At 41.2% G+C, this 263,395-nt stretch overlaps 9 protein-coding genes and 1 pseudogene across 16 annotated transcripts; 7 read left to right on the top strand and 3 right to left on the bottom strand.

Moving 5' to 3' along the window:
* The first annotated feature begins 6,251 nt into the window (after positions 1-6,251).
* On the top strand, positions 6,252-10,557 carry atg10 (ATG10 autophagy related 10 homolog (S. cerevisiae)). Of its 5 annotated transcripts, none has more exons than XM_028427635.1 (7): positions 6,252-6,336; positions 6,680-6,824; positions 6,916-7,056; positions 7,165-7,327; positions 8,546-8,643; positions 8,719-8,816; positions 9,297-10,557. In XM_028427635.1, the coding sequence occupies exons 2-7, from the start codon at positions 6,729-6,731 to the stop codon at positions 9,418-9,420; spliced, it is 720 nt and encodes a 239-aa protein (XP_028283436.1). In that variant the 5' UTR covers positions 6,252-6,336; positions 6,680-6,728; the 3' UTR covers positions 9,421-10,557. The 5 variants fall into 5 exon arrangements, with proteins under 5 accessions (XP_028283436.1, XP_028283435.1, XP_028283438.1 ...); XM_028427634.1 differs by having other exon boundaries at positions 6,680-6,832; XM_028427637.1 differs by having other exon boundaries at positions 6,263-6,336; positions 6,708-6,824.
* Positions 10,558-20,844: 10,287 nt separating this feature from the next.
* Positions 20,845-24,852, top strand: shhb (sonic hedgehog signaling molecule b). The gene is made up of 3 exons (XM_028427688.1): positions 20,845-21,212; positions 22,870-23,131; positions 24,119-24,852. Exons 1-3 carry the CDS (start codon positions 20,916-20,918, stop codon positions 24,784-24,786), a joined length of 1,227 nt encoding a protein of 408 aa, XP_028283489.1. The 5' UTR covers positions 20,845-20,915; the 3' UTR covers positions 24,787-24,852.
* A 23,287-nt stretch (positions 24,853-48,139) lies between these two features.
* cnpy1 (canopy FGF signaling regulator 1) lies at positions 48,140-63,238 on the top strand. Its single transcript, XM_028427899.1, has 7 exons — positions 48,140-48,254; positions 48,946-48,997; positions 52,777-52,879; positions 53,577-53,692; positions 60,001-60,213; positions 62,101-62,197; positions 63,073-63,238. The coding sequence occupies exons 1-7, from the start codon at positions 48,151-48,153 to the stop codon at positions 63,111-63,113; spliced, it is 726 nt and encodes a 241-aa protein (XP_028283700.1). The 5' UTR covers positions 48,140-48,150; the 3' UTR covers positions 63,114-63,238.
* A 10,365-nt stretch (positions 63,239-73,603) lies between these two features.
* Positions 73,604-76,341, bottom strand: LOC114450071 (homeobox protein engrailed-2b-like). Its single transcript, XM_028427975.1, has 2 exons — positions 75,855-76,341; positions 73,604-73,920 (listed from the first exon to the last, which is right to left on the bottom strand). Exons 1-2 carry the CDS (start codon positions 76,339-76,341, stop codon positions 73,604-73,606), a joined length of 804 nt encoding a protein of 267 aa, XP_028283776.1.
* Positions 76,342-91,957: 15,616 nt separating this feature from the next.
* paxip1 (PAX interacting (with transcription-activation domain) protein 1) lies at positions 91,958-105,818 on the top strand. The gene is made up of 23 exons (XM_028428050.1): positions 91,958-92,149; positions 93,230-93,364; positions 94,089-94,132; positions 94,290-94,353; positions 94,537-94,647; positions 94,830-94,905; positions 95,137-95,667; positions 95,747-95,850; positions 97,041-97,866; positions 98,549-98,643; positions 98,772-98,867; positions 98,948-99,085; positions 100,064-100,185; positions 100,314-100,498; positions 101,105-101,148; positions 101,985-102,052; positions 102,151-102,253; positions 102,362-102,530; positions 102,663-102,763; positions 104,652-104,786; positions 104,863-104,938; positions 105,018-105,078; positions 105,631-105,818. The coding sequence occupies exons 1-23, from the start codon at positions 92,069-92,071 to the stop codon at positions 105,644-105,646; spliced, it is 3,381 nt and encodes a 1,126-aa protein (XP_028283851.1). The 5' UTR covers positions 91,958-92,068; the 3' UTR covers positions 105,647-105,818.
* A 5,029-nt stretch (positions 105,819-110,847) lies between these two features.
* On the bottom strand, positions 110,848-113,261 carry LOC114450112 (E3 ubiquitin-protein ligase TRIM39-like). The gene is made up of 2 exons (XM_028428052.1): positions 113,143-113,261; positions 110,848-112,997 (listed from the first exon to the last, which is right to left on the bottom strand). Exon 2 carries the CDS (start codon positions 112,987-112,989, stop codon positions 111,328-111,330), a length of 1,662 nt encoding a protein of 553 aa, XP_028283853.1. The 5' UTR covers positions 112,990-112,997; positions 113,143-113,261; the 3' UTR covers positions 110,848-111,327.
* A 6,330-nt stretch (positions 113,262-119,591) lies between these two features.
* On the top strand, positions 119,592-166,065 carry LOC114450109 (sickle tail protein homolog). Of its 3 annotated transcripts, XM_028428047.1 has the most exons (22): positions 119,592-120,043; positions 120,131-120,417; positions 140,322-140,656; positions 146,143-146,341; positions 147,810-148,008; positions 150,114-150,207; positions 156,018-156,306; positions 156,984-157,260; positions 157,350-157,664; positions 157,988-158,023; positions 158,111-158,215; positions 158,312-158,349; positions 158,437-158,606; positions 158,727-158,902; positions 163,450-163,586; positions 163,725-163,872; positions 163,955-164,255; positions 164,332-164,454; positions 164,546-164,813; positions 165,405-165,482; positions 165,656-165,880; positions 165,981-166,065. In XM_028428047.1, exons 2-21 carry the CDS (start codon positions 120,144-120,146, stop codon positions 165,826-165,828), a joined length of 3,735 nt encoding a protein of 1,244 aa, XP_028283848.1. In that variant the 5' UTR covers positions 119,592-120,043; positions 120,131-120,143; the 3' UTR covers positions 165,829-165,880; positions 165,981-166,065. The 3 variants fall into 3 exon arrangements, with proteins under 3 accessions (XP_028283848.1, XP_028283849.1, XP_028283850.1); XM_028428048.1 differs by lacking the exon at positions 157,988-158,023 and having other exon boundaries at positions 119,593-120,417; XM_028428049.1 differs by lacking the exons at positions 119,592-120,043; positions 120,131-120,417; positions 140,322-140,656 and adding an exon at positions 141,375-141,529.
* Positions 166,066-168,569: 2,504 nt separating this feature from the next.
* LOC114450113 (sickle tail protein homolog) lies at positions 168,570-170,816 on the top strand (annotated as a pseudogene).
* A 9,072-nt stretch (positions 170,817-179,888) lies between these two features.
* Positions 179,889-182,291, bottom strand: tmem70 (transmembrane protein 70). 2 transcript variants are annotated; one of them, XM_028427781.1, is made up of 3 exons: positions 182,029-182,291; positions 181,232-181,331; positions 179,889-180,462 (listed from the first exon to the last, which is right to left on the bottom strand). In XM_028427781.1, the coding sequence occupies exons 1-3, from the start codon at positions 182,206-182,208 to the stop codon at positions 180,017-180,019; spliced, it is 726 nt and encodes a 241-aa protein (XP_028283582.1). In that variant the 5' UTR covers positions 182,209-182,291; the 3' UTR covers positions 179,889-180,016. The 2 variants fall into 2 exon arrangements, with proteins under 2 accessions (XP_028283582.1, XP_028283583.1); XM_028427782.1 differs by lacking the exon at positions 182,029-182,291 and adding an exon at positions 181,723-181,822.
* Positions 182,292-184,020: 1,729 nt separating this feature from the next.
* LOC114449748 (uncharacterized) lies at positions 184,021-217,739 on the top strand. Its single transcript, XM_028427577.1, has 25 exons — positions 184,021-184,237; positions 186,508-186,945; positions 187,051-188,677; positions 188,774-189,034; positions 190,263-190,691; positions 191,907-192,344; positions 193,349-193,801; positions 196,060-196,497; positions 197,153-197,614; positions 198,596-199,045; positions 199,700-200,152; positions 201,132-201,581; positions 202,238-202,363; positions 209,348-209,659; positions 210,316-210,765; positions 212,534-212,971; positions 213,710-213,973; positions 214,066-214,320; positions 214,399-214,647; positions 214,723-214,980; positions 215,168-215,473; positions 215,554-215,823; positions 215,999-216,082; positions 216,151-216,263; positions 216,395-217,739. The coding sequence occupies exons 2-24, from the start codon at positions 186,555-186,557 to the stop codon at positions 216,215-216,217; spliced, it is 8,931 nt and encodes a 2,976-aa protein (XP_028283378.1). The 5' UTR covers positions 184,021-184,237; positions 186,508-186,554; the 3' UTR covers positions 216,218-216,263; positions 216,395-217,739.
* Positions 217,740-263,395: the final 45,656 nt, after the last annotated feature.

Raw genomic sequence — 263,395 nt, 5'->3', positions numbered from 1 at the left:
CTGTATTTTTCCCTGTGACGAGTCACAGTGTCAGCTGTGAGGAAGGCCCGTGTCACCGTGTTGATGTCTCTGTTTAAATGACATCTTTGCAAAACAGATACTGAACTCTATCTGTCAAAAAGCAGAAAGTGATGCTGGTGCACTGTGCGACCACTATGAGGTCAGCTCAGTGATGATACTTGACTGTTGTTCAATTCAGTAGCTAATGACGTTTCATTTGGTCAATAATGAATTAATGATATTAAAAGACGTAAGTGAACAATAGTGGCGCTAAGCGAGCCTTCGGTCAGCTTTAGCTGGTGCTAAGCTAGACATGAAAGCATAATGAAGGCCTTGGAGTATATGGTGAGTGAACAATGACACAGAATGGTCTTTTAGATACACACATGTTAAAAAAAATAATTGTACCCTTACAGCATTAAGGTTACATGGGCATCATTACATTGAAATGCCAACTTGGCTTTCAGTCACATTTCATCAAACTGTTCATATTGATATGCCAAAGGAGAGCTTTAGGGGCCTGTCATAGTGTATACCTGTTCCATTTACATGTAATAAAACAAACTGAGTCCAGTTGTTAAATATGGCACACATTGTATTAGGTATATTGGTGGTGGTGGTGCTTTGGTAGGGTGTTTCTACAGGTAAAAAATGTTGATGTTGTCATTCATTCTCAAAGCATCTAAAGCATCTACTGATTTGGCTTAATCACTTGGAGCCTGGGGCAAGCCAGCAGGAAGGTTGCTGGTTCGATTCTGACTGGGGCCTTTCTGTGTGGAGTTTGCAGGTTCTCCCTAATCTAAATCTGATTCTGCAAAATGTGATACAGAGCAAATATTTTTCCTTATTTCTTACTCAAGGTGTTAATGTGACCATTCAACTTACACTTTACTTGTTAATGTGACATATGTGCAAGTAGGGACAATTCAAAAGCTAAATATGTCAGCCATATCCTGCAGGACCCTAAACCTCTCCTTAAAACAATTTTGGTAAAATGTCTCCATATGTAGACCACCTAAACATAAAATGAAAGCAATACTAGTCATGTAGGGACATATAACAGAGAAGGGTAGGAAGGTGGACGGGTTCTGTGTCTGCGTTTTCTCAAAATGCCACATGCAATGCTTATAGTTGCTTCTGCTAATTGCATCCTACAGCCAAACACACCCAACAAGGAACTCAGTGCTGTGCTCACCTTGAACTACCTTGCCAATGTTCTGCTTTCTCTCTTCACAACTCTGTTTGTGAGTTCTCAAAGCCAACCACAGGAAGAAACCTGTTGTTTTACTGTTGTGTGCTCCCTAATAATGGAGGAGGTATCACACCTCATCCTCTGTCTACATGTCTGCAAGTGGCTGACATGTCTCAAGGCCTGAAGCCATATCAGTATGAATGCAGCGCCTCAGTCTGTGGCATCTGTGGTTGTTTTGCCAGCTACCAGGTGTGGGCGATTTTGACCTAGACGGTCCTGGACACGCTCCTGGAAACTCTCGTAGGGTCCTCCAGAGCTCGTCCAGTAACTACAAACCTTAGGGAGTGTTTTATGTTTGCATTCGCTCTGCCAATAGGAACACAGCATACTGATGTCACATATGGTTAGTGGACAGGTGCCCAATCAAGTCATGTGCTCCTAATCACTAAAGGTTGCCACAAAGGCCGTGGAAAGATCTGAACAGACTATCTCAGTTCTTTAGTGTGGACACATGCAGACATGGGGTTCTTCCTCCAACTGTTGCAGGAGTAGGAAGTTCTTCTGGTTCAAAAGCGCCTGGTGTGTGTGTGTCCGCCCCACCCACACCCACCCGCAGATCTGTCTGCCGTCTAACAGCCCCAACCCTGCTGGTTGACTTCACTTTCCTGTGCCCTTCACTGCACACAATGCCAGTTGTATGGAAACACTGACGTCTGATACAGCTGTGATCAGGTATGGAAGGTACATGGCAACATGCTGTAATAAGCATGAGTGAGTGGACGGTTGTAAGGGACAAGGTTATGTTATAGTTATTAGGACAAACGTGGTAATATTTTTTGTTAACAGCAATATTATCAACAAACCAGATAGCAGCTAGTTTGCCTGCAAGACATCTGCTTAGATGACTGAAGACTTTTACACAGGCTGAGAGTTAAAGCACTCAAACCATAGTATAATATGATGTCATAGACCATGACATTACATCTAAATCACATTAAGATCTGTAGCTAATATCAGCAGATGGGTATGTTGGTCAGGTTCTAGTTGATTACTAAGAAGTGTTTTTTTTCTACGCCTGTAAACATTCCTGGTGCTGCCTTCAGTGTCGTTACAGTATGAGACACTGTAGCTTACCTTTTTTCCAAGAAACTTCAAAGTAGTAACTAAATCAAAATGGAACCTGCCAACATGTAGTTTGTGCATTACACTGTCTTCCTCCTCTTCTGTGCTCACATCAGCAAGCTGGTGTAGTATACACAGTACAACTGCTGACATGCAAAATGTCATTCTTAGAATTTAAGGTTTTGATGCATTACCTCTACTTGTGTCAGTCCACAGTGGAAGTGAAGTGAAGCCAGCAGGTAGACAGACCTGTCCCCCATGTCCTCGCTCGGAGCTCAGGACTGTGCTAGTATGTGACTGACCTGTCTTCCCTCTGGAGACCCCGCTGCTTCTCCCATTATTATTCAAAACTGATATTGTACTGTTCTGGCAGCATCGCCATGCTTCACTTTCACTCCTGTCTACATGGTGTGTGTTTTTTTGTTTAGTCCAGTTTTTGATTGACAGAGTTCTTCTGTGGTACTTTTATTTTTCCCTCTACGTGTAAATGCTGTAAGAAAAATGTATATATTTGATTTTAAAAAAAAGGCAATGTGTTAGATTTCAGTTTTCTCTGTCTGAAGGTTTTATGTGCTACAAAGATTCTGAAAAAAACTGCTGTTTTGCTGCTTGCCCTCAGCACAGACTGCACAGAGGACACAGTTGATTCAGAGATCTAAGTGTTGATCGTGTTTTTCAAAGTGGAAACTGTTACATTTTGCTTGAAAAAAATAATGAAAAAACGGTGTTCATGTTTAGTTTCTTTTGCATTATTTCAATAAATGGCTTCTTTTGCCATCTCTTGCCACTGATGTTTCTTGAAGTCTTAAAGTCAGACAGAATTTTGCTTTAAAATCTTCAAGGACGAACTAAATCATACAGTTTTGCTCAAAAAATGGAAAATCAGTTGAGTTTTAAAGTAAAACAGACAAAAGCCACTTAAAGTAAACTGTAGACAATGCTATGGAGAACAAATCTTGTAGAAGTTCTTCAAGCAGATTCAGAAGGGTCCAGTGGTCCTAGTGATATTGGTGCAATGCTGATTCACAAACAGGATCTGCATTGAACTCATCAAAGCGACCTCACTTGCCACTGACCACCTGTGTTCGCTTGCTGTGCACAGATTCAGTGCAAATAGAGAGACAGGACCAACACATATCATATTTTCTCTACATAGGCCGAGAAAACATGGCACAGAGGAAGGGGGCCCCTTGAAGATAGAGTTGCTGCACTGTTAAACAATGTATTAATGAATGCTGCAGGAACAGAGCCTCTCCAATCATGCCATGTGGCCCAGTGTTTCTATGGAGGGACTGTAAGCTGGTGAAGTCCTCTGTGTTGTCCAGTACATAGCCAGCAAACCCCTCTATCCCTCTCAAGCAACCACAGTGATCGCCAAACACAACATCAAATATTTCTGATTCTGATTTTGAAGAAAAAAATATTGCACCTTTATTGGCATAAGTACTGCATTTGGTGGCACCTTTGTCTTGACATGTTTTATTGACCTGGTGCAGTTCAGACACACAAAAATTCCTCACCTCCCAAAAGTGTCAAAAACTGCAGTTCTGTCTGCTGCCTCTAGGGACTTGCTTCAAATGAGTCAATCCCCTACAAGGTCAGGTGTTAAGATGCCAAACTTACAGCAACAATAAACACGTTTACAGCATCCATCCATCCATCTTTTGAACCTGTTATGCAGTACAGGCTTACAGGGGGCTGAAGCCTATCCCAGCTGGGGAGGGTGAGAGGCATGGTACACCTTGGCAGAGCACCAGTCCATCACAGCAGTAAGCATAACCCATTCATTTTAACTATATTAAGACTTAGAATTTCAAACAATTTTGGGCGTGACTGCTTTGAGTGACAAGTGGTTGCCCGCTCAGATGGTAAGTTTCCTGCTTTAACAACTGCCCGTCCACTTCAGCGCCACCTCTTTGTCTCTATTTGGATTGGGTAAATAGGTGGAGGGATGGTCAAGGCTCTTTGGAAAAGGTATCGGTGTCATCACACGCACATTGTTATTTACAGTGCAAGAGCCCTGTGTGGTAGATGTAGACAATATGACAGAGGCTTATAGGTGAACATGGTGCTTCGTACCTAGTGTAATGTTCCATCTCACAAAGGCATAATGATAAGAAGCTCAGGTTGAACCCTGTCTACTGGGATGACCCAAAGAGATTAAATCCTAAACTCGGCCTATTGTCCAATTCTCCTACAGTCATGTGAACAAATTAGATCACCCTATTAAATATTCAGTTCTTTATTAATAAATGTTCACATATCAATGTCAAAACTCGTTTGTATTTATCTCTTTTTAATCACAGCGAAAGAATTAACCTTGTAACCTGAGGAAAAAGGTAGGACACCCTACTCCCTAATAGCTAGTGTTACGCCTTTTGGCTGAAATAACTTCAAAGAGATGCTTCTTAGCCATCTACCAGTCTCTGTCCTCAGTCTGAGGAATGCCCCACTCCTCAACACAGAATTCTCCCCAAGTCACCCCACAGAGGAATCTCCCGCTTCCACTGCTGTACGGCCTTCATCTTAAAATGGGACCCCAGGATTCCTTTTTGGATTTTAAAATGGAGGCTACAGTAGATGAGAAGGACACATGTTGGTGAGTGAAGATATTACAGATGAAAAGGCAAGTGTTTTAATGGAGGCAGGTTTGTGGTGGTGTCAGAAGGAGTTCTTTGACAGTCGGCAATAATATGACTCGTTTCTGGTTTATTGGCCACAAACAGCAGCATATAAGAGGACGTGCCACTTTTTACTGACACTGTTTTTAAAGATGTTGGAGTTAAAAACTTGCATCTCACTTCAGTCCAGATCTGTTTCTTAGCAATAGGTGGAGGTAAACTTAAATGATGTAAATGCCTTTAAAATCAGCTTCTAACAAACTTGCCCATAGTCTTTTTGCATCTTGCTGTTCTTGTTTTTCATCAAATGGACAAGAGCACAGTGGTGGTGACAGAATTAATTAGCTACATTATACTGCAAAAATAATGTTTATTTCCTATTATATTGAAAGAACTCTCTGCCATTATTTCTCCTTTTTAATCCCATTCTACAATGCACATACATCATACATCAAGAGCAATACTGCAAGTTTAACACAGCATTTAACCAGCCAATCAAATGGCAGTGTGGACATGGTGAAGACAACCTGCTCCAGTAAGAAAGCATCCCTGGGAAAGAAAGATGATCTCAATGACTTGGTGCTGATGTATTGTGAATTTCACACACACACACACACAAACACACACACACACACACACATATCTATGGTTTACAGTTCTATTTTAGGGATCTCTGTCACTTACCAGACACCATTTATTGATGCTGTAGTAGTGTTTGTATTCAAGCTGATGTGGCGTCTGCCGCCATCTAGTGCCTAATAACACGCACTGCATGACACTGCTTTACAAGTTCAGAAACGTCAAAAACGATAATAATAATAATATAAAGAAAACACACAAAGAATACATGCAACTATCTAATTCACCTGGCAGGCAGGGCCAGAGCATCCTCCTCCAGATTGTGTTACCACTGTGTTACAACGTAAAAATGTTGAGACAAACTGTGGAAACAACAAACATCAAAACAGATGATTCAGCCTTATTTAACACGGTAATATAAAGTCACATACTTAATCATATGTAGCAGTGTTTAGAAAAAAATGTCACATTTTGCGGAAATATAGGCTAATAACTTCATATTTTTATAAACTGTAAAATACAGTCTTATTTATGAAATGTTATTCGGTGGTGTTTTATCCGTTCTGTTTTTTTGTCCATTGGAAACTGCTAGAACTAAATATTAAAATATTATTAGTATTGCTCATATTATTCTTATTCTCTTTATTATTATTTCTTTGGGCGGACAGTAACCCCGGTGTAATATGGCGGCAGTAGAGGGCAGAGACACGCACACGCCGTATTACGTACAGAGGTCATGTGACGTTGAGAGCCGGAAGTCGCTGGTGCAGTTCTCTTCCGTCCGTTTTTATCCATCCAGCCGTGGAAACCTGATGTTTAACAGTAAGTAAACCGAACAACAAGGGGAATGCGACTAAGCGTCTGTATTTTCGCTACATGTTTGTAGAGGAGCTCTTTTTGCTCAAACATATTAAAGTCGTCCTCGTCATAGAGAGTGAAGCTCGTAATAGAACTGCTTTACAGCCTTTGTAACATGTTGTATTTGGTACTTGCCAACCTAATGAGATTTGGGACGTGTGTTTCTGCTCTTAGGTAAAAGAGTTGCTTCCTACTCGCTCTTTTTTCCTCTTATTTACGTCATTAATCATACAACTAACTATGAAGTAACCAAACTAGCCATGTGAGATTTAATGTGGATATTGTGCCTGTTTTTTTTAAACCACAGCTGTTGACTTGACCACACTGCCTCGTAGAGATGAGCTGCCCTGCGCTGGATGAACCGGGCTTTCATGCTTGCTGTCAGCTCCTCCTGCAACAGTCAGAGCAGCTTGGAGATGGTTGGAGCTGGTTGGAGCTGGGGGGTGGTCCAGGTGAGGAGGTGTGTGCTGCTGCTCTTACTACAGAGCCTGAAAGTCAGAGGTGGTCCCTTACCCTTCATAATCATTTCTGGTCTGGGTTAAGGGTTCAGAGGTGGGCTACCTAAAGAAGACTGTGCTGCGGTCCGTGGCTGTGGACTCTAACCCCGTGCAGACACAGGAAGCATCTGGTTCTGAAACAGAGCAGACGTCCATCCTTCAACCAGAGGCACAGGACACGGGAGAGGTGAAGTCTTTATCACATGTTTATTTAGCATTTTTTTTTAATATAACTGCACACTAAACAGAAGCAGCTGCACATTCTGAGTGCCACTGTCTCTTCGTCCTTCTACAGCCCGCCTCACTTAATGCTGATGACCTTAACGATTACATAAAGGACGAAGACGCGGTCTGCACAGCAGTGGACATCAACAGTCAGGTGCTTCAGTACGAGTATCACATCCTGTACTCCTGCAGCTACAGTACTCCTGTGCTGTACTTCAGAGCCTTTACTATGGGTTAGTCACTGCACACATATGTACAGTTTTTCACAAACAAACACATTATGTCTGTTTACTGTAAAGAGTAAATAACCCTAACCCTTGGACATGTTGTGTTTTTTAGGTAATCAGTGAATACAAGTTAACATTGTAGTGCTGTTGCCCGAGGTAGGCCAGGAAGTCTTAGTCAGCTCCCTGTACTGAGTCAGTGTTGTACTTGATGTTTAACCTGAAGAGAAATAACACTTAAAATATACACAACAGTAATTATGCATCTGAAGTAGTTGTGAGCTCTAAGTGGTTTATTTATATTTCTAACACACAGTCATGGTTTTCTTCCCAGGGGTAAATCACATTGTGTTTTGTGTTGCGACTAGAGCTCAACTGTTAATAGATTTCTCGGAGTAATGCTGAAATGTTGCTAGTAAAATAAGCTATAATCAGTATATTCGACACTATTTTAATACATATATAGTATAGCTTGCTAGCTACATTGCCAGGCAGTTATACTGATCAGGGAAATACACTTGGAAATGTCTTTATTTATTTTTTTCATGTTTTTTTTTTCAATGAAGATGACATTAATGTAATCAGACAAACAGTCTAGACATTGTTAATGTGGTAAACGACTATTCTAGTTAGAAAGGCTGATTTTTAATGGAATATATACAAAGGTGTGCAGAGGCACCAGCAGCCATCACTCCTGTGTTCTAATGGAACATTGTGTTAGCTAATCGTGTTAAAAAGGCTCATTGATGAAAACTGCTGTGAAATGTAGAACCGGCCTGGTGACCCCAAACCTTTGAGCGGTAGTGTACGTGGCTCATTCATAATGTTCATTAACTTTTCTGTTTATTCAGTTATTATTATTGTTATGTTACAAAATACGACAGGCCACTTGTAAAGGCATCAGTCATTGAGCCACCATCTGCTCAACAGTGAACACGGCTACATGTGCAATCATGATGAAGCATCTCCTCTTTGTGGTGACACATACCTACAGCATCTATTTTTCTGCATTATGCTGGGTAAAAAATATATAACATATGCAATACCAATATACTGTATATATGATATGCTGCTCCCTAACTCCTTGGTAAGCGACCCTCATAATGTTCCTTTAATAAAAATTAGAGGATTTTTTATAAGGAGTGGTCTGTTAATATTCAGTGTGCCTAATCAGTGTGTCATAAGAATGCCCCCTTGAGTTGATTATATTACTTTTTCTACTTTCAGAGGGGAGGAGTCTAACATTACAGGAGGTGTGGAGCTCTATTCATCCAAACTATCGGCTTTGTCTCCAGAACAGTCCTCTGACTACAATCACTCAGCAGGTAAAAGCAGTCATCAAACTGTACCGTCATACTTATGCTGCTTAAAGCTCCACTGAGATCATGTCTGTGTGTCAGGAGCATCCCCTGCTGGGCCAGCCTTTCTTCATGCTTCACCCCTGTAAAACTGAGGAGTTCATGAGGCCGCTGCTGCAGGCGTCTCACGACCAGCCAAGGTGGGCAGTCCATCACGTGGATTTTATGTAACCCAGTGGACTTTCATTGGTAAATAAACAAGGGCCCCTTGTAGCAGGCTGCATAGAGTAGGGGAGACATTCATAGAACCTAACATTATCTAAACTTGCAACGCTGCCTCAAAATATATTATATAATATATATAATATTATATTGTGGAACTGGTCTCGTAGGTGGGATCAGATTTTTCTATGCTCTACTCATAGAGTATGTGAAAGAGATGACTACAGTACATTATTCTGTAACCCAACACACTATGTGCCCACTAGCAGGTTGATTTGTGCAATGTTTATCTGTGGATCCTGTGTCTGCATCACCGCCCACATCTGTGCATTTACTGAAAAGCTCCAGGCAACTTTTTCCTGCATTTGCACTCAGTTGTGATTTAATATTTGCATATGTCACCTTAATGTGTGTGTCTGTGTGTGTCTGTGTGTGTTTGTGTGTGTTTGTGTGGGCAGGCCAGTGAACTATGTGTTGTCATGGCTCAGTGTGGTGGGTCCTGTGGTAGGTCTGGACATCCCTTTGAAGTACTGCACCCTGCTTCATCCTGCTTCCTCACTCAGCAGTGCTGAACCAGACTGACGCTGCCACCAATTACGCTTCACTGTTCATCAGCAGCAATGAGGGATGGATCATCAGGAAAGACGAGCAAGTGGCCCAGCAGGCGGTGGGATTATTTATATTGCAGATATGTCTACTGTATGCTAAAACTGTTGCTATCATGTAAGCTAAGAAATGGATAGTAGCTGGAGCAGAGATGAGCTTCGCTACAACTGCTTTTTAAACCAGGTTGGACATTTTAACATGAAGGTCTATCAGCAGTGATTCACGTGGAGCCAGTCTCAACTGGAAACTGAGAAGCTGCTGTTGTTCTAAACACCACATTGCCTTCATGTGTCAGGATCAGTAAAGACTGAAACCACAATGTCTGTATTAGGTATCATTCATTCTTTCCATGGGCAACACTAATACTGTCAGTGTCTGTTTCAGGTGAAACATGGCTCCATAAGAATATTATTATGATGTGTACATTCAAAGTGTTTTTGCACATGAAAACTGTGACAGCAAATAATTTGTACCATGACCCTAGAATGTGTGTTTTTATACATATGTTCAATATATAAATATATTTTGACTTTTGGTTTGGGTTAAACTTTATGAGTTCATTAGTTCAGCAGGACATCGTACTGAGCTGTTACTACTGTTTCTACTTTGTTTTCACAGTACATTTGACTAAATATGCATGTTTCTCTCTGAACCTGGTTCAACTCATGCAGTGAGATCATTGGATGTTCTCTGTGTCATGTGACAGAGGATGGTAGAAAGACTTTAGATGAGTCTGAAGGTTTTTACCAAGGGCTGATATAAATGTTGGCTTTTTATAGCTTATGAATTAATTACATAAGGAGAGAGAGTCAGCTTAGTGCTCTGTACCAAGTCCTCAGATCACATATGACACGAGTTGCATGTGATCTGACTGTGAGTCATAGTCACAGGAGTGGAGAGATGAACGGTCAGAACTATCAAAGTAGAACTAACACAGTCTGTGCAGTCGCATGGAGGATAAGCTGGGCTCTCAGTGGTTATTTAATAGGCACACAAGAGCAACAGCAAAATGACAGCAGACTGTGACGAATGTGATAATACAAAACATGTGATTGGACATAAAGGAGACCATTATGTTTTAATACTGTTCTATTAAATACAGTTAGCACTGCATGGGCTGTTGTGGTTGTTCAACATAATGTTTACTGTATGTCTAGAACTAAAGAGGAAAATGTGCAGACCAACTAAAGATCAATTATAAAGACTCATCAAACAGGTGCAACTAGGAACCCTCCGAACTCCACTTTTCACACCTGTCATGTGCAGTGTGTGCTCATTGTTTACTGCAACTTCGTCTGACACCTCACCTGCACCTCAGGATAGCACAACGTAATGGTATGTGTGTGTGTGTGACACTGCAAAGGGCTGCAAGGTGCAATTAAAACCTGGAGCTACTGCAGTGAGGCCTCCGCTTATTATAACCCCATTGACAGTCTGAGAACGCTTCCTTTAAAAGAGGAAAGACTTTTATCTGTAAATAAATTCTAATGATGAAATAGGTAACACATACACATAGGTCAGAAACAGCCAATACAGAGGGAGTGCATAAAATACACACGGTGAGGGGCATAAGAGACTTTTGCAGCTGTGTTGGGCGATGACATTGGACAATGCTTTCATATGTTCTGTAACACAGTGTACATGTGATTTACTGTGCGTTGTAGCAAATGAATTATTGGCCAATTCATAAGGACGTGTTGGAAATATCTCCCAGTAAGGCCTTGGAAGTGTGTGGTGCTGTGCCTACTTGAACCTCTGTTCTCAGTATAAGGCACTTGCTGATGTTTATTACAAATGTATTATAAAGCTCCATCTGTTGTAGAACAACTGGAATGGGGCCAGTTCAGGTGTTCTAGGTATGTAACAACACTTTAGTCTCACTATCCTAAAACAATGTCAGCTTGCTGCAACACACACACTCACACACACTCTCTTACACACACACACACATCAAGACGTCCATCAGCCCATATTGACTGAATCTCAGGGTATGGCACCTCTGGGAGTTTGTGAGACGGCCAGGGCACTTAGGATATTAAACTAGATGCCAACTTCAGTGGACTAAAGCTTTTAAGTGATGCCATCAATTAAGCAGCATTGTGTGTACTGTGCATGTCTGGCAGTGAAGTCAGACAGAAGGGCAGCTTAGGTAAGACAAGTCACAACTGCCAACCAGTGATGTCATTCTACTGAATGCCCAGAGGAAAAATCCAGCATGACCCTTGCAGATTCGCATTATTTTAGTCTCAAAGTCACATCTTCATTTAAAGTGGCATTTTGCTTAAAATCTACATGTCATCATAAAAAATATGACGTTTTTGTTTCGATAACTTCTGTCAAGGCTGTTTATTAGTTAACAGTGACACCTGTGGCTGCTGAGTGAACTTCATTTAGCGTTCAGGTGCCTTGATCCATTGGATCAGGTGATTGCTGTTGCACTGCCCTCTTGTGTTGTACCCTGTGTGCTTTGCTTCGTATGTCATTATCTGTGCAAGCACAGGCAAACTAGCATTGTTGAGGCAAGGCTCTTAGGAGTGAATGACGTTACAGTATGTAGTATGTACAGAACGTTTTTCACATCCATATGATTGTTTTATTCTTGGGAATAAACAACTCCACAAACAAGCACCTGTATAATCATGTGGCATGTCTTGTTTACATTTGTGTTTATCTGGAAGGGTTTCAAGAATTTCCCCTTGGCGATAAGTAAAGGAGTTCTGATTCTGCCTTGCAGATTTTGAGGCTGCTCGGCAGAACCAAGCCTGCAGAAAGTACTTCTTCTAAACCCTAAAAAACTGCACTAAAAGGGTAAAGTTCAACAGAGTGGGCTTCCCCTTAAAAAGGCCCCTTAGTTCTTAGACAAAAACTCAGCTTTTAGATCACTAGATGGCACTTAAATGTGTTGATGCAAAACATCAGGTATAAAGGTATAAATCGTAACAACAATAAAATTAAACTGTATAACAGTTTTGATCATTCATTCCTCTGTTTCCTAGTCTTACCACCTAAAACAAAATCAGTTGTGTTTAATCCATGTCAGCTTTATGGCCACTTTTATTGTTTTATTGGTAATTACCCGATAAAACAGAGCCGACGCTCTGTCTCACACCGGTCAATGACCATGTCTGTGTGGTAGCTGGTACTTGTGATGAGTGATAGTCATCAGAGAGTTGGGTACAGTTGTGGAGGGCCCTCTAACCCACCTAATGATGAGCGTCCATATAAAAGAAAAATGACTGCTAATTCCAAAGCTATATATGTGATAAGTGATACTTTATAGCCCACACACTCCACCACTGCTCTATATTGTTTTAAAGGCATGCTTTTTATGCCAGCTGCCTTACATCATTTTGATAGTTGGCTGTTCTAGAAAAGTGTATATGAGCAGTTAATCCCTTTTAATCATGTGACCATGTCACTGTCTGAGCATCGACCAGCAAAAATGATCCGTCTGTCAACTGAACTTTAAAAAGGAGCTTTTTCACTTTCACACGCATGTCATACCGAAAATCTGCTTTATTCTGGCAAGGTATGATTTAGGAGCCAGCATGCTGCCCTAACTCACCCCCTAACAGCATTTTGTTCTTTAAGTTCAGCTAGTGTTTGAACCAGAGGAAATCTGTCAAACAAGCACTTTTAATGCAGACCCATCAGTGGGACCTTTGTTGCTAAGTTGTTGATGCTGATGTGAGAGGTGACGAGGTTCACGCTATTTGTGCTGCCTTGATCCACTGAATGGTGGCTGGAAGAAAGATTAGGAAATCTCATTAGTGGCTAGATTTGCCACTAATTCCTATACACATTTCCCATAAAATCCTCTTTTGCCAGTGCACTGTTGTTCTCAATAAAGAGAGAGAGCCTGGATGAGAGAACCCCCTACCAGCTGATCACCTCCATCACAACAGCAGATCAGTCATTTATTTTAAATGAACTCTTAATTGCTTATTCAAAACAATAGGTCAATCAGCTCAAATGACTTGGTCACTTTATTGCTGATCAGTTCACAGGCTGTGACTGATTGTATTCCAGCCAATTGTTCTTTGTTTTTTGTGTGTGACAAAAGTCCGCCATCCACTAACACTGCAGTGTAACAGACCCTCTTTTAGTCAAATGAAAGGCGTATTGCCAAACGAACTCTAGCTCAGCAAACCTAAGTAGCTTTTTGCAAAATAGTGTAATCATGACTGAGGAGTTTTATAACAATAAACTATTGTAATTCTCCTCATAACACGGTGCTGTGGCTGAAATGAAAATGAAAAAGGAATGAATTCCCAGAGCTTTAACAGCCCACAGTCTACAGTTAGCTGAGTTACTGTAGGACTTGTCTCATCACTTTCTAAGACATTCTCACAGCTGTCTCCTCATAAACTGCACCCCTGTGCAGCAGCTTGCTTTGGGTCTGTCACAATGCTGTGAACTGAATAAGGTGGAATCCTTTTGAATATCATCACATGACAGACCACATGTTTGTTTATATAAAAAGAGCAAAGAGTTTTTGAAGTTTGTATGAAACAGTTCTAAGCCATCAGGGATAGCACTAAGGCAGTGATAGTAATGGCTGGCGAGCTGTTTTCTTGCTTTAACCTGTGGTAAAGTTAACTGTCAGCTGATAGAACTGATAGATAGCTAACTGGTTGTCACAGACATACTCTATATGCAGATTTCAGACTTGAAACCAACCCAGGACTCATTTCTTGGCCTGATAATTATGCACCATATGGCACATGACCTCAGTCTGGTTGTGTCACAGTGCATTAAGGAGCAGGGGAGAGTTCATGGAAGATCCAATAAATGAGTCCAAACTGTGGGAACAGACTTCTGGTTCTACCACACCTTTAGCAAACAAGACTGACACTGTTAGGGCATGTGAAAATCTTTTCTTTCAGAGCGGCTGGCCGTGGTTTCCTGCTGGCTGAGGGTTGGCACAACTGTGCCTCAGCTCATCCCCCTCACCTGACTGGGGACATTCAGAAACATTAGGTTGTCAGTGTTTTTCCTCACAGACTGATTTAGATGGATTCTGAGTATGGGGTCACTGAGGAGGGCTTGCAGTTAGTAAGACATTATGATCTGAAGATAACATACTGCCATTACCTTTACAGCCCTGACTGTGCCAAGGCCTTATCCTGAATTCAATATATGAGGCAAAACACTGTCACTTTTCATGACTGTGCCATACTACAAATAAACATCATTAAACGCTTGAAAATGTGTCTGTTTGCGAGCCCTGACTCAGGCAACTACAGGCTCTAGGATATGCATCGCCATATGTTTCCACTGGCCCTTCTAAAAAGACTTAATGGTGCTCTGCTCATGATCATAAAAAAGAACCATAGTTGTCAACCCATGGACACAAACTTTAGACGGACTTTAGTCTCTTGAAACCAGAATCCCTGAAGAGAAACAGACAGAAGTCCAGTCAGTCTGGATACTGTCTGAGTGTGTTTGAGACAGCAAAGGGCAGAATTCCACACTGTCCCTAACCCTTATTAGCAGGTCAGGCATGTTAAGCAGTTTCCTTGTTATTTTTCCCCCATTGTACAACAGGTCATTCTAATCCCTGCAGGTTTAAGTTACACTCCAAGTAAATAGAGCGAGGCCACCGGTCATGGAGAAAGTCCAACAGACTGATAAACCACTTCATTTTTTTAATTTCATCATGAGCCATGTATGTGTTAAGCCCTTTATATGAATCACATATTAATATTTGTCAAAGTAAAGACCTATTTTATAAACGTGAGTTGACATGTGAGTCTATCAGTGTCACGGTTACTTAGATCAGCTCTGTGTGAAGAATTTATAGCAGCTAATAAACTGGTCACACCTCATGATGCCCAACAGGTGGAAGTGGAAGTGCATTTGCATCATGAAGCACTTACATAAGTAAAAGAAACCAGTGTTGCCACAGGGGACACAGACTGCAGCCTCCTGGGTTAATCTGCAGGTATAGCCCCCACCGCCCCTTTCAACCTGTTAGCACTGACTTTCAGGTGTATGTGTTAGTCCCAAGGCCAGATGACATCACACATAAACCCAGATGTGCTTGTCTGGCTGTCCAGTGTAAATGTGCCGTGTCTGGGATTGTTGTGGGTTGCCAGGATGTTTTCTGTTTTTCTTGTTTTTTGCCTGGTTCTCTGATTATTATTATTACCCTCCCTGTCCCTGACCTCCCTCATGTGTTCATAGTGTTGTCTTGTGTTTCCTTAGACAGAGTGTGTTTTTGTGTTTTGATGCCTTGTGAATATGGTATGTAAAATCCACATCCCCTAGACTGTTTGGGGAGGCTTGACTTACATTTTAAAAAGCTTTGACCTGGGATAACAGTGACGTCATTTTAACTTCTTTATTTTTTACTTTAGATTATAATATTAATTATAATATTATTTGCATATGATTACATTACCTTGCATTACCTGCTACCAGAGTTATGTCTGATCATGTTCCATGGTCCTTCATATTAAAATTGCCCCCATAATATTGCTAGGATCAGGAGCATCCTGTCTGAGTGAAACTCCTTCATGCTTTTGTTACTTCTAGACTGGACTACTGCAACTCACTACTATCAGGATGTCCACATTACTCCATCAACAGCCTGCAGCTGATCCAGAACGCAGCAGCTAGAGTTCTGACAGGAAGCAGCCAAAGGGATCATACCTGGTACGACCTATGTTTACTAATCAGCCAATAGAAACGCAGCACGAAATGACGCAATCAACATAGCGACACTGGCACAGATTTTTTTTCATTGCTTTGCAACAACAAAGAAGACTGGATGACAAAAGAAATTTGGTTTGTTATACACATAATGGATGGAAATGGCAACATACTTGAACTAAATGATTTTAATGCTAAACATACTTTGAATTGTTTTGATCTATAAGGAAGTCCCACAGAATATCCTAAAAGTCCTCATCCAATTAATTAAAAATAACATGTTGGACATGCCGACTCCAAAATACGTAAACATAGATGATTTAGACCTAATAAATGATAAATGTAACAGTAATGTTTTAAAGAAGTACTTAATAAACACATTATATCCAGGAATAACAAAAAGCTCACTCACTCACAGATTACCATAATGCTGAAATATCAACTATTCCAACAAAATACTTCCAAAAGGTAATATTATTATTACAAAATATCCAGAATGAAGAAAGACTGTTTGCCCTGTCATGACAGCAAATTGTGAAAAAGGCTATTACTTAAATTTGAAATATTGAAACATGTTTGCAGTGCATCCTGCCTACACCCACAAATATGTTACATTCCTCAGTTGGTTGAAATGTGCCTGCAAGCCTGTGAGATGTTTGTCTTCATTTGTGTTTGGAGCAGCAAAGAGCAGACACTTTGGAAAAGTCAGGACATTCATACACCTTTTCTAAAAGCTGTTCAAAGGTTTAGGTTAAAGTTATAATTGGGTTTAGGGTTGGAGTTAGGTTAAAGTTATGGAAATGTATCATAACTGAAAATATAACACAAATAAATCAAAAGAGGAAACAGAAGATGGTGAAGCAGAAAAGCCACCTTTTTTTATCTGGGTCTATTTTCATCCATCACCACATTTGTGGTCAGATCAAACTGTCTGTAACCATAGCAACGACTGAGGAGAAACAAAGGTGAAAAGACAGGAGGGGGATGAAAATAACAAAGAAGGAAATGAAAGACAAAGAAAGGAGGAAGAGAGCTGAGGAGGAAAAAGATTCCATTCATCTTTGTAAATGAGAGGTGGAGATGCTGAAAGAGGAGACAATGGAGGGAAGGAGGAAAACCCGAAGAAATAAGAATGTAGAGGAAATGAGTGGAGGAGGGCACTTATTAAGATTCCAGTTGTGATTTCTAATGCCGTTGATGAAATTGAAATGTTTTATGTACCATGTTTGTCTAATGGGCTGCTTGCAGAAAGTATGGTGCAAAGTACGCAGGAGGCTGGCGGTGACCAACAGCTTCCTCGGGCTTACCTCACCGTGTAAACCATCAGACTTACTGTCTGTGATGTCATCACTTTGTACAGTTCTTGGCTGCCAGACTTTGGGAGTTTGTGGGCTGATCAGCCATTAAGGTGGAGGACAATGTTAAGGTGTATGTTTACAAGCTGTGGGGACAGAACAAGAAGAGCTAGTGTGCGGCATCAACAGCATGAGAAATGTTCAGTTGATGATCAAGAAACTGATGCTAGAAAAAGATGCTGCAGCCACATTTTAACCATCTCCTGACCCTCCCAGAACTTCTTGAAGATGATTTGCTGCTCCTCAAAGCAGCTTCATCAGTTCAAGAATCTTTTCAGGAACTGATGAAACCGCTTTATTGTACCTCTGCATCCTCATGGAATGCTTGTCTCATGACCAAACCGTAGCCTTTTCCCTAAGCTTTGTTAGCTTGAGGTAACATGTATGGGTTTGTTGGCATGTGGAGAAATTTGACCAAAGGGTTTTATTTTTGAAGGGACCAATCAAGCATTGTACATTCAGGTTTTCTGGGCTTCTAGAAATATTTCTTAAAATTTCGAACAAATGTTTACAAGGACACAGTGATGAATTGATTAGGTGTCCTGTCATCTGTCCTCACATCTTTCCCATTATGTGAACACAGTATATTTCAAGGATGTCACAAGGAAATTTCAAATAAGATTTTCTATTGGACTCAACAAAGATTAAAGTATGTCTTTTTTTAACCAAGCACTTTTTAACCTTAACTGTTTTTCCTTATGCTGATGGAGGATAAATAATAAGTGGCATGTTGCTGTGTGAATTGAGGTCAGAATCCACTCGGTGACCAGACACACAGTCTCTAAGGACTGAGGCTGCTCCCAAAGCCAAGACAGTTTAAATCACACTCTTACAAGACAAATGTTCAATCTTGCAGATTGCCCCTCTATACACTCACACATGCACACACACAAACACACACAGGCACACACAAGTACACCAAGAGCACATTCTCTTTGGTCATTCTTTATGTCATTTATTGATCACTCTTAATTAGAGGGTTGGAGGAGTCATAACAGTATTTTTTATCTTATCATTCCTTTAGAATGTGTGCCTGTTCTGATTGGAAGGCCTGCCAATAAACACTGCTGATGTCTTTACTGATGTGATGAGTTAGACAATGATTACACCAGCAGACTCATTTATTGACTATTCTTGTGACAACAATAAAGTTGGACACATGAAAAATGGCACAAATAAAACAATCACTTTGACAGTTGTTTCAAGTGTTTTTCTGTTCTGTTCTGTTTGGTCTGGTCTGTGTCAATCCCCAATCCACAGTCTTTGAAAGTACCTAGGCCACAGTAGGACCCAGAAGTTCTGCTAGTAAAAGCACATGCAATGGTATGAGCTTCGCAGTTCCAGAACACACATAAACCAAGTGAAGACACATAGTATTTGCTATTTATTTATTTATTTGTATTTTTTTTATTTTTTTATTTGTACTTTATTTATTTATTTTATTTTATTTTTTTTATTTTTTTTTTGGGGGGGGGGGGCAAAACTGCTAAACTGAGGATGTGGTGAATCCAAAACAGTTTCAATGATGGTATTAGTCACTTGCTGCATAAATCCAATTTGTAACAAAATGTGGTTCTAGTGTCTGGTTGCTGTTCAAGTGCAGAACTTAGAATTCCAGATTCATCCAGATTCGAGAGAGAGCATGATAGAGAGGGAAAGAGAGAGAAATGTTGAGATAGGTATAGATATACTGTATATATATAGGTATAGCTATACATAGAGATACACTCTTTATATTGGTGGTGGAGAAGAACGGGTGTTGGAGATTTAATGTGATGAGCAGTGGACTCTGATGAGCCTGTCTATTAGATATGATGACTGGCGATAAAGGAGCATTGCAACAACTGAGCAACAAATGATAATGATTCTTCTAATGTGAAGGGTCTGAGCAAGCACACAAGCACAAAGCCATGACCTTACTGCCACCCTGCCATTTATCAGGCAATAGGTAGTGCAATGAGCAGCGTGCCTGCTGTAGATTTTGACAAAATGCTATAAAAAAGTGCAACTACACTAAAGAGGAATACAGTTTTCAATCCCTGCAGGTGAAAAAAGCACAAAAGTTTACATCACAATCTTGTAGCTCATCTGGACCTTTGTGTGTATCAGTACATAATGAGGGCTCCAAATTGACTGTTCCTATTGAAAAGCACTAACCAGCCTGATTCCTCACTTAAGACTCTTAACATAGTTTGAGGATCAGGATTATAAGAAATTCTAATTCCAACATTTTGAGCATTTCATGCCTGCAGTCTGTAGTTTCTGTTAATTGATGTGAGACCCTCGACTAACGCTGCGACAGACAGAACGAGCCACCATAGACTTCATCATAACACCTGAAGATTATTCTGAAGATTATTTTAATGTAACGTTTCAGTTACTGCACTTACATAGAAAAACAACTTCTACTATTACTCATGCATTAATTATGGCTCATGTTGACAACGAATGGAATGAGCATAGCTATAGGAAGTATAAACACAAATGTAGTGGTGGGGGCTAGTAGTCATGCTCCTTCCTGGACACTGGTCTTTCTTTTTTTGTTCCCACTTTTTATTTGAAATTTTTTGATTTAATTTACCGTGAATCAAATCAATCAATGTTTTCATCCATCCACCCATTTTTAACTTGCGTTGTCCTGTACTACAGGGGCCTGTCCCACATTCACGCCTTTCGTCTTTCTAACAATAAACCATAAAAAAGATCTAAAATACTATTATATGGCATTATATCTGCATTACTATTGTCATTTAGTTTGCTCTAGATTATTGTATGTATTCATTAGTGTGAAGTGGAATCCACTGCAGCTGCAGAGCAGCAAATTCCACCAAAAGGCTTTAAAATGTAGCATGACTGTGAGTTTTTCCTAGCATCCATGCTACCAGCCCACAGTGTGCCAAAACAAACATGAGCAAGCTAGATGCACTTGTGGAACCTTTAACTGGTTCTCATACTCAACTGCATTCTTGATTTTGAATGTCACCAGTGTAACAAGTTTAACATTTAAATGATCCAGTGAGTCCTGCAACAGGTGCTTTATGGCCACCACAGCACCCTGAACCCAGTGTTAGAGTAATGCAGTCAGACATTTAAGGAGAGAGACACTACATCCACACAGGAGCTACAGCAGGTTCTCAGAGGTCTCTGTCAAATCTGTGAGTAAAAGTGTGCAGAGGATCAGGTGATGCAGCAGCTATTGATTTTATTCAGATGTTTCGCACTGCAACTTGTGCACCTTACTTTTGTACTATGCTTTTGAAAGCAGGCAGGATAGGGCAGTCAGCGTGAGAGGGGGAGAGAGAGAGAGGAGGAGAGAGAGGGGGTAGAGAGTCAGACAGACCTACAGGAGGTATTGCACCTGCACTGATCCAATTACAGTGGATATAATACTTAAAGAAAAAAAAAAAGAAGATCAATCCCAGGCACCTTCACCTCCTCCGGGATCCTCCTCGTCAGCGAAGGATGGTCCTGATGAGAGTGATGCTGTCCGCGTCGCTCTGCCTGCTGCTGGCGTCCGCCGGCTCTGGCTGTGGACCGGGCAGAGGATACGGGAAGCGGAGGCCCCCCAAGAAGCTGACACCACTGGCTCTAAAACAGTTCATCCCCAACGTGGCTGAGAAAACCCTGGGAGCCAGCGGCAAGTATGAAGGCAAGATCAGCCGCAACTCGGAGAGGTTCAAGGACCTAACTCCTAACTACAACCCCGATATTCTCTTTAAAGATGAGGAGAATACTAACGCGGACCGGCTCATGACACAAGTAGGTGACGGGGGTTTTTGTCCATTTTTCTTTTTACATAATAAGACAGAGCAGATGAATGACAGTGGGACGTGAGCGCATCGCTCTGTTTCTTGCCGGTCTTCAGTTGCCGGCTAAAGACCGAGACCAGTGCTGCTGATGAGTGGCCAGTTTACCGCCTCATGCAAATGGCTTATTTGGGAATATATGTAATATTTCAAAAGAATTTATGAATGACACTGTAACAATTTCACACCGAGGCTAATTCATAGGAGTTACTTTTCTGCTTTACCTTCACAGGGAGTGATGATTTTAGAGAATTAGTTTTTAAGGTCGCCAGGCGTGCAATTCAGTGCAATATTTAGTGAACGCTCCATGAACTGTTCCTGTTCACCATCATGCAGCAGGATGAATGGAGTCATACTGCTGTGCCCAAAATCTCAATTATTATAGGCTCAAGGGAAAATAACACATCCTGCGTCAACCTCATATCACATGTGCTGCAAATACACAACTAAATACACAAAAGCTTGATTGAGGTTGTGACATCATGTGACATAAGCAACAGCTTAACTAATAATGCAACCAGGATGTGTAAGTAAAGCAGGCTAGCAGAATTATAAGCACTTCAATAAATTCATGAATGAAGGCATTAATAACCAACATGTGTCTGTCTGTCACCTTCTTAAAGTGACTGGAAGCTTTTCTGTTGAGTTGGCAGTGCAGTGTCGTCTATGTTCACTTAATTTGCTTCTATTTGGTGTGCTTGAAAATCAGAATGACAACACCTATATTTTATTGGACTAAATGCAAAACTGCTGCTGACATTTGGAAAAGACTCTGCTCACACACCACTGGTGTAAAGGTGCGATGCAAGGTGCTTGCTCATTTTTACGTTGTCATGTGTGATTGGTAAACCACAGACTTTTCTGCTCTGCCTCTACCAATGCTGCCTATGGACTATTAAACTATTTTGATCCTCATTCGGTCAGTAGTAAGACGAGCCTATAAGATTCACTCTCCCTCTGCCTATTAGCAGTTTTAGTTACCATTGTCTGAAAAGATAAAGTTGTCAAAACCTCATTGGTGCTACAAGCCCAGACCAAGACCCCGGGATACAGGCAAAAGAGGCCACATGGTTCTTATCCAAGGGGTATGCAGCAGCATCATTTATCAGCCTTCTGGGTGTTACATTCTTAGGTTGTTGCCTCTGATAACAGTTAGATAACAAACTGTACTCAGCACTCCTCTGCAGGTGTGGCCCAACCCTTTATTAATGTAATGTTACAAATGATTGTCATCTAAAAGACAGTAGTTACTGCAGACAGTGACTCCATCGGCTGTCCCTGCACAGTACCCGGCAGCTCTGCACTGCTCTCTTCCTCAGCTGGCAGTGCGTGACTCTGCTGGGCTCTAACTCCCACTTACGACTAATTCCTCTGCTCACATAAGAAGCCTGGAAAGTCCAGCATAAAGTTCTGAAGTCCAGGACAAGCATGTGAATATACAGAAATACCAATTGTGGTTTGATTAGTAGAGTCTAGAGTCCACCAGATGATGGACATTTTGTCACCTGACAGACTTTTACTCTTAAAAGTAGATTCAATGTATAGTATAAAACCAAACATACAGTAAGGTTAATGTTACTAATGTGAACATGATATCTCTCGCCTTTCAGAGGTGTAAGGACAAGCTGAACTCTCTGGCTATTTCAGTCATGAATCAGTGGCCTGGGGTCAAACTCCGGGTCACGGAGGGCTGGGATGAGGACGGCCATCATTCTGAAGAGTCTTTGCACTATGAGGGCCGAGCAGTGGACATCACCACCTCAGACCGGGATAAGAGCAAGTATGGCATGCTGTCCAGGCTGGCTGTGGAGGCAGGATTTGACTGGGTCTACTATGAGTCCAAAGCCCACATCCACTGTTCTGTGAAAGCAGGTGGGTGAATTTCATTACATGAAACTCACTGATGTCATTATGGTCCTTTTACATGGTGGGCAAGATTGAGTCAGTAAGATGCATTATGTCCAGCTTTTGACTGCAGGAATAATTGGACTATAAAATGGCAACAGTATCAGTCAGTCTTTTTCAAGCAGAGAATCATATTGTAGAAAACAAAGGGGGTTATACCGTAATCTTGATAACTGAGATCCAAACATGGTATTTTTTCTAAAGGCAAACCTAACCAAGCACTTTTAAAACTCAACCCTGGGAGCCCTGGTTGAAAGCCCACATGATGTGCCGCTACCACCTTTCCTAAGAACCTGACACTGCACGTGTCATAACAAGCTGTACCAGAATGAATGACCTTTGGTGTTGTATGTATTTTGGTGAGATGCATCCTGGCCGTGAGAATGTGTTTTACCCACACACTCTCATCACCCGCTGGAGCCAAAGGCAGCACTTTCATTAAGCTGTTTAGTTTTGTCTCGCTGTTTTAGATCGCCATCATGCTGCTGTGTTCCTGGGTCACATGCTTTTGGTTGGCTTTAGGTATAAAACATCCTGGTTAGGTTTACAGATGACATTTACATGGTTAGTTTTGGGGAAAAAAATTACTAAACGTTTGACTCACATTAAAAACTGCTACCATTAAGCTCATACATACGACTCTGACCATGTGTCCGAATGTGACATAGTCAAATTAAGTCCACAAAAGTTTTAAGTATTAGTGTGGTTCAAAATAAGGTCCAATCCGATTTTACTTCTTGTCCCTGACACTTAGCCCTACCCTCTCCATTCTGGGGTAAGGTGAACCCTAACCCTAACCCTAACCCTAACCTGCAAACAAGAGACCAAACACCCCCACTGGATAGTTATTTGATGTTTTTGGTGTTATGGCCAATGATCACAACAGAGAAGCAACCATTGCAACTTGTTCCTTCATCTGAGCCTTTTCTGACATAATCATTCTAAATCTTCCAGAAAATTCCGTGGCAGCCAAGTCTGGGGGTTGCTTCCCTGGCTCATCTATGGTGATGCTGGCAGGAGGAGGGACTAAAACACTGAATGAGCTCCAGGTAGGGGATAAGGTGCTGGCTGCTGACCAACAAGGAAATTCTGTTCCCAGTGACTTCCTCATGTTCATGGACAAGGACCAACACATTTCCAGAGAGTTTTATGTCTTGGAGACCGATGAGCCCTGTCGTAGACTGACACTGACTCCAGCTCACCTTGTCTTTGTAATGAACAACAATAGCAGCAGTGGCATTATGGCTGTGTTTACCAGTAAAGTCAAACCTGGACAGTGGCTTCTTGTTGTAGGGAACAACCAATCAGACCACCTGATCCCTGCAAGAGTAACAAGAGTTTACACAGAGCAACACGAAGGGTCTTATGCACCCATGACATCTCATGGAACTATCATAGTTGACCATGTTTTGGCATCCTGCTATGCGGCTGTTGAGGATCATGACCTTGCACACTGGGTTTTTGCACCTGTTCGACTGTGGCATTCATTTCTGTCCCTGGTTGGGATGGTGAAAGAGTTCAGCAGTGTGCATCAAGTAGATGGTGTCCACTGGTACCCAGAGCTACTTTACTATGTGGGACGTTGGCTCCTGGATAGCAGCTCTTTTCATCCACTGAGCTGAGATATACTTTATGCCAGAAAGACATCATTTGTTCACACAAAAGGAATCATGTCCCAACCCTGACCCAAGACTAAAATTCTACCCATCAATAGTTTGTTTGCCTGAATTTAGTTTTGTTTACAGTCGCTCTGCCTGTAATGTGTCTTATTGTTTTGTATGCCTGTTCCAGGTTTTAGCCAAAAGCTTTAGCCAGCACATGTAACATGTTACTGATAAATCAATTTTACATAGAAATGGCCAAACACCTGAGGATTGAACATGTGTTGCTCTCTCATCTGTTAAAGGTAGTAATATCTTCTGTGTGTGCATCTATTACATGTCCCATGATATGTTGATCACTAGATAAGTGAAAATGACAACACATTGATTGGATTCCTTCTTAGTATTCAATATGGTGCATCAAAAAATTATCCACCACAAAGATAAGTTCAAGTACAGTGCTTGCACCAGAGACTAATATGAATATAGTATGAATGAATCTTCTTTCCTAAAGAGCTGTTCTGAGCCTGTGTGTGAGGTTAAAACAGCCTATATGTCCAACTAAAAATTTGCTGTTAATACAAATACAGGCAAAGGGGTGACCAGTCAATCAAAGTGGGCACATCCTTAATAAAGTCTTAATATAATTAAAAAAAAAAAAACAAATTAATTACACACTGCTCAACAAACTAAAGGGGACACTTAAAGAACACAATGTAACTCCAAGTCAATCACACTTGTGTGAAATCAGCCTGTCCAGTTAGGACCAACACTGATTGTGTTTCAGCTGCTGTTGTTCAAATGGAACAGACGACAGGTAGAAATGAGGCAGTTATCAAGACAGCCCTATAAAGGAGAGGTTCTGCAGGTGCTGACCACAGACCATTTCTCTGCTCTCATCCTTTCTGCCTGATGTTTGATCACTTTTGAATTTTGTCAGTGCTCTCACTCCTAGAGGAAGCATGAGGCGGTGTCTACAACCCACACAAGTTGCTCAGGTAGTGCAGCTCATCCAGGATGGCACATTAATGAGAGCTGTGGCAAGAAGGTTTGCTGTGTCTGTCAGCACAGTGTCCAGAGCAGGGAGGAGATACCAGGAGACAGACCAGTACACCAGGAGACATGGGGGTGGTATGAGGGCCCAACGTCCACCAGTGGGGCTTGTGCTTACAGCCCAACACTGTGAGGGCGATTGGCATTTGCCAGAGAACACCAAGATTGGCAGATTCACCATTGGCGTCCTGTGCTCTTCACGGATGAGAGCAGGTTTACACTGAACAAATGTGACAGACGTGGTCTGGAGACACCATGGAGAATGTTCTGCTGCCTGCAACATCCTCCAGTATGACCGGTTTGGTGGTGGGTCAGTAATGGTGTAGGGAGGCATTTCTTTGGAGGGCTGCACAGCCCTCCATGTGCTAGCTAGAGGTACCCTGACTGCCATTAGATACCAGGATGATATCATCAGACCCATTGTGAGACCATATGCTGGTGCAGTGGGCCCTTGGTTCCTTCTGATGCATGACAATGCTAGTCCTTATATGGCTGAAGTGTGTCAGCAGTTCCTGCATGATGAAGGCATGGATGCTATGGACTGGCCTGCCCGTTCCCCAGACCTGAATCCAACTGCGCACATCTGGGACATCATGTCTCATTCCAGCCACTAATGCCACGTTGCTTCACAGACTGTCTAAGAGTTGACTGATCCAGGTCCTGGGAGGAGATCCCTCAGGACAACATCCACCGCCTCATCAGGAGCATGCCCAGGCATTTTGACTATTGATATTAAGGAATTTCCACTCAAGTTGGATCAGCCTGCAAAGTGATTTTCCACTTTTATTTTGAGTGGAGACCTCCATGGGTTAATATTTTTGATTTACATTAATCATTTTTATGTTATTTTGTCCTCAACGTATTCCACTATGTAATGAATGAAGATTTTCAACTGGAATATTTCATTCATTGAGATCTAGGAGGTGTTATTTTAGTGTTCCCTTTATTTATTTTTTTGAGCACTGTATAAAGATTTACTCCTCTGTACAGTTGTCACAAAAAGGGAATTAATAGAGGCTAAAACCATTTTTTGTACCAGGCTGTAAACATGGTAGTCTACAGGAATTAAAACACTTCCCCTTGTGGCCCCCAAAGGCGGGATCGGAACTGCAGTTTTTGACATTTCTGCTTGGGCTTCATTTCTCAGCCCCAGATGTTGAGGCTTTGTTAGCATCAGATGATGATCTGAGTTTAGTTTAGGATAACCATCATCATTTAGTTTTCTGTGAGAATTTCAGTGTCACTGACCAGACTCTATGCCTCTACACTCTATTTAAATGTAACGTGGCCCCCTGTTTTCTGGCTTGTGCAAAAATGAGCGATGTGTTGTTTGCCACTAACAAACAATCACAGCACACATACAAATAGACATAAATATATACATGATGCATACACACCTATATCATGTAGATGAACTCTTGTCTCCATCTTCTGGCATAAAGGGTAATTACACAAACTGTGCACGTGACATTTGCAGGTAAACACTTTTCTGATTGGTCACAAAATATGATGTTGCATTGAGACTGTCTATGGAGCTAAGCTAACTTAGCTTGCTTAAGAAAGCAAAATGAGATATGTGTCTGTCCATTCAAAGTGGGCATTGAGCACCAGTTACCTGCTGCTGGTTAGCACACTTACACTGTCTGTTCTTCATTGGAGAGCTGCTTTTGGGAAGGTAGGTATGCGGTAAATATTTGGAGCAGGTTATGTTATGTTTCTACAGCAGTTACTAAATGACAAACTATTTCTTGGACTTGCAAAAATGTCCTGAGTATATAAAGATGTACAGAGAAATGTGCCTGGTACTGATCAGTCCCACAGCTTTAATTTTGTCACTGAGTCTAAGCAGTACACTGAATGATTCATGTATTTACGTCTAATGAATGAATGTGGAGTTACTGTGATTGCTATAACTGACTGTTAGGGCCAGTTCTATTTTCATGGATGGATATGAAGTATGACATCAATAAATTATATTTTTATACATTGGATGTTGCCCTCAGACAAATAAGTGACTTGACCAAACATCTGGCAATGATTGCTTCATTTGGGTATAGCCTAGCAGGCAGACAGCCCACAGTTCTCACTAAATCTAATATATTACTGACTCATTGGCTGACCCGCCCCCTTCCACACCATTGGTGACTATGTGGAGAGGCTCCCTAACTTTGAATAGCTGGGGACGTGCACCTGGGTGATGGGGAAGGCTGGCAGCATTTCCAGTAACTGAGAGTTCTGAGAAGGAAAAGAAGAAAGAAATAAAGACTTTAGTGACATTCTACTGCGCCACCATCAGGAGTGTACTGCTGTACCTCATCACTGTGTGCTATCCTGGCTACAAAACAAAAGATGAGAAGGTCAAAGAAAAAGATTATTTGCCCTCTGCCCTTTCTGGATCACATTGGCAGCTTTTTGTGGCTCTCCAGAGTGAGGGTGTGGCAACTTCCATCCTGGACACCACCTGATCAGCCTTTTCAACGCAACGCAATGCAAATAGTGCATTTTACCAGGAAGAGAAGAAGAAGAAGAAGCAGACAGGACAGCAAGGATGCTTTACTAAACAGAAATGTTTTAAGTCTAGTCTGAAAGGTGGAGGCGGTGTCTGTCTCTCGGACCCAGATTGGTAACTGCTTCCATAGTAGCGGTGCCTGATAGCTAAAGGCTCGTCCTCCCATTGTACTTTTATGAATTCTAGGAACTACAAGTAAACCTGCACTCAGAGATCAGAGTGTCCTATTAGGAACATAAGAGATAAACAACATGTCCTGATCATAGATAACACTGAGGTTCCTCAAAGTCATACTGGAGGCCAAAGTATTGCCATCAAGAGAAAGAATGTGTCAGGTATCCGTCACTGAGCCAGGGGCGTTTATTTTGTATTTTGGCTTCTACTGTATCATTTCCTGTTTTATTTTGAAGTCACTAATCTCCCTCTTGTTTCAGATGTCTTGTCTTCCCCTTCCTCGTGTGCTCCTTCCTCCTAGTGATTACCTGCCCCGCCCTAATGTGTCTCGCCTGCGTCTCATTGTCTCTCCCTCCCTCGTATATATTATGTCTGTTATGTCACTCAGTTTTGTGACCATTGCTCTAGCTTTAGCCCTCTGAATACCTTAGCCTATCTGATACTGGTTTTTAGACTCTGGTGTTTTTTTTTTTTTGACCTTTCTCTACATTCGCCTGGCTGATCATCTATGATCATTAGACCATCTATGTACTGACCTACCTTCCGCATTAAAGACACTGATTTTCTCTACACTCAAACTCCTGTCCTGCGCCTGTTGTCGCCAACCTCAGCGTAACCTGACAGAATGTTATCAGATAATCTAGTTCTAAGATATTTGGGACCAAAAACAACTTCAGTTTAATAGTGAAAAAATTGTAGACATGCCTGTAGTCTGACTGACGGCTCCATGGATAAATACAGCTGGGTATCATCAGCATAACAATGAAAGTTTATGCCGTGCTTCTGGATGATGTTTCCTAGAGGGAGCATGTAGAGGGTGAACAGGATCGGTCCGAGTACTGAACCCTGTGGAACACCGTGATTAACCCTTGTAAGTTAGGAGGAGACATCATAAACATGAATGAAGTGGAATCTGTCAGATGATGATTTAAACCAGTGTAGTGCTGTCCCTCTAATCCTAATCTCATGTTCTAATCTGTGTAGTAAAATGCTGTGATCTACAGTGTCAAAGGCAGCACTGAGATCCAGTAGAACAAGTACAGAGACAAGTCCACGGTCTGATGGCAGATGGAGGTCATTAGTGACTTTAACCAGTGCTGTTTCTGTGCTGTGATGGGCTCTGAATCCAGACTGGAACACTTCAAACAGACTGTTTCTATGCAGATGGTCATTTAACTGATTTACAACCGCTCTTTGAAGAAGATACAGTATGTGGGCAGAAAGTATAATAAAAAAACAGCTTTTCTCCCTGCAATATTAGGACCATGTAGGGCAGTCAGCAGCTATCTATTGTGTCCTTTAATAGAATAGAAATAGAAGGGAATAAACCACAGAGTCTAAAACCAGAAAGCGTGCTGTATTTGAAATGAACATGGTTCAGACAAACAGCAAGCAGGGAGGATGAACTCTACTGATGGACCACCAGAGATTTTATTTATAAGGAAATATTTAAAAAAAAAAATTCAATTTCAAATGGTGCGACGTCAGTGAATGGACATCTGGTAGTGTGCTGTGATATCCAACAGATGGTGCTGTTTACTAGTCTCAGATGTGGTATCCTAGTACTTGGTTAGGGGTTATGCATGCATGCTGGTAAATTAATGTTCAATGTTTGTGCCACCGTGTTTGTCTATCAGGTGTACAGTATCTGGTTTGGATGTTTTAAATGTTGAATACAGGTCCCCATGGTTATACCATGTAACAGAGGAATACTGATTTTTGTACCTACTCAAAATTGTAGTGTTGTGCATGTAAGGAGACAAAAAAGACTAGGACTAACTCTGTGGAAAATGTTGATTATTTTTTCTGAGAGTTAAATATTTAGATTCATAACTGATATCAATCTCATTACTGTCAGCCAGCAGCTTTGTATTGGTTTAGTATACAGATTGTAAAGGGAATTCATTTGCATGGTTCTGTAACAGACTTCAATAATAGTGGTAGCACTACTAAGGATCATTGGTGAAGACATTACATTTTCCATACAAATAACAAAAACATTAAAATATGGTTTATTGATTCCATAGACTGTAAAAAATATGAACAAACCGCAACTGAAACTTTATTTATAAGGTTGACCACAAAAAGTGCTACATAATATAAAAGAGCAATAGAATAACATAATAAATAAAAAAACTATAAACAAAAGAATACATTCAAACAAATTTAAAATACAGTGAAATAAAATAAAATCAGGTCAAATAGTCAACGTCTCATTGTTGTAATTGTAATTGTATTGTTGCAAAGGCCAATGTAAAGTGCATTTTAAGAAGAGATTTAAAAACAGCTATAGAGGAGGCCTGTCTAATGTACAGAGGCAGGTCGTTCCACAGTTGGTGCTGCCACCAAAACTGTGGATGCGTTTTAGGCACACTCAGAGGAGTTGAGAGTAAGGTGTGTAGGGATGGAGATGATCAGAGAGGTATTTTTTTTATTTCAGATACTTTAATAATCCCAGAGGGAAATTGTTTAAGGCTGCTACCAAGCAGTGTCATACAATGACCAGCAAGGCGCGCCACACCAGTGCGTACACTGGAGGCAGTGTACTCACTGCTGCCCCAGTACAGCAGGGCAAGACAGCTCAGACAAAAAAAAGAGTGCACAGGCAGCCAGTGAACTGAAGATAAAACCAGGGTTATATGTTTGTTTGTGTGCCAGGTAAAAGATCTATGATGTCATCTTTCTGTTGCCATGTTGGCAACGCCCGAGTCTAACTCCCAGTTTAACTCAAAACTAAACAGTAAACAGTAACATTTTTTTCAACAAGCAGATCTCTGGTGTTGTTGCTAGCCTTTGTTAAGCTCTTTTTATACCATTTGTAACTTGTCATCAGCATGACTGCACTATCCTACTCTGTCCTGCAGCTTTACAGACAAGTAAGTACATTTAAAAAAAACGATGAACTGTATATTTGCACACAGAATCTGCAGGACACACAATTAAGATGAATGTTCAAATAAAAGCACTGAAACATTCGTGTCCAGCTTTATGTGTACAGTCTGGTCCAATTAATCCATTCATGACAGCTGTACAAATGCAAATTAATAAAGCTCATGCATTTGAATTATTAACAATAACAAGTCTTAACCTTATACAGAATTATTTAACAATTCCTAATTGTTTTCTCTTTTTGTTAAATTTAAAGCTATATATATATATGCACACACACACACACATATATATATATATATATATATATAGCTCTATTTTTCTTCTCTTGTACCACTACAGTGGCTAAAGAGCTCCGCTCTCACACTAAATTGCTTTTTGATGGTATCACACTCCTCCCACTCTTTAACAAGGCTCTGACAGCCTGCAGGAAACATGTGGAGGAGACTTTGACCCAGCCAAGAGGATACTCCTGCCATCAGCAGGTTTCTCTCACCAGGACACTGGCAGATGATGGAAAAAGCCCTTCAATTGACACCGAACAACACAGACGGTCCAGATCCCATCTCAGCACTCACAACCTCCCCCTTATTCCCCAGCTCCTCTCCTTCCCTGACTTTTCTCCCTCCTCAGCTGTTTGGCTCTTTTGCCTCCTGTTTCTAATACCATTCTCTGTATAGACAGTATATGAATGTGTGCACATATATATATACACACATATATTGTTTGTGAAACAGACACACACTGAAAACAAATGTACGTCCTTATGTGTTATTACTCTTTTATTATTATGTAAACCTTAAATTGACAGCACTGGTAATTACCAAAATCATTGTTTGTGTTTCTGTAATAGTTAATACACCAGTATGTAGAAGATCATTCCTCATTCCTGTTCAAAAAGGGTAAAATGTCGAGAAGTCACTGAAACTGAAAGACAAGGAAGAGGCAAGAAACGAACGTTAACTGAAGCAGACACCTTAAGTTTTTAATTAGAGACAGAGGGGAGAGCACCACTGATTTTCAGGCTGCGATGACTCTTTCTAGATCAGAGTCTGAGAAAATCTGCAGAATGACCATAAGCAGACAACTGATGGAACAAGGTTTAAAAGGAAGAGTAGCTGCAAAGAAGCCAGTATTGAGGTCTGCAAACATCTTTCATGTGTCTTGCGCTGACGAGAGGCTTCCATCTGGCCACTCTGCCAAAGGTGTGTGTGTGTGTGTGTGTGTGTGGACCCCACTTAGTCTGATAGTCATGAATAGGATATAAAGAGGTCAAATTCCACCTTTCTCTACAAGTCTATCATGCAGCCAGCCAGTTTGTCTTTTCTTAAGCTTTCATACATCATTTCTTCTGATCAGCTGTCTGTCACAAGGGGAACCTCAAAACCTCCCACTACTAATAAAAAGAGGTCTCTCTAATTCCTACATGAAGCACACACTCACACACATAAAAGATTCATTAGCCACATGTATTGTTTACCTGAAGAATTCAAATGGGATAATTGAGAGAGCCTGAAATTGCTGAAAGCTAGAAGTGGGGGTGGTGTCAGCAGAGCAAAATAAAGAGATGAAGAAACAGACAGAGGCAGAGACGGACAGAGAGAATGAGATAACATTGTTCAGATACAGAGCAGGCAGCCAGTGGAGGTCCCAGGGCAACAACACATCACCCTGCACCAACATGTCAAAGGAAACACATTGATTCTTTTGTCGACTGTGTTTATACCCTACACATGCACTGCTAACACACACACACACACATACACACACACACACACACACACACACACACACACATTTGGATTCTTTTCTTTTTACTGGAGCAATCAGAACATCTACTGATCTGTGTTTCAAAGAAATTGAAAAGCACCTGACCTGTGAACCTTAGGAGGCGCCCCTGTGTCATTTATTCATAGTTTTTCCATTCTTCTGTTATTCTTGACTTTTGATGGTTTTTCCAAAAAGTGACCAAATGTTTCGTGTCTGAATCAAGTGAAATGAACCCACACAAAGCGTCAATGAGTTCTGGGGGTTGGCTCCAAAGCTGGTAAGTTGTAAGGTCAACTTGATTCTGGCAATTATATTGTAAAGGAGGTTTAACCTTCATATTAATAAGCACTACATCACAAACAGGAAAAATACATGCTACTCCTACTAGGCTTTTTCTAATGTATCAAACAATATCAAGACAAATTCCTTACGAAGCACAACCTTTTAAGATCAGCCTGATTTATATTCTTCACTAAGGAAAAAGCACTTCTCTTCACTCCTGTCCTCTAATCTGAGCCAGAGCAGACCAGACAGGACATGCTGAGTCTGACAGTGGCTATTGATTGAGAGAGCAACCCGTAAAAGAGCTCTGAGCAGGTGTATTGATCTGTCTCTAAGCCATTTTCAGAGCTCATCATCTAGTCTAGTCTAATGATAAAGCCTTGAATAGAAATGCTTCCTGACCTTGAGCAGTGAGCGCTACCAACACCAACATGGAAACAATGCACTGAGATAATAGCTGTTCTTCAGGACACACACACACACACACACACACACACACACACACACACTACAAATTCATTTTACAAGAGTGGCCTTCATTTAAAAGTAATGATCCTGAAAGGCTACAAGCAGTTAAACAGAAAACATCATATTTACTCTACAGCTTCAAATGTCGCTCTTCATCACTCTGCACTGTGTTCTGTTGTAATGTATTCAGATGTGTTGATGACAGATATTCAACACTAGAGGGAGGCACAGCTCCAAGGCAGCTTGAGAACTTTTGGGAGGTTTAGACAGTAGAATCTGATTTGACAGGAATGAGCTCACTGACAGCATGCTGTCTCTAGGCGGTGATGGAATGATGGGCTGGATTTTTATTGTTTGAATCGATCACTTGTACATTTTAAATAACTGCAATGATTTTTACACATGCATATGCGTGCATTATATTATTTAAAACATTTCTAACACAAATGCAGCACACCACATATAATCAGCAGTACAGTGGAGGCCATGACCCCCATGTCTCCTACAAAAATGGCAAGTCATGACCAGGGTGCCATCCTCTTTGTGTAGTCGAGTTCAGTTCTCATGAGGGGCCATTGCTTTAATATGCACTGTGTTTGCTGTCTTCCTCATAGTTTCTCTCTCTCTATTGCAGTTAAACCAGTTGGTTAAGACTAGAATCATCTACATTATGGTTCTCTGGGGTGTATTGCTGCCATTTAACTACATTCAGAATCAGAAATACTTTATTGATCACTGGGGGACAGATTGCTTACATTCCAGATGTTCCATGCATGATAAGAAAAGAAATATAAAATAAGGTAAGAATATATGAAAAAGAGACTAAGCTAACCGCAGCAGTGGGGAACAGTGTTTGTCCTATGGTTGGTTTGTGTGTGTACCTACTCGTATGGACCTGGAGCTTTGCAATTATGCCCATGGAATAAAGGATCACATGTGCTAAAAGAACCATCTTTATGCTCTTTGCCTAACAGGACTGGTATTGCATCAAACATATAACACATCAGCAAGGTCATTCCTGGGGTGAAACATCTCAGTAGTAAGATGTTAGACCAACCTCCTAAATAAATTCCACTGGACTCCCTGAGTCCACTTGATGTGAATGCGTTCCTGCTTGGAGTAGTTATGGCTTATTAATATTGGTAAACGAGAGGCAGCCTGTCATAATATAATATGCAGCCCTTTGTCTGATTGGTTTTCGGTGCCTTCTCATTGACGTGTCCTTCATATGCCTCCCTAAGCAAATATACACTAATGCACGAATGCACACACACACAAAACAAACATTCAGAGACCTGCTGTGGTCCTAGGAGACACCCATAGAGTAGCAGCTGCTCTGTCTACACACACACATACAGTTTTGCCATGCTTGTTTGCCATTTGTAAGGGTTGGTAAACACTGATACGCATCCCTTCACACATGGTATTGTGTGATATGAGCCTCAAGGATTTAATTATTCTCTTTTTTCATTGGGGCTGGTGTGTGTGTGGTAGGTTTGGCATAAATGGATGGGTGGGTGTATATTAACTTACTCTGCAGGGACAATCCAATGACTGGAGCCATAGGTTTAAAGGTATTTTCACTTGTTTTAATGCTTCCAGAAAGCTCCATGCTTCAAAGCTGCTCATCGGTGCTCTCTAGTGATTAGGAAGGTAACCCACACTTGTAAATGTCTTAGGTCATACTGACATTTATAACGGATACAATAATTAAATGGCACATCACCAATATGACTAAATTCAACTCTCCAGATGTGTCATCCTGTTGAAACTGCCTGCACAGCCTGGAAAGATTTGTGAGATTACAAACTCACACATCTTTCCAGGGTTCAAGCTGTGTGCTTGGAGCTGAACCACCGGTAGGTTAGACCTATGCCTAGGGAAATATTGTCAATGTTGAGCATGTTTTTAAATATTTTACTAGATGAGTCATGAACACAGCATTTAACAAAACATTTAAGTGGTGTCATGCTTGTCAGGCTGAGGTTTCAGCTGCTGGATTCCCTTTGTTTCTCTTAATTGCAGCAATTCTCTCTCTAAATTTCAGCATGTCTGTTAAATTATATATTTCTTGTTATTATCTATTTGTACTCACTCGCACAACTGCTTTTTTTCCTCCCCTTTTTTAGGTGTGTTTTTTTTATGGGTCATGGTTTTTAACACAATGGTGCCACTCAGCAAGCTCTTTGCCACTTAATGGATGTAACCACAGTGACTTCTGCATCCCCTGACATCACATGCATATCCTCTCTCTGCTGTCGAAACTGTACATATACCGTAAAAGATATTAAGGATGTTATATTTAACACAGTTATCTAGCTTTCACTGTATAGTTTATTGGTTTAATTTAATTCACTACTGCAAAATGCAGCATGTAGTGTTAGCTTGGTAGATTATTACCAGGTTAGATGGCATTTTGTGTGAGTTAAACATGCTGTGTTTAAATTGGCAATAAATACAAACTTGAAGAGTACAAACAGTAGGAACAATAGTGTACACAGTGTACAACATATTGGTGTATTAAATGAAGAGCATAAAGGAGGTGGACATTGAAAATATTTAAAAAAGGTCATATCTGTAAGTTAAACATGCCATCTGGCCAATTACAATGCAGCATTTAATATGGCCATTTAATTTGTTATTGTACCCACTCTGTTGCTGTGCCCTTTGTGTTTGTGTTTTTCTGAACCTACTCATCAATTATTTATTCTTTGACCCCTTACCTGACCTACACATAATCCAAACCTCAATCCTAAAACTAAAACCTGAACCTTCAAACAGCCCTTTCAAGGAACAAATTGTCCTTGCTCTCCAAAAATATCCTCATTCCCAAAATCTTCATCATTTTGGGAATCAGATCAGATTAGTCTCCTCAAGCACACATTTCTACAGATGTTCAGTACGGTATAGCAGTTCATGAAAAGATTAGCAGAAGTGTTGAGCACCTGCAGCACTGAAAGCAAACTGATGACCGTGACAGGATACTGTCCCCAGGCCATATGCAGCACACAGCATCCTCACACACACAAAAACACACACCAGGCCTCACTGAAAGGTTCCGGTGTTGAGATGAAGGAGTGTGTCGGATCGTTGCGACAGGGAGTGAATGAAGATGTTGGGCTGTTCGGCCATGGTACAGCTTCTGCTGCTGGCAGACGCACACACCAGACACACTCAGCAGATTTCAGTGGTGTGACTGGAACGTCTTGGACTGTACGTAGAATATACAGGCAGAATGTGGAGAATGCGTGGTATGTACACTGACTCTATTTAACTTTAAATAGGCTCTAGAAGGGAGACTTGTTTTGCCAATCATCCTAATTTTAGTGACATTGATTGGTAATACTTGACTGAGCTTAGTCCTAGACCAAAAATATTGATGCTGAGTGGTGGCAGGTACCAGAAAGTGAGATTCCCAAATACAATGACTGTCAGTAAATAATGATTTAGCTTCAGTCTTGACAAAGCAGGATATGACCCAGATCTCTTCACAGGTTGGGTAGAAGTAAGTAGTAGTATTAAGTATTAAGTTTACCTACAACTCCTTCTTACTTTAACAGATTGGCAGCTTATAAAAACTAAAAAAATACTGTTAGAGAAGCAATTGTTGCTGCGCATCCACCTGAAAAGGCTTATAAACCATTTTTCAAACCATTTGGAGTTCCACATTCTGCAATGAGTAAGATGATCCACAAGTGGAAAGCATTCAAGGTAGTTCAACTCTTCACAGAAGTGAATGTCTCAGCAAATTCACCCCATGATCAGATTAGAATGGCTAAAAAATCAAGGTTTTGGAATGGCCTACTCGAAGTCCAAAGAGGGCTGTGCATAAGTGAAAATCTCAATGAACTGAAGCAATGTTATGGAAAAGAATGGACCAAAATGACTCCACAAAGATAACTCTGGTCTTGCTGTTTAGGTGTCAGACTCTGGGTTTCTTCAAATTGTAGAACACATTTTCAATTTTAAAATATGCAGTGAGGTGTGAGGTACTCAGGAAAGTGTATCACTACTCAAAGTGAGTATGGCTAGATCATATTGTCATCCTTAAGGGCAGAGGACAGTCGCTCTACCACCAGTCAGAGCTACCCATTGTTTTCAAACATTATCTTTTGTGGCAATAATGTAATTATATCTAAAATATTTCAAGAAATGTAAAAGTGTTGGGAACAGAATTAACAGTCATATAAATGGGGCAGCAGTGGTATAGCAGGGTTGTCCCATAACCAGGTTGGTGGTTCAATCCCAACTCCTCCAATGTAGTGTGTCCTTGGGCAAGACACTTCACCCTAGCCTGTGGCATGCCTTGCTTGACAGCAGCCAAGTATCTAAAATAAAAAAAAAAATGTGTAGAAATGAACGCTCTGTAAACAGCAGTTCAACATTTATTAGAAACATACTGATTAGAGCTTTGTAGGATGCTGGTTCAGTGCTGTAATCCCTTATATTCCATTCCAGGCAGGGGAAGAAAAGGGCTAAACAACACTGGGGGAGATGTGAAATGTCATATTGTAGAGTTTGACAACAGGAACAGTGCCAAGTAATCTGTGTGTAATCCTATACATCAACATGGAGGAGACCGGCTGAAGGCTGGGTTAATTGGTATTTTGTAGTAAACAAACACTTGCAGCATCAGTGAGGATGCACAGCAAACAGAAGAATGAGCACTTAAATCACCAACTCTGCATACAGTAAATAACAGATGACAAGGGAGGAGCCATGTTACCTGATGACACCAAGGGGGAGTCGGTTTCTTTGTAAACCATAACTGTACCATAAGACACTTTTTATTTTATATTTATTTATTTATTTATTTTTATTTTATTAAGTACAATATAAAAACCAAGGAGAACATATCAGACAAGCAGGGCCCAGAATAAGGCACTTGGTTAGGTTTGTTATTTATTTCTTTGTTTTACTTTTGTTCTTCAGTCGAAGTCCTTTTTTCGTTCTTAGCTTAGTTCCTGTCTTTTGATGCACTGTAGTTGTGTCGTTTTTGCCATGGCTTTGAATAAAGCTCACCTTTAGTTTTTCTTCAACTATTTTCCTGCATTTGGGTCCTCCTTTTACCACCACGCATAACACTGTGCCACCTAACACGGAACCAACAACTCCACAACCTGCAACAACGTTAATAGGTGGAACTATTTCCTGAAACCTGGACATACAAAACAGTGTCACTGTTTGCCACTGAATATACATGTTCCCACTCATGCACTTAAATGGCAGACAGAGGCCCTTAAATACGTGTAATAAAAAGCTGGCACTGGATCAAAAATGACACGCAATCTTCTTTAACGCTGTGAATCCTAAATTACAGCCCTGCTACTAAACGTCAAGGTTAATTCCCTCACTCACTGTAATGAAATGATTCCATATGACACCTCCAATTGGTGCCTTTGGAGGCCTGCCCACCAGAGGAGCTTCCTGTCACACAGGCTTTAAAATAGACATGAAAATGGAAATTAAATTGGCAAGCCAGCTTTAACCCCAGGGGTGGAAAGTATTTTACTGTTACCAGTTTTACAGCTCTTGTGCTGTTTATTTGTATATGTTTATTGTTGTTTTTTATTTTCTTTCTGTTATTGATAAAATGTCTCAGAACAATATTTTTTTCAAAGAAGTGTAAATGCTCAGGACAGAGACACAGATCTGGTAGTGAGCCAGCTGTCATGATTTAGTGGCAACCAGTCTGCCATTTTCCCAGCTCACCCTCTCTCCATGCTCCACCAGTTCAAGTGCCCTCCTTACCCCTTACCATCCCCCCAAAAAACCAACCAAATACCCTCCCTCCTCCTGACAACCATTCCCACCTCCCCATCCTCCCCTCAGCACCAACCCAGCCCCTCACCCTGTGTCTTTTTTGTTCAATGTCATCAGGCAGATAATGTCAGAGGCAGGCAGTCCCAGTGTTTGTTAGAGCTCACATGCACACTGGCATCAAGGGCCTAGCTTTCACTATGGTTTGTTCAGATTTTTATAATAGATACAAGAAAAAAGGCAAAAAGAGAAAATAAGCCAAGATCCAAGATGAGAATTATTCTGATATATATATATATGCATTTTAATATAGTACAGAGGAAAAAACTAAAGGCTGACAGAACAATCCTCTTCCTCTTTGACTTCCTACAGGTTCTTGATAGAATATTCAACCTTATGTAGTGGCTTAAGTCCAGCACATACACTGTATATAAATAATTTTTTACATGAACCCTGTGGTCTGGACAGGCAGAGTTCGGAGGTACTTTACCTCTCAAACTCTCTCCTGGTGGGACCTTAAGTCCGCGGCAAGGAAGAAAACCGCATTGCTCCTCTTGAATCCAAGGTTCGACTATAGGCCGAATTCACCCTGGCATAGATTTTCCCAGGGAGGCTGAGGAGTGTGATCCCCCTGTAGTTGGAGCACACCCTCCGGTCCCCCTTTTTGAAAAGAGGGACCACCACCCAGGTCTGCCAGTCCAGCATCACTGCCTCCGATTTCCACACGACATTGCAGAGGCGTGTCAGCCAAGACAGCCACACAACATCCAGAGACTTAAGGTACCCATGGCTAATCTCATCCACTCCCGGTGCCTTGCCGCCAGGGAGCTTTTCAACTACCTCGGCAACTTCGGCCCGGGTGATAAATGAGTCCACTACTGAGTTCTTAGCCTCTGCTTCCATAACAGAAGGCGTGTTGGTGGTATTGAGGAGATCCTCAAAGTACTTCTTCCAATGTCCAACAACATCCCCAGTCGAGGTCAACAGCTCCCCACCCCCACTGTAAACAGTGTTGGTGGAGAACTGCTTCCCCCTCCTGAGGCGCCGGATGGTTTGCCAGAATCTCAAAGAAACCTCCTCCATGGCCTCCCCGAACTCTTCCCAGGCCTGAGTTTTTGCCTCTACAACTGCCCTAGCTGCAGCACGCTTGGCCTGCCGATACCTATCAGCTGCTTCAGGAGTAATGCAAGCCAACCAGACCCGATAGGACTCCTTCTTCAGCTTGACGGCATCCCTGACTTCCGGTGTCCACCACCGGGTCCGGGGTTTTGCCGCCGTGACAGGCACTGGAGGCTTTGCGGCCACAGCTTCGAACAGCTGCATCGACAATGGAGGCAGAGAACACGGTCCACTCCGACTCAATGTCCCCATCCTCCCTCGGAATCTGGGTGAAGCTCTCCCGGAGGTAAGAGTTGAAGATCTCCTTGGTAGAGGGTTCAGCCAAACGTTCCCAACAGACCCACACAATACCTTGGGCCTGCCAGGCCTGTCCAGCCCCTTCCCCCACCAACGGATCCAACTCACCAATAGATAGTGATCAGTTGACAGCTCAAACCCTCTCTTTACACGAGTGTCCAAAACACACAGCCGTGAGACACCTCTCCCCAACTCGAAGGCGCAGGGAGGCGACCCTCTCACATAATGGGGAAAACATGGCAGCTAAGCTGTGGGGCTTAGCTGCAAGCAAGCCCACACCCACCCACCTCACCGTGGGCAACTCCAGAGAAGAAGAGAGTCCAACCCCTCTCAAGGAGTTGGGTTCCAGAGCCCAAGCTGTGCATGGAGGTGAGCCCGACTATATCTAGTCGTTACCGCTCAGCCTCCTGCACAAGCTCAGGCTCCTTCCCCCCAGCGAGGTGACATTCCATGTCCCCAGAGCCAGTCTCTGTGTCCAGTGATCGGGTCACGGAGGGGACCCCGCCTTCGACCGCCACCCAATCCATTATGCACCGGCCCCTTACGGTTCCCCCCACAGGTGGTGAGCCAATGGGAGGTCGGCCCCACATTGATTCTTCGGGCTGAGCCTGGCCGGGCTACGTGGGGAAAGGCCCGACCACCAGACACTCTCATTCGAGCCCCAACCCCGGGCCTGGCTCCAGGGTGGGGCCCTGCCTGTGCCATACCGGGCGACATCACGGTCCTTGATAGCATTTTTGTACCGCTCTTGGTCTGACCCATCACCCAGGACCTGTTTCCCTTGGGAGACCCTGCTGGGGGCATTAAGCCCCCCACAACATAGCTTATAGTATCACCTGGGCACTCAAACCCTTGGTCCATGGAGGGGTGTGTGAGAATGTGTTGGTCATAAAAGAACATGTAAAAAAACAGTTACAGTATTTATCTCTGTAAATTAATGATACAATGATTACAGTCAACAGTAGGATTCTTGTATCCCTTACTCAGGTTCAATCTGTCTCTCATCTTGAGAGACTACTGACCTTTAATGTCTGGTGACAATTAAATGTCCCTTCTGCAACCACAAATGAAAGCAGTAAGGAGGAACAATTGTGTTGTCACCCTGACACCTGATTATATGCTACTGAGGTGGTCAATAATCTTTTCAATGAGACAGAGTTTATCAGATTCAGTCTTTAGATTAGATGGAGTGGCTTTGAATTAGCTGTCACTGATAGCTGTCACAGCAGATCACAGACACAAACAGCACACTTTACTGTCAAGGTCAGGTTGCTACAGCTCTTCTGCATGTCATAGTAACTGTGATTACTGACTCTAGAACTTACCATGGAAATAGAAACCTTCTTTTGGTTTGATATTACAAGAGCAATCCAATACCAACTATTGCCAGAGGAGGGCAGCATTTTACCAGAGAGAACAATGAAATTCAAAGTTTGGTTTTAAAATAAAATACATTTTGGGGTTTTGGCAGCAGGTGTTCTAACATTACAACCGGCACAACCAATATCTATTCATGCTCATTCTGCCTGCTCAGCTACATTTTATAAAGATCAGAGTATAAAAAAGTAGCCTTGTACACATGTGTGTGTGTCTGTGTGTGTCTGTGTGTGTGTGTGTGTGTGTGTGATTCCTCCAGTGGTAGTATGATAGCTTAGTATTTATATATAATCCAGCCTTGGACCCTGTCCTATATATATTCCTTTAGCTTTACATTGGCATATCAAAATAACCAACAGATTCCTGGTTAGATATACTATACATATTCAGCTTCATCATCCATATAGGCACATATATAATGGGCACTGTACTAGCTGGGACACTGATGTTCCTAAACAGAATACCTGTGTGGTAAAAACTGACTCATATTCTCACACATCGCCAGAGGACAGTGGAAGAAATGAGGATGAACAAGTTATCAGTTGCAACTTCGATATGCAGCTAAATACACTCCCTGCAGGAAATAATTAGGTGAGTCCCATTCAAAGCTCATACCTGCCCTTAACCCTTTCTGCCCCTTTGCTTTCTCCTCTGGGAAGAGGCAATTCACACTGAGCCAATAGATATGCCAAGAAGAAGCAGACTGGCTCCAAATTCATTGACACGCTCATTGATTTTTGCGTGACAGAAGCACAGCTACCTGCTTCTAGGTATTTGTTGCTTTAATGTTTCCTTTATCTGGACCTATTGGTGTTTGTTAAGATAAAAATAAATCCAAACCAAGGCAGTTTTTACTAAAAACAAATCACAGTCTTAGAGTGTCAGACTGCTGATGGCTTAAATAGACCTTAGATCCTAATAAAAGCTGTCTGTTGATCTGCCATATGATAGGTCAACTTGTGAAATGTTGTTATGTTTTGACCTTCAGGGCCACTGTACAGAAGTCCTTCTCCTGGTAACCCTTTAAACAAACTGTACTTGATACATTATTTTTAATATTTTACACAAAAAAAAACAAAAAATTAAAAGCTTGCTTACTTTTGAACATGACTCAGGAAAATGTTGCTGCAAAAACTGTCAACATGCAAATGGCATCTAGACAAAGTTTTAGAACAATGGAGCCACAAGAGAAGGGAACAGGCAGTGAGTTGCGTACCTTGCTGTTTTGTATGTGAGTATAGTGGTGTTTGCTGAAAGCCATAACATAAACCACATTTGCCACATTTGTCAGTACAAACAGCACCTCACACTAACATGTTGACCTTGGCCTTGCTTCACTACACAGAAACATCAACCTTTTCTGGACACACAGACACTCACATAGACATTACACACGTTCAACACATTGCTCACTCTGCAGCACTGACAGTACATGATAATACGGTAAAGTTCAGGTAACCTCTTAGTTGATGCCAAGTTAAAAGGTCAACATGCAGCTCTTTATCTTACATACTGCTGAAACCACCGAGGCACATGTTTCTAAAAGATCTGACGGATATGGCTAATATGATCATCTTTAATACACTCACTCTCTCTTACAGTTGTTACAGGGAATTAAATGTGGTTCCATTAGACAGAACTCATCTTGAGTATGAGTATACAAAAAGCAAAAAGAACATTATTAGAAACAAGATTTCGGACATAGTATTTTAACTGCATCAGGACTAGGAGCCCATTTTAAGGACAGTTTTGGCCAAAGAAAACAAATTATAATTATATAACTTATACAAACGTTATATAATTATAGAGCAACCATCAGAATAAAGGCACGGCTATTGTGAGATCGACCCCCAGCAGCATTGAGCTCAAACAATAAAGCAACAAATCAGCAATAGGTGTGTTTGGACAACAGAAACTACTGGCCTGTTGTGAGGTGGCCAGTGTTGTCACATGACTTTTGAGGGATATTTTCAGTGGAAAATGTTAAATGGTTAAACTCTAAACACACAGCCTTTCTGGTTATATTCAGAGGCTCTGTCCCACAAATGTAACGATATTTTTGCACATTTAAATAAACCAACTCAATAGCCTGCTTTGTGCATAAAACTGCCTGCTTTAACTATAGTCTGGCGTTTAGTTATACTTCTCTCCACACGCACATGCTGCACTCAGGACATTTTCACCTGTGCAATCAAGACCTTGGTGTTATAGATGACATTCAATTAGTTGCAGGAAAACCAGGTCAGATCCCCCTGTGAAGACACCACCTGGCCCCTTATGACACACTCATACACATACACGCACACACATATAAATAAAACACACACATGTGGGAAAGAGTTACAATGTGTTGGTTGATTAACCTCAGCGTGGGGCTGAGCCGTTTTGTTTGTAGGAGGAGAAGTAGTTCATCTATCAGTAAAATTATTATAATGCAGTGTGTGTCCTATAAACTGCTACAATACAGCCTGTGATAAAAAGTCTGTATCTGTAAAGTTATGTATTTGGAGACTTCACTTAGGTCAATCTTATGGACATTTAGTAGTAGTGTCTTTGTTTTGTTTTGTGTTAAACTTATAATTGTTAGTCGGTAAAGTAAACACCGCAGCAGGTGCCTTGTGACGTTTCCCGGAAGCCAGCGGCTACAGTAGATTACGCTCCGCAGCTCTGTAACTGGACGGTGCTCTGTGAGTTTGAAAAATGATTGGCTGTTAAACCGGTGCTGCCTGAACGTGGCTACACTACAGCTGGGCACGTAAAACATAGAGCTGCGTCAAGTGAGAAGGAACGAGGCAGAGTTAGAGGAGAAGCGAGAGGAGCGCACCTTCAAAATTAAAGCAAACACAACTGGTGAATATGACAAAATAGTTCTTGAACATTTTAGGAAGGGAATTTTAATTCGCTGCAAACCCTTTAACAAATCTAGGTCACATTATTTCCAATGTTTGTTCTACCAAAGATAGCAAAATATGAACATGAACATTTTACTTTGAAAGTCATGACCGGAAATGCTTAAAGTTGTAAAGTGCTAAAAGTGTAGCGAATGAGCGCGGACAGTCCAGATGATAAGAATCACCAAGTTGCACAGAGACAGGCATGTACAGAGACAGTAGCTGACGACAGCTCGTCATTTCACTCATAACACTGCTGTCTCTGTCAAAAGAGCTCAACGAGCCGCTGCTAGCCGGGGTTAGCTTCTCTCCTCGACAGGTAAGACGAGCTGCTAGCGGAAGCTATTCCTGTGTAGCCACGATGTGAAGCATAACTCGCAAAGAAACGTTGCAGTTCAGTGTAATGTGACCGGAGCACTGCGGAAAGACTGCTGACAGCTGTTACAACCTGACTGAACCCAACTTCTGAAAAACAAGTGGCACGTTCAAAGAGCTGATGTGTAATTCACCTGTCATCCACAGGTACATGTAGCTGTACAATAAGACTCACACTAACTTAGTAACGTACTGAAGCTGTGTGGACCAAACACAGTGGTAGTACATAAGTAACCATGAGAGAGTAATTAAAATGTGAGTGTTGCTGTAAGATCGGTATAACTTAATTTAAAATAATATAGCCTAATAATTACTAATAACTACAAGTGCCGAATTAAATAGTAGTTTGGCAAGGACATACATCAATACGGTATTTGTGCGGGTTAATTCGGACATATTAAAAACGACTCAGATTTTGAAAAACATACCTGAGCAGTACAGCCCTCTGTTCTCGGAGCTCACCCAGAAGCCACACCTCCCAGGTACAGGACGCGCGGAAGACTAGCCCCCAGCAGGCACTGCAGACTGCATCTGCCGTGGCTCATTCACCGGTAAGAACATAATATCATAATAACAAGTGAAAATAACTAATGTGGCAAGTTATATTTGCAGAGCTAAAAGATTATGATATGAAAACACAGCTTAATGCTGTTTATTGGTGCAGTATTGCAGGCTAACTAGCAAGCAGCTGTCAGGTAAAGCCAAAGTCATCTGTTAGATTTTTCTACATAGTCTTTACCTGTATTCCTACATAGATAGCTAGCTGCCTGGCAGTTTGTGTTACTGATAAACTCTTGTAAAGCTAAACTCAACAAGGGTAGCCATTAGGCATGGGGCGGTTCAAAAAAAAAATCGAAGCCGTTCGGTACATGGTTCGGGCCGTGTGTTTTGTTCAGTTCAGAACATGCGCATCAAGTAATGCAGGGAGGCCTGCATCCCCACTGGCACAGAGACCAGTGTTGCCAACTTGGCGACTCTCTTACTCAAGGGCTTAGATTTGCTTTTGACATTGGTGGGGACCTAAGATTCCAACAACTGTCTTGCACTTGCTGTCTTGCATGTTTTGGTGCTGCCAACCAACGTAGCTGCACACAAGACAGCAGGGAAAGGCGCAGCCAATCACATGGCCATATGTGTTACGGTAGGACCAGAGTCCTTGATATTCCAATCAGAATCCAATCAGAATCAGAGTATCAAAGGCTTTGGGTAGGACCAACGATAGGAGTATATTGGTAGGACTCCAGAAAATAATGAAATGTAACTCTTCCTGGACCCAATGAGAATCTTTTTTTTTGGTGGGGACAATTTAGTAATCACTGGACATTGGTGGGGACGCGTCATCTCCATCTATGCTAAAACTATGCCCTTGCTCTCACTAAATCTGGAGCGTTTCCAAATCTTTTTTGTCAAAAGCACTAGCAACAGATTTAAGGACGTTCTCTGCTGACTTCTGGAGACTGACATGAAAGCATGTATTGTTCTGCAGTTACTGTCCTCAAACAGTGGACTGTGAGCTTCAGAGCACTCACAGGTGGTCAGTCTCAAAGTAGCTTCATGCAGCAGTCTCAGCTGCAGGCCGAGCAGAGAGGTGACCCACACCACTCTCTGTCCAATCGTGCACAAAGCTGCTGCTGGTCCCTGATGGCTGACAGAGCAGGATGTAAATAGCATATTTTAATGGCAAAATTAAACCAAAAATGCTGCCATCAATACCCTTAGCTTAGCTCAGCTTAGCTTAGCTCAGCTTAGCTTAGCTTAGCGTAGTCAATCAATCAAGTTCAGTTTATCTAACTGTCATGAACAACAGTAAGCAAAACAACACAAGCTCTGTATCTGCTGGTGGGAGTCTGTTTACCAGTATTTGCGCACACATGTCTGCATGTATGTTTGTGTGCGCACTGTCTGTGTATGTGATAGGGAAGGTAACCTTAAATGACTTCTGTTATGATCTGGTGCTATATAGAAAATAAAATAAAGGTGATCTGACCTTCTCATATAATGGTAGAGGAAACCCTGAACTGATTCTTAGATATGGTGGATTTTGGATATAGTATATATTTTATGCTGATCTATGGTATTTCCAGAGTGTTAAAAATAGAAAAACCCCAACAATGTAAACCGAACCGAACCGAAAACCGAGACCTCAGAACCGAACTCATACAAACCGAATCACGGATTCTGTGAACCGTCCCACCCCTAGTAGCCCTGCTACACAGTCACTTAGCAACATAACAGCATTTTGCCTGTTTGTTGACAGAGCAGCCTCTTCTCCCTCTAGATGGTTAGCTACCTACATTACCACAGACAAATACTTGCTGTATTTACATACAAAACCTGTTTAAGACTAGTAAAGCTCTGTTTATTGACAATGTGTGATATTGTAATATATTTATGATCTCTTACTTTACAGGCCAGAATGTAATGCCTGGGCCTGGAGCAGTCCCATTAGATGCTGGAGTTCCCTTTGATCCTGCAGATCCTCCTGCAGCCAGTGCACCCACCTTGTTTGCCTGTGAGAAATCTAGGTAGATGCCCACAGATGTAGAATAGAAATCTTGTCGGCGACCTCATGACTGGTGCATCTCCATGCTGGCACACAAGGGCCTTATATATTGAAAGGAGTTTTAACATTTTTGGTCAGTCTTTTTTTTTGTAGCACTTATAATTAAATATCTGTTCACTGAAAAAATGCAAATGTGTTGTCTATGGCATAAACATTCAAAATCTTACATTTGTCATCTCAACATGCTGCACAAATAATGAAAACAAGAATGTTGACAACAGTTTACTATATTCTTTGGAGTGAAATTAATTACAGATACAAGAGAACAAAAACAGCAGATACATTATAAATTATCACAAAAAATAGCTGTCCTCTGGCAGCTGGAGCCTGGTTGGTGCAGGTCAACAGGTCAGGTGTATGGGTGCTGTGTCTGGTCTTTAGAAAATGATAGTGTTGTGGAAAGAATATCACAATTACATAATGTTACAGCAAGACATAAAGAGTGCACCATTAAAACGATTCTATGGCAAAGATGATAGAATAGAATAGAATAGAAAATACTTCATTCATCCCAAGCTGGGAAATGTCACTGCTTGTCTGCTTTCCCTCAGCAGGGGTGTGGGCACAGAGAAAACGTAGCATATTACAGCACTGGTTTGACCATGATAAAGGCCATTTAAAAGAATATTGTTGTTCTTTTTTATCTTCATCAGCTTTGCTCACCAATCACAGAGAAACTCAGCAGTGACAGTGTACCAACCTAAGGTAAATAGAATTGAAAATTTACTCAAAAAGTGTGATGCAGAATGCTATGGAAAGCCATTTTACTCATAAATAAATAAATACAATTTTTAAATACATAAGCATTTATTTATTACTACATTTATTAAGATTTGCTTCATTAATCCCTGTGGGGAAATACATATTATTTATTTATTTCCATTCATAATATGCAAATGAATGGAGGCAGGGATATCTTCAGACCAGAGCAGCTGTTACAGTTGTCTCAGTGTAGATATCTGACGGTAGCATGAGCTAACCAAATGTGATGGTTACCCAGGTAACCACCAGGCTAAAAAGGGATGCACTTGTGTCCCCACTGGATGTAGTTATTAAGTTTATAGTTAACCAGGGAACTTTCAAGCTTGTTCTTTTAAATGGTGAGCAGTTTGTTGTCAAGCAGAGCTCAAGCGCAAATAATAATAATTATTATAATAACTTAAATTTCTTGAGCGCTTTTCTCAAATGCAAAGCACTTGACAATCTAAAACAAATAATAATAACAAACCAGCTTTACAAGGACAGATTATAGCATGCTATCTTGAACAGATGGGTTTGAGTAGTGACTTAAACTTTTCAATGGTTTGTATGTCTGGGGCAGTGACTTCCAGATTTTAGGGGCCTAGGCACAGAAGGTTCTGTCTCCCAAAGTCTGCAACCTGAAACGAGGAACTATGAGGTGTGGGATGTGTAAGGAGCAAAGTGGTCCTGTTGGGTGAGTGGGTGAGGAGGTCGGAGAGGTATTGAGGAGGAAGGGAGTGTATGGACGTATATAGCTGAGGAAACATTTTTTTACCCGATTGTACCCAAAAAGTTTGCACCAGTCTTCGCTAGTTGGGGACAGTCAGCATGTGTAGTTGGCACAAAAATCCGTTAGCGTGTGAGGGAGTGAAGACACAAATCCGAAGTATGTGAGGGGATCAGATGCAGTCGGGTAGGGTGAACTGATCACCAACCCAACTGCAAATACGTGTGGTCAACAGCCAATAAAAGAGAGAGGGTGGGACATGGAGAATAGTGTCAGAAGACACCGGGAAGTAGCGGGAATTTAAAACTACCTGATCTTCTTCCTCATTTACTGATGGCTCTAAGGGTAACAGCTCTCTTCCTTCTTCTTTTAATTTGTTAGTGTATGACAAACAACAAACATTACTGCCACCAGCTGGTTTGTGGTTTGACAAATCTGGTAGTCTGTGATCCCTCATCAGGAGCAGTGACCCCCAGCATCATCTTTTTAAAAAAGACTGGGAAAGTTGTGTAGTGTGACCCTAGCTTAAGTGAGTATGAGGATTTTATATTTAAAACCAGCGCAGGTGTTATGTGTAGCCAGATTCCTGGATGCATTGGAGCCTGAGTTTTTTTACAGTAGTCCAGGCGTAATGTTAAAGCATGGATAAGCGTTTCAGTGGCAGAGTCTGTGAATGAATGGTGAAGGCGTGAGATGCTGCAGAGGTGGAAGTATGCTATTTTTGTGTCTGAATTAATATGCTGCATGGAGTCCAAAATGGCACCCAGGTTGCGGACTAAAGGGGCACATCAGTTGTGAGGGCCAAATCTGAAACCCTCCTTATATTTATAGTAGCTTTTATATTTTTAGCTGCGATAATTGTGCAGGTTGTTTTTGATTGTTGCAGTGCTTTGTTTTTGCCTGTTTGCTTGTACAGGGCAACAACATGTATGTGATATGCCTGTAAATATACAATGAGGCCAGTTTTTTTTTTTTTCTCTTCCACTGCCTGCTGCAGGTCGTTGGGGCTTGAAGCTCTGGAGTGTACCAGGGCGAGGATGTGTGATATGAAAAGTGATTTAATGGAAGCCAGAGAATTGAAACAGGATTAGAGAGTGTGGTTGTAGTGTGTGACCAAGTCTTCAAGAGCTGAGGATGGGTTATGGGCAGGAAAGGAGGAAATAGATATTTGATGCTTAGAAGATGCTTCAGAACACCGTGGTTGCTCCAAAACAAGGGGATACAATGATCAGAATAAACAAACGCCAGACGTGATTCTCTGTGGATATGCCTGGGATGTCGCAGGAGACAGTTGTCTCTGACATTGAGGGGTCAACTTCGATGAAATCGGCGAAATCGAGAGATGTGTGGAGCTGAGGGAGTGAAGTTCCAGCAAGGAATATCTTCTACAATTGGTAGCCATTCTTAGCATTGAAGTTAGCAGTATTGTCTGTGGAACCAACTGTGGATGAAGCACCTTTGCAGGCTGAAGATGACCAAAGGTAAAAGACAATGAGGTAATAGCAGATCCACAGCACAGCCACCTACAGATGGGATACCTGTGCAACATACAGCGCCGGGAGCTAGTATTTGCAGATAGCCAGCTTGTTAAGAATGCCTAGTACACAGACAACCACTGAGCACTTCTTAGAAAAGGATTTAAAGGGGTTGAAGCGAGACTGGACTTGTGGAGTTTTCTTGAAGATGTTTCGCTGCTCTACAAGTACAGTTGCCTCGCTTCAAGCCTTTTTCAACCCTAAAATTTATCTTAGGATGATATATGATTATTTTAGACCTCAGTATTTAAAAAAAAAAAGTCTAGCTACGGCTCTGCTAGGCTCGTCAGATAAAAAGAGTGCATGTAGCCGCAGATGATGAGGGAAGATGACGAGAACGCTTAACAACTTTTTTTTTGTGTTTGGTGTCCAGATCGCAGGGTCAGTCAGCCTGTTCACTTAGTCTTGTTCAAAGGGAAACACACATAAAGGTAGCCGCTCAGATGTGAAACTTTTAAAAACAGCTCGCCAACACTATGGTAACTACAGTACCAATATGGCTAAGGGGAACATTCTTGTTTCAGCTCCGCTACCCAACAAACCACTTGCCACTTCAGAGATGGAGCTTGAAAGTGCACATTTCTACATCCAGTGGGAAAACAAGACCCATTGTATCCTTTTTAAGCCTGGTACAGTAGTAGTTGATAAAACCCTGATACTGTCAGATTTCTACAATAAGACGGCTGGAACAGCCCCCTGTGTTTGTATATTGGGTCATTCCATGTGAAATCATCCAGGGCTGCTGGATGACCCCCTCAGATATTGTTCAGAATCTTCACTGATGCACATCTATCGATATTATGGGAATCCAGAGTTTTAGGTATGTAAATGTAACCATTTGCAAAATACAGCCCCTTTGTCCTTAACATTGAAGTACATAAGTGTATTTTTTTTAAACATATCTGAGGTGGTCATCTGGCTGACGTGCCTGAAGCTGTATGATTTCTGACAAAAGTATTTATTTATTAATTGCCAAATTTATTATTTCTGTAGTTATTTTTTATGTATGTAGTCATTTAATTATGGCAAAAACTGCTTTCCATAGAAAGCTGCTGATCACCAACAGATCACAAGCCTCTCAGCAACATGTTTGCACACTTAGTCTAGTGAAAACTAAATAAATCATTAACACTACCACTCATCTCAATAATTCTCTCAACAAGTGAATACTGGGTAAACTGGCTGGAAAATGAATTATTGTCATATAAACACTCGAAGCACCTGTTCAGTAGATGTACTCTCTCGCTTCAGGTGTCGTCAACGTTCAAAAGCAGCACCGTTCATTAAGAGTCCTGTTGCTTCCACAGGTTATTGATATTTTTTGTTTTAATGTGAAATCGCTGAAATACTCACTGAATGCTATCAGTGTGTAAAGAGAGGTTCAGGTAATATAATAAAAAAATGTTTTGGAATACAATCTCCTACCCCACCTTTAATTGAAAAGACTCTAATCTAATCTTCTGTCCCGTTTGTCCTGACAGGTTATTGATATGGCTTCATGGATTATTCAGGTGACAGTGATGGTGCTCTCTGTCTTCAGCAGCAGCAGTCACGGGAAGAGGGACAAGGTGCTTTATTGCTCAGGTAAGGCACAGAACCCTTAAATAAATGTGGAAAAAAATGAAATAAAGATGAGGCTGATAGCTAAAGTAAGACATTTCTGCACTTCTGCAGTGGTCCTCACTAGAACCATCTACTAATATGATCTCATCACAAACACTTTGTTTCAATATTAATATGTGTCTGGTGAGTAAACCATGTAAACAATGTTCATCTACATATAGATGCTAATAGGTACATATGGGTACAAACATCATACACCTGTTGTATCAATGGTAAGTTTGGGGAGCATTTTGTGACTGACTACTTTTGGGTCCATTAAAAATCATTAGTGAAACACTTGAGAGAAGATCCAGTTGCTTGTAGCTTTATCGCTACCCCGGATTTACCAGCCGGAAACCAACAGTGGAGCGTAAGCAGGACGTTTTTATTGCAGTGCTACCGCACCATCAATCCCCGCCAGAAACGTTTCTGAAGAACTTCTGAAGCGTCGTGTATGTTACAAGCTCCTGCAACAGTCACAAAATTACGCAGTAGTCTGCCTGTTTACCTGATGGCTAATGTCCTCTCTACATGTGTCAGGCTGGGTTACAGAGCAAGTTACTGAAACCACTGAGAGTAGAGTCTCACAGCTTTTTAATTTGAAAATCCACCGAAAATCTCTTGTTCTGGTGCCTGACCTGTCTTGTTGCTTTTGCTGAGGTTTAACTGTGTCTCCTAGCTTGCAAGGCGATTGTGGATGAACTGACCTACTCCATCAGTCAGGTGGACCCAAAGAAAACTATCAACATTGGCAGCTTTAGACTCAACCCCGATGGAACCATGAAAGACAAAAAGGTATACTATACGTATGTACGTTCCTTTAAATATGTATATGCGTAAGAACAGAATAAGAGTTGTACCTCCTCTTCCACATGAGAAAAATTGAAGCTCGAGCAACAAGTGTTAAGCTTGTTTGACACAAAATTACCGTTTTTTTATATGGGTATTTTGGGTACAAGTAACAATGGGTATAAGGTAGTCTTTATTTGTCTGGAAAGTAAAATTAAATGTAAGCATTTGACACACAATTCATAGATATATAGATAGTTATAGATAAATTTGGCAACATATTGCTCTCTTTCCTCTATTTGGCAGATTGACCTTACAACCAGTTTATCTAAGGGTAGTAAACTGTAGCTGGGGAAGGTATAAATGCATAGATTGTCTTTTCAGGGCTGTATCTCTACACTGAATAAAATGATAAATGACAATCAGTGGCACCACTTTCCTCCTTAAAGAGCAGTTGATTGCAAGGAAAGACATCAGGGATGTTGCTGTAGTCGTGTCTGTGCTAGCTGCAAAAGTTGTGGGTGTTTTTTATTATTGTCACTTGCACTAACACTGATTTCGCCAGAGAGAAAAACAAAATGTATTAATATTTTCCCATGGCTTCCTGTACTAGGGTTTGTCTGTATTCTAGTGTACTCTCTCTTTAAAAATATCAGATCTACAAGAAGGCTGTGGTGGGTCCCAATGCAGGCCCTTTCCTGTCACAGTAGATTGATCGATGGTGTTGTCGGCACTCTGTGTGTGAGTACAGCGAGGATATGGATCCATGTTATTGTTCACGGTATAATGATGTCACGCCCCAGTGAAACCTGCTCATCCTCTGTTGCACAGGGACCAGGCTATCATGAGGTGTCCAGCTCTGCTATTGATTTCCCAGGCTTTAATCCCTGTTTAGACTGTCACTGATAACTACTGATTGTGTGTGCACCAATGACAGGATGGGTGGATAAAATTGCTATATGTTAAACCTATTGATGGTGAACAGGCTCTGAATGTTGTGGCTTCATCAAAGGTCCAGTCACCATCACTGTGTCTCACTAATACAAAAAACCTAGCAGCTCCCTTTATCGGTCATGTCTTACCGATGAAAAGAAATCTCTCAAGAGTCTCTTTTAGTTTGACTTTGATCCAGCCCCTTCCTAAGCTGCACCCACATACAACATATAACATATAACAATGGACAAATTGTAATGTCTTTGTTATATGAAAATGTTTTTTTTCATTACTATTTTTAGATATTGATACAAATTGTCTGAATCACAGATTGAAATTTTAAAACTCAATTTTCAAATGCAGTAAAAAAGAGTACTGAGCTACTGTGACGAAAGATTTAAAGGGCAAATGACAACAACCAAAACCTCCAAACTGCTGACCTGATTGATCAGCATTCCTTTTCTTGGCTAGAACGATTGTTTGTCCTCCTGATGGATACTTAGTGTATAGTATGTCATCCAGATAAGAAATCAAAGTGCCCTTCATGGCGCCATTATTGCTGCTATCTGTGTCATTCTTAGCTTCTCATTAAGCAGTTGTCTAAAGGTGGATTAATTTAGATATGAATGCTAATTACTCTTCTTGTGCCCCCTGTGGGTCGTGCTTTGATTTCATTTAGTTTGCCCCCTGGCTGTGTCCGCATGTGTGACTGTAAGATTGTGGGTGTGTATCAGTCAACGAAAAAGCAGTAAACTAAGCATGAGAGGTTAAACTAAGTGTTTGCTTTAATGATAGTAACATTAAGTGATGATGAAAATGTTAAACTGGTCAGTTAAAAATGAAAAGTACAAAATGAAATCCAAAACCACAGTAATCCTCAGGACCTGGACTTTACACCCACCGATGCAGACGAATGGAGAAGTAATTAAAATATGTCCAACATAATATGAACATACAATTAAATGTAGAGTTTGAAGTGACACCTGTAGTGTAGTGGCAGGGTTTCTGTTTTTATTTCTTTTAGCTACGATTATTTAACAGCTGAGTGTTTTTATACTTCTGTGCATCCCAACTGGGCCTTTCTGTTGAAAATGGTTTGGGTTTATCATTGTAGGAAAGGATGAGGTCCTCCTTTACGCTTAGCTGACACTAACCTCCACCTGTTGCATTGTTTGGTCAATCAAATGTTACTGAGCCACAGAAGAAGCCAAACCTTGATCCCATGCCCTCCCGGCTCCCCTCCTTTTCAGCAGCTTTTGACCTGGTGTGAATCAGAGAGGGAGGGATGTCACAGCTTAGATGCCATCAGTGATGAGGATTTGCAGGTTTTAAGTCTCTGCTCTTTGGCCTCCTCACAGTAGGACTTCCTGGGGGCATGGGGCTGCTCCATGGCACAAAAGTTAAACCTGCCTGCTGCAACAATGACACATTTAAGGACTCCAAAGACATTGAACTTAGTTGGAGCGGCGAGTTGATCTCATAGTGACCAGTGGGAAGTCATGCATTGAGAATGAGAAGATGCACAAAGGCATGCTGACACAGTGACGCATAATATCATGGCCCAGAAATGTGGCTGAGTGAGGTGACATGCATTTTTATGCTGTTCTGGATTCTGAACAGAATAGTCCAACAACCTGAGAAATGTACTTTAGTGTATTCTCTCAATGTTCGTGAAAAGAAAATACAAATTTAAGGTCTGAATATAAAGTATACAACATCAATACTGAACAAGGACACAGAGTTGGTTGGATGCTCTGATTGTTGGCGGTACAACCCTGTGGTCCCAAACAGATGTTTCTCACATCGCATGTTTGGTCATTGCTCACTACAATACAAAATGAATCCCCACAATCATGACTCCATGTCTTTGTGCAGTGTTGTGGTAATCATGAAAATTCCTGTTTTCACCGATGACAAATTATGTCATTTCAACTGCTGAAGAAGAAACTCAGCTACTAACTAGGGAAACACACATTTTACCTTTTTAATTGTAATCTATATAAGAAATAAAATTTGTAGGTGTAGAATGTTCACCCATCCAGTCTTATAACCATGCAGGGACTCCAAATAAATTTGGTTAATTCCCACTGACCTTAATTTTCTTTTAGATTGAGCCACAGAAACCATTTCTTTGGGAACCACACATCCAGTGCTTTTTCAAAGCTGCATTTTTAGTTATTTGCACAATGACGTTGTTGATGACTGCGTCAGGCTTTGCCTCCAAAATGTTGTGTGGTTGCTTTTTAGCCCTGTGACAGGCCTCACCTGTTCTTCATCCATATTCAAATTGCTAAAATGAAGCAGCCCCGGGCAATCATTTAATGCTTCTCTGTCAGGATATCATTTATAGTCAGAATTAGTACCTAATTACAATCAGCCTCAGTCCTGTCAAAATGAGTAGCTATTATTACCATTAAACTAGATATTATCACTAATCTGTGCCTTAAATAGTATATTGGTCAAAATTATATTTTGAGTTCCCCCTTCTATTGTAATTATTATTATATTATTGATGTTAGTATATGATAATAATAATCATTTCTGGGTATTCATTGGCCATATCACCAGGACAATAAAACTGAAAGGCCCCTGTCCACACTGGTGCAATAATGGCTCCCTGTCCAATGGGAATTGAATGGAGGATAGCATCCCTGAGAAGCCTATTCTCTCTCCCAACCGGTCGCACCCCACTACCACCACCACCCCCACCCCTCGCCCCATTCTTCAAACAACGCTGTGACTGACAGCTCCCTTTCACAAGGCTGCAACTGGCAAGGAAGGGGTTTAATTCCAAACCATTTTGTAGCATGGCATGATAATGACTCAGACCCAAGCCCACAGGCTGAGATGGACCGGCAGGGTTTTATTGTCAGACAGGGGGAGAAGAGTCCCTGTTTATAGTTTGGGACAAAACTCATAATAATACACAATGAGAAAAGACCCAAGTCAATTTGAAGATGACTGTTTGGTAGTGATTCATAGTCTGATTATTTTTACTGTGATTATTTGTAAGTAAACCACGAAATCATTACATTCATATTAACATGCTGGTGTCCTCAAATGTTTTGGTGTTCAGTGTAAAATATGACATTAAATATGTTAAATATTCATGTGATTTAAAACATTCAGTCATAATTTCATCTGTGGAAGAAGCAATAGAAGACCCTGTGTTGAAATGATGGATGTTAAGCTTCAGAATAAGCTGGTGTAACATGTGAATGCTTCTTTAAACATGCTAAAAAAATCTAAAGTCATCACCCAGGCCATTTCTAGCATCTTCAGGTTTTTAGTTCCTTTGGTTCTTTTACGTTCTAGTTGTTATATTCTTCTTTTAAAATGTATCTGCTCTTCTGAATACTTAAAATTATGAATCAGGGATCCAGCAGTCATGTAAAACCTGATCAAATAGAGCTTTCAAATGTGATCTACAGGGCAGTATAAGTCAAATATCTTCAGCAAGTATTCAGTCATTTAAGTGAGTTAGATGGTACAGTCATCTTCTATGGGGGATCCCAAAAGATTTTTTTAACTTATAAACAGTGAACTAAATTGTTTTCATAATAAGTAACAAAGAACGAACAAAAAAATCTTTTGTGAGAAATTTTACATTACTTGAATTATTTCATGAACATTTAGAAGGAGTACCAAAACACACTTGATGCATTTTTATTTTCACGGCTTTTCAAATCTAAATAACACAGACTGTAATTTCACTTATCTGAATTACTGTAAATGTATTTATTGCAAACTAAATATGTTTTGGTATTTATGGTGTATTTGGTAGAAACTAAGAAAAATAAGTAGGCTGCTGCTAAACAATACATATTTAACTAGAATTACACTAACACCAGTGTTAAATTAAACGGTGAGTTTTCTAGTTTCCTATTAACAAACCATGATTTAATTCTATACAATAGTATCATAGTATAGTAATATATTACTTTTGAGGAACTGACAGAACATCTTTGGCTTCTAGACTGCTGGTGGAGTCTACAACATTTAAAAATGTTAACCTGGGCACATATAGGGCACAGGTATTAAAGCAATCCAGTAAACACTGAAAATAATCCAGTCACTCATTCAAATAATGAAATGTTGCCAGTGGTGTCAAAGTCATCACAAACAGATTTTGATTGATAGGTGAACCTCATCGTCACTGGCTGCATGACCTACATCCCCCAGTGCTCGGCCCCTCCAACCTTTGGCCCCCTGCAATAACACTTTCTGTTGACCGGCCAACTTCCTTCCTTCCTCCTCAGCACAACAGTGTTGTCAAGCTCAAGTGGTGTTTTAGGGAATGAAACCAGAGGTGGGGTCTCCCCTAAAAAGACAGACGAATTTGTGATTGGGTTGATTTACAAGAAGCAGTGAGAATGAACCCAAAGGAAGGATTTGCTGAAAAACAGATGGCAGAGCAGCCCTTTGTCACTTTGTGACATCTCGAAGTGTGTGTGTGTGTGTGTGTGTGTGTTTTTATAATGTAATCAGTAAGCTTGGCCCGGAAGGGAACACAGCCAATTCAAAAAGAAACAAAAGGGGTCAGGGAATAATTTATCTACATTGTTACAAATCCAGTTCATCTGCAAGATGCCCTACAACCCTCCCCTCTTCCTCTTTCTGCTGTACACCCTCCCACTATGCCCCACCCCGAACTCTTCCCCCATCCCCAACCTCCACCCTGCCACCTTTTGACCAAAGAAGACAAGGAAGATTTCCTCCTTTGATCATCGGAGGGTGGAGGGGGGATAAATGGGCCAAAAGACAGCAGAGGCAGTGAGGAGATGAGCTGTTTACCCTGCACTTGGCTTTTCCATCGACCCCACCCTGCTCAGGAAACCTACCCTACCCCTTCCTTTAGTTTTTCTGAGCCCAGTTAGAGGTGTAAAGAGCACCCGACCCACCCCCTCCGCTTTGGCCTTTTCACTGTCCTGCTCCCCCGCCCCGGGCATCACCCCTGTCACCCAATATTCTTCCGGGAGCAGTGGGAGCAGGGCTCTGCACCTGTCTTGACCCGTCTAGACACCAGTGCCTTGCTATTTTGTCCTGAAAGGGGGTGAGAGGAAGAGGATGGTGCAGTGTGGATGGAGAGGTGGGGAGGGTATTGACACAGGTTAAAAGTCAGAGTTGGAGGGTGAGATTTGTTAGTGTGGATCAAGAAAACACAGCGGAAACAAGAGGTCACCCTGCTGACCCACGCAGAGCCCTGTGGTGTTACACAGCTGACACAGACTCTAAGGAGGTCAACATGCCTGATTTCTTTTTCATAATTATATGTTTTTTTTCCTGATGTTGTTTCATCATGACTTTATTGGAAAATAAGAAATATGCTACCGAATAGTGTCATCGTATCTTTTCCTTTTTTTCCGCTCTTACTTGGTCAGGTCCCGCTTGCTCGCTCAGAGACTCACCTCAGTGAACTACTGGACGAGGTGTGCAACAGCATGAGCGACTATGCCCTCCACGTGGACCCTAAAACCCAGCACAAACAGTACATGAGGTTTGCTCCCAGAAGCAGTGGATCCACCAGTGACTTTCCAGACTTTAAAAACTTCCAGTTTGATGGACCCGAAGCATCTAACGCCCTGAAATTCGCAGTGAGTGCAAAACTGTAGAATGTAGTGTATATGTTACAGGGCTGTAATCCATAATTGTGAGTAATTTGTGTACATCTGCTTAAGCTCAAAGTTGTATGCATCATTGTGCTTGTGTGGAAAGTTCTAATTAAGTAACCTCTGTTTTACACAGCATAGGGGCAAATTTAAAACTGAGTGATAGCCCGGAGAATATGTTGCCATGAAACATTTGTAGCCAATCAAAAGCAAGCAATGGTGTAAACAGGAAGTATTATAAGATACTACTGTAACTTAGTTAATTACAAATTTGAGGGTTTAATCAGGCTAAACATTTAATAACATCTAGTGTGTGGAAAGAGAATACACACACATGCACACAGTATTAATGTTTTACTGCATTTTACATGTTTATTTAATATCATGTATTTCATTTACTAAATTCTAAGATATTTCAGACAATTGTCTGACAGAAATTTCAAACATTACAAGAATAGCCAATACAGTCTGTGGGCAGACATGTTGCCAAATAATTTATTTTACTTCAAAGTCCTATATTATGGAACTATACTGGTCAGTTGGTAGAGACAACCGTTCACCTGCACCCAGCAGGACCATGCAGTGGCTGCATAATTTAAATAGCAAAACACAGGTTTTGGTTCATGATGCCATTCTTTTGCATGAACAGACTAATATAATTATATCATTTATTTATTATTGCATATTACACATTAATTTGAGAAATGTGTCTAGAAGATGATAAAAATCATCAAATACAATGTGACAAATTTTCTTTCTCATGCATGCTGCAATGACATTTATGCATGCTGTGATCCTTTTCTACACGTCTTCTGTGTCTTTAGGCCAAGAGAATACAAGCCTTACAAATTCTAGGTAAAACATCATCATCACTGTAGGATGTTGGCAAAGATCATCTGAGTTTTGAGTGACTTGCTGATGTTACAATTCCAACCTGCCAGGGGACAACAGCTGGAAATTAGCCTTAGCCTAACATAGTGTCTCATATGGGCAAAATGAATTAAAATAGTAAGTGTTGATAATGCAGAGTTCTAAGTGTGCATAGCCAAACTTTATGGTAAGTGTGTGACGTGATTTTCTGAGTAGCTGTTAGAATTGCCACCTATCTTACCATGTTGTCATGTGACCAGGTGGCTGGCAGGGATTTTTATGAATGAAACTAAAATATGGCTTTCAGATGCAGAAACACATGCAGAGAACCTTTATTGTGTTCAGTTTAAGACCCGTGTTTTCATTGTCAGACTGTCTGTGCTGAGTTTTATGGAGCTTCTGCTCTTTCTTCATCTACCATGCACATTTTAAAACGTATGCTGAGGGAGAAATTCCATTTTATGTTTTAAATGGCAACCAGACAATCAGCGAATCAGACTCAGCAAAATAAACTGGTACATTACGCAGCAGTAACTGGTTATTGTCCAGCTTTTAGTGGATTTGAGGCAGTCACATGAAACTGTGACTTCTCTTTGTTTTTAACTTGAACTGTGGAACCATCTTAGCATTTGTTGCCTGTGGCCAGATCAGGCTTTTCACTTCTTTTAACACTTAAATAAAGGCCTTCCATCATTTTAAATAATCTCTAAATTAGTGAATATATTTATTTGTAATGTTACAAGGCTAGAATAGAATCTGGGCTCACAGTGGCTGATAAGGAGCTGTGGGATATCCCTGAGACCGCTGAGTTGGTAAAATGGCTGAACAGTCTGGGAACCAGAAGAAGAAAAATGGCCACCGCCCTGCAAACGGCATGCCCTCCATTGTGCAAAAAGACGTCACAGACGAGGCGTGTGTGTGTGTGTGTTGGGCATGCATGGCAGAGCCCCATTTTTCCGCTCCAGGCCAAGTCTTTTTTCTGTGCTTGTGTTTTTGTTTCAGTGTGAAACTGTGGTGGAGGAGCTGGAGGATGATATCATCTCTGCGATCAGCCAGGACTTGGAGGATGTGCATGAGGAGTTATGCAACAGAGTCTCAGGTAGCACACGGTCACCTTCCCGCCCAATCCAATTCAGTATCCATATCAGCCCTTACACACAAAATCTATCTGACCCTGTATTCGAAGGGTTAACGTTAAAGACAATAATTGATTACTAAATAATCTAGTTATTTCTAGGCTTTGCCTGCATTTGCATAACATCTACATTTGGTTCCTATGTAACAGCAGAGGCTTAGCATGTGTGAACTGCTTTATCAAGCTTTATTTCACACTGTGACATCAGATCAGTAACCTTTGCAGCAGACGGACTGTTTCAGACGGAGTTAGGAGTTCTGAATCTGTCCTGTCCTCAACAATGACCACAATAAACCCCAAGCCATGTGTCTCCTGTCACATGTTCAGTCAGAATGGGTTCATTGTTCGCTGCAATATGAAATGCTACACCTCTGTGAAAGAGCACAGTTATGGCAGAAGGAGCTGACCTGTCTTTTTCAATACAAAAGGAAAAAACTACTCTGGATTTCTCTGATCATTGATTGAATATGTGGGCAAAGTGGAATCAGAATGTACTGAACATTTTTCAAGTTTTCACAGGTCTTAAAGTGAAAAAAAAATAGTTTCACACATAATATTCAGGTATCTGCATTTTTTACAGCTTCTACGAACCAGTTTTCTGGATCTCAACTGTAGAAAGCTGCAGGTAGACTTAACACTTTCTGTGACTGCTGGTTGCATGTTCGTCATGGATTCCAGGTTGTGCTGGGGAGTGCACAGTTTTTATCTTCTTGCCGATTCTTGTGCAAAATCTTTAGTTTTGCTGAGATTTGAGGTTCGGAGACTTTTTGTGTCACGTGAAAGAATGAAAAAACATGCTGCTTCAACATTGATATTTTTCTTCTTTCTTTCTCTTTCAGACTACTGTAAAGACAGCAGTCACACAAATGAGGAATTATAGTGCTGGTTGAGGTTCACAGTGGAACATGACGGGACCAGCTTTATCACAAAGGTTACTGTATGAAAGGATGCTTTATAAAGAACTGTTCTAAATCTTTTTAAATAAAATAAATTTACTAATGAGAACATGTGCATCAGTTTTTGTCTGCTCACAGAAACCAGTCTGATTAGCTGCAGTCTGACCTCTGATATCAATTAAGCTTAATGCTGTTATTCTTAAATAGATTGTTTAGTATGACATTCAGTTGAACATTTTCTTTTAGCCTATGTTTTTCTCAGGTAAAGCGTAACACGTGTTAATTCTAGAGCAAATCGTGGACACATTCAGTGAAAATACATTAACATTACTCTGCATCATTTGGTTAGGTCACCATGTGCATTTTAATCTTAATATATTTGTGGTATTGTATGTTGTGCAGGTTTAGCACTCCGCTTTAAATTGCAACGTCTACGCCACTCTTAATGTTTGCAAGCCTAAGTGTTGTGCTGTGCTATTGTCTGTATGTGAACATGCAGCTTTCAAATAGACAAATGTCTTCTCACACAAACTAGCAGGTGTACGCAGACCGCTGCACACGTTGGAGCATCCATTGTGTGATTGGAGCAGATCTAGCAGCAGCGGTTTGATGATTGGTCAGAGTGTCGTGTATTGATATGCTAAAAGATACCCGTCAGCAGGGGAAGCATGTCTGGTGGCAGCAAGAGCTTCATTCTGAGCTCCTCTCTAAAGACTTAGATACTAATGCTACTTTTTTTTTAAATACATCAAATGAGATGAAGTGTCCAAGCTGATGGAAGGCTGATGGTCGCCTAATAAGTGCAACATACATGTCTATGTTTTGGCACATAGCATGCGTTAAAACTCACAGGAGGCTGGACAGCTGGTCTGATGTTTATGACTACTGAATGAAAATCACAAGTACTTCATTACATCTGCATCCTAACAAGTTTGATCTTCACTCGATGTCATTGTAGCACTGTTTGTGGCAAGATGATATGTAATGATGGGGGTGTGCACCTGCATTCTGCGTCCTGTTTTTCCTGCTACTGTGACTAATATCTCAGAGGGGTTTGGGAGTGTGAATTGAGATGGGCCACAGAGATACAGTTGGAAAGGAATGTGCTGAATATTGTACATTTTGTGTGCCAGGCACGAGCAGCTTTGGTAATTTTGTTGCAATTTTTATTTAACATTAGCAACACAAGAAAGGCAGAATATAGATTTACACAAATAAAACCAAAACTAATATCAAATCCTAATTGTAATGAAGATTTTCCAGCCTTAACATTTTGTAGGAGGTGGGACAGTCAAGGCAGGTGCTGCAAGAACACTTTACAGCTGAGCCCTGAGGTAATGCCAGCACATCAGAACACTAGTACTTCCAGCTTTTTTTTTTTGGTCACCTTAAAAAAGAACATTTGAGTCCACAAATGCTTGATTAAAGTTTAATGAACATAAATAACTGATACCAAAATATAATATATTGCACATTATGCACATAGTAATGTCATAGACTAACTTAGCATTAGTGCGACACTGTATGCCGACAACGCTAACAGGTTGGTCTGCAGTACACTAAATCCATTCCAATCAAAATATAGTCCTCATTACATTTCTCACCACGTATCAACCGTTCCGGATGAGGTTAGCAGCCTGCTTCACCAGCAACTGACAGCGAAGGACCAACACCACCTGACACCATCTTGCAGTGATGTGCCGCCTGGAAAGAGAGTTCTTAAACAGAGAGGCACAAATATTTTCACTTCTTCACTTACTGTGCCTTCTGTGCTCAGTCATTACCTGCTTGAGTTGCTATCATTCCAATTTAGTATCAGTTATTGGAATCCTTTACGATCCTTTGAGTCCTGTTTCAAAAGAGTTGAGCTGCTGTCTGTCAATAAAAACAGAAGGAAATGATATGGAAACTCTTCAAAACTTATATTTATTCAGTACAAAGAACATTTCAACTGATAAATGTCATGTTTTTTTATTTGCTCATGCTAGCAATATCTATCTAAAAAAGTTGGACAGTAGCAACAAAACTTGCTAAACTAGTTATAGTAAGAATTGTAGTAAAACGAGTTTCAAGTAACACTCATTTTTCAGTTGTTGTAAACGTGTCTATTTGGATGATAACGCTGAATTAGTGTATTATGTAACGTTACTAACCATAAATATCCAACTTTAAATATAAAGTAATATCTAAAATATACATCTAAATATAGACATGGCTATTTTGAGCCAGTTTTAACTGGATTAACTGCTTAGTTCGGTACAGTAGGCAAATACATAGCAAAATAACAGAAACCGTTGCTTTGACATCACCACAGTAATAATAATAATCAAAACAGGCTACTAGAAAAAAATTATTAGGCTAAGAAGGCAGACAGAGATTATGTTAACCAAAGCAGACGAATGGAGAAATAAAAAAACACCAGTTTTTTTTCTTCACACTAAGTGTGATGTCAATCAGTTAAATGGAGACAAATGAGGAGCAGATGTACACACAGAGATACCTTGCTTTATATGGACAGATTAATCTTTACTACTATCAATTAAATATAGGCTTTTTGACAAATTGCAGCAGTCTTTATTCTGAGTCCTTGTCGTGCAGACTGCACTAATCAGGGACCCGTTGGCTGCTGATAGATGGCTGGATCTCTCTGTCTATCAGTGCTTGAGAGCCATGCAGCAGTGTAAACCTTAACCTGGGATCAGTTTCTGACAAACATTCTCCACTCTGTTCACCTTCTCATGGTTTCTGCTCACCCACCCTTTCCAGTCTTGTCCCTCCCTCTATCCATCCACCCCTCCCTCCCTGCCAGTTTGATTTCCTCTCTGCCCAGGGACTGAAGTCACAGTAGGACCCGTACAAGCTCATTGTGTGATGTAGCTGCCTGTCTGGAAGTGTCAAGGAGCTCAGCTTCCACCCCTGACAGATCAAGGGTTACCAAGGTGCTGACTGGCTACAGGGTGACAGCCCTGTTAAATGGTCATTTCCCACAGCCCATTGATTGACAATTTGACTTTTGTTGTACCCAGCAGAGCTACAAAGAGAGCATAATACTCCTGTTGGTTTGAAAGAGGGAAGTAAATATGTAAGGCCTGCTCTTCATGCAAACAAACTCAACCAAAGTTTAGATTTTTCAAATGATTATTTTTGTTGTTGACCACTGAGAAAACTGGTCATTAAAACATTCAAGTACCAAATTCTCAGCACTCTATGAAAGCTGACAAAAGCTGCTGCCACACTGTGATCATACATTATCAATATCAATAGTAAAATAATGCTCTGTTGGTAAAATGACTATAAATATTTACAGTATACAGAGTGAGCAGCACCCATATGAAAATATGTGCAAATGCTATGATGATACAAGGTGCAGAAATCAGTGCAGGATCCAGAAATTTGAACCAATGCCACATGAAGCAGGGAATCCTCCAGGTTAAAGAGCCAGCTCCTCTCATTAGCCTGGCTCATTGCTGGTAAATCGCCGTCAGGATCGATGTCCACAGCAAAAGAAAGGAGAGACAGCATAGTAACATTGGGCCTGTATTCCAGACTGCTCTTACTTGACAATTGGACAGCCACACAACAACAATACACAGCCACTGCTCGGCATACAAAAGCAAAACCAAAAATAAACGACACACATATTTAGCACGGACTGTGTCCCATGCTGGTTTGGCACTCTCACACCCAGAAGAACACATGGTTCCACATGTAAACCAGACACCACGTTCACAGTCTCTCTTTCAGAGCAAGGCTAAACCTGTAACATGTAGTATTTGTTTGTGGGAAAGAAGACAGGACTGGACAATGGAGACTTTTTGTATCCTTTTTTATTCTGCATAAACAGGCGAGGACTATGCATTGCTGGAATAGGCAAATTCTACCATCTCATATTGTGCTGACTGCCAACAGATATAATTGTCTGACAATACACAAGATTTTGATGTATTGAAGAAAAGTTTATTTCTATCATTGGTCTTTCCACCTGTAACAAGCTTTTCTGCCACTTTCTTTTGTGCCGTGGCAACAGGCCCTGGTCAGGGATCTGACATGCACTTACATGCAAGACCACAAGAGGGCACACAGTTACGAAAACACCTTCATTTTTAGTCGCCTGAGCAACACTCAAAAACTATTGAAAAACCTTATTTATGACACAAGATGATGACAGACATAAAAACACACACATACAGTAGCAAAGATTAAAACATCAATATGCAATAGTTTATTAAAGTTAACAGGAAATAGAAGTTTCAAAAAAACGAACTGTGGTGAAGACAAAATAATACAAGATAAGGACAATGAAATAGAAAGAACAGTAAAAGATTGATATGAATGAATTTAAAATAATCACAATAATATTCCTGACAATTAGAATTTAACAAAAAAATATTTATATACTTCTCTTTTTCTACCTCAAAGCTCGTGTGAGCAAGTTAGGGTTGAGTGTCTTGCCCAGGGACATGGCAGGGATTAAAACCGTCAACATTGAGGTAAGTGGACAAGTAAGCCATCGCCACCCTAATGAATTTGTTGTAAAAATGCAACTAAATATATCATCTCAGATAAACACATCTGCAGAACCTAATCAGAATATAATACAATACAATAAAAATAACGATTTGAATGAACTGAGCCCCTGTTAGGTTTAAGTTACAGATGCTGCATGTTTACGCTGTATAAAAAGAAGATGTGTGTCTGAACTCTTTCTTGCTGCCTCACTACATAAAGGACAGACAGTGTCCTGCAGTGACACTGAATATTGACCCAGGCGCTTCTGGGTCTCTGGCCTGTCAGCTTACAAATTCTTTCCGGCCTCCTGTTTCTGTGTTTCTGAGAAACAGTTGCATGGATAAATCTTTATCTGAATATTGATTATTGAGCAAAGGGTTTATTATCATGTAGAACACACTAAGTCACAGCTAGGACCCACTGAGGACAGTGTCTGCTTAGGATTATTACTTAATAATTGTTTTTTTGTTGTTGTTTTTTGGGGGGTAGGTCTTCACTTGTTGAGGTGTTTTCTTGTATCCTCACTCTTATAGCATAAAGTTTGGTCACTGAGCTGCAGAATTAACTTGTATTCTAACAAGATTAAAATATATTTGTCCTGGAGATTAGCATAGTTAAGTCCCTCTTTTTTGGGGCTTCTGGGGCGGCTGCAGCACTCTTTGATCAGTGTAGTGCGGCGAGGCCCAGGCTTGGCCTGGCCATCCGACGCCAGGGTGTGAAATTGCTCTGATGTCATCCCCCATTCTCCACCTTCACCAGCTTTTAGCAGCCGTAATTATATTTCCGCCACAAAGCCCCCGTCCCCTTCATTCCATATTCCAAGTTTGACTAGGAAGCGTTTAGAGAACTATGGCTAAATTACTCAGTGGGGGGAAGGGGGACAGCATTGGCTGTCTTTTGTCTGACGGAGACACAGGGGACATCAATACTTTGTGATATCTACTTTTCTTTTCTCTGCCCGTCTGCCCTTTGCCTCTGCCTGTTGGAGAGGTTAAGTTTATGACAAGAGGCTGCATGAACTTTGGATAAATGTTTAATGTTTTCTTTCTTCATACCCAGATTTTTGCTGGTTGAAATATTACCAGAGACAGGTTTATTAACATTTGACTGTCAACAAGCAGTTGAGTACCGGTAGCTCCTTTATTTGCTGGTGAGCCCCAAGTTCTAACAACATGTATGGACATGGACATTGATAATAAAGAGGAGTAAAGAGACAGGACATTCAACATGTGAGATGATACCTTACCACCCTAGAGGACCACATGTATATTATAACAGGTCTAGAGATGAAAAAACACGTTAGGAATATTAGGTTTGATGCTCATACTGCTACTGTAAATAAAAATGGATTTCCAGGAGTCACCTTGTTGACAGTCCACCTAAACTCCCAGTTAGTCCAAACATGGTCCCAAAAGGTGCCAGGGAAGCTTAGGTGTGCAGGCAGTTCACAATTAAACTCTAACCCACCTGTCAGTCAGAGCAGGCATGCCTTATATATGCAACATCTGAAGTCCTAACATAATTAAAACATGTCCTCACCAGAGAAATGTAACATGAGGTCAATATTTCAGTCCTTGAAAACAGAAAATTGTCATGATGATAGTTGAAACCGGTGACCTTGTGATAAAGTGGTTTTCTTTATAAATTGTCATAAAGTTGTGTTTTAAGATAATCTTCTTCACATAACCTTTCACCCTATTTTAATGCTTAATCTTAACCAGAATAAAACTAAACCCAGACTCCTGAGTGAATGTCTGCCAAGCTGCTTTCTAACATGGACTTTTGAGGGTGTGTTGGTTCATAATCAGATAATGTCATGCAATGTAAATGTGACAAAATGTCATATGTTGGGAAACACATCTATGTATTAGCATAAACAAACCATAAAAAATGACAACTGATCCATATATCCATGTTTTTGCACCATGTTTATTTCAGCTGTAAAGTGGGACATTTTAACAGTCCTAGAGGCAGCAGGGGGAACTACAGTTTTTAACACTTCAGCATGGACTTCATTTGAGTGCAAACAGAAATGCTGACAGTGTCTCTGAAGTGCCCTCTGATTGACAGGCCATCATATTGAGGAACAGCAAAGTCTAAGTTAAAATAAAAAGGTTCAAAGCATTGTTCAAAAAACAAAATGTAGGGACATATGTATGATAATAATGGGCTACATACTAGAAAACCTCTATAGCCAAGACAAGTTCTTATGCATTGGGTGATATTTGTAGCGGTTGGTGTTAGAAGCCATAGTCACATCCATTTTTATCACATGATGGAGGCATGGCCAGTGTCATCAATATTGGTACTAGCCTTAAGGCTACTATAATGTCAGCCACACATGGAATGCAAATGGTGTGTGTTATATAGCCCTTTTCGACCTACTCAAAGGTACTCAAAGCACTTTACACTATACTTAACTTTTACATTTTCATGCACACAAGGAGACATTGGCATGTAGCCAGGGTGATGGAATCAACTGCTAACCTCATGGCTAGTGGACAACCACTCGACCACCTGAGCCACAGCTGCCACCACAGTTGGCATGTAGTCAGCGGGTGGTCCAATGTTTAGACTGTGTTAGACTTGAATTGAAAAGGCATAGAAACCCTTAGCTAGCATTAGGTTTATTGGTTAGGTTTAGAAAACAAACTTATGGGTTGGGTTTCTGTTACCATGGTTACAACTGCTGGCCCTTTCCAATATGGTTTGTCGCCCGGCGAGGTGTCTGTATGTGATGACCCCTGAAAAGCTTGTAAAAGAAAAATGGACAACAGGCTTTTTAAAATGTATACAATGTTCCAATTTGAAGAGAAAGAAGACACATGATGAGATCTGTGGCCTCATTCCTGATCTCCACAGTTGAAACCAGAAGGGAAAAAAGATGTCCATTTCTCACCATTTCTTGGCTCTAGTATGATCACCTGCTGCTTTCTGCAAAGCAATTTGACCTTCATCCAGGTTGTCAGGCCAGCACATAGCCTCCCCTCCCCTCTTCCACCCCTTCCCCTATGCCTTACACTGTCAGTCCCAGACTGTGCATAGAAGCCCGGCTTGCAGCACTTTCTGCTTCCAAGTCAAGAGTATAGCTCAGCTCATCAAGTCAGCGACCGTTGGGCGTTACTTCCACATACAAGCCGGCTAAGAAAGGAAATGCAGATGAGGGCTTCTGCAGCCATTCAGAGAGCCCAGGTCACTGCTGCTGCCTGCCAGCGGACAGGCTACAGACACTCTGCAAGCTTTTTGTTGACAGAGCTCTCCCTACTCTGCATGCCTTCATCTTTTTCTGCAGCAAACTCAGATGTTCAGATAGCACACACTGATAAACGGAGCTTTCCATGACACTGTTGATGGATTTTGAATCTGTGAAGATGGGTTTTTCTTTATAGCCAGCTGTGTCATGTTGCTGACTTTCCTGCTGTCCTTAAACTGATCAGGACAATTTAGATTTGGAATTAGTGATTGTGCGCCAAGTTGTTTTCTTTCTGATGTTTCCAAAGAAATACGAAAGCCACAGTTTACAATGTCTGGCTTGAAAAAAACTTACAACTTTGTAATAACTGGTAATAATTGGTTATTATGAATGTTTATATTGTGTTTATGTCATTTTTTTTAAACATTTCTAAGAGTCCTCTTCTGTTCTTTTTGCAGTAGAGTTCATGTGATAAACTGAATTTACAAAAATAGTTCAGTGTTATTACAAATTAAATAAATAAATAAATAAATAAAAAGATGTTATCACTACCAAATCCAGTTTCAGTTCAAAGCTCTTAAAAAAATTAGGCAGCATTATGATCACAAACATTTTACTCACGTTTTCACTGAATGGCACAGATTTCTAGCACATTTTAAAAGAATCTGAATTGCTTTTGAAATCTGATGACGAACCTCCTGTCATGGCTGCATTGTGGTGACTGCAGGGAAGCTCTAGAACTGCTAACAGCTCCCTGATTGATAACCTTATCAAATTAGGTCATTGCTCACTGATGTAGTTCAGGGTTGTGAAGATAGACTAGTAGAATAACTGTGTTTTTTTTAAATAATTGTTTCTGTGTGTCTTATAATAAAAGCCTATAAATAATCTGAAAAGTCAAATCTGCATTGTTGTCATTTATTTACCATCACACCATATGATATAAATTATTTACATGTTGTATATAAAAGACAATTTCAGCTGAGAAGAAAACAAAGCACTAATAGTTTTATCTTTAAAATCCTCATTTGAAAAAATCGACATAAAAACAGCTGCTCTCTCTTCACAGCATCATCAGCGTGTATTTACACAACTTTAAGGCAGAAGCTTGTCCGGGTTTGTAACTGAGTTCAAGAAAAACTGAAAAACTGACTATAACACAATATATTTTTTAAAAAAAAATATAACATTCACTGCATCGTAAGACCACCATTTGGTTTGGATCCACAATGCGTGGAGCCAGCGAAGATGTTGCATTCAAACACAAAAGTTATTGCAGGAAAAATAAGTTATGTAAACACTCCAGAGCCCCTTTTTCCACATGGCTATAGATGTTTGCTGCAGCTATTATAAATAAGAGTAACTATTTTTTTATTAAACATTCGTGGATGTAGGTCCAGGATTTGGCTGGAGGGTGGTGAGATGAATAAGAAAAGCGCAGAAAAATATCATAGGCTGGGTGAAAAGTGAAAAAAATAATCATTTTATGATGCTCAGATCAGAAAAACCAGGTGTAGTTTGGAAAACGTTAAAAACGTGGGCGCCCATCTTTTATTAGTTTTTAATTCTGTTATTAAACTGCGTTGACCAGACAGCTTCTATAAAGTAGACCTTTAATTCCAGATATAAAACCTGTCCTTACATTCCCACACTGCAGAAGGCTGAATAGAGGGCTACTTTCACACAGCTGCAGTGTGAACATTCACTACAGGACTACCCGACAGAACACACGAAGAAGAACGAGAAACAGAAAACAGACAGAAAATAGCCGTCAGAAACTACAAGGACAAAGAACACAAAGTTGGCTATCTTCTGGCTTCACAGTTCCCAGAATGCAGCAGGAAGAATCTTTGGATTTCAGCATATAGGCCTATGAGACAGCAGTGGAGCCTGCCGCTCACTCAGGGCTGCGGGGCGCCTGCAGGCCCTCCGAGCGCGTCCTTCTCGCGTTCTATTGGATGTTGTTGACACATTTTCGCCTCTAAAACAATCAAACATTTTAACCTTTTTTATCTTTTCAGCTGTTTAAACTTTTTTTGCATGAGTGTATATTGCGTCCAATAAAAAAAAACGGCTACATAAATTCAGCCTAAATCTCCAGTTGCCAGGCAGAATTCAGGCAGGTTTCAATTTCCATACTCTTCAAACTATCTTTGTTTATTATCAGGGCCTAAGTGTAGCCTGTACCTCCACAGTTTGTGTACACATTTGACCTACATTTTTGGCTGGCTGATTTTAATTTAGGAAAATTCAGGCTAAAATGTGCAACATCCCTGCCTTTCTGATGTTAATTCAAGATGGCGGAATATACTCTTTCAAAAAATAAAAGCCTTAATGCCCAACGATTAGCTAGGCTACATTTAAAAATGATTTATTGGTCGAAATAAGATTGTATTGTCTCTTGTCATAACATATGCTGTCTAATTAAAATGTGCTTTATTGCCAAATATTAAAAAAACAAACAGTAGCCACTCAGCGCTGATTGGGCAGGCCTCTGACTGATCACACATGCAGTCTAAATTAATAGTAGCATTGGTCATCCATCCTAGGCCTGTTTTCACCTGCACTGCACAGAGATCGTAGTTTCCGACTGACCTGAACGCAACATCTCTGACTTGGATTGGACATTGTCAGAACCACAGCCCTGAGTGCACGCAGACTGCACTCACACACACGTCCACACACAACATCGTCTCTGGTTGAGTTAAATATGAATGCTGGTACTGAATTTATTGCATGGTTCAGACCCCTCCTCCCCTCCCCGCGCCTCCTCTACTCGCTGTCCGACTTTCCACCCTTGGCCGTGGCGTGGTTGTACAGTCCCTGCGCCATGAGGTGCAGCGCCAGAGAGTTTTTATTTCCGGAGGCTTTCTTGATTTTGGCCCGTTTGTTCTGAAACCAGATTTTGATCTGAGACTCGTTGAGGCCTAGTTCCCGGGCCAGGCTCTGTCTGCGCTGCTCGGTCAGGTACCGATTGTTCTGAAACTCGTTTTTTAGCCGGTGGAGCTGCTCCGCGGTGAAAGCCGTCCGGGGCCGCTTGTCCTCTTTGCTCGGGGTCGGTGCTTTCTTTGGCTTGCGGGATCTGGGTCCTTGGATGGGGAGTTGGGATTGGGGAAGGGAAGAAAGTACAGCAAGTGGTTAGAGTCGGAACTTTGATCTTTGGTAAGTTATAATATCACAGGTGGGCTGTGCCAGTGGACACATGCAGTGCGCCAAAACCTTAACGCTTATCCACTTAGTAAGTAAATATTAAGCCTAACATAATTCATTTGGAGTAAGACCTGATGTATCTGAAGGAAGAGTCAGGGGATAGATAGATAGATAGATAGATAGATAGATAGATAGATAGATAGATAGATAGATAGATAGATAGATAGATAGATAGATAGATAGATAGATAGATATTATAAAGGAGCTACCCTTTATAATATTTTGTTTGCTTTTACATAGTCAGAACTTTTAATTCCAACCACAACTGTTCCCATGCAGGAATTAAATGGAGGATGCGTGCTGACTGCTGCAGACTTCACTGAGGAGGAGGAGGAGGAGGAAGAGGATGAGGAGGAGGGTGCAGATGGGGGTGGGGTTAGGATATGATGGAGGATGGGGGAGTTAGGCGCCTCTTTCCCTCCCTGTTACCATAGGAACTCCGTTTTTAAAAAAGTAGTTTCCTAAAAAGAGTTCTTAGTGATGTTTCTGCATTATTACTGTAAAATAAAAGTGTAAAAAATAAACCAAGAAGATGCTAAACATGCATCTATTATCTTCTATGTTTAAATTAAACACGCTACATAATAATAATTGTGACAATTAACAGTCACTCTTTATACAAGTAGCTATATGACAGTGAAGTTGTGCAGCGTGGTTGGATGGATGATTCGTGGAATAATGCCGCGGGGGAAGCTGTGGGCTCTCTGACCCCTCTGAAGGCCCTTTGTGGTCATTTCCATAAGCTCGGGCCTGCACCTCCATGGAAACTTTTTTTTGTGTTTCCCTACAACTATATAAAAAACAATGTTTCAATCTGTTTTCGCTTCGTTCGGACATAATTCAAACGTCCATTCGATACAGGCCAACATCCACACCTCTGCTTCTGCCGTACAAATGTTATTTAGCAGCTTCATGTGTTTCCTAATCTGACAAAGGAAAAGTCCAAGTGCGGCATGCGTCCGCAGGAAAAACAAGCCCATCCAACAGCTAAGTTTGACTTTAGGCATAGAAATATTAAAAAACAAAAAGAATTCATAAGATAAAACAGTTTGAACGGGAGAGAAGCGACAGCAGGGAAAAGCTTATTGGCTTTGGAGGAGCAGACAGACGCTTCGATTCAAATGATTTCACCAACATGGGAATCTGTGCCAAAAAACATTTTTCCTTTGTATTTCGTTTTATTATGAAAAAGCTTGAAATCTGCGTTTCTCATAGAATTGTTTTTGGGAAACATGGCCCCACTTTTTAGACCCCCCCCCCCCTCCCATTGTCAAAAAAAATATGCTAATGGAATATTAACAAAGAAGACGAGGGAACAATGGCGTTAAACTTGGTTTTACTTCTCCTTTGCACATTTCTAACTTTATTTTATTCCAGCTTTAGTTTCAAAACACTTTACGACGACGCACTGTGACTTTATGCTCATTTTGAAAGTCATAGTGCAGATCGAATTCTTCCCGAAACAACAGAAAGTAGTTTGTAATTTGTGTTTAAAGTGGTTTGTTTCATGTCAAATATCTTGATTGTTCTTGTATTATTTTTTAAATAATCGAAAATATGATATAATGAGGACAATATTAGTTTTGATGATTGGATAATTAGCTTGTCAGTTGTGGAAAGTGATGTGGAAATGGGGGTCGCAGAGCTAACATTCTTTTTTAGCTCGTTTTTTTTTAATAAAATTGGAAGGTTTAATGAAAGGAAAACTGCCTTATTTTTAAATTTACTTTCCTTCACTCTGTCATAAATTTAATACCCGAACTTGTGTATTTTTCCTCCGTGTATTTTTACTATCGAATCCTTTTCCACCAACCTGATGACGGCCGGTCGGAGTAGCGGGTACAATAAACCCAGGCTGGCCACAGCATCGGCTTGGCCCCTGAAGCCGCGCTGGCCTGGGGGCTGTGGCAGCGGTCCTCATCGCTCCCCCGATCCTTCACCGCCGCATCACCATCGGCGATCAGGTCGGACCTCCTAGCCTCGGTGTCCGGATGCTGGTCGTCGGACGCCACCTCGTCCTCCTCGTCTCCTGCTCCACCCTGCTGCGGGTTGCCAGTTTTGGAAGCCTTCCTCCCCGTCAGCTCCTCTCTCCGTGTGATCACTCCCAAGCTGCCTCCCTCCCGAAAAGTCCCATTCTTCCTCTTTCTTCCGAAGTCCGGTCTTAAAATATTGTCGATGTAAAAGTTGGTGATCCGGTGGGACTGCTGGTTGCCAGGTGGCTGGAGGAGAGGCAGGATGGCCCGGTTGGACTCTCCGGAGTCCTCAGGGCGCTCAGGGTCTCGGCGAGCATTTTCTTCCATAATGATCACCCTCAGCACCTGCTGCCTTGTAGGATACAAAGTAATTCCAGTCTCCTGATGCGTCCTCTCGACCTCTTACCGTCTGTATTTATGGCTGAAAAAACGCAAACAACGAGGAGAAAAGCGAATTCCTTTCTGGCTGGTTCTTTTATATTGTTTTGCAGTGAAAACGCGCCTCTCAGGATTTTGACAAAGAAAAATCATGCTTCACTTCAGCTGAGTCTCTCATGGCTGGACGTGCTGTTCATTTTAAAGTTCAAAACAAGGACAAATGAGGAAAAAAACAGCGTGTCGTTATTGAATAATTTCTGGGCTCCTGCACACAATTATTGATGCCTTCAGCCACACTAAAGTGCCCTGATCAAGACGCCGCTCAAATACTTTCACTACGGATTTTTGGTCTTCATTTCTGATTGGCTGCGAGGCCCTGCGATGACGTTGTACTACGGCTCCTTTAGACACGTGCCTTGAACCAATGGAGCTGGAGAGTTGGTGTCATGTGAGGTTTCCCGGAATTCCCTGGAGGCTCAGAGTAATCCCATCCACCAGTCAGTTCATGATGCGTTCAGGCTGCAGCGGAAATTTATCAATTTAACTTTTTAAAGGCACAATTTGAAGATGCTTCTAGTGACATAATGCTGAGCTCAGCTATTATATGTCAGCTTTTTTTATTTAGGCTATTGATACTTGGCCAATGAAAGAAAAAAATATTGAATCCTAATCACTAAATCTCTAATATCTGAGGATTTAAAGCCACGTCCGTCACCGTAAGCGTAGGGCTTTTATTAGGAATGATGAAAGTATTAACATGTATGTAGGCTAGCATATTTTGTAGTTAAATATAAAGTAATAAATAACATTATTACAAACAATACAATTAGATGCAAAATTGAAAAAAGCTGCATTTATCTTCTAAACCAAGTCAACAACAATTTACACTTCAGATATTTGCAAAACATCTACAGATATTACTTTTCAAATTAAACCTTTGTATTCGCATCAACCTTTACAGTCAAGAAAGTTAACACTAATATTCACTTTGTCCCCAGTCTTGCCTAGATGGAATATGCACATATGCAAATCTCAACAAAATGAAATTGGACGATATATCAGATACGACACAAATCTAAAACCATGCTTCCCTGCTTGGTTTCTCTTTCGGTGTTTGGTGACCCGCGGCTTGGAGATGATGTGCCTTATAGACATCCTACATGTTTGGAATCATCTGCGGAATGTAAAGATGATGTCTGCGGCCCAGTGAAGTGAAATGTGTTTTTATATAGGAGCCAGCCGCCGTGTCAGCTGGTGCGCAGGGTGCTCACGTGGTGTGGGATGCAGCCGTACTAGGGGGCGACCTTCCGCCTGTTCAGGAGTCAATCTCGGATGTGGGTGAATCATTATATATTTCTCTGCGAGATCTTATAAAATTAAAAATGGGGGGGAAAAAAATCTTACATTTTTATTTAAAATAATCTATTCAATGACACGTGCATATGTGTAAAGATGCTGTGAAATTTTCTATTTGAAATGGTTGGCTGTAGTGTAACAACAATCAGCATTATTAATTCTTAGTCATTTATATGCACTTATAAAGGTTTTTGGAAAAGGAAATAGCCTATATCAAATATATATCAAAAATATGAGGCTAAATAGGAACAGTTGATGCAGAGCAAAGGCATGTCCCTGCGCGGATGATGGCTACACCAACTTATTTCAAGGTTGGGCCTCTGTCCACGTGAAGTGAAGGCTCTGCTTGTGGCGTTGTCACTGAGACAGGAAGCCTTGTGAACGGACGCACGGTTACGCATAGGGTTATGTTGTGGTGCCAGGTTTGCCTCTACCAGCAGGCTGTGTGCCGTTGGTTGTGGCACAGGAAAATTCGTTTATTGTTGTAGTCATGTGAACCCAAGTGGGTTACAGTCACCGTTTACGCACACACAGAGGTTTTTGGCAGCTTTTGTGATGGAGCCTATCTGTACGGTCTTTGGCTGTAGGAGGAGATATAGGAAGACATTATTCCTTTTTGTGCATATGAAAAAAATCACGTTAAAGCGTCAATGAAGAAAAAGATAAGAGCAGAGAAAACAGCAAAGGAAACTCTTCTATTTGTTGTTTCTGTTTGTTAATAATAAAGAAAATGTCTTCTAAAAGTTAAGGCTACTAAAATATTAAGATGACATTTTTTACGTCAGTGGCCACTCATGCACATTTTGCAATTAACGCACCACCGTAGCGTGCGTGTGGAAACCAGAGTTTCTCATTTTAAAGAGGTTTTAGTGACTAAAAAGAATCAATGCAACAGTGTGATATAATGAATACAAGCATCACACCAGCTGATTTATTCATTATTTATATATTATTTATCGAGCTGTACGCATGGTGTGCGCTATTTATTCATTTATATATCTATTTTTATACTTTGAAAGGTTTTATTTAAAAAGCTGCGCTGTTATATGAATATATTGTGACGGCTGTGTCACTTGGTCTTGAGTGAGCGACTCTGTTCCGGAGTGGAGCGCAGGCTCTGTAGTCGCCGGGTCAAGCGCACTGTCGGCCGCATGGACTCCGCAGCACCGTGTGTGTGGCTGTCACTGAGCGGCCTTACACCCCATAAAAATAAAGATGTACATATTTTAGCCTATGGAACTTTTGAACTAAACCCTTTGGGAGGGGAGGAGAAGCTTACCGGGACTAAGATCTGTAAAAGTCGCGCTCAGAAAGGAAACAGTTAACAGCACGTCCACACTCTTACAGAGGAGGGTTTGTTGTCTTCATATCAGATACAGCCACAATGAAACTCTGCTGAAATGTTGGATTTGTGGATAAAGATTCGTTAGATTCTCTCACGTTGATCATGAAATCTGTCTAAATGAGGGATCAAATACTTTTCCCCTCAATGTGTTGTGTTTAAAGAGTTTTGAGGGTTTATTCCACTAAATGACAAAACGAGAAACTTTTTTTTAAACTTGCCTTTTAATTGTTATAATCCTCATTAATCTTTTATTGTCGCAATGCGAAATAATGTAGCTGAAGTTTATTTAACGTTATCATTTTTATCTGGCATTTGTTCATTCAAAGATGATTTTGAACCATAAAACACATCGTATTTTTAAATAAATCATGCGTTTAGCTGCATCGATGCATTTTTATTTAGGCTATACAGGCCTTTCTTTCACAGAATATCCGAACAGTGTATCTGTATGAGGTGTTTCCAGATGTGAAGCTCGTGTGACTGTGTGTAGTCTGATGCAGAGTTCTGGATGTCCTCATGTAGGCTTCACACTGCCTGTGATATCACCACTCACACACTGCTGCTGTAATGGAATCAAGGCCTCATTACATTAAAAAGATTCATATAAAAACTCCTGTACGCTTATATGACATCGGTGATTAGGTTAAATGGTGGAAAGTATTCCATTGTGTTGTAATGTGGTCAATACTTAAAGATCGAATTTATTTCATGTGTGTTGCAGCCCTGTTGTTGCTCCTAAATAAAATAAAATAAACACATAAATACGTTGTATAAAGGCGGGAATATTGTTTATCTTTTGCTCACACCTGCGACATAAACAGGCCTCGATTAGTCCAGTCATCATGTGCCTTGTAACAAGGAATATATCTGAGCTCTCTCATTTTCATCTAAGGGATCCAGTGCAAAGCTTTCATGCACTGGTAGTTTTACATATGCAAACATGCTTCTCCATACATTTTATCGTACATGCTTCTCAGATCCCGTGAAAGCACAGTTCATTCATACGTCCATGCTGATCCTGATGTATGTGATACAGAAGTTTCCTCAAACCTAAGGAACTTTTCTAAGTGCAGAGATGAAAACAGATGAGCTGAAGGATTTTCATTCAGGTCTGAGCAGAGCATCAGCTCTGATCTGATCTCTGATATGATTTACATTTTAGTGACAGTCAGCAGATGAGAGGCCGGCTTTGGGAGACACTGTATATGATGCCGTCTCCTACATTGTCGGTGCGCATGATGTGAGATGAGCCGGGAGACAAAGCAGAGGTCAGCTGAGACCATCAGCTTCCTGTCTGCTTTACAAAACCTCCCAGAGGGGGAGGAGGGACAAGGGGAGCAGTGAGGTTAGGGGGACACTTCCTATTCCTCTGTCTGTCTGCTCTGTTTACGCACGGACTGGGATGGGTTGGGGGGGGGGGGGGGGGGGGGGTCACACCCTCTCTAACCGATCTGCAGCAGGAATAGTACCATCGGGTTGAACTGTGACCTCTAGTTGCCAATGATCACGTGTTGTTTGTGTGGAGAATATAGTTTTCAGTGATACCCCTCCCTTCATTCCACTCTTCCATTCAAACACAAGGTGTAAACAATAATACAGTAAAGTTATCAGAAAAAGTAAAACCAGCAACAATCACCACGTTTTCCTCCACAAACCCTCCCTGTCCGCGCTGAGAGATGCTCCTATTTGTTGGCCTCATAGTGCCAGAGGCAGGAGGACACTTCACATGTCAACCATTCATTCATTCATCAGGACAAACGTGGTGGATGAAACCATGAAGATCATTTTTTTCTCAAATTGAATTATTCAAAAATAGCCTTCTTATAGACCTTTTTACTCCCTAAGAGTGCACTGAAAAAATATTTATTTATATAATTTATAATAAATTCTAAAACTACAAGAAGCTGTATCACTACATAGGCAGCAGCATATATTTTAATATTATTCATATAAATCTATTATTTGTATTGAACCTTTTTTAACTTCATTTTGCCAGCCATGAACATGTGTAGTCACAGTGTCTACATAGTGTCTCTAACATAAAACCTGCTGTTTTTCCTTCACATGTTAAATAGGGCTCAAACGTGGGACAGCTTGTTTTGTTATAAATGACAGGAACATAGTTGCATACTACACAACCCTGTTTCCATATAACTCATATCAGCAAAAAAGGTCTTGAATGAAAGATGAGTGTTTATTCAGGATAAAATATTTCAGAGCTATTTTCCCCTAGAACACCACATATTTTGCATTTTATCTTCCATTTATATTAAAATGTTAATTGTTACAGTGGATGTTGCAACTGTCGTAAAACATAACAGATCTATCCAATAATAGCAGTTTGAATTTTTTGGGACACATTTTTCTCTACAGTTGTTTTATTAGGCCCAGTGTTCTTGGTATATGCTTCCACTGTTTGCCATCTCTGCTGATACATAGAACAGTAACATTCAGGGGGAGCCACTACACGTACATGGTTAAGCAGCTGTTTGTCATCACCAAAACTCAACTAATGATGTATTTTATACAATGATATAAATAGTTAGGGCACAGTGCTCTACATCTGCACAGATAAGATGAATGTCAGTGCGGGTTAGAAGATAAAAGCAGCATGTGCTCCTGAAAGTCCTACCTGGACACACTCCTTGTCCTCCTCTTCAGCTGCACTTAGCTCTGTTGTGTCCTGGCCTCTGACAGCACGCTCAAAAGGCCGTCAGCAGGCCTGTTGCTATCAGTTGCTGCTCTAATCCTCCTGATCATCGTGCCGTGGATAAACCCGGTGTGAAAGCTGTCCGCAGGCCAGACTGACGTGCCTCCCGGGCTCCAGCAGAGCTTGGCATCCTGGACTGTTGCTTGGTCCTGCATGAGTTCACAGCAGTGCTGGCTGACAAAGGAAGGTTTTGCTCTGTTGCTTTTTTAATTTTAAAAGGCCTCTCTAAGTTTGAAAGAAAGGCTTGCTGCACACACTGTGGAAGGACACAAAAACAGGGAGGTGTTTTTGAAGTTTGGGGAATTCTGGTTAGAGAGAGTACGACTGGACAACAGCTGTCTGCTGTGTGGGTGTTTGATGAGAGCTTTGGATGTGGCACTAATAGAAAACCAGTTTTAGCTGGTTTTACTTTTAATTGATTTATTAGCCACACTAAATCTGTAAAGGCTCATATATATAAACATATATCTGGTTCTTAGCAACTAAAGAGCTGCTTTTTCTGTTTTGAACATACATTTTTTATTTTCTTTATTTTTATTTCGCTGTCACCTATAAAATCTTATTCTCAGATGTTCACAGTGAAGAAAAGTTAAGCTCTGAGTTGTGAGCTGAACTGTACATTTAGAATTTTATTTCACGTTTTAACATCTTTTTTAAATACTCTATTGCTGTTTTACAGAGAGCCACTGACAGTGAAAACATCACTTTAAAAAGAAGAAACTATGAGCTCATAAAGGAGAAGATAGTCTGGTAAAGAAGAGAAACAGAGAGGAACAAACATACATACGTCAAACATTACAGTGAACAGGGACATAGCAGATTGTGTTAAAAACAGTCAGTGAAGTAGTTTATTCATTATAAAGCTTATCAAAAGTATGAATGTTAGACATATCGTGCAGAGTAGAAATAGGCATTAGGAAGCCAAGTGTTGCTGGAAGTGGAAAGAAAGGCACATTTTTCACTGTCGAAATGTCAACGTGATACTTTATGAACAAATGTAAATTTAAATTTACATTTTAAATTTAAAGACCACAACATCCTTTAAAGCCAGAGGTTCCTGCCTTTTTTTTAATTGTTCAAATATATAAATCATCTCACATGTGATGTCAGTCTTTGATTCCATTCCCTTTTTCTGTTCTGACAGAAGATATGAATATGATCTTCTACAGGTATACTTTTGCACCGACATGGAAGTGTTTTACCCTGAATGATAATTGTACATTTTAGATACAGTTTAAACAGTTTTTTTAAGAACAGTCGTTTATTTCCCCCCATTTTTTTTTTTTTTTTTTTTTTTTTTTTTACAATTATTCAGTCTCCAATAAATGCACATTATGTGTTGGTTTTTTTGGTGCTGGGACTTTTATTATTGGTTCTGACCACCTCTCACACTATAAATGGCCAAAGCACATGCTCATTTTTTTACATGTAAACATATGATATATGTGAGATACTATTTCCAGAACAGCAGGAGAGCTGAAGAAGCCACGAGAAAGAATGGCGAAACGTCTTCAAAAAACAATCCTTGAGTCCAGTTGCCTCGATTTAAACTCTGGATGAATGAGAGCATCCACAGATATTGCTTGTGTTTTAGTTTATCTAGTAGGCTTTAATATACTGTTCACAATAAAATATAAAGCCATGTGCAAAGATCTACAAATACACAAAAAGAAGACAACAGAGGGAATCACACATAAGTATACAATTATTGCAGAGAGAAGCAAGCTAAATGAAACATGACTATGAAGACATACAAAACCACATCGGACAGCTGTGTCACACGGAAACTCAGGATGACCACAGATATATAATATATACATATAATGAAATGATCAAAGGATACTATACAAACAGAAACATAAAGAAACAACACGACCAAAGGAGATTTAATGTGACTATAAATCAGTGGAAAACCACTACCAGAAGGCACAAAACAACCCAAGTAAGCACTTAGCTGCAACTGTTGTCATTTCATAATTATACTGTCCTATTCAAAGACTGAAATCATTGCATGATTGTATCATTAAATAAGACATTTGACTAATTAGTCTTCATTTGAATTGGTTTTTATTGCACAGTCAAAGAACAAAAAGAAAACTGTGGTGGAGTTTTACCTTTAATGTGACCTTGACCTGACCACCATCTCCTTTCACTTTCCATTATCTTCTCTCCAACCACATTCTGTCATCTTTCCACAATCATCAGGCAAAAAGGCTATTATTATTCCAGCTAAATATCATACTGTAAAATGCCCTAATTAAAACTGTGCTGCTGGTTCTCTTTAATCTGATGGTGCTGATTGAATCTGGGTGGTATTAAGTACCACTGTCTGTAAAACCCTGGGGAAGTTTTCTATTAGACAATCTCTGTCTCTCCACTCTGGCTCTTGGAGGTCATTCTTTTTTTTCAATTAACATCCTGGTATTAAAATGTATTGTTCCTTTAAGGTCTAGAGACCATAGCAGAGAAGGTCTGGACTGACTCTTCTATTGTCCTCTAACACACACTATGCCTCAACTTCTTATATCATTTGATTTTTATTTTCATTTTCCCTCCTCGTCTTTATTCTGTGCATTCCTACTGTTTGAACTTACTTCATGTTAGTTGCTAAAGATTTACTCTTGATGCCATGGATCAGGTATTTTTGCACTATAGGGAAGGCTTTTTACAACTTAAGCTAAATTAAACATATTTAGTTTGGCCGTTGCAGTCACACTTTAGTTCTTCTGTTTATCTTTATCTATATTTATTTTTTTATTTTTTTATTCTTATTTGAACTAGTCAAGTCAAATATTCCAATGTCTAGCTATTTCTAAAATCTTCAGCCCTGTTAAGTTTGGTTGGTTAAGGACCTAAGAGCAGGACATCGAGGTAAGATGTTTGGGTTGATTTAATGAGAAAACCACTGAGGGAACAAAGAAGCTGAAGGTTGGCGGTGTGGTAGTGTCGTGGTGGGTCGGCAGGCAGACTGGCTGGAGGAGCACAGAGTCCGAGGTGAGTTCCTGGAACAAGCATTAATTCCCAAAATGAATCTAAAATTGTAGAGTGTTACTTGAATACCAAGAAAACTGTACAGTATGAACAGGGAGAGAGTACCACAAGAGGAGACAATCCAGCATCAAAGGTGAGTCATGCTCTGGCTTAAGTCTCCAGAAACCAGGTGCAGGTAAGTCCGCCCCTCTGCCGGTCTAAGCCACACCTCGCCGCCCAGAACTAAAGGAGGCACAGGAGGGAAGTGAAGCATAATCACAAAAATAAACCACAACACAATCCCAACACACAACAAGCCCAGCGTAAAGAATGGAGAAATGTCTTAAACTCCTTCTACTTCTCCATACTTTAAGCTACAGAACCCATTTAACATCATTCCGTTCAGCTCTTCAACTACATTTACATTTGTAATAAACTCATTTTTAACTTTAAAACCATTTAAATTCAAATTCAATTTAAAGGCTACTAGTACCTATTCACCAAACCTTCTGTTGAACTTGTATTCAGATTTTCAAATCATAGGTGTTTAAAATCACCTGGCAACATTTAAGATTAAAATCAGTGTATGGCACAGAATGTTAGAAAGGGTGATGTCATCACTAGAGTAAGAGAAACCAGCCAGAAATTTCTGTCTACTCATTTCTATCTAAGTTTGTTCGCAGAGGCATATATCTTTTTACTGTTTCACATGAACATGTTGGCTTTCTAACAATAATGCCAAGAACGTGACTCTTATAGGAGCCTCAGTTTGACATTTTCCTACAGGCACATGAAATCGTACAGTTGTGTAGATCTGTGTAGATGAGCCTTGGCATTTATACAGTTTTTGAATTTGAATTTGTCGACGTAAGTGGTGGTTGAGAGGGTGTGAAACCCTCAGCCCTGAGGGGGAGGGAGAGGTGGAGCAGTTTGGCCTTACAAGAGATTTTACATACAAGCATACATATGGCTACAAGGAGCCATATATTGACACATATTGGCACATCTGTGGCAAGGGCATTTACAATAGGAGACAGGGTTTTAGGTCAGGTGGTGTGCATGTGTTGCAGGGTTTGCATTATTCCTGTTAGTGAAGTTGAAAACGTGATGATAATCTGATCTGTCACATAACACAAACACTTCAAAAGTCACCAGCACAGCTACCTGTTTTTGTATCCACCTCGTCATATAAATAAAAAAGTTCACTTATAGTGAAGAAAAAAAATAAAGGAAGTCTTACCCTTCTTAAATGGCAGGATTGATCTTTAGAGCTTATTTACCTGGAACATGTCAGATTTCTGTTATCAGTATGCTGCTGTATGTACAGCCACCATTTTTCTTGACCAGATACATTTTCTAGAAAATGATCAGTAAAACTGTTCATCATCCAACAGTCATTGTCATTGTGCGAGTTGCATTTTGATCCACTTTTTGCATCAGACAAGTCTGTGAATTTCTTTCATAGATCAAGGTTAAAAAAAAACAAGGGTAAAAATATTTCTAAGATTTTGTGTGTTCCCAGGAGCACAGTGGCCTTAATAACTGTGAAATGTCTCTAACTACTAGAGAGTGGGCTGTGACAACAATCTCAACCCACCCTCCTGAAAAAACACTGCATGTAGGCCGAGTTGATAATGCATTCTCCAGATCTGGTATGCATGTATGTTTATGCTAACTGAACATATGGATGTATCAGGGATGGACCATCACAGATGTAAAATGTATGTAAGAAGGTCAGTGATGGTGGTGGTGGGGGCAGTGCTGCTCGTCGCCTTGGTCTTCCAGTTTTACTCTAGAGTCAAGATTCAAGAAGTTTATTGTCAAATGCACAGCACTTCACAGTTACACTGAGCAATGAAATTCTTACTATGCGAATTCCCTTCACATGACTTTGTACACAACTAAACTAATATAAAAAAACAGTAGACTTATATTAGGCATAAGCATAAATAAAAAGAAGAAAAAAAATAAATAAAATAAAATAAGCAAAATGTGCAGTTCTATGTACAGAGGGTAAAGTGTTATCAGTGTTTAAGGTGCATTGTCAGTATCATTGTCAGAAGTAGGACTTTTAGAATGTGCAAATATGTTAACAGATTGTACATGCAAAAACAAATATGTGCAATTTTGTGGCAATGATGTTACATGATAAATGTTCAGTCAGTGTTCAGCAGCCTGATGGCCTGTGGGTAGGAACTGTCTTGTTGGCCTTGCTTTCACGCTCCTGAAGCGTCTGCCTGATGGCAGAAGTGTGAAGAGTGTGTGCTGTGGGTAAGTGCGGTCTTTGATGATGTTGTGGGCCCTCTTTGTGACCCGGGCATTGTAGATGTCCTGCAGCGGTGGAAAAGCTGCTCCACAGATGAATTGTGCCGTTTTAATGACACGCTGCAGAGCCTTCCTGTCCTGAACGCTCTCCCATACCAGACTGTGATGGAGTTTGTCAGGACGCTCTCCACTGTACATCTGTAGAAGTTGCTGAGGAGTTTGGAGGGAAACCAAACTTCCTCAGCTTCCTGAGAAAGAAGAGTCTCTGTTGAGCCTTATGATGATCCCAGGTGAGATCCTTGCTGATGTGGGTGCCGAGGAGTTTGAAGGTTTTCACCCTCTCTACCTGGGCCTTGTGGATGTAAAGTGGGGCGTGCTGGTCTCTCCTCTTCCTTGGGTCAATAATCATCTCCTTAGTCTTCTCAGCATTTAATGAGAGATTATTTTCCTGGCACCAGGACACCGGCTGAGCCACCTCTTGCCTGTAGGCTGCCTCCTCTCCTCCAGTGATGTCTAAATGTATCACATTCAGGCACTTAAACAGGTTACACTGCAGCTTTAGTTTCACCTTTACCACGACAGTTGCTTAATTTCAAGCAGAAATTCTTAGACAGGGGCATGACCTCTTTTACATGTCATAACAGTTCTTTCACATGAGGATTGAAAATCCGCAAATGAAGACACACTCTCATACGTGTTAAAGAAAACACCACATGGGTAAATGCTCCTTAATCAATGCGTTACATCATGTCAGATTCATGCTGAAACAGAGATGTCTAAATCACATAGGTGTACAGTCATCAGGTGATCAGCCTGAGCTAATTTAGTAGCTGTCAAATCATTCACTCTTCCCATAGCTGTGTCTCTTTGATTATAGGAGGATGGGGGGTGGGGCAAAAGGGTGATGAAAATAAGGACCCAAACCAATGTGGTGCTTAATGACTGGTGGTGTGTCGAAAGTAATGTCTGAATTTCATAGCGGCAGGGTCAAGAGGTGACCGTCTACATCATTAATGTAGCTGTCAGAAAACTCCAATTACTGCTCTCGATTGGTTGCAGCTCAGTTTGTCAAGGTCTCTTAGCCCCAATGTATCTCAGGTCCACCATCTGCATGCACATAGACCTACCTCTGTGTGTGTGTGTGTGTGTGCCTGCGTGTGTGTGTGTGCGCCACAGCGTTGGGTTGACACTTGCTAATGAATGAAGTAATTATGTACCGCCAGAACAAATTGTAGAAGAAATGACATGTTAGAAAATCAGAATTACACATCCTTCAACAGAGATTACTTACTTACTTTACATTTTGAACATATACTTATCAATATAAAAACAACAAAAGTGCTGAATTCTCTGTCAGCTCCATGAGGCCATCACTTGGAATGGTTTTCCAGCAGTCTTGAAGGAGCTCCCAGAGTTGTTTTGTTTTTATTCTGCAGTCCATCTCATCCCAAACCATCTCAGTTGGGTTTAGGTCAGGTGATTGTGGAGGCTAGGTCATGTGAGCACTCTATCACTCTTCTTATTGGTCAATAGCTTTCATGGCCTGGAAATTTTGTGTTTTGGGTCATTGTCCTGTTGAAAAACACTGATGGTCCAACTAAGCACAAACCACAGATGACATGGGGTGGCATGTCACCATGGGATGCTATGGTAGCCATGTTGGTTAGGTGTGCCTTTAATTCTAAATGCATTAAAACAGTGTTACTATCAGAGCACCCCCACACTTTCACACCGCCTCCCATGTTTATTGGTTGGAACCACACAATGTAGTTTGTTCTGTGCGTTTTAGAGGATACCTCCAAGAGACTTTTTTTGTCGTCTAGAGGTGATACATATGTGTACGGAGTTTTATGTCTGTAGGTCAAACGGGGACTCAGATCTCATTCTAGGAGGTCATGTGCCATGAGCCATGTGGCCATGCCCGCATATGATGATGAGGTGATATGAAAAGGTGCACAGGGGCTGATGTGATTTTCATCCACATTGATGGAATTAGGGATGGGCGATACCAACATTTTTACATTCGATACGATACCATTGGTTTATGGTAGTTTTTATCAATATCGATACTTTTTGCCCCTTAAAGAAAAATTATTCTATTGAACAGTCTTCATTAACAACTTTATTGCAAGGGCAATAAAACGTATGGGCACGAGTACATGAGAGAAATGCTGGTTGAAATTAAACACACACACACACAAACACACACACACGGTTTGTGGTCGGGCCCTAATTATAAAGCATTTATTAACAGAAAGAATAAAGATAATGGTAACCAAACAAACACTTGACTGTGTGTGGAAGATTCCTCTCCTGTAAAGCTAACCAAATTCTGGGTGAATGAAATATATGAAATATATATACAAATCCAAGGTGGATACTTGGTACACCGGACACATTCTATCTATACCAAAATCTGCAAAATCACATGCTCTTATTCAACTGGTTTGTGGCAGTCACCAAACATTGGCACATATAATCCTCCTTGCCAAGGAACAAAAAAAATCACAACTCTAATGAAGGGGATTACACAGTGTAGTACTATTTTCAGTTTCACATACTCAGTTTAACACATTCACATTAACCATATTCAGAAAAGTCTTTTACTAATGTGGGCCCACAAAAGAAATATAAATAAAAAGCCGTTAAAACAAAACAAACAACCCTCCCCATTGCAGGCCTGAGAGGAGTGGATGATGCGTGTGAGATCTGATACAGTCACCTTAGTCCATCCCAAAACAAGCCAAAAGGGAAAAAAACAGATTCAGTCCATGAGTGCTGGAAAAACCATCTTCATCCGAGGAGTGATGAAGAAAAGATGCTTCGGGTCTCCTGCGGAGCCACCGTGTTTTTCCAGGTAACACGAGGTGCTATCTGGTGAAGCGTGTCTTGGCCATGTGTCGCTAGCAGGTTGCTAACTAGCGGTTAAGCATCGTACCTCAAAGCCACTGACACCGCAGTCCAACGCAGATTGGCAATATAACACACTGGTTACGTATGTATGAATGCACAATTCTGCTTAAATTAGGGTTGTAGTCCGTAAAACAATATGGCAGGCCTAGCCTTATACTAGCCCTCTTCTCTCCTTGACCTCTCAGCCCACAAGCAACACCTAGTCTTGCCCACTTAGCCAATCATATGACTAGGAAACTGATGTCCACCTGGGCAGACCAATTACCACAAGGATAAAAACACATACAGTTGGGTTGTCGAACCTCATGTCACAATGATCACATTTTTTAAAGAAACATGAATGTTAGACCCTGCAGGATGAAATCACTGTTTGTGTTTGTGTGTGATGTGCTTGTCTGACTTTCTCCTGATCGCTTGTCTCATTGTGTTGTTATGTGCATGTGTATGACAGTGAATAGTTATTGGAATGAGAGCTCTTACAATAGAAAATCTTTGATCCAAGCTACAGTTTTTGGGCCATGTCAGCAAACTGGACAGAAAGCTGCATGCTGCGGGGGACAGAGAGGACAGTGCAGCCGAACTGATGGGGTTCAGAGTCTGAGGATGAAGAGTGAAGGTGTCGAATTGCGCGCTTATGATGCTCCTCAATCATGCTGCCGGTACAAAGTTGGCGTCACTTTAAAGGTAGGTAGGAGGAGGAGGATTTTGAAAACACAGTGAGAGTCCGCCAGATTTCAAAAGTAAACACATGCCCCTTTCTCTCAGAGCTCGCCTCGAAGCCACGCCTCCCAACCACATGGACACGCATTACCTGAAGACGAGCTGCGGTCTGTGACTTCGGCCATCATGCACGTACCTCTCCAGTGCACAGAGCAGGAAGAGAGTGACAACCAGCCAATACTCCGTGCAGGGTCGTCAGGATTGGCTGATGTTTTTAGTGTTTTATAGCTTCCACAGATGATCAATATTCTTCAGTTTTGCTAAATTTTGCTAAATCTGCTAAATCGGATTGTAAAGAGAAGTTACACTAATTTAACAGAAAGTGCATCAGAATGAAATCTCCTACCCGACCTTTAATGAATGAAATAGTTAGCTATTAGCTGCTAGCTAACTCCAAAACTGAGACTGATTAACATTTCAGTAGGCACATGTGGCTTGCAGTAGTTTTATACATGGTAAAATGAAGAACGTCTACTTTATGTATGTATTCAAACATTGTTTCTGTGTGTGTAAAATGACTTGGTTGCATTGTTTAAAAAAATGTATTCTAACATCATTACTTCCTGTTTCTGCTTCTCTAAATAGAATAACATTGATGTGAATGCAGTGTGTAAGTAATCCAAGTATTCAGACTATGTTAATCAGATTGAGTAATAATACAGAATACATTACAAATGACATTTTAGAACATGTAATCGTATTCTGTAACTAAATACTTTTTAAATGTGTCCTTCCCAACACTGGATACAGTTTGATGAGTTTTCTAAACAGATAAATGTAGCTGCCACAAATGATCTATTAATATGGTGTAAAATTAAAACACTTTTTCTCATTATGTGTTTAATGATATCTTATAATTGATTTGAAAAGAACGTGCTTTTTCTGCAGCAGTTAAATGTACAGTGTGATGCTTGCGCATTGATGTTTGCAGATGTGCTTGTTTTGTTTGTGTTTATTGCAGATGACACGCAACACGGTCATGTCCTCACTTCCCTGTCTAGTTTGGGTAATCTGGTTACACGTTCAGATAAAAACATCAACTTTCGTGTTGAAGGGGGGGTCACACTGTCATTGGGAACTTTTTTCCTTAATTCCCGCACTTGTGCCTCAGCTATATTGATCTTTTTGATTGAATAAACCATATGACTACTTATGTTATTCCACAGACCGCACTCGAGGGTTAGAAATCCCAAAATGTGCCGATACATGTTTGGTAATGTTTCACAGCCCCCCTGTGTATACAAAGAATGCTGTAGTCCAGGGCGCGCTCAGCGATTTGGCGCTAGAGTGTCTCCGGGATACTACGCTCCAAATCAGCTGCACTAGCAGTCATACTTCACTCTTTTGACGTTTGGCTGCTTTTTAAAGATATGATCTGATGACGTTGATGGACAATCATGTCTGAAGAGGAAAACAAGGTTTCCGATGAACTTTTCAAAGATGTCAAATTCTACGTGGTTGGGGACATTGACCAGAAGGTGAGGCTCTGGACGTTAGCTTCTTTTAGCTAAGTGGGTAGCTTGCTAGCTAGCAAGTCCATTCAATCTCAATGGGATTTTGTAGGAGATGCTAACCAGGTAGCGAACTGGACAACATGCTACATGGTAAACAGAGTGCTTGCCTTTAAGCAAATACCAGAAGTGTGGTGGCGATCCCTCTGTCATATCTAGAGACTGCATAGAAACCTGTCAGTGATACTCGTTGACTCAGTATTTTGCGTAAAAGCGACTTAGCAGTGCACTTTTGTGCAACCCTTTAGCATTTAGCTATGTGTTTCGTAGGTTAGCTGTTAGCTTACAGACTGGTTTGCAGGGTGCTTGCTAAGCTGCTGCTAAAATGTCGTTGCTCCTATAAACAAAATATTGCGATGCACAGTGACACACGCGTGACACACGCACACAGGTTCATACTGTTATTTTACATAAAGCTGTGACTATCAACATCTTGCTGAATTAAGCTCCACTAATTGCGCATGTGCATGCTTTATTACTCGTTGGTAGTGAAGACTTGTGGCACATAGTTGTGCTTCCTGCCAAATAGTGCTTCCCTGTCGCACCTCTCTTTCAGCTTGTTTGTGTTTTGACATTGTATGAGCCGATAGACCCGTTAAAGTACAGTGGAGGACATGTACTTTTGACGTCAGGTGACACACCTCTGAGTGAAAATGTCAAGACTGCATAGAACAACAGTACACAGCTGTCCATATTGACTTTTAACTTTGTATTTTAAAGTTGTGTAGGTCCACCTGAAGTAAGTCCATGGGATCGCTGTGAGACATCTTCCATATTCCATTTTAGGAGGAGCTGATGGTTAAAGAATCAGTCTCTTGTCTGAGTCTGTATCTCATGGATTGGTTGAAATAAACTGCCAAATGTCCGGTGTAGGGAGGAAGCTTGGCTCGGCCTGGCTTTTTGTCCTATCTCCCTCCATAAGTGCCAGCTTAATTATCAAGCCTTTCACACAACTTACTGTATCAGTCTCCTAACATGGCTTAGTGAGATGTTGAAGCTTCTCTGGAACTCAAGCACAATCTGACCACACGTCTGCTGATATTCCAGGTTGTGCAGTTGTTAAAAGCAGGAAAAGGAAAAGAGGTGTCCTACAATGCTCTGGCTACTCACATCATCGCCGAGGACGGGGACAACCCTGAGGTGGGCGAGTCAAGAGAGGTATTTGACCTGCCCGTTGTCAAGGTAGGGGTTAAACTGCAATATGTCCACACATCATGTTAAAAGGTTTTTTGATAGTAAATAGACTGTTTTAAAACTGAAACCTGGAAGCATGCCTTTCTGAAGTTAGTTATGGAGCAGTGTGTGTATTTGTGATTCAATAAATATGAGGATTTCTACACAGTATGGAAAAGTAAGCAATTTGATTTGAATAATTACCAGATTGGTGTATATATAAGCACGTGTCAATCATCATTATTTATTCATGTGCAAGAAAGAATCGGTGGCTTACACTGGTGCTCCCGCATGCATGGTAGGAGTGATTGGTCTTGCATACTTGTCTTTATTGTGTAAGAACTTGTGCAGCTGCCTGTGCATGGTAGTGCTGCGCACAAGTTGAAACTGCACATACAAAGATGAGTCACTTACACATACACAAGTGTTACTCTGGTGCCACATGAACACAAGGTTAAGTCCTCTTAATTGTAAGATGTGGTCTATAAAACCTAACAAAGTCTGGAATTTTGACATGAAAAAATGAAGGAACCCTGCTGGGTTTCGGCTTCACTTTACAATGCTAGCATTTTTAAGAGCGGCACACAATTTCTTTAGTTTACAGGGAGAGCATGTGCTGATTTTGGTTATGCACATAATTCCCATTCAAACTGTAACTGTGATTTAAGATCACCTTAAACTAACTGAGAGACTGAATATTTCAAGTGTTAACTTGTCACTCCTTGTGTTCCAGCCTTCCTGGGTTGTCCTCTCAGTCCGATGTGGAGACCTGTTACCGTATCCTTCCTAATACCGATGGCCGTGCACATAAAACAAGGGCCTATTATAATGCTTCCAGGAAGCACAAACAGTTTCTGGAGGGTTTAAAGGTCTGCGGCATTATAGAAGGCAGAGTGTGCTATAACCTTGTTTTCCTTGACCACGATCACTACAGGGTTACTGGATTCTCCCCAGAATCAGAGCAGATATTCTTTGGTGTAACTGCTTGCCTTCCTAGAGTAAGTGTTTTTGGCAGTGATGGTCATGGATTCCTAAACAAAGTGCTTTTCTTGTTGCTTTTGCGTTGTTTCAAATAAAACTGCAGGTTCCATATAGCTGTTCGTGCAGCAAGCTTTTGGCTTTTTTATACTGTAACTGAAGCACATAACTGTGTACGTATTCCACTGTGTATTTGCACACAGCTTCCAGAGGATCTCAACATGTTGTGGGCTTACATAACCTTTTATGGAGGAGAATGTCAGCTTAACCTCAACAAGAAGGTCACCCACTTAGTGGTGACGGAACCTAAAGGGGTGAGTGTATGCTCTGGTGCTGGTCTTTTTACTAGGCACATTAGTGCAGAAACACTTATCTTCTGTTGGCATTACAGTCACACATGGTGTAAAAGCTACTGCACAGTATACTAGTCTAGTAGTAAGTCTAATTACAGTGTGTTTTTTTTTTTTAAATTATTTTTATATATTCTTTTCTCCAGGCCAAGTTTGAGTGCGCCCTGAAACACCCCAGCATCAAGATTGTTACCCCAGACTGGATAACAGATTCTGTTAAAGGTAAGTTAGTGATCAGATCAATAAGGAAATATTTTAGCCCAGAATTAGCATATTAGCATAAGCAAGCATAAAGCATGTGATTGCCTTTCAAAATAAAGTAATTATAATCTTTGGTAATACACGCTATTTCCCTCTTAATAATTCCTGTTAAAATATTGAGAAAATGAGAAATAATACATCAACACAAAATCTTTATTTGATACCCTTGTTCCTTCTTTCCATGTCTTGAAGACAAAAGCAGGAAGGATGAGGCACTCTATCACCCCAGACTCACATATGTGGAACCTGAGGAGGAAGAGGAGAGCGAAGCAGAGTCGTACGACCAACGATCCCGCTCAGATGGGAGCTACAGCCCGAGGCGATCCAGGCTGTCCAGCGGGGGTTCATCTGGCGAAGAATCTAGCCCACGCAGACGACCAGGACCAAAACGACTAAACTCTGTCTCTCCGACGTCCCCCCGCAAACCTGAGCGCCGCAGTGAGCGCATGTTTGATGACTCAGATGATGATTCCTCCACAGAGAAGGAAGGCACCAACCTGAACTGGACGCCGGCTGAAGTCGTCACACCGACTCCTCCTGTTCCCACTGGCACAGCCAGGCGGCGAGGAGGGCCACCAGGCACCAAAGACCCAGCGTCCTCTACAGGCAGTGGGCTGATCAACCTTTGTGCCACAGTGCCACCTGTACCTGGCAGTGGAGGAGCCATGCCTGCAGAGGCTCGCTCTGCTGCTGCTGCCGCCATCACTCACTCCACACAGCAAGGTCAGTATGCCAAGACACGAAGTTTTTGCTGCCAGGTTTGTTTTACTTGCTCCTAATGAGTACTCTGTCGATGTGTCAGTTCCAGAGGGAATGCCTGGTTGGAGCCTGGCCGCTAGAACCCTCCGCAACATTACCAACAACTCTGACATGCAGCCAGCCAATCGACCTGCCAACGTAGCGCATGTAAGGAGTCCCAACTGTTGTAATGCACATGCACTACTTCAAACAGTGTTTTGATTGTTTGCTGTCACAGCAGCAATTTGTGTATTCATATATCACAAAATTCAAAAGGTTGAAGAGACAACTGGACTTGTAGAATTTTTTTTCAAGTTGTGGATGAAGCTGCTTGGAGGAGCAGCGAAACGTCTTCAAGAAAAGTCCTTGTTGCCTCGCTTCAACCTTTTGTATAAAAAAAAGACCTGGATTACTAAGAATCTTCACATATATCTAGACGTATATCACAATGTATTAACTAGGGATGGCACCACATAGATTGCAGAAATTGTAGGTTTTTTAAACATTCATAAAACTTTTGTCTTAGCATTGTCATTTGCCAGCGAATAAACTTAGATGCATGATCTGGTTGATGCATCAAATGAGAACACACAGGTTCTTAAAAAGGTTTTCAAAGTGATATTAAAGTCCATATTGTTCATGATACTGACAGATAATTTATCAGATATTGGGGCCAATCTATTCATTTAAGTTCTATGTCTTTAGTGCATACCCTGCTTAGGTGTCAGCAGCACAAGCAGCGTACGATCGTCTTTGCTCACAATAAACACATGGAGCAACAGTATGCAGTGAGCGAAACAGTCAGTACACAGTATGGAGGTATTTCATGCTTGTTGCGCCAGCAGGTTCTACAGCTACTTGCAATATGAGGAAAATGGGGAAAAGGAAAAAAGGAAAATGTCACTGGATCAGTATCTGGAGTGTATAGACACTACATGTGTCTATACACTGTAAAAGTTAGATTGGTGCATCACTAGTTTTTGCCACACTAGTGTCAAGCAAGTGTTGGTATTTCATGTTGTATCCATATTCGTGACATCACATCATGATACATGATGGCTAAACGGAGAGGTTAATTATCAGATTTTCTAGAGCATTTGAATGCATCACCAAGTTCAGGCACCACTGTGTTAGTGTGCTTTATTATGATGTGCACTGCATGCAAATGAGTTTAAACCATACCAACTAGAATGTAAGAAAATGCTCTTTTAAGGATTTTGTAGGAATACTTAATTATTCCAGGCAGATGATGATCAACAATATTGCATGAGGTTAAACAAAAACCATATGGTGAAGCAAACCTTTTTATTCCATGCATTGGTTTTTAACTCATTTACTCTGTCCTGGGTTTCTTACAGATCATTCAGAACCTGACAGCCAATCAGGCAAAGCCTTTGGAGCAGCAGACCAATCAGAGCCATCATCCTGAGACTCCTAACAATGCCAACCCACCTCTGTTCAATCAGTCCAAACTTGGTGGTCAGCCCCTCACAGCCGAACAGCAGCAACAGTTAATGCAACAGCAACAGTCACACCAGGCTGCCCAGCAACAACGTCAACAGTTACCACAGCAATCACAGCACTCCATGATGCACCTTCAGCAGCAGCAGCATCAAATGATGCAGCTACAGCACCAACAACAACAACATCAACAGTCTCAGATTGCACAACAACAAGGGTTCCCTCAGTTGCCCCAGCAGCAGCAGCAGCAACAGTTTCTGCAACAACAGCAACAAATGCACCAACAGCAGATGTTTTCCCAGCAGCAGCAGCAGCAGCAGCAGCATGCGTTCTCCCAGCAGCAGCTCCGGCCACAGCAGCTCTTAAGGCCTGGTCTGCAGCATCAACAGGCACTGCAGCAACAGCTCCAGCAATTTCAACAACAGCAACGCATGCAGATGTTACAGCAACAGCAGAATCAACAGCAGTTGCACCAACAGCAGCTGCAGCAGCAGCAGCAGCAACAGCAACATTTCCTGCAACAACAGCAACACATGCAGCAGATGCAGAAGCAGCAAATGCAGAATCAGCAGCACCAGATTCTGCAGCATCAGAACCAGCAGGCCCTGCAGCAGCAACAACATCAGCAACAACAACAGCAGCAACAGACGACAGTGCTGCAGCCTCAGATCCAGCAGACTCCGCACATTTCCCAGCTGTTTGGACATGAGCCAGGACAAGAGAGTGAGTACTTCACTTCAGCCCATAATGGTTTATAGCAGTCCTAGTAAGAATGTCCAACATGATCCCATTTAATTGAGAGCCAGAATTCAAAGATTGAAATTTAAAAATGGAAATGAAATCCTTGAATCCTCAGAAACCCGAGCAGTTTGGCTGCCTCTGTTCTGCACCTCTCTGGAAACAGCACAGTTATGGCTAAAGAAGAAATAGTGCAAACGTGTATCTGTGCAGTGTAATGGTGTGTCACCAATATTTTCCACAGGTGTTAGTAGTGGGATAAAATGGGAGCTCCCCATGCCATAGTTCTTGGATGGTAAATAGACTCTGAACTCTCTGTCCGGTAGTACAGCCCAGGGTCTCTCGTCCCGTCTGTCCGTTTTGTTGACATGGCCCAAAAACTGTGCATTGTTTTAAGATCTTGTAATAACAGTAAGCGCTCTCACTTCAATCAACTCTTTCACACACACACAAAGTGCAATGTCATAAGCGATCAGGAGAAAGTGGGACATCGGTGTTAAAAGATTTGTGGAGCACCATGAGGATATATGGTAGACTAATATCCAAAGAGTTTTTTTAAAAAGGTCATGATGGACCTGTGAGCACCCCTTGTTTAATGTTTGTCTGTTTATCATGGATGTCAAAGTTTTCAGTTTTGAACTGAGCATAAATCCTGCTTCATACTCAGTTCCTCAGGACGGCTTCCTGGTGGGCTGTGTATTTGCTGTTGCTGACTACCCAGAACAGATGGCCGACAAACAACTCCTGGCTACATGGAAGAGGGTAAGACATTGCTGAGACGGATAATGGTGTACATTTAAAACTGGCTAGGATAAATATGCTAACCAACAAATATGGATATTAAGTGGTAGAAGACATCTCAGTGTGTGTTTACTAAACCCCTCCCTCAGGTCATCCAGGCATGTGGAGGTACTGTTGATCCCAACCTGAACAGCCGCTGCACACACTTGCTCTGTGAGAGTCAAGTTAGCAACATGTATGTCCAGGTAAGGATGGACACACATGACCAGTAATCACACTGTAAGTGTTCTGCCACCGTACCGCAAATTATTCTTTGCCCTGCCAGGCCCTCAGAGAAGGAAAGCGCTGTGTCACCGCCCACTGGCTCAACACTGTCCTGAAGAAGAAGAAGATGGTTCCTCCACATCGGACGCTGCACCTGCCCTTCGCCTTCCCTCCTGGAGCCAAGCCCTGCTCTCAGCACGTACGTACTCTTTTCAGAACAGATGCTACTTTTTATATCACCGGGAAATCTGCTGGTGAATGTGTTCAGCCCATTTAAGTTTATCTATGATTGACAATAGTGAATTGAAATCGGAACACACAGAATTAAAAGAAAGCCAGAAGTGCTTTGTAAGCCTTAAATTTGCACACTTGTTAACACAGAGTTTTCTACAGTGAAAAAAAAGTGAATAAAAACTAGGACACATCACAGCTAATGAGCAAGTAATTCTTAGAAACAAGATCGTCATGATGAGCAGATCTTAACCTGTGGCTGCGATTTAACAAGTGGACAGAGGATTTCTGGACGCAGTCCTGTTACTAATGATTATATATTGCACTGTTTCCATCAGGCCTTGGACATTCAGTTTTACTATCATACATTAATATGGTACATTCTTAGTTTACTATACATGGTTATAGGTATGCTTACAATGAAGGGTTTACTACCAAATAATTTAGATCATCTGTTACAGTGTAACGAACTGTCAAATCGCTTAAAAAGACTAAATTGAGACTAATCCTAAAGATTTTCCACTCACTAAATTTTAACTAAAACTAAACTGAAAGACTAAAATGTGACTCTAACTCAATCCAGACTTTGGTGAGGCTTTTGGCTAAAATTAAATGAAAAATTCTTGTTAAAATTAACACTGACAAAAAGCCAGCTGTCTATCACACATGAGACTAATTCTTCTATGCAGGATCACTAATGGAAGATTTCTTGTGAATAACAACACACTACTCTGGTCTGGTCATCAGAACATCATGGAATTGATACTTATATTTAAATGTTGATTCTTCTGAACAAAGGATCACAGTTTTCCATTGAAGGAAATCATCAGCAAAATGATACAGTATAATTTGACACTTTGGCTAATTTGCTAAATCTTTTATTATTGGATCTGTCTGGATCTGCTCGGTTTATGAACCCTTCTCTCGGTTCTCTTCTTCCCCTCAGATCATATCAGTGACTGGCTTTGTGGATGCTGACAGGGACGACTTGAAGCTGATGGCCTACCTGGCTGGTGCCAGATACACCGGATACCTGTGTCGCAGTAACACTGTCCTCATCTGCAAAGAGTAAGACTGGCTGCTGGGTCACATTTATCAATGTACAAGCGATTCCAAACAAGCTGTGACAAAAATGGAAATAAAAATAGAATGCTGTGATTTGTAAGTCAGCTTACATCTTGCTGTTCTCTCTTCAGACCCACTGGGTTTAAATATGAGAAGGCCAAGGAGTGGAAGATCCCATGTGTGAACGCACAGTGGCTGTGTGATATTCTGCTTGGTAATTTTGAAGCTCTGAGACAGGTTCAGCACAGCAGATACTCCATCTTTACACACCCTGAACCTCTGGTGCCTAACCCACAGCTGGTCCAGAACCTGCTAGGTAAGTACAGCCAGCACAACAGACAGAAACTACACACAGTCCTGTGGTAAAATATATGTGAGGTTTACTTTTTATTAGGGATGCACCGAATTTTCGGCCGAAAATGGCCCAAATGTGCATTTTCGGTTTTTGGCCGAAACAAGATGTTGTTGTGATGACGCTCCAGCAGCAGCAGTCTTTTCTTGCTCCATTTGAGCAGCTACCTAAAGAGATCCGCTCCTCTGACGCATCTGCAGCTGACGTTACTCTTTCAAACGCAGCACAAATATATGCTAAATAAATATTTTCAATTGCTTTATTCTTTGAAACATTAATATTAAGTTGTGCATTTGCAATGCCTTGATTTCAGTGAGGTTAGTACACAGTCATAGCCATAAATGTAATAGTAGTAATAATACGGTTTGTTTCGGTTTTCGGCCTTGGATTCCTCATTTTCGGGTTTTGGTTTCGGGCAAGAATTTTCATTTCGGTGAGGAATTGAAGATTTGAAGAGGAATGACCTTATATATTATTAAATTATGTTATAAATTGTATAGCAAATATGGTAAATACTGATATGTGTGGGAGATGAACTGATGTTGACTTCTGCATTTTTTTTTTTTACAGCTGCATGGAGAGTACCAATTAAAGTATCTCCCGAAGCTCTGGTGGTAAGTTTGTTTCATCGGTTTTTATGGTTATTACTGTATGTTATCTTCCTTAGACACAAGAGCTGCTCCGGCTGAGACATATTTAATATCCTGGTTGGATTTCTAGTGAACTGGGCTAAACTGTGTGTATACAAGCTTTCTGTTGGTGTAAATTTGCACTTTGTTTCAGCTCATTACAATGTGTTTTACTAGATGAACAAATACAATTAATTAAGAAACCTTTATTAGTCCCACAATGGGGAAATTGCTTAAGGCAGCCCAGCAAAGAGCGCCATACACCAGTGAGTACACTGGAGGCTATGCGGGTAAAGTGCCTTGCCCAAGGACACACAACAGTGACTAGGGAGGAGTTGCGAGTTGAGAAGATTAGCAGCTACATTTGGAAGCGCTGGGGAACTATTAAACTGATAAACAGCTTAGCTGTGGCGTTTTGGACCAGTTAGAATAGAATAGAATATACTTTATTAATCCCTTTGGGACGGTCCCTCAGGGAAATTTGAAAATCAACAATCTAACAAACTAGTGATTTCAAATTTAATTAGTTAATTTTTTGTAAAGAGCAATGGTCACTTTTTTTCCGTGTAGATTTCCACAATTGACCTATCAGAATCAAGAAATGAATACAGCCATGTATGCAGTAACAGAGGGGGGATGGGGCAAATATAGTGACTTCAGTTAAAGCCGGGGCCAGTCACATCTGATGAACCCCAGTGCAGTGGTTCTTGTGTATGAGTGTATACATTTGTGAGCTGTTGCTTGTACCATCACTACAAACAGAAACATAGAAAGCAGCAGTGTTTATGTGCCTGATTGTGCATCTGTCATGTTGTGTTCAGAGCCTCCAGCTACTGCAGAAGCAGAAGATCAGTGACTCCACCAACCCACCTGCTAACAAGAAGGCCAGGTCAGTACAGCAGATCCAGGTCCAGCTGGTGATTCCGAAAATAACGGTGTGCACATGTACTGATGACATTGTGTGTTTGTGTGTGCATGTGTGCACAGACTGGATGAGATTCAGTCCCCCAGTAAGAAACTTCCTCCAGAGTCCACTCCTCGAGTCATGTTCACGGGCTTTGAGCCCACACAAGTGCAGCAGTACACCAAGGTAGGATGGCCGCTCGCACACTGCAAGCATCTTTGGATCACACTTAGTGTAATGGTCTGCCTCCTGCTGTGTTTGACCGTGTGTGCTCTGATCTGTCCCTCCCTGCAGAGGTTACATGCGTTAGGTGGTGAAGTGGCAGACAGCAGTCAGAAAGTCACTCACCTGGTGGCCGTCAAGGTGACTCGCACAGTCAAGTTCCTCACAGCCATGTCTGTGGTCAAACACATTGTCAGTCCAGACTGGCTGGAGGAGAGCTGGAGGAGCCAGAAGTTTGTGGGTATGTGTGTTTGTGTCAAGAGCTCCTCTTTTTTTGTTGGCTTGGAGAAGTTTTTTCTTTACTGATAGAAAGAGTCATTAATGTGCAGTCTGTCATGTTGTGGTCACTGTGGTGTGTGTATGTGTGTTGCAGATGAGCAGAGCTACACTCTGAAGGATGCAGAGGCAGAGGTGCTGTTTAGCTTCAGCTTGGAGGAGTCACTAAAGAGGGCCCACAGTTCACCACTCTTCAAGGTTAAACCACAAACACTCACACACTGTTGCCGTTTCAATTAAAACAAAAAGATGAAGCTTTGATACACAAAGCTTTCACACATGAATGAATTATTCTGCTAGATCCCTGCTAGGCCTTTTCCCATGTGTATCCTTTGGAAAAAGAAAGAATAGAAATAAAATTTGAGGGTTAATATTTTTCCTTTTTTTAAGTTTTTATATTGAAATGATGGTAAATACTGGTGTATTGTCCCAACAATCACATAAAAAAAATAAACCTAATGGCATACCACAAAACAAACTGTATTTCATCTGAATTTAGCAACAGTTAGTCTATCATCTGATAGAAAACCACGCATTCTGCCAAAATTTCATTATCAGTAAATGAAATCTTTTTGTAGTCAAGAGATCTGCCTGTGGTATGCCATGGTGTCATAAAACACTAGTAGTAATGTTAATCTGTTCCTCTGCACCAGCCAAGGCTGACCTCGAACTCACTCATGAAACGTGGTAAACTTTTCTTTGACTGTTAGCATTTTTTAAGACTCACCGTCTTCTAATATCACCATCTATAAGATTAGGCTCCTTCAGAGATGTTTGAGGATTTCACTACCATGTGTGAAAACGTGTTCAGTAACTACAGATAAATTTGTCAGCTGTGAATGCTGGTGATTTGACAAAAAAACAGCACAACATACTAACCAAGTGAAACTGCAGCCCGGAACACGGCGCTGTTGGACAAGTATGGGCAGTGGCTTTGTGTCTTGTAGTTTAGTGTAAACATGTCAATGTACACTCGGTGAACCAGGACTAGATTTTTAATTTTCTGCTTTGAAAGAAAGTGTGAATACACCCTAAAACCTTCATCCAGTCATGCTGAGTAAGATATTTTTTGGCCATTTTTGCCTGAAATTGACAGAAGGACAGTGGAGAGAGACAATTGGCATGAGCTAGATGACAAGTTGCAAAAGAACTCAAATTGAGGACCACAAACTCAGTTCAAGATGATCTTTCTGAGGGATCAAGGTCAGTCCTACTAGTTAGTGGTAAGCAATATTGGGAAACATGGCTGACCTAATGCTTATGTGAAGTAAGCAGGACAGACAAAGAGAGAAGTTAAATTCAAAAGGTTAAAAGTTTGGAAATAATTATGTTCATCACCAGATCATCAGACTCTATTCCACTAAACATAAAGTTGGTGTGCTACGTAAAGCAGCACAGTGCGGTGGCTCAGACTGAATGCACAGAACAGGGATAACCATTAAAGTCCCTATAAAAGGTAAAAGCTGTGGCCTGTAAAGGTAGTGTAAACACTCATATGTCCCACTCCATCTTCACACTTGCTTACATTTACCTCCGTTTAATTAAACATGTTCTCACCTCATGTGAGGATTGTGAAGGAGGCACGATTGACCTGAGCCTGATATCAGATGCAAAATGAGTGACGCCAGAAATAATTCTTAAAACTAACCATTCTTCACAACATTGATTCAGTTCATTGATCTTTTTTCACCTCTTAAGGTCCAACCACAGTAGGTCAATCGGTTTAAGGTCTGGACTTCACTCTGGAACATTCCAGAACCTTGATTCTTTTATTTTTCAGTCATTCGGATGATGTGAAGTAAGCAGGACAGACAAAGAGAGAAGTTAAATTCAAAAGGTTAAAAGTTTGGAAATAATTATGTTAATCTGAGTCATTACATCACTGCATAGCAGGTAGTAATGCATCCACTCAGTGTGATCAAACAGTGACAAGAATGGCCTGTAACCATGGTAACTGCACACAGGAATGGCGGTGAGGCCTAAATCCTCAGATCCATCAGAGATTTACTGCTGCAGACTTGTTTGATGCATGTTTTGTGTCCATACTAATTCCTGACTCCCTGTGTTTTATGTGATGGTGATGTAGGGGAAGTACTTTTACCTCACCCCGGGGATCTGCCCCAGCCTCGGCACCATGAAGTCCATCCTGGAAAGTGCCGGAGGAAAGCTGCTGGCCAAACAGCCCTCGTACAGAAAGATCATGGAGCATAAACAGAACAAGGTACAAGCAGCTGGGAAACGTGTGTCCTGCTGTAAATGTGCCACAATCTGCTGACTACATGCTGGTTGTGTTGCAGAACCTTCCGGAGATCATCTTAATTTCATGTGACAATGACCTCCACCTATGTAGAGAATACTTCCTGAAAAACATTGGTAAGATACACACACAATGCACATGTACAGTGAGCTCCACAGGCCATCTCTGATGTTGTGTGCTGTCTCTGATGTCCAGATGTCCACAATGCGGAGTTCATCCTGACCGGAGTCCTAACCCAGAAACTCGACTATGAATCATATCCTTTACAGCCAATCAGAGCTCAGCGTAAAGCTTTCTTACACTGTGGGTCAGGTACTGCAGATTCTTGCGTCATGTCGTTTATTAAATGACAGCAGTGAGCTGCCAGTAATAGTTTAAATACAGATTGGTTATACATATATACAGCTTGCACACATACTGCAGTTCACACAGAGCCCATCCTTTGTTATTGTCTCCTCCCTTAGCTGTCTGTTACTGAAGGGTTAATTTGAGGTAGATATTCCCAAAATGTGCAGTCGGTCACTTTGTATGACTGAGGACATGCAGACATGACCCCAACCCCACTTAATCCATCCAAATCTAAGCTCAAGATCAGGATGTGTTATCATGGCCTGTCTCAGTATAATACTAGACAAAAGTGCTACAAAAAACCTGCACCCTTATGTGATTATGTGACTCGTTGGTGACCAGCTGTCATGTGACCAAACTTCAGGTAGTGTTTTCAGCTCTGCAGGCAGGTGATGTAGCTGTGCTGTTGCTGTGATTGCAGTGAATATTCAGAAACATGTTATTTCCTTAACAGTCACACATATAAGTTCACTTGATGGTGCAGCAAGAAGACGTGAAGAGGGAGCAGCATGTGTACAGTCCAGCCACACTGACTTTTCTATGTTTTTAATTCTGTGAATAGATCTCCAGTCATTTTGTAGCTTTTTGTTACTTGTTTGAGAATAAATGATGGATGTTATTTTTGTCAGATGATTGTTTAAATTATGGAGGGTGAAATCTTTTTCCTGTTGATGAATAGAATGTGTTAAGGCTTCAGCTTATACACACTTTTGGAATAAAAACTATATTTGTTTGTGCACAACACTGTCGATTTGTTCTTAAACAGTGACCAACACAGAACATTTATGTTGTTCAAAGGTCACATAAACATGCATCTCCCGTTGCTGTAAGGACACATCTGAGAACAAAAGCTGCCTGCTCTCACGTTCTTGAAGGTATCCCTCCCAGGTTTTAGTGGATAATTCCTGATAGACTTGATTTAATTAACTGTTAATGAAGGTCTGGGGTAGTTACTGGTGAAGTTCTAATTGCTGGCTGTCAGACGGATAGCCTGGGGTCATGTGTGAGTCTGGGTGGGTGGGGGGTGTTGTGCGGGAGCAGTGCGTGCAGCGTCGCCTGCGGGGCTGCCCTCAAAAACTACAGCAGACCGAATTAGACAGCCTGAGCCAAGGTCATGTGCTACATATTCTTTGTGTGTCGGGTACATTGTTGGATGTGTATTTACACAAACAGGCCCAGCCTGTTTTTCATTCATTTACCAAAAGCCTTTAAGTAATCTGCATGTATGTATGTAATTTGTGTTGCTTTAACATCACCAGACTCTATTCCACTAAACATAAAGTTGGTGTGCTAAGTAAAGCAGCACAGTGCGGTGGCTCAGACTGAATGCACAGATCAGGGATAACCATTAAAGTCCCTGTAAAAGGTAAAAGCTGTGGCCTGTAAAGGTAGTGTAAACATGCATATGTCCCACTCCATCTTCACACTTGCTTACATTTACCTCCGTTTAATTAAACATGTTCTCACCTCATGTGAGGATTGTGAAGGAGGCACAATCGACCTGAGCCTGATATCAGATGCAAAATGAGTGACGCCAGAAATAATCCTTAAAACTAACCATTCTTCACAACATTGATTCAGTTCATTGATCTTTTTTCACCTCTTAAGGTCCACAGTAGGTCAATCGGGTTGAGGTCTGGACTTCACTCTGGAACATTCCAGAACCTTGATTCTTTTATTTTTCAGTCATTCGGATGTAGATTAGCTGCTGTGCTTTGGATCGTTGTCCTGTTGTATGACCTAATTTCCACCAATCTTAAGTCACTGTATGGATGTTTGCATACACCTGAGCAAACATAACATTGGTTTACATAGAAAGAGCTGAATCAGCTTCCTGCTTTCTTTCTGTTGCCCATGTACTGTTGATGATGACATCACTAGATAAATGAAGAAATCCACATAAGCACAGTGAACACACACACACACACTGAGTATTTGGGCAATCCTAATTAACTCCAATTAGAAATGCAAATAAGGAGCCACATCTTTGATTAAGCAGCAGTCGGGCTCCTTGTTGGTTTGTGATGTCCTCCTCTGACGCAGCCCAGTCATGGGGAAAAGGAAGGAAGAAAAAAGTATTGGGACACAGGAAAGGTTGTAATTAATGTAGAAATGCTTCATGAGATATTTCTAATTAGTCCCCAGTCCCTCCCTCTGTTGCATCAGACACACTTTTGGCCTGCCAACTTCCCCCTGTTCCACAGGATGCAGAGGAATTACAGACTAATTACACAGAGACGGGTGCTGGGATTCATCTGGCCCTGCAAATTAACATATGAGCTAATTAGCATATGATGGAACTAATGACTAATAATTTAGCCAATTACAGGGCTGGGCTATCTCATTACACTTTTGGTAAAATGAGGCTTGGAGGAGAATGTATTGTTTCTGTCACAGACAAAGGATTTACAGCTTATAGGTGTGAGTTGCTGCAGTTACTGCACACACAGTCATGCTGAGCAGCTGGATCAGTGTCCACATTACTCTCTCTTAGGTCTTTGTCCTGTTGTCGGTGCTTCCTGTAATGTTTTACCAACCACTCATGGTTTTCACAGGTAAACCCACACATTGCTGCTTGATGTGCATGCTCACACACTTCGTGTCCATAATGAATGTACACGGTAGATGAACATGAACACTTTCATACAGTAGTGCCGGCAGATCCTTTAGCTGGAGCGACACTTTCTGTCCTCTGGGACCAATTCAAATAAATAGTATATTAATAGATGTGTACATATATTGAACATATCTATATGATTACTTGTATGTGTCTGTAAAACCCATAGTAAAACATGTATATCTATGTAATTCATTTTATATGTTGCAACCAACCATTGGTTCCAGAGTTAAGATCCCAGCCTGCCTGTAATGGCATGTAATAGGTGAACTAACATCTTTCGGATCAGGCCCATAATTAGGATTTCTTGAGAGTGTTTGAGCATAATTTACAGTGATTGGCAGGATATCAAGCAAAAATGGTTCATAATTGGTTTGAGGAGCACATAATGAGTTTGATGTGTTGACTTGGCCTCAAAGTCCCCCAGATCTCAATCCAATCAAGCACCTGTGGGATGTAGGCATACTGGACAATCACATGTGATCCATGGAGGCCCCACCTCACCGCTTACAGGGCCCTAAAGGATCTACTGCTAACGTCTTGGTGCCAGATACTACAGAACACCTTCCAAGGTCTAATGGAGTCCATGTCTCAACAGGTCAGGTGGTCTTAATGTTACATCTGCTCAGTGTATGACATAATGTTATAAAATTGTTCACCAGCAGATGGCAGAATTCTCCTTTACACCACAGCAGCACACTTTGAAAAAAGCTGTAAACCACAGATCTATTCAGTGTTAACATTTCCAAGAGTAAAATAATCAGCTCCTACAAGCAAAGTCATGTGCCAGGGTTAGGTAATATGCAGTAAAGGTCAGAGGTCAGGTTGTGGATCTAAAATTAAAACTAAATTAAAAAAATAGTAGGCCAGAATGAATAATACCCCTAAGGATAACAATTCTAATCACAAGCAGAACAGAATAGAATGGAAATACTTTATTCATCCCAAGCTTTGCAGCAACAACATACAGGCACTCAGCATACGAACATATACCTCTAACGGTAGAAATAAACAGTATAGATATTATTTACAGCAAATAGAAATATAAAATATAATATATTTAATAATATAAATATATAAAATATAAGTACAAAACAAAAGTGTGCTAATTAAAAGTTAAATCTTGTGCAAAACCTGTTGGGGACATCAATCATTCAGTGTTTTGTATGGCACAGAGATGAGTATTATACAGTCTTATTGCTAGAGAAGGATGTAGTGAGAGTGTAGCACTGAGGTAAAGAAAAGACAGAGTTCGGTCACATGGAAGAAAGGGTGGTGGAGGCTGATATGTGAAGATGTGTATGAATACAAAAACAGATGCAGGTTGGGGCAGCAGTGGCTCAGTGGTAGAGCAGGGTTGTCCAATAACAGAAGGTTGGTGGTTCAATCCCGACTCCTCCCTAGTCATTGTTCTGTGTCCTTGGGCAAGGCACTTTACCCGCATTGTCTCCTTAAAGTATAGGAGTAAAAAAAAAAAAAAGGTTCAGTGTCTCCCAGAAGGATGTTACTGTGTACACAGTAGGAAATGGCACCCTCTGCTGCTCTAAATGTAGTACTGCCTGAAAAGGATTTTCGAGGGAACACCAAAAGGACATACATCCACAAAGGTTAAACAGTCAGTTATTTTTACAAGAAATATTTCATAACTGGGTTTACATATGTCTTCACATATTGTTGCTAAAGGGAAATGTAGGTCTACACAGTCTAAACCATACTTTAGTTTACAGCCATAACTTCTGAGTGCTACAAAGGCAGGACTGATGGTGCTCAGTCTTTGAGGCCTTTGCTGCTGGGTTTACTTACAGCCTTTTTAACATGACTGTAAAAACCATGATTTTATTTTATCTGACAATGGGCCTGCCTGTTTCTTAATTATTTTTTTTTGTGGGTCACGTGTGGACAGTGGAGTACCGGAGACAATCTCCATGATCCCCAAAAGAAACAGGAAAAACATCGGATGTAGCACAGACTGAGAGCCTTTGTTACAGGGTTTTGTTACTAACAGCCAAGTTGCTCTGTGAAAACAATATGTGTTTTGTATTTTGCCCCACTTTGTCATTCTCATATTAATGCCTCTGATCAGCAGTATACACTAACCAGTGCATTCTGGGTGTTGAAGTGTGGATGCTCTACTCGGCATAAAGAAACCACTAAGCCTCTTCGTTACCTTCCATGTCCTTCCCCTTTGTCCTGTACAACCTTCCCCATTCTGCGTCATCGTAAGCAGGAGGCATGGCACTGGGCCTGGCTTTTCCCAACACCTGCTATGCACTCCACTGTTTGCCATCTCTCAGCATCAGTCTGTTTGTTCTTGGATTCTGGGTTTTTTCAGTTTTCACAGAGCCCATTTTTTATCTGCTGCAGGTTTTGCTTGACCCCAGCATCTGCCAGCCTTGTGGTCCTCATGTACCCATGAAGATTTACCTTTTTTTGTATTTCCCATGACTCCTACAACTGGAAGCTTACTGTAGTTCAGTAATGAGACTGAAGCATGTGAGACTCTAAAAACATAAAAAAGGGAGAGAGAGTAACTTTGCTACAGGTGTCCCAGAGTACACCTGTACTGTAAGGTCCCTTTAAAGAACACACTAAATGCTAAACACTGTTTTTGTTAGCAGCACTATCACAGCATGGGTCAGTTGCAGCACAAGGAAGAGGAAGTGTGTTCCCTCATGATAATGGGCACGCTACATTTAAACAGTTATGGTGACTCTGATTACAGTAATGCAAAGACTGAACATTAAAATCAGTGACGAGATGTCACAGCAGCATGTCAGAGCCAATAATGGCTAGAAGTAACTGGCCCACTGTCCCTATGGATGCTATCAGAGGAGGATCAGGATCATTGTAACCGTTAAAAAGAAACAATTCCTTCTATTCGATCTTTAATCCCAGCATTCTAACATCCCATAATTAAACAGAGTCTGGGGAGCACTAGCAGTAGAGAAATATCTTTTATTTATTGTTTTAGATTAAAGTCATTGATGCACAGGGAAACATTGCAGCTTTTGTGGGTTACTTTCCTGTTTCCACTTGCTGTGGATGATCCACAGCAGCATGCTGGCTTGTTTTCTATGTTGCAATAAGGTTTATCAATACTGAACTATTGGGGACTTAACATAATATTAGCATGTAATATGTAATGTAACATGTATAACTATGTCGTCCTATACTGTTCTAAGTAATGTGTGAACATGGCATTCCCTATTAGGCCTACAGGTGGCACCCTGTAGATTTGTTCCCTTCATAATGTCAAATTCTACCTTTTTTCCAGTAAATTTGTTTTTGTCTCTAAATTTGATTTGGAATTTGATGTCAAAGGAAATCTGTGTTTCCACCCAAAATATATTATTAAAGAAGAATTGGGAGATTTTTACTGCCCCTGATCAGGTTCCGCAGTTACTGTGTGTTTTTACCTTATTACTAAAACAAACTCAGCAGTGTGCTTTGTTTCTGTTGCTCTGGTAAAGGTAAGACAGCAGAGTGTAGTTAATCCTCTAATTTCTTTTATAAGTGACACATATAATTTCTCAGAAAGCCCTATTCAGACTGAGTGACAGGGGAAATGATCAGAGGGGCAGAGTTCACACCACCATGAGAACTTAATAAAGGACCAGGACTAAAGAAAGGATAGATGTTCTCAGTAAAGAAGAGGCTGTCAGTGAAGGAGTAAATAAGAAGGGCTTCATCTACGTCATAAAAGGAGACCAGTCCCTCCTCATAGCTTACAAACACTCCCACCCTCTGGGGCTGGGACTTTAGGCTGAGGCTCACAACAGGGCTGGCCAGAGAGAGGTAGTCCCTTCCATTTCTCAGGCCTACAGCCCAGTATCCATTCAAGGGACAAATTGGGATTATTCCCTTCCTGTCCACCGACGCTTTAACCACTCCCAGAGTCCAGTCCGTTTTCCCTGCAACCTGAACCTCATAGTAGAATCTTCCTGAAGAGAAACTCTGCTGTGCTATGACATTGCTATAAAGAGAAAACCTCTCTGCATTGTCTGGTAGGTCCTTCTTCACCTCACTGGGGCTGACCTGTTTCCCATCATCAGACAGGATGAGCCAGGGATTAGCCGTGAGAGGTTCAAGAGTCACATCCACTGCATAGTGCTGGACCCTCCCCAACCTGTCTGTATGAAGTAGACGCTCCTGCTCTCTGCTGAGCATCTTCATCAGTTCAGAGACACCTTTCAACATGGTCCCCTCATAGGATGGTGGATGGATGCTGACCTCTGTCCAGTTCTTCACCTGTAGGCCGCTTATCATCCACTTGAAGCTCTGCAGGACGTTGAGATAGTCATTAGTGTGTGAGAGCTGCTGCACCTCGGCGGTCCTCTTCATCAGTACAGAGATTTCTTCTTCCAGTTCCTTGATGCAGCCGTCAGCCTCCTCTTCTGTTTCCCTCTGCCTCTCTTCGATCATCTCAATGAGCTCATTCAGACCCCGCTCTGCCATCTGCATCAAAGAGGTGAAGACCCGAACACCACATGCAATCTCTCTCTCTGCATCCTCCTTGCTGTGTGTTTTCAAGTGCTGAATCTGGTCACTCTTTGTCCGTCTCTCCTGAATCATCTGCTGGATTTCTGCCTCCACCTGCTGTAGGTCAGCCTTTCTTACTTCACATTCATCTTTCAAAGAGCCAATGGTGTGTGTCGAGTGGTCAGAAATAATACACTGTGAGCACACACATGTCTGGTCAGTCTTACAGAACAGCTCCAGTGGCTTATTGTGCATGGTGCACACCCTTGACTCCAGGTTTTTTACAGGATCCGTCAACTGATGTGTCTTCAGGCGCTCAGATGTCTGATGTGGATCCAGGTGAATGCCACAGTAGGAGGCAAAACAAGTCAAGCATGATTTGACTGCTTTAAATTTGGTGCCGGCACAAACATCACAGGGGATTTCCTCCGGTTTGGCAACTTTCAGATCTGAGCAGCAACTGCCTTTCTTTCCAGCTGACTGTCTGAACTCAGCAGCCATCTCAGAAATGAAAGTGTTGACAGGAAGTTCGGGTCGTGTTGTGAACTGCTTCTTACACATTGGGCACTGTAAGCGAGAGCTGTTTACAGTCCAGTGCTGTGTAATGCATTTCTTACAAAAGTTGTGTCCACATGGTATGGTGACTGGATCAATAAAAATGTCCAGACAGATGCAGCACAGGAACTGTTCTTCAGACAGCAGGCAGTTGGCAGCTGCCATCATACAATACACTAAAAAGAAAAGTGAAAGTAAAGTTAAGTGAATTTCACACAAACTGAATATACTACGGTATACAGTATGTTCTATAGCATGGCTAAGCAGTGGTAACTTCATGAGTGTGTAATGTTGTTAACATCTAAAAAAACATGTGACTACCTTTTAAGTTGAATTGCTAGAAGAGAAAAGCTCAGCAGTCCAGATGAAGTTTTAATCCTCAGAAACAGGCAGTCGTGTCGACAGCAGTTGTTTCAGCTCCAGTTATAAACAAGGAAGTGACTCACTTCTCTTTTTTCCCATGAAGCCACGCCTCCTCCCACTGACTCAGCAGCATGTGTTACCCCACACTTTCATTTTCTATTCTAGCGTTTCAGACACACAGTGGCATTTATAAAAAAAGTTTTTTGTGAACAGACTGGAATGTCTCTGTAATGGGAAACACATCTGTGTCTTTTACAGTATCTGAGACATACCTGGAAATACAGTATTTTGCAAGTATCTAGAAACAATCAGGACAGTTGACTTTGTACCATGATCCCTGAAACAGGGATACTCTTATCATCCATGTTAACTGAATATCATCAATTTTGATTAAGGATAGATATCCTTTGGTTATACTAGGTATTAACAGAAGGATTGGACAGCAACAATAAGGAGTAGGAGGAGAAGAGGGGGACTTTGTGAATGACAGATGTAATATAGCTGTAATATACTAGCCACAGCAGTTCTTGTACATCATCAGGATGACTGTTTATGTGTCATAATCCTGAGTTCTTGTTATGATCCTGTGTTCTGTGGCCTTGGTTTCTAGTTTCTTAGTTCTCCTTATTATTTTAGCATGTGTATTCATGGTTGTGTTGGTTATTTTCTGTTTCATTGTGAAGAGTCTGTTCCCTTGTGTGTCTATGTCTGTTTTGCTTAAAGCTCGCCCTTTGTTGAACTCCTTGCCTTTTGAGTCTGCTTGGATGCTTTTATGAACCACCTCCCATACAACAGTTATGGCTGTATCTGAAGGAAACAATCTGGATTACAGAAAGGTGGTCAAGCTGGTGTGAACTGTGTTTCCTCTTGTAGGACAGTATGTGAATCTTGTACATTCTCATATTTTAATATTCATGTTTTCACATATTGACATCTTCTAATCTACATTTAATATAATGTATTCTCACATGCTCTATCTGCAGTGCTCCTATTGGAGTTTTGATAGTCATGATATTCAACACACCACTGTGTATTTTCTATGTCTGTATATATCTTTATTAGGGCCCGAGCACTGAGTGTTGCGAAGGCGTTTGACGTAAGTGCGTGAAAATCAGTACACGTATTTCGAGATGCACAAAAAAGTCTCTTGCCACCATGACCTCAACCCAACAGGAAGTCCGCCATTTTGGGTGGAATTTGGCGATTCTGGTGATTTACACCATTGGTATGTGGACGAACTCCTCCTAGGGATTTCGCCCGATAGACCTGAAATTAACTGGAGGTCACCTAAAGGACCTGCTGATCAAATGTTATCAAAAGCTTTTCTCTAACTTAAAGGGCGTGGCCTCTGTGGCTCGCCAAAATGTGGCGAGGATTCACGATTTCACCATGCAATTTCGACTGGCTCTCACGCCCGCATACTTTATCCAAACGTCTTCAAACTTTATGAGCATGATGACGGCTCCGCCCTGAACGCCTCCATATGTCCAAACCCTGACCTACCCTTACTTACTTGATTTCCACCATTGGTATGCGGACAAACTCCTCCCGGGGATTTCGCCCGATTGGCTTTATATCAGGTGGATGTTACCTAGAGACTGTGCTGATCAAAAGTTATCAAAAGCTTTTATCTAAGTTAAAGGGCGTGGCCGCTGTGGCGTCACTCATTCATACTTGCTCCAAACGGCTTGGGGATGGGGAGATGGCGGTCGCAAGGAGTTTTTTTAATTTTTTTATTCTATTAATACAATCTGCACAGTCTTGTCTTGTATGCTGCTGTAACAATTATATTTCCCTTGAGGGATCAAAAAGGTCATGTCTTATCTTATGTCTTTTCTACAAGATTAGACACAGCAGCCTGTAAGCCTGTTCACACTGTAGTGTTACAGCTGCAGACATTGCACCCCCAGTACACCAGCAGACGTGGAAGGGGCCGTAGGAGGGTAACAACCCAGCAGCAGGACCGCTTTGTGCAAGGAGGAACAGGAGGAGCACTGCCAGAGCCCTGCAACATGACCTCCAGCAGCCCACTAATATGCATGTTTCTGCTCAAACTGTCAGAAACAGATTTCATGAGGGTGGTATGAGGGCCCAACGTCCACCAGTGGGGCTTGTGCTTACAGCCCAACACCGTGCAGGTTGATTGGCATTTGCCAGAGAACTCTAAGATTGGCAGATTCACCATTGGTGCCCTGTGCTCTTCATGGATGGAAGCAGGTTTACACTGAGCATGTGACAGATGCTGGAGAACGTTCTGCTGCCTGCAACATCCTCCAGCATGACCAGTTTGGCGGCGGGTCAGTAATGGTGTGGGGAGACATTTCTTTGGAGGGCCGCACAGCCCTCCATGTGCTAGCCAGAGGTACCCTGACTGCCATCAGGTATGAGATCTGTCAGGGATGAAATCCCCTTGTTTCTTCTGATCACCTCCCTGAGTTGGTTTATGAGGAAGGAGCGGATAAATCCCAGTCTCAAGATTACAATTTATTGAACAATGAGGCAGATTCTGAGTCACAGAGCTCTGGGTTGTTGCACACAAAGAACCAAACAAGTGCAACACAAGAACAGAACAACCAACAAGAACAAACAACCACACAGCAACAACAACTGGACATGGAATTCACACATTGATATACCACATGGGCATTCCTGCCTGCCGGCCCACAGGGGCATCTACTGCCCCCCCCCCTTTATTCCCTAATAAGGTAAAGCTTCAATTCCTTAAATCTCATAGGTTGTGAGTCCGATCTAAGGGTGACCATAAACTGGGCACTCAGGAGAAAAACACATTCCTTTAGAATCTGGCTTTTATCAGGTCAAAGGTGCTGTTGTCCTTGGTCTGAATTTATGACCATCTCGTACCAACCGGAGCTCTCTCCCGAGAGCAGAAAAACAACTGATCTCATCTGCCACAGCCTGAACTGCAGAAAACAATTTATATGACACACAATGAAATTGTTAATATATTAAGTATCCTCGAATTACTTTGATTTTCTATAAAACTTCTTAACACATAAACACTTATGAAAATCACATTATTAAGTAATAAACACTTGTAAAAATTAATACTTCATGTTAGGGACACACTTGCACGTGCAGTGGGTCCTGGGTTCCTTCTGATGCATGACAATGCTAGGCCTCATGTGGCTGAAGTGTGTCAGCAGTTCCTGCATGATGAAGGCATTGATGCTATGGACTGACCTGACCGTTCCCCAGACCTGAATCCAATCGAGCACATCTGGGACATCATGTCTCTTCCATCCACCAACGCCACGTTGCACCACAGACTGTCCAGTTGACTGATGCTTTAATCCAGGTCTGGGAGGAGATCCCTCAGGAGAACATCCGCCCCCTCATCAGGAGCATGCCCAGGTGTTGTAGGGAGGTCATAGAGGCAAGTGGAGGCCGCACACACTACTGAGCCTCATTTTGACTTGTCTTGAGGAATTTCCACTCAAGTTGGATCAGCCTGCAATGGGATTTTACACTTTTAGTTTGAGTATGGTTCAAAATCCAGACCTTCACTGGATAATAATTTTGATTTATATTGATCATTTTTATGTTATTTTGTTCTCAACATATTCCACTATGTAATGAATGAAGATTTTCAACTGGAATATTTCATTCATTGAGGTGTTATTTTAGTGTTCCCTTTATTTTTTTTGAGCGGTGTACTTCTATAGCACATATATGAAGCCTATTTGATGTACACACATTTCAGCAGTTTTCATAGATCAGTGCAGATTAATGGAGGCCCATGGCAGTTACTGTTTCTCCTTACTGTTGACCAGTACTACTTCCTGTCACAGCTGATTACATCAGTTTGTTGAAGCTGAGCACGGTGTGTATGAGTCCACATATGACTGTGATATTTTTAGGACAGCCTGAGCAGACCAAGTAACATCCAGCATATCTTCCATTGCTGTTATTTACTGTTTACTTATTTGTCCTCTTTTCTCCCTGCCCTGTCTTCTTTAGGTGTGCACACCAGACACACATCGTAGAGTGCACACATAAAGGTAATATAATGTTACTTAAGGCAACCATTAGTGTTAAAAGTAACGACAAACAAAGAACCAAATTGCAAGAGGCTAGAAATGTGTGACCTGAAGGCACAACAACCAACAGGGACACATGCCAACTGCGGCAAAGCTGTGCTCAACACCTCAGCTCTGCTGCTTCTTATTGATATTTTTGCTGGGTGTTTTGTTTTCCTTTCTGGTCAGATCTGTTCTAAGCTAAACACTGTTGACTTGCAGTGGTAACTTAGCCATTCAGTCTTTCAGATGCTCATTGTAAACTCTACATCTTGGATGCTGTTCATGTACTGTGCTGCTCACCACAGCACCGTGTCATGTCCAATTCACTGACACTGACATCTCCCTCTTTTTCACTAACTTTCTTTCCCTCTATTTTCCTTCCCTGCGGCTGTGTCTTATCTTTTCCTTTGCCACTGTGCTGCTCTATGATCCCACGTGTGTATGCGTGTGTGTGTCCATGTGTACCAATGGAGTGGTTGCATCACTAAAAATAACATGCAATAATTATCTACGCACACACTCACACACACATTATTATAGCCATTTTGCCTCTTGTTCTCAAAGAATCATGACAGCAGAAACACACAGTTTTCCTCTGCATTGTGCAAACATACGGTATATTTATAGTAGGAAGACAAAGGCTATACATAACGGAGCTTTGTTGTATGCACACAAACGCATGTTTGTTTAAGTAAAACTAATATGGCTATATTGGAATAAGTGAGACCCAGATTAAAGGTAGGGTAGGAGATTTCCTTCTGATGCACTTTTTGTTAAATTAGTGTAACTTCTCTTTACAATCGATAGCAACCAATTAGTTCGGCAGTTTTGCTTTAAAGCGTAGAATATGAATCATCTGTGGAAGCTATAAAACGCTAAAAACAGCCAATCGAGGCACCCCTGCGCGTATAGTTGGCTGGTTGTCACTCTCTTCCTGCTCTGCACGCACCAGAGAGGTTCGTGCATGATGGCCAAAGTCACAGACTGGTTGGGAGGCGTGGCTTCAGGGTGAACTCCGAGAGAAATAGGGCATGTGTTTACTTTCAAAATCTGGCTACCTTTAATGTGCGGCCACAGCTGCTTCTCTAACACCATTGTTTATGTCTTTCTCTCTTGTCATTGTGTTAACACACACCTGAATGTTCCAGAGCAGCATACTGCCAAAACGTCTGTTTTTTTTAGAGGTCTGCAACCTGCTGATGATCAATTCATCAAGACTGATAATCAGCAGCACCTGCTGCACACAATGACACAACAATGTCAGGTCTCCTCCCTGGGGTTTGTTATATTTTGAAAATGTTGATTACCTATGCGTGTCACCTGTGCCTCATTGTCGTCACTCCCCTTTCATATTTCATGTCTTTGTCCTGCCAGAGTGTCTTGTGAGTTTTGTACTGAGCATTTCCAGCCTTTCTTACTTGTTAGTGATTGGTTGGCCTAGCCCTTTTGGATATTCCCACAATTCTGTCTCTGAGCTCTTCAGGCAGTTCCTTTGTCCTCATGATCCTCATGTGCTCTAACATGCACTGTGAGCTGTAAGGTCTTATACAGACAGGTGTGTGTCTTTCCTAATCAAGTCCAATCAGTATCATCAAACACAGCTGGACTCAAATGAAGGTGTAGAACCATCTGAAGGATGATCAGGAGAAATGGACGCACCTGAGTTCAATATATGAGTCACAGCAAAGGCTCTGAATACTTCACTTCACTTTTTCTTCTTTAATACATCTGCAAAAATGTCAACAATGCTGTGTTTTTCTGTCAATATGGGGTGCTGTGCGGACATTAATGAGGAAAAACAATGAACTTGTAAATAATGGCACAATGAAATGTTGTGGTTTATCTGAGGTTGTAAAAGAGGGGGGTACTAACTTTTAAACATGACTGTATACTGTCTGTGTCTACAATGTACATGAGTGACTTATTCTATGTTAATGCAATAATGGAACCTTAATATTGTTAGATTATGCTTTTCTCCACAAGCAAAAGTTCCTAAATGGAATTTCAGTAGATTGGAACATTTCTATTTTATTCCTGTCAGATGCAAAGTATCCAGCACCCAGAGAGTTCACAAGAATTTTTTGTGGTATTTGGTGGCAATTTTGGAAGAAGAAAAATACAAAGCACAAAATTAAAAGGGAGTTGGGATTAGAGCAAAGGCGGTGACAGTTTCTACTTAAGGCTAACGTGAGGATTGAGACATCAACATGGATTAGTGTCGTGTAAACTGACAACAGCAGCACCAGGAGTAAACACAGCTGAGTGAAGACGGTGGAGGGAAGAGAGAGCAGGGAGCAGAGGGGGGAATTAAAATAGAAAAATCACTGTGGGAAAAAGAGAGGAAGGGTAGGAGGTGACTGAGAGAGAGAGAGAGAGAGAGAGTGAGCTCCCAGCTCCCAGATGAGTGGAGCCCTGCTGGGGGAGCACACTGCTGACAGAGACAGCAGGAAACATAGAGGGAATCAAACAGACTGAACTGCAGCCACTGTGCACAGAGATCACTGCTGCAAACACAGACAGGCCAACAGTGCATAGATACTGGGACAAAGGACGTGGATATAAGCGAACCGACAGACTGATACAAGACTGGGAAGCAGGGATGTGCACTGTGAGGCGGAAGTAACAAGAGTGCAGAAGATAAAGAGGGTAACACAAAGCTGAAGAGACAGCCTGACAAAAGTCAGACATCTTCAAGACTTTAGAAGAACATCCAGAAACAGAGAGAGGAAGGCAAAGGACCAAAGGACTCTCAGTAAGGGGAAGACATTAGAGACAGAGGACAGGCAGCAAAGAGTTGGCAGATAAGACCAGCATCACAGGTAGAAGAAAGTTAGCAAACAAAAGGTGGCACTAGTAGGATAGGGACCCACTCCAACCCTGGAATATTTTACCAGTGCTTTGCTCAGCCCAGCAGGGAAGATGTCCAAGTCCTCCTCCCGTCTGGGTCGACCTGGATCGGCAGGATCTAAGAGCCCCAACCTGAGAAAGGAGCTACAAGGCAATCGTTCATGCATGCTACGGATCGGAGAGAGGCTGATGAGAGCAGGCAGCGAGGGCAACCTGGTCCAGAGACCCATTCCCAGCCAAAACCAAAGCCAGTCTTCCTCGGCTGGATCGGGGCAAGGATCAAACAGACAAACCGCCGCCCTGGAGGACAAGCCCAAAGAGTACACAGGAAATAAGACCAGCAAAGGTAAGATACCTCTCTGCATATGCTTTCAAACTATTCTGTAATACTTTAGCATAAGATCATGTTGCATTTATTGCTATGCATTCTGGGTTTTGATGTTTTAAAGCCGGGGGTTTGAATTTAAAAAATAACACTTTTACACTTTTGGCAACACATATAGGGAAAGAAATGTATGCTAGCCAATTAATTAATAGATTGATTGATTGACATACAATTAATTAAGGACATTTTCTTTACTTAGTGTTATGCAGCACAAGGACATGTTTGAGTCACAAAGCGTTTAATACTACTTAACATTGATCATATTATGCACACACCATGCTGCAACCACTAAGGGAAACTTAAGGTTAAGTGACTGGCAGAGGAACACATCAGTGTAGCCAGGGCAGGGGATTTAAACACCCACCTCATAGTTAATAGACAGGTGCTCTATCACTTAAACCACAGCTGCCCACTCAGGCCCAGGAGTGACAACCATCCCAAAACAATGGTCTGCAGCTACACAGCCTCATATACAACACACTGTAATGCACTGTGTGTTGTGATACCTTTCTGTATCAGAACCAGCGAGTCTTTTTCTACAGTAGCTCCGTCTGAGAGTTCATGTTCATCATCAAGCCTGGGCCACCTGTAAACCTGGTGCTGGTTCACCCTTTTTGGACCACTTTTAATATGTGTTGACCACCGCAGATAGAAACACCCCAAAACAGCTGCAGGTTTGGAGATGCTCCACCCCAGTTATCTGACTAACCACAGTTTGTCAGTCAGGTCCTTTTTACCGCCTGTTTTTCCTGCTTAAAACATAAATCTTGAAAACAAAATGTGCACTTTCAACCTGAAATATTCCACCTACTGACCACACTATTCAATTCAATTCAATTTCATTTATATAGCACATTTTACAGAAATTGTCTTAAAGTGCTTCACCAAAGCCTGAACCCCGTTCAGTGGCAAGAAAAAAACTCCCTTTTAACAGGAAGAAACCTAAACAGGACCCGACTCATAAGGAGAACCTTCCTGCTGACAGTTGGCCGGGTAGAGGAGGAGAAGAAGAGGAGACAGGACAGAGAGGATGAAGGAGAGAGAGAGGAACAAACAAACATCGTACATTACAGAGAACAAACAGGACATATGATATGACAAATATGATGTTGTCAAGCAAGCTGAAACAGTTGTGATTATGTTATAGTAGATATATACATCGTCATAAAGTAATTTAACAGTAATTAAGACAAAGATGAGCAGCAGAGCAACAGAGACAGATGCAGGCAATAAGCAGTGGAATATCCAGGGACTGGACTGCAGGTCAGCATGCAGGACTGCAGGCAGAGAGACCTGCAAAGAGAGAGAGAGAGAGAAGGAAGACAGTAAAACCAGTTTATGAGATGAATCACTAGTATGAACCAGACTAATGAGAGGAGAGGAGGTTGAGAGGTTGAGGGGACAGGGAACTCATAGATAATCAGTGATATTTGCCTTGTGACATAACAAAGATGCCATGTTTAGTTATAACACATTTACCAGATTTAACAGAACATTGTAGATTCATTGCCTGACATATGACACTGTTATATTTCCTGCACATAGGATCCTATTGCCCATTGTCATCCTATCATGGGACCAAAACAGCCACTTGTATTGGGTAGATTTAGAATGGTTGAGTGTACATGTAACACACCAGACTTTCACTATGGAGTGTGGGGATCATAATATAATGGATGATCCGTTTATATGAATAACATGTATGCTACTGTAGTGATTCCCAAAACAACAGAAGCATAGGCCATTAAAACTGTGTCAGTGAGAATCTGCAAGAACATTTGAAGACTTCCTCTTTATTCCCAGCATGAACAACACCCTGAAGGTTGAGTGTGGATTTCAATCACCAGAGGAATGCTCCAGATATGTTTCAGAAATCGTGACAAGAATTCACCCAAACTCTGCTCAGCAGAGCACTGCAGTAATGGAAAAGAAGTGAACAAATGTTTCTTGAAGAGTTAGGACCCATTTTAAATGTCATTCATTTGTATTTTTCTAAAAGTGCATGTGATGACTGTGATGTTCAACTTTTCATGATCAACAGTCACTACACTCATGCTACCTTTAAATTACAGCTTCCACAGTCTGTCCTAGGCACATCTGTTTTCTGATCTTTAGTGTGCTAAGTTAATGATAATGCTGAGTGTGATCACCCAATGCATTTATAATGGCATTTGCACAAGCTTTAAACAGTGCCATGCCTACTTATAAAAATGGAAATGTTAGGTCCAGTTCTTTGTGGTACACAAATGTGTTTGACTGCACAACATACAAGCATCACTTAATATTAGGGTCATGCTCTGGAGCACAAATACCACAGCCAGGCTTTACCTTGTTGTTATTCACAGAAAATAATCTGCTCTGCTCGGCTAATATAGCTTTTTACTGTCATGTGCTTCACATGAGTCAAAGAGCCTACAGCGGTGTGTGTGTATTATTTTCTGTCTGAGCACATTTCTGTAACATATTATAATTATGTTTTAACCCGCATTTCCAACTTTTCATGTTCAATGTAATTGTTATTCACCATGCCATTAGTTATTTAGCAAAAAAAAAAAAAAAAAAAACTTGTGGGCAATGCCTGCTGAAAACCAAACACAGCATTTCAGCAGAAACACCTCATACTCACTGTCAAGCATGGTGGTGGAGGGCTGATGATTTGGGCTGGTTTTACAGACACAGGATCTGGACACCTTGCAGTCACTGAGTGCACCATGAACTCCTCTGTATACCAGAGTGTTCTAGAGACAAATGTGAGGACATCTGTCTGACAGTTAAAGCTTTAGTGGAAATTGGGTCATACACCAGAAGAATGATCCAAAGCACAGCAGCTAATCTGCATCACAATGACTGAAAAATAAAAGAATCAAGGTCCTGGATCGTTCTAGTCAAAGTCCAGACCTCAACCCAATTGACATATTGTGGTTGGACGTTAAGAGGTCAATGCATCAATGTTGTGAAGAATAATGGATCAAAATTCTTCCACAATCAAAGAGAGACTGATAAAGCCATACAGAAACCATTACTTGATAAAAATAAATAGTGGCACAGTGAAAAAAGTTATTTGTTGTTGTTCACCTGAGGTTGCGTTTGCTACTACCTACTACTGTTTTTTGGTTAAATGTGTGTATACTGGTCTTTACAATACACATTATAATGAACGTTTTAGACCTGGACTACAAATTGCGTCTCTACTGCCCCAGATTACCACAATACATGCAGGGCTTGACATGGTTTCTCTGTGTTACATTTCCAGTGACATCAAAACTTCTCTTGTCTTGTTTCGGGTGAAACAATAGCCCCCCCACTCCCCCTTTCAAAACCAGCTCCCATCTTTTCAGCAGCCTGAGGGGGAGGATCAGTGCTATGAGTCAGCGAGCCATCGGCATCACAGTCCAGTGCCGTGATGAAGGATAAAAAGTTCTCTTGTCAAGTCAAAAAGTATCTGTGCTCGAGTCAGTTTCCTCTGTTCTGAGAAAAAGAGGCCTCATTATTTTCATCCATCACATGCTACTCTTTGTCAGAGGAGGTGGTGTACAATGTTAAACTGCCGGCCAGGCCTACAATGAGTCTGATATTTTGCAAGTTATTTGTTTTTTTTATTTTTTTGATTGGTTTGTTAATTGATAAATGTATTTATATATTTTTTTTACAGAGCAGGAGATAATCATTTGTAGTCACTCCAAAGCCATTTTTAACAGTCACAACAGGAGAGCTGCTGGACCAACCTAAGCATTTCATTTCAGTATGAAGCAGTTGAACTCTGGATAACAGCATCAACGTACTCTTGCAGAATGTTGTCTGCTGTTTCCAAACAGCTCAGTCGAGCGTTACAGTGCGACTGAATCAGACATGTACATTCTCACATACTGCTGCACTTCATCATGTCTGTAACGTTTAAGAGGACAGTGCATGTGTGAAAGCGGCTGAAGGTGCTGGTGCAGTTGTTCATGCCGAAAGTGAGGGAAATAGCAATTTGATGAAAGAAAGCAGAAACCTGAGAGAAGAAGTTCACACATTTTATACCAGAATGTATATATACATTATATATATATATATATAATATCTAAAATATACTAAAGTCTTTGAAGTTTAAAGACTGGACGATGAGCATGATATGTGATTGAATGTTGAATAAAATATGAAGAAAGTTGACAAATGCTGCTAAAATGTGACGCCACTCAAATTTCACACTATTATTTGTGCATATTTTTTAACTCTCCCTCTCTCTGTCTCTCTTTAAACACATCAAATCATGGAGCCCGCTTTTGTGACCTCATGTGAACCTGTTTTCTGTTTGAGTTCCAGTAATGTGACATTGTGTAAAATGTTTGTCCCCACAGTAACATTTTTCACACGGTGCTGTGCGTGTACAGTATTCAGTCAGATTTCCCCTGCTCGGTGCTTGCAGCTTTTTCTGTCCTCTCATACATTCCTGAGCGGGGAGTTGGAGTCCAGCAGTATTGTCCTTCTAGTCTCTGTGGATTACAGACCACTGCTGATTAGTTACATTCCCTCTCGTATCATCACATTCCCCTCTTTGACTATAAAGTGGAGCTAATCTCTCTGTGCTCACCACTTCAAAAAGCTGCAGGGAAGAGGAAGGGAGGGAGCCAGAGCCGGAGAGGGGAGCGGTGTGATGGCCAATAAAGTGTAACATGTGCTATTACAAACTTGCCATGCAGAAACCTGTGGGCTTAGCAGAGAGAGAGAGAAAAACTGACATGCTTTCTGTGGGCTGAACACAGCTCTGACAGGAGCTGCACGGAGAAATAACAACAATCATTAACAACAATGCAGTGAAACTGGGACATTAACTGTAGATGCTTTTAGAAAAGGGTAATTAATACTTGGGTGACTGGATATGTACACAACAGCCTCCTCAGGCTACAGTTGAACTAAAGCGAAAGTTTAATGTGGACAATGCAGTTTTAGGTCAGTTGTTGCCAACATATTTGGCTTCTACCATAAAGCAGTGTCTATTTGATGCATACGTTTGTGAGTAGCAATCCAGCAGAGCAAGAGCAAAAAACTGTTCTTTTGCTCTCCTTGATCACATAATGTAACATTCACACAGCTCAAGGAAATGTTATTTGCACTGTTAAAAATCTGGATTGATACATTTGTGACATCATCCGTAAGTTTCTAAAGAGCTCCATGAGAGGCTTCAAGGGTCACCATGTTAGCAGCATTTATGTACATCTAAATTTGAAGCAGTGGACATAGATATTAATATAATAATAATATTAAAATGATAAATTATCCTTACATTTTTACATAGGGGACAAAGTTGTTTTTGTACCAGGGTGTAAACTCAATTCAGACATTTTATCATGGAGGTCTATATGGATTGGCTGCCCCAAGAGGCCGGGATGAACTGCAGTTCATTTTAACCCTTTCATTGTTTTGACATTTCTTAGTACAAGAGGTTGCTGCTTGGTAGAGACAATGTCATCTGCAATCTGATTGATTATTTTACTCCCAGGCTAAAATTAATGAACTGCATATCAGTTGGAGTGTTTTTTCCACAGTACAACATTTTATGATTTACATGGACTTTTAGATTTGTATTGTTTAAAATGGATCATTTGTGTATATGTGCACAAGAAACCATGACACATGTCAGCACGAATACATGTTGTGACTATTTGAGATAAGACTGTGTTGGCAAATACTGAACACTGTGTTTGGTATGACCCAATGTGTGAATACAGAAATATTGGTTGCGTTTGTTTTCACCTGCTGCACACTGTCACTGCGTCTTGTTGTTTGAGATCACTTTCATTTTCTGTTTTTTGGGGTTTACACTAAAAGCACCAGAAAAGATTCATAAATAAAAACTTTATGCACGAAAATCTCTTACCCAAACAATATGATATGCTGCCTGGAAAGGAGTGAACAAAATGCTACCTTCATCTGTGGCCAGTAGATATCTGGATAACAGATATCCATGCCTGGACTCTGTCAGCACTCAGAACAGAGTCCGATTATATTGTGTCACATTCACAACCAGGCTTCAAGGCAAAAGCACGACATGGAAGGATCTTGCCTCAGTAAGTTCTTTCAATATGCTAGGGGTGAACTTCAAAGGTGTTTAACGTGGAGGAGACAGATGCTCTGCTGTTTTGATTCTGTTTTCATAGTCAGAGACCAAACCAGACAATAACTAGGATAATGTCAGTGGAGCATCTGTAGAATCTGGTGAGCACGACCAGAGGAAGAAATCATGTTAACTTAAAGTCCTCTGAAGCGACTGTGTGTGTGTGTGTGTGTGCGTGTGTGTGTTTAACAAGCAGAAATGATATTTCCCATGGCTGTCTTGTCTCTGTCTAGTTGTTGCTGCCAGGCACTGTGTCCTTGTGAAGGGACATGATGCACACACATAACACATGCACACTGAGCAGCAAAGTCACAGCTACCAGGCAATAACAGGCTGTAACAGCATTTTCACACTGAACACCAGCAGCCTCACACAGACCTCAACGGTAACTCCGTCAGTTCCTCTGTCTCTAAAGATGTTTTCCTTCTTCCATCTGAAACAGCCCAGAGTGGTGGGGATGCACATTTAGATTTGTGATGTGTCTGTTATTGACAGAAGAGTCGATGAACTCAAGGCTATTTCCTGACCTCATGCAAGAAGTGATTATAATAACAAATTGTACTTTTTTTGTTCATAAATATGCAAGTTTGGATCATATTTTCTTTTGTATCATAAATACCCATATGTAGTGCCTGTGTGGAGTTTCTCTGGGTACTCTTCGGTGACTCTAAATTTCTTTTGTCTGTCTGTCTGTTGCCTGTCTTTGCCCTGCTAATTGCATTGCCTTTGTGAAATCTTATGTAAAGCTAATCATCAGTTAGTATGGAGAGGTCACTGTGTTCTGTGACATAAATTACACAAGTTAGGCAAGTTTCAGACACTAACAGTCTAACAATTAACAATCCATCTTTGTACATTTAATGTATTACATTGCATTTTTCATTTTTTGAACTTGTGTCCAACTTTGTCCAAAGTTTATTATACTGTATATCGTCCTGAAATTGTATTCGAATTATTTACTCTTTTATTGGCCAGCCCTACAAAAAACTATGATCATTCTTAAATTCTGCAGTGTAGACACACACAAAAAATACATTAGATCAATTGTGACAGCTGTGATAGGCCCTGTACAGGCCCTGTGACCCTGTACAGGACAAAGCAAGTTAAGAAAACTGACCATCTAAAATGAATGGATTCAGATGGTCAGTCTTCTGCAGTTTGGTGCAGCTGAAATGAGATCCATTTGCCTGCAGTTGTCTCACTCTCTGTTGCTTGCCTTACTTAGCAGTGGAGGATGTAACTTTCTAAGGCTTTTTCTTTGAGTTTCTAATTTGTCCTGACAGCAGCTGTGTGATTTCATGTCAGACATCTTTCCATCCATCTATGCCTCACTCCCATCCACTCCTATTCCCAACCCCTGCAGCATCTATGCACACTGCTCTCATCATGGTTTGATTTTTTTTTCCATTCCTTTGTCTTACAGTCAGAATCGGCTGTAGTCTGCCTCACTGAGCACACAGAGCCCCGAGAAACAGCTGCTTGTTCTGCATATGTATAAGTGTATTTTTGATCACTGGGGCTACATGACGAGCATGTCTCCATAAATAAGACCATAACTGTTTCTTGTGCTTATTTTTTTAAACATGCCCGCGGTGTGGTCACTTAGGGTTGCAGACTGAACACTCAGAAGTACGGCTGTTGTTTTACTTGTGATTCAGAAAAAAAAATACGAATTTGTCAGATGTAGAACTTTTCAGTGGTATTAAGATTTTTTTTAGTCAGCACAAAACCTCTGCTCCACCTTTAAGTTAAGACCAAAAACATTTGTTTTTGTCATTTTTTTTTTTTGCTTAAGTGTTACTTCAAAGCCACTTAATTCTACATATCCAATTTAACAACAAACCTCTGCAATCATTAGCACTACCAGGAAGCCATGAATTACTCAGATGTGACCAGCATTGAGTCTTTAAATCCAACCAATGTACGTAAACTACTTCACAGTAGCAGCACAATGAGCCATAACTGTCCATTTGTGTCATCACTGCGATTTGGTACACAAACAAACAGCATGCTTAATCATGCTTATATGTATCTAATATCTAATATATCCGACAGAGAAACAATAGGATGTTAGAGTGAAATTATTAGGTTGGATGGGTTGTGGGTGAATGATATACTGATATGAGAAGTGATTAATTAACATATACAGAAATAATTGCTTTAAACCTGTCAAATAGATCCGCCACAGGATAACATAGGCAGCGCAACAAATTTCTGCTGCTGTGCACACGTTCTTAACACTAATTATTTCAAATATAAATCCTCCACACACAACGCAGCTTAACTATTTTAGAGCATTTATTTCCACCATTATCATTAACGTTGCAAAGTAACATTCACCAGTCTGACTTGTCCTACTTTCCTCTTTTCTGGTCATCTTTGTCCTTGAGTGCTCTCTTTCTGCCATGGCTCTGATTATGAATACATCATGGGGCCTCTTAAAAAACAAAATTGTCAAACTGCCAGCTGTATTCTGCAGTCCTACAGACACATATGAAAGCAGTGCCTGTACTTCAACTCTCCCCAAGCTTCCTCTTAATGTCCATCCATCCTCCATCTTCAACCACTTATCCAGGGCCGGGTTGCGGGGGCAGCAGTCTAAGCAGGGACGCCCAGACTTCCCTCTCACCGGACACTTCCTCCAGCTCTTCTTGTCAGGATGTTCGGGTTGACTCCGGCGCAAGACAGGAGGCAGGGAAAAGTTCAATGAGGTTCTTTTATCCAGGACCAGGAACCAGGAAAACCCGGAAAACACAGTCTGTAAACACAAAAAACCCAAAGGGCAACAACTCCACACAACGAAAAAGTTCAAGTCTCAACCGTTCTCAAAAAATACTCAGAGCCAACAGACGCAGGATACTAGGACAAAAGGTTTCTTCAGCTGCTGGAGAACAGGTTGGCTGGCAAGTCAGGTAACGAGACAAGACGAACTGGCAACGAGTGAGAGGAAGACACAGACTATATACACAAGGATCAGGGCAGACAAAGGGACACAGGTGAGACACATTAGGGAAGAGCAGCAGGAAGGGAAAGTCAAGACACCTGGAACGAGAGGAGAGTCAGTGATTTCAAAATGACAGGAAGCAAGGCAAGAAAAGACATAATTAAACCAAAAACAAAACGACCGCCCTAGCTCACGCTGGGACCCTGACACTTCTGGAGGAATCCCCAGGCGTTTGCAGGCCGGCCGAGAGACATCCACCGCGCACCGTGTCCTGGGTCTCCCCTGAGGTCTCCTACCAGTGGCACATGCCTGGAACGCCTATCCAGGGAGGCATCCGAAACAGATGCCTGAGCCACCTCAGCTGACTCCTCTCGATGTGGAGGAGCAGCGGCTCTACTGCGAGCTCCTCTCGGGTGACCGAGCTCTTCACCCTATCTCTAAGGGAGCACCCAGCTCCCAAACTCATTTCAGTCGCTTGTATTCACAGTCTCATTGACCATAAGTGAGAGTAGGAACGTAGATTGAAAAAGAAATTAAATCAAGAGCTTTGCCTTACGGCTCAGCTCCTTCTTCACCACGACAGACCGGTACAGCAGCCAAATTACTGCAGAAGCTGCACCGATCCACCTGTCAATCTCCTGCTCCATTTTTCCCTCACTCGTGAACGAGACCCCGAGATACACAAACACCTCCACTTGGGGCGGGAGCAAGTGGATCCGAGGTTTGACTGTAGGCCGAATTCTACTCTCCATTACCCTGGCTAGGACTTTCCCAGGGAGGCTGAGGAGTGTGATCCCCTCTCTGCCAGGCCAGCGGCACTGCCCCCCGCCACACAACGTTGCAGAGACAGTCCAGTGTGTTTCTTTTCATACATACCTCCTCTGGTTGTGACCAAATAACTCTCTTAGTCTCACCTGACCACAGTTGTTTTTTATAAAATGCTTCTTTCTTGTCCAGATGTGCTTTTGCATACCTTTCCTTGTGATGGACACTTAGGAAAGGCTTCATCACCCTTCCAATGAGCTTTTCCTGGTGCAAAGTAAACTAGATTGTGGAACGATGAACAACTACACCATCAGCAGCCAGATGTTCTTGTAGTCCTCTGGAGGTGGTCTGTGGCTGGTCTGTGACCATTCTAACATCCTTCACCTGTGCCTCTCCTGTATTTGTTTCAGCCCAGCACATCTTTCTACATTTCTGTGGAGATAGACAGTCCAGACCTTCCAGATCATTTTTGTACCCTTCTCCTAATTCATAATAATGAATTATCTTTGTATGTCAGTTTAGGTCAGAAGAAAAAGAAGAGAAGCAAAAGAAGAAGAAAGAAGAAGAAACCAAATCAACCAAACCAAACCAAATCAAACCAAATCAAATCATAAACAAAAATAACAAAACAAAGAGTGCAGACAAAAAGAAGAAAAAAACCCAAAAGACGTAGATAAGTAAAGGAGGAACACTTGAACCACTTAAACACTCCAGCTGAGCTCTTCACAAAATCCAATTAAATCAAAAATAAAAAAGAATGAAAATGAAAAACAAAAGGAGAAAAAACAGAAAAGAAGAACAAAAGTGAAAATGAGAACACAGGAGAAGCAAAAAAAAACAGCTTAAATCAAAAAATGTAATCAGATCAGAATACATAAAAATTACAAAAAATAAGTCATCTCTTTATGATCAGATGTCTGACTTATTGTCTGAATTATTTCCCCCCAGAAATGTATATTACTTTTAAATTATTTAAATTTTGTGGTACTTATTTCTTTCTTATAAAACACAAATGAACTAAAACCGTACACATAAAACATAACACAAATAAAAGTAAATGTTTCTGTGTGGATAGGTTTCATGATACAATGAATGTCATGGTTATGCTTTAGAACTGGTTCTGCTCTGGACATATGTTAAAGGATATTCATGTAGCATATATTTGTATGTACTATACAGTATGTGCAGTGACCAAATATGTTCAGCTGTCATGTAACCTGATTCACAATCTTTGTGATGCACAAATATGGCAAGACATATGTTACAGAAATGATGTGTATATACATCATTTTAGTGAAATGATGCCATTGTAAACATGATGGATATGTGATGGATCTTTTGTGTATCTTTCCAGATAAAAAAGCTTTTGTTCACTGATTTCTGAGCTCTGCTAAATTGAGCCACACTGCTGCAGTGCAAAATAGTACCCAACAATTGCTTAACTTCCTGCTGTTGAAGACATTAAATATATGTGATAGCTAAGGCTGGCTAACTGGCTAATAATGTTGATTTGCTAGCTGACTCATTTACTGACTGGCTGGGTGACTTACTGTGAGCCAAATATTCACACTGTATTGCCCTGCACAGAGCAAAGAGAACCTCCAGGCGTCCACTGAACTAGATCAATCAGATCTGCTTTGTCAACGCGCACGAGAGAAAGAGCAAGAGACAGAGAGAGAAGGCAGCAGACAGGACATAATCATAGTAAAGGAATAGAAACTCCTTATCCTTTGTCACCTTCTCCTTGCCTAATTCTCTGTCCCCACACCATCCTTTCATTTTTCCCTCTGTGTGTATTTTACAATACATGTTAAATATAAATATAAACATAATTACATAGAAATATAAGTAGTTTTCTATTGCGTTGCAGTGATGTTTGTATTTTGTTGGTTAGTGGAATTCAATAATTAATTGAATTAATAGAAATATCTCCTGACAGTTGCAGATGTTTTAGTGAATCTGTACTTGATTTATCCAGCTATTAGTACATGGGGGTTAGTTTTCTTTTTAAAAAGTTGCTTATGCCCACAGGGACAAGTAGTTTGTATCCCAAATAAGTGTTTTTGCTACTGGGCTACATGTGGTCCAGGAATGGAGTGGTATGGGTAATCAAGTATGTGCACATTCTCAGTAGACCATTTGTAACAGCTAGTACCCAGTGTAGGGAACTAACTGTACCTACGTTACTTAGAATATAAATTATGAGTAACTGTATTGAGGTAGTCATCAGGAGAGACATGAGTGGAAGAAACACTGCAGATGTCATACAGTATGACTGCTGTCAGGATGAAGTTCCCCCCAGTCGTTTTCCTTCTTGCACTGTAGGTGCAACAGTCTAAGCTCCCCTTTGTCTCATACAGCGGGTGAGAAGAGTTGTTCCGGACGTTTGCCAACATTCTCCTCTCACACACTGTCCACTGAGTCCCGAGCACAGCCCAGGACAGAGCGAGCCTTCTTTATCAGTGTATCCATTTTCTTCTTGTCCCTCTCTGATTCCACCACTCCAGCAGATCAGATCATTAAAGGTTCTCAGTAGTGTCCTGCACACAGCAAAGGACTTCAGTCTCCTCAGCACATAAAAGGCATGACTGACGTTTACAAGTGGAAGTCAGTAGTCATTTGTCTTGGTGGAATTGACGTAAAGGTGATTGAGGTCCTTGACCACATTTTTGTATTCTAGATTGTTCCCCTCAGATACACTCCAACAGCGACTGTATCACTAACTTCTGCATGTGGCAGCTGCTTGAGTTGTAGTGGAAGAGCAGCACTGTCCCCTGTAGCCATGAAGCCTCACATACTGTGGTGTGATGGTTCATGTTGTCAGCTGCCTTTTGACCCCCACTCCTTCCAGCTTTCCTCACAGTGCATCCAGGCTTCACAAGATGCAGGAGGCCTGTCCTTTATACGCCCATCACACAGCCCTCTCTGTAGTGCCAGCAGGAACTGATGGGAGATTATAGGATGTAGCCATGAAGCTTAAGTTTAATCCATTGAGATGGAGATGCTCATGTGGAGCAGAGGGATTTTACAACTTGGAACATAAGAAAACGGTTGCATTTTAAGGATTATGAGCCAGTATAGCTTACACTGCTCCATCTCCAGCTCTCAACAGCTGTAAACATATATACATATCAAGGGGTGTGATAATAGGGGGGTGCGTAATAGAGAACTGGATACATAAATCATCTTACAGACAAATTCCATGTTTTGGAAAAAGGTAAATACATAAAACATGAGTCTTCATTTAAATACTAAAGTATTGTTGTTTTTTTCTTATAAAATTATTTGTAAACACAGTAAGCATGACATGCATTGGCACTGCATAACAGAAGGGCATTGCAGTTTACACAAGTGCAGCAATTAATCCAATTAAGAGGAGAAAAGGACAGGACAGGTCTTTTTAATTTGAATATAACTACTGAGCCCTCACTGCTGTATATTTTGCTCAGCATACATGCATGGAATACTGTCAGAGCTCCTAATGTGCTTTTCCTGATCTGACCAGCATGTTGGTTGGGGAAAACAGGACTAATAGGTGTGGCAGTGCTGGATTTCAACTCTATAGTTCTTGCTTTCCTGTGATTGGACTTTGGACTTTACTCAAGTGTTTTTTTATATTCTCTCTTAAAACACATTTTTTATTTGGCTGGGTGTAGACATATGCCCAGTTACCCATCTACTCACCCCTAGAATCATATTTTCTTGATGCACTAGGATTGTAAAGAAGCTCATGAATGTCTTTATACCCTCTCTTAGTAAAGGTACTTGAAGACAGATCTTCAGCCTGTGTTGGATTTGGATGCACTGAATAAATTGAGTGTAGACTTTGCTAGGTTTTTGTGGCTTGTGTGGTTACCACAGTTGCAAGGATTACTAGATGATGCTTCTAAAATATTGGTTCCAAAACTAGGTTAGAGGCTTATTGAAATAACAGGATTTCACCATATTAAACTCTGCTATGATGTAACATTTCCAGCTTTATCACTCTAAAGTCAGAGGTAGCTCGATGTAGAGAAATATGTTTTCTAAGTTACTGCAAAGAAGATTCACAGCATGTGGAGATTAGGATGGGTAAAATCTACCCAAGAAGTGTACACACTTCCAGCAACTACTAACTATCCATCCATTTCTCAACCCACTTTGTCCTGTACATTCAAACCTGAAGGTGGAAAGCATAGGGTTATTTATTTATATTATATTTGTTCATTTTGTATTGAAAATATGGTAAACACTGGGAAAATGTAACCCATCGCATTAAAAAATAAACACTTTATGAAAATACCATAAAAATAACTTGTAGTTCATCTGAATTAGGCTATCATTCTCTATCCAGGCAAAAATATGCAGACTTTTAAAATTTAATTAATACTAGAAGAAGAAGAATTAGTGTAGTTACAACTGTTCTGCATCACTCTTCTGTCCCATTCATCTTTAACCGCAGTCTAAGCAGATGCCCAGACTTCCCTCTCATTCTTCGCTTCTGGGTTCCCAGGCCAGCTGAGTGACATAGTCTCTCAACCGTGTCCTGGGTCTCCCCTGAGATCTCCTACCGGTGGGACATGCTCGCCTCCCTGGGAGAACAACTCCCACTGAGGCGTTCATGTCAGCTGACTCTCAATCTAAAGGAGGAGCTCTTTTTTTGAGCTCCTCTTGGGTGACCGAGCTTCTCACCCTATCTTTTAGGAAGCGCCCAGCCACCCTTTCAAACAAAAGTCATTTCGGCCACTTGTATTTGCAATGTCATTCCTTGGTCACTACCCAGAGCACATGACCATAGGTGAGGGTAGGAACATAGATTCCTACCCTGCCAATACCTATCAGCTGCTTCCGGAGTCCCACAAGCCAACCAGTCCTGATAGGACTCCTTCTTCAGCTTGACGGCATCCCTGACTTCCGGTATTCTCCACCGGGCTCAGCGATTCCTGCCATGACAGGCACCGGAGGCTTTGCGGCCACAGCCACATCGACAATAGAGGCAGAGAACATGGTCAAACAATACGTTTGGGCCTGCCAGGTCTGTCCAGCTTCTTCCGCCACCAACTCACCACCAGATAGTGATCAGTTGACAGCTCAGCCTCTCTCTTCACCCAAGTGTCCAAGACACCAAAGGTCAGATGACACGATTACAAAATCGAAATCGATCATTGATTTCCAGCCTAGGGTGTCCTGGTGCCAGGTGCACTGGTGGACAGCCTTGTGCTCGAACATGGTGTTCGTTATAGATATACCGTGACCAGCACAGAGGTCCAATAAAAACACCACTCGGGTTCAGATGAGGGAGGCTGTTCCTCCCAATCACGCCTCTCCAGGTGTTACTGTCATTGCCCATGTGGGCATTGAAGTCCCCCAGCAAATGACAGAGCCACCCCCCCCCCCACACACACACCCCTTAGTGACTTTGTTGTGGCATTTAGGCAACCTCTCAACTACAGAAATAAGAACTAATGGCATAGTTTAATGTGATGCTGACAATGTGACAAAGATGTGATGAAAAGGGTATGAGAAGGTGCCGAACCCACTGCTCGCATCTGTACAATTTGACCTTAAGAGAATAACTACAATCCATGTCTTCTTTAAACACCCAGTGGACAATTCACAGAGATATCTCAGTAGGAAAAACCTTCTAGCTATGTTAAAAAGTACTTTTCCATTCAACTAATCAGGACAAGTGTCCTCATTTCACACAGCAAACCTCCAGGACAGCTCCAAATGTCAAGATGAAGTGTGTGTATCTCCATCTATATCATTCCGCTCCAAGAAATGATAAAAGATACTCCTGAAGTGTTTCTTTTAAAAAAGATTTATTTTTATTTCTTTTTTGTTTCTTGTCTGAAACATTTTCGAGATCGAAAGGAATTAATATTTTCTACTGATTCCCAAGGACAGTTTTAGGGTACCGGTTAATCCATATGAACAATATGAAGACTGTAAATAAAGTGAAACCGTCATAGACTGCCAGAGAACACTACTTCTGGTCTACGGCCTGCATCTGAATTTATGGTTTAAGTCACTCTGGTGTGAATGAATGCTTTCTAGTTCGCTGCCTCCCTACCACTGATGTGTCACCTTAGCTGTAAAGCCAGGGTGTCATCTTTTACAGTGTTTGTGTGTAAGTTAGAGCCTGCGGGTGTGAGATGATGACAAATGCCACATGACTGCTGATGGAATCAGTCACAGAAGATATAGCAGTAATAATTATACTTAGGCTACATGGTGCATCCATACTCAGTCACCCTCACAATAGGCGTGCCAGTGAATCCAAAAATGGAACACGTGGGATCATCTTTGTGACAGTCCATGGTGAAATGTAGATCAATGAAGTGGTTGGTTCTTTCCAAAGTATGAAAGAGAATTCTGAAGGGGATATGAACCAATGACCTCACACATGCAAAGCAGGTGTTCTATGACTAAGGCCCCATCCACACAGATTTCAAAACGTTCTCCGTAAAAACAGCATTGTTTGAGTAAATGCAGGCGACACGAATTGGCACAAACCACTGAAAACACTGTAATACATATGCCATGCCTGTGAGTGGCGCTGTAACGCTACCACAGAAGCACTCCAAAAACAGAGAAGAAGACACAGGGCATGCATACAAAACTTGTGCATTGTAAAAAGAATAACATGGATTTAAAAACGTATTAAAGTTATTGTCCACTTGCTGCTTGCTGTGTTTCTAGAGGAGCAGAAGATTTTGCTGTAAAAGCAAAAACAAGCTCCGTAATTTGTTGTTGAGTGTGTGCATGCGGGTTGAAGGGGAGGTGGAGCTGTTTCGTCATTATTTCAGAAAAGTAGCGTTTTGGGTGTCCACACGAGGACATGGAAACAGCGTTTTCAAACTTATTAACTTATTCACCTATCCACCCAGGGCACCTTCAGAGGCCTAGTGGGGTCCATACCTCAAGAGGTCAGGGCTGTTTTGGGAGCAAAGGCAGGGCTAACACAATATTAGGCAGGTAGTCATATTGCTATGCCTAGGGAAAAAGCCAGTGACCGCTGGCAATCAAACCCAGGTCAGTTGCTTGAAAGGCAGCTATGCTCACCACTAATACCACCAAATAAAATAATAAAAAAAGCTGAGTCCATTAGTTTAACATAGCAGATGCTGGAGGAGCCATTACATAAATCCAGCATCAGTACTTGATCGATTTTTCGTGGAACCATGCTGACAGCCATGGCCAAAGGCATAATTTTTGCAGGTCATTCCTGTGTCCATCCCATACTTGTGCATACTATTTTTAGTTAAGGTTCAAGTTCAAGTCATTTTTAATTGTCAAGGTCATTGTCTCAAAGACAAAGACAGCACTGGAGACCACAGTGAGTCAGTGTAGCATCAGCTTTGGTTACTCAGGCTCATGTCTTTACCATTGTAGTTAGAAAGATAACTGGAGCGGTCAGTTCACTGGCTTTCACTGCAGCTGAGGCTGACTGACTAAGACTGTAGCTCTGTTCCTTAATGCAGTCTTGGATGACTAAGCCATCACTGTGACTGTGGCTGTAGTTGTGCCTGTGCTTTGGTTGTTACCATTCTGACTGCTAATACAATACCTTTAAACAATGTGGAGGTTTCACTGCTGCAAAGTGAGATGCAGTGGCGGCTGGTGGAGCAAATGCACCGATACATTTCCCTGTTTACTCCAGTAATCAACAGTCGAAAAATGACTTCACGTCCACAATAATAATTTAATTTCCTTCTCAATATCACATATAAAGTATATTACAAATCACAGCTTTATTAGGCTACATGTATACTTTAGAAAGAAACAGTCTCATATAATACAATACTCGTTTTTAGCTAGAGTATGATATCAGCTAAACCTACACAAATCAACAGTATGTGTGAGAAAGAGGGAGAAGATGAAGTGGGGTGATTTATTTGTACAAGAACTTTGCTCGTCTGTCTTTCTGAGTGGCCATTTTTTTTCAATGACCCTGGTGTTGAAATCAGGAATGTCTTGTGTCATTTTCTTCTCTATGGAGAGCATAGCCAGAGCGTTGAGCCGATCTTGTGCCATGGTGTTTCTAAGGAAAGTCTTTTTTCTGTTAAAGCACCTCTCTGACTCTGATGTTGTCATCTGTGTGGTGATGAGGATGTTTGGAAGACTTACAGTTTCAGTGAATGTGTCTTGAAGATTATTTTCCATCAAAACCTGATAGAGAGCCAGTTCACCACTGCAACTCTGGAACTCCTTGTTTTCATAGATCAAGGACAGTTCTGTTTCAAGTCTGTGTTCTACCCTGCGCAAAAATTCAGATAGATACTGCTTGCTTGACATCCCTGCAGAATTCATTCATTTGATTTAATGAATCCTACTCTAGTCTGTCCCAGTCCAATGTGGGTTTTAACATTGTAACATGCTGTTACTATGTGTCACTATGGCGACAAAGAGAAAGAAGTACAATATAAAATTTAAACTCAGGTGTCAAATATGCCTAAGAAAATTCAGGAGAAGCAGTGGAGAAGTTTTTGATCCAAAGACGTTGAGAGAATGGAGAAAAATTAAGGCTGAGCTTCAAAGTCTGTCTGAAGAAGACAGTAAGAGGGCCAGACTGCATGGTGGAGGGATGAAGAAGGTTAGCAAAGACCTAGAGGTGAAAATGAGCAAATGGATCAACGGCATGCAGGCGAAACATCTTTGAGTCACTCGGAAGATGATAGGGATTAAGGCTAAAGAAATGTGCGATGACATGAATGATGAAAGGCATGTGGAGAACTTTTCCACTAGTTCTGGATGGCTTGAGAGATTCCTGCAATGTCTTTTCTCCAGAAGATGCACAACTGTTGCCCAGAAAGAAGCCAGACACTTTACAGAGAAACTGGTGACAACGAAAATAGAACCAATGAACATCATAGCTATTGATATTGTTGGCTCAACTACAGTGGATGCAAGAGGTGTGTGCAGTCAGTGTACCACTGAAAAGTGGTTAAATGTCACTTAACTGTGGTGTTGGCTGCAAAAGCAACAGCGGCTGTAACACACAGGCCCCTAACGTCGCATGAAATTAGCTCTTTAAAGCCAGCGTGCAAGAATGTTATGATAGTTGGCTGACGATGATGAAGGGCGATAGCCCTGTGATAATTTACATGCCATGTTCTTATAAGTAGCATTCATGTTTTAGTTTTATCAGTGTGTGTTTCAAGGATTTCAATCATCATGCCTCAGGCTATTATTCACAGGCCATCTTTTTGCTTCGCGAAAGTTAAGTCTATCCTAGTTTTATTCTTGTTTAGAAAAAAAGTTTTGCATTAACCATTTTGTTAACATTTTCTCTCTGTGTTGCCAATAAATGGTCATAATTTGTAAATTTCCTGCTGTCATCTTTTCAGTCTTATCTCTCTGTGCACATGAGGTGTGCTTGTAACACCTAGATCCAAGGGATTTCATATTGATTGAATACTCCTAAAGGCTAGAAGGAGGAAATTTACAATGATTTAAATTATCAATCCTATCATGCTTTCTCAGTTCCAGAGAGCAAAACGTTTTGGTACAATAATTAAAGGCAAGGAAGTTTTACTGTATTTTAAAGTTTGCAATAGGATGTTCATTTTTGGATTTATGTATTTGTAAAATACACTGTGTAGAACCACAGCCGCTTCCTCTGATCCTGTAGCAAACATTTAAAACATATTTTCCTGTTATATGCTATAAACTCACAACAGTTATGACAGCTTCTCCTTTTCACTTTACACACCCAAGCATGGAATGGTCACACACACACATACACATGTGACCTTGCCTCTACCCTTGCCCATAATGTATATTTGAAGGTCCATATTTATTTGCATTAGTTATTTGGCTTACATAGAATTGAATGCTTCCAGTGTGCACTCTTAGGCTCTCGGCTGATGCACAGCTGTTTGAACTGCCGAGAGCCCAAGAGACAATATAGTAAGTTTTGGCTTGTCAAATGGAATAAGATGATGCAGCATGTAAGCTCATCCTGTCATATTAGTATTTTTTGTTCCCTCTCTGTTCCTGTCCTGCCGGATCTTTTCTTTAGTCTATCTCTTTTTCCCTGTGTTCTCACTCCTTTCCTCTCTAATCTACCCCTCTCAGATCCAGGAAACTCCCCTTCCAGACTCTCCTCTTCTTCCAAAGTGGGTGACAGCAGCACAGAGCGCCTGCTGCAGAAGAAGCAGCAGCCCAACGGCAGCAGCACACACTGCAACCCTGACTTCTCCTCCGGTTCAGCCCCACGCTCTCCCAGCACCTTGCCTCGAAGCTTCACCCCTGGCGTTGGTGCAGGCAGCCGAGACAGCCAGCTTGACTCCCTGATGATGCAGCACTGCGATGTGGAGAGAAAAAAGGAGGTGTTCCTGGACCACCTGAAGCAGAAGTACCCTCACCATGCTGCCATTATCTTGGGACGCCAAGACCGCATGAGAGAACAGGTGAGATGTAACGCTGTGCTACAGTGTGGAGCAGGTTGTGGCTGAGAGTTAATTAATAACGGATTTAGAACAGCATTTATATTTTGAATGGAATGTGAGGAGGAAACATGTTAGTGAATGTGTCTGGACATGATAAAAAAGAACAACATAATAATTCTTCAGATGGTTTCACATGGTGACCTTAGGCACAATTCACTGTGACAGCAGTAAATAAAAAACTGTTGTACTGTGAAAGCTTTAGGATATTGTATCACAGATGGGATCAGTAATAATCTTTATAATATATTCAAAGACATGTTTCTGACAAGCCCTGCAGTAGACGGGCGACTTGTCCAGAGTGTACTTATCCCTCCACACCCACTGACAGCTGGGATAGCCCCCATGACCCTGTACTACAGGACACAGCCAGTCAGGTTACTGACATAAATGATACCAACACTGTAAAACTGTAGAATGCTGCAATCTTTTATATGAACATTTTACCTATCGTCCATTTACTAAATACTAAATACTTATGAACAGTGGCCTAACCATGGAAAGATTTTAAAATAAAGGATATTTAGTGTTATACAGGATTATAGTTGAACATTGTGGTTGGCTTTCTGTGTGCTGTCATAAAGTTGGACTGATGTGCTCGTCAGACTGGTAAAGCCGGCATTATTTGCTGAGGTGGAGCTGTGTTGTAACAGTGCGCTCAGAAACAGGTAGAAGCAGGAGGCGGGGAGAGAGGTGGGGGTTGTTGTTGCACCTGATTCTCATACAGAGATACATGCTGTAAACAGTAATTAAAGTCCGACAGACACCGAGAAGCGGACGTGACCTGCTCGGACTACAGGGTACTTGGAGGCGACAGGACGCACCCCCCTCATCCAGGTAAGCCTCTGTAACACACTGACAGAACTACCAGCGCCTCCACAGAATGATTGAATGTGCGTTTAGAGTATCCAAATCAAAAAGAGGCGAAGACACTCCTGTAGGTAGATAAACTAGGTGTTGTGTGTTTGCGTAGCTGGACTAAGCAGCTGCTCCATCCACCCCTGATAACGCGGGCTGCTCCGGGTCTGCTGCAGGGAGGCGCGTGCAAAGCTCCATCTTCATTTTCTGACATCTGTCAGTTTTCTGATGAGACTCTGAATAACAAGAGCCAGAGTCACCTGGGATCATGGAACACGGCGTGAGGTTTTTCAGCGTTAGTCTCATTACTGAAACGGCAAAGGTGTGGTAAACACTCCCGGAGAGTTAGTGACTGAGACATGCAGGGCTGGCAAAATATATAGTTTTAGCGATATTAGAGAAAAATTTGGTTAATTTAACACTTACAAAAATCTAACAGATGAGAAAACAAGCCCTAACTTTTCTGCCTTATGTTGAGTATCGGAGATAGGCCTGCATCAGCTGATTAGTCAGCCTGTGCTCAGCATGAAGCCTGTTACTGTCTGTAAAGGAACTAGTTTGATTCTGAGCATGGTCTTGAAGTGACTCTAAGACCTAAATAAACCAGTATGATTGTACAACACACTGTATATGGGTTAGGTCTAACTTTGTAACAATGACATAGATCATGAGTAGTTTATTTATGTAATGCTCATGGAGATAGTTTAGGATTTATTGAAATGTTTGGTTAAGACAAAGTGAGCAAAGGCTAAGGTTTGTATGACTGACGTGTTTCAGACTGCACCACAGAAATATCAGTAATCCACACCCTGCTGTGACAACTCCACTGTCTGTTGACTTTTAAGTTCCTGCATGCTCCTGTGCTGTGCATGGTGTGCCAAAGGTGCTCAGCATTCACGTGGCACTTGGCAGGTATTCTAAAATGTGACTGTGAGCAGCTGTAGAGAATGCAGATGTCTCCACATGAACACGTTTTAGGCAGAAACATTATGTTTTGGGGCTCTGTAGAGATATTCCAACACCATGTCTGAATTCTAGTTGTTGATGGGAATGTGATAGATTTGGTGTCACTGTTGCATGGCCTGAGTCCGGTTAAAGCTTATTTTTGAACGAACGCATGGAACGACTGGCATAACATGCTAGTAAAGTGGTTTAAATATTTGCTGCTTCAGTTCCTTCTCTTCCTCCTCCTTTCTCTCAGTAACTCTATGTGCTCTTCCACATGATGTGTCTTTATGCCTTAGGGCCATTCCAAGTGAAATCATCCAGCGTCAGGCTGATCAGCCGGACGACCCCCTCTGATATTTAAAAAAAAATCCCTGATGTACATCTATCAATATTATGGAGAAATCCAGAGTTTCAGGCCTGTCAGTGTAACCATTTGCAAAATACAGCCCTTTGAAATTGTAGTTCTTTTTCTTAGTTTCTGGTGGATTTGCTTTTGGCTACGTTTAACCTTTCACTGCATGGCTTCTGTTGCATGTGGGAATCTGGTGTTTGCTGCATCGGGCTAACTTTTCCTATAGAATCAGAAGATGTAATCAAATGTTCATATCCCAAAAAGTTTGGGCATGACAAATGCCTAAAAATGGCCAAAAACCAATAAAGGCAAAACTTTAATGCATCGCTGATCTGTAAATATACAGGCTGGAGAGTTGATTTTTCATACAATTATAGTGGTAATATGTCTCTACCAGAAAATACCACCAGTATATTTATATCTTGCAAAGAACATTTTTGACATTGCATAGTGTGTTATGCAATGGTTGCAATGATTGTTAAAAAGCACACAATGTATAAAGGCCAGAGAGGACGTGGCGGAGTGACAGTGAGGAGAAATGTTCTCCAAACTATGAATGACAGCGAGCTGTTAAAACGCTACAGATGTGCAAATTGTGACTGTGTTTTGTAAAATAGATGCATACAGCCATCACTTGTACAAGCACATTTCTGTTTATGTGCAGCACTCTCCAACCTCATCTTAGATTGCACAAATACCATCACTTTTCACACTCCTCACTTGTGCCCAAAGCCAGGAGGAAGAGAGTGTTGATCTGCTGGGAGGTTTTCGTGTGCTTTTAACTGTTAACGGGTAAATCTGCTCCAACCAACGTCTGTATTTAACAAACACACACTGACTTCCAAAAACAAAGCAAAGGGCGACTGGTTCTTCTTTTCCTTTTTCCATCATTCATTTATCCATTTCAAATATAATATGGTAAATTAGAAACAACTACATGTAGTGTCTCCCGCAGTGCAGAGCATAAAGCAGACACATGAAGCAAAGATAGTTTTACTGCAATTACTATGCATGTTTAAACTAATGACCAACAAGGAACGAGACTGAGAGAGAGAAGCTATGCTAAACAGCTCAACTGTGCTGCTTTTTATTGATGGTGGGAGTTTTCCTTTGTAGACTAGAACAGTCTGTGTGGCAGGTCTGTCTTAAGAGGTTACATACTTTTACCTTTAGGCAATATATAATTTTTCTAAATACATTACAGAAATAAATAACAAAGTTCAATATAACTGTTTCATTTGTTTGGGTTCTCTTTGTCTGCTTGACTACTGACTACTTTGTCTTGATTTGTGTGTTTTGGTTCATATTTATGCAGAATATAGGCATAATGAAGGGTTCACAAACTTTCAAGTAGCACTGTAATGCCCTGGTAGTGACTTGAATACTGCTTTTTAAAAAAGTCACTCTTACATTGACACCATTAAAACATTTTAATACATTTTTGACCAGAGTTGAAGTAACTGAGGAAGAGTCTTCATATTTGGCACAAATATCCTGAGCTGATACTTTATTTTGCAATTGCACAGTCATTGTTTGAAATTCATACAGTTTTTGGCACTTGCAGAAAATGATAAAATTATCTGTGTTATGTACTACTGATTGCAGTAATTGGGCTGTTTAGTGCTGATGTTTATTGGCTCTATAGCTTGTGATTCACATGGGAGTGCTAAAAGCCATCATCAGTCCTTCTCAGACTCCACTGTGGAGGCAAAGAACTCTGGCTTGTCAGCTCAGCTCAGGTCTGTAATTATCTGTCCTCACAACCTGTGTTGTCTTTTGGAAATGGGAACAAACACTATGTTAGAAACACTTGAGAAATGTACAACAAGCATGTGTGTTTCACATTTTATGATCTGAGTGCTTCCAGCAATGCATGTGTCAGCCCTCATGTCAGCATGTAATAAGCGCCTTTAATGTGTCAAGCCAATTGCCTTAAAATTCAGATTGGTGGTTAGGAGTGATAATCAGTCTGCTGTAAACCTTTCGTGATGGGGAGCAACTTGACCTTAATCCAGCCTCAAGTGGCCATTAGAGGAACTGCAGTTTGTGACACTTTTATGTTGTCTGTAGCTCTGAAGAATGCTGCTTGGTCTCCACTGTTTTTTTTTTTGGGGGGGGGGGGGGGGGGGGTTAGTGACAAGGGATTTAGTGACCACTTAGGCTGGGATTTAAAACACATCTGGGAAGCATGATAAAGCTCAAGAATCTAGCTGCTGCTGTGTAGCTCGTGATATGTCTGCCTGTAAATGATGTTCAGCTTACTTGTCATGCAATTTATGCAGTTTACATTTTCTTGAATAGCTGATGTAGAATTTGCTGTTAGGCTCTGATAAATCCTGTTGCTATGAAATGAATAATAATGCCACTACTGGTGGGGGTACATATGCACTCATGTAGATCCTGCTGCGTTGAAATAGCAAATTTCCATCATGGTTGTGCAGCTGTCAAATCTGCAGCGCCTGTGGGATGCTATCGTGTCAATATGGACCAAAATCTTTTGAAGACCTTTGAAAAGTTTTATGTTTTAGAAATTACTCTACCATATTCTACAGATGTCCTGGGCTGAAATTATTGCTGGAGTCTTTCAAGTCCTACTGAATATAAGAGCACAGAGCAAAGCTGAGCACGAAGACGGTGAGAGCAGCAGACAGAGCTAGTGTGTTGCAAAGCACTGTGGATTTGTAGAGCTTGTTGTTAGTGACTCACGGTTTCTTTGTGCATGCATTCAAGTGTCACTGCGTACGTGGGTGCAATGGTGCACATCGGGTTGGAAACATCAGTTTGAGTGCAGTGCATTGATGAGTATACACAACCACGTCATATGGTGTGGTTGTCAAGAAGAAATCCAAATCAGACAGCTCACCTCAGATCACCTCATGTTTTTATACAGACACATGCTCCAAAGTTATTACCCCCTCTTCTTATACTGAAACGTTGGTGGAAACCACTCCTGATTGTAACTGGATTTCCATGTCTCCGTCTCCATGTGTCACTGATGTAGAGCTCAATTTGAGTACAACAGCTTGTAAACAAGTTTAGAGAGTGTTGTGATGCCTTAGTGCTGTCAAACATACAATTATGTGTCAATGGTGACTGAAATAGTTACATGCTGCGTGGTTGTAATGCTAGTGTGTTGACAAAAACTGTCCACAGACAGGCATGATACAGTATGAATACCTCACAAGGTGGATACTTGACCAGCCTTCCTGTCATAAATGGTTAAGACGTAATCAGGTTTTTCTTGTCTAATGTTTATGCAATCTGTTTTCCTTTCTTTTTTCATTCCATCCAGGTGAGGAGTCCTCGACCTTCTGAAAGCCCTGCCTGTGCAGGTGTGCTAGGCTTAATGGAAGACCAGGACCCTCTGACTTTAGAGACTATGTCTGATGGCGATGCACTGCCTCCGTCAGCTCCTTTTACAAGGGGATGTAAAGCCAGAGCCAGTCTACCCGTGGGCCGCTCGAATGGGCAGTCAAGAGAGAGGCAGCTTGGTAGGTTCACCCACGTGGACATGACATATATTTATCTTGTGTTTAGTTTAATCACTAGGCAGCCGAGCTGTCTAAAGAATTCCCATCTGTGTGAAGCAACATGTTTTAGTTGGATTTTGTGCTTTGTCTTTTTTTAACATGGTGTCCGGCTGGGAACTTTTATTTACTTGTCAGCACTATCAAGTGCAACATCATGCATGCAGCTGTGTTTAGGAAAGGTGGTGGGTAAAGGACCTAAATGCAGCCTATGTTTGGAAACTGCACTAACACTTTATTTAAATTATGCCACAAAAATGCCAAGATCATGTAAAAGACAAAATACAAATGTAGCAGACAAAGTACAAAGTAATGCTTAAAAACTGAACAGAAACAAACCAGAAGTGAGGAACACAAGGTTCCAGAAAGGTGACAAGACACAGATGCAAACAACGAAGGTGGACAGACTGTCAATGGGTAACAAGTAAAACAGCCGACGCCACAAGGAAATAATAAAAATGATAGAATTTAACTACACAGTCAATTTGTGATGATAGGGTCATAGATGTGACATACAGGAGGCTATGTGCAGTTTATTGCTATGGACTTTCTCCTTCATGTGCAAACGAGTTATTGCACTGCTCTAATAAATGCATCATTAATTTTCTCCCCTTGCATCCCCTACAGCTCGCTGTCAACACAGTGCTTTAGTATTCCAGGGTTATTTACATTTTCCCTCTAAACATAACATTTCGTATCTAACCAATTAAATATGTTGTTGTTCGCATTCTTCTGATGGCTATGCTAGGTGACTTCCACTTGTGTCTGTCAGTCGAATTGCTGTTTGCAGTGTTACACATGTTCCACAACATTGCACTTCCTGCAGATGCAGGTGTCTGTCAGCACAATATGCTGTGGCATTGGCCAATGCTGATTATTTAAATGTTATCAATAGTTGTCATCTAGAAAGACGCAGAATCATCTGATGGTTTTTTTATGATTTCTAGCTCTACAACTGAGACATACAGACATTCATACCCCTTGCTTGAACTTTTCACATTTTGTCACCTTACAACCAAAAACTTTATTTTTTTAGATTTTATGTGATAGACCTACACAAAGTAGCACATAATTGTAAAGTGGAATGAACATGATACATGGTTTTCAAAGTTTTAAGCAAATAAAAATCTGAAAAGTTTGTATTCAGCCTCCTGTACTCTGATAGCCCTAAATAAAATTCAGTGCAATCTATCGCCTTCAGAAGTCACCTAATGATCTAATAGAGTCCACCTGTGTAATTTAGTCTCAGTATAAATACAGCTGTTCTGTGAAGGCCAGTGGTTGTTAGAGAGCACTAGTGAACAAACGGCGTCATGAAGACTGAGCAACTCAGCAGTTGTATCTCAGTAACTATTTCAGTTGTATCAGTACTGCAACACTGTAGATTCCTCACAGATCAGAGTCCATCTTCTTTGTCTGTGTGTACTGTCAGGTGTGCTATACCTGCAGTATGGGGAGGAGACGAAGCAGATCAGGATGCCCACTGACATCAGCAGTCAGGATGCACTGCGGGCCCTGTTTGTCACCGCCTTCCCCCATCAGCTCACAATGAAGATGCTGCAGTCTCCTAACATGGCTATCTACATCAAAGACACCAGCCGCAATGTCTACTATGACCTGGAGGACATCAGGTGAGGACCTGCTGAACCTGCACTCTGAACTCTTCACAATTTAACATCACCTTTAGGATTTGTCTAAATATGAATGAATAGAAATTAACTACATGAGTGAGGGTGGTTAGGGGTAGGGGTAATGAAATGTCCACAGAAAAAATAAAAAAACAATATAATAATATATATAGTTTATCAGTCCAGTTGGCTTCTATTAATCTCTTTAACAACCCTAATAAGTGAGAGTTCACGACCGCAGTTTTACACTCAACATGCCAAATCTGTCTTCATGCAGCTTAACCAACACCTGTATGTTATCACCTCATGACCAAACCTGGTACCATATGAGGCATGACTGTATAACTTAGAGGTCCACAGTCAGCTTAACCATATAGCCAACCAGGTGGGAAGGGAGATTAACTCAACCATCCAGCCATCATCAGACTTGATAGGAACACATACGCATACACACCCTAACAGCCCTCCTCACTGATGGTGCAAATCAATATTGCAGCTAAACCACAAGGTGTCACTGGTAGGGGTTGGTCCTTGAGGCTTTGTAAATCAAACCAGGAGAAGGCTTAAAGCTTCACAAGGCTTCATCCACCCATCTCCAATAATAAAAATCCAATATGTAAAAATGAAATATGGAAAAGAACCTTTCCAGCAGTACCAGTACATCATATAACTAAGTGCTGCCACCTAGAGTTAGGCATATAGGTTTTAGATTGGTGACTATGCGATTTACTCAACATTGTTGTGTTGAATGTACTTAATTGGTTTGTGTTGGTTTAACAAGTATATATTTTAAGTTACACTGACTAAATTGGGTTACGTTTTAAAGCCAAACACAAAAATGTTAAGTAACTTACATTTACTTGATCCAACAACTCACAGAGCTCAGTTTTTTGAGTGTGTTAGTTGTTTCTACACAGATTAGGGCCAGATACACTTTCCATTAATTGCATTACAATATAGCTACACTGAAATACTGAAGTCAAAAACCACAGTGACTGAGGGCTTTTGCAATAGATCAGGGTGTCACTGGCAGGAACATTTCTATTTTTGGCTGCATGGCTGTATTAATCTTTCTGGGGGTGGTCATTCTGTATTAAAGTCTGCCCACATCTGAAATGTAGACATTCATGTTTGCAATCCCTCCTCAGCCTGGGATTCTTAAACCTCTGCAGACTAACAATAATCTTTAAAGTGAAGGATGAAGGTGAAATGTGTCAAGGTTTTTCCTTCCTACATTTCTAACCAGAGCTGAAGGAACTGACTCTAAGAATAGCCTTTCCATTTCTCTTCTCAGAGGGTAGACTTGCCAGTATGCATATCTTTAACTTCCAGCATTGAACTTCCTTCTCATCCACCCGTCTTTCAATGTTGTAATAAAATGCACAGCTTTACATCAGTATATGCTTGGTATGATAGAGTTTTGAGAAAGTGTAGCAAACAGTGTGGGTGGTTTTATGGACTGGAAATGTAAAATGTTCATTCTGAAACTTAAAACCTGGCCTGACTGTTATTTGTTCTGCCTGTCATAGTGTCATTTCTTTTCAGTCTCCTAATGTTATAGTCACTGCTAATATTTTTCTAGTGGATAGTTGCAAAGCACATGACTCTTAAAACAAAACTGTCCTCGAAGTTCTTTTCATGACTATGTTCTTATCTTTGCACACAGAGAAAAAGAGGAAATGTGCAGGCAGGCTTTATTAACATAAGCCATAGGAAAATGCACCAACAGATACAAAAATCAGAGAAACAAACCAAAGATGCATTAGCAAGACCAGACAAAACACAAAGACAAGGAAGAACAGGCAAAGATCATAGGTCAGATCACAGGAAAGAACCCAAGGGTAGCAACACAGATGAACTGACAAACGGAGGGGAAACACTGGGATTAAATACACTAGGAGAGGGAGAGCCAAAACACAGCTGGAAGCCATGAGGGCACAGCAGCCAATTACTGAGGAAAGGAAAACACACAAGAGGAGCATTACTAGACCATTATTCCAAAACGTATTGAAACAAAAAATACAAAACAAACTATTATAGCTGAAACTGCTTGTGTCGCTAATTTTTCGCTAACCTGTGAGAGTTAAACTGACACTGGTTGCTTCTAGAAACATCACACCTCACTCCTGTCTGAAGGCTTACCATAAAGACCCAGCTCATGTCTTCAACCGCCATGCCAGGCCTGCCAGCGCTGAGGGAAGGGTGAGTCTGTGAGACTGATATACTTTTTTAAACTGCTTTACATATGTCTGATAATGCTTCACTGAGATTATAGATAGATTCCTCAAAATGAAAAACATACAGGCATTTTTACAACCATGTAGTTTTTCTACTACAGTCTGTGCTTCAGCCATGGGGGGGTTGTCACATCACTCATGGCCAAAAGTGAATCAATGAATTCATTAAATGTAGCTAACCAGCTACAAATCATGACTGGGGATTTTTTATTTTTGCAAGGAGTACTTAGTAGTTTATTGTTGGGTCCAGGTCCCATCCACTAACATCAAAGTGGTGCTGTCTTTGACCTTTACTAGAGCAATCTAGTAAAAAATTCTGGAATTGTGGACCTGGTTTGATGATGAGCCAGCATTCAGTTGCTTCAGTAGAGGTGGCTCTCCTGTGCTGAGCCATTCTTCTGTGGAGTTTAGTTTCCCCAATGTACAGATCATCATTCCTCACTGCACTGGACTGCATATATCACATTGCTGTGTTTCTCCCTGGAAGTTTTGTCATTCGGGTGAACCAGTCTCTGTGTTGTCATGGGTTTAAAATGGACGGGGATGTCGTGGTTGTTGAAGATCCTGCGGAGTTTCTCTGATACTGATCACAAGAATGGCACAACAGAGAAGAGCCACCACCAGGGGACAACTCTTAGCTGTCCATTTTCTTTCACTTTTGAGGATACATGCAATAAATATAATACATTACAAAGGACAAATATGACAGGTTGTTATAATTGTAGTGCTGGAAAACTATATTGTATTTATTTGTTTTTTAGCTGATATGTTGTTAAATTAGTAATACTAGTAAAACTAGTAATTATACTAGCACTACATAGATGAATGACATAGGCAGGTGTTGACAGTAGACACTGCATTTGGGGCTGGATGCAGGTCAGAGTGCTGATCTGGAGGGAGAGAGACCTGCAGAAAGATACAGAGAGAGAGAGAGACCAAACTATGAGGAAGACTGGACACACAGTTAGTGATGTAAAATAACGGATCATATGTGATGATTTGAATAAAGCAGAACTAAAGGCTGCTGTGAAATGACAGGATAATGAAGCTAACATGTCCGTAGACCAGCATGAGCTCAATGTAAAGCATATGGTTTATCATGTAGTGTGTACTGCTGTGAGTCTGCACCGCACATGACCCCTCTGTGCAGAAAGCAGGCTGTGTGTAGGAGTGATATGCAGAGAGACAGGTTCAACAAGGCCACAGTAAACATGCTGTGCCACATAAATGATGCAGTCGCCTTTGGGCCAATCAGCAACAAATATGTCACCCTGTTTTGACCCATAATTATAGCATCCCCCCGAGCTTATCAGTCATGTTAGAAATGTGGCAGTGGAGATGCATTATTTCCCTAGCTTTATTATACATTGAACATTCTGCATCATACAAAGAAGCAGTGCAAGCAGTGTTTAGAATGGATTGATTTTAATGATGCTACATGCTACAACCTCTGGAAACGTCCAGTCATGGAAATATCTCACTTGACTGATGAGGGTTATTACAGTTTGCAGTTTCCTCCTCTCCTCCTCTGGAGGTATTCATCAGAATTGACATGAAATGCATAACTTGCATACTCTGCATACCGTTTACAATTAAAACAAAACACATGTTATAGAATTCATGTGTGACAAAGTGAAAATGTGAGACTCAATGACACACATGTGTAATGGTGATTTTCATAGGAGCAATTTATCCCAAGGATAAAACACAAGAATAATAAAAACAATACTTTGTTCTGAAGTATAGATATGGATATATAACAGCCCGTCACATATGCAGTTTGAAACTGGCCCTGCATGGTGTCACAACAAGCATTAAAATTCACCTGAATGCTGCCAGTAGAAGGTGTGACCCTTGTGACAACCTATCAGCAAATGTATGTAATATTGATTGTGCTTTCCTTCATCTGTCACCTGCATGTGTAGCCGCCATGTGTCTCTTTCTCTAAGTTGTATTTTTTTCATCAGATACGTGTTTATGGTACCTATTCTTGTCACATGGTTACAAAGCAGGGTATATCTGGTTTTAGGGTCATATCCTGAAGTGATTTAGGTCTGATTCAAAAATCAGAATTGATCAGATTCATGGATTCAATGAGAAGTGAAAAAAGTCAGATTTGAGTCACTTAAGTTTGGTAGTCTCCTTTTAACATGGCTTGTTTTAATTCTGTGATTTTTGTCAGTGTCCCTTTTACCTGTTGTTGGACCTTTGTTTTGGAATCAGTCTTTACTTAGAACATTTATAATATGGCATTCTGAAAGACAGAAACTGTGATGATCAAGTACGGCCCACAAAGGAGCCTACTTTGGTCGGTCAGCAAGGGAACCAAAAGAGACAATGAAGAGGCAAGAGGCTAAATCCATAACAGCTGCAAAAAAGATTTCAAACAGGAAGGAATCAAACACAAGCAATCTCATCTCTATGGCTGCCCAAATGAGCACAGCAGAGTCCAACAAATGGCAGGAAACTAAATAAAAGCAACGGTGCAACACCATTCTAACTCATGCAGACCATCACAGGAAGTCTCCATAGAGCATCTGCCGCTCTAGGAGGACAGTTAACAGACTCCATGCTTCATGCTCGCACATCAGTCCTGATAATGTGCATCTCTTCATAAGTAAACCACTCAATTACACACTATCAGTGTCCTGCCGATTACTGGAAGCTTTTGTCAGAAGGGCCATTGAGCTGTCTGAAAACCAGATGCTGCTCTGCTCCCATGAGTCTGACAGATAAGACACTGACAGAGAAGTGCCTCCTCCACTGACCACTGCCAACTGTTTATCTCTGCTATTCACATACACAACAATACAATGTGTGTGGTAGGAGCATCAGACCATTTAGTCTGTCTAATGTCAATCGTTCATTGCCCATGTTCCCACATACAGATATCCTTACAAAGATTATGAGTCAATATGAGAACAAATAGTAAACAGTACACTACTTTTAAGCCACTTTTTCTGCCAAAATGACTTTAGAAATGCAGTTTAGTATTGTGTCTTTGCATTTTGTGAAATCAGACCTGGATCAGTCTATGGAAAAATATGAAAATATTTAAGTTTCTAGTGTTAAATTTGTTTTCTAAAATATAGAATTCACAAGGAACGATAATGTTCTGCTAATAAAATATGATTTGTGTTTATGTAAAACTATATGCACACCCACATACATGCCATGTTCCCTTTGTAGAGCACAGTCCATCTTGAAGTTTGCAGTGCATTGTGTGTCTAAAAAGCTTGTGGAGGGCAGCAGACTTTACGTAGATTTACTGAAGATGAAATTTAAATGTTTCCAGACAGAGCATTAGACTGACACATAGCCAAACTTTACAGAAGCATCTGTTACTCATATCAAACATATAATCACTTAATTTCTGCTAGTAACAGCCAGTTGGCAAAAACTGGCTGATGGTCAGTGTTTAATGGGTGCTGGGATGGCATGCTATTATACAGAATCTGATTTGTTGGTGTGGTGGCCTAATGCATGCGTATGTGTGTGCACTCATCTGCAGTTGAACTTTATGGCAGTTACAGAGATTTTGAATGCTGAGAGAGAGGATGCTTTCTGAAAGCTGAAGTGAAAGCCAGTGAGGGCTGCGTGACAGTTGGAAGGAGATTTTGTTGTCGTGAAGAATATGTGTCAACTCAGTTTGGCTGCAACAATCTTTTGACTGGCAGCCTGCTTTCCTTGTGAAACTGGTCTGGACGTAATGCAGACTTTATTTCACCTTGGATTTTCAGACTGCTGGCAGTTTATGTGTTACGACTTGTCAACTCTGCAGGTTTAGATATGAACGCCCTTTTGTTATAAAGAGATGGATTTGAATGGTGTCACCCATTCGGTTTGCTGCCATCTCCTCTGCACAGGAATATTCAGTGTTCATGCAGAGGTAAGTCAGACTGTATGACACCGCTTGACAAAGATTGTTTCTGTTTTGTGAGGTGTTCTAATAATGTGAGGTGAAATAATATGGTTTGTAAAATAGAGCAAACGACTGTAAAATATCCATGCGGTGTTGAAGAAGGATAGTGACTGAGTCACAGTCACAGAGCAGTGGCTAGGTTTAGAAATTCCTCCCTGTTGTCTTCTCAGTTGACACTCAGCACCTTTATCTCATTATTATGGCTGCTCTAATTTGCCCCTCGAATGGAACTGCATGTTGTGGTGGTGCAGACAAATGTAATTGGTCTGCTTGGTAGCATATTTTAAATATTTGAAAAGCATTTCCTTGTCGATGTCTGTTGTGGGATAAGCACATGAAATGATCCTTTCCGGAAATAGCTCTTCCAATCTCGAGATTCAGGTTCTCGCTCAGGTTCAGTTACCATTGCCAGAAGTGCAAGAAGTAAACAAAAGAAATCAACATGCATGCATAGGCTACATTGGAGGCTCACATAGGTGTAGCTCACAAGCATAAAGCTTTTGTATTTACACTAATTAGGTAAATGTATGCTGGATCAAATTTGGAGGACAGGAGTCAGGGCATGCATGTTACCTAAGCATGTGCACAAAAACATTATTGTTATTTACAACATTTTTATTATGAATATGTATTATCACAGATCATATATTTCTGTAAGTTGCTGAGCCTTTCTGAAATTGACAGAGCAGTGAGTCTCAACACAGTCAGACTAGCATGTGATATCACAGAATCTACAGTGAGTATGGCACACAGGTATCTATGTGGACTGATATATTTATGTAGTCATATCCTTTGCTTATATTTGTTGACTCAGCAGAATCATGGATTTCTGCAGGAACAAGTTACTCTAACCTTTTGTGGAAAAGAGTAAACATGGTCAGCAGCTGATTGTTGAAGTGTAATTTGTAAAACGCTCAGAGATACTGACACTCATTTTGTCTAATGTTGTATTGTTATTCAATACACATGTTTTGTTTACTGAGTAAGGACCCAATTATGTATATAGTAGCCATTGTTATCACACAGAGCAGAAACATGACCTGCAGTAAAACCCCAGCTATAGTCAGCTCCAGTTTCAGCCTATGACAGAGCTCTGCAGGTTAGCGTGGAACCACAAGTGATCAGAAAACTCAGTGATCAGTTCAGGATGAGGTGAAACAGGAAACAAGTGTAGCTGGTTCTTTGTTTGACTGTTGACTGTGATGCTGGCTTCTTTGGACCACCCACACACTCCAAACCAAATCAAGTTCCAACCTGTTCACTGCAACTGAACAAAAAGGATTGTAGAGTATAAAAAAGCAAATCCCTTACAGAAACAAAGGTAGACTGGGCATGAAAATCTGACATCATCCCAGATTACCTTCTGCTATACAGAACAACCCCACTCAAAATGCGTGCATAGTAATTGTGGAAAACTGAAGAGAAGCGAGCAGAGAGCAGCTTCAGGTCAGAGTCGGACGGATGACTCACAGCAGCAGCAGGTTGCTGTGACTCTAACCACAGAGGAACCGGCTGTCCTGGCAGTTAATGTGTCAGTGTGTGCTGTGGAGGGCACGCATGTTGGTTTGCTGGATTTATGGGAGCATGTTGAGGCTTGGAGGTTTTCCCACAGTGCCTGCACAGCTTTCACACACACATGCACATGCAGACACTCACCCACACACACTTGGTTTATTACACAGGTTTCCTAATAGTGGAATTTGCTGCAGTGTTTTGTTTTTGTCTCTGGGAGTAATTGGTCTTGCGTGGTTATTCCTTAATTCATGGACACCTGGTCCTAGCGAAATCACAACGACAGCATGTCCCAAACTTGATGTTGTTGTTTCAGTGAATGTCGTTTTGTTTGTCTCCAGATCTCCAAAGAGGTGCTGTACAGCAGTCACAGTCCGGTCCACACCCTGTCTTCATCCAACCGCAGCACCTTGCACAGCCTGCAAGGCTCGATGTCCCCACCTATGGTCCGCTCCATGCCCTCGTCCCCATCCAGAATGGCATATAGTGGAGGGGGTGCGCGTGTGGGCAGCATGGCAGTGGACCCAAGCAGTGCCACATTACCACGGGACCGCCTGTCAGCTGCAGGGCGATCCAGCACCCTGTGCACTAGCAGTAGTGCCATACTGGAAAGGAGAGACGTCAAGCCGGGTAAGTTTCCTGTGGTGGACCTATGGAACTATGTAGCAGTTAAATCAAGGCATGGCAGGAGGTGCAGCAACACTAATCTAGAATACTGCAAGGAATGAATAGAATCAATAAATAAGTTCACTGATCACCATTTGCATCGTCATTAAACCCTCATAACTGAAAAACCCATTCACCCTTTATCATAGGAAGACTTGTCTTTTTAAATAAAGTTAAGTCTTACTAGTTACTAGGAAGATGATTGGCATACTTGATGATCTGCGGACTTTCTACAGTTGTGCAGAGTAAACTCCTGTTGCAACTCCTGTTTAAAAACACACTTTTATTTGAATAAATTATACCATAGTTTCAACTCTAAATCATCTGCTATGTAAAAACATTTCTCTTGGTGGGTATATATTTGTATTTTGCCTTGGAGAACATAAGGAGACATCATTAGTGATCATATGATGTTATGAAGATTCTCTGTCAATCAAAATGTTGAAGCGAGGCGACTGGACTTTTAGCGTTTTCTCGAAGACATTTCGCTGCTCCTTCAAGCAGCTTCATCCGTTACAGCACAGGACAAGTCTTTTTGACCCAATGTTGTAAAATTGACTTTACAAGCTCTAACTATCAAACTATCAATAAATTCAAGAGTATTTGTGCTTTCTGACTGTGTGTTTATCTCTGTGCGTCAGATGAGGACATTGGCAGCAGTAAGAGCATGGCCTTAGTGGTGCGTGGTGAAGGAGGACCATTTTACCCAGACTCCTACTGTTCCTCCCTTCAAGATGGTGGGGGAGGTCGCCTCAGCACCTCCTCCTCTCAGTGCAGCGCCCCTCCCTCTCTCACTGCAGACATGGTGGATTCTGGGGTTCTAGGGATCCCAGGTGGGCTACAGCAGTACCGTGCTTCAGTTAAACCTCTAATGGGCTATGGAGAGAGCATGGAGCCTCAGACCCGCTCCCTCCACAGGTTGCAATCTCACTGATTAGAAAAAAGCAGAATCCTAACAGTAGCAGCATTTATCCATACGTTATTCTATCTGCTTTTCCATCATCCAGGCAGAAGAGCAGGAAATATGGAGACAGTCAGCCTCCAGTGGGAACCAAAACTCCTCCTCCTTCCCCTCACAGAGTCAGTGAGGTCAGGATGAGTGATGGACAGATCATTGGAGGACTGGGCCTGGTGTCTCCAGAGAGGATGTCACCGATTCGCAGGTCCCTGCGACGGGACAGCAACGGGGCCCCAGTGGAAGTCATAAACAGAAGTAGAGGAGGCGGGTCATCATCCTCCACCTCCTCCGTTTTTGTGGACAGTCCTCTTGGACAACCTGAACGACTGTTTCAGGGTTATGTTCCCACCACCAGTGACCAGAGGTAAGTGGTTATCCATCTTCATTATTCGGGTTTCTTCCCACAACAACCACATTTTTTATGAGGCAGGGTATGTCCTGCAACCACAGCGGACCACGTCTGTCTGGGTAATAGAAGACTTAAGTCCACATTTGTGTCTGTGGTACAGCTGCTGACATGATGTGTGGTTTTTCCTATTAAAGTTCTTAAAATGATTTTCATGCAGTGTATATGCGTCCACAGGATCATAGGGTCTGAGCTAACATACACTGTCTTCTTATCTTAAAGTCTGATGTTTTTATATTCAATAATTCAATTCAATTTTACAATGAATGAAAACTGTGCAGGTACATGCTACAACCAACCTCAGCCTCTCACAGTCGGTAATGAATTGTCTATTCAAAATAGAATCTTACTTTGCTTAAAGTGCATATAATGTAATTTAATGTGTATGTGTTGGTATTTTTCAGTGACAGAATGAAAGCCATGGAGGAGCAAATAGCAAGTCTAGCAGGGTTAGTGCACCACGCTCTGTCTATGGGGTCTGATGTACCAGGGTTTAAGGAGGCTATCAGGTGTGTAGCATTCTCCTTGTAAGCCAGTAGTACCTTATTTATAATTTAACTGAACGATATTTAGGTTTACTGTGTATGTGTTGTGTGTCTTTTTAGTGAGAGTGCTGGATGCAAACCCTTCAATAACAGACTAGGTGAGATGTTTTAATTATTTCACACCTCGCTACAATATGCTTCCCATCCTCTGTGGTAACCTTAAATCACCTTTCCCTAACTTTCAGGTGTGTCATCTGAGCCTCAGAACCCCGACACTTTGACCGACAGCTTCAGCACCGCCCCTCTGGCTCTCCAGGCTCCGCCCTCTGACAGTGAGTTGCAGCACCGATTGGTTTCAGCAAAGAGAAATGTGTGTGAACTGCGACTGCAGCTCAGCCAGCTCAGACGTTTGCAGGTACTGACCTATATACTAACATCCAGATTTGTTCATGTGGAGTACACTGTACACTACCAGCAGATATTTCTGGCCTCAGGTGGTGGTGGAAACAGGAATCTTGATTTTCATATGTTTCAGCTGTCAAACCAGGAGAGTGTGAATTCAATGCTGCGGATGGCAGGTCAGGAGCTGGTGGTGCTGATGTGTGAACGGCTGACTCAGTCTGAGGAGGCAGCATACAGACGGAGAGCCAAGATGGAAGAGGAGAGGATCCACTACCTGGCTACTGAGGAGAGGATACTTACGCAGCTCAGGTTAGAGTGAGAAGATTATTTTTTTTAATTAAAAAAAAGTAGTACAATCAAAGCTACTATCATAGCCCATTTCAGGACATGTAGAAGGTTGGCTGTCTTGATCTTTAATTACCACTTTCATTGTAGCGATTGTAGTGTTAGCAAACAGTATAGCTTCACAACTCTGTGCTAATCCACATTTTCTCAGCAGTTACATTAGATTGCATTATGCTGTAGCTGCAGGAAGTTATATTAATAAATGAATGTGAAATAATGTGGAGCATAATGCCACTTCAAAGCTGACTCAGCATGTTGATTCTTGCTTCTTGCCTCTCTGCCCACAGGTACTGCTTTGATTGTAACAATAAAGACTACTTGCCTAGCACTAACCATAAAGCAACTTTTCAACCTAAAATGTACATAATGTAAACTTGATTTATTCCCAAGAGAGCTAACAGAAAGAAACACACATGAGGTTTATTTTAACCCAGTTAACAAGGACAGTTCTCAAGGGAGACGTAGGAGCAACAGAATAATATTGATTTAGAACTGTATAAACAACACAAAGCCTCAGCACCACACAATGAAATCTAATAAGCTAATAAAATGCCTGCTGTTAAAACACCATGTTTCACTGTATCAAATCATAGAATTCATTTTTTACAGCATTCTAAACAAAGAGAGATGTGCACAATCATGCACAGCAATAGTAACTTCATTTTTACTACATTTATACTCTTGTTTGACAAAAAAAGTAAAAAAAAAGTGATATCCATGGGGATGGACAAACTGTGATGTTATCAATAGGTTTCTGAAAGATGCATTCACCATCTTGGCAGCACCTGATAACTCCAAGTTAATTCAGCTCAGGTGGATGGTTAGTCATGTAAGCAAGCAGGTTGTGATCTGAGTTGGCACCCAGATGTCACTTGAGTCTGTCCCTAATTATACAAAATTATAATTTGGCCCAACCCAGGCACCCCAAATGCATTTCCCAACCCAGGGATGCATTTGGGGTGCTCATGATCCCAGTGGGGCATCCCTGTGGGTTGGTTATATATTTAATGGGTTAGGTGGATTGCAGGTGGATGCACAGAGGATACACAGTTCACATTGCTGCTGGTAGAAGGATTGGTCACTGTGGACTTCATTGGATGGCTGGTTTAGTGCAACAGATTTGTCAAATTTGAGGGAGACACATTGAATTTTATGCTATAAAGAGATTTTGCTCAGTCTCTAACACGATCAAACTACAGAATATCAGACGTCCTCATTAAAATGTATACATGCATGTGAAGTGTCAGCTGTCTTATCTAACTTCAGCACAGACTGAAGCCTCCATTAGTGGCCATGATTTAGCCTTTTCAACATTTGCACACTTGCTCTGACATCCCGCCCCTAATGCTGTCGCTGCAGCTGAAGTCAAATCATTGATAGCATGCAAGAACAGAGCACAGCAGAGAGGGAGAGAATGTGAAGAAACATATTGTTAAAAATAGAGGCGGAGGATGGAAGGTGATTTGATCTGTTATGACGCTGGTTTCCAAAGAAATCAGAACTTATTCTCATGTTAGCATGCTGCACATGCATTTCACAGCAGATGACTCTTCCAACAGAGGCCTGGCATTTATCAAGCATCACGAGTAGGAGTTTTAGGAAGAGTGTGATTACTATTCTGTCTAACCACAACACTGTATATCAGATCACACACATCATCAGCAAAATACCAACACATCAAGGCCTCACTTGTTCACTTCTCTACATGAAATGATGGGTGAAAGGAGAGTCGCACATATAGATGTTGCAAAAAAGAAAAATCTGGTTGTGGAGGCAACCTTTACGCAAAAAACGTAGTGATTTACGCTGGCTTGCTGGTGCGACTAATAGTCCGGTGCTACTTATCTATGGTTTTTTTCTTCTTCATTAGGCATTTTTTTGGCTGGTGCGACTTTATACTCTGGTGTAACCTATAGTCCGGAACATACGGTAGTTTCAAATATGCTTCTCCTGAGGAAATCCTAGCCATTTCTTCTTTGACGAATCTCTCAAACTCCTCCAGATTTGATGGTCTCCTGGCATGGACCCTGGTCTTCGGTACACCACTTCACAGATTTAGGTCAGATTTGTTAGGTTTTTGCAGGCAAGTCAATTCACTTTGTTTATCTGGAGGCAGTTCTTCACTAGAATTAAAGAAGAATGCTTCAGGTTGTGGTCATGTTGGAAGAGGAAAACCATGACCAAATTTTCCTGCTAACTGCTTTAGGTTTCTTTCAAGATATTCTTGACTGAATCTTGTCAGGGTGGAAGATCTAGCTCTAGACACACTGCAGCTTCCCCACAGCATCATCCTATCACCACTGTGTTTACTATCAGAAGAAGTTCTTTGGTTTATACACCTCTTGTTTCTTTCACCAAATAAAGGAACCATTTCTGTGAGCAAATAGCTTTTGTTTTATTTCATTAGACTGAATGACACACTTGCAGTATGTTTAATCAGGTTGTCCCTCCAGTCTTGTTTGGAGGTGTTTTTATTCTTTTGGCCTGCATTTTGGCCATGACTGTAGTGACTGTTATCTCTGGCACTTTAATTACAACTTGGCTAAATCATTCACATATGTCTTGACAGTTCTAGGTTCTTTAGACACATCTTCTCCTAGTTTCTATTTCAGGTTATCCAAATGTTTCAGTTTTACCTCTACCAGGTTTGTTCTGCACTGTTATAATGAACAATCTCTAAACACATCCCGCTGTAGTTTACATTCATTTCAACAATGTTGCTACAATGGAAGTGAAAACAGTGACCTGAAAGGAAGAGCTGGGTCCACGTTAGAAGGCTGTCTTCCTTCTCTCTGTCCTTTCCCATGCTTTCTCTCCCATAGTCAGAGCCCATGGCGGGGCATGTGTCTGCCTGCTCCTGGAACTCACAGTCTCTGATGGATGACATGTTTCTCAAGCAGGCAGTGCAGCGATATGACAACTGATTTAAGCACAAAGCCACTTCAGGCAGAGAAATTTGAATAAAATGTATCATCAGTAGTTGTCAATGCACCAAGGTGAATCTTGTGGGAAATATATGCCCCCCTTCTACACACATAGTTTAGTTCTGATTAATCTTTGATGTCCCTTCTATATAACGGGAGTCAAAAGGTCTTATTTTAATGATATACTGTATTTTACTGTACTCATATCCTGCAGTTAAATCGTATTATTATTATTGGTAGTAGTTTTGAGACAGATAATAATACAATAATCCACAGTAGATGTCCACCAAATGTCCTGCTGTCCCTTTTTTTGTTTTAAAGAGAAACAGGGCAAAATTGCAATTCCTCTAATGTGGCGTTCACATACTTTTGCCATCATCATCAGGACTCTGTCTGGACTTCACCTGATGTTTTGGGTCACATTTATGCAGAAATATAGAAAAGAATGAGGTAAAAAGCACAAGCACAACTCTCACTCTATGTACTACTTCTGGACAGATACTGTTTTTGATGTCAGCTTTACACCAAGCAAGCACTTGTGAAGCAGTGATTCTTGTTCTTGCGCCATTTAATAGATATAAAACAATTTTATACACTGTATGTTTAGATAACATCTGAATTGGACAGAGACATTGTTTTATAACAACAATGACACAGGGATTTCAGCACTCATTTTTTAACATTTTAGTAAGTGATTCATAAAATTTGGTACCATTATTGTTGAATTATCCATATCTGCAAACAATGAGGACATTTCAGAATCTCAAATTAACCAGGTTGAAATATAATGGTTCACAGTGAGTCATGCTTGTCTGTAAAATTTCTCTGTCTGCAATACCTGAAACCAAGACTGGTTCTAACACACACACACTCACACACACACACACACACACACACACACACACACTGAGTCTGTGTCACACATTTATACATGTCAGACTGGTTCCTTGTTTAAAACAATTCTGTCAAACACACTCACATAGTTCACAGTGCAGGGCCTGATTGTACCATATGTTCCTAATAGAACACTCAGATCTCAGAGTGCAGGTTTACTTGTAGTTCCTAGAATTCATAAAAGTAGAATGGGAGGACGAGCCTTTAGCTATCAGGCACCGCTACTATGGAACCAGCTTCCAACTTGGGTCCACCTTTAAATCTTTTGCTAGCAAGGCTTACAGCTAATTTAAACTATTGTCTGCATCTCTGAGTAGGACTCTTAGCCTCCATGATAGCTATGCTACTATAAATAATTACAATATATAGTTTCTCAGAATTTCTATTATAACAACCCGTCATGTTTGTCCTTGTAATGTATGATGTTTCTTGCATGTATGTATGTCTCCTTGCCAACATCTGCTTCTAAGTGTTTGATTGGGGTTCTCTGTAAAGCACCTTGAGACAATTTGGATTGTAAAAGACTCTATACAAATAAAATTGAACTGAACTGAATTGTGCCTTTGTTTGTACTGGGACTGAGGATCCTCAACTCTATTCTCAATTCAATTCTATTCTATTAATATCTTGTGTGCACAACAGGATGTGACGTTCTGTTGCAAGCACTCATTTCATATCTTTTTCACCCTTCAGTGAACTGGAGGACTATGTGGACCGCTTGCAAAGAAGCTCCACCTCCAGTTCGAGCCACCTGTCAGTCAGCTTGAGAGACGTGGAGGAGGGAGCAGTCAGTCTACGGAGGGTGGGAGAGGCTCTTGCTATAATGAAAGGTCAGTGAATCCATGGTATCTCACCAAAAGGACTGACATCATCATCACTCAAAACCCTGAGATCAAGGTGCAATGCAGTTGTGTCTGGAATTAAACTGTTATCATTTATCACTGAGTGGCTGTTGGGTTTTCTTTAAGGTGAGTTTCCAGAGCTCCAGGGGAAGATGCGCTCCGTGCTGAGGCTGGAGGTGGAGGCAGTGCGTTTCCTTAAGGAGGAGCCTCTTAAGATGGACTCTATGTTAAAGAGGGTCAAAGCCCTGACTGAAACCCTCAGCTCTCTTCGCAGGTATTTAGTAACTCACACAGAGATACAGCAGATATTTTAAACAGGAAATTAATCTGACAGTATGTCCTTGCTGTTTAAACAGGTGTGTGTCAGAGTCAACTCCGACAGGTAAATCAGCCCAGGTGGAGCCAATAAAAGTCCTGGAAACAGACCAACAGAGTCCTCAGAGCTCCCCCAAACCTCAGCCCCGATCCTCAGTTAGACCCCCTCTTCCCACTCCGCCTCTTTCTGGAGAGGCTGATGTCAGCTTGGCAGGTTCTGCCTCCCCTATCATGGCACGAAGAATGAATAGCACAGCAGCCTCAGCAGGCCAGCCCTCGCACCACCACCCTAGCCCCCCTCTGACAACCTCTCATGGACGAAACTCACCCACCGTAGCCAAGGTACTGGACACATGATGACATGAGATGTGAGCCTTGTACAGAATGTCACTGTAAGATTTTTTGTTATGTCATCAAGGTAAGTCCTCACTCCAGAGAGGGTAGCCCAGCCCTGCAGAGAAAACCAGGCCTTCAGCACCTTGATGGACTGGACAAACCTGCAGCAACAATAGCACAGGAGGGCTACAGTGACCAGACCACGGTTAGACTTACACTGAGCTTAGTGCAACACACTTTCTGCTTTAATTGTGAAACATGTATTCAGTTACTAATATTACTTGATTTCTCCACAGACTGCAGAGAGACAGACTCCAGAGGGCAGTCTTAGTGTAGAAACCAGCAGTGTTAACCTGTCCAGCTCTATCCAGGCTAACCAACCAGCCAGCTCTGATTCCAGTCAGACTCAACCCTCCAACACCAGCACAGACACCAGCACAGTCCGGGCCAGCCCAGTGGATCCTATATGTGATGTGTCAGATCACACACAGAGCGGCCCCCATTCTGCCTCAGGACAGACATGTCCCACTGCACCCAAGCAAGAAACACCTCTGACATTTCCAGGTGGGACTTTTCTTATATTAAACTCTCTTAACTGCTCAGTGGTAGTGTCTAATTTGTAGTTCAGGTGCAGTAGTGTTGTCATGATAAACTATAATTACACAGATTATCAAGTGGTGCAACTAAGTATCTATACTCCACAGTCTGCTACATTTTGCTTCACAGTGCAAATATGCAGACTGTTTCAGACACACTAGTTTCTTCCAGGGGCCACGGCTAACTGGTTAGCATGCTAACCTCAGCAGAGGTGTGATGCAAAATCAGCTTTCTCTCCCTCTGGTAATGTTGTTCATTTTCAGTGTTTTAAAATTTGTATTAAACTGGATTTATTACAAATAATATGGCCAGTTTTTGTCCAAGCATCCAATCAGCTCTTGTCAGATTAGCTAGCAAACATTAACTCAAAAACATGACCTACCATACATTACTATTATACTGCAGCAATGCATATGGACTTGATAGTTTACCATAATGTCACAATGTAAACACAGCTAGAAAACAATCAGGCATTGTACATTTATCATATCAAGGTATTTATCTTACTTGATAGTTTAGATTCATCCAGCTTATGCTGTTTTTCTGTGTTTGTTGTAGCCTCAGTGGAGCAGGAAGACATGTCTCCTAAGCTGAGTGATGAGGTGGACTCCACCCAGTTTAAACCTCCAGACACAGGTATGACAAAAGAAAACCAAACATAGCAGTGTTTGCTATTGTTTTCTGTTAGACTGTCAGCCATATAATTCAGGCTGAGTCAGTTTGTTCTTATCCTAGTGTAGTTCAGACAGGTTTAAAAAAGAAAGTGTGAGTGATGTATTACTTTAAGCCTGACAATCTGATATTTTTAGCTCCAGCCTCACAGCCTCCTGCAGCCACAGTGGAGCCTCCTCCATCAGCTGCTCCATCAACTGCTCATCAGCACCTCCATCACCTGCTGCTTCATCATCTTCTTCAAGCACGGAGCGTTGTGGCCGGCCTCAGATGGAGAAACCCCGCCGCTCTAGTGTGGACAAGGAGATGAAACAGAGTCCAGACCGGGCTGGCAAGTCTCCTCCACCTCCTCCTCCACGGAGGTGAGTTGATGAGTGAGCATCAGATGGGCGTCTAGCTGTGCATGTCCTAAAGTATGAAAGTATAAAACTTATAAACTGATGGTAATTATTGTCTCTCCAGGTTCCATGCTGTCAGTTCAGGTGTTAGCACCGGAAGGTCAGGAGATGCAGTCTTGACAATCAGAAAGGAGCCTGTTGGAGCACAGGTACATCTGGGGCAATATTGGTATACAGTGGCCCCTCGCTATAACGCAGTTCACCTTTCGTGGCCTTGCAGTGTTGCAGATTTTTTTAGTGCAATTTTGCATGCTTTATATACTATAAGATATAGTATAGTGAGGGGTTTTACAGCATTAAAACATCTATAATAATTGAAAAAAACTACTTTGCGGATTTTGGCAAAGTGTGCGAGTTATTTTCAGAACATAACTCCCATGATTAATGAGGGAGCACTGTACACATACACCAACATAATACTGTAAAATTGAAATATTGCAAAAGCAGACAATGGAATATTTATTTCTATATCTTTAAAAGGATGATGATGACAAAGAGAAAGAGCCTATGGTTCCTCAGCCCAAACCCCCTAGACAGCCACCAGAGGTCAAACCCAAACCCCAGATGTGTGCTCCTGCACCTCTGCCTGGGTCTTCCTCCACCCCCGCCACAGCTCCAGCGTACAGGGAGGATAAAGAGGAAGAGGAGGAAGAGGACAACAAATTCATGAAGGAGCTCCAGGTATGATTTCTCAGCTCTAGTTTGTCAAAACTTGGGTGAATCCAATCCTGAATAGGAAAAACCAGCTAGACCAGTAAGAGATTTGATTTGAGTTATTTCCAGGTCTGGATAAATGGCAAAAGAAAAGAGACTAGAGAAAGAGATTGCCTTCAAAACCCAATTACACACAGTGTAATGTATTAACAAAAATACATTAACACATGTATCAAGTTTGTGCTTGGATGTATAGTGTCACATAGTGTCTGGAAATATTGAAATGCTTAAAACATTGTGAAAGCGTTTATGGAAGGGGTTTACCATCAGCTGCATTTTCATCACCCTTCTCCCCCAGGCGTTTCAGAAATGCAGGGGTGTAGAGACAGGCATGCTTGAGTTTTCAGCCTCTGTGGTCCAAAGCAGAGAGGGAAATCTTCAGGTAAAGGACAGACTAACAACACTAATCAATAACAACTGAGTGTATGGATCTTTGAAGTGAAATCTTAGAATAAGGCACATTTTAAAGAGTCTGCTGAGCTTTATTAACTTCTGGCTTTGTAGAATTTCTGTTAATGTTTTCTTGTGTCTAACTCATAAGCGCTTATTAACATACACATTATGTATCTGTTACTCTTACTCTCTTTAATAATGATTTTGAGAGCACCTGCAGTAGCACTAAACAATACTTATATAAGCTTAGTAAGTCTTTCAAACCTTCGGATTCATCTCTTATTTCTACTTACACTGGCAGAATCAACTTTGGTGCATTTAATGCAGGCACACTTCATCATCTTCTTGGAAAACATAGCTGTGGGTTTCCACATGAACTCTGCCATTACTGATTTTTATGTCTTTTCTCCTGGAGGGGCCTGGTTGTATGGACTGTACATGAATAAACTTCAGCTGGCTTCTCCAAGTCCTTCACTTATTTTATCTGGAACCATCTCACTTATGCTTCTGCCTACACCTAATACACACTCACACATGTATACTCTACACTGCTACAGAAAGTATTCAGAATGATATCTTAATAATATGTATAAATGGGTGGCATTTGTCTCATCAGTCTACACTCAATAAGCTATAAGGACATTCTTAGAAATGGTTCACATTCTGCTGTTCCACTTTCTGTCTCATCAGACATATCTGTATATATTGTATTTATTAATAGCTTCCAAGGCCCTCCAAGCTGTTAAGATTGTCATTGCTGCAGCAGGTTCTTTATCTCAACAAAGGTTGTGTTCTCGTTCTCTGTTCTTGATCAGTTTTAGGTTTGGCCAGCCAACTCTAATATTAGTATTCATGCTTCTACAGTTATTCGACATTATACTGATAATAAAACATCCAATATGATTTTAAGACCCTGCTGTATATAACATATGTATAATATTTGCCCATCCATTCATTCTCAAAAACACTTAGTAACAGTAGGGGAGCAGACAAGCTGGGGGATATAATCCCACTAATAAATCCTGGTTGGCCTCAGGGTCACAGACCTAGCTTTTGTTTTAGCACATCAATCTTTCTTCACCAACCATGTATTTTGATGCAGGTACTGTACTTTTAGTGTTTTGTTAGATCTGCTGATGATGATTATTGTTTAGTTATGGTTGGTAAAATGTTTACTATGATTAACTTTGTGATTTTAGGTGACCCCAGAGCTATCAAATAAGAATCATTCATCAGAGGGAAATAAGCAAAATCTAAAGGTAGAGACAAGGACATCGTCAAACTCACAGGTGGCCAATCAGAGGCCTTCTGAGTTATCATGTGGACCAGAAATCTGCTCACAGCTGAGAATTAATGGCTGTGCTCCTAAAGTCAGAAATGCAGCTGGACTGGAAGAACCCAGTAAAAGTGGGAGAAGCCTTATCAGAAGAAGGAAGTGGAGAAGAGGGTTAAACCAATGCCTTCTCTTGACTGTGCACCAGCAGAGAAGGTGGAGGTGCCTACACTTCAAACACAAAACAAAGTGGAGGCCGGGTAGGTAATTACTGTTCCAGCTTCGCAGAAGAGGAAACCGATCTTACTGTGGACAATAATCAGATAAATAAGGACACTGCCACACAGATATTTCCCCAACTGCAGAAAGGAAAGTCAGGTTTACCACAGTAGTAATCTACAAAAAGAAGACTTTCAAGGAACTGACACAAGTCCTAAAAAACACACCAGCTGAGAAGAAGTCTAAGATGACAGTTGTTCTAACTTTACAAAAAGAAAAACACCACAAAAGACTGCTTATTAGAGCCACCCCCTTTGTCTCCACAGTCTGTGTCCCTGGAACACAGATGAAGGTGGAAGCCTGAGTCCCACTATGTGGGACGATGAGGGCCCACCTCCTCCACCACCTCCCATTGGTAAATTCAGAGTCAAGGCCCAGAATCAGGACACAGTCTAAAGAGCTGGATCAGGCTAAAATCAGTGGCTCAGGCATACAGACTGTGTCTGTGGACAGCACCAGCAACCCACAGATGTAGGACATGAGAACTATGGTTTTGAGGACAGTGATGAGACTGAGATGAAACCCATTATTTTTATACTGAATGACCCGTTGGACATTCAGTCAGCCTACAAGCGTCTGTCCACCATCTTTGAATGTGAGGAAGATCTCGATGCAATTCTGTCTCCAGAAATGGTTGAGGTGGAAGAGGAGACAAAACAGAAAGAGGAGGAACAGGCTGTGATAGCTGAAAAAGACATCGCAGGAAATGCTCAGAATGGTCATTCCTTACAATGCAACATGACAAACATTCACCAAATCAACCAGCTCTGGATAACCAACAGCAAAGTAAAGCAGACTCACCTAGAAAGGCAGACACCAAAAAGAAATTCAAATTCAAGTTCCCTAAAAACAAACTGGGTAGAGTTAGCCAGGTGATCCGAACAGGGACCAACAAATCAGAGAAGAAGTCTCTTGAAGTTTAGTGGTATGAGGAAGAGGTGATAGCATCAGATAGCAGTCCAGTCAAGGAGACCAAGAAACAAAAGGACTCCAAGGGTTTTGAGATCAGCAGTAGCAAACAGCTGGATTTGGAAAAAAGGCAAAGTCTGTGATAGAGACATTAAGGTGTCCCGTTCAGCTGATAACAGAGATAAGTCACATACCCGCGTAGAGAAGCTCTGCAAGCATACATTTGACTCTATCGACAGTCTGGAAGAGTCCATAAACAGCTGGAAATCAGTGTGGACAGCATAGCTGTCCCCTACCCCACTGCAGCTTCACCTCCTCAGAGCCTAAACTCGCACAGTGACTCCTTGAACAGAACTCTGCCAGGCAAAAACAACAAGACAGGAGACGAGAAAGAAGCCCATCCAAAAGGCCAGCCACTTACATTCTCAAGGGCCCAACCCCACCTCAGAGTAAGAGAGCCAAACCACAGCCTCACAGGAATCAAGACAAGGCACCTCTAAGAAACAGGTCTGATCTTCTGTCTCCAAACAGCTCGCTTGCTTCAGTGGTGCTGGGCTTTTCCATCATGACCAACGGACTCTCTCTGTGATTCTTTACATTCTACAAACTGTCTTTCATAGCTATGCCACATTGGCTTCTATATGTAGGATAAATGAAACAAATGCTCCATCTTGTTTCTCTTTTTTTTTAGGGGGTGGTGGTGTCTCAGATTAATAACAGCACATTGCGCACCTCAGTGGTCCTTTTCCGTCTGCTTCACAGCTAACATCCACATAATGGCAGCCCTGACTGAAAGCACTGTTTGCTGGGTTAGACTTAAGAGACTTAACATCTGGGCCTGGTCACAGAGTGTATCTTATATAACCCACATTTCCAGACTATAGACATTCTAAGACTGTGTATTCTGTGTTTACAGGTGTAGTTCAGAGCAAAAAGAATCTGTTCTGCTTCTATGTTTAGATTCTCCCAGGAGCTGTTGTTTTTATTTTCCTCATCCTATCACTTTCTTCTTGTCCCTGTAGGTCTATCAGTGCTTCAGGGTAAAGAATCATTTTCTGCTCAAGTATTGCGATGTACACTTCTAACTTACATTTTCACACCTGTTCATATTTTTTGCTTTTTGCTGCCACTAACGCACAAATAATGCATCTCCCCTATGTCTGTCTAGTCTCTGATTCTCTTGTTTTTGCTTCTCCTTACCAGACTTCCAGCAGCAGCTCCAGCTCTTCTGCACAGCGATCCAACACTAAGTCGTGCCACTCGTCCTCTTCCAGCTCACCAGAGAAGACAGCTAAGGGACAGCCGCCTGCCAACCAGAAGCAGCCCAGCCAGGTAAAGAACACTGAACACTGAACACAACTTTTTGTCCAGAGTAAGCTTAAATCAAGATACATCACAATTACTTTGGTAAAATATGTAAGTTATTCTTTGTTGTCTACCAGTCAAAGGGTTTGGGCACACGTTTTTATTTAATGGTTTATTTTTATTACTTTCTACATTGTAGGTTCATACTTAAGAGATCAAAGCATGCAAACGGAATGATGTAATCAACAGAAAAAGCAAAATATGTTTTATATTTTAGATTCTTCAGAGTAGACACCTATTGCTTTGATGAGCTCCATGGTTTCATCGTCTGGAATGGTTGTACAACAGTCTTGAAGAAGTTGACATTGACAGGACTCATGAGAGCAAAGTACCGATTTCCACAGTTCTAATGTGTGTAGTAGTGGTTTCTTTGTAGCAGTTGGATGATAGAGGTGTCCTCTGAACAGGTGATGTTGAGATGTGTGTGTTACGCTCTGAAGCATTATGTGGACTCTGATCTGAGCTGCTGTCTGAGCTTTCTGAGCCTGGTGGCTCTAATGACCTGGGCTCTGCAGCAGAGCAACTCTTGGTGGTCCTGGGGTTGTCTCATGAGAGCACTGTGGTTTTTCATGATGTATTTGAGGGGTGACAGTCAAAGTGCTTCTGGGCTCCTGTCCCAAAATAATGATAGGACTGTTTTTCTAACTTCTGATGGTTGTCACACATAAGAACACAGGAAATTCCAGGATGAAACTTATACACGAAACACACCTGTTGATTTAAAACTATTCCAGTGCGATGACCTCATGGAGCTGGCTGTGTGGTGAAGCAGAAGAAGGATCTCAAATATAAAACATATTCTGGTGTATTTAACACTACATGTTTATAACATCGTAATGTAATAGTAAGTAATAATGTGCAAAAAATAGTAATAATCTTCAATATAGAAAATAAAAAATAAACTCCAATAAGTAGGTGTGTCCTTAATGTTTTACTGGTGTGTTACATTTGTGACAAGCAGATGTATGTTACATAAGTGTCCCTTACATGAAGATGAAGACTTTATTTATGGGTACAATGGGAAGACTGCATACCCATAAATACAGCACAGGAGAGAGCTAGAACAGAATATATTGTGAAAAGTGTAATAATGATGCCCAGGTTTAAATGTTTCTGTTTGTGGAGACTGTGGGTTTTCTTCATGTTCTGTCTGTCCCCATATCAATGAGTGTAGATCAGTGAGTTGATCTTACCTGCATGTAACCAGCATGTTCTCTGTATACAGCCCTTCTTCATCTGGCAGTGAGTTGTGGAGCTGTTATTTGCACAAAAACACCCCCATCATCATTAATGGATAATTCTGTTGAAACATCTGTCATTGCTTACCCTCACGTCTGTGGCATAGAAAGGCGTGTTTATCCTTTACTGCATGGATGTCGTGGTTGGTGGCATTAATGTTTCTACGACAACGGGGTCTTATATGTATGTAAAATATGTTCTTTTATGTCTTTTATCTTAAACCATGACAGTAACTCTTTCTAGAATAATCCTTATTTATTTAAGAGGATCAGCTCTGAATTGGGTCAGAGTGTGGGAGGTGACAGTGACAGTTGTCCCTGACTATATGGAGTGTTCTAAGATGGAACTGGTCTCCTGTGCTTGTTGGGGCTTTATTTGTAAGAGCAGGAGAGCTACAGTCATGTTCAAAAAGTAGTACCCCCTCTTTTTATTCTACATTCTATATGTAAAAACACAACACAAAGTCATCTGCTTATAGGTGTTTTAGGCAAATATATCTTCAGGCATACACATATAACATAACTTCTTTTCATGATATTTTTATTTTTTAGCAAATTATTTTTTTAATTAGCAAAAATAAAAAGGGGTACCAACTTTTAAACATCACTGTAGCTAAAGTATTTTTAGATGCTAAAAGCAAAAGTACTGGAAAGCACATATATATTTCTTATACACAGAACCTTTAAGATCCCTTAAATAGGATGTTTACTTGTAACCCTCTGATAATCTTCATAACCGTGATCTTAAACTGTTTCATTATTGATGTATTGGCTGCGTTTCCTTTTAAAATATTCATACTGACAAATTGTAGCTGGCTAAGTAATTTGCTACACAGTGAACAGGTGATGCATGTGTAGTAGGCCAACTCTGGCAGATAATCGGGTGTAGCTGTAGTGTGACTAGCGCCATTATTGCTCAGTGCGTGTCTTGTGGGATGTGGGGTGGTTGATGAGGAAACTGTATCAGATACAGCAGTGATTCAGGGATTGGCTGGCCAACGCATGGCGATAACCAGTATGAGTGCTGTTTTCCTGTCATGTGGGCTGTGTTGACTGGTGGTATTCCATGGTGTGTGTTTGCAGGCTGACAGCAGAAGCAGTAGAGCTGCTGGGGATAGTAGCCATTGTGTCGTTGCTTTGCGTGCCTCTAAGATCCCAGCCTTGTGCCATAGCTCTGGGAAACATCCGTCCCTCTCTGTCTACTCCTCACTGCTCAGACACTGCCGATAGCCCCCAAAACCTCTCCTCTTCCTCCTCCTCTTCTGCTTCTTCACCTTCAGCTCCTTTCTCCTGCGGGAAACACTTTCTTCTGTCTCCTCCTTCAAACGTCTCCAAGTGTCCTTCCCGTTCGTCTTCTCCTTCCTCCTCTCCACGCACCAGGCTGCAGGGTTGCTCCTTTTCCTCCTTGGTGAAAGTTTCCTCCTCAGACTCCTCTCCACACTCCCCCTCTCCACCCCCACCTTCTCACAAGTCTTTAATCCCGTCTCTGAATCTGAGTCGTCTCCTCCCCTCATCTAGCCACGCCTTGTCACCATCCCACGCTAACGTCAGCAGCAGCAAGCGCCAGCACCGCCTTGTCCTCGCCTCCACCTGCAGCTCCACCTCCACCACAAGCGCCCAACAAAGCTACTACTCCTCATCATCCTACTCCTCATCCTCACCCTCCTCCTCCCCCACCTCGTCCTCCCTGTCCCCCACCTCATCCTCCTCCTCCCCTCCCTCCCCATCCTCCTCCCTCCTCCCCACCATGGTGAGTCAGGGCAGGGAGCACACGAATGTCAGCAACCAACCCTGGCTCTCCATTCCACGGCAGGAAACGCAGCAGGAGCCAAGCTGTCCACACACTGCGCACCACAACAGCGACAGCGGCCTCAAAGGACACGTCATGATGGTCTTCAGCTACTGCCCAGACTTTAAAGGTGCTGGTGTGAATTCCAGCTGAGAAAAGCAAAGTTGCACTTTGTTCATAGAGCAATATCATATGTTGTTTACCTTTGGACGTGGTTGGACAGACTGAGGAGGAGCCCGACCTACACACCTGCAGGGCTGATGTTAGCTGAGCTTAATAACAAACTGTAGCACTGCCATACCAAAGACATTTAAAAGCAGTAAAACCCTCCCATTGATAACCACTGGCAGCTCTGGCAGCCATCGTTCCTCTGTGGACCTCAGGTTAAAGCCACAGGGGTGTGGTTAGCAAGAAGGCAGGGCTGCAGACGGAAAACAACCATTAACCCATTAAACATCTATGCAATGATAAAGAAATTCAACAGACCTCTCTACTAAATACCAATACAATACACACAGTATCATAGTAGCACTGTTGTGTGTGGAACAATGTTTATTTCTGCTTGTTTGGTTTGAATTGTTTAATTTAATGTACATTTAAAATCTGTGTAAAAAGTGTAAATAAAAACAACTGCAGTGAATGGCAGGTAAACAAACTGTGCTGTAATCACAAAAAAATATGGAGAGGACACAACAGACAGCAAAACCCTGAAACTACAATACATCCCTGGCCATATTTAAGGGATTACTTTAAGGGATTACAGTATGTAAAAAAGTAATTCTGTTTGGAAAATTGGCAACTTGGAACCCTGACTGGAACTGTAGTACCTTGTATGTTGAGCTCTCCTGATTGAGTTACTGTGTTGTGTGTCGACAATGTTAATGCACTTTGGCTATCCTGTGAGATTTTTGCAACACAAGCTACATTTATTTATTTGTATCTTTTGCCTACAGACTTGAAGGCATCAGTCCTCCCTAAGTGTGCAGACCTTGTGTGGGGTAGAGGTAGAGAGGGCAAAAAGAAAGAGGGGCAGGAGGAGGGTTTTCTTCAGCACCCTCATGACGGCTTCCTGCTCAAGTGCATTGGCGATAATCACAATAATATTTTTCTGATTTTCTCTGCCTGCTTATGTGACACCTAACCTACACTTCTTTGCTTTCACTGGAGGCAGATTCAACCATGCCAAGATCATATTTCCATTGTGCTGAAATGTAAATAACTCCATTAGAGTCATGTTTAAAAGTAAGTACCCCCTCTTTTTTTAACAACATCATGAAAATGATCTGATCATAGTAGGTCTTAGTGTTGGGCAATATACAAGCTCAGATGAACTACATTTTTCACCGTGCTATTATTTAACACCATACCCCCATGATTCAGCAGCTTGTAGATCCACCTTTGGCAGCAACATCTTGCAGTAACAGTTACCTCTATGACTTGTATCAGTCTCTCACGTTATTGTGGCATCTTGGGGTGAAAGTGCTGGGACGGCTCACCTTCTTTAATCCTGTACAATGATGAATCTGGATCATCTGCTGTGTTTCTTCCCAAACACCCTTTTCCACAACGTGAAACATCATCAGCTGTTTGCGTTCAAACGCTTTTGGCTTGCAGCCACCGTGTTTTATGGTGGAACATCACAATATCAGTAACAAGTATTACTATACAGAAGAATAAAGGGTGTTTATTTTTCTATTCACATGCTTTCAACAATTGTGATACGGCTCCATCATGTCTGCGGGAGGCAGTAGAGAAACTGGTTTGGATACTTCTGTGTGTGTGTGCTGTCATTTAATACTGTTAAATATATTTCTATGACATAATATAGTATGCAGAGTTTACCCAAAGACAATCCTACACAGACTGTAAAGATTTCATTATGTACACCTGTCAATGTATATTTCATGTACTTGAAGGTTAATAGAGAGATCCTTTGTTAATATGTGACTCTCCAGCACTGTGCAGTGGTTTTAGGCTCTGAAAGTGAGGTTTATCAGTTACAATTAAATAAAGGGTGATATATGGTGCCTAAAACATTTGGACACTGTAGTTGGTGGTTACTGTGCTTCCTGGGTTTATTTTCTTTGTAGTGTGCTGTTTGAAGTGAAAGAACGTGGTGTTTTTGTGGGCTTCCTGTACACTAACACCATGTGACAGTCTAAGTGAGAAGATGGATACAAAAAATGATGAGCCTCATTCAAAAATACACATGAAGCACTCTGGACAGCACGGAAGTGACATCATCACCATGGGGTCAAAAACAATCATCTTTAAGTCCAGAGCCTGTCTTACTGCTTTTCCAGCAGCAGAGTTCTGGTTCTACAAAATCAGTGTGACCTCATAAAGCAGTTACTGTTCTACAGCAGATCCATCCATCTATTATCTGCTAGCTATGGGTGAGAGGCTGGGTACACCCTGTACAGGTCCACACAGACAAACAACCACTCACACCTATGGGCGATTTAGAGTCACCAATGAACCAAGCACGTCTTTAGAATGTGAGAGAAAACCCACGCAGACACAGGGAGAATGTGAAAACACACAGAAAGGCCCCAGACAGAATCGAACCCGGAACCTTCTTGCTGTGCTGGGAACCTTCACCCAGCAGATTCATGTCAAAAGCAAACAAGATTTTTACAGCAGCACACTAGCAGCAGGAATACATGTTGTGAGACCATGCTGCTGCTTAGAGAAGATTGAAGCAAGGCGTCTGGACTTGTAGAGTTTTCTAGAAGACGTTTCGCTGCTCATCCAAGCAGCTTCATCAGTTCTAACTGTTTGGTGGGGAAACATGGTTTATATGTGGTTACAGACCTCAGTGGGTGGGTCTGGGTAAAACTTAAAAAACTTAAAAACAATAGCACTAAATGTTTCCATACTTACCTGTGATGTTCTGGCTGACTGGGCCAGGTGTGTCTAACGACTGGCTAACGACTATGAAACTGCCGGAGGGGGACTGGTTGACAGCCCTTTGTTCTTACTGTGAGTATGTGCAAACTTCCTGGGAATGGATGGAATCACTGCATTGTATGTGGTAGAAAGATGATGTCTGAGGCCACCACCTCTGTTAAGGGAAGGTTTTTCCAGCTTAACATAGATGGCTTCCTTGACTCCTCTTTCATACCACCTTTCCTCCCTGTCTAAAATGCGAACATTGTTGTCCTCAAAGCCATGACATCCCGGTCCATTTCAAACCTATGACAACACTGAGACAGAGACTGGTTCACCCGAAGGATAAGATTCCCAGGGAGAAACACAGCAATGTGATATACGCAGTCCAGTGCAGTGAGGAATGCTCTGATCTGTACATTGGAGAAACTAAACAACCACTCCACAGAAGAATGGCTCAGCACAGGAGAGCCACCTCCTCAGGACAAGACTCAGCTGTTCACCTCCACCTCAAAGACAAAGGACACTCCTTTGAGGACAACAATGTCCACATTTTAGACAGGGAGGAAAGGTGGTATGAAAGAGGAGTCAAGGAAGCCATCTATGTTAAGCTGGAAAAACCTTCCCTTAACAGAGGTGGTGGCCTCAGACATCATCTTTCTACCACATACAATGCAGTGATTCCATCCATTCCCAGGAAGTTTACACATACTCACAGTAAGAACAAAGGGCTGTCAACCAGTCCCCCTCCGGAAGTTTCATAGTCGTTAGCCAGTCGTTAGACACACCTGGCCCAGTCAGCCAGAACATCACAGGTAAGTATGGAAACATTTAGTGCTATTGTTTTTAAGTTTTTTAAGTTTTACCCAGACCCACCCACTGAGGTCTGTAACCACATATAAACCATGTTTCCCCACCAAACAGTTAGAACTGATGAAGCTGCTTGGATGAGCAGCGAAACGTCTTCTAGAAAACTCTACAAGTCCAGACGCCTTGCTTCAATCTTCTCTACGTATGATGACCTGGATGACTGAGAATCTTCATCAACATGCTGCTGCTTCATATTACAGATGATGTGAGGTTGTGTTATTACTGTACCCCAAACCTAAACATAAACCCATCCACACCATTGCCAGAGGGTTTGAGTTGGTGCTGTCAGTATATATATTATATAACTATATATATATATATATATATATATATATATATATATAAACACCTGTGTTGGAGGGCCACTCATAGACATGATGTGTCTATTTTCAGGGGCAGCACCCTTTAGATGCAGCCTATGGATGGTGTCTGTTGTAGACCATAGTGAATGACTGAAGGACATTTTGTAAATAGAGGTCTCAACTGTTCATCAGCACAGCCAGCAGACACAAACACATGGATCCATCTCCTCTTCAGACTCAGACTGATCATATTTCCTGTGTAGCAGCTATTTTGTATGCATCTGTGTGAAAGTGGTTTCTATTAGCTGAACATGTGCATGCCTTTAAGTTTGTCACACCTTTGTTCTTTAGAGAACAGATTCTTCAAGCTGTTGGCTCTCGTGAACTCCAGCTTCATGTGAGGATGGAGAACTAATAAAGGGCTTCAGAGTGTTGAAACATCAGCTGCTCCTGCTCTCCTTTCATTTCACTGTATAGTACCACGTAGTGCCAGTAGAGGGCAGTAGAGATACACCTGTTTTAAAAGTTTCGTCCATCCAGTGTGCTGTGCAGAGTGTGATATTTATTAATAGTATTAAGGCAAATGGATTATTGGATAATTTGGCCTTCAAATAAACGGACGATCCTTGAGGTTTACATACGTTTACGACTAACATATATTTGATATTGGATCATGTTCCTGAATAAAGACATGACAGAATTCTATATTACTGTGCCATTAGTTTGAGTGGGTTCTACCTTAAGAACTATATATATAAAAATATATCATATATAAAGTAATAAATAGCTAATGTCTTGGTAAGTACCAGTATACAAAGTATTAAAGATTCTAAAGTGTTCACAAACTTTCAAGCAGCACTGTGAATTGGTGATCCCAGCAAGAGGTCTTCTTAGATAATCCTATACCACAGGCTACCATTTGATTAATATGTTTAAAGAGTCAAGAGGTGTGTGCTGTAATTCAACATGCATGTATAGGTCTATAGGTCATGTATAGAGGTCTTCCTAGACGACCATGTGGACTGAAAACAGTAAAATGCAAATAACATTATACTAAATGCCAGTCGACACTATCCAAAATGCGCTTTTATAATTCAAATTTCATAGTTCCACCAATGATGACAAATACCTATGTACTGTATAAAACCTATATAAACAGTTTATGTTTGACACTATGTTGGTTAAGCCAGATTTATTCACATTAAACTGGAATCAGCACCCTTCTTATTTCATAGATCAGTAAAACTGGTCCAGTGCTGAACTGTTACCCATTATCATTTTAAACTTAAAACTTAAGAGGAAAAAACAAGCACATACCAGCCTAAGAAATAATAATAATAGTAATAGTGACCCCTTTCAAAAATTGAGCAACTTCCTTACATGATGAATGCTCCTGTAGTAATCCTGTACCAGGCTACCATTTGAAGAGTCAAGAGGTGTGTGCTGTAAATCCAACATGCATGTATGACTAATAAGTAAAGCCCACTTGATCCTGTGGAGGGATCGGAGGATGCTGGCAAAGCTATCCGCCCTGATGGAGACCACCACCCACCCCTTGCACAGCACTGTCACAGCACTGAGCAAGCTCCTTCAGTGACAGGCTGCTCCATCCACGCTGTGTGAAGGAGCGCTAAACCCCGCAGGTCCTTCCTACCTGCTGCCGTCAGACTGTACCAACCAGGCTTGCCACAGCAGACCACATGTTTTATATACACACTCACAGTTAAACTATACTCCTGTGCAATAAACTTTTTTCTGCTCTTACAGTGTAAATTGTCACCATGCCTGATGCCATAATGTGCAATGAAAGAGAGGCAGCATGTCCCTTTAAGACATAAATAATGTCTAACTTTTCCTAACGTTTTTTCCACAATCAGTGATTTTCCCAAAAAAACAAACTCAAGGACCTCTAACAGTTTCAAATACCAACAGAAACGGGATATCATCAGGATAATGGGATTATTATTTATTAACACTAAATAAGCATCGATATAGTGGATGGAAATCTTTGTTTGCTGTGCCCCCCCCACCCCACCTGGTAAAAACAGTGAACTAACAACACTCCCTTCAGTCATTGGTTCAGCTTTTGTCAGGTTGATGAATGTCGTCCATAGTGAAGCTGAAAGGTTTATCATAGCCCATAAGATGGTTGTAGTCCTGGGGGATGGAAAACAGGTCTGGGTTCACCAGAAGTCCAAAGTTGTTGGCGTAGAAGGAGGTGAACATCTTACTGACGGCTGGGATCCTGACCTGGCTCTGGTGGAACACGCTCTTCTTTTCCGTCAGGAAGACGCTGTAGGTGATGGCAGTGTAGGTGTCTCTGTCTGGGTTGTGATAAAGGCGAACGACGTAGCCCTTGGTGACAATGTGGAAGAGGACAGGGGTGATGAAGGTGAAGAAGCCGATGCAGCCACAGAACGCCGCCTGCAGGGCGATGCTCTGGACTCCTAGTCCAGTCTTTAGGAGGATTTGAGGCACGATTAAGAGGCTGGCCATGCTGGTGCTATAAGAGAAAAACTTTACCCCTAGAAAGAAAAAGCAAATGATAAATGAATGGTTCCAGTATGACAACAGCATCACCGTTTATCCAAATACTTTACATTGTCCATGTTCTATATGGTGTTACATGCCAGTATTAGTGTCTGTTGTGTGTCTCTGCTCTCTGTCCAGGTACCATGTGCACTTCCGGCGAACCAAGTGGATCAACCACAGCTGATTCCACTTGGTTCTCATCAGCATGCCTATATCATCTGGCAGTGTGCACATGGCCGGAGCCAGTGGGCCAGTGGGCCAGCTTGTGGGCACATACACAACGCGCTTTGCAGTGAGACATAAGCATGACAATCAGTGCTGATCCTTTCTGTTTTGTGTTGATTTGTGTTTTATTTTGTTACATAATTATAATTCACAGTCACTGGTTCCATCTCCTGTCTCTTCCTCAGGCCCGGGTAACATTATCGCTGCTTCCCCTCATACCCTGGACTAACAGGGGAACGTAACATTGCATCATTATCAGCACGGCTATTATCAAAGCTTTTGAGCCATATTACGCTATTTGACTGTATTAAGCCACTATCAGTGGTATTTAGTGAGATAAAAATCACACAACTAGCTTAAAGTGATGAACTGTAAATGAAAAGATGATAAATACCCAGTACAATCAGAGGATTTTTATTACGCTATTACATTAAACAGAAGAGGGGATCTAACTGCTGAACATCACTATCAGTAAGCAGACTGAGAATGTTCAATTGGCAGCTACAGTGTTGTGATGATGATTCAAAAGTGACTGACCCCGCACAGCAGTGCCCAGGTTTCCAGTGTATATGAGATTCCCGTCATCTGAGTGGGGCGCAGTGAATACACAGCGGCTACCTGGACAGCAGGACGGCACCTGAGAGAAAAACAGCAAACAAAAGCTGCTATTGTTGTGTAGAATCTGACATTCAGGTGTGTAAAGATATGCGAAATATCTGCCACCCTATTGAGCTGATTGATCTATTGACGCAGGACACATTCATAAATTCCATCAACCGCTAATTACACTTGATTAGCAATTTGTTTTTAGGGACAGAGCACCAAACAGTGCAACCCTAAACCCAACAGGAAGTCAGCCAGTTTGAATTGTTGATGCCAGTTTACCTTATGAAACAGCTTTACAAGACATGCCTGTTGTGGTATCTTATTATAGGATTTGTTCGAGACAATGTGAAGTACAACACTGTCGTGAAATCACTTTGACATAAAATTGCTATTACGATATGTTTTAGTACTTAAGTCTTTACATGAATAACTGGTAAGATCCAACCAAGTCCAACAATATAATGCTGGGCCAATAAACTGATGAACACAACATGCCAAGCACAGCTAGCCATGTTTTGTTTAGCATGGGCTAGGAGACTTCAACCCCTAAAGGCATCAGCAATCGATTGCAGAGAGCGTGATGCTTACGGCTAACTAAGGCTAACGACTAATTTTGTCTGTTTTCTACATGTTTTCGTGTAGCTAAATATATCCTGTATAGTATTAGACTGCTGACCACACTATTAATCAGTCACCGTGTTCGCCGGTGTGTGCTGGTAGTTAAATACCTGGGTTGTAAGAGGGAACGACCTTCTGGCAGCAGGTTTCGTTAGCTGGTGTTTAATCGCTCCTCTGGAACAGGACACGGAAAACGGCGCAGCATGTCGCGCGAATATTGAGTGGATATTGGCAACAGTCCGTGGAAAGGAGCGGGACCGTAATCCATGCAGGACAACTACAGGAAACATGATGCGTTTAGTTCTGATTCTGTCAAATTAACTGCTGCTGCGGAACAGCTTCATGCACGCTGACACGGACTTCTTCGTGTAGGGGAACCCGGTACTGTAGTGTAATACTGCCTCTTGTCGGTGGACGGACAGCATTGCAGCTCATCCGGTATAGCTTTTCGTGCACCTCTCCGTACACAATGCTATGCCTTTATTTTGTTTCATTAATAAATATGTTTTTCTCCTGCATAAATGACTTCCACAGAACAAACAAGCATCAAAATCAAATTCAACCCTGGGCCCATTTTAAAATGCATTTTGAGCTGAGCATAAAATCAAAAGTCTCAAACATCACAAATCATAAAGATGTTTTTCTTTCTTTTTAAAAAACTTAATCTCAATTAAACATCAACTGAATAAATGATAGGTGGAGTGCTTCACAGAGTTTCCCCTAGAAGCAACTTAGTGTCCCAGCCTTGTCCTTCTCAGCTTGTTTAGACAACCAAACCAACTTGGTCTAAAAGTAGTCAGTCTAAAGGATATTATTATCCTTTCACGGTTTCAGCAGCATCATACCTGCAGGGAGGCTCTCTGTGAGGACAATTCTCGTTTGACCTTCCTAAAGTATACAGCAGGGAAGAAGTAGTGGAATTCTGTGCCAAATGTTAGGCATGGCTCATCATAAGTGAGCAGGAGACCATGGCAGCAGGAGAATTCTGGCACAGAGAAAGAGAAGAATCCCTCAGCCAGCTTGCTGCAGAGGAGGTAAAGAAGAAATAATATGAGACAGTCTTCCACAGACCAAATGGCTTGATGTTTCAACAAAATCTCAGAAAATGTTATAACACAATATTTTAGCGAGCCGCAGTGTACAGGGACACACAGACACGGCCTTTCCTCAGCTCACACTTGTATTTACTGAGGGGAGGTGGTCTCACAGCTCGACAGTGCAATACTCCACCTGCTGGTGCTTTCTAGGTACTACATCTAACACGAAATGCATTAAATTCCAGTCTGTAACATATTACTGCACATACAGGTTATATGCAAACTGAACCAAAACATGACAAATGGGATTATAAAGAGCTTTTGTCTATATTGGCTCAATGGCTCGTGAGGAGAAGAAGAGGAAAAGAGAAGGAGAAAGCTTATAAGCAACAGCTCAGACAGCAGCACTACTGATGGAAAAAAAGCCTCTTACTGACAGGAGGTCGATGTTCATCCAGACCAAAACATTGTGTCCTGTAACCAGCCTCATCAGCAAAGTTCCAAACACAGACTTACGTTACAAGTACACCCTGTTACTCTTTTGTACTACTAACATTACATCTCACATTAGTCAAATATGTCAGGGCTGGCCAGCCTCTTTCTGTTTTCACATCCATTCATATATCAGGCCATCTGTCCAAAGTGGATGGTCTACAGGAATAAGCCATGTAAATACCATGAAAATGATTGGATCTATAGGTGTATTCCCCAGCCCAGACAAAACAGACCTGTTTACAGCACCTTCCATTGTCCCCATGATGCTTTCTAATAACAAGTCAATGCTGAAATACACTTAAAGTGATGGATCTTCATCTGGTTAAAGGTTTTTAATGTCTGTATTCTTTCATATTGGTGCAACATACAGGGACTGCTCAGTGTTTACATGTTGTTATGCAACTTATCTTGCTGTGAGAGAAACACACCAAATACAATATTAAGATCTTGATATATTGTTTTATATCTTTGTTGCTGTTTGTGTGTATGTTATAATTCTTTTCTCGTGGCTTTCAGAGACATGCGCAGTCACTGCACGAGCTTCCTAACGTGCCTGTGCCCGCCACAGCTCGTGTCTGTGGTATTTGAGCAGCAGACAGAACTAGACATGTTACATGTCCCGGCTTCCTGCCCTCCCTAACAGTCAGGAAGAAGTGGCAGACTCAGTCGAAGCTTCCTCATCAGGTCGTCGTGCCGCAGAAGTGAAAGTAAAAACTCACCGTTACAAGGACGCCAAAGACATGTTGAAATATCTCTTTATTGTCTTCGACATCTGGACGCCATCCAGGTAGGATTAAGAAACAAGCGACTACACGTTCAACACCTTCACATTTACATCCACCTGCACAGGCTGTGTCTGCAGATAAAGAAGAAACAAAGTCAGCCAGTGTTCCACATATCGGCTGTCCTTTAACCCTTTGTGTCCTCCTTGGTCATTTTTGTCTATTTTTCCAACTCTTTCCCATATACTGATCTTTTGCTTAGTTACAGTATGTATAGTCATATAATGCATTTTGCTCTAACATTTCATTTTGAAGAAGAGGATCGACATTTTTACTGTATTCCACCAGATTGAAATGTTTTCATAATGTAGGTTGTTATATGAAATTCTTGTATTTTCTTGTTATATTATGGCCTGTGACCAACAGTGAGCCCAAGAATTCCTGTGTGTGTGTGTGTGCATCTGTAAACACACACTGATCATTCAGGGAAATGAAAGAAAGGGGATCTATTGTGATCGCTTTGTGTCTTTGAAGGGAGAATATCTGAGTTTTTTCTGGCAAAATAATTTTATTATTATTTTAGATACTTTAATAATCCCAGAGGGAAATTGATTAAGGCTGCTGCCAAGCAGTGTCCTACAATGACCAGCAAGGCGCGCCACAGCAGTGAGTACACTGGAGGCAGTGTGGGTGAAGTGTCTTGTCACACAACAGTGACTAGGGAGGAGTTGGAACCACCAACCCTCCGGTTATTTGCCAACCCTGCTATACCACTGAGCCACTGCTGTCCTATTGCAACTTTAGGGTTAAAAGGGTTGCTCATCTTTGATATATGCAAGACTAATCACCATTAAAGCCTCATGCCAATTCAATAATAGAAAATAATTAATCTTTTGTGTTTTGTATTGTAAAAAAAGTTGTTTAAGTAATTTATAATAAACAAATTAGAAAAAAATATTGATGTGTTTTTGTACACAAAGGTGTCCATATGGTAGTAAGATGGAGGATAGAAGGGTTCAACTCAGGAAAGACTGAAATATATGAAAATAACATCCATAAACATAATTCCCCAATGGGATTTTCTGCCAAACCACATTAGACACTTCTTACTTTTAAACATATTCATACTGTGTCTGTGGGGACTGGGACTGTCAAGTTTGCTAACTGCACTTGTTGGTAAATTAGTTCAGTCATAAATGCTACAGATACGATCAGATGTTACTCCAACATGAATCAGTACCATTGTGTTTGTTTTTGTTTTTTAAGGCTCTTTCTATTTTGATATTGTTCTTCACAAGTACGTCCCTGGACATCCCATAATGCTTTGAAAGAAAGATGCTTCCACAGAAAGAAGAACTTTACTCAGAGAACACATGAAGCTGAGTATCTCCTACCACACAGACAAATTCAGGTTCTAGTGGAGAGGAGACGACTGTTACAAAAACTCAGCTCATTCACTCATTAAAAAAAACTTTTATTGTTAGAGCTTTAGAAAAATAATATCCTTAACTAGAGATAAACTTGTGTTAACCTGCAAAAAAAATGACTAGGAAAATATTAATTCCACCATTCTGTGAACATTACATCAGTGTCATCCTGCAACACTGCCACCTGGCGGACTGAAACTGACACTGTAAATAAAAGTCCAAAATATACAGGAAAACCAATGAATGCATGTATTAGTTCTTTAGGGGAATATTTTATAAACCTATGAGCAACCTTGCAGTTGCTGCAACACAATAAAGGCAAAAGCACAATTGAAAAAAACAAATCCAATTCTTCTGTAATTTACTCAGCCATAATGAAATAATCACGGCTAATATAAAACAGGATTATTTGTGCAGACATCCACAGTATCTGTTCCTTCTGCATTAGTCTGTTGTAATAAGTGTTTCCATTTAAACACCTCTTTGATGCTTGGGACACCCATTCTGTCACTGACCCAGCTCTAAAGCCTGTGCAATATATTCCATTTAGTGGGTCAGCCATGTGTGCCATACAGTGTGAAGAAGACAGGGAAATGCTGTTAGTAACTCTCATAAAAGCAATGTCTCCTTTAAGAGTTATGGATATTATCAGGTGCATGTTAAACTACTAATGTACCTGAAAGTAACAAGCTGCAGATTTAGGCTGACAAGTCCAATCCTACAACGTGACTTTTCTCATAGCTGTCAACATCCTAACAGTACTGGATTCCTTCTCTTTTGCTCTCTGTAGCTCTTTATTGACACACACACAACTATTCAGCTTGGTCTTTCCCAATACATAACAGCCAGTATAATAAGAAGAATCACCATGCTGTAGCATTTTGTTAACCTGCCATTTTGTTTTTCAGATCAGTGAAGTTGGATATATGTGCAGAGCACACAGACATCAGGAGAAATGGCTTGTACACAACAATCTGCCAAAACATATGTTCAGAGTGCCAGAGCCCACCTTGTGAGAGAACTGAAGGACCTCTCTGTGATTGTGGAGAACTTGTTTCAGCGAGGAGTTCTCAGTGATGAAGAGGTCAGCAAAATTCAGACAGAGAGAGATGACTATGATAAAACCAGAAACATACTGGACTTGGTCATTAAAAAAGGGGAAGAAGCCTGCTATGATTTCCTCAGGATTATTGACACGACAAGGAAGAGGACCTTAGGACGGCCTCCTGCTCTCATAACCAAAAAGAGTGAAGGTTCTACTGAGAGCAGAAAGTTTGACCTGCACCACTGGATCAGCTGCTTTTCTTTCAAGGAAGACACACAAAGTGATGGAGACTACTTACAAGGTAGCAGACATGATTCATGTTTGATGTGCAGATTGTATATAGTGCATTTAAGAGAGGTTAGGTTGTTCTACAGTACATTTGATTTGTCATTGTTGTTTATTTTAGGACCCAGTCCATGCCACAGATATCAGGCAAAGTTGAAGAAAAAGGCAGAAAAAATATCCAAAGATTTTTGGTCACACAGCAAAAGTCTGTTTGATGAAAATAAGAAGCCTGATCTGTCATACACTTCACTTGTGTTAGATAAACAAGGTGGTGTTTCACCATCTAAAATAAAGAAATTCAAGAGAAAGAAGAGCAAACTGTGTCGCCCTAAAAAACTCAGGACATACATCCCTGCGTATGAACCAGAAATGTCCCCCAGTGACCTGCTGAAGACAGATGAAAACATACTGATGGTTGGGAAGCCTGGGATTGGAAAGACAGCACTCTGTCTTGAAATGGTGAGACTCTGGGCAGAAAGAAGCAAGGACCTGGATTACATGTTTTACTTTGACATGAGGGAAACATCGATCACAACAGTCAAGAACTTGGAGGAGCTTCTGTTCAGTGAGTACAGTGAACCAGATGAAGGCAAAGATGTGGTCTTCCAGGATATAAAGAACAACTCTGACAATGTTACTATCATTTTGGATGGAGTCACAGATCTGTCTTCATTGGTGGTGAAAAAGCTCATAGAGAAAGACTCACTGCCTGATGCAAAGATCATTGTAACATGCAGACCAGACGATGAGGAAGACTTATTATCTGACTGTCTCAGAGTGGAGGTGAAAGGCTTCAGTGAGCGGAGCATAAAATCATACTTATCTGCAACACTTGGTGAAGGACAGCAGAAGGTTTTGAAGAACCTGGAGTTGGTGACTCTTTGCCATGTTCCAATGTATGCACTGATGGTGGCTGCCTGCTTTTCATCAGAAGACTCTTCAGAGCCTTGCACCATAACTGAAATATACATCGAGATTGTTCGTTATTGCCTTCAGGTAACCACCAAAACAAAGACCAAAGATCTAAATATCTTCATTAAAAGCAAGTGTGAGGGAATACTGTCTTTGGCTGAGGTTGCTTTTCTAGCAATTCAAGAAAAAACTGTGAACCTGACAGAACTTCTCTGTGAGGAGAGATGTGTCCTTTCCTTCCTGAATCCACTTGTTATCAAAATTGCCCGGACTGAGGTAAAGACTACATATGCTTTTCTCCATTACACAGTGCAGGAGTTTTTTGCAGCGCTCTGGCTCGTGAAGAATCCAGATAAAATCAGAGATGTTTTTCAGCAGTGCAACACCGAACAGATGAAACGTATGAAACATCTGATCCCTTTCTTTTGTCAACTGTTAAACGAGAAGACACCTAGTTTGGCAAGGCATCTGATTCCTGCTGAGGACATTAAGAAAACATCTAACTGGTTCTTCACGGTTATGGTGGACACATTTTTGTCACATGTGTGTCAGCAAGATGAGTCTGATACTGAGGAAGGTGGACTGGATGTCGACATGTTGTTCTTATGCCAGTGCCTTTATGAGTCCCAGTGTCCTGAAGCATGCAGGTACCTTCTGGACAAACTGGACTACCACCTGGACCTGAGTGGACAGAGTCTTGATCCTTACCATTGCTGTGCTGTGGCCTATATGATCTCTCAGTCAAGGGAAAGGAAGGTTTGGCTGAATCTTGAGGATGTGGCCATATCAGAACAAGGAATGAGACGACTGTTTGGCTGCCTTGATGATGTCCAATGGTATGAATGAGTGTGTTTTTAGTGTAATCTTACTGTCTAGGCTACAACATGCTATATCATTAAATGAGAGGGGTTTGATTTTAAATTAAATTATAGGTGTGACCCTCTGGCATGGCAGTTGTGGAAGATAATTCTTCTCAGTGAAGAGCAGATGAACTACAAGCCCTTGCTTGGCCTACATGGAAACCAGTTGCACCTTCCAGTTGTGGGTAAAAGACTGCTGTTTGAAAGAGCGGTGGAAGTCCTGCAGATGACCACAAAGACTGCCGTTTGCCTCTACTGGGATAGAGCTGCTCCTGTCTGCGAGGGTCTGTGTGAGTCCCTTTTAGAGGCTTTGCCCTGCATCGGCTCACTCAGGTGTGTAGCGTTACTTCTGCAATAATGAAATTACTGTATTTTCCGGATTATAGGTCACAGCAGAGTATAAGTTGCACCAGCCAAAAAATGCAAAATGAAGAAAAAAAAACATATGTTGCACCGGACTATTGGTTGCACCAGCGGGCAAGCTTAAATCACTACATTTTTAGCATAACGTTGCCTCTTGAAATCCTCTTAACTTAAGTGGTACGGCTGCAGGGCATTGAGAGTGAGACCCATGCATTTGAACACATGCAATTGGAGAAATGATTAGCTTCACCACACAGAAATTCCTTTAAATATCCTCTAAAAGGGTAAAAGGCAGACTACTGTGCACTCATATAGCGGTCTGGAATTAGCGACCTATTGACCAATCAGAAAATAGAATTCCTTGTTGCCAGGGGAGATCTGAGGCTCAGCTGTAAGCAGGGCCGGCCCAAGCCTTTACGGGGCCCTGAATGTGTAATATCATCTTGTTTGTATTAATCAATGTTATTTTTTAAAATAGAAATATATATTTTATCATGGACTTTTGGTGTGTAGCAAATATGCTAGTTATTTTTGATAGCCCTGGCTAGTATCAGAATTTAGGAAACCGTTTACTGGAGGGAGACCCAGAGACAGAAGATTTGTGTTTTGATGGTACCTTATATTATGGACTTTGCAGACAAACAACAAACCTGAAACAAAGAATCTGAATGGCCATCATTGAGTTATCAATTTCAACATTACATGGTTACAATTGACGTGATTGTGCCTTAAATATTATTCGTTCAACTTCCCAAACAAGCACACATTCCATGAATGTGTGCGTCACCTATGCTCCGAATGCAAAGTGTGGACAAGCTGGAGGTGGAAGAGAACGGTCAGGAGAGGGACAGAACAGCTACCATTATGTTTGTAATGGGACGTCAGGACACAGGCTAACTAATTGTATATTTTAATATATGAGTCGCATAACCAGCCATAGGATGAAAAAAAGTGTGACTTATAGTCTGGAAAATATGGTACATGATCTCAGTTAATGTACTTGGGATGATTCCATTTCCAATACACAAGAGTGCATTTAAGTAAGTCATCGCAGACTCGGCAATTGCTTAGGGCGTTGAGCATGAGAGGGGCCGCAACACAGACAAGTGTGCATAATGTGGCATGCTGTTAAACAATTTCATGATAAAACATTTGCAACCTAAAAATGACTGATGCATATTTATTATACATTATACAGCTTCAGGATGACCTCAAGAAGTCCAGGTGCACAGAACCAGACTCAATGCCATGAGACACCAGAGAGAGAACAGAAAATGCTGTTACTGGATTTATGTCTTAAAGCTCTTGACAAAGAACAGAACTTCCACAGTGTTCTAAAGAGGCTCCTCTCATTGTTTCCTGGTCAGACCAATGAAAATAACATCTTCATTGATTTGTACCAACATGCCAAGACCAAAGGGTGCTCAGCTGTCATTCCAAAGTTGATGCTGCTTTTACAGTCAGATGCAGTCTGGTCCATAGAGCTCTCAGAGACAAAGAGCTCCATCCTCCTGGAAGTGCTGAAACTCCAATCAGAGAAGAAACAAGTGAAGCTGAGAGGCTGCTCACATGAAGAGAGTGAAGTGAGGAGTGTGCTGCAGTGTCTGCCTTATATCTCACAGCTCAGGTAAATCACTTGTACTCTACATCATTCACTTGAAATCAGAACAGTGTGTTCAGAACATGATTTCTGCAGCATGTGAAGCTTTATATCCATGTGTGATCACTGTTTTTGATCCAACAAGCTAATAGAATGTTAATAACAGGAAAAATCAAGCTGCTATGACTGTGTGATTATCACTAACATACATGTGAACAGGAAACATTGCTGATTAGATGAAACACGTACATTTCTGTTGAATTTAATGAAGCTTTAATTCCTTCATTTAAACAAAAGCAGCACTGATCAAAGTGAACTTACAGCAGAAGTAAGATGATGCCTCACTATTTGTGAGCTGATGGGCCATCAACTAGTGAGGCATCATCTCTCACCTGTTTACAACTCTGTCCTTTCATCCCTTCCTAGCAGACTTCACTCCCATTCAAACTCTAACGATGGGCCGTCAAATATTCCTGCACATGGCCCAGACACAGTTTCTGGTCGTTAACTGACCATTAACCAACTAGAGGGGTCTTAGTTCTTTTAGGGTTTGTTTCCTTGTTTTGGGTTTTGTGTTTGTCCTGTGTTCAGTTACTGTGATTCGGTAAGGCTGGGGTTCTGTTCTTGTATCTTGTTGTGGTGTTTGCCGTGTCTCGTGCTTCCTGTTTTACTTTGATAGTCCCTTCCTCCTTGTGACTTGTCTTGTGTTTTACTTCCTGTGTTTTCCCTCCTTGTGTGATTAAATGCCCTGCCCTAATGTGTGCCACCTGTGTCTCACTGTCTTCCCTGCTCCTCTGTATATCTTTGTGTCTTCTCTTCACTTGGTGTCAGTGTGTTCTGGATCCATGTGGTTGTGTCTCATGTCTGCGCCTTGCCAGCCTTCGCTGCTTCTCGACTCCATGCCTTGTAATCTCTTATTTTGCCTTAAATACTTTGTTAAGCCAAGCATTGAATAACCTTTGTATTGCTGAAGAAACCCCAGGAGTGTTCCTTGTTTTTGATCCTACCTGGATAAAATAAAAGACTTTTGATTGTGAACCGCTCCTGTCTTGCACTTGTGTCCTCTCCTCGCCCACGATCCTGACAAACAGATGTTGAGCTGCTCTGATCAAACATGTTTCAAATGTCATGTCATTACATACAGGACAGACATGTTCAAGATGGATTCCATCAGTAGTGTGTGGTTGTTTTCATGCAGCTGAGGTCAAATCATCACTAAATGTTTCGTTCTTATTGTTCCAGTTTTCATCATCAGAGCTCAGATCTTCATGAACAAAGCAGGTTCTTGTTGAATCTGTTGTGTGCAGCAGCAGAGAGAGAACAGCAGACAGGAGAGAAGACAGTGGAGCTCTTATCATCAGTGTGCACATATCAAACATTCCCTCTGCATGGTGGTGGATACATGGATGATACATATCAGTCTGACTTCCTGCTGGATCTGTGCTCCCATGTGAAGGACTATGAGACTAAAACAGGACTGAGTGTCCTTCCATCATTACAGTCAGTTTTCCAGTCAGCTGCAGTCTGGTCCATAAAGCTCTCAGAGAGAAAGAGCTCCATCCTCCTGGAAGTGCTGAAACTCCAATCAGAGAAGAAACAAGTGGAGCTGAGAGGCTGCTCACATGAAGAGAGTGAAGTGAGGAGTTTGCTGCAGTGTCTGCCTTATATCTCACAGCTCAGGTAAATCACTTGTACTCTACATCATTCACTTGAAATCAGAACAGTGTGTTCAGAACATGATTTCTGCAGCATGTGAAGCTTTATATCTGTTAGAGCCATTTATGTTCTTTATTGACGTTTTCCATATTGATAGAATGAAGTCTAGTAATCGGCAAAGTGACGTCAAATTAGGATCAGCTGTTTTATCACCAGGTGAGGGGGGTGGAACAGATGCTTTGATTGCTCGGGGAAAACCTTTTGGATGATGGGGCATCGACACGGTCTTTGACCTCATGTAAACATTATTTAATTTTGTGGAATCAAATTGAAGTCAAATAAAACAATGGATTGAGCCGAGTTTCAGTTTGTAATTTATGTAACGCGTGTGTGAGTCAAGGAAGCAGAGCCCTGTTTTAATGGCAAGATTTCAAAGAACATGAACGCCATAACAATATCCATGTGTGATCACTGTTTCTGATCCAACAAGCTAATAGAATGTTAATAACAGGAAAAATCAAGCTGCTATGACTGTGTGATTATCACTAACATACATGTGAACAGGAAACATTGCTGATTAGATGAAACACGCACATTTCTGTTGAATTTAATGTAGCTTTAATTCCTTCATTTAAACAAAAGCAGCACTGATCAAAGTGAACTTACAGCAGAAGTAAGATGAAACGATGCTGACTGGATGTATTGAAAATCAAATATGGATTACAGATCTGCTTCTCCCTCTGTGTTTATGTGATTGTGGCACTTTATGTCTTCCTTTAAATGTCATTCCTTCTATAGAGTTTGAATTCCAGTTACATGTAGTGTGCAGTGATTTAGAGTCAGGATGAGTGTTTGTGTTGTGAGTCAGTAACGGTGTAACACATGTTGAGCTGCTCTGATCAAACATGTTTCAAATGTCATTACATACAGGACAGACATGTTCAAGATGGAGTCCATCAGTAGTGTGTGGTTGTTTTTATGCAGCTGAGATCAAATCATCACTAAATGTTTCCTTCTTATTGTTCCAGTTTTCATCATCAGAGCTCAGATCTTCATGAACAAAGGAGGTTCTTGTTGAATCTGTTGTGTGCAGCAGCAGAGAGAGAACAGCAGACAGGAGAGAAGACAGTGGAGCTCTTATCATCAGTGTGCACATATCAAACATTTCTTCTATCTGCATACCTGTATGGTGGTGATAAGTATGTTGACAATAAAGAATGGTCTGACTTCCTGCTGGATCTGTGCTCCCATGTGAAGGACCATGAGACTAAAACAGGACTGAGTGTCCTTCCATCATTACAGTCAGTTTTCCAGTCAGCTGCAGTCTGGTCCATAAAGCTCTCAGAGAGAAAGAACTCCATCCTCCTGGAAGTGCTGAAACTCCAATCAGAGAAGAAACAAGTGAAGCTGAGAGGCTGCTCACATGAAGAGAGTGAAGTGAGGAGTTTGCTGCAGTGTCTGCCTTATATCTCACAGCTCAGGTAAATCACTTCTACTCTACATCATTCACTTGAAATCAGAACAGTGTGTTCAGAACATGATTTCTGCAGCATGTGAAGCTTTATATCCATGTGTGATCACTGTTTTTGATCCAACAAGCTAATCGAATGTTAATAACAGGAAAAATCAAGCTGCTATGACTGTGTGATTATCACTAACATACATGTGAACAGGAAACAGGATCACCGTCAGTGGCGGTAGGCAAAACAGGGTCCTTTAACACAATCAAGGGTTTGGTACACAGAATAGGCAACCAGCTGGGCAGAGTTACAAGAGGGCGAAGACAAAACACAGTAGTCAAAACTAGCAGGGTCAAAATACCAAGATCCAAAAACCACAAGCAAAACACTCAAGCGCAAAAATGCTCAAAAGGTTTGACAAGCTGTCTGGAAGGCTGGTACGCTCAGAGCGACTTACAAGACAACCTGGCACCGTGTGAGGGGAAGACACAGACTATATACACAGGGAGCAGGGAGGACAACGAGACACAGATGAGACACATTACCGTGTGATTATCTGTCCTTCAAGGAGTGCAGACGTGTTTCTGACTGCTCCCGCTCTGCTCTGCTCTGCTCTCTCTTGTCTTGTCCTGTGATTTTTGTGACTTTTTATTCCCTGAACACCCTGCTTTGCTATCCTTGGGATAATTTTTTTTTTTGACATGGAGCTAATAAATTGGTCGCTCAGTGCATTGGACAGCATTTTCTCACAAAGGAAGACATCACCGGGAGAACCCCTCTGCCCTGAAGGGACATTCGCTGGTGGATATGTCCATGATTCCTGGGAAACCTGGCGTCTGGTATGTCTCCAGCCACTGACCCTAGAAGATGTGGAGGATCTATTCATCTATTGGACATTGGTAGTAGGCATACTTCTGAATTGCGTGGGAGCTGTCCTGCTGTACCGAAAAGTTGGAAAAGCCGCTGCTGGCAAATTGGCACTACCATTAAGCGTGGACACAAAACAAGACCCTGGGCTCATGGGACCTCGGAACTCGGAATTACATCAGAAGATGGACCGGATGGATGGGCTGATTTGCAACATCTCAGCCCGCTCCGGAGAGGGTTGGAAGCAAGTGGACAACATCGGAAGACAGTCCGACCAGTTGAGGATCTCAATGGAAGGAATATCTGTCAAGCTGGAAGAGATGTCGAAGGTTCTCCATGCACCTGCAAGGGACGAATGAGCACTGAGGCCGGACTGACCTATTGATCACTGATCTGGGCAAATTAATTACAGATCGAAAATTGTTGTTATGGTTTTGGTTGATTTTCTGTCTGTCCCTCTCCCCTCCCTCCCTCTCCCGGCCCTGAAGTATAGCACAGCAGCTGTGCTCCTATCTGTCTCCTGTGCAACTCCTATCTCCCGTCAAGGACAACTGGTGAACTGCCTGTAAACATCTTGGCGGTCTCAGTCATACTATCGCACACACTTCTCATGGAACTGACGCACATACATTCCCCTCCCTACCCCTCCCTTGCTTCTCGTCTGCCTCCGTATCTGTTGTTTTCTCCCCCCATCCTCTATGTCTAAGAAAAAATCCCATCACGTTATCACGTGTACTGTAATCAAGGGTCAATGTCATTATGTGATTGTATTGTCTGTATGTAGCGCAATCTGCAAATTTATTTTCGAGAGCCAAAAGGGCGCCTTGAACGGTCGCTCTGGTGCTTTTAGTGCACTGTTGCACTAGACACTAAGGCAAATTCCTAGTAATGTGTTTTTTCACTTACATGGCAATAAACTCGATTCTGATTCTGATTCTGATTCTGATTCTGATTAGGGAAGAGCAGGTAATGATGAGGAGGAGGAGGGAGAACACAAGGAAGAGGAAGTCGAGACACCTGAAATGAGGGGAGAGTTAGTGATTTCAACATGAAACAGGAAACAATGTAAACAAACCAGAACTAATATAAACACAACAAAACTACAAAATAAAAGCCCTGGTTCAGGCAGGAACCCTGACAGTGGCACTTTATGTCTTCCTTTAAACGTCATTCCTTCTATAGAGTTTGAATTCCAGTTACATGTAGTGTGCAGTGATTTAGAGTCAGGATGAGTGTTTGTGTTGTGAGTCAGTAACAGTGTAACACATGTTGAGCTGCTCTGATCAAACATGTTTCAAATGTCATTACATACAGGACAGACATGTTCAAGATGGAGTCCATCAGTAGTGTGTGGTTGTTTTTATGCAGCTGAGATCAAATCATCACTAAATGTTTCCTTCTTATTGTTCCAGTTTTGATCCATGGAGCTCAGATCTCCATGAACAAAGAAGGTTCTTGTTGAATCTGTTGTGTGCAGCAGCAGAGAGAGAACAGCAGACAGGAGAGAAGACAGTGGAGCTCTTATCATCAGTGTGCAGATACAAAACATTCACTCTACGTGGTGGTGGATGCATCTATAATACATATCAGGCTGACTTCCTGCTGGATCTGTACTCCCATGTGAAGGACTATGAGACTAAAACAGGACTGAGTGTCCTTCCATCATTACAGTCAGTTTTCCAGTCAGCTGCAGTCTGGTCCATAGAGCTCTCAGAGAGAAAGAGCTCCATCCTCCTGGAAGTGCTGAAACTCCAATCAGAGAAGAAACAAGTGAAGCTGACAGGCTGCTCACATGAAGAGAGTGAAGTGAGGAGTTTGCTGCAGTGTCTGCCTTATATCTCACAGCTCAGGTAAATCACTTCTACTCTACATCATTCACTTGAAATCAGAACAGTGTGTTCAGAACATGATTTCTGCAGCATGTGAAGCTTTATATCCATGTGTGATCACTGTTTTGATCCAACAAGCTAATAGAATGTTAATAACAGGAAAAATCAAGCTGCTATGACTGTGTGATTATCACTAACATACATGTGAACAGGAAACATTGCTGATTAGATGAAACACGTACATTTCTGTTGAATTTAATGAAGCTTTAATTCCTCCATTTAAACAAAAGCAGCACTGATCAAAGTGAACTTACAGCAGAAGTAAGATGAAACGATGCTGACTGGATGTATTGAAAATCAAATATGATTACAGATCTGATTCTCCCTCTGTGTTTATGTGATTGTGGCACTTTATGTCTTCCTTTAAATGTCATTCCTTCTATAGAGTTTGAATTCCAGTTACATGTAGTGTGCAGTGATTTAGAGTCAGGATGAGTGTGTGTGTTGTGAGTCAGTAACAGTGTAACACATGTTGAGCTGCTCTGATCAAACATGTTTCAAATGTAATTTCATTACAGGACAGACATGTTCAAGATGGAGTCCATCAGTAGTGTGTGGTTGTTTTTATGCAGCTGAGATCAAATCATCACTAAATGTTTCCTTCTTATTGTTCCAGTTTTGACTTATGGAGCTCAGATCTTCATGAACAAAGCAGGTTCTTGTTGAATCTGTTGTGTGCAGCAGCAGAGAGAGAACAGCAGACAGGAGAGAAGACAGTGGAGCTCTTATCATCAGTGTGCAGATACAAAACATTCCTTCTATTAGTTGATGATGATGATGATGATGATGATGATGATGATTTTTATAAGGAACGTTGGTCTGACTTCCTGCTGGATCTGTACTCCCATGTGAAGGACTATGAGACTAAAACAGGACTGAGTGTCCTTCCATCATTACAGTCAGTTTTCCAGTCAGCTGCAGTCTGGTTTATAGAGCTCTCAGAGAGAAAGAGCTCCATCCTCCGGGAAGTGCTGAAACTCCAATCAGAGAAGAAACAAGTGGAGCTGAGAGGCTGCTCACATGAAGAGAGTGAAGTGAGGAGTTTGCTGCAGTGTCTGCCTTATATCTCACAGCTCAGGTAAATCACTTCTACTCTACATCATTCACTTGAAATCAGAACAGTGTGTTCAGAACATGATTTCTGCAGCATGTGAAGCTTTATATCCATGTGTGATCACTGTTTTTGATCCAACAAGCTAATAGAATGTTAATAACAGGAAAAATCAAGCTGCTATGACTGTGTGATTATCACTAACATACATGTGAACAGGAAACAGCATCACCGTCAGTGGCAGTAGGCAAAACAGGGTCCTTTAACACAATCAAGGGTTTGGTACACAGAATAGGCAACCAGCTGGGCAGAGTTACAAGAGGGCAAAGGCAAAAAGCAGTAGTCAAAACTAGCAGGGTCAAAATACCAAGAACCAAAAACCACAAGCAAAACACTGTAGCACAAAAATGCTCAAAAGGTTTGGCAAGCTGCCTGGAAGGCTGGTACGCTCAGAGTGACTCACAAGACAAACTGGCACCGTGTGAGGGGAAGACACAGACTATATACACAGGGAGCAGGGAGGACAACGAGACACAGATGAGACACATTAGGGATGAGCAGGTAATGACGAGGAGGAGGAGGGAGAACACAAGGAAGAGGAAGTCGAGACACCTGAAGTGAGAGGACAGTTAGTGACTACAAAATGAAACAGGAAACAATGTAAACAAACCAGAATTAATATAAACACAACAAACCTACAAAATAAAAGCCCTGGCTCAGGCAGAAACCCTGACAGTGGCACTTTATGTCTTCCTTTAAATGTCATTCCTTCTATAGAGTTTGAATTCCAGTTACATGTAGTGTGCAGTGATTTAGAGTCAGGATGAGTGTTTGTGTTGTGAGTCAGTAACAGTGTAACACATGTTGAGCTGCTCTGATCAAACATGTTTCAAATGTCATTTCATTACAGGACAGACATGTTCAAGATGGAGTCCATCAGTAGTGTGTGGTTGTTTATACGCAGCTGAGATCAAATCATCACTAAATGTTTCCTTCTTATTGTTCCAGTTTTCATCATCAGAGCTCAGATCTTCATGATCAAAGCAGGTTCTTGTTGAATCTGTTGTGTGCAGCAGCAGAGAGAGAACAGCAGACAGGAGAGAAGACAGTGGAGCTCTTATCATCAGTGTGCAGATACAAAACATTCCTTCTATTAGTTGATGATGATGATGATGATGATGTTTATAAGGAACGTTGGTCTACTTTCCTGCTGGATCTGTACTCCCATGTGAAGGACTATGAGACTAAAACAGGACTGAGTGTCCTTCCATCATTACAGTCAGTTTTCCAGTCAGCTGCAGTCTGGTCCATAGATCTCTCAGAGAGAAAGAGCTCCATCCTCCTGGAAGTGCTGAAACTCCAATCAGAGAAGAAACAAGTGGAGCTGAGAGGCTGCTCACATGAAGAGAGTGAAGTGAGGAGTTTGCTGCAGTGTCTGCCTTATATCTCACAGCTCAGGTAAATCACTTCTACTCTACATCATTCACTTGAAATCAGAACAGTGTGTTCAGAACATGATTTCTGCAGCATGTGAAGCTTTATATCCATGTGTGATCACTGTTTTTGATCCAACAAGCTAATAGAATGTTAATAACAGGAAAAATCAAGCTGCTATGACTGTGTGATTATCACTAACATACATGTGAACAGGAAACATTGCTGATTAGATGAAACACGTACATTTCTGTTGAATTTAATGTAGCTTTAATTCCTTCATTTAAACAAAAGCAGCACTGATCAAAGTGAACTTACAGCAGAAGTAAGATGAAACGATGCTGACTGGATGTATTGAAAATCAAATATGGATTACAGATCTGATTCTCCCTCTGTTTATGTGATTGTGGCACTTTATGTCTTCCTTTAAATGTCATTCCTTCTATAGAGTTTGAATTCCAGTTACATGTAGTGTGCAGTGATTTAGAGTCAGGATGAGTGTTTGTGTTGTGAGTCAGTAACAGTGTAACACATGTTGAGCTGCTCTGATCAAACATGTTTCAATTGTCATTACATACAGGACAGACATGTTCAAGATGGAGTCCATCAGTAGTGTGTGGTTGTTTTTATGCAGCTGAGATCAAATCATCACTAAATGTTTCCTTCTTATTGTTCCAGTTTTCATCATCAGAGCTCAGATCTTCATGAACAAAGCAGGTTCTTGTTGAATCTGTTGTGTGCAGCAGCAGAGAGAGAACAGCAGACAGGAGAGAAGACAGTGGAGCTCTTATCATCAGTGTGCAGATACAAAACATTTCTTCTATCAGTTGATGATGATGATGATGATGATGATGTTTATAAGGAACATTGGTCTGACTTCCTGCTGGATCTGTACTCCCATGTGAAGGACTATGAGACTAAAACAGGACTGAGTGTCCTTCCATCATTACAGTCAGTTTTCCAGTCAGCTGCAGTCTGGTCCATAAAGCTCTCAAAGAGAAAGAGCTCCATCCTCCTGGAAGTGCTGAAACTCCAATCAGAGAAGAAACAAGTGGAGCTGAGAGGCTGCTCACATGAAGAGAGTGAAGTGAGGAGTTTGCTGCAGTGTCTGCCTTATATCTCACAGCTCAGGTAAATCACTTCTACTCTACATCATTCACTTGAAATCAGAACAGTGTGTTCAGAACATGATTTCTGCAGCACGTGAAGCTTTATATCCATGTGTGATCACTGTTTTTGATCCAACAAGCTAATAGAATGTTAATAACAGGAAAAATCAAGCTGCTATGACTGTGTGATTATCACTAACATACATGTGAACAGGAAACAGCATCACCGTCAGTGGCAGTAGGCAAAACAGGGTCCTTTAACACAATCAAGGGTTTGGTACACAGAATAGGCAACCAGCTGGGCAGAGTTACAAGAGGGCAAAGGCAAAAAGCAGTAGTCAAAACTAGCAGGGTCAAAACACCAAGAACCAAAAACCACAAGCAAAACACTGTAGCACAAAAATGCTCAAAAGGTTTGGCAAGCTGCCTGGAAGGCTGGTACGCTCAGAGTGACTCACAAGACAAACTGGCACCGTGTGAGGGGAAGACACAGACTATATACACAGGGAGCAGGGAGGACAACGAGACACAGATGAGACACATTAGGGATGAGCAGGTAATGACGAGGAGGAGGAGGGAGAACACAAGGAAGAGGAAGTCGAGACACCTGAAGTGAGAGGACAGTTAGTGACTACAAAATGAAACAGGAAACAATGTAAACAAACCAGAATTAATATAAACACAACAAACCTACAAAATAAAAGCCCTGGCTCAGGCAGAAACCCTGACAGTGGCACTTTATGTCTTCCTTTAAATGTCATTCCTTCTATAGAGTTTGAATTCCAGTTACATGTAGTGTGCAGTGATTTAGAGTCAGGATGAGTGTTTGTGTTTGAGTCAGTAACAGTGTAACACATGTTGAGCTGCTCTGATCAAACATGTTTCAAATGTCATTACATACAGGACAGACATGTTCAAGATGGAGTCCATCAGTAGTGTGTGGTTGTTTATACGCAGCTGAGATCAAATCATCACTAAATGTTTCCTTCTTATTGTTCCAGTTTTCATCATCAGAGCTCAGATCTTCATGATCAAAGCAGGTTCTTGTTGGATCTGTTGTGTGCAGCAGCAGAGAGAGAACAGCAGACAGGAGAGAAGACAGTGGAGCTCTTATCATCAGTGTGCAGATACAAAACATTCCTTCTATTAGTTGATGATGATGATGATGATGATGTTTATAAGGAACGTTGGTCTACTTTCCTGCTGGATCTGTACTCCCATGTGAAGGACTATGAGACTAAAACAGGACTGAGTGTCCTTCCATCATTACAGTCAGTTTTCCAGTCAGCTGCAGTCTGGTCCATAGATCTCTCAGAGAGAAAGAGCTCCATCCTCCTGGAAGTGCTGAAACTCCAATCAAAGAAGAAACAAGTGGAGCTGAGAGGCTGCTCACATGAAGAGAGTGAAGTGAGGAGTTTGCTGCAGTGTCTGCCTTATATCTCACAGCTCAGGTAAATCACTTCTACTCTACATCATTCACTTGAAATCAGAACAGTGTGTTCAGAACATGATTTCTGCAGCATGTGAAGCTTTATATCCATGTGTGATCACTGTTTTTGATCCAACAAGCTAATAGAATGTTAATAACAGGAAAAATCAAGCTGCTATGACTGTGTGATTATCACTAACATACATGTGAACAGGAAACATTGCTGATTAGATGAAACACGTACATTTCTGTTGAATTTAATGAAGCTTTAATTCCTTCATTTAAACAAAAGCAGCACTGATCAAAGTGAACTTACAGCAGAAGTAAGATGAAACGATGCTGACTGGATGTATTGAAAATCAAATATGGATTACAGATCTGTTTCTCCGTCTGTGTTTATGTGATTGTGGCACTTTATGTCTTCCTTTAAATGTCATTCCTTCTATAGAGTTTGAATTCCAGTTACATGTAGTGTGCAGTGATTTAGAGTCAGGATGAGTGTTTGTGTTGTGAGTCAGTAACAGTGTAACACATGTTGAGCTGCTCTGATCAAACATGTTTCAAATGTCATTACATACAGGACAGACATGTTCAAGATGGAGTCCATCAGTAGTGTGTGGTTGTTTTTATGCAGCTGAGATCAAATCATCACTAAATGTTTCCTTCTTATTGTTCCAGTTTTCATCATCAGAGCTCAGATCTTCATGAACAAAGCAGGTTCTTGTTGAATCTGTTGTGTGCAGCAGCAGAGAGAGAACAGCAGACAGGAGAGAAGACAGTGGAGCTCTTATCATCAGTGTGCACATACAAAACATTTCTTCTATCAGTTGATGATGATGATGATGATGATGATGATGATGATGTTTATAAGGAACATTGGTCTGACTTCCTGCTGGACCTGTACTCCCATGTGAAGGACTATGAGACTAAAACAGGACTGAGTGTCCTTCCATCATTACAGTCAGTTTTCCAGTCAGCTGCAGTCTGGTCCATAAAGCTCTCAAAGAGAAAGAGCTCCATCCTCCTGGAAGTGCTGAAACTCCAATCAGAGAAGAAACAAGTGGAGCTGAGAGGCTGCTCACATGAAGAGAGTGAAGTGAGGAGTTTGCTGCAGTGTCTGCCTTATATCTCACAGCTCAGGTAAATCACTTCTACTCTACATCATTCACTTGAAATCAGAACAGTGTGTTCAGAACATGATTTCTGCAGCATGTGAAGCTTTATATCCATGTGTGATCACTGTTTTTGATCCAACAAGCTAATAGAATGTTAATAACAGGAAAAATCAAGCTGCTATGACTGTGTGATTATCACTAACATACATGTGAACAGGAAACAGCATCACCGTCAGTGGCAGTAGGCAAAACAGGGTCCTTTAACACAATCAAGGGTTTGGTACACAGAATAGGCAACCAGCTGGGCAGAGTTACAAGAGGGCAAAGGCAAAAAGCAGTAGTCAAAACTAGCAGGGTCAAAATACCAAGAACCAAAAACCACAAGCAAAACACTGTAGCACAAAAATGCTCAAAAGGTTTGGCAAGCTGCCTGGAAGGCTGGTACGCTCAGAGTGACTCACAAGACAAACTGGCACCGTGTGAGGGGAAGACACAGACTATATACACAGGGAGCAGGGAGGACAACGAGACACAGATGAGACACATTAGGGATGAGCAGGTAATGACGAGGAGGAGGAGGGAGAACACGAGGAAGAGGAAGTCGAGACACCTGAAGTGAGAGGACAGTTAGTGACTACAAAATGAAACAGGAAACAATGTAAACAAACCAGAATTAATATAAACACAACAAACCTACAAAATAAAAGCCCTGGCTCAGGCAGAAACCCTGACAGTGGCACTTTATGTCTTCCTTTAAATGTCATTCCTTCTATAGAGTTTGAATTCCAGTTACATGTAGTGTGCAGTGATTTAGAGTCAGGATGAGTGTTTGTGTTGTGAGTCAGTAACAGTGTAACACATGTTGAGCTGCTCTGATCAAACATGTTTCAAATGTCATTACATACAGGACAGACATGTTCAAGATGGAGTCCATCAGTAGTGTGTGGTTGTTTTTATGCAGCTGAGATCAAATCATCACTAAATGTTTCCTTCTTATTGTTCCAGTTTTCATCCATGGAGCTCAGATCTTCATGAACAAAGCAGGTTCTTGTTGTATCTGTTGTGTGCAGCAGCAGAGAGAGAACAGCAGACAGGAGAGAAGACAGTGGAGCTCTTATCATCAGTGTGCAGATACAAAACATTCCCTCTGCGTGGTGGTGGATACATGGATGATACATATCAGTCTGACTTCCTGCTGGATCTGTACTCCCATGTGAAGGACTATGAGACTAAAACAGGACTGAGTGTCCTTCCATCATTACAGTCAGTTTTCCAGTCAGCTGCAGTCTGGTCCATAGAGCTCTCAGAGAGAAAGAGCTCCATCCTCCTGGAAGTGCTGAAACTCCAATCAGAGAAGAAACAAGTGGAGCTGAGAGGCTGCTCACATGAAGAGAGTGAAGTGAGGAGTTTGCTGCAGTGTCTGCCTTATATCTCACAGCTCAGGTAAATCACTTCTACTCTACATCATTCACTTGAAATCAGAACAGTGTGTTCAGAACATGATTTCTGCAGCATGTGAAGCTTTATATCTGTTAGAGCCAATTATTTATGTTCTTTATTGACGTTTTCCATATTGATAGAATGAAGTCTAGTAATCGGCAAAGTGACGTCAAATTAGGATCAGCTGTTTTATCACCAGGTGAGGGGGGTGGAACAGATGCTTTGTTTGCTCGGGGAAAAACATTTTTGGATGATGGGGCATCGGCACGGTCTTTGACCTCATGTAAACATTATTTAATTTTGTGGAATCAAATTGAAGTCAAATAAAACAATGGATTGAGCCGAGCTTCAGTTTGTAATTTATGTAACGCGTGTGTGAGTCAAGGAAGCGGAGCCCTGTTTTAATGGCAAGATTTTAAAGAACATGAACGTCATAAAAATATCCATGTGTGATCACTGTTTTTGATCAAACAAGCTAATAGAATGTTAATAACAGGAAAAATCAAGCTGCTATGACTGTGTGATTATCACTAACATACATGTGAACAGGAAACATTGCTGATTAGATGAAACACGTACATTTCTGTTGAATTTAATGTAGCTTTAATTCCTTCATTTAAACAAAAGCAGCACTGATCGAAGTGAACTTACAGCAGAAGTAAGATGAAACGATGCTGACTGGATGTATTGAAAATCAAATATGATTACAGATCTGTTTCTCCCTCTGTGTTTATGTGATTGTGGCACTTTCTGTCTTCCTTTAAATGTCATTCCTTCTATAGAGTTTGAATTCCAGTTACATGTAGTGTGCAGTGATTTAGAGTCAGGATGAGTGTTTGTGTTGTGAGTCAGTAACAGTGTAACACATGTTGAGCTGCTCTGATCAAACATGTTTCAAATGTCATTACATACAGGACAGACATGTACAAGATGGAGTCCATCAGTAGTGTGTGGTTGTTTTTACGCAGCTGAGATCAAATCATCACTAAATGTTTCCTTCTTATTGTTCCAGTTTTGATCATCAGAGCTCAGATCTTCATGATCAAAGCAGGTTCTTGTTGAATCTGTTGTGTGCAGCAGCAGAGAGAGAACAGCAGACAGGAGAGAAGACAGTGGAGCTCTTATCATCAGTGTGCACATATCAAACATTCCCTCTGCGTGGTGGTGGATACATGTATGATACATATCGGTCTACTTTCCTGCTGGATCTGTGCTCCCATGTAAAGGACTATGAGACTAAAACAGGACTGAGTGTCCTTCCATCATTACAGTCAGTTTTCCAGTCAGCTGCAGTCTGGTCCATAGAGCTCTCAGAGAGAAAGAGCTCCATCCTCCTGGAACTGCTGAAACTCCAATCAGAGAAGAAACAAGTGGAGCTGAGAGGCTGCTCACATGAAGAGAGTGAAGTGAGGAGTTTGCTGCAGTGTCTGCCTTATATCTCACAGCTCAGGTAAATCACTTCTACTCTACATCATTCACTTGAAATCAGAACAGTGTGTTCAGAACATGATTTCTGCAGCACGTGAAGCTTTATATCTGTTAGAGCCATTTATTTATGTTCTTTATTGACATTTTCCATATTGATAGAATGAAGTCTAGTAAATGGCAAAGTGACGTCAATTTAGGATCAGCTGTTTTATCACCAGGTGAGGGGGGTGGAACAGATGCTTTGATTGCTCGGGGAAAACCTTTTGGATGATGGGGCATCAACACGGTCTTTGACCTCATGTAAACATTATTTAATTTTGTTTAATCAAATTGAAGTCAAATAAAACAATGGATTGAGCCGAGCTTCAGTTTGTAATTTTTGGAACGTGTGTGTGAGTCAAGGAAGCGGAGCCCTGTTTTAATGGCAAGATTTTAAAGAACATGTTGATGAAGATTCTCAGTCATCCAGGTCATCATACGTAGAGAAGGTTGAAGCAAGGCGTCTGGACTGGTAGAGTTTTCTAGAAGACGTTTCGCTGCTCATCCAAGCAGCTTCATCAGTTCTAACTGTTTGGTGGGGAAACATGGTTTATATGTGGTTACAGACCTATGTGGGTGGGTCTGGGTAAAACTTGAAAAAACTTACAAACAATAGCACTAAATGTTTCCATACTTACCTGTGATGTTCTGGCTGACTGGGCCAGGTGTGTCTAACGACTGGCTAACGACTATGAAACTGCCGGAGGGGGACTGATTGACAGCCCTTTGTTCTTACTGTGAGTATGTGCAAACTTCCTGGGAATGGATGGAATCACTGCATTGTATGTGGTAGAAAGATGATGTCTGAGTCCACCTCTGTTAAGGGAAGGTTTTTCCAGCTTAACATAGATGGCTTCCTTGACTTCCTTTCCTCCCTGTCAAAAATGTGAACATTGTTGTCCTCAAAGGAGTGTCCTTTGTCTTTGAGGTGGAGGTGAACAGCTGAGTCTTGTCCTGAGGAGGTGGCTCTCCTGTGCTGAGCCATTCTTCTGTGAAGTGGTTATTTAGTTTCTCCAATGTACAGATCAGAGCATTCCTCACTGCACTGGACTGCATATATCACATTGCTGTGTTTCTCCCTGGGAATCTTATCCTTCGGGTGAACCAGTCTCTGTCTCAGTGTTGTCATAGGTTTGAAATGGACCGGGATGTCATGGTTGTTGAAGATCCTGCAGAGTTTCTCTGATACTCCTGACACATATGGAATGGAGATGTTCTTTCTCCGCCTGATGTCGTCCTTCTTCTTGTTGTTGGGGGGTCTTGTTTTTGTGGCTTTGATGAGTGCCCACTTCGGGTAGCCACATGTTTGCAGGGCCTTCCTGATGTGGTGTTGCTCCTTCTTCTTCCCCTCTGAGCTGGTTGGTACAGTTTGTGCTCTGTGCTGCAGGGTCCTGATGACTCCCAGTTTGTGTTCCAGTGGGTGGTGTGAATCAAATAACAGGTACTGGTCCGTGTGTGTGGGTTTCCTGTACACTTCCACATTGAGGCTCCTGTCCTCCTCAATATGTACTGTGCAGTCCAAGAAGGCCAGATTGTTGTCCTTGGTGTCCTCGCGAATGAACTTGATGTTGTTATCCACTGCGTTGATGTGTTCTGTGAACCGTTCCACTTCGTTGGTCTTGATTTTAACCCAGGTGTCATCCACATAAACCAGTGGGTGGGGGTGGTTCCAGGATAGGAACTCAGGGCTCTTCTCTCCACTTCTTCCATGTAGAGGTTGGCCACAATAGGAGACACAGGTGATCCCATCGCACAGCCGTGCTTCTGTCTGTAAAAGTTCCCATTGTACTGGAAATAAGTGGTGGTCAGGCAGAGGTCCAGCAGGTCACAGATGTGGTCTGGCATTAGGTTGGTTCTTTCCTTGAGTGTGCTGTCTTGTGTGAGGCATCTCCTTACCATCTCTGTGGCTTCTGATGTAGGGATGCAGGTGAACAAGGAGGTGACATCAAATGAGACCATGGTGTCGTCTGGGTCCATTTGGATCTTCTCCACCTTGTTCACAAAGTCCTGAGACTTGTGGATGTGATGTGGTGTGTCACCTACCAGTGGTGTCAGGAGTTCAGCCAAGTGCTTAGCCACGTTGTATGTGACTGAGTTTGTGCTGCTGACGATGGGTCTGAGGGGGACTCCTTCCTTGTGTATCTTGGGGAGTCCATACAGGCGTGGAGTGGCTTCCCCCGGATACAGTCGAAAGTAGAGCTTGCGGTTGATGATTTGGTCCTTCTCCAGTTTTTGTAGGTAGCTGACTAGTTTCTTCTTGTAGTTTCCGGTGGGGTCCCTCTTCAGTGTCTCATATGTGGCTGTGTCACTGAGGAGATCTGTCACTTTGGAGTGGTAGTCCTGTGTGTTGAGCACCACTGTGCATCTTCCTTTGTCTGCTGATAAGATGGTAATGTCCCGGTCCTTTTGTAGTGCAATCAGGGCCTTCCTTTCATCACTGGAGAGGTTGGATGGCGGTGCTTTAGCAGTGGAGAGTGTGGATGTGACCTTCAAGCGGAGTTGCTCAGCTTCTGTGTCTGTCAGGTTGTTGTTCTTGATGGCTGACTCTGTGGCTGTGATGAGGTCCACCACTGGAATCTGCTCTGGCGAGATGGCAAAGTTGAGTCCTTTGGCCAACACGTCTTTTTCTGGCTGGCTCAGTTGTCTGTCTGAAAGGTTCTTTACCCATTTGTCCTGAGTGTCCTGCTGTGGCGGTGAGTGGTCTTCCCTCCTCCATGTGTGAAGGTTAGCTGCATTTTTAACAGAGGAAACAGTTTTCAATTTATGGAATTTGCGTTTTTGTCGTTCCTTACCCCTGGTGTGCTGTGCCGTCTGGACTTTTTCAGTCAGTTTGATGACTTCATCCATGACTTCGCTGGGTAGGAGGGTGGCAAGCTGTGATCTTGTCTGCTCCGTGGTGACCATGAGAGCGTCTATGGTGAAGTTGATCTGTCTGATCCTTTCGTTGAGGAGTTGGTTCTGGGCTTTCTGCAGGATGGTGTCCGCTCTGTGGCCCTTGACAGTGGATCCGAGACGTAGGCTGTTCGGGGTTAACTTTTCCTGTCTGCATCTCAGGCTGAAGCGTAGGTGGTTCCTGTAGTCTGCCAGTTTCCTACAGGTCTTTTCATGTTCCCTCACCAATCGTAGGGTGTCCTTCCCAAAGTGATTGGCAACATGTTGATGAAGATTCTCAGTCATCATACGTAGAGAAGGTTGAAGCAAGGCGTCTGGACTTGTAGAGTTTTCTGGAAGACGTTTCGCTGCTCATCCAAGCAGCTTCATCAGTTCTAACTGTTGGTGGGGAAACATGGTTTATATGTGGTTACAGACCTATGTGGGTGGGTCTGGGTAAAACTTGAAAAAACTTACAAACAATAGCACTAAATGTTTCCATACTTACCTTATTTTTAAAGAACATGAATGCCATAACAATATCCATGTGTGATCACTGTTTTTGATCCAACAAGCTAATAGAATGTTAATAACCGGAAAAATCAAGCTGCTATGACTGTGTGATTATCACTAACATACATGTGAACAGGAAACATTGCTGATAGGATGAAACATGACATGTTCAAGATGGAGTCCATCAGTAGTGTGTGGTTGTTTTTATGCAGCTGAGATCAAATCATCACTAAATGTTTCCTTCTTATTGTTCCAGTTTTCATCATCACAGCTCAGATCTTCATGATCAAAGCAGGTTCTTGTTGAATCTGTTGTGTGCAGCAGCAGAGAGAGAACAGCAGACAGGAGAGAAGACAGTGGAGCTCTTATCATCAGTGTGCACATATCAAACATTCCCTCTGCGTGGTGGTGGATACATGGATGATACATATCAGTCTGACTTCCTGCTGGATCTGTGCTCCCATGTAAAGGACTATGAGACTAAAACAGGACTGAGTGTCCTTCCATCATTACAGTCAGTTTTCCAGTCAGCTGCAGTCTGGTCCATAGAGCTCTCAGAGACAAAGAGCTCCATCCTCCTGGAAGTGCTGAAACTCCAATCAGAGAAGAAACAAGTGGAGCTGAGAGGCTGCTCACATGAAGAGAGTGAAGTGAGGAGTTTGCTGCAGTGTCTGCCTTATATCTCACAGCTCAGGTAAATCACTTCTACTCTACATCATTCACTTGAAATCAGAACAGTGTGTTCAGAACATGATTTCTGCAGCATGTGAAGCTTTATATCCATGTGTGATCACTGTTTTTGATCCAACAAGCTAATAGAATGTTAATAACTGGAAAAATCAGGCTGCTATGACTGTGTGATTATCACTAACATACATGTGAACAGGAAACATTGCTGATTAGATGAAACACGTACATTTCTGTTGAATTTAATGTAGCTTTAATTCCTTCATTTAAACAAAAGCAGCACTGATCAAAGTGAACTTACAGCAGAAGTAAGATGAAACGATGCTGACTGGATGTATTGAAAATCAAATATGGATTACAGATCTGTTTCTCCCTCTGTGTTTATGTGATTGTGGCACTTTATGTCTTCCTTTAAATGTCATTCCTTCTATAGAGTTTGAATTCCAGTTACATGTAGTGTGCAGTGATTTAGAGTCAGGATGAGTGTTTGTGTTGTGAGTCAGTAACAGTGTAACACATGTTGAGCTGCTCTGATCAAACATGTTTCAAATGTCATTACATACAGGACAGACATGTTCAAGATGGAGTCCATCAGTAGTGTGTGGTTGTTTTTATGCAGCTGAGATCAAATCATCACTAAATGTTTCCTTCTTATTGTTCCAGTTTTCATCGTCAGAAGTCAGATCTTCATGAACAAAGCAGGTTCTTGTTGAATCTGTTGTGTGCAGCAGCAGAGAGAGAACAGCAGACAGGAGAGAAGACAGTGGAGCTCTTATCATCAGTGTGCAGATACAAAACATTTCTTCTATCAGTTTATGATGATGATGATGATGATGTTTATAAGGAACGTTGGTCTGCTTTCCTGCTGGATCTGTACTCCCATGTGAAGGACTATGAGACTAAAACAGGACTGAGTGTCCTTCCATCATTACAGTCAGTTTTCCAGTCAGCTGCAGTCTGGTCCATAGAGCTCTCAGAGAGAAAGAGCTCCATCCTCCGGGAAGTGCTGAAACTCCAATCAGAGAAGAAACAAGTGGAGCTGAGAGGCTGCTCACATGAAGAGAGTGAAGTGAGGAGTTTGCTGCAGTGTCTGCCTTATATCTCACAGCTCAGGTAAATCACTTCTACTCTACATCATTCACTTGAAATCAGAACAGTGTGTTCAGAACATGATTTCTGCAGCATGTGAAGCTTTATATCTGTTAGAGCCAATTATTTATGTTCTTTATTGACGTTTTCCATATTGATAGAATGAAGTCTAGTAATCGGCAAAGTGACGTCAATTTAGGATCAGCTGTTTTATCACCAGGTGAGGGGGGTGGAACAGATGCTTTGTTTGCTCGGGGAAAAACATTTTGGATGATGGGGCATCGACACGGTCTTTGACCTCATGTAAACATTATTTAATTTTGTGGAATCAAATTGAAGTCAAATAAAACAATGGATTGAGCCGAGCTTCAGTTTGTATTTTTGGGACGTGTGTGTGAGTCAAGGAAGCAGAGCCCTGTTTTAATGGCAAGATTTCAAAGAACATGAACGCCATAACAATATCCATGTGTGATCACTGTTTCTGATCCAACAAGCTAATAGAATGTTAATAACAGGAAAAATCAAGCTGCTATGACTGTGTGATTATCACTAACATACATGTGAACAGGAAACATTGCTGATTAGATGAAACACGTACATTTCTGTTGAATTTAATGAAGCTTTAATTCCTTCATTTAAACAAAAGCAGCACTGATCAAAGTGAACTTACAGCAGAAGTAAGATGAAACGATGCTGACTGGATGTATTGAAAATCAAATATGGATTACAGATCTGCTTAAACACATCCCAGTCTGTTGTGCTGAAACAGTCCTGTAAAGCTCCTGTGGCTCCCTCCGGCCACACTCACTTCTTTTCGGACCGGTTTGGCAACTTTTACCAGTGGTCTGTATGCTGGCATTAGCAACAGTGATGTGATCAGAAGCTCCGAGGTGGGGGAGGGGGAGGGCTTTGTAAGCGCTTCTCTGGGTGGTGTAAACAATGTCCAGTGTGTTGTTGCCACGAGTTGGAAAGTCTATGTGTTTGTGAAGTTTTGGAAAGCCAGTCTTGGGGTCTGCATGGTTGAAATCACCTGCCAGGATGAGAAAAGCATCCGGGTGGGATGCTGACCTGCAGGTAGAGCTCATTCAGTGCGTCGCTCCTGTTGTTGTTGCATGAGCACGGTGGGATGTACGCAGCTACAAGCAGTATAGCTATAAACTCCCGTGGCAGGTAAAACGGCCGGCACTTAATAATCATAAGCTCCGCAAGTGGCGAGCAGTGTTTGGAGACCACAGCAGCGCCCCAACACCAAGAGTCATTGATGTGAACACAGAGCCCGCCGCGGGTCTTACCTCCTTCAACCAAGGCTCTGTCCGCTCTGAAACACGTTAGGCGGTCGAGCTGAATGGCGGAGTCCGGGATGCTGTCATTCAGCCATGTTTCTGTGAACACAAACACACAACACTCCCTTATAGTCCTCTGTGTAGCGCGAAGTAGCCGAATATAGTCCATTTTATTGTCCAAAGAGTGTACGTTATAAACAACAAAACTACAAAATGGCTCAGGCAGGAACCCTGACAGTGGCACTTTATGTCTTCCTTTAAACGTCATTCCTTCTATAGAGTTTGAATTCCAGTTACATGTAGTGTGCAGTGATTTAGAGTCAGGATGAGTGTGTGTGTTGTGAGTCAGTAACAGTGTAACACATGTTGAGCTGCTCTGATCAAACATGTTTCAAATGTCATTACATACAGGACAGACATGTTCAAGATGGAGTCCATCAGTAGTGTGTGGTTGTTTTTATGCAGCTGAGATCAAATCATCACTAAATGTTTCCTTCTTATTGTTCCAGTTTTTATCCATGGAGCTCAGATCCTGATGATCAAAGCAGGTTCTTGTTGAATCTGTTGTGTGCAGCAGCAGAGAGAGAACAGCAGACAGGAGAGAAGACAGTGGAGCTCTTATCATCAGTGTGCACATATCAAACATTCCCTCTGCGTGGTGGTGGATACATGGATGATACATATCAGTCTGACTTCCTGCTGGATCTGTACTCCCATGTGAAGGACTATGAGACTAAAACAGGACTGAGTGTCCTTCCATCATTACAGTCAGTTTTCCAGTCAGCTGCAGTCTGGTCCATAGAGCTCTCAGAGAGAGAGAGCTCCATCCTCCTGGAAGTGCTGAAACTCCAATCAGAGAAGAAACAAGTGAAGCTGACAGGCTGCTCACATGAAGAGAGTGAAGTGAGGAGTTTGCTGCAGTGTCTGCCTTATATCTCACAGCTCAGGTAAATCACTTCTACTCTACATCATTCACTTGAAATCAGAACAGTGTGTTCAGAACATGATTTCTGCAGCATGTGAAGCTTTATATCCATGTGTGATCACTGTTTTGATCCAACAAGCTAATCGAATGTTAATAACAGGAAAAATCAAGCTGCTATGACTGTGTGATTATCACTAACATACATGTGAACAGGAAACATTGCTGATTAGATGAAACACATACATTTCTGTTGAATTTAATTTAGCTTTAATTCCTTCATTTAAACAAAAGCAGCACTGATCAAAGTGAACTTACAGCAGAAGTAAGATGAAACGATGCTGACTGGATGTATTGAAAATCAAATATGGATTACAGATCTGTTTCTCCCTCTGTGTTTATGTGATTGTGGCACTTTATGTGTTCCTTTAAATGTCATTCCTTCTATAGAGTTTGAATTCCAGTTACATGTAGTGTGCAGTGATTTAGAGTCAGGATGAGTGTTTGTGTTGTGAGTCAGTAACAGTGTAACACATGTTGAGCTGCTCTGATCAAACATGTTTCAAATGTCATTACATACAGGACAGACATGTTCAAGATGGAGTCTTGATAATATGATAAGACTCCTATCTCCTCATTGAAAAAAAAATATAAAAATAAAATAAATACATTTCCAAGTGACTCCAAACCTTTGAACGGTAGTCTATTACAAAACCTGTGTAGTTTTCTTGTGGTTTCACACTTCATCTTGACTTTGTTTCAGCTGCGACCCAGAGCTCTTCCAGACTGTGTGTACAGTCGTCTGTGTGAGATCCAGAGAGGAGGCCCAGCAGCTGGTCTCTCTGCTGCAGCTCCTGGACTTCACACTGCTGTTGTCAGGACAGTTAAAGAGGAAAACCTGTAGGTCTGTGGGCAGAGTTCTCAAACTGTGTCCCTCTAGAGTGGATCTCACCCTCACACCCAGCAAGATGTCTGTCAGAGCCGCCTCTGACCTCTTCAGACACACAACAAAACTCAACAGTCTGAGGTACACATTACAACACTGCTGTCTCTTCTTCTTTCAACAGTCCATTTGAATCTTCATTGATGCTGTTCATCCTCTCTGGCTCTGATTTTTAGGCTTTCTAAAGGCATGGCTTTGCTCCTGTCTCAGTGGGTAAGAAGAGACAGAGTGGGCTGTCCACTGGCTGTTGAAGAGCTTTACCTTCTGCCCATGACATCCAGTCCATCAGACAGAGTGCTATTGAAGGTTGTCAGTGGTTTGGCAGTCCTGCTAAGACACTGTGCAGTGGGACTGTTAGACCTGACTGAGTCCTGCATCCCTGCTCAGTGTCTCATTCCACTGCTGCTTCATGATGCTCCTCTGACAATAAAGTAAACGTCATCCCTGATGCATATCAATTGATCTAAATGCAGAAAGGTTTTAAAGGTTTTTTTTCATGAAACCCACAGACTGAATGAGAAGAACATCCAGCAGCTGCTGGTCCTCCTCCATCAAATCCAGGACAATCACCTGACGCTGTCCTTCTTAAGGAAGACTGGTGGAGACCTGAGCTCCTGCTGTCTGAAGTGGGAGCTTCTTCACTACCTGCTACAGCAGCAGTCAACTCAGACCATCACTGTGGACCTGAGGAAGAACCGCTTCTTACAGGAGAGCGCTGCACAGCTGCTTCCATTTCTGGACAGGATCATGTTTAAAAGGTGCTGCTCTTCTACCACACATGTATCATCCTCTTTAATTTTGCGCATACTTTAAACTAAAAAGTGTGCTTTCAGGCCCAGTCCCAGCTTTGTGAGGACTTCCATCAGAGAGCTCTATAGAGCTCGTGGTCATAACACTGTGCCCCTTTACCTGAGGTCATTTGATCATGTGATCAACCTGAACTGCACAGAGCTGGATTCAGAGGACTGTGAGGCTCTACTCTTCATCCTCACACACAGTGATGGAGTTAAACTGAGCCTCCTGTGGACCGCCATACTAACAGAGGGAATAAAGTCCATCCTCTTCACGTTGGACAAAGTCTCTCATCTCAGGTCAGATGTCAGTGCTGGCAGATGATGTATTTTACTCCACTGTAATGTAATGTAAAGTGTTCATTATAATCACCGATGATGATAAACCATCGATTTCTGATGAATTTCACTTTGAATGAAGGTAAATCAGTTCTTATTTGTGGACTTAGTTTGATTCAGTTTATTTCTGTGTCAATGTTACAACCAGGATTGACAGGAACCTGCTGCTGATGTTCATCCACTCCTGTGCTGCCTCTGACGACCAGCAGAGGGCGGCGTTAGGCCTGCTGAGGACTCTGCAGTACAGGGTGGATCTGTCCTGCTCTTGCTATGTGCAGCTATCAGAGCAGGATCAGACTGAGCAGACTCTGAGTCTGACTGCTGAGGACTGCCAGGCTGTCTCCTCCCTCCTGAGACACAGCAGCCGAGAAACACAGCTGGACCTGAGAGATTGCCAGGTGCAGGACAGCAGCCTGGACCTGCTGTTTCCTGTCCCGGACAGAGTCCAGCTCAGGTGAGAATGAGCACTGATGAACCTGAACCATAGAGAAGCCAAGTCACATTCATGTTGCTCTGCTCTTTCCTCTGCTTCAGAGTCAGTAAAACTGTCCTCCTCCAGCTGCTGTGTCTGGTCCCTGGAAACAGTGAGTGGGACACAGCGAGGCGGACCCTGTCCCTGTGTGGAGCTTTGGGTAGAGAGCTGGATCTGAGTCACACCAAGCTGGATCATAGGACCTGTTGGGCTTTGGTCCAGATGCTCGATGTCTCTGAAGGACTGACAGAACTGGACCTCAGTCACTGTCAGCTGACTGACCAGCTGCTGCTCCCACTCATCACACATCTGCACAAAGTACAAGTGCTGGAGTGAGTGTCCCAAACTGTGACAGTCAGCACCCCCCCTGTTACAACACAGCAGCACATATACTCTGTCATATGTGTCCACGTGGCTGTAAGGCAGGCGATGATGCATTCACAGACCAGGAGTAAACAGGTAACCACAGTCAACAATGTAATGTACTGTGTCTTCTTTGTGTTACAGTCTGAGTCACAATAAGATCACTGATGCTTCCACTGATGTGTTACTCCACCTGGTCTCCATCAGCCCGTCCTCCAACACTGTTAGGTGAGCTGACATTTATCAGTACATCATCACGTCATTCACTGTATTATTACTGTTCTCATATGTTACAGACTCTTCAACAACATCATAGAAGACAGAACTCCCTTTAAGGAACTCAGACAGGTTGAAATATGGTGACGCAGCCATCAGCCAGCTGCTGCTCTGATCATCAGGGATTAATCAGGTTAGACACAGCAGTGATTCTGTCTGTATGTGTATGTAAATCTTTACTCTCCATGTTCATTCTCATCATGTGACAGCATCGTGTTATTTACAGTGTCTGATGAACATGGGTGGGATTGTGTTGTGTTTCAGAGAGTTGAACCCAAAACTAGGACCTAAATTAGAGGAGAGAGAAGGCAACAACAGGTGAAGTCTGTGACTACTACTGAAGTGACTGTCCACAAGGTGGCACCAATGACTTTTCACATTCACAGTTTAGGTGTGATTTTAGTCATTTGTTATTTATTTACACAGTTAGTTGTTTTTATTATGTTCCAAATATCATTTGTTATTGTGCGGTTGTTGCATATTTTTGTTGTTATACATTAAGGAACTGTACACCACTTCCAGGTCATTTCTATGGATACCAAAGATGCTCAAACATTTTCCTGACCACTTTTGGCCAAGTTTGATTATTTTTTTTTTACTTTTGTTTGGATTGATATATTGTGTATTTCGTTTTGGCAAATAAATGAGTTGAATACTTCAAAAGATGTGTCAGAAGTGCGTGAGATGGCCAACCATTCACTCAGGCCCTTTATGAAGAACAAAAAACCTAAAAAAATCTGAGACAGTGTTTATTTGTTGATCCTCGTTCACAGTAAAAACATCAGTTAAAGAATCAATAGCCTTCATATTGTGACTCAGGCTGCATGGTCTCAAAAAGGGACAGAGTACCAGTCAGAGCAGAGGTGATCCTCAAAGTCTGCTTGACTACATCAACCTGTCCTGTTTTTTCTCTGTAATATTTGATGTTTGTGCATGTTTGCTTATGTATCATGTAGCTGATCGTTCCTACTTTTTTTATATGAACAAAGTGCTCCTTATCTGCTGGTTTTTAATAAAGGGTTATAAAACAATAAATAAAAATAATAAATATATAATAATATAATCATAAAAAATCTAGCAGTTATCCGTTCTCTCATTAGATTTCAACAGTCTGTAAAGAGACATCTCGGATTTCTTGTTAAATCCACAGCCAGTTGTTCAACAGTTCTGTTTTAAGATGTGTGGGCCACAATTTTAAACAATGCTCATACTCAACTAGCATGGAACCACAGTGACTTGGAGATCATATGATGCCACATGCAGACCCTCCTCTTTTCCTAAAGAGGACCACTGGACAGTGTTAGTCTCAATTTATACCTTTTGTGGGAGCAATATTTAGCTTCATGTGACACAGCTTGGTCTCTACTTACCTTGAGCATACAGCGTGTGCTGTAACATATGCCATTAGGTAAAGCCTTTTACATACACTGCCTCTGTGAGTGCTGATATTTTTAGTGTTAGAGGTTCCATGGGGAATCTAACTCTCAGCCCCCTGCCAGGATTAAAGTCATGTTGAGCAACAAAAGTCCATAAATTAGGAATATTGAGAGAACACCATGTACAAAATCAGTCAGTGTGTTGTTTTTATAGTGCACGTGCAGCAATTCATATGGACAGGAATGTTTCTTTGAATACAAATAAGATTGGGGTGGGAGTGTAGGGTGTGGAGGGGTCTTTATAATACTTATTTATGATTTGGTGCTGTACCATACCCTGTCCATCTATGTGTAACTTGTAACCTCTTGCAAAAGAATTTCAGGGGTTAATAAAGTTTCATCTTTCTCTTATCATCTTTGAGCCTCCGAAGCCAAGTCTGGGGTTAAGATCAAGATACACATACAGACCACCTAATGAAAAAGAAAGGGAAAAGGATATCTGTTCTGATGTTCTTGTTTTCTATTACATTAGTATTTTGTGGTTTGTTTTGGATATTTCCTGTTTTATTGTGAAAGACTGTTCCTCTGTGTATTCCCATGTGTTTTACTTCCTCCTGTGTTTCCCTTCTTTGTGATTACCTGCCCTGTTCTCCTGCGTCTTGTTACACTGTATGTTATGTACTTTGTCCTTGTTGATGCATACTGTGTTGTGTCATTGATTTTGTTTTTTTCTAAAAGGAAAAGAACTATTTCTCAGTTGAGTTTAATTTATTGGAACAATAACTTTAGTTTGTACAAGGACCTTTTCTGTTCAAAAAAATCCCAGGCTGCAAGCAGTTAACAGTAACAAACCTCCCAGAAAAGGATGACGATTTTCATTGCACATAAATTTATATAAGCTTGAACATTTGATTGGGGCAGGCACCTTATATGATATGGTTAAGTTTAGCGAATAATATGAATATACATTAAACTAATACAAGATTTACTTGATGTAGCTAAGTTGGTCTTAAATGAGTAAAAACCTGGATTTTCACTGAAAGGCAGCGTGAATCGAGCTCCATCAGGACCTTTTGATTAAATTTGAAAGTGTACCTGAGGTCAGATGGGGCGCTCAGGGTCAGGTCATGGATGATACCGAACAGTAGGGCAACATCTTTGAGCTCCTCAAGCACCTGCCTTCAACTATGATGCTAACATCTTCGGGTGCCTGATCAGCATCTGCATCTGGATGTTTGATCCCATAGATGCCAGCTTCTCCCTTTCTGCGCTCATTTCATCAGGGGTTTCACTCTAAAAACAGACAAAAAGGGAAAAGATTCTTTAGTTAACTGTTTCCAAACAACAGAAGCTTCGACTGAAAGCACACAGCTTATACAAGACATGCATACTATTACTACAGCTTGACTTACTCACCTACAAAACAGTTTTTTTCTTTTATATGATATTAATATCATTTGTAGTCTTTATATGCATATCTGCTTTATTTGAGAGAAAGAGAGAGAGGAAGGGCAGAGGAGGGAGTGATGTTGACACACAACATATGATTTACTAAGACTAGAAGAGGAAGACAAGTTTGAATTTTACCACTTCCATTGAAAAGCCAAAGAAGCTCAAACCATTTTTCAAATCTGAGGTTTCCAAAATAATACATCTATATACTTAAAAAGTGTATTAGTAATAAAATGATGCTCCTATTTGTAATTTCTGTGCTTAGTATTCAAGTAACTTGAAACCCTTAAGGTTATTATTATCTTTGTTCTTTAAGTAAACTATCATGCAAAGATTTCATGAAGGAATTGGACAAAAAATTTAAAAAATAACATTGTGTTGAAGTTAAAAGTCCACACTTTCCCTTCATCACAGAGACATTAAATCTGGGCAACTTAATGTAATGGACATAGTGTTGAGAGCATATGAAAATCTATATTATATGTTCACCTGAATGAAAATAACGCTAACTCCGTACCGGCTTTGCAGGGTCCTCATTAAGATACACTGCTAGAGCTTGGAGGTTGCCATCTCTCCTTTCTGTGATCGAGTCAATCTGCAAAGTATAAAACACGTCACTGTAAAAAATACTCTGCTTCTATGATGTATTGGTCAATATATGTCAGAATGGCCATATTTTGCTCCCTATTATTTATATTTGCCCGAAATAAATGTTTTTTCAATATTGAATGTAATTTGACTATCAAGTATCTGCAATGAAGATATGCGACACGGGCAAGATATTTTCAATTTAATTATAACAGTGTTATGTGAAAAGTATCGGTTACTATGCTAATAATTATACACACACCTGGTTAATCCAGCCAAAATTTCAGAGATTTTGCATCCTGCTGCTCCTCCTTTCTTCCAGAACAATCTTAACATCTTGTCAGAGTAGTGGTCAAGGTGAGACATGAACTCCGGGACAAGCGAGATTGTGGTAATGCGCATGAACTCTGCACTAGCCTAGGCAAAAAGCACAAAAAGACAGAGTAACGTTAACACCAAGCTTGAAATGCTTAAGTTAAAATAATATGAAAAAGATTAAGTTTATTTACACAGATTCTGGCTTTCAAGTTACCTTAGATTAAGGCAACACCAGCAAAATCGAATGTCATATTATTGACCAGTTACCAGAAGTATTGATGTAAATTACCTCACCATTATATAAGCTATTTTAACTGGTTCTGAACTTATTTCATAGATCATTGGATTCACATAATTATATACATATTAATTGAATGATTTTAATGTGCAATGAAAAACCCACATCATCAGGCATATCTGATAGTTCTATACAGTTTTATCTTTACGAAGGCTGCGTAGCTGTGTGTGGAGAATGGAAAACAAGGAGGTGGAGAAATAGAGCAGACGTGCGTGACTCCCTCCGGTGGTGGAGCAGCTTCAAAGAATATTGTAAATGCTCTGCTGCTAAGGTCACAGGCCGCATGGTGTATTAGGACTCATATGACTCAACTGTATTTTTTTTCATAAGCTGTTCAGTAATCCCAATCCCTATCAATATTAGCATGTACGTGTGTCAACACAAGTACGAAGGGAAAGGTATTTCTCTTTGCACAGAATAATATTTAAAATCATGGCGCTAGCTACTGCTAGCATCTTGAAATAAAATGACACCTCCGTCTCCACCTCAATATAGCTAATAGAAAAGACATTATAATAATCCATTTTAGAACTTCTTACAGAACAGAATTGATCAGCCATACTTGGATCCAGCAGGCAGTAGCAATCAGTACAGGCCCTTCATAGGGAGAACAAATAGTCTCTCTTCTCCAGTTCCACTTGGTCAATTTGTCCATTAAGCCCAGTTACTTTCCTAATGCCTGGAAGACAGCAGTAATAACTCCCATCTTTAAATCTGGTGACATAACTGTAATGTGGTGAGAGTTGCTCCTCTGACACCTCCTGTGTGTTCATCTTTTGCTTGTTTTTGCTCTCTCCAGGTGCAATGGTCCATCTGGGTGGAGTCGTGGCTTCTTCTCACCTGGGTTCTATTTCCTGTCATTCCGCTGACTACTTAAGCACCGCCTCCCTTCTCCTCGGCGCCAGTTCTTCACTGCTATTTCTGTAGTAAGCAACCAGCCACCTTTCTCGCCGTTCTAAGTGACCTGTGACTTACCTTGTTTTTTGCCTAGGCCTCCAGCCAAGCCACCCGGTTGTTCCTCGCTCTGGACCTGAGCTGTGCTTTGCCCTCGTGGTTGTTTTTCGTTCTCCTTCAAGTACCTTCGTACTTCGCCCTTGTGGTTGTTTTTTGTTTTCACTATTAAAGTGAGTAAATTGACCTGCTTCTGGATCTCCGTCTGTGATCGCACATAACAATAACTGATGTTACAAATTATACGCCCATTGTCATCCTCCCAGCCATCTCTAAAGTAACTGAAAGAGTTGTATGTGACCAAGCTGAGCCTGTAAGGAAGACCATGTCCCACTGCATCCTTTGCAGTTTGTATTTAGGAAGAATCACTCAGCAGAAAGGGAACTTTGTTATTTAATTAAATCCAGGCTTGACAAGGAAGGTGTTGCTGGTGCTGTCTTCCTTGATCTAAGGCATTTGACATGGTTAATCACAATGCCTGTTGTCCAAACTGTGTACTTTTTCTTCTAATGCTCTGATGTGCATGGAGTCTTACTTTCATTACATTTTCATTAAAGCAGTGTTCAAGAATTACTGACACATGCCCTTCCCTTTCTGATCGCACTGTTGGATCAATTGTTATACCAAATTTGTTTAGTGTATACGTTAATGAGTATCTGGGTGTAATGATTCTAATTTATTTTATAAAAAGCACATTAGCCAGTTTAGCTAATTGTAGGCATATTAGGAACCAATTGCTACTACCTGCTGCTAAACGTTTCTACACTCTATGATCTTTTCACATCTATCCCCCTGCACTACTGCTACTTTATTTATAACACACTTTAAAACCATGTTGACCAAAGTACTACAATCATCTAAAAATGAAAAAGAATAAACTAAAAAAATAATAAATGAAAGAATATATTAAAAAACAAATTTAAAATGTTAAAAATAGGAGGTGGGGAGGGTGGGTGGAACACATTAGGGTGGAGCATATAATCAGAAGGAGGACAGAACACATGGAGGGGAAGACAAGACACTAAAATCAAGAGTGGGTTTAGGACTTCAAATAGCCAACTAGCCAGTTTAAGATGTCCTTGAAGACATGGCTGAAGGCTAATCAAAGATGTGATCATTCTATCATTTTATGATGCGTGCGGTCTTATGTGTTGTCATGTATGTATTGATAGCAGTGTCCTTACATTAGTGTATTGTCCCTATGTTAAATGTATTTGTTACACGTACATTACATGTACATGTTGTGTTGTTTTAGTACGATGTTAGTGCTGCCTCAGGAGTTCTCCTCCAGCTTGGACCCTGGTGGGTCCCCGTCCCAGTCTCTGGAGTTTTCCCTTTATGACTGAGGAGTGGAGAACATGAGAGGACCAAAACTTAAATAATATACATACAATCAAACTTGAAATTTCTTTCATTTTAAAGCAACAAAGAAATATACAAACTGCCACTGTTCATCATTGTTTAACAGGAAGAATGTAACAGTGCTCGATAAAAGAAATGTAAAATTGGGATGTTCTATCCAAAACAATTTAATAAACTGTTTGCAATAACAGCAGAATAAAACGGTTATGCTGAGGATTGCACTCCATCACTAGGAAGCCAAGGTTGACCCCCAAGTGACCAACTGTCACATGACAGAAGATCAGTGAATATTTGGCTGAGATTTTTAAGGCTGATGGTCAGAATGTTGAAATCTAAAAGCTTTTATGTCAGATGTCTGAAGAGCAGAACAAACTTCTACAATACTATGACACTGCTGAGGGCTCTGATGCTGCCTCTTCTGGAGCATTAGTGAGAAAAAGAACTCTTTCCACACTAAAAGTAGAAGGCAGCTAAGTTTGTTAGCATAGAAATATAGCACCTAAAGTTTAGAGGCATAAAAGCCTGGTGGCCCTCTTAATGTGCTAGTATAGCAGGAAGAAATGATGCTGCCTCACATAAAACCTCCATCCTGATAAAACTGAGCACTCCTGCATGTTTTTGCAGCACGTCTCACATGCACTTTGTGCATAAAAGAAAACAGAAATAATGGGAACATAAATGCGTTTGTCACAGCGCGTGTGTCGATTTCTCTCGTTAGAACAAAGTGCTGGATGATCAAAGAGAAGCAGCGGATTAAGTTGGTTGTGAAGTTGGAGAGCACTCACATACTGAACAGCTCTGCTCCTCAGAGACAGACATGTAAGGCACATCCGAAGAAACTTACCCACACTACAAAAGGATGAATATGGGATGTGGTGTGTGACAGAGAAAAAGAAATCAGAACCCAAAGTGTAAGGGATTAACATGACATTTCAATGAAGAATTGCATTAGGGAAGAGTTTAATTCTATAATATAGGGGAGGGTTCCCAGACAGATTAAGCATAGTCCCAGATTAAACGGCCTCTTCAACTGAGTTCAGTGGAAATCCACCTTCCCAGTCAGGGTTTGAAATAGTCCCTGATTTAGACTTTGTCTCCACAGAGACAAGTTTACATGTACAGTTAGGGAAAAAATGATTTGAACTCCTGCTGATTTAAGTGTTGAAATAAGTTAGTATCCATACTACTATTGCCCCCTCTGCTAGCTGGTCTGAAGGCTTTGATAGTCCTCATGCCACTGATGTACATAGGCCAACAAAAAGCAGTGCCACTCCACCTGCAGAACGTTCCGTGTACTACAGGGATGAACCTTATGTGGACCAGATGATCTTCTCATTCCATGACCTTTAGCCTGCACAATGACTAAAACTTATTCAACAGGTTTTATTAACATCTTTCATTGTACAGAATAAACCAGTGACCTTTTTAATCACCCAAGTGAAACAAACCAGGGAGAAATGACAAAATAAGGCAAAACAGGAAATGTAATGCCTGTAGGAATATGAATTCAACTCAAAAAGAACATCATCTGCCCTTGGCTGTGTGCCATCTGCATCCAAGGACATCTGCTCCCTCTTGGGAAAAGTGCTTCCTCTGTAGCCCGCCTGGTCTCCTCATCCATTACCAAACTGTCAGAACACCCCGGTGGGGAGTGCAGCACTTGTAAAGCAAAGATGAGGTGAGCTGATTGAAAACTGATGACTGGACTATGATATGATCACAATGCTGATTAGGCATAATTCTTAATTTTACTGCTCAAAATGTAGATTTGTAAAACTGAAATACTGACCGCTGCGTATTTTATACATCATGCAACATACATGTTGCAACATGTTTTATGTCCTGATTTCTGTAGTCTGTAGTGAGGCAAACAGCTGTTATTTAAGTCAAAGTGTTTATGAATAAAAACAAAAACAGAAACACATACAGTACAGGACCCAGTCGCCAAAACAAAATGTTTCCATTTAACATTACAAAGATGAATATGTATAATCTTAATCTTATTATTTTGCTGTCACTCAAAACCTTGGCAGACCCGTTGCCATGACAGCCATTCCAATATAGCAACCTTACCTTAGCACCACTTGGGGCTGTTCTAGGAGAGGTATAAAGTCTGCCTGCTTTAGTATCCTATACAGCCAACATGTTTACTCCCTGATATGATTTGACCAAGCCTTTTTATACCATATACGGCTTTCCAGGATTTCAAGGTGGCTTTAGAACAAGCCTGAGCTCCACATCCTGACCCCTGACTTAAGGCAAATCAAACTCCTGCACCTGCACTATCTACACAGGTATCTACAAAAGTTTGTACTTTTGATAAAAATACAGTTAAATGTCTGTGTCAAATGGAAACATTGTTTTCGACTGTTTTGAAATACAATAATAAAATGCAGTGTTGATAAAAATCACTGATGTCCATGAATTATCAGCATTAATGCCATTGATTTTCACAGCAGGCCTAGTGGTTTGCAAGCCTTTTTCAGGCTAGTTATTTAAAAAAATAATATTTAAAATAAATAAATAGGCATTAATGCTAATAGTAACTTAGATATATGCAATAGCCTAGCCTAGACTAGAATCAGTGACAGCCATGTGTATAGCTGGTGGTCGGGGCAGCACATCTGGTAATGGCTGACATACACGCAATCTTCAGGGCAAAGGAAAACTGCAGTTCCACCCTGACCTGTGGGGGCTGTCATGTTAAGTGTCCTGTTTAACAGCATAAATGTATGTTGCATGTTTACAACCTAGTACAAGGACAGCTTTGATTTCTGTTGAAAAGTCTATAGGAACTCTACATGGAGAGACTGGAGTTGGGTATGTGGGCAATGTTTGTGTTACCTCTGTGGTTAGTTTACAACACTTCTTAAGATGGAGCATATGCATGCCTAATGATCAGGGCCATGATTTTGTGTGACCACTCCTCCTTGGGTGAATGTGTGAGGCAGCAAGTGATATGCTGAAAGGATATCCAGGGGTTCTTCTGTGTAGGCTCCTTAGACATTCATACCTAAAATATGTCTTAAATAGACTGTGAAGGATGGCCTGGAGAACCCTGGGTAGGGTCAACATTGCAAGGGTCTCAGAAAATTGTTGATCTCAATGTTCTTCACATCCCCGTTGGCCTTCTTTGCAGAACAGAAAGCTAATCATTGAAAAGCTAAACTCATTACCTGGCCTTTGGTCCTTTTGAGGTCCTGCATCATAGCAGTAGTAATTACACTACAAACTTCTGCTCAGGTGGAAAGTGGCTGAAATTATGCTGTAATTATGAGAGGTGCAAAAAGGTGAAATACAGATGCAACAAAAGTAATCAGAAGGTCAGCCTGACGCCAATCAGGCACGTCTGTACACCCCCACACAGATGAGAAGGTCTAATAAAGTAAATGTTCTACATACTTAGTGAATCACAGTGTTACATTCTACATAACCTAACATTTTGATGAACAGGTCTTATTGGAGGGCTTATATTTTTGTACTGGTTGTCTATAAGCTCATGTACTGTGTGTGTCTTAAAGGGCAGAGAGCACACTCCACATACAAGTACACACTCCTTTACTACCCTGATGCCAAAGTACAGAGGAGACTTAGACATCTTACACATCACATTGGTTAAAGTGTTTAAAACTGCTTTGGGCAGGAAAATCTAATCTAGTCTTTGAGCTATCTGTCCTACACAGCCCAAAACCACCAGGGTAAATCTTAAAATTCCTCTCAATGGACAAAGGTCATTAAAAATCATGTTCACTCATTATAAATAAAGATTCAATTCAATTCAGTTTTATTTATATAGTGCGTTTTACAGGCAGAATTGTCTCAAATTGCTTCACAGAGACCCAGAGCCTGAACCCCCTTAAGAGCAACAGTGGCAAGAAAACCTCCCTTTGAGCAGGAAGAAACCTTCAACAGGACCTCATGAGGAGAACCTTCCTGCTGACAGTCGGCTGGGTAGAGGAGGAGAAGAGGTAGACAGGACAGAGATGAAGGTGAGAGAGAGAAAGAAACAACAATCATAATACATCAAACCTATATAGTGCTTTTTAGGACATTCAAAGACACTTTACAAACAGATGTTTTGTCACCCAAGGTGCAGTGCTTGTTTGCGGTGAGAGGGGGATTTGAGGGGACAGGGAACTGCTCAGTGGATCATGTTTGTGTGACAGCGTATGCCTATAGCAGCATAACTATGCTAAAAGTTAAGATTTTATCGGCCCTATGACACCTTTTACACCTGTGGCTGAGGCCATGTCAACAAGTGCCTTTATCAGCCCTACACACTATGTTTAAGGCTAACTACGGTATATGCTTTACTAAACAGAAAGGTTTTAAGTCTGGTCTTAAAGGTGGAGACCCAGATTGGTAACTGGTTCCATAGTAGTGGTGCCTGAAAGCTAAAGGCTCGTTCTCCCACTCTACTTTTATGAATCCTAGGAAAGACAGAAACAGAAAAAACACTCCTCAGTTAGTGACTTTTTTGGCATTTGTTGCCTTGCAAAATAAAGCTGGCAGTAAAAGAGGTATGCTTGGCTGTACAAGGTGACACATAAATGACAAAACATCCCATTGTGACAACATTGGAGCCCTCCACTTCAATCAGAATTACTTAACATGAACCATAACAAGCTGCTGAGAAACTTTACATGCTACCATTCAGCATGCAGGTATTTGATTTATAGCATTACAAATAAAAATCCTCCCCACAAGACAATAAGTGTGAAATCCATTGTTACCAGTTTATCTCAACTGCATCTGGATCTGAAATTCCACAGAGAAATGTCTGAAATCCAAAAAAATAGCACCTGGTTTACAGTGAGAAAGGTGGGATTCTATACTCAGTTCTTCTGTCAAGCTCCATCTGCCCTGAAGGCTGCTGATTTAGCAGCCAGAAGGCCTCAAGTGAGATGACAGAGTAGACTTTCCACAGTGTGCATACTGATGCACTACTCAATATTTTGAGGAGTTTGCTTCAGTTTGTGCTTTAACATTCTGACCGCTGACAGGTGAGGTGAATAACTCTGATTATGATTACCATGGCACCTGTGAGTTGGTAGGTTATATTAGGCACTGCCACTTTGTCTTTAAAGCTGGTATGAAGCAGGAAAATGGGAAGGAAGGATTTGAGTGACAATAACATGCACCAGACATTAATAGCTTTTGACTGGGTCAGAACATTTTCAAAACTGCAGAAAGGTGTTAGGACAGACACAGTGTCAGCACAGTCTGTTGAGTACTGTTTTTTTATGGAAATGTCATTAAACAGTGTGCAAGTCCTCTAAAATCTCCAAGTCTCAACCTACTTCAGCAACTGTAGGATGTGAGTCCTGTCCACACAGCTTCCAGGACTCAGGGATCTGTGTGTGTTTGTTGTGAATCTGTGATCTTTTGTTTTCCTGTCCTCAATTTTCATTAAGATTAAGATTAACTTTATTAATCCCCATGGGGAATCATGATATTTTGGTATTGGTATTTGTTTGTTTTCATTTCTGTCCTTTCCTCCTGTGTTGATTTTAGGACCTGTTCCCTGTTCTGTTCCCCGTTTCCTCCAGTCCTGCCTCTGTCCTCCCGTGTTTGTGTTTACGGTTGTGTCTTGTGTTTTCTGTTTTATTTTGAAAACCAGTGTTCCCTTGTGTTTCCCTGTGAGTTTTACTTCTTTTACTTGTTTCCCTACTTAGTGATTGCTTGCCCTGCCATGATGTGTCTCAACTGTGTCTTGTCACCCTTGGTTAGTTGGTTAGTTATTCACCCTTGGTCTTTATTTTGTATTTCATTTGTACCTTTTGGACTTTGATTTGAGTTGGACTTTTAATATTAAAAGCTCATTTTCACTTACTGCCTATTTGTCTGCATTTGGGTCCTGTAATACCACTCCACACAACACTGTTGGTGCAGATACCACAGCACACCTTCAGAGGTCTGGTGGAGTCCATGGCTTTACAGCTAACAATTTATGTCTTTATATTATATTATCTAATAATTATCTAAAAGTCCAGAATATATAGAATCTATAACAATTACCACAATATCAAGTTCAGTCTGTTATTTCAGGGCCCTATTCTACAATGGAGTTGTAAAAGAGCAAAGGTTTGTCAGTCATTTGTGCTTGATAAGGATGCAATATGAAGAAGAAAAAAACATAGATAAGTCGCACCGAAGTATTAGTCGCACCAGCAAAGTGTGGACAAGCTGGAGGTGGAGGAGAACCGTCGAAGAGGTGAGGAGAGGGACAGAACAGCTACCATTATATTTGTAATGGGACGTCAGGACACAAAGCTAATTGTAAATTTTTTCATAGATAAGTCGCACCTGAGTATAGGTCGCATACCCAGCCAAAGGATGAAAAAAAGTGTGACTTTCCGGGTGTGATAGTCCGGAAAATATGGTAAAACCAATGATTAAGTGAAAACGACACCAGCAAGACAAGGGATCATGACACACAGTAAGACTTGTGGAGTGCTACATCTAAGAAAGAGATTTTGCAAAGAGAGTCTTGTGCACATCTTGGCTTGATGAAATGTGCATCTGTGCACATGTTGGTCATTTGGCACCTCTTGGTCCCACCAGGTGCATTGATCCAGCTGTGCCATAGTTCTGGTCCATCTTCAGCATGACCTCAGGGAGCATTTCAGAAGCAGAGTACTGCCTTTCTGAGGAATCACCCAGAAAGTTTCAAGATTATGTAAGAATTACAAGATGCAATGTTCACACAGTAATGTGACATACACATCACAGTCTGTTTATTATTCTGAAAATTGGCCAGTTTCTCAATACCTGATTTTCTGCTGTGTGTTTGAGTGAAATTGGAGCTTATTGGTGGGTTAACCAGGTTTAACAACAAAACTTTCTTCATGACAGAAAGTTAAGAAGGTTTCACCACTGTAAGCACAGTAACCCACTCAAACTCCTGCCCACAGATGCACCATAGACTGTGTATAAGTAAAGACATGGTGTCCATGAGGCCATTGTTGGTTTCTATAGAACTACCCATCACCATGATAGCAGCATCATGGTCTGCCTAAGACTAAGTGATGCCACAAACAGAGAACTTATCAATACAAGCTATGGCTATAAACATGTTTGCCTACTGTAAGGTTGGCCATTTATACATGGAGGTCTATAGCAACTGACCTAGTTTTTGGGTCAATCACCCGAGTCTGTGGAACTGCAGTTTTTGACAATTTGTGTTGCTTCATTTCTCAGCCCAGGGGGTTGCTGCTTGATGTGCATGCAGCCAGTAATGTATGTCAATGGAAACCCTTCTAATCATCTCAAACTAGCCCTGGAGGTGCCAAGTCAGACCTTCTTCAACTACACTTACACAAGCCCTTTGCCTATAATTGGATTAGCTTTGGCTGCCAGACACAGCAAAGATAGTGATGACTATTTATGATTTAGCCATGAATTAGCCTGAATAAGGGGCTGCTGGAGCCACCATGCTGAGCTTCAGAGGTGATATCAGGGTTAAATTAAAGATATACTATGGTAGGAGGATGTGCAAAATAAAATGATTTATATATTGTTATTACTATTATTATTTACCCTGTGACAAGTGGAGCTGCATTCACTTTCTTCCCCTGCAGCAGCCTTCACTGACATCTTGTTTGCATATATAGAAACTCAATAACAAAAAATACACAGACATCAAATGTAAGTTTGAGTCAGCCAACCTCTCTCCACCTGAAAAGACCGGGGAACAAGCAAAGCTGATGAAATGTGCACTTGTGTGGGAGTTGAAGAAAATAAGACATAACTCTGTCTGGAATGATGAACAGCTGAATCATAACAGTTTAAAGTGTGTGTTTACTCCCAATTCATGAGTGCCTGCGCCACAAAGCACAATAAGTGAGCTGAGAGAGCTCCTCCATCAGGATGTCAGTGAGTCTGCTGGGATAAAGGTGGGTCAGTTCAGGTCAAGAAGCAGAGATGTGCAAATAAAGAGGTAGAACACAGATACAGAGCAGAAGTGGACTCAGAAACATTTAGAAAGTGTGGACTGTGTGGCAGGACTGAGAAAACACAATCAGGAAATGATGACTGCCCTGTGCCAAACATAATGTGTTCTGACCCTCTGCTTTAGCTGCAACTCACCACAACAAGTCAATGTGACTCAAAGGAGGAAGTAATTACACTATTCTTGTATGTGTTTAAAGACATGTGTCTGATCCACCAGTGTTGATTAAATTGTCTTTGGTAATGAGTCTCTCATGCTTACACGTGTGCAAGCAAGCTATAGGCACTTCCTTAAGGTTAAGAACCTTTATTTGTCCCACAATGGGGAAATTGCATTACACAGTCAGCCTATGATGACAAAGTTAGTCTTAAAGTTATAAAGCAATTATCTTTATAATATGGCTAAGATAACTTAGCCTGCTAACCAATGTTATGAAGTCCAAAACAGTCTGATTAAATGTTAAATCACCATCTAAATCATCAACCAGCTAATAATGTGGAAGAGCAGACAAAGCAGGAAGTTTTAGAAACTTTTTTAAAAAAGCATAAGTGAGGAAAAGTGTAACATATCCAAAGAACCACAAGTAAATATTATACCTCTGTGGGATATCATAACCCATTTATAAGATTTATACAACCATAATACATTTGTAACATGGATCATTTGCAGCAACACTGTGCATGTTACATAAAGATTAATAAAAGTTAAAATAGGTGATGCATTTTTTTTTAAATTTTGTTTTAATCTTTTTTAGTGTTTGTTGTATGAGCAGCTGTCTACTAACTATGAGGATTGTTATGTATCGATGTTGTTTAGAACCCAGGGGCAGACAGCAGACAGAATGAAGATAAAGAGGTGCTTTATTGTTACAGTGAGGTCTGAACAGAGTAGTCATGGTTTGATAATGGAGTGTCTGTACAGGCAGGCAAGTTCCCCACAGAAGTCAGAATGGAGTCTTAGGCTACGTTCAGACTGCAGGCTAAAGGGACCTAAATCCGATTTTTTTTGCCCATATGTGACCTGTATCTGATATTCTCATGTCTAAATCAGCTCAATTCCAATTTTGTTTTATATCCGACCCAGGCCACTTTCATATCGTCCTAAATCAGATATGTATCCGATTTTTTGCAATGCGACCTCAGTCTGAACGGTTATGCGGCATATATCCGACTTTTGCATCAGTGAAAGCTGACTGACATCACAATTCTGCGCGGGCAGCAGGCTTGAAGCGGGTAAACACTGATTCACAAGAAGACTGTAACACAAAGATACAGAGAGATGCGAGAGAGTTACCACTATAGGCTAACAATCCAGCGTCGACAGAAGCCATGTGGCGGATTATAAAGTCCAGGGAATACCGACGTCGCCACAGGTGTGCCTGCTGCCAGCCATCCAAAACTCTGCCCAGCCACTCTAAAGGAAAAAACGCCTTCAATAGGGAGGCAGAGCAAACACAGTAAAGCGCGGTTAAACACAAAACATGGTACATCCCATAACAAGGATCTCAGTTCAACCCCCTACCTTTGTTCGCTGCTGATGAGTCCTTGAGCAGGACTTAACGTTTATCTCTAAAATGCCCCCAGTGGTTACACCATTGGTGTTTGAATGTGAGTGTGCACCACATTGTACAAGAGAACTCTATAAGAAACAACATTTTTTTTTTTAAAAAAATAGCAAATGGCAATGGAGTTACCGTTCCTGTTGCTAAGTAACAGGTGGTGGCTGTCATCTCATATAGGGCTGAAACCTGAGACAGAGGCACACAGGTCAGTCTGCTGTATAAGAGCACATCTGAAAGACACCTGACAGAGGGCAACAACAGAGGATGGCAAACACAAGCCGGACAATAAAGTGTCCCCAAAGGTGCCATCCCCTCAAAAGTCGAACTTGTCAACATCCAGCCCCAAGCAGTTTTATTTTCCAAGCATTTTCCCAAAGACAGACTACGCAGCCAGTGGATTACACTTCTTCTGTTTACCTGTGTCGCACAATGCACTACCCTAACTCCTCATCAGTGTTATCATTATGGGGCTAAAGTTAACACTTCACATTGACAGCATTTACATTATCATCCTTACATTTATCCCACTATCAGGGACATATATATGCATTTTCAGGAAGAGGAATACTTCCTCCAGCCACTGTGATTGTCATGTTTCTTGTGATGTTTGATAGTATGCTACCTTGTGTCTAGAAAAACATTTTTGCCCATCTTTGAATGCACATCTGTCTTAAATACCAAATGTCCTTAAATACTAAGCTGAAGGACCAAAATATAGATAATTGTACTTTCTTCCTTAACATCCTTTGTACCAGTATGTGACCAGTATGTTACTGAATTGCAATGATGACCTTGTATGTCTCTTTGCAGACTGAGATGTAGAAGATGACGTCACTTTCTTAACAAATATAGCCTGTTGCAGGCACAGCACCCTCCATTGTGGAATACGTTAAGAATTACAGTTACATGACAGTGTTGTTGATTGGGTAAGGTGATGGGATGGTAGCTTGATGTGTGTCTATCACCTGGTGAAGTTTATGTTTACATTATTGTTTTGTTATCTGTTGCTGACTAAATGTACTGAACAGTACAGCAGGTCCTATTCATTTGTTATGCCTCCTGTTTACAGCTAATGCCTTTACTCTGGGCTTTGTTGTGTTCTTGTTTGTTTGGCACCAGGCTGATAGGCAAACAGTTTGACCCGCTCACCTCTCAGTTGCCCCAGTAATTTGTCTTTGCTTCCCTTGATGTGAATGCATCCAGTGTCTCATGTCTTCCAGGTGATTCCACTGCATCCTGCCTTGGACCCTCCATCCTCACTCTCCATGCAGGGATTCCCCCAAGTAGCTGTTTTCATACCTACCTTTTTGTTATGAACTGTTCAAATCGTCAGTTGGCCTCAGTGTTAGTGTTTGGTATCAGTTCAGAGCTTAAAACTTGATAGGATGGATGCTAAGCAGACTACCAAGGGAGAATGTGGAACCTCTGTAGGTTCCCCATCTCAAAAGAAAATGCAGCGTCAAATGCTTCAGTTCCTCCAAAAAGAGACAGTATAAAAAGGAGGAAAGTCGGCTTAAATGAGAATCCTTATGTTTGGAGAAAGAATGATCATGATTTTCGGCATAAAGACCTTATCCAGTTGAAGCATGGTGATGGTAGCATTATGATGACACACAGATGTGACCACAGGGATTAAAGTATGGTTCACTTCCTGGGGTTTTGGATAGAGGCTACACTCAGACTACCAGGCCGGGATGACTCAAATTAGATTTTTTTTTTAGATCAAATGTGATCATCAGTCTGGAGACATGTGTGAGAAGAACATGACCACCAGGACATAAGCTGGGCTGCTCTTTGGCTGATGACCCCAAAAAATAAAAAAAATAAACAGACTACTCTGATTAAAAACTAACAATCTCTTGAAATGATAAAAACTACTTTTAGGTTTTAGTTGAGGGTTGTCTCACATCTACTGATTTAAAGGGGGTCGGATTTATAGTGTTTATAATGTATACTTTCCCCATTGCATTTTTATGGTTTCTCCTGCACGGTAAGACACACGGAGACAGCGGATGTTAATTGTTTAACTTTACATATTCACATACAGTCAGGAGAAAATATGTGATTTACCTTGTTCTCATCTTTATCTGTTTCCTAAACATTGCTCTGTGGTAGGAAAGCTTTGAGCAGAGGAAAAGGACGAGCAATCTGAATTCTGACGTAGAGTTCTTGTTTAAGCTAGCGCCCTTTGGAAGCGGGATGAGGTAACTTTAAACATTTGATTGTTTATGTCTATGTACAACAGGAGTTTGGCGTATCTGTGTGTATTGTTTGTTTATTTTGTATTTGTGTGAAACTGTAGCATAGTTTGTTTTATTTCTGCATAGAGAAGATTGAAGCAAGGCGTCTGGACTTGTAGAGTTTTCTAGAAGACGTTTCGCTGCTCATCCAAGCAGCTTCATCAGTTCTAACTGTTTGGTGGGGAAACCAAATGTGAACGTTGTTGTCCTCAAAGGAGTGTCCTTTGTCTTTGAGGTGGAGGTGAACAGCTGAGTCTTGTCCTGAAGAGGTGGCTCTCCTGTGCTGAGCCATTCTTCTGTGGAGTGGTTGTTTAGTTTCTCCAATGTACAGATCAGAGCATTCCTCACTGCACTGGACTGCATATATCACATTGCTGTGTTTCTCCCTGGGAATCTTATCCTTCGGGTGAACCAGTCTCTGTCTCAGTGTTGTCATAGGTTTGAAATGGACCGGGATGTCATGGTTGTTGAAGATCCTGCGGAGTTTCTCTGAGACTCCTGACACATATGGAATGGAGATGTTCTTTCTCCGCCTGGTGTTGTCCTTCTTCTTGTTGTTGGGGGGTCTTGTTTTTGTGGCTTTGATGAGTGCCCACTTCGGGTAGCCACATGTTTGCAGGGCCTTCCTGATGTGGTGTTGCTCCTTCTTCTTCCCCTCTGAGCTGGTGGGTACAGTTTGTGCTCTGTGCTGCAGGGTCCTGATGACTCCCAGTTTGTGTTCCAGTGGGTGGTGTGAATCAAACAACAGGTACTGGTCCGTGTGTGTGGGTTTCCTGTACACTTCCACATTGAGGCTCCTGTCCTCCTCAATATGTACTGTGCAGTCCAAGAAGGCCAGATTGTTGTCCTTGGTGTCCTCGCGAGTGAACTTGATGTTATTATCCACTGCGTTGATGTGTTCTGTGAACCGTTCCACTTTGTTAGTCTTGATTTTGACCCAGGTGTCATCCACATATCTAAACCAGTGGGTGGGGGTGGTTCCAAGATAGGAACTCAGGGCTCTTCTCTCCACTTCTTCCATGTAGAGGTTGGCCACAATAGGAGACACAGGTGATCCCATCGCACAGCCGTGCTTCTGTCTGTAAAAGTTCCCATTGTACTGGAAATAAGTGGTGGTCAGGCAGAGGTCCAGCAGGTCACAGATGTGGTCTGGCGTTAGGTTGGTTCTCTCCTTGAGTGTGCTGTCTTGTGTGAGGCAAGTCCTTACCATCTCTGTGGCTTCTGATGTAGGGATGCAGGTGAACAAGGAGGTGACATCAAATGAGACCATGGTGTCATCTGGGTCCATTTGGATCTTCTCCACCTTGTTCACAAAGTCCTGCGAGTTGTGAATGTGATGTGGTGTGTCACCTACCAGTGGTGTCAGGAGTTCAGCCAAGTGCTTAGCCACGTTGTATGTGACTGAGTTTGTGCTGCTGACGATGGGTCTGAGGGGGACTCCTTCCTTGTGTATCTTGGGGAGTCCATACAGGCGTGGAGTGGCTTCCCCCGGATACAGTCGAAAATAGAGCTTGCGGTTGATGATTTGGTCCTTCTCCAGTTTTTGTAGGTAGCTGACTAGTTTCTTCTTGTAGTTTCCGGTGGGGTCCCTCTTCAGTGTCTCATATGTGGCTGTGTCACTGAGGAGATCTGTCACTTTGGCGTGGTAGTCCTGTGTGTTGAGCACCACTGTGCATCTTCCTGCAGTCCAGTGCAGTGAGGAATGCTCTGATCTGTACATTGGAGAAACTAAACAACCACTCCACAGGCTCAGCACAGGAGAGCCACCTCTTCAGGACAAGACTCAGCTGTTCACCTCCACCTCAAAGACAAAGGACACTCCTTTGAGGACAACAACGTTCACATTTTAGACAGGGAGGAAAGGTGGTATGAAAGAGGAGTCAAGGAAGCCATCTATGTTAAGCTGGAAAAACCTTCCCTTAACAGAGGTGGTGGCCTCAGACATCATCTTTCTACCACATACAATGCAGTGATTCCATCCATTCCCAGGAAGTTTGCACATACTCACAGTAAGAACAAAGGGCTGTCAATCAGTCCCCCTCCGGCAGTTTCATAGTCGTTAGCCAGACGTTAGACACACCTGGCCCAGTCAGCCAGAACATCACAGGTAAGTATGGAAACATTTAGTGCTATTGTTTGTAAGTTTTTTAAAGTTTTACCCAGACCCACCCACTGAGGTCTGTAACCACATATAAACCATGTTTCCCCACCAAACAGTTAGAACTGATGAAGCTGCTTGGATGAGCAGCGAAACGTCTTCTAGAAAACTCTACAAGTCCAGACGCCTTGCTTCAATCTTCTCTACATATGATGACCTGGATGACTGAGAATCTTCATCAACATTTTATTTCTGCAGTTTTCACGGTGCTTATGATGCTGTTAGTGCTAATGGCGGCTGTAGTACTTTCACGGAGCCACGCCAATAAACTCCATACACCCGTCGAGGCTGCGTCTCGTTCTTCAAGTCCAAGGGGACCGCTACATTTGTTTTACTTCCTCTTGTGGGCCCCTCCCTGCTGTGTATTTTTACCTTCTCTTGGTACATGCACTTTTCAGTCTTTATGTTTTGAGGGCTTTTGGCTTTGTGTGGACATGACACAGGTCAAAATAAAACGTAAAATTATGTATAAAATGTCTTATTTTATACATAACTGCTCTTTTGGACACCATGATGAAAGCAGTTTTAGTGTCTAAAAAACCACACACACAATAGGGTCTCCAGTCTAGAGAAAAGTACTACAGCCTAATAACAAATTGAACCTCTAACTGTCCTTACTACACTGCATCTGTGGAAAAATAAAAACACACACAATATATATTCTTGTGTCATTCACATACCCTCTCTGTCTCCCTGACACACATAATCACACTCACTCCGATTAAGCCCACCATGTGTTTGAGGGATTAAGTTGTGTATCTCTAAAGGGCCACGCCACACCATCTGTGCACAGACTGACCAGAGGACACACACACACACACAGATTCGGACTGTTGAGTCTGACCACAATCACTTGACTAGACCACCTTAATTGACACTGCAGGGACGGCGAAACAACAATGGCATGTGTGTTTTGAGTAGGATTGCATGCTACATGCTCAGGGTCTGTATTACAGCAGTAAAAAGTGCTGACAAGACACACACTTTGACACACAACAACTAAGGGACTCTATACTGTGGCTTAAGTGTGATATATGGGCTGCTTTTAATTCATTTGTGAATTAGAAGAGTATTTGATTAACTAATGCCTCTGACTGACTCTGAGCTTCACTGTTTGTGTATGTCTGGGTATTAAAGTGATGATGTTTTAATCATTATTGGACAACTACATCTTAACACAGAGCTCTCTTTTTTCTAATTAATCCAATTCGAAAAGGGAATTACTCAAAAACCTACTAATTTGCATGCAATTCACTTTTTGTAGTGAATCTTTCTACCAAAACAGCTTCCCCTTTATAACATTTTCAGACACAGTACAGTCCACAATTAGGTTTTTAGAATTCTGCATTTTGCCTCAAAAAAGTGAAACTTTTTTTTTCAAGGCTGAGACACATTTAATTGAGGACTGTGTAGATGCAGTTTTGCCACTTCTGTATTGGCTCAATTTCTCAGCTAACAGCACTTTTTGCACTGATTTTGGATGCATGCTTCAATGTCTTCCTTCCCTTCTTCACAGAATCTTTTGTATCGTGTTTGTCTAGCAATCCTTATCGGGAACATTTAGCAGACAACAGTGTTAATTTTGGCAGCAATTTTTGATTTAGTTTTTATTTTAGTCTTGTGACTAAAATGTCATTTGATTTTTTGATTTTAGTCATCAACATTTTTTTAACTTTTAGTCTAGTTTTAGTCGACTAAATATCAAAGAATTTTAGTCGACTAAATCTGCCGTGGATATAGTCGACTAAAATTCTATGACATATATTTTTTCATGAAATAATTAAGGTTTGATTGTGCAATAAAACAGGCACAGCTTTAACTTGTGTTATTTGAATCAAACACCTCTTTATTTAATTGCTATGACCTTTTCACCAAAGCACCAGTGAACAGTGAGCTGCTCTCCCTGAACACACTGTTCAGTCATGACCTTCCTCATGAATACTCCATAACTACAGCAAAACACTTCAGTGACAACTTAGAAACAGTTCGCATGCTGTAAAACCATCAGCAGCGGTGTCTTCATTTATAGATTTTGTCACGTGTATCTTTGAACGGAAGTTAAGATGACTCGTCTGCAAACGTCGCTTCAGGTTTGTTGTGTTTTTACCGCTGATAGTCGCTCCACATGGTTTGCAAACCGTCTTGTTTGTCTTGACATCAAACGTGTCCGTGTGTGTGTTCTTCTCCTGTGTTGTGTTACCATGCATGAGTACGCCTTCTTCCAGCATCACTGGGTAATGTCCTTACACAGAGAGACCACTTCTGATTGGCTCTCTGCTGCCGTCTCCTGATTCGTCCCTCCCTTCCACAAACAAAATTTGCTCTGATTGGATCTCGTCTCCATCAATAATTTCGTCTCGTTTTTATTCGTTGACGAAAGTGTCAGTACATTCCGTCTTCGTTTTTGGCACCGTGCGTTAGTTTTTATTTAGTTATCGTCTCGTTTTTATCAGCAAAAAAAGGTTGTTAACGAAAACTATGACGAAAATGATTCGTCAACAAAATTAACACTGGCAGACAAAAAGATCACTAGACCCACAACAAACATCCTTCCCTATCCTTCCCAAGAAGGGACAGAAGGGAAGGATTAAGAAAGCTGCTCTTTCACATTCAGCTGTGTGAAGTGGTTTAGAAACCTTGTAAGTGGCAGAATGTGGCCAACATGTCCAAAGCTGTTCTCAGAGCTGCTAGAGATTCCCAGGAGGACCTGGAGGAGCTTGATGTGTGGCTGTCTGATCCCCCTGTACCTTCTATGACCCTGACGGACAAAGTGGTTTACAGAATGAATGAGTGGATTGGCTGCAGTATTCCTTTTCTTCATGCCTCTAATGCTGCCTTTTCCAGGTCAGGCTCTGTTTGCACTTTTCAAAATCTCCTGTGTGCCACACTGTATGCTATGGAACTGCAAATGCTGCAAATGACATATGCATAGTATTTGTTGGCTTGTCTATACAGTGTTTATTAGGACATGATAATGTACCAAACAAGGTTGAAATTCTATTTCTGTACTGACAACATAAAGGAGAGCAAATAGTTAAGGCATGTGTTTCAAACTACTAGTACCAAGGGGGACGACCTGAGTCTCAGGAACAGCTGGCCCACTGAAGCTCCTAATGTTGATCAATCACTTTGCACTCCTAGAACACATGGAACTGCTTTAAAGGCTTCTTACACTGGCTAAATGGTCATCAATTTGCTATTTAAAACAGGCCTGGTGGGATTGCTCATGGGTAACCCTCAGACAGACTCAGTTTGATCAGTAGGATTTGCTGCACATTACATCAGGTATTAAGTCAGAGTGAGGCACTATAGCTTTCATGCAGAAACTCTCCTCAAGACCCTTTTCATTAGTCATGAAGCCCCTGAACATTTCCAAGCTCAGAAGGAGGTGGAAAGGTGGTTTGTCGAGACAGAACACATTAAGACTAACCTCATTTCCAGGCAGTTGCAGCTCCTGAGGAGAGATAAAAAGAGAAGATGCTTTGATTTATTTGGTGTCGTCAAGGTATCATCACCATTGAAAAGCAGCACTGTTAATAGCTCTTGTTTAGCATCTTTTCTGTCTTTTCTGGTACAGTTACTTTCATAAATACTGTCATAAATACTGTATTGTATACTCCAATTCTCCAATTCTGTCCCATAATTTTAGGAGATAGTGTTGGTCAGTCAGAAAGAAAATGTGGTTTGTGGGTGAGGTATCATTCCCATGGCTGAGTAAAACTCAGTTTAGTGTGTTGCCATAGATATGCTGTATTAGAGGTCAAGATCTCCTAGATCTCAACAAATGTAGTTGTGAGCTTGTCAACCCAATACCGGCACAGGCATTATTATTTCATTCATTTTTCTGATGAAGTATAGAGATCGAAGGTACTTGGAAAAATGATTTCCGTCATGGTTACCTTGGTAACAGTTTCAGTACTGATGCTTTCAGAGCCTGACCTCAGTATGTGACATAATGACTGGACCAACCTGATGTGCACCATCCTGTGGTCATATAAAAAATGTACATGTCATGTTCAAAACTTGGTGTCCCCTCTTTTAATTCTGTTTTACATTTATATTTTTGTCTAAAAACATAAGAATCATGTGATTGCAGTGGGTCAAAAAACATCATAAACAACTTTTCACCATTGCCACTAGTGCCATTATTTATTTAGTTCATTGATGTTTTTGATCATTCACTTATACACAGACCTCTTAAGGTCCAACCACAGTCTCATCTGTCCACAGGACATTGTTCCAGTGTTGTTTAGTGCTTCCATGATTTCTTTAGACAGAAGAGTCTTTCTCCCGGAAACCCTTCAAACAAATGGTACTTGTTCAGTCTTCTTCTAATTGTGCTGTCACATTAACACTGAGCATGCTCAGTGAGGTCTGTATGCTCTGGCATTGCACTGACTTGTTCATTCACAGATGTCTTGAATGTTGTCCACTTATGAATAATCTCTTAATAGTTTGAAATGGTTTTCTAAGTCATTCCAGGTCGATGTGAAGCAACAGTTGCTTCTCTAACACCATTGTTGTCATGATCCTGTGTTTTTTTGTGAAAAGCCGTGTTCCATTGTGTGTCTATGTGTGTCCTCCTGTGTTTCCCTCTGTGTTGAATACCTGATTGTGCCACCTGTGTCTCATTGTCTCTCCCTCCCTTGTGTATATCGTGTGTGTGCTTCTGTTTCACTACCTGCCAGATCGTCTTGTGTGTTTTGCTGAGCTGTACTCCAGTTTCTAGTGTGTTTTTTTGGCTTCCAGTTTAACTTCTAGTATGACCCTTGCCTGCTCCTTTTGGGACCGTAAGTTCTCTGAGTCCTGTTTTTTGACTCCAGTTCTGTTTTGACTATTCCCTTGCTAATTTCCCTGACACCTTTGCTTGTTTGGACTGATTACCGGTGCACCAACTACCCATTGTGTCAAGACCTTGTTTTTTCTTCCTACTGCGACTCTGCATCTGTTTCCACCTCTATTAGAAAACCTGACAACGTTTGTCTTTTGCCTCTCTACATTGTGTTAACACACATCTGAATGTTCCAGAGTAGCAAACTGCCAAAACATCTGTTATTGTCCTTGATCAATTCATCAAGGACTGATGATCAGCAGCACCTGGCTGGATGATAATGTTTTTACAAGAAGCATAAAACTAAAATTGTGGGTTCTAACTTTTGAACATCACCATGTTAGCCAAAGAAGGACGTTTAGCGATGTGAACAGAGGGGAAGTGTTTTTAACCAACTTCCAGGACTAGAAATTGAAAACCAATGCGTTAGTGTCAAAAACAGAACAGAAACATGCAGTTTCTGTTAAAAAGTCCTTTTTTATGACAGCAGGGCAAGGTGTTCCACATGCTAAACAGGGTAAATAGAATGTTTCATTGACATTCATAGTTTGCATAATAATTTTTTTTTTACCAAAACATTGTGTTGCAAAAGAATATTAAATCTAAACCTTAGCATAAAAACCATGTGAAAAACGTAAGGGCAAGAATGTTCTATTATCCCTAAGTCAAACACAATTCCAAGCCCTGTAATTATTCTTGCAATTATATGATCGCCAGTTCTTGGAAGGATCAATATTTTCACTTAAAATGCATATTTGTCCTTTTCACCTGCTTCTGAGTCATACTTGAAAACAAAAAAGGCAGAAAGAAGTGAGCAAGAAGATAAGAGAGAGACAAAGTGGAGGTAACACAGACAGAGAGGACGGGACGTGCCGACTGTCTGTCAGCCAGATAAAAGCAGAAGGGGAAGAAAGTCAGAGGAGAAAAATAGCAGGAGCATTTCAGAAGCAAGGTTGGAGTGTTTGTAAATAGGTCAGTCAGTGGTGAGGGGCATTCATCCATCATGATACCATCAAAAATGCAGGCGCTGCAGCTTTGCTGATTAGCAGATAGATTAAAGAGACATATAGGAGAGCTCCAATCATCTGTCAAACTATTCAGCTACTGCACGCTGTCAAGTAATGAGGTTGCATGTGACTCACCACAACACACGTTCATGAAAAAGCGTTAGCTCCTCCCACTGTGTACACACACACAGCCTCTCCTCACATCTTAAATCTATAATTGGTGAAGATGGGAGCCAGATGAAAGAATCTGTGGCACAAGAGACCCCTGCAGTCAAGCTTTAAATTGTGTGTGTGTACGCGTGTGTGTGTAAAGGGGCAACTTTAATCTGCGATTTGCTGCATGTGTAGCTGTGAGTGCATGTTGTCTGCATGTATGCTGTGTATGTTCTGTGCTGTGCGCTTGTCAGTCATAACAGGCACACGTGTAAGGCTCTGTGTGTGTCTGTGTGTGTGTGTATGATTAAGTGCTGGGAAAGAGCGAGAAGCTCAAGGGAGATGCAGTCAGATAGCGCCTCTGCTACGACTCAGCCAGCAGAGAAACAGACAGTTTGCCTGGATCCTTCATGACTGATACTCTGTCAACAACTCTGAACTATCTTTACCAGGAGGGATGGGTGAGGTGGTGCGGCGGCGGCAGTGGGGGAAGAGGAGGAGAAGGGAACAAGGGAATAAGATAAAATAAAACAGAGTGGAAGCCAGAGGAAGAAAGAAAGCGAAGTTTCTGACAGTTTCAACAACAGGCTGAGAGAAATACCAGCATTACTTTGACAAGAAGAATGCATTATATTAATCATATTATTGATTTATTAATTATTTATTTTGTTGAGCTGCTTCCAACTATTTGTATTACTTCCAGCAAAGGATCTTTAATATTCATACTGTGCTTCATACTATCAGAATTGTCTACATTCCTGCATAAACTTGACCCAAAACGTCAGTCTGAAAGGAGACAAAGTGAGCCTAATCAAGAGGAAACAGAAATTATAGACGTCTTACTCCACGGAGGAGCAGCAGATGTTGACCATGCTTCATTTTGATCTTGCATACAAAGGAGGACCATCAGTGAGCCTGTGAGCCATGCTCGAGTCAGAGTCCTAAAACAGAATCAGACCCTGTATGGGCAAAGTCACAGTGACCCTGCAAGAGTGAGAAGCTGCTCACTTTACTTTCCACTAAGACAGAACTCTATTGCTCCTTCTGGACATGGAGTTGTCCAGCACCCTGTTCAAAGTGTGGAACATCCCTTTGTGTGGTAGGTGGAACACATACCCCCCCAGTTTTTATAAAGCTAGAAAGTTCTACCTGAGTCTGACTCCTGCCATCCTACTATATTAAAGAACAATGTCAGCCAAGATGGCCAAGGGGAACTGCACCTATAGCCTGATGCGCTGCCACTGAGCAGCTCACCAAAAGTGATATGAGTGAGATTCTACAATATTAATTCACTGTTCAACAAATTAACCTTTTAAAACAACAGCAAAAGTACACTTGACTCTTTTTAGTAAATTAAAGTGGATTTAACAGTTTTAACATCAGAGTTTAGAACATACTTTATCATTATTATGATAAATGTTATTTATCAAATGTTTATTATGATAAACATCAATAGCTTGAATAAGTAACTTGATTTGCATATCTGATTTGATAGAGTGAGTATTGAAATCTAAGGTTAATGAATAGCTGGTCCATTTTTAATGTTAGGTTGAGTAATGCTGATTTTATTTTAACTGGCTTCTCTGCTCCCTTTTGTCTGCAGGAACTTTTGGTTTTAGGTGGGACTGGCACTGTCACAATCAATCAACTCACTAAAATTACTGGATTTATTCACATTCCATGAGGAGATCCTTGCTTATAGTGTTGTTATGGCCCCAGACCTTTTAGTTATATTTGAGGGTTTGATTTGGTTTTCACCCTCTATTTTTGTGTGGACCTATCCCCCTTACATCAGCATCATGACGATGAGCGTCCCCGGTGCCCGCTGACTGGCTGAACAACACATGTCACGAAGACGACTGGACCAATCAGCAGGAGGACTGGGATTTTTAAGGAAGACACCAGCGTTCCTTTGCAGGGGCTGTGTTGTAGTACGCAGTCGTGTGTGTCGTTCTGTGTGCTGACTGGTTACTGTGTTTGTGTGCCTGCCAGACTTGTGTTTGTAACCAGTCGGATTTGCTTGTGTGTGGCTAGCGCTATGCTGAGGCTTCGTTTTGTTTAGCTTAGCATTCAGTTTCTGTTACTCCCATGCACCCAGCTGTTTTTTTGTTTCTGGTAACCGTCTATTTTTGTTCATTGTTTTGCTTTATTTAAGCCATTTAATACCTTGCTTAACCACTAGCAGAGCTGGGTGGTAACAGTGTATTAAGGGATTGTTGGACAGATTATTGTTATTCATTATTATCACTGTATTCCAACAGTATAATACATTACAATACCAACTCTGTATAATGTACCGTTTTATATTTGCAGTACATTGACAGTGCACTAGAAACTATGTTTTTATTGTGGTATAAAATACACTATGATAACGTTACATACGTTACTTTTAATCTTAGTGTGGCAACTTCAAGTTGGTTAAAATGTATCATTTGGAAAAATAAATAAATAAATATATATATATATATATACACCCAGTGCGATGCAAAAATTACAGTAAACATTGACATTGAGTGAGCAAGCATCAACACAAGCAAGTAGATTTTTTAAAAAAAATCCCAGTTTCTGTAAAAATGTGTGATTATTTGATATTACAAACCACCTTCCTGACAGCACTTTATTAGTGAGAGAAAAGCATAGTGAGTGGATGACATGGAGAGAGGCAGGGGACTGGATGAAAGTGCACAGAGAAACAGAGAGAAAAAAGAGAGAGATAGGAAGGGAGGAGGGGGTGAGGGATGTGTGAGGGAGGGAGGGACTTAAGAGGAAAGAGAGGGAGCGAGAGCTGAGAGGATACACAGAAGAGGGAAGATAGAGCATGCTTTTAGTTCAACAGGGTGAACTAACAGAGAGAGGGAAATCACACTGAAATATTTGGACTTAATCGACTCAGCAGCAGTGTGGGGTACACTGAGAGCCTTCTGTGAGGTAACTGCTCTGCTTTTTACTGCTTGTTGATAAGAAAATGTTCAAAAGAGCACTCGTGCTATACATCGGAGGATCCTCATCAAGTCTCCTGCGAGTCTCCTAACAAGGGTTTATTTATGCTTTGCTAAGTATCAAGGTTATTCCAGAAGTGTTAAAACGTGAGAGGTGGGACAGTAAGCCGGAGGGGGTTGGGGAGCTCCTCGGCTCTCTTAAATCAATTAAAGAAGTGACAGCTACAGTAGGGGAGCTGCAATCAGGACATGTTGCGCATTCCTAAGCAGGGTAGCCTGTCCACTTTCTGGAACTGAGAGAACATGGCTGGTTTTTTTAGCCCTTTGATCAGTTTATGAGTGTGTGATATGAAACTTAATAGCAGTTCTCCCGTGTGCATAGGTTTAGCAGGCTAAAGGTATGCTAAGAGGGTTAGTGGCAAGTTAGCGAGGCAGATGGTCTGATGAGCACTCAGAAGTGAAGCTGTCAAATTAAAAATATAACCGAATCTTGCACCTCTTTAAGCAGTTTTATTCATATGCAGTGCTTAAATATTCCAGTTCTGTGATGTGTGATGTTCTGTGTTATGTGTTTAACTGATAGGAAAAAATAAATAAATCAGAGAAACATATATGTTGGTCATATATGTATTATTCTTTAATGACATTTTTGTAGTTTTCTAATGAAAAACAATAGTTTTATGTTATAATATGTATTCTAATACTATATTTGTGTAAACACATCTATCTAAATGTAATCAGCACAGATCCAGTTGTTGACAAGATGTTTACCTCTATGGCCTAACTGTGTATGTCAGTGTTTTTTTTCTATAATTCTAAAACACATATATGCATATAATCAACAATCATTTGTGATTTAGTAAGTGTGCCTCTAGGTAAAAGTTTGTTTTCCTTCCTTTATAAGCCCTGTGTACGCTGAGGGTGCACTTGCAGGTGTAATGAGTGTTAAAACCACAGAATGTATATACAGGTAGACAACACAGTTCTACTTGTGTCTAAAATACAAAAGTGATGAAAAGAGAATTGCCATGTTGGAAAAATACACGATCCTGAAACCATAATGGAGCATTACTGTGGCCAGCCACCAGACGGCAGTCAAAATGTTTTAATCTAACTTCAAGGAGCTGTCATGTTGTCCATCTTTATATACAGTCTATAGTGATGGTAAGATTGTAATTGGGCTTCAAAAATGATGTAATGTGGTGTTCATTAGTTAAGCAATAATTTTAAGATGGTGGTAAAATTGATTGGGTGGGCTAAAATACTTCTATATAACATATATATCCATTTGCTAAAATCATTTAAGATCATTTATTCCTCATTAATGTACACACAGCAGCCCATATTGACAGAAAAACACAGAATTGTTGACATTTTTGCAGATGTATTAAAAAAGAAAAACTTTAATATCACATGGTCCTAAGTATTCAGAGCTTTTGCTGTGACACTCAATTACTGTCCATTTCTCCTGATCATCCTTCAGATGGTTCTACACCTTCATTTGAGTCCAGCTGTGTTTGATCATACTGATTGGACTTGATTAGGAAAGACACACAACTGTCTATAAAAGACCTTACAGCTCACAGTGCATGGTAGAGCCAATGAGGATCATGAGGTCAGAGGAACTGCCTGAAGAGCTCAGAGACAGAGTTGTGGCAAGACACAGATCTGGCCAAGGTTACAAAGACATTCTGCTGCACTAAAGGATCCTAAGAGCACAGTGGCCTCCATAATCCTAAAATGGAAGACCTTTGGGACAACAAGAACCCTTCCTAGAGCTGGCCGTCCGGCCAAACTGAGCTATTGGTGGAGAAGACCCTTGGTGAGAGAGGTAAAGAAGAACCCAAAGATCACTGTGGCTGAGCTCCAGAGATGCAGTCAGGAGATGGGAGAAAGTTGTAGAAAGTCAACCATCACTGCAGCCCTCCACCAGTCTGGATTTATGGCAGAGTGGCTCGACAGAAGCCTCGTCTCAGTGCAAGGCACATGAAAGCCTGCATGGAGTTTGCAAAAAAAAACACCTCCAAGACTCCAAGATGGTGAGAAATAAGACTCTCTGGTCTGATTAGACCCTGATAGAACTTTTTGGCCTTAATTCTAAGCATGTGTGAAGAAAACCAGGCACTGCTCATCACCTGTTCAATACAGTCCCAACAGTGAAGCATAGTGGTGGTAGCATCATGCTGTGGGGGTGTTTCTCAGCTGCAGGGACCGGACGACTGGTCGCAATCGAGGGAAATATGAATGCGGCCAAGTACAGGGATATCCTGGACGAAAACCTTCTCCAGAGTGCTCAGGACCTCAGACTGGTTTACCTTCCAACAAGACAATGACCCTAAGCACACAGGCAAAACAACAAATGGAGTGGCTTCACAACAACTCCATGACTGTTCTTGAATGGCCTAGCCACAGTCCTGACCTGTCAATTGGGCGTCTCTGGAGAGACCTAAAAATGGCTGTCCACCAACGTTTACCATCCAATCTGGCTGAATCAGTGTGAATCTGCAAGGAGGAATCACAGAGGATCCCCAAATCCAGGTGTGAAAAACTTGTTGCATCTTTACCAAAAACACTCATGGCTGTATTAGATCAAAGGGTGCTTCTACTAAATACTGAGCAAAGCGTCTGAATACTTAGGACCATGTGATATTTCTGGTTTTCTTTTTTAATACATCTGCAAAAATGTCAACAATTCTTTTGTGTTTTTTGTCAATATGGGGTGCTGTGTGTACATTGAGGAAAAAAAACTGAACTGAAAAGAAACTTCTTAATGGCCATGCCACTAAAGTCTGGTGTTATAATGAACTCCTGCTTGATAGAGAGCATGACCATTATTCTGTCCTGTCTCATTTTACTTTGTAGAAAACACTTTGTCCATTTGAGTTCCACCTCATTTATGTTATTGCTAGCTGTTTTTCATCTTATTTTTTTCTTGAATGAAATCAGCCCAAATGATTACTATCGGATTGGTCAGAACCAATCGGCCTGTGAGCTAAATGAAGTTAGCCCAAATGCTCGGTAAATGGCGAGGGTGGAACATGATACACGTCATTTATGCCCGAAAAAAAAAAATCACAGCAGATTTGATGCACTCAGACTGCATAAAATTAGCCTATTTAGAGATGGCCTGTGTTATTCTTTTAACTATTTGTAAATTTCAATTGTGTACTTATAGAAGCAATGCTGCAGCTACCGTTGAGGTCTGGAGCTCGACAATTTTTTTTCTAGTTGTATATAATAAAATCAATGTATGAATTACTTGTTGCTACAAAGAATATTGTACAACATAGGTTTAAATATATGCTACAGTGGAATAGTAAATAACTATGGAACTGATTGAATAGATGATGCTGACTGCACTTTGTTTGACAGCTAGACTGGCTGGTTGACTGGCATGGGGAGGTGAATGAAGTAGAGCACAAAGAAACAGCACTTTTCAAAAGCTAGGGTTCCTACCAATGGTAAAGACAGGTATCACTACTGACAAGGAATTTCTGATGTTTAAAACAAAGATCGTAATCATCAGCCTCAATCTGTATTCATGCTGTTTATCAAATATTAACCGTCTGTTTCTATCTTCTTTTGTGACTCACACCTTACCAGTGAAACTCTTAAAAGAACTTAGAGGCTAGTGAACAGTCACATAACCTGGCAACGACCGCAGCCCACACAACCCACTCAGACCACACAGGCAAATCACACAACTTCAATGGACACTCTGCATGCAGAAATAATAATTCAAGCTATGCTTTCCATGGCATATTTAGAATACTGCAATGAATAAATCACATTTAGCGGTGGAGGGGAAAAAAGAGAGGGGCCCCGGTTATACGTATATTGCTGCTGCTGCTATACCTCAGGTGAGGAGTTGATGGTACAGTCAGCAGACCAAATCTGACGATCTGTAGTTATTAAAGTGAGTGTATATGTATTTCCAATCACTGTAATTTGACTTAAATTAAAGATCATTTAAATGAATAATACAAATAGCTGACGGGGAAAGTGTGAAAATAAAAAACCGTGTTGGCGTAAAGATTTTATTTACTGTCGACTGAATCTCTCAGGGGACCAAGCAGATGTGAAGAGCACTGATGTTGCTGCTAATTCAGCAGAGCTTGCCTCCAGCGAAAGGTTAGCAGAGAGGTGGGTAATTGTAATTCAATTAATCTTGAATACAATTTAGCAACATCTTTCACAGATAATGCTCATGTTCACAGTCAGCAGCAGTCTCTTGGGATTTGTCTGCCTCTAGTTATTTCCTGAAGTAGTGTTGCTTGACTGGATCTTCAGCTGTGGCTTCAGAAGACAACAGGGACAGTGAGCCAGTCTTAGCTAATCTAATCTCAGAGCATGGAAGCCTTAAAGCACACATCTCATTTACCTTAGCAAACTTCCTTTGACATAAGACGGCCTAAAGCACTCGTTTTATGTAATATCTTCGTGCCAAAACAAAATAGGTATTAAGAAATATTGAGCTCTACTAATTTTCTTTATTAGCCACATATATAAATGTGTTTTATTTCCCAGTCTTATATTAACATACAACTGTAACTGTACAGCTTCATGTGTGACATGGCAGGTTTATTTCTGTGGATGGAGTTCACAACAAATTCCCCAATGGCAACACAGAAGTATATTATATCTAAAAACATAGATAATTAATAATATTATCAATGTTTTTATTTAAAGTCATTATTAGGTACTAATAATGTTAGATCTATTAGTATTAGAATAAGAGAGAACATAAATAGGCTAGAGTTAGCTTAAGAGGCTAATTGTCATGAAGGTGGGCAAAGCCTGTGAAGATTCCTAAAGGGAAAAACCTTCTCAAGAAAACACAACTGACATCCAATTCCTCAGGTCAGCACACAGCAGTCCATCTACACAGGGATAGCACGTTTGAAGACCACAGTGTGTGCAATTTAACCATTATACAGAGCAAAATAAAAAATAAAACATAGGCACCGAAGCAAATGTGGAATTTGGAATGCAGGTATACATATAAGTATAAACAAGATTGTGGCAATTTGGGATGAAGTTAAAAGTACAAAAACAATTGTGCAATTTGAAAGTTAAAACCTAACCTCGTGCAAAGGTTAAGGTTTAAGGTTACAGCCAAAGCTAAAACCGTAACATGCCTCTAGCAAAACTGCTTTGATTTCAGTTTTAGTTATAATACAGAATAATAATAAAGGGCAATTCAACAAGAGGTTGATACTTCCAGTCCTTTGAAAGCACCACTGAGAACATGCCTTCCGCCCACATCACATGTGTTGTTGGGGATGGGACTTGCCACCATGAAAGGTAGATGAAAACAGGCATGTATTTAATCTATAAAAATCTGTGATTAAAGCCAAAAGTTTGTCAAAGTTTCAGTACCAAGGGGTACTCCTGGTGACCAGGTAAGAACTCTACTGAAGGGGTACCAACCAACCCTTCAATCTCAGGACCGTAATACCTAACATTAAAGGTGCCCTTCTAGCTATTGAATGTTAACGTAACTTCTGTTGCTTCAATCTATCCATCTAGCAGCACAGACAGCTCTAGTGGCTAATAATAAAATGTATAAGTACACTACACATAACAACTGCTGATAGTAGCATAGCTTTATTGGAGACAGGATGCAAAAACAAGAAAAAAATCTCATTATAGCCATGTACGCACCTCTTTCTGAGAATTGTTTCACTAATTTATCTGGCTCCCAACTATAAGTGTGAGGAGTAAAAATCCTCACTTGGCTGCAAATGTGAATTGCATAAAAACCCACGAGGAAAACAGTGTGTGTAAATAAGAATGTAAAGAGCATATGCATGAGTGGCAGACTCATTACAGAAAGTGGAGTGGAAAGTTTGCAATGAGCCAGGAACAGACAGGGAGAAAGAAAACACCATTTTCTCAGGCAGAACCGGAGGTTTAAGCACTTTAAATAAAAAGTGTCAGTTTCCAGCTAACGCTGAATTCACAGAGTAATAAGGTGATGAAAGACATTTCAACTAATATCAATCAGTGTACACTAGCATTTTGATGTGACATCATGCCGGATGAATCCTAAAAGGGGGAGACATTTGATGGTAATGTCAAATCACAACCATTAGAATGCATTCCAGCTGGTTAAAACAGGATGAAAGAATTCTATGATGTGTATCATTACTAAAAGATAAAATAACATTTACTCTACCATCTAGTGCTGCTGAAATTCAGGACAGCAGTGAAGACAGGTGAGGCAAACACCTACAACCATTATCCATACATTTTTATAAAATATACTTACTGTAAGAAACTGTGAAACCAATCAAGTAGTTCTGATGACTGAACCTAACCAAGTAGTTTTACATATTGTTGTACATATTGCTAATTGTAGTGATCTTAGGAAGGACACTAGCCTACTTTTCATAATGCATTGTGGGATACATTGAGGGCCGTATATGGGGTCTATAATTTCTCATTAAGAATTCAGACAGCACTACAAGTGATTTCGAACACAGCCCAGGTCTGTCAGTGCCCTTCACAATGCATCATGAAAAGTACAAGCAGTGGTCACTGTACCCCATCATACATTGCACTCAGTACTTGTTTTTTTGGCTGCTTAAGCTTTGTTGTTAATCATGATTGGATTTAGTGTAAAAACTACTGGTAAGGGTTAATGTCTGTTACATAAAGATCATCTTAAACACACAAATTCAAAACATTTTTGTCGACCATTGCAATGAGTTCATACACACACATGAAATGTAGAGATGGGGCACTCACGTTTTTGTATTCAAGGACTGAAATACTGACCTGCAGCATTATAGCACCAGACCACTAAAAAAGCATCATGTATAAATAAATAAATAAATGAATAAAATTCTATCTATATTTTCTGTAAAATTGCTTTTGGTTTTTGTGAAGGAAGTGCTGGTGATAGATGGAAATGAATGAGAGTAATACATCGGCTGAGGAGAGCTGCTGCGTGTGCTCCAACTGGGGCAGCCCGCCTTGTTCCACCTCAGTGGAAGATTGATGACTTCTGGGTTTTCTGGGATTTGCACCTGTTTCTCCTCCTCCTCTTCCCCTCTCTCTCTCTCTTTCTCTCTCTCCCCTCCTGTCCTTCGCTCTGCACGCTTTGTTCTCTATCCTCCCTTCCCCTGACAGGCTCTCTTCGTGGAAGGGCTTTATTAGAAATGCGACTTTGTTAGAAAAGTACTGTAAATTTATACAGACATTTTGATGAATGCCCAGTGCATAAAAGAGCATTTTCTTTTCAATTTTGAGTGTTCAGTTATGGAAATTAATCAGTCAGGATGAATGAATATAAATAAAGAGGGCATATCTGTGGACTGTATTATAATAAATGTGTGTAATATTTGATGGATTTATCCTATTTGGGGAGCTATTACTGAATTAATGTGGTGATGTTTACTCTACATAATCTACATAAAGGCAAAGTAAACAACCAAAAGCCTATTTATAGTAACACCTTTTTTACATGTATTTTGAAATATCATTCTGAGAACATTTTAATGCAAAATCATAGCAGCAACAAAACAGACTGCTTTCCAAAACACACCTGTGCTTTCAGTGATACATTTCATCACAGAAGTTGCCAAAAATAAAAACCAACTCTGTGCAAATCAAAATATATTTAAGGACTTTGAAGGAAAAAAGAAAATGAATGCCAAAGCTTTCATCTTTTGCAGATAGGAAGTTTTTCTGAACATTTAATTGACTTCCCTTTCCTCGTGGCTTAACCCAAAGTCAGTGAAGAGCAGCTGAGCTTCTGTTGAATGCTATGGCCCTGAAAAATAGGGTTTCCAATTTCATAACCAATTAGACACCTGGCCCTGATCACTCCTTCACATACACACAAAGTCTTGAATCTCCCTGACATCCAGCTGAATTGTCTGACTGAAGGCTGCACTGGGACATATCAGGCTTTATGACCATGACTAACATGTCCTTTGACTCAATCGCTGTCAAATACAAACAGCTTTAATGCCCACTTTAGTGAACTTACAGTCCACAGTCTACAGTTTTTTTTATTCTTATGTGACATTTAACACATCCTCACAAATTAACTACATTTTTCATCTTCTCTACCACATGGCCACATCTGACTGTGTGGTGGCTAATGGGTGTAAAGGGTGCCAAAAGTCCATAGGGGAGTTGAAGGGTGGTCCATATATGGGCTAAAGTTCATGTCTCCTGTCGGATGATTTAAAGATGATTAAAACCATAGATTTATGTAGAAACCATCTATGTGGAAGGCACGAACTATGCAGCATCACAGTAAAGTTCCTGTTAATCCAAATACAGGCAAAGAAGTGGTGCACAAGTGGGGCTGTAGTGGGTGGGCAGAAATAGAAGCATTACACTTGTGATGTGATATGATTCAGCCTTCACCTGTCACTCAAAACAGTCACACCATTAATTATGCAAGTCTCCAAATTCACCCCCCTCATTTTAGTTGTCATACATAGGGGATCTCTGTCTCAAAAACCAACTCTGAAAATATGATTACGAGGCTGTACACATGTTTATTTCTGCTAGCCACTTTAACATGGAGGTCCACAGGGATTGTTGGAGTGGCACCTAATTAGTGGGTTGCTTGTCTATTACTGTTTGAACATGCCTTTACAACAATACGCCAAGAGATCTCTTACCTTTTTCTGTCTATTTAAATACCTGAAACAGCACATTTTGAATAATCATGCATCCACGGAATAGACATGGTTGTTTACCAGCACTAGTGACTTATAATCATGTAAACAAAGATGGAGGCACCGTGTGTGGCATCATTTTCAGGAATTTCTCAGGATATCTGTGGCCACAATTATTATCATAATATAATATAATTAAAGTCCTTCCTACAAAGTCATGAACTGGGAACATGAACTAATCAGAGACTGAAATTGTTTTTTTCCTGTAAACATGTTACTTTCTGACATTAAGATTGACATTTAAACATAGAAATCTGTGGGGTTGATTTACTTTTGGGGCCACCCTCAAGTGGCCACTGGAGGAACTTCAGATTTTGGCACTCTCATGTTATTTCAGCAAAGGTTGTGATGACTATAAACTCTTTTCTCTATTCAAAAGCACTATGTCACAAACATGTGCCAGCGACTGGAATCACACAGGCTGAGGAAAACCCAGACCCAGATCTACAAACTGTTTTTGGAGTAAGTTTTACAGTGGTTTCTGATGGATAGTCTGGCCTTTTGTCATTCTGTGTTCATCTCTTGGCATTTTGCTGCATATAGTTATATTTTCCCTTACTAGTCTGATGACAGTGTGTAAATAAATTAATTTATGTTCCAATAGGAAGAAAACACAACAACCCTTATCTAAAGGTCACAGCCAGTAAGCAGTGAGGTCACACCTTGAATTGCTAAATGTCACAGGAGTCAATATATTTATTTACTGATTTATTTTTTTCATTAACTTTTTGAAGCCATTCTCGGTTGAGATCTTAGATTGAAAATAGAGGAGACTGTGGACAACTCTTTGTTGTGAACATAGTGTTTGTAGGTACAAAATGATAATGAAAAAAGTACAGCTATAGACTGCTAATTTTAAACTCACCCTTAAACAAGAACAGTACATTTGTACAAGAAGCATTACAATTATGTGGTCAACACTGCAACTGCCTGGTGACATTTAGACTTTGGAAAATCACAACAGGGATGCAAAGTTTAGACATAACATTATGGTCACTAACAGGCACAGGGAATGCGAGGAAAATGTAACATGGGGTCAATATTTCAGTCTTTTTAATGTTCTGAAATTTGCCATTTTTTCATGATGTCATTAGTAGCAGAAAAATAGGCTGCAAAGGGGTCTGAGCACCTTTGTCAAGTACCAAACGGTGATGGCTACAGACTGGGTCAGAGGGTCTCCAAACCTGCTGCTGTTGTAGGGTGTTCAAATATGTAGTGCTCAGAACCTACTAAAAATTGGTCTAAGGAAGGAAAAAGCAAAAAAACACTGATGCACAGGGGGAGTGAAAGCTGGTTGGTGTGGTCAGACGAGTGCATCAAAGTGTGTTGTGTATGGGGCAGTGTAGCTGCAATCGGCTTGGGCAGGGGGTCATCATGTTGTGGCTAATTACCGGGCGCTCTGCCAGAAAATGTTGTTCCTTAGTGTCCCTTTATTTTTCAGTTTCAGAGGTGTGAGGCCATTGTGCTTCTCAGTGGTTTAGATGTGGTTTTATCCCATTTCACCTTGACCTAATGGCCTATTAGGGTTCCTTGGGCTTCATGTCTTGGTTTTTGTGTTGACAAGCACTGTTGATTGTGGGACTTTATACAAACAGGCATGTGCTTTCGCAATTAAGTTTGTCACAGGTGGACTCCAGTCAGCTTCTAGAGGACTCGCAGTGATAATTAAAGCAAACAGGATGCAGCTGACCACAATCAGGTGTGCCACAGAAACAGATCATTTTGGCTTTTTATTTTATTAAAGAATCTGCAAAAGTTTATTAAAATAAATTTTTAAAAAATTATATTTTATCAATCCAGTGAAGTGCTGTAAAGTAAGAATCAAGCAGTCCTCCCTGGTTTATTTTCTGTGGGGCTATGTATAGAGTAGTATATACAATATGTTATGGTGTGCTCAAGCGTTGGCAGATTGCATATAAAATGAAATGAAATATGCAATACATATCACAGCATATCTGCAAAATCTGGGAAGAATCTGAACACACACACAGCGTTCCTCTTTGTCCTGTGTACTAAAACAGTTATAAATTGCTGCTGTGGCCTGGTAGGCGGCTGCTGAGCTTGAATTACTGTGACGCTGTCTGGATCTTTAAGGATCACTGCAGTGGAGCTGGGACTGGATACCCATGCAACACACACACACTGCCACATGCAGGTATTTGGTAGTTAATAAAAAGCACTATGTAAATGGCTAAAGTCTTATGGAAATGAATTTGCAGAACAGGCTGTATTCATTTTAGCTACACATATTTGATGATAATTTGACAGTATTTTATAGAAGAGATGTTGTGATAAAACATGTATTGCGGACATTAAAGGATGATGATAAATAAGGCTTGACCTCAATAAACCAAAATTATGTGAATCTATTGGATTAGCAGTTAATTTTAAGGCCAAATGTTCAGAGGTGTTTTCACTTGGCACTCAAGTGGCGACCCACAAAGATCACTCCACGTCGACTGGTTATAGTCCACGAGGTCACAAAGAATAACTTCTGAGAAGCTAAAGCTTTCTTACTATGGCTAACATTATTGTTCATAACTCCACTATCAGAAGAACACTGAACTGGTGTGCATGGCACAGCTGCAAGGAGAAAGTCACTGCTCTCCAAAAAAGATATGCAGTTTGCTAAAGCTTATTGGGAAAGCCAGAGTGACAGTGGGAAAAAGCTTTCTTGACAAAATTACAAATTATTTGGTTCAATTGCAAAGCATTATGTTTAAAGAACAGTATACAAGCCTTATGCTGAAGCATGGAGGTGGTAGTGTCATGGTTTAAAAAAGTCACTCTACTTTTGTGCTATTAGTTACACTTTCTGCTTGGCCCTGTATGTTTTTTGCATCACCTATTTAGTGTTGAAGGTCTTCTCCTTTCAGACTTCCATTTGTCTGCCACGTTATGCTCCTGAATGTCTGTCATATATACATATATATATCCATCCAGCAATTCTCTAAATAAGTAAACAATTAAAAAGCAAATGTGATTTCTGCACATATTTTTGACAATATTTATATGCTCTGGAGTCCAACAGATGACAACAAAGCCCAACAGCCAAAGCAGCCATTGCCTGATCAGCACACATGACCCGACTCAATAGTGCATCCTTTAGGATATAAAGGCCTTATATATTACACAGCTACTGCCTCTGTACTGCTCCAACCCAGCAGATGGTGGCATGACAAAAAGATGCCTGATAGGCTAATACAATGTTCATATGAACTGTAGCATTCCTATCACAGAAGTAGCAGTCTCTTTTGTTCTAATATGTTACATGTGTATGCTTCATACTATAGTACTTAATCTACAGACAAGCACACCCTAAAGCAGGTATGTCGTATGTCCCAATTAGGCATTAAATGTTTTAGGAAAAAAAATGTGTCTTTTATTCCTTAGTATTGTATTGCAGGTGTTGACAGTAGACACTGGATTTTTCAGAGGGCCGGATGCCGTTCAGCACGTTGATCTGGAGGGAGAGAGACCTGCAGAAAGATACAGAGAGAGAGAGAGAGAGAGAGAGAGAGAGAGCGACACAAAACTATGAGGAAGACTGGACACACAGTTAGTACCATAAAAAATGGATCATACGGCCTGATGAGGGGAGAGGAGAGGAGAAGAAGAGGAGAGGAGGTGGGGGAATAGAAATGGGGGTGGTCCTGAGAAGGTAGGGGGAACTGCTCTGTGGATCATGTTTGTAACAGCGTAGACCTATAGCAGCTTAGCTATGATAAAGTTTAAAGACTTAGAGTTGTTCTACCTGGTTCTACCTGTGGTTGGATATCAAGAAGTGACTATATCCATACCAATCAGCCCTACACACCAGATTGGTAACTGGTTCAATAGTAGCGGTGCCTGATAGCTGACAGCTCGTCCTCCCATTCTACTTTTATGAATCCTAGGAACTACAAGTAAACCTGCACTCTGAGATCTGAGTGTTCTATTAGGAACATATGGTACTATCAGGTCCTGCAGATATAATGGAGCTAGTCCATGAAGAGCCTTGTAGGTTAGAAGAAGGATCTTGAAGTGTATTCTTGAGTCCACTGGGAGCCAGTGAAGAGACGCTAGAACAGGAGAGATATGATCCCTTTGGCTGCTTCCTTTCAGAACTCTAGCTGCTGCGTTCTGGATCAACTGCAGGCTGTTGATGGAGTAATGTGGACATCCTGACAATAAAGAGTTGCAGTAGTCCAGTCTTGAAGTGACAAATGCATGGATGAGCTTTTCAGCATCACTCTGAGAGAGGATGCTCCTGATCTTAGTAATATTACGCAGGTGAAAGAAAGCGGTCTTGGAGACCTGCTTAATATGAGAGATAAACGACATGTCTTGGTCAAAGAGTTTAACAGTAAAACAGGGGAGGTCATCCAGTCCTTTATGTCCTTAAGACATGCCTGTAGTCTAATGGCTCTGTTTCTTCTTCATGGATAAATACAGCTAGGTATCACCAGCATAACAATGAAAGATTATGCTGTGCTTCTGAATGATATTCCCTAGGAGGAGCATGTAGAGGCTGAACAGGATCCGTCCGAGCACTGGGTCCAGTGAAGATTTCCAAGTATAGGAGTGATCACAGCAGTTTTAAATGATAGAATAGAATGGATGAATGAATATAAATGTCAATAAGAATGAGAGTGATATATAAAAATGATTAAACAGCAAAAGTGAATAGAACCATTGTATTGAAATATTTCCAGGGAAAACATATTCAAACTCATCTTTATGTAATGATCAAAGACTAAGGTTATGATAATACCACAACTTCTGGGTCACCTGAAATAATGTGACAGTACTGAACTCATCTTACTGTAATTCACAGAGTCCAGAGTATTTCTGTGGTTTAAACTGAGTGCAGTGAGAAAGTGCAGTGATGTTTTAGTGGTGAACACTCGAGTCCTTGAGTGTTTAGAGAATGGCTGATTGGGAAGATATAGCTCACAGTCATTCAATGCCTGTCGACATGCAACTCTGTGATCCACATGTAATGAATAGGGAAGGTCAGCTACAGCATGGAGCTCCGAGGTCACATCACCATGTGTCTTGCATCCCTTTTTCGCGTGTGGCTCTTGCTAATGAGCATCTCTTTGGATTTTTTTCTTGGTTCCTTTGTTTTTCTGTAGTTACATAGTACTGGAAGAGGGACCATTCACACTTGTAGTTGGTATGCCATCAAAATAATTTTGTAAGAGTAAAAAGTAAAACAAAATGCATTCTAAACACTAACACACTTTTTAAGGAAAAACCTACCTTCTAAAATGTCCCAACCCCAGCAACACATATATATGGAGAGGTCATATATCATATCATGGTTAACACTGTCTGCTGGGGTTCTGTAAAATGTTAGAAATAATCTCACAGCTTTAAAAAATGATTTGTATTTAAGATTAAGTGATATAATAGACTATATGACATAGTCACATAATAACAATATCAGTTTTATCCAATGTCCAATTCTTTATCCAATTCTTCAAATTCAATTCATTTTAAACACTGTTCATTGTTTATTGCTTACATCTAATTCAATAGGGACAATTTAATCTAATGTAGTTCCAATAGTGAGCTCATTTTTAGAAAATAAAAAATATATTTTTAAAACTACGCATTTTTTTCTCTGCAGCGTCATTGCTTGTGTGGGGCCAACAACTGCTTGGGGCCTGGCATGGGCCCAAGCAGACAAACTACAGGGTTGGCTGAGGGTCATAATTACAGGACAGGCTGTCAACATCACATCAGCGAAAGACACAGTCCCACTGTGGACAATTCTCAGGTGGATTCTCCATCTTTCTTGTTGTTACTTTGAACTCTGGGCCTCTTTTGTTGGTTCAGCTATTCTTAGATACTATTGAATTCTCAGCCTGTGGTCTAGATAAAGCCTCCTCAGAGACACACTATAAGCTACAAACTTTAGAGAACCATGTTCCAAGGTGTGAGGGGCATTCCACAAAGGCAGGGTTACCAGGTTTGCCTATTTAGCCCACATCCCATACACTAGCCTACATTTTTTTTATAAATTATTTTAATTGATTTATTTGGAAAATAAACTGCTCTTATAATTGTTATTGATTTTTAGGAACAATATAACAAACAAGCATTTTTAAAGCAATCAGTTTTCCGCTACTGTATCACATGATTTACAAGGTTATGACACAATTAACCCGTAAGGTGAGCAACTAGACAACTCAACACACTCACGTCCAGTGAAATTAAAAACACTGCAAATATTGCCATCGACCTCAATACAGACTTCGACAGTCAGATGAAGACACTGCTGAGAGTGTTTGTTTACTCAAGTGTGCTGACAGAGCGTGGACATAGTGAGAAATGTCACATAGAATAAGCTGCATGGACTTTTTATGGTAAAAACTCTCAGTCAAATGGACAGGTGCCTCCTGCAATATTCTATGCACCACTTAACGCTAACTATCTAATTAATGACCCTGTCAATCACGCATCAAAGGCAGCACCAAGGGAAGAACAGGAGGAACTTTTCTGCCTACGGAGTGCTTGAAGCAGGAAATAATGATGGAAATCTTACAGGAGCAGCAGCAAAGTCATAAAAAGGTCGTAAAAAGTTGACGACTGCGGGAGCTGGTGTAAGGTTTACACGTGTTTGTTTGCAGTCCTTTTCTTTATAGGTTATTGTTTAATTGCTTTTGCAATCAGTCAATATGATTTGGCTTTTTGAGAAAAACTTCCAGCAAAAACTGAGTAATAGTAATAAAATTAAAATAAATAATTATGCAAAATATTGCATAAATCATCACACCCTTCATTAGGCTTTTGGATACGATCACAGCAATAAGTCTGTGTGAGGCTTGCACATCTGGATGCTAATTTCCTTTCATTCATTTGGCAAACCTGCTCAGTCTCTGTCAGGTTGCGGGGAGGGGGGGGGGTCAGGCATCAACAGCCAATTTAAAGTCCAGCCACGAATTCTGTATTAGATTGAGGTCCGAGCTTTGACTCAGAACATTCACCTTGATGTCAATAAACTATTTCTGTGCAGCTTTTGCTGTATGCATTGGGTCATTGTCTTGCTGAAAAATAAATCTATTCCAAAGTCAAAGTTGTTTTACACACTGAATGAGATTGCCCTCCATGGTTTCCCTGTATTTTGGTGCATTCATTTTAATCTCTATGTTTACAATCCTGGGGCCTGCTACCAAGAACCATGATGCTACCACCCCTATACCCCACAGTGAGAATGGTGTGGTAAGAGTGCATTTCCATGTCTGCAAATCATGGCAAGTTTGATGGCCAAAAAGCTCCATTTTAGGGCCTGAGCAGTGGCTGTTGCATGTAGAATCTCTCCTATCATAGCTGCTGAACCTTTCATCTCTTTCAGGGAGTCCTACTAGTCTCCTTCTTGCAAACTCAGGATGGCAGATTTACACTGATTTTTTTTCCATAACCTTGTTTGGAACATTCCTTTCTTCATGGTGTAATTGTAGGCAAACTGAACCTTTAAGACACAGTTTCTTTTTACAATCACTCAGGTGATCATTGTATCATTAAATGGGAGAATACTGGCACCATTCTTCAGCTCATCAATCAGGTCAGTCAGTTGTGAGTCGTGAATATTCATTATTTTTTATCTTTTATTTTACATTATATTGTTTTATGAATTGATATTTGTACACCTTTTAAAAAATGCAATATCATGGTGAATATGCTCTACAGACACTGTATAAATTGCAGATCTTCTTACCGAGTATGGAAATTGTCCAATGTAATGGAGCAAATTCTCTCTGCAAGCCAATATCGTGTACCTTAAAGATACAGTAACTAATGAAGTGCACCAGGATTTAGTTGCTTGCACTGAGTAATTGGAAATAATATAATTATCAGTAACATCATGTCTGTTTAGCCATCAGACTGCTGTTTGTAGTCTGATCCTACTGCAAATACCACACCTGACAAGGACAAATTCAACTGGACACATTTACTGTGATACCAGTAATTGTTGTCCTGCCAGTAGCACACCATGCTTGAAAGTTCCAGGTCAAAGAGATCTGCAACTGGGTTATCCTCTCTGAAGTACCACTCCACTTTCATTTTCCTTTAAAAATTATTCTAATACTCTGTGAGGTTATATGCGTGACTAGGCTAAAGGCTCTCTGGATAACATACACACACCACACAGACACACACACACACACACATACACACAGAAGCCTCCCCAGAGAGAGGCATTTTCACCATCTCTGGTTTCAGGGAGCACTGATCCATGACAGCACGGTTGTGTGATGGTGTAAGGGGCAGTGAAGCACAGAAATGTCCCTCATTGGGGACAAATAGCATTATTCCTCCTTGATATTTATTTTTACTTGTGCACCTTTTGACAGTTAAAATCTGTATAATGGTGATGCGGATGAGAGCTCAGCTCACCTCCTCTCAGCTGTCCTGCTACACTGGGAACAAGGAAATCTGTGGCTAAAGTCAAGTGCATCTACAGCCTGCAGCCAGAGTTAGTCTGGGCTAAACTCAGAGCTGCCATTAATGCTTTCATTTCATTGCCAAATGGGCAATATGGCAAAGCACCTCCACTGCAGGAAACAGGCCACATTCCCACTAGTGTTGTGAAGGTTACAAGTGTCATAAGCAATATAAACTCCTACAACTCCATGACAACAGGAAAAACAGGTGCTCTATATGCTATAGATATTTGACTTTTTGCATTTTCACAGGCTCTCTAAACCAGCTTTTCACTCTCCTCAATGCCTCTCTCTAGAAGTCATGCAGATCAGCCCAGATTGTTGTCATGTGATTACTGGTCAAATGCTTAATGTGAGTGTGTGTGTGTGATTTTGCCAATATGCTCTACAAACAAGATAGTGATCTCAAAAAAGTGTAAAGCGAGTCTTTAAAGAGATAAAAGTGAAGAAAAGAACGTAGGTAGAACGAAGAACGAAGGTAAACATGCCTGTGTTCATTAGGTTTACAAATTAGGTTTCAAATGGTTGCATATTAAGCATTTCGACAGCTCTCACACACACTTAACACACAGTTTATCAGGACAGGCTGACAATCTTGTCAAGTCAGTTCATGTCAATCAACACTGTTGTCTTAACAGCATTTGTAATTGGTGCAGTGTTCTCGACATGGACACTAACATCAACTGTAGCATATAGCATTGCAGTGAAAGTTACGCAGCAGGTTGTCTGGTCAAAGGATTACTGGCCTCTTCATTCTTTACTGTGATGGGCAAAATATCAATTATTTATGTACTTATTTGTAAGCAGTGGCACATTAAAATAAACCCATTTGAAGGCACTACAATGAGAGGCGACCTTATCCCGTTACAGCACAACACTAATGAGGAGTTCAGTGCCCTGTCTGAGCAAACAACTTAGTCTTCATCAACTTTGCACGTGCTTGTGTCTA

Source organism: Parambassis ranga, chromosome 17 (genome assembly GCF_900634625.1).
Source record: "Parambassis ranga chromosome 17, fParRan2.1, whole genome shotgun sequence".
Classification (NCBI taxonomy): Eukaryota; Metazoa; Chordata; class Actinopteri; family Ambassidae; genus Parambassis; species Parambassis ranga.
Note: the sequence above shows the minus strand (reverse complement) of the source record. Positions and strands in the feature narration are given on the sequence as shown.

Coding starts and splice junctions, on each gene's coding strand:
- paxip1 (XM_028428050.1), top strand. CDS start 92,069: ATGTCTGAAGAGGAAAACAAGGTTTCCGATGAACTTTTCAAAGATGTC. Junction 92,150..93,229: donor TTGGGGACATTGACCAGAAG/GTGAGGCTCTGG, acceptor CTGATATTCCAG/GTTGTGCAGTTGTTAAAAGC. Junction 104,939..105,017: donor ATACTTCCTGAAAAACATTG/GTAAGATACACA, acceptor TCTGATGTCCAG/ATGTCCACAATGCGGAGTTC.
- LOC114450071 (XM_028427975.1), bottom strand. CDS start 76,341: ATGGAAGAAAATGCTCGCCGAGACCCTGAGCGCCCTGAGGACTCCGGA. Junction 73,921..75,854: donor CTCCGACCGGCCGTCATCAG/GTTGGTGGAAAA, acceptor TCCCCATCCAAG/GACCCAGATCCCGCAAGCCA.
- LOC114450109 (XM_028428047.1), top strand. CDS start 120,144: ATGTCCAAGTCCTCCTCCCGTCTGGGTCGACCTGGATCGGCAGGATCT. Junction 157,261..157,349: donor CAGACCCGCTCCCTCCACAG/GTTGCAATCTCA, acceptor TCCATCATCCAG/GCAGAAGAGCAGGAAATATG. Junction 158,216..158,311: donor GGGTTTAAGGAGGCTATCAG/GTGTGTAGCATT, acceptor GTGTCTTTTTAG/TGAGAGTGCTGGATGCAAAC.
- atg10 (XM_028427633.1), top strand. Junction 6,833..6,915: donor GGGGTGGTCCAGGTGAGGAG/GTGTGTGCTGCT, acceptor GTCTGGGTTAAG/GGTTCAGAGGTGGGCTACCT. Junction 8,644..8,718: donor TGACTACAATCACTCAGCAG/GTAAAAGCAGTC, acceptor TCTGTGTGTCAG/GAGCATCCCCTGCTGGGCCA.
- LOC114449748 (XM_028427577.1), top strand. CDS start 186,555: ATGGCTTGTACACAACAATCTGCCAAAACATATGTTCAGAGTGCCAGA. Junction 186,946..187,050: donor TGATGGAGACTACTTACAAG/GTAGCAGACATG, acceptor TGTTTATTTTAG/GACCCAGTCCATGCCACAGA. Junction 192,345..193,348: donor CCTTATATCTCACAGCTCAG/GTAAATCACTTG, acceptor TTATTGTTCCAG/TTTTCATCATCAGAGCTCAG.
- shhb (XM_028427688.1), top strand. CDS start 20,916: ATGGTCCTGATGAGAGTGATGCTGTCCGCGTCGCTCTGCCTGCTGCTG. Junction 21,213..22,869: donor CGGACCGGCTCATGACACAA/GTAGGTGACGGG, acceptor CTCGCCTTTCAG/AGGTGTAAGGACAAGCTGAA. Junction 23,132..24,118: donor CCACTGTTCTGTGAAAGCAG/GTGGGTGAATTT, acceptor TAAATCTTCCAG/AAAATTCCGTGGCAGCCAAG.
- tmem70 (XM_028427781.1), bottom strand. CDS start 182,208: ATGTTTCCTGTAGTTGTCCTGCATGGATTACGGTCCCGCTCCTTTCCA. Junction 181,332..182,028: donor CGTTCCCTCTTACAACCCAG/GTATTTAACTAC, acceptor TTTTTCTCTCAG/GTGCCGTCCTGCTGTCCAGG. Junction 180,463..181,231: donor CCTGGGCACTGCTGTGCGGG/GTCAGTCACTTT, acceptor TTTTCTTTCTAG/GGGTAAAGTTTTTCTCTTAT.
- LOC114450112 (XM_028428052.1), bottom strand. CDS start 112,989: ATGATGGCAGCTGCCAACTGCCTGCTGTCTGAAGAACAGTTCCTGTGC.
- cnpy1 (XM_028427899.1), top strand. CDS start 48,151: ATGCCTGGGCCTGGAGCAGTCCCATTAGATGCTGGAGTTCCCTTTGAT. Junction 53,693..60,000: donor GAACCATGAAAGACAAAAAG/GTATACTATACG, acceptor TTACTTGGTCAG/GTCCCGCTTGCTCGCTCAGA. Junction 62,198..63,072: donor GTTATGCAACAGAGTCTCAG/GTAGCACACGGT, acceptor TTTCTCTTTCAG/ACTACTGTAAAGACAGCAGT.